This window comes from Scyliorhinus torazame, chromosome 22, assembly GCF_047496885.1.
Source record: "Scyliorhinus torazame isolate Kashiwa2021f chromosome 22, sScyTor2.1, whole genome shotgun sequence".
NCBI lineage: Eukaryota > Metazoa > Chordata > Chondrichthyes > Carcharhiniformes > Scyliorhinidae > Scyliorhinus > Scyliorhinus torazame.
The window spans coordinates 85345064-85596048 of record NC_092728.1 but is presented as its reverse complement, the minus strand read 5'-3'; the positions used below and the strand labels follow the sequence as shown (position 1 = coordinate 85596048).

General features: G+C 44.4%; 1 protein-coding gene and 1 pseudogene across 7 annotated transcripts; both read right to left on the bottom strand.

Annotated features, from left to right (window-relative positions):
- Positions 1 to 7481: 7481 nt before the first annotated feature.
- Positions 7482 to 244126, bottom strand: LOC140399179 (multivesicular body subunit 12B-like). 7 transcript variants are annotated; one of them, XM_072488494.1, is made up of 11 exons: positions 244068 to 244126; positions 218665 to 218704; positions 199337 to 199438; positions 187375 to 187482; positions 174439 to 174535; positions 173740 to 173869; positions 163725 to 163853; positions 107956 to 108053; positions 69125 to 69180; positions 64896 to 64955; positions 7482 to 9998 (listed from the first exon to the last, which is right to left on the bottom strand). In XM_072488494.1, the coding sequence occupies exons 1-11, from the start codon at positions 244109 to 244111 to the stop codon at positions 9912 to 9914; spliced, it is 951 nt and encodes a 316-aa protein (XP_072344595.1). In that variant the 5' UTR covers positions 244112 to 244126; the 3' UTR covers positions 7482 to 9911. The 7 variants fall into 7 exon arrangements, with proteins under 7 accessions (XP_072344595.1, XP_072344598.1, XP_072344601.1 ...); XM_072488497.1 differs by lacking the exon at positions 244068 to 244126 and adding an exon at positions 243828 to 243997; XM_072488500.1 differs by lacking the exon at positions 218665 to 218704 and having other exon boundaries at positions 244068 to 244092.
- LOC140399391 (histone H2AX-like) lies at positions 170543 to 170908 on the bottom strand (annotated as a pseudogene).
- Positions 244127 to 250985: the final 6859 nt, after the last annotated feature.

Genomic DNA, 250985 nt, shown 5'->3' with positions numbered 1-250985 from the left:
ACCGATGCCATCCTGGCTCACATCTGTCGAGATCTTCGTCTCCCTGTCTGGGTCGGAAAATGCCAAGACGGGTGCAGTGGTGAGCTTGGCTTTCAGCTCCAACCACTCTGCCTGATGGGCCGCCTTCCACTCAAAGGCAGTGGGCTTTTTCACCAGGTTTCATAGGGCCGTGGTGTGTGAGGCCGGGTTTGGGATGAACTTGCCCAGAAAATTGACCATGCCCAGGAAGCGCAATATCGCCTTCTTGTCTTCAGGGACCTTCATGGCTGCGATGGCCTTGACCTTGTCTGTGTCGGGGCACACACCCTGCTGGGAGATCTGGTCCCATAGGAACTGGAGTGTCGACATGCCAAAGCAACATTTGGACCTGTTCAGCTTCAGGCCATTGGCATGGACATGGCGGAATACCTGCTGGAGATGGGAAACATGCTCTTCAGGGATCGTGGACCATATGATGATGTCGTCCACATACACACAAACCCCTTCAATGCCCTCCATCATCTGCTCCATGATGCGATGGAAGATCTCCGATGCCATGATAATGCCAAACGGCATGTGATTATAGCAGTATCTGCCAAAGGGCATTGAAGGTGCAGAGCCTTCTGCTAGACTCAGCCAGCTGGATTTGCCAAAATCCATGTGACGCATCTAACTTGGTGAAAAGACATGCGTGTGTCATCTCACTGGTGAGTTCCTCTCGCTTCGGGATGGGGTAGTGTTCACGCCTTATAATCTTATTGAGATCCTTGGGATCAATGCAGATGCGCAGGTCTCCCGAAGGCTTTCTAACACATACCATTGAGCTGACCCAGTCAGTCGGTTCGGTTACCTTGGAAATGCTGCCCTGTTGCTGAAGATCCTTGAGCTGTGCCTTCAGGCGCTTCCTCAGCGGAGCCGGTACCCGGCGTGGGGCGTGGACCACTGGCTTGGCATCAGATCGTAGCAGAATCTTGTATCGGTATGGCAGCGTGCCCATCCCGTTGGAACACACCGGATACTGAGCGAGGATGTCGTCAATGCCGGCGTGAAGATCCACATTGGAGGATGTCGTTCTATAAACCCGCTGCACGAGGTTCAGCTGCTTGCAGGCAGGATCTGAATCCTGTAATCGTTGTTGCACACTCTGAACGTGCCATTGTTGGAATTGGGAGCGCTGGCCCCTGACTGGTGGTGCAGACCTGTACAAGGCTACATAGTGTCCAGGCTTCCCGCAGTTTAAACATCGCCTGCCTCTTGCAGGGCAGTGTTTCTTTAAGTGGCCGTTCCCGCAGTTCGACCACGTCATGACGTCGGCGTCCTGACATTCCACGCGTCTTCGCACATGCGCAGTGCGGGTGTCGGCTGCTTCGTTATCCCGTTTGCATCGCGCATGCGTGAGGCCCTGGGAAAAGCACGCAAAATGGCCACTTTCATCAATGCTGAGGCGCTGCACCCGGGAGATGGCCTGCACACTCTCTGCCTTGTGGGAGGCAAGTTTCTCATTTTCAGCCAATTTGTACTGGGCATAGCGATTTTTGACATGTTTCAATCGCGACTGGCAGGGTCATATGCTTGATTTTCAGTAGCTGCTCTCTCAGAGGATCAGAGTGAACTCCAAAAACGATTTGGTCTCTGATCATGGAGTCAACAATATCACCAAAGTTGCAGGACAGTGCTAGCAGGCGGAGGTTAGTTAAGAAGGAGTTGAAAGATTCATCTTTACCTTGTAGACGGTGTGAATATGTAGCGCTCGAAGATTTCATTGGTGTCCACTTCACAGTGACTGTCAAACTTGTCCAGGATGGTCTGAAACTTTGTCTTTTCATAGAATTTACAGTGCAGAAGGAGGCCATTCGGCCCATCGAGTCTGCACCGGCTCTTGGAAAGAGCACCCTACCCAAGGTCAACACCGCCACCCTATCCCCATAACCCAGTAACCCCACCCAACACTAAGGGCAATTTTGGACACGAAGGGCAATTTATCATGGCCAATCCACCTAACCCGCACATCTTTGGACTGTGGGAGGAAACCGGAGCACCCGGAGGAAACCCACGCACACACGGGGAGGATGTGCAGACTCCACACAGACAGTGACCCAAGCCAGAATCGAACCTGGGACCCTGGAGCTGTGAAGCAATTGTGCTATCCACAAGGCTACCGTCTTGCCCTGGCCTTCGGTGAAGTGAAAAGAGTTGAAGAGTTCGATGGCTTGATCACCCGCTGTTGAGAGGAGAAGCGCGACCTTCCTTGCATCAGACGCACCCACGAGGTCTGAAGCTTTGATGTACAGCAGAAACTTTTGCTTGAATGTCCGCCAGTTGGCACTGAAATTGTCGGAGGTCCTGAGCTGGTGAGGAGCCTGAATCACAGAACGGACTGAGGTAAACTACCTAGATTAAACAGTCTCCTGGTAGCATGTGTTGTTATGTACTTTGGGATAAAACAGGCTGCAACTGGATGCAGCTTTAACCAAAAGATACTCCAGACCTTGAAGTTAGTTCAATCTGATTTATTGAACCAGAAGCACAGTTCTCTGAGTTCGACTCTCTGCTAACCTAAGTATGGTTACTCTGTCTGACTGAACCAGACTAGCTCTTAGCCACATGCTGTAGGTGTGATACTGTAAATACACCCTGACTCACTCTGTAGATGTTCATCAGTGGAAAGAGGCGGAGTGGGAGTGCCTCGTGCCTTTTATAGTGAGATACCACCCCTGAGTGTCCTGCCTGCTCATTGGTCATGTCCTGTTCTCTGTGTTCATTAGCTGCCTATCTGTGTATCATTATCTGCATATCATGAGTGTCTTTAGTTCGAGTTTTATATGAAAAGCCTTCACTAGGAGCCAGATGGCCGTCGATCCAACGAAAGTTAATTCCGACTGGGCAGAAAAAAAAGAGATGAACTCACAATGTAAAACTCGCTTTAAAAGATAAACAGGGTGAAATACTTAAAATGCAAAAAAAAAGGGACACAATGAAGGGGGGGGGGAGCAGCACACAGGGGGGAAACAGCTCCCAGGGAAGTGTTCCAATTCACTGTCAACATCATTGGGAGTGTTGCCACACTGGCCCAGTTAGTATTACAGCACCGTCAACTCCTAACATTGGAACCATCACAGGAGAACCTGTGAACTTAGAATAACTTCAGAAGAAGCCGGTCTCGAGGTAACTACCCTGGGGTTAGGGGCTAACAAAAGACAGCTGGAATTTACAAACCACAAGTCAGATGCAGACCAAGAAGTGATGAAGTGTTTTGCCAGCACCGGGTATCTTTAAATCACTTGTTCAGGGTTCCTTTCCAGAATGCTATTATTAAATAAAAACCACTCTGTAATCACACTTCAGAACCCGGGAACAATCTGATGCAGACTTGTGGTTTAGGTCATGTTTAGGCTTGAGTCTTTCCTTGTCAGAGACCTGTTCCTTCAGAGGGTGCTGTCAGTTTGACTGTTTCCACAAAGCCGAAAATTAAGTCTCGTTATTATATCAAATGTGGCTGCTTAAGATACATTTGACCATACAAAATATTCATTAGCGCATAATATTTTAGAAGCGCTTGCGCTCAATTGGCAACTTATTTGAAAATTAGTGGGACACATGAGCAATGTAATCTATTGTTGACTGAGTGTGGGCTTAGTGGGGCTGTGCAGTGTCCAAGAGGTCCCACAGCAACTACATGATAGAATACATATTCTAACACCATACTGAAGTTGGAAGCAAGATGCCACCAAATGTATTGGGGCCAGGAGGTCATTCACAACTCCAACATCATTAGTTTAAATACAAAAGTATGCGCTTGTGTCAACAAATGAATAATACTTCAGAGAAACCCATTCGGTACTTTGACTGATCATCGGCAAGGGACGTGTGTCAATGCACAAGGTTACTGGCAGCCTGGTGACCATCTGACTGTGCTCTTAACCAAGCCTAGTGTTCGGCCAAGTCCACCGAAAGGTATATTTTGGGCTTTCCCTTCCGGAGCAAGTTGCTGTTGGGTAACAAAATGTTCTCCTTTGTAAAATATTAACACAAGCCACAGAGCATTTCTTTGCTAAAGTTTCAGCCTAGGGTTCTGCTTTCACACTGAATTCAGGGTAAGGGGGAGAGGGAAGAGATTTTGCATTCAGCATTAAAAAGGTCGGAGCGAGATGGGCCGAATGGCTTCCTTCTGTGCTGTAACCATTGGATGATTCCAGGAAGTTAAACTTCAAAGCAACAGCACGGCGGAATTATTAATTACCTAAAACATACCAGAAACTGGGCGGGGCGGGGGGGGGGGGCGGGGTGGTGGTCAGTCAGCTCAATTGGCAAGATGGCTGGCTTGTGAGGCGGAGTGACACCAACAATTCCCATGCCAGCTGCTCTGCCTTCCACAACCTTGCCCCTCACCTGTGGTATGGTGCCCCTCCGGTTAAATCACCACCGGTCAGCTCTTTCTCAAAAAGAGAGAACAGCCCATGGCTCCTGGCACTAGGCGACTTTTATTTTCACTAGTATCTGATACAGACCTTTTAAAAAAAAAAGATCTTTATTGTCACAAGTAGGCTTACATTAACACTGCAATGAAGTTACTGTGAAAATCCCTTAGTCGCCACCTCCGGCACCTGTCCAGGTACACAGAGGGAGAATTCAGGATGTCCAAATGACCTAACAGCATGTCTTTCGGGACTTGTGGGAGGAAACCGGAGCACCCAGAGGAAACCCACACAGACAGTGACCCAAGCCGGGAATCAAACCCGGGACGCTGGCGCTATGAAGTAGCAGTGATAACCACTGTGCTACCGTGCTGCCCTACTTTCAAAAATTAAATGTTTTACCTGCAAACCTTCTCTGGAGAGTTTTTAAATGAACCAGTCAAAATGCATATTCCTCTGCAACCATAGGCCACCAGAATAAGCCTGTGTTTCGTTAAGAGTCATGGAACGTTTCCCCCACAACGGTTCGTCACACACATTGCCATACTTTGAGGCCACAGTGCACATTGCTCTCATTCCCAATGGCCTAGTCAATGGGCTAAATCAATTTTAAAAAAAGATAAAACCTCCAGAATCAAATAGTTTACTCGAATTAGCAATCTGATTTTTACTTTTAAGATGGGAAAGAAGAAGTAAAGCTCGTCCTAAATTTATGGCTTGGTCAGGGCTATTTCTCCTGGGACATGAAAGAATCCTCAAAACCAGTGCAATGTTTTTATGCAATGTATTTATTTTTTTCCCCTTTTTGTGTTAAAATACAACAGACCCTCCACAGCGAGGCAAAAACAAACAGTGAAAGTACAACTTGCAATGTGCCCCCACTGGCACTAACACCCATTGCTCTCAGGGACGTGACTTTCAACATGTATTTTGTTGGAACAATTGAATGTCTGTAAGGTTTCATGGAGGGCTATGCAAATAGAATTATTTATCAATTAAAATGCCCCTTGTGCTTTTGATGTCATAAAAAATGTTGCGCCTGTAGCTGCACAATCAAACTTTGCAAATAAATTAGTGTTCCAGAACTAGGGCTATATATAAAACATGCTTCAAACCACAACATCCAAGGAAAAAAGTACTTTCACTGTGAAATGCTTCACAGACCATAACAAGAACATTGGAAATAGATGGACCTAAAAGGCCATTCGGCCTCTCAAGCCTGACCCTCCATTCAGCTAAACCATGGTGATCTTCTGCCTCAACACAATCTCCCATGCCATCCCCATATCCCTTGATATATTTAATATTTTTAATATTGAAGGAATCTGGAAATTATCTTTAGGGACACCCAACATCATGCAAACAATACTAACCATGATAGCAAAATGAACAAATCCACCAATGCATCCTTTTCTGTGATCGTAATTTTAAGGAAGAGTGAGCTTGCAAGTGTACTTTGTGCCAATAAGGCTGATCACCTCCCCGAGTACCATTCATGAGGTTGGATCATATTTCTTAAATGGCCAATTCCTTAACTTAGACCTTTCCAGAGAGCAGAATCTCAAAAGCACAGATTGCTTCTGGATATACCCCGCCTTTGATGCAAATGTTGGTGATTTTTAGAAAGCAACTGAAGTTCTCCATTCTGACAGCCATCGATTGTTTCCAAAACCCTTCTCACTCTCAACAAATTACAATCAAGGCATCCTGGGCAGCAGTGGGTAGCACTGCTGGTTCACAGTGCCAGGGACCTGGGTTTGATTCTGACCTCAGATGACTGTGCATTTGCACGTTCTCCCTGTGATTCCTCTGGGTGCTCCAGTTTCCTCCCACAGTCCAAAGATGTTCAGGTTAGGTGGATTGGTCATGCTAAAATTGTTCCTTAGTGTCCAAAGATATGCAGGTTAAGTGGGGTTATGGGGATTGGGTGGGCCAGAGGGTCAGTATCAGCTCGATGGGCCCAATTGCCTCCTTCTGCCCTGTAGGGTTTCCATGGATTCTATCATGGTTTAGAATATTGCTTAGCAGGGCATTCAATGCCAATGGCTGTTAGGCAGACCCAACCGTGCCACCTGTAGCTCAAAAACTGTTTTCCCACAAGGTTACTGAATGTGTGAGCGGATAACAACACAGTGAGGGGTGGTGGGGTATTTATAGCCTGAGGGTACAGGGCAACCAGCAGAGTATTACTTGAACCAATGAGATTTGAGGACTGGGAAATAAACAAGTAATGACTGAGAAGAATTGTAAATGAAAGGGGTTGACTTCATGTCAATTCAGGTAGACAGAGAGGCAGAAAGGAACACAGGATTGAGAGAAAAAGTCACAAAAGGAAAAAAAAACATTTTAATTTAAAATGGCATTTTAAACATTTCCCCCAAAATTCATAACTTGAAGAAATGGCTCAACACATGTCATAGTTAATTTAGGAGAAATAATTTTTCTCTATTTTGCAGACATAATTCAAGATGGTTGAGGCTGGTTTGCTCAACAGATCAATTAATATTAGGAGACAGAACGTGAAGGTAATTGCTTGTATAGTACATGAAAATACAAATACGGTCTCTTCCAATGGGGACAGAAATCCCTGCACTTTCTCTGGCTGATTAGGCATCCTTTATGTAAAGAAACACCCTCGATATTGAGAAATGTTATCCCGCTGCTTTAATCACAACATAGTCAGGCTACATCCTCACCTCCAAGTCAAAAAGCCCCTCGTCTGAACTGGAAAACAAAATAGACTGACACTTTAATGCAGTACTCGACAGTATAGCATAGTTGGAGGGGGTCATACTTCAGATGAGACAATTTCTGTCTCTTTAGAAAGAATATTCCTGCTTTCCTGGCCAGCATTCCTCCGTCAGCTAACGCAACCCAATTAGCTGACCATTTCGCTCATATGTGATTTGTGGGAAAGAGTGTTTGGCGTACAAATCAACAATTCAGAAGAAATTCTTGACTGTGAAGTGTTTTGATTTGTTGAGGACGTGAAAGGTGCAACATGAATATAATCATTTTTGTTTCTAATTTGGTACAATTAATTCTAATATGTCATCGCGAGAGAGCGGTCGTATAAGAAGCAGCCGGTTAAAACAGATATTTTATTTAACAAGTCACATTATTAATACAGACTCAACAGATAAAATTGTAAACCCCCTTTTGTAACTACGGGAAACAAGTCTACAATAAATACAGGAGATTTTTTATTTCTAAACATCTTAAAAGTGGTTTAAATCTCCAACACAATTAAAAATAAAAATGAATGATTACAACTGTATGGCTGGGGCCAAGTTAAATTTTTTTGAACTTTTGAAAAAAAGATAACATTTAGGTGGAAATCCTGCAGACTGCACATACAATGTTACCACGCTTTAATTATTCAGAGCAAATTGTAAATGAATGAGGTGGAGATGGTCAAGTTATACCGTCAATATTCTTAGCTCTGTTCTGCATGAAAGGTTAATCACTTAATAGCAGGATGCCTTTGTATCATATTTAAGTTCACAGAGCTCCACCAGACATTTAAATGCCGCCAATATTAGTGCAGAAATGACAAACGCCCAGTAATTTTTGTTTTACAGAAATGACAACAGGGTGTTTTACATTATTTCTACAGAACAGACACAGAAAATATATTTACACTTTCTTGTATGAAAGGGTTAAGCACACAACTCATGCAGGATTGAAAATCAGTTGTTCAAAGTCTTTGAAGCACTGTGTTCATTTCAAACAGCGCCAACGAGTCAGAACACTTGTTTTACACTACAGACTACGCAACACAGACAAATGACAAAGCCTGCAATTCTAAACACTGGCATTATTAATCTGACCACCAAAAGCCCCCACCTGATGTTAGGCAGCATTTGTTCTGATAGGGAAATGAGAAAATAAATTCTAAAAGGGAAATTTATGTACATAATTGCTGTACGCATAGTGTATAAACCTGCTAGCATATGTTGTTTCTGTTGTCCAGCTGCTATTCATTAAAGCACTAAATTCTTGTATCTGCTGCAAATACAGTGTCGAATGCTGACTTCTGAGTATGGGTCAGCAAAGCCTGAAAAGGAGGCTGTAGCAGCTGGGTTTATTGAGGTAAGGCTGGTAAGTTAATGGCAGTGTTTAAAGAAAAGCTGCTACTTAACAAGGGTTTACAGTGTTACGCAATCAAGGTGTTTCATAGCATTCATTTAGAATCACCGGCAGAGTAAAAACATTACAAAAAGAGTTTTGGGAAGCAAAAAAAAAGGGAGTCCACATTTAAAAAAGGAGCCCAAACATTAAAAATGCAGTGCAAAGCAAATCAGTGCAACCGACACTTTCACTCAAAATACAACCACACAACCATAACCTACGCAACTGTAGAAAAACTGCATTAACAAATATTGCATTAGGACAGCACAGATGCCCTTTGTGAGGAAAGGAACCAATAAAGAAGGCCCTGTTTTAACTTTGGCCTGTTTTAACTTTTGTTCGTTCACTGCAACGTAACAAATACTTTCCCCCCCATAAACGACAGCTTTAGAGTATAGCAGGAGACGGAATAGGCTGGGAGGTTTAGCTGTAGGAAATCTGAGAATCCCAGCAGAAATTCTTCACGGTTAGATCTAATATAGCAAAATTGGAAAGAGGGAAAAAAAGAATCGGAAACTACCAAAGAACCGCCTCGCCTTTTGTCAAATTCACATCTCTGATAACCAAAGTTGATATATTCCAAGAGAAGAACTGATATCTGTGATTTTTCTCAGAGAGAAATAGCAGAAAACAACCAACGATTAGAAGGGTGATCCACTTGAAACTAGATGAATGTCTGTGCAGGAATATAAGTCAACAAGTCTCAAAGATTTCCAGAATCCATGATGGTCTCCAGTTCCTTATCCTCTGATCCGAATTTTAAAGAGTTATTTCGCCTTTGCTAAATTTAATCTTAAATATTATTAATTTCTCCTTGGGCCTATATAAGGTCTTGACTTGTGAGAAATAGGAAGTAAAAGTAAAACATCAGTTATAACCACGATATTTCAAAACTTTATTTTCTTAACTTAAAAAATTCATCTAATCTCAAAATGTCTGGAAACAAACGGCTAAATGTCTATTAACCAAATTGGTGCATAATTTGGGAAAATGACTATTGCCAATAGCATTTCTGAAGTGTGCAAAAGTACTTTTACCAAAAAAAGAGAAACCGAAATAAACTATGGCTCAAGAAAGCAACAAAAAAAACATTCAGCCTTTGTTTCATAATTGTTAAAATGATTAACCTTATTCAAGGCTAGAAGACTTGCAATTAAAGGTCACATTAAACATTGTATTTACAAAACGCCATGTACAAAATGATTTTACCCTATGTTAAGTGGCAGGTAGGCTGCCGATTATTAGAAACACTGTCCTTTTCGTTAGAATGAGAATACCATTTCAGCAGAAGATAAAGGAAGCAAAATCTCCAACACTGCTCCTGATGGTGCCTGCTCCAGTAGTTCACAGTCCCTTCGTTTACAGCTGCTCCATTGAGATCCATCTTCAGGACAATGGTGATTGTTGAAATTTAGTGGGACTTGGTGGAAGGCGAGCTGCAGCACTCTGCTCTGTTCTAAAGCTGTAATCATACTGGGAAACAAAACAAAACTAATGGGGGCACAATTTTTCAAAAATTGCACAGAGCGAAATCAATTGACAAGATGAGGAAAATCATGACATATTGATTACAAGTGAAAAAATTTGGTTTAACAGGTCGATTATAATCTAAAACGTAGCACAATATGAGATGAAAGGATGAAAATCGCTTATTGTCACAAGTAGGCTTCAAATGAAGTTACTGTGAAAAGCTCCTAGTCGCCACATACCGGCGCCTGTTCGAGGAGGCTGTTACGGGAATTGAACCGTGCTGCTGGCCTGCCTTGGTCTGCTTTCAAAGCCAGCGACTTAGCCCTGTGCTAAACAGCTCCTACATTAGTGTCGCTACATTAATAAAAGGATAGTAGTGAGGGAAACAATCTGTACTAGGAATGCTCACACTGAACTTAACACGGCTTTGAGGTGATCTCATTGGCTTTTAGCCCTAAATTAACTTGATGAGGCAATGTTCAATATTATCACAAGCTTATGGATTCAAGCTTAAGACAACAAAAATTCTATCTTAATCGTGAATACAATATCTTTTTATTCCAAGGGTGGTGAATATGTATAATAACCACACTGGGAGACAATGCAAGCAGACATAGTAAATTGCAGGATATATATGATGTATACATTTTTGGCAGACAAGACTATTGACAACTAAAATAGGGACGACTGTAAACTGTTACAAAATAGGAGTGTATAAAAGGTGGCAAGTCCCCAAGGACACTGCAACATCTTAGTTTTCGGTGTAGGGAAATAGTCGCAAATACATTTTGGAGATTCCTTGATAACATTAAGGAGTTGGAGAGGAATTTCATGTCTTTAAAGTAGCTGGTCAGGTTCAAATTCCTCCAGAGTTAACATAATCCCCAATAGGGAAAGACGCTGCTCAAACCCAAACGGTGGGTCACAATCTCAGAGGCAGCAATGGTTGCTGTGGCGCTCGGACTGGGTGTCCAACAGCTGTGAGGCCCCTTTAAATTCTCGCGTTGATTTTTCGAATAGTGGGTATGGTCCAACAGAGATTTTTGAGGACTTGGTTGCCACTGCGAAAAAGGTCTGGTTTTTATTTTGGAAGAAGAAAACCTGTGCTTTAAACACTTCCCACCATGCTCAACTGACCCCTCTCCCCCTCAACACCACCCCCACACCCGTGCTCAACAACTCTAGTAGCCCACACTTCCTCCCCCAAATTTTGATCCTGGGGTCAGGAAAGGTTTGGGGCATTGAAGTGGGGTCACACCGAGCAGAGATTTGGGAAGCACTGATCTAACAGATCGGATGGGCACTTCATGATCATTTCTTCTTCTGTTTAGACGCACGAGAAAAGCACCAGTTTAAAACTGCGATTGTTAAAGTGGCAGCTCAACTGGCTGTTTGGGGATATGAAAATGTAACTGATGCAGCGAAGTGCTTTACGGAGGTTGGTTAATACGCGTTTTAAGAAGTGTACAGAACGTGACCAGCTTTCCATTGTGTCTGAGTGAGGAATGCATTTTGCGGAATACTACATTTATGCAGAACAAGTTACATAAATATCTCAAACATCGTGCGAGTTATATGGCACAGTCGATATTCCAATGGAACTGACAGCAATTGGTTCTCTCAAGAAATCATATACAACACCAAGGTTTATAAAGAGTGGGTAAAATAAATGTAGATGAGTTTACACCAATGTGTCTGCTAGACCTTGCTATGCATTTTCTCATTATAGAGGCAACGCAAGTTCGGGTAAGAAGGGGGCCAAAAGGAAGAAACCGATGCCTGGGGTTCAGATAGCTCCCACAAGCCGGACATCACCTGCACCTCAAATCGGAGTTGCTGCCTTGCTTTATAGCTCCGCCCCATCTTCGCCATTATTTTATGCTCACTATTCTGTCTGAAAGTTCAGCTTTGTGCTCTTGTAGTACAAGTTGACTTGGGGAAGGACGTTATTAAGAAAGGACGTTATTAAGATGAAAGGCCATCTGTGGCCAGGAAGCAGAAAAGTAGGTTAGTGGGACGAAGCAAATGAAATATTTAAACAGCAAAATTGAATGGTTTTAATCAATTTACTGTATTTAAATCTATCTGGCTCATGAACGTAAGGAAACACCACAAACAAAACCAATATTGTGTTGAAAGGATCGAGCGATCTTGGTAAATAGGTATGAGCTGCCATCTAGTGGTACAAACATGTAGTGCAAGCGCACTTTGTGCGGTAAAGGCTCATTTTCAAGAACGGGATGAAGAGCAAAAAATTGTCATTTTTTGTCAGCCATGAAATTACACCATCAACATTGTTTGAAAACCATTCTAAAGCTTTATGAGGAACTATTAAATATTCATTGCCATTTTTAAAGTGTAGCATGAAAACCAGTTAAATATTGAAGTGGAATCTTAAAAACTTTATTTTGACGTGTCAAAGCTTTCTATCTTGCACTCATCATGGGCCTTCGTAAGAATACTGATACAAGAGGAAAACAAAAATTTATTTTGCATGAGGGAGAAAATGCTGATAAGTTGGCAAGTAGCCTCTGGTTGGCAGAGGCGCTGGGGAATGCACTAGGTGACTGACCGTAAACAGCCAAGTTAAACCAGGGGATTTGACCCTGATTGGTCAAGACATTGTCCCGAGGAATGTGTCAGCGATTGGTTGTCACTGATGTTATTTAGCTGAAAAAGACACAATGATATTATTTTTGTCTGCAAAGAACAAGACCCTGTGTATTAATAGATGTAGCTTCCAATACACGCAAATCAGCCACACTGCGAGCGGATAGGAATATAGAAACATAGACAATAGGAGGGGACCATTCATTACGAACATGGCTGGTCATCCAACTCAATATCCTGATTCTGCCTCCCCCCCCCCCAATATCCTCCGATCCCCTTCGCCCCATGAGCTATATCTAACTGCTTCTTGAAAACATGCAATGTTTTGGCCTCAACTACTTCCTGTGGTAACAAAATCCACAAGCCGACCACTCTCTGGGTGAAGAAAGTTCTCCTGATCTCTGTGTTCAACAGTACCCCATATCCTCGGACTGTGACTCCTGGTTCTGGCCCCGCCATCAGGAACATCTTTCTTGCCTTTATTGTCTAGTCCTGTCATAATTTTGTAGGTTGCTATGGGATCGCCCTCATTCTTCTTAACTCCAGCAAATACAACAGCAAATACAATCCTATCCAACGCAATCTCTCCTCATACGTCATACCCGCCATCCTAGGTAAACCTTCTCTGCGCTCCCTCGAGAGAAAGAACATCCTTCCTCAGATAAGAACAAAACTGCACACAATATTCCAGATGTGGCCTCACAAAGGCCCTGTATAATTGCAGCAAGATATCCCTCCTCATGCACTCGAATCTTCTCGCTATGGAGGCAAAGATACCATTTACCTTCTTTGCCACCTGCGGCACCTGCACGTTTACCTTCAGCATAATTCTTAGCAGACTGAGGGCTATTCAGCAAATGTTGTCTAATCGTGGAATCACATCTAATGTTGGGCACTGCACTGAGTTTTGCAAGCATGGGCTGCTTGGGTACGGTCCGTACCTTGCTCACTGCGAACAGCAGCTGAGGCATGCTGTTTGATACGATTGGCCATTCTTTGGGATGTACAGCCTACCGACCTCGCATCACACAAGCACCTTCTGCGCAGTGGCTGCGGCAGAAATGACAGATGATTGGCTCCAACATGATCTCGCCCAAGTCTTGAATGAGTATGCACCATGAGACATTTTGAACACGGATGAAACCAGACTGCTTTACCATCTTTTGCCAGACTGTTTTTAATGATTAACGGTTAAACATGTGGGGTGGCACAGTCGTTAGCATTGTTGCCTCACAGCACCAGGGACATGGGTTAAATTCTAGCTGTGGGCGACTGTGTGGAGTTTGTACGTGTGAGGGTTTCCTTCGGGTGCTCCGGGTTCCTCCCACAAAGCCCAAAGATGTGCAGGTTAGGTGGATTGACCATGATAAATTGCCCCATAGTGTGCAGGGATGTGCAAGTGAACTGGGGTTACGGGGATGGGGTGGGGGAGTGGGCCTAGATAGGATATTCATTCGGAGGGTCGGTGTAGACTCGATGGGCCGAATGGGCCTGCTTCTGCACTGTAGGGGTTCTATGTAATGGTGCAAAGCAGGGCAAGGGAAGTGTCACTGCTATGGTCTTCACCAACTTGGATGCACTGCAAAGCTTTGTTTCTTGTGATCGGACAACCAAGAAGCCATGTTGCTTCACGAATGTCAGGACATTACACACACTGTATGAGGATAACAAAACCACTTGGATACCCTCCACCATTTTTGAGGCAAGAATCAGGAAAGTGGAAAAAACGTGTCAATGAAAGAAAAGGAAGATTTCCATAGTTCAGAGAGAAGTCCCGGATATCCCACCATCACTGGGTTCAACAGCATGAAACTGATACCCTGATCCATTGGCTGGAGCTTGGCTGTGGTGTAAGAGCATGATTAGGAGTCTGAAGATCAACTACCGACAGTAACTGGATCTCTCAGGTTATTGATGATAAACAGTACAATCCAATTGTTCTAAAGGCAACGGTCATTATGAAGGTGCGGGAGGTGGTGATGGAAGCTGCAATTTCCAACAGCTTCCACCATGTTCAGTTCAAATAGCTTGTCAGATTGTCAATGCCAATCGTTAATCTATGCCCCTCGTCAACAATTCAGTGAGAACAGTCCTCCACTGTTTAATTTCTCGAAACCTCCATTAGATCGATATTTACATTTCTGACCTAACAAAGAAAAACTCAGTTTTTGGAATCTTTTCATTCCCGATAAACTCCCGCTTCTCCACAGCTCGACCCCTGTAACTGGATGCCCAGAATTTTCAACTATAATGAAAACAATCTTGTACAAACTCACTCACTTTTGCATCAATGTCGCAACATATAAAACACCTTTGCCTTTGGCCTTATTCATATGGTTCTCCTGCTTTAAACCCCGAGCATACATTCCCCTGTTTCACATTCCATAAGGAGCTATTTCTTCAACTGTACTTTCCCCCAAAACATTGTTACATTTCTCTCTGCATTGAACCACTTGCCCAGCCTGTCCACTGTCTTCTGGTGTTCTTCTTCACATTTTCCCATGCCTTCAATTTGATAGCAGCAATATTTGTTCTGTAACCATGTTTATTCTGGAATGGTTTAGTATGCATTTTACATGTTAAAGTCATTTATGTAAAATGAACAAAAGATGTCACTGCAGATCCCTAAGGCACATCACTGCCCATATCCCCAATTCCCACCGTCTGTCCCATGAGCATATCTCTACTCACAAAGTTCCACCTTTCTTATCTGAATATAAATCAACATGATAATTGTACAAAAGTGCACATATTACACAAGAGACGTACAGTGTGGTGCACCAACATGGAAGATTTCACACTCGTGTGAAAAATAAACTTTGCCTCAATTAAATGAATCGAGTCACCGAACGAGCAGAGGAGCTAAAACTGTTACGCACAAGTTTACGGAGCTGCAGGTTATCATTCAACTTACTGAAGTTTCAATGCTACACCATAGTAATCATCATTAAACTATCAACTGCGCTCACTCAACTGTATTCATATTTGCATTTCATGGTTGCCTGTATGAAATGCTTCAGGATTTTTGGAACTGACATTTCCAACATTTCTGACTTTCCTTCCCATTTTCTCCCTGCCCCTTAAGGTAGGTAGTAATCAGAAGCTTGAGAATCTGGAGTTTGGCCTTCGATCTTGCTGGGCTGCATGAGTCAACCGCACACAGGGCCATGGGAATTATTTTCAACCTTTGTGACATGGGCTACAGCTGATTATTTTAGAGGATTGCACCCATTTAATTTTTCAATGTGACATAAAGAAATATCAGAAATATTGATTTGTGACGCTTTTTCGGCACATTTCTCTGCATTCAATGTCAAAATAGTTTATTCTGGAATGGTTTAGTTTGTATTTTACATTTTAACGTTAGCATTTTAAATCACAATTGATTTTTGCACCAAAGGTTTATATCGAGTGAGTATAATATAGCGGGGTCTGCATGTGTAAATGATGCAATGTAGATAATAATGGTGGTACGTACACCATACCTTTTCATCCAGAATGCACTGATGTAATGTACATGACATTATTCTCTCGTGCTCAAGAGCATCCACTTTACAATTTTCCCCACCTTCATTCATGGTAAATTAGACATCTTTCACATTTAACTCCCACCACTCCAGTTGACAACAGGGGCACTCTATTCGATTTAGATCCACTTGACAAAGACACTACAGGCTATCCATTCTCATCTTCACTGTTACCGACACACCTATCCATTTCTCCTCTTGCCGTGAGTTCTTCACGCTCTCTTTCTATGCTATACGCTCTCTTCACTTCTTTTCACATGTTTTCCCCCTACCTATTCTGACCCGAGTCCAGTGACTGGGTCATTGGGTAGACTCTACTCCTGCACTTTATACAGCTTCTGGTGTGAATCGTCCAGACTGCTGCCTTAGAAGGTTTGGAAAGAAATGCTTGTGAGGTGTTTTCTGATTTACAGCAGAACGAGGAGGCCTTCCATAAATTCAAGGTAATTGTAGATGTTCAGTACAAGAACCATCTCTTCAACTTTCTTGATCTGAACATGTGATAAAATATACTCCATGGTCAAAAGTGACCAACTATGACTGAAGCCCACGTTATTGTCAAGATGAAAGATAGATATATATCTGCTATATCTCTTTGTTGCAGGATCCACCAAGAGGCACAATAACCAGGTTCAAATAATCTCTTACGCACAAATACCAGCAAGCACAATCTGCAAGAAGATAGCGGTGATGGCGAGTGCAACCAGTCAACAAGCTGATCCAGTCGCTTTCTTGATCAGAACATCTATGTTTGGCAAGTCAATTTGCTTCAGATACCCAAGTCTGGCTTAAACAAACTGATGGGCCATAAGACATGGGAGAAGAAATAGGCCATTCAGCCCATCGAGACTGCTCTGCCATTCAATGAGATCATGACTGATGTTTAAAAATATATATATTTTTATTGAAAACTTTTCAATTAGACAACATAGTATAGCAATATAATATAAAACGACTGCTTCAGGTTACAATATAAAAATAACACAGTCAACAGTTAAGAACACTTCCAAATCTAAGCCCCCAACAATAAACTAAAAAACAGCTTAACAATTGATTGTGACTAACTCTTTGAAAAAGAAAATTAATGGCTACCATTTCAGATAGAACCCTTCTACCGACCCCCTAATGTTGTATTTGATCTTCTCCAATGTAAAAATTCCATGAGGTCACCCAATCAGGCTGAGGTACTGGATGGAGCAGGAGACCTCCACCCAAGCAGAAGACGCCTCTGGGCTATAAACTAGGCTTAACATGTAGGCCAGACCGTCAGATTTCCTTCCCTGAAGGACATTAGTGAACCAAATGGGATTTTACAACAATCATTCGACTTTCAACTCCAGATTTTTATTGAATTCAAATTTCACCATCTGCCACGGTGGGATTCGAATTAGGGACCCCAGAGAATTACCCAGGGTGTCTGGATTACTGGTCTAGTGATAGTACCAGTACACTATTGACTCCCCTAAATAATGAAAGCTAGATCTGGCAAGGTGCAAATTGGCTCCCTCCATGGGGGATTAACTGGGGAGTTTTCGCTCTTATCCAGATCCAACTTAACTACCCAGGAGGAGCCAAAACTCCTCAGCAGCTTCATTATCTGTAGTGGTGATTGGATCCATAATATAAAGAAGCAGATCATCTGCGTACAAGGACACTCGTTCTCTCCCTTCCCGACTTATTCCCATCTACGTATCAGAAGATCTCAATGCTATGGCCAGTGGATCAATTGCTAAAGCAAATAGAAGCAGCGACAGTGGACATTCGTGCCTCGTACCCCTGTACAACAAAAAAATACCCCGGACTCAGAGCATTAGTGCGGACATTAGCTGTAGGGAGCCTATACAGTAACCAAACCCAAGATATGAACTTATGCCCAAAACCAAACCTCCCAAAGAACTCAAACCGATATCCCCACTCCACCCTATCAAACGCTTTTTCGGTGTCCATGATACAATCACCTCGGGCACAGGACAGGGGGAAAGAACGATATTTAACAGCTATCATAGATTAGACGACAATTGCCGGCTCTTAACAAAGCCTCTCTGGTCTTCCGCGATCACCTCTGGGGGGGGGGGGGGGCAGGGCTCCAACCGCCGTACCAATGCCGTCGCAAGTAATTTAGCTCCGCGTTCAAAAGTGAAATGGGTCAAAATTACCCACATTCCGTAGGGGCCTTGTCCTTCAGGATCAGAAAAATGGGAAGCCTGTGCAAATGTAATGGTCAACGAACCCCGGACAAGGAGTACATGTCCAAAAATTTTTTTAAAAGACATTTATAAAAAATAAATAAATAATAAATTATTTTTTCCAATTAAGGGGCAATTTAGCGTGGTCAATCCACCTAACCTGCACAGCTTTGGGTTGTGGGGGTGAAACCCACGCAGACATAGGGAGAACGTGCAAACTCCACACAGATAGTGACCCGGGGCCGGGATTGAACCCGGGACCTCTGCGCCGTAGGCAGCAGTGCTAACCACTGCACCACCATGCCGTCATACATGTCCAATATTAACAGAATAAACTAACCTGCAAACCTCTTTTGGAACTCGCAGGGGCAGCCTCCGCCATTTTCCCCACCAGAGAGTCTCGAGAAGCCTCCGAATCAGTCAACAAACTTTTATCTACAATTTTCTTTGCCCTGGTCCTTCTTGGCATTTCCCTTGTGTGGGCACCTTATACTATCGATCAGATAGGATTTTATGCAAAATATATCCCAGAAACTGGTTGAAAAGGGCCAAAAATAAAGTACGCTGGCAGGAGCTACCTCGTGTGCAACCTCTCCCAACATGCCACCACCAGAATTCCGAGATCATGATTGATCTGATATAATCCTCAACTCCACTTTCCTGCCTTATCCCCATAACCACTGATTCCCTTACTGATTAAAAAAACTATCTATCTCAGCCTTGAACCTACTTACCGACCCAGCCTCTGCCGATCCCTGCGGTAAACAATTCCACAGATTCACTACCCTCAGAGAAGAAATTCATTCTCATTTCTGCCTTAAATGGGTGACCTCTTTCTCAGAGACTATGCCCTCTGGTCCCAGACTCTCCCACAAGGGAAACCGACCTCTGAGCGTCTAACCCACATGGCGGAGGGGAAGGTAGCTCAAGCAAAGAATCCGATGGAGATTGGTGCCAAAGTAGACAGAGCTGAAGAAATTTTGCAAAAATAAATTGTGTAATATAACATGACTTTTGAAATACATCCAGATTAATGAGACATTTGTTTTATCGCTTGAGAAGGTATATAACATTCAGAATAAGTGCACACTGCCTTTAAATGCTGTTATTAATGATTCTGATTTAGTGCGTCGCCCCAAGCTCTTTCTTCTTTTTGCAAAAAGAAAGCTGGTCAGGCACTGTTTTCCTTTAGCCAATGCAAAAAATACATCGCAGGCCACCTGTGCTTGCACTGAAACACAGCTTGTGCAGAGATGAAATAACCTGTAATGTTTTATTACGCGGTGAATAAACTCTCCCAGGGAACCTGGGCCCTAAAAGGCACAAGTTGCATTAAGCGCAGACGGCTTTGTATCTATTCTCTTAGTTGAATAAATAGCTATCCTGTTCCTCCATGGGAAGCATTTTCGTAACAAATAATATGTGGCTCAAATGCCTCAAAAAACAGGTGAAGTTCCCGGACCTTGCAAGCAAAGAAAGAGCAATATTAACTTCCAGGTTAGTAATGGAAATCCCATCAATGGAAGACTCTTGTAACATTAAAGTGAAAATATAGGAGCTCCTGTACAAAACTTTACTTTTCATTTGTTAGTTTTGCTGTGGAAGTCTTTATTACCTATGGAAGTCAGCAGATAAGTCAGTCTTATCCTCCGAATCGCAAAGCTTTCAGTCAGGTGTTAGTCTTTATTTTACGCATATGGGACAACAGCATATTCTATTTTGTCTTTGCTGTTTCAAAATGAAATCCCATACAACTCTGATGTAGTTTCTGAAAGAAGAAAACAAGTGCTTCAGGAGAGCTGGGGAACAATAGAGTCTGCATCGAGCCTTCACAGGAGGGGTGACTGAAGTGTGACTGACAAGATGTATATCAAGTCATTTTCTAAAGGTGGGAGGAATAATGTTCATTTTCTAAAGTACAGTGGTTAGCACTGTTGCTTTACAGTGATAGGGTCCCGGGTTCGATTCCCGGCTTGGGTCACTGTCTGTGCGGAGTCTGCACGTTGTCCCTATGTTGACCTGGGTTTCCTCCAGGTGCTCCAATTTCCAGAAAGATGTGCATGTTAGGTGAATTGGACATTCAGAATTCTCCCTCAGTGTACCTGAACAGGCGCTGGAGTGTGGCGACTAGGGGATTTTCACAGTAACTTTGTTGCAGTGTTAATGTAAGCCGACTTGTGACACTAATAAAGATTATTATAATGAGGAGCTTTGGGAGGGAGCACCCAAAGGGCTGAGGTGGCTGAAGGCAGTATCCATGAAGGTACAGTTCAAGGAGAAAGGATACATATGGGGTGCCTCGAGTTAGGATAGAGTAGGGGATGGAGGGATGAAGAACATGGTTGGGGAATGATGAGATGGAAGCAAGCCATAAATTAGGACCTTAAATTGTTTGGGAAGGCCACATGGAATAACACGTAGCCTGTCAGGGAAGCTTGGAGGAAAGGAGAAACCAGAGGTAATTTTAACCCACTTAAAATCGAGTCCATTTTTCCATCAACACCTGAATTTATTCATAATGAAATAGTCGTGGATAGCAGGGGCCATGTTTATAAGGTAGTAAATACACCGGACAATAACACAAGGTAGGTCAGTGGTTACTGACCACTCTTCAGAGGTTCATTACAGCATGGGGAAGATGTTAGAGAGGCTGAGCCCCGAAAATGAGCTGGGTGAGATGGTCATCTTCAGCATGGAATGATTTTCTGCACCCAGGACGGGCATGCTGTGGAGGGGACTCCAGCCTGGGGGCATCGGCAGGATAATGGCTGGCTGGCAGGCAGGTAGGATCCGCTGGAGGCTCAATAAAGGGACATGCTAAAGGAAAGGGATAAAGGCAGGAAGAGAGGGAGGAGCTTGGAGAAGAGTGTCAAATTCCGTGGAACTCCCTCCCTAATTGTGGGTGGACCTACACCGCAGGGGCTTCAGCAGTTCAAAAAGGCAGCTCACCACCATCTTCTGGAGGGCAGTTAGGGATGGGCAATAAATGCTGGCCTAGCCATCGAGACCTTTGTCCAATAAATCAACACAACAAAGATATAGGGTGAGGAAGGCAGGGATCCCTAGGTATCCTGGTAGCAAAATCACTACGGGACCGAGAAGGTCAAGAGAGTATTTCTGAAGGTGGAAAAATCATTCAAGTGAAGGACGGAACAGCAGAATGAGAGAACAGGCAGTAGTTGCTTTAACATATACATTTAAATGAGAATATTCCAGTCATAGGGAGCCGTCTCAAAGAGAGGCCATCAGATCACGGAGGTGACAAACAGAAGACTGTTTCAGTAGTGAAGTTGGGGTACTATCGGTGAGATAAGAGAGAGTTAAAAAAAGGGGGGGGGGGAGGGTATTTTATTCTGCATATAATGTCAAATCTGACTGGGATGCTTAATGTTTGCAAAGGGTATCTGAAATGCAAAGAAAACACAATTCATAGAAAACAATTAAGATGGTTAAAATCATATTGTCACGCAGATAATGCATTTGTCAGGAGGAGACAATCAATTAGTGCAATTTTAGACTGGTTTCCTCACTAACATACGGAGCCTCGGTCCACAAGGTGCATCTCACTACATTTGCCATCCATTATATTGTATGGAAAAACGGGATAGATTCAGAACAGTCCAAGCAGCTCAAAACGGGCCATCAGCAGCAGCAGAATTACGTTCCACCCTCCCTGTCAATGTGGAAAATTGCCCAAGTGTGTCCTGTGCACAAAAAACAGGATACATTTGAGCCAGCCAATTATGCTGGGGCTGGTTCAGCACAATGGGCTAAGTAGCTGGCTTGTAATGCAGAACAATGCCAGCAGCGTGGGTTCAATTCCCGTACCGGCCTCCCCGAATAGGCGCCGGAATGTGGCGAGACTAAGGGCTTTTCACGGTAACTTCATTGAAGCATACTCGTGACAATAAACGATTATTATTATACTGCCCCATTAGTTTACTCTCAATCATCAGCAAAGTCATGGAAGGTGTCAAGCAGAGCTATAAAGCTGCACTTACACAGCAATAATCTGCTCACCACTATTCATTTTAGGTTCAGCTAGAGCTAGTCGGCTCAAGGCCTCGTTACAGCCTTGATCCAAACATGGGCACAGGTGAGGCATGAGTGACTGCCCTGACATGAAGGCTGCATTTGACAGTGTGGCCATTACAAAGTGCTAGTAGAATTTAAGTAAATGGGGACTAGGAGAATACTCTCCACTGGCTGGAGTCATATTTAGCTCATAGGAGTATGGTTGTTGGAGAGCAATCGTTGCAGCCCGAGGACATCACTGCAGGAGTTCCTCAGGATGGTACGCCAGGTACAACTATCTTCCATTGCTTCATCAATATCGATGAAGTATGTGGTCCATAATGTGGTCAGAAGTGGCCATACTCGCTGATGGTTCAGCTGTACTCACAATCTCTCAGCTAACAAAGTAAGTCCTGGCCGCATTCATCAACACCATGGGCAGCATTCAGGCTTCAGCTCATAATTGGCAGGTAAAATTTGTGTCACAACTGCAAGGCAATGACCATCTCCAACAACGGAGAACCCTGGACAATCAACATTACATTACCCATCGCTGAAACCCTACCATCAACATCCTGTGCGTGTGTGTGTGTGTGGGGGGGGGGGGGGGGAAATCACTATTGGCCGGAAATTTAACTGGACTGATAGAAACATAGAACACAGGAGGATGAGGCCATTCAGCCCTTCAAGCCCGCTCCTCCATTCGATTATGATCATGGCTGATCATCCAACTCAACAGCCTGATTCTGCCTTCCCCCATATCCTTTGATCCCCTTCGCCCCAAGGGCTCTATCTAACTGCTTCTGAAAACAGTGGGCTGGATTCTCCGTTTCAGCGGCTAAGTGCCGGGTGAAACGGAGAATTCGCAGGCGTTTTGCGATGTCAAAATCGGCACTGAACCCTCACCGCTTCCGTGACCGGTGAGGGGCTAGCAGAAGTGCCGGGTGAAACTCCCGGGACATACGCCAATAATGGCCGGAGAATGGCTGGGTCCGTGGCTGCATATGCACACGGCGACAACCTGCAGTGGAGGCGCCGTACAACATGGCATCGGCCATGCGCAGACGCGATCCGGCAAATATGACCCCACAGACCACCCCGCTGGCTACTCCAACCAGTCTCCCCAGCCGTCGCCGAAGCCCCTCCCAGCCAGCAGCATGGCTCCCGGCCGAGTGTGGCGGCCACGGACACAATCGCGGCCACCACGCCCGGTTCCCGATCGCTCAGACCACACGGCAACTGTGTGGTCGTGAACTCGGCTCCTTCGGGGGCGGAGCATCGGGGAGGCCTTCCAATGATGTGCCAACGCTGTTTCAACGACGGCGCGATGATGCCATTTCAGAGGGGGCGGAGACTCAAAAACCAGCACCACCCCTGATTGGGGATCGGAAGTGATTCTCCACCTGATTGTCGATTACGATATCGGCGTCAGGCAATGGAGAATCCCATCCTGCGTGTTTTGGCTTCAACTTCTTTCTGGGAGACTGAATTCCACAGGCCGACCACCCTCCGAGTGAAGAAATTTCTCCTCATCTCTGTCCTAAATAGTCTACCCCATATCCTCACACTATGGCCCTTGATTCTGGACAGCGTCACCACTGGGAACATCCTTCTTGTCTAGTCCTGTCAGAATGTTATAAGTTTCTAAGAGATTGTCTCGCATGATGATTCTGGATATGAGCGAAAGTAACAGGGTAGTTATTATGGGAGACTTTAACTTTCCAAATATTGACTGGAAAAGATATAGTTTGAGTACAATAGATGGGTCGTTTTTTGTACAGTGTGTGCAGGAGGGTTTCCTGAAACAATATGTTGACAGGCCAACAAGAGGCGAGGCCACGTTGGATTTGGTTTTGGGTAATGAACCAGGCCAGGTGTTGGATTTGGAGGTAGGAGAGCACTTTGGGGACAGTGACCACAATTCGGTGACGTTTACATTAATGATGGAAAGGGATAAGTATACACCGCAGGGCAAGAGTTATAGCTGGGGGAAGGGCAATTATGATGCCATTAGACGTGACTTGGGGGGGATAAGGTGGAGAAGTAGGCTGCAAGTGTTGGGCACACTGGATAAGTGGGGCTTGTTCAAGGATCAGCTACTGCGTGCTCTTGATAAGTATGTACCGGTCAGACAGGGAGGAAGGCGTCGAGCGAGGGAACCGTGGTTTACCAAGGAAGTGGAATCTCTTGTTAAGAGGAAGAAGGAGGCCTATGTGAAGATGAAGTGTGAAGTTTCGGTTGGGGCGATGGATAGTTACAAGGTAGCGAGGAAGGATCTAAAGAGAGAGCTAAGACGAGCAAGGAGGGGACATGAGAAGTATTTGGCAGGAAGGATCAAGGAAAACCCAAAAGCTTTCTATAGGTATGTCAGGAATAAGCGAATGACTAGGGAAAGAGTAGGACCAGTCAAGGACAGGGATGGGAAATTGTGTGTGGAGTCTGAAGAGATAGGCAAGATACTAAATGAATATTTTTCGTCAGTATTCACTCAGGAAAAAGATAATGTTGTGGAGGAGAATGCTGAGCCCCAGGCTAATAGAATAGATGACATTGAGGTACGTAGGGAAGAGGTGTTGGCAATTCTGGACAGGCTGAAAATAGATAAGTCCCCGGGACCTGATGGGATTTAACCTAGGATTCTCTGGGAGGCCAGGGAAGAGATTGCTGGGCCTTTGGCTTTGATTTTTATGTCATCATTGGCTACAGGAATAGTGCCAGAGGACTGGAGGACAGCAAATGTGGTCCCTTTGTTCAAAAAGGGGAGCAGAGACAACCCCGGCAACTATAGACCGGTGAGCCTCACGTCTGTAGTGGGTAAAGTCTTGGAGGGAATTATAAGAGACAAGATTTATAATCATCTAGATAGGAATAATATGATCAGGGATAGTCAGCATGGCTTTGTGAAGGGTAGGTCATGCCTCACAAACCTTATTGAGTTCTTTGAGAAGGTGACTGAACAGGTAGACGAGGGTAGAGCAGTTGATGTGGTGTATATGGATTTCAGCAAAGCGTTTGATAAGGTTCCCCACGGCAGGCTATTGCAAAAAATACGGAGGCTGGGGATTGAGGGTGATTTAGAGATGTGGATCAGAAATTGGCTAGCTGAAAGAAGACAGAGGGTGGTGGTTGATGGGAAATGTTCAGAATGGAGTACAGTCACAAGTGGAGTACCACAAGGATCTGTTCTGGGGCCGTTGCTGTTTGTCATTTTTATCAATGACCTAGAGGAAGGCGCAGAAGGGTGGGTGAGTAAATTTGCAGACGATACTAAAGTCGGTGGTGTTGTCGATAGTGTGGAAGGATGTAGCAGGTTACAGAGGGATATAGATAAGCTGCAGAGCTGGGCAGAGAGGTGGCAAATGGAGTTTAATGTAGAGAAGTGTGAGGTGATTCACTTTGGAAGAAATAACAGGAATGCGGAATATTTGGCTAATGGTAAAGTTCTTGAAAGTGTGGATGAGCAGAGGGATCTAGGTGTCCATGTACATAGATCCCTGAAAGTTGCCACCCAGGTTGATAGGGTTGTGAAGAAGGCCTATGGAGTGTTGGCCTTTATTGGTAGAGGGATTGAGTTCCGGAGTCGGGAGGTCATGTTGCAGCTGTACAGAACTCTGGTACGGCCGCATTTGGAGTATTGCGTACAGTTCTGGTCACCGCATTATAGGAAGGACGTGGAGGCTTTGGAGCGGGTGCAGAGGAGATTTACCAGGATGTTGCCTGGTATGGAGGGAAAATCTTATGAGGAAAGGCTGATGGACTTGAGGTTGTTTTCGTTGGAGAGAAGAAGGTTAAGAGGAGACTTAATAGAGGCATACAAAACGATCAGGGGGTTGGATAGGGTGGACAGTGAGAGCCTTCTCCCGCGGATGGATATGGCTGGCACGAGGGGACATAACTTTAAACTGAGGGGTAATAGATATAGGACAGAGGTCAGAGGTAGGTTCTTTACGCAAAGAGTAGTGAGGCCGTGGAATGCCCTACCTGCTACAGTAGTGAACTCGCCAACATTGAGGGCATTTAAAAGTTTATTGGATAAACATATGGATGATAATGGCATAGTGTAGGTTAGATGGCTTTTGTTTCGGTGCAACATCGTGGGCCGAAGGGCCTGTACTGCGCTGTATTGTTCTATGTTCTATGTTCTTCTGAACTCCAGTGAATACAATCTTAACCGACTCAATCTCTCCTAATTCGTCAGTCCAGTCGTCACAGGAATCAGTCTGGTAATCCTTCTCTGCACCGCCTCCCCATCCCATCCTCCCCCCCCTTCAACATTACATTCCAAACCCACAACCTATACCACCTAAAAGAACAAGGGCTGCAGATGTATGGGAATACCACCACCCGCAAGTGCCCTCCAATTGATATACAACACTAAAGTCCACTAAACGTCAGCAGTATACTGATCGTGTGTTGTTGACAGACGATTTATCTTTGTTTGTGTGGCACATGTATTGTGGCCTGGACAGGAAGTTTCTTAAACACAAAAGAGGGTCAAGCTGACTTGTCACATGGTCATCTCTCTCCAACCTCTATCCAAATATGGTCATGGCTAGTGGATTCCAAGTGCATGGTTTCAACTTGATTAGATATGGCTCGGTTATTCCCCTTCACAACCTGGAGTCTTTTGTCTAGTGGTTATGTCCAATAACTTATTTCTCATGCAGTTGAGTACCCAGGTGATTGACTGCTTTGCGAATGGGTTAAGGGATGGTCCATTTGTACACCGTCACGGTGATTGTTTCTGATGGGAGTTTTCTAGACATGTTGACTCCATTTTAATGGGTTTGGAATTTATGAGGTACAATCATGCAAATGTTCATCCATCTTAGAAACTGCTTTTTCAGTCTTTTTAAAACTTGATCAGCTACTAAATACGGAAAGTCATTTTTGATATAAAGCATAACAATGTACTTGAAAGACCAATGTGTCCGCATAATGAGCTTTAGAGACCCTTGGAAATTCAACATTTTCTTTGAACTCAGTGGCAATGTTATACAGACAAATGTTATGATATCTTGTACTCAAATGTTAGTTGAGATCCTAAGTGTGCATTCTATTGGTCAGGTTCTTCCAACTGGTTAGATAGCATAAGTGGCATTAAATCCTGAGGGACTGATCTGTGCAAGAGCTTGAACTGGGAAAGCATCCCTCCCCTGCCAGTAAATAAGTGAACAACAGTATGACAATTAGTACTCAAGTAGAGACACCGTAGCATCAGAAAATTGTATTAAAGGTGTCCCAGAAAATTGTATCATCTAACCATTTCCTAAATTGTAATATTACACATTGCCCAATAAGTTTTTTTTTTAATTTTAAAAAATATTATAAATTTAGAGTACCCAATTCATTTTTTCCAATTAAGGGGCAATTTAGCATGTTCAATCTACCTACCTTGCACATCTTTGGGTTGTGGGGGTGAAACCCACGCAAACACGGGGAGAATGTGCAAACTCCACACGGACAGTGACCCAGAGCCGGGATCGAACCTGGGACCCCGGCGCCGTGAGACTGCAGTGCTAACCACTGCGCCACCGTGCTGCCCTACACATTGCCCAAGAATGACAATTTCCCCATTATACTTCATTCAAAAATATTTTTACGTGACTCAAGCCCGGTGTCAACATTAGCAGCATACCTCTGGGATTTTGGATCTAAGCCTGACTTGACTCTTATTCAATTAATTTTTGCTGCAGCTCTCTGAAACTGAACAGCACGTGGCTTCAAAGATAAATGAAATTTGTAACCCCAATTTTAAGCCTCCCATTGACAAGGAAATTAGAAAGGTGAATGGGCACCACACACTATGTTCTGGCCTTTTTAACTCCTGTGTTTTTGCTGCATTAACGTGTCTGGGTCCCGTGATATAACTCAGATCCCAATACTTTTTAAAATCATGAAATGTGTGAATAGCACACGTTCCGTGCAAAAGATGGCGGCAAGCAGGATTGGCATCAGAAGAGACCCAGACATGTTCATTATTTTAACCACAGGTCCTCCGCCTGATCCTGCAAGGATCTTGTGTCACCTCTGCCAGGGGCTTTCCTCCCTTCCACAAAAGCGACAACCAGAGTCCCCTTCTCCCTGACCTTTCCAAGGACAGTTTCCTTGGTGGGGGCCTGAAGACAGGTGATTTTCAACACTCCCAGCTGGCTTTGGGTCAGTGTGGAACATTTAATAAGATCCCAGGAGTAAAAAGTGCCTGTGCCTCATGCTTGGACCATTTTGGACAACTTCCTCAGACTCTGGTTCCTGCATGCCATCCCAGATTAAAATCACAGCCTTTGTGTTCATGTACTCTTTTGCTTTCCAGAGTTTGTGATTCTTGCTTTAATACTGTTGTACAGAAAACAGAAGATTTGAGGGGCAAAAAGAGACACCAAATCCAAGAGCTGAAGGCAGTCGAAAGAGCTTGTAACAAGTGTCTTACAGGAATGGTGGGGAGGCTGATGGATTTAGGAAGATATTCCAGATAATGGGAGTGGAAAGCTGAAGGCAGGCTGCCTATGATAGCTTGAAGGGCCATGGAAGTTCTCACAAATGAACTTCTGTGATCGTCAGTTGTTGAGAAAGCCAACTTGCTGAAACTTGTCCAAAGCTTAAAGTAGATATCATAAAACAAATTCTCTGAACATGGTGAAATTGCATGCAATATTTCATCATCCATTTGGCAAAACTTGATTTTCGATTCCTAACAGCATTGCGGATATACCTAGACCACATGTGCAGCTGTTCAAAGTGACTCACAACAACACCTTTCTCAAGGGCAATTAAGGATGTGCCACAATTGCTGGCCTAACCAGTGATGCCCAGATTCTGTGAAATAATTTTTAAAATGGTGAAAGGAAATACACTGAAGTGGACAGAGCAAACAAAACGTCTTGTATAAGGTATGGGAAGATCATATTCAATCCACCTTTAAAGACACAATTTCCCTCAAGTCTTCCGAATTGCATATTTCTGCCGTACACATGCCAAAGTGAAAAATAATCCCCAAATATTTTCCACTGTGCTTATTTTTTATGATGTCAAAAGCAGGTAAAAATAGATTACACAAATAATTGGCAGTGACCAGTAAAGCAGCATCGAGTAAAATCCAGGATGATGGAACATGGGGCAAAATATACATGAATCCAAATAAACTGCAAGCAATTATATTCAAAGCTGGCTCGGAATAGTCAGCTCAAAATTTTAATTTGGCAACAGATACTCTGTAAAAATGCACTCGAATATGAACCCCAGTTTAATTGTGACCGGGTACATTATTCAGTGGATTCATATTGATTAACAATCGCAAAAAAGGGGAGGGTTTGGATACTTTTTGAAATGCCAGATTTAGGTTATGAGCAAAGCATATTAAAATGATTTACTACCCAAAAATCAGCCGTAGAAGATTATTGCTTCACATCTTTAATCTGCCACAAAACACCAGTTCCTGCTCCAGCTACTCAGTGCCAACCATATCATCACTAGGTAGATCACTGCTGAGCTCTCTTGGATCTGTACCATCAATCCAGCCACCCACTGCTTTCAAACAGTACTTATTAAAACAGAACAATCACTGGGAATCACATCTCTTCTCTCCTGGCACAAAATATTCCATAGAATCATTACAACACTGAAGGCAGCTACTTGGGTCTGTCTAGTCCAGGCCGGTTAAAGGTTTACTTCTTTTTCAAAGCATTCTTCAAATTATTTTGACTTTGAACTGTGTGTGTGTGTGCGTGCGTGCGTGTGCGTGTGTCTGTATCTCTCAATCGTTAGATAGATCGCGAGCTTCCTTCTCTGGGCTCGAACCCACGTCTCCCACTGCAATTTTGAGTGGCTGAACCTCACTTAGCCCTCCATTTTGAAATTAGGTTAGAAATTAAACTTGTGGGGTGGCACGGTGGTGCAGTAGTTGGCACTGCTGCCTCACGGTGCCGAAGCTCGGGTTTTCACCTGGCTCCGGGTCACTGCCCATGTGGAGTTCTCCCAGTGTCTGCGTGGGTCTCACCCCCACAATCCAAAGATGTACAGGGTAGGCTGATTGGCCACACTAAATTGGCCCTTATTTGGAAAAAAAATAATTGGGTACTTTAAATTTATTTTAAAAAATAAATTAAACTTGTATCTAGCGTTATAAACAAAATGCAGCATTTGAGTTATTCTTCCAAAAACAGGTATCCCTTGTAAAATCAAGGGCGATTCTTAAAAAGTGATTGCACACAAAAGTGGAATAATCTTCGTTGACCAAATTAAAGATCTTCTTTACACAGGAGGTAACTACAAATGCAAGAACTTTTGCATTTACCTCCATTAAAATGAGCTGGAATACAATGACTACATCATGCTATATGACTGTATACACTACATGAAAGAATGTTGCTTCATGCCAGAATCTTTTAGTAATGCTTTCAATAGAGAAAAAAAGGATTTGGGGCGAATGGCTCACAACAAATTAGCATGAAGTAGTTACCTAACTGATGTTCACATCCATATTCTTTAATTTCAGCTGCAATGGAAACCTGAAACATGGGAGGAGGAGTGCGAGATACGTATGTACAATCTTCAGAGAATAAGGATGACTCGACTCTAAGATCCCTTCAGATATTACAGCAACAATACTAAAGCAGCTCTTAGATAAATAACAAACTGGCTTCAAGTGAATATTTAGGAGGACAGATTGTTCTGCCAAACCGTAGGTTTCTGAAAGATGACGAGAAGTACAAACTACTCAATAAATGTTCAAGTCATATCTTTACAGGTGTTTTTGAAGCAAGTCCATGAGGTGGCCATTTAAAGAAAATTCTATCAAAACAATTATTGTAACGACTAACACTGAAGAATGAATCCACAAACTATCTCATCTATTTCCATATGAAAAAAATGAAAATCGCTTATTGGCACAAGTAGGCTTCAATGAAGTTACTGTGAAAAGCCCCTAGTCGCCACATTCCGGTGCCTGTTCGGGGAGGCCGGTACGGGAATTGAACCATGCTGCTGGACTGCACTTGGTCTGCTTTTTAAAAGCCAGCGATTTAGCCAAGTGTGCTAAACCAGACCCTGGAAGCAAACAGTATGCTACAGTATAAATTCTTACGATAAAAACTACTTGGACCCCCTACAAACATCAATCCAATCTGAACCACAAGAGACAGGAGAGATAATTTAGTGGTGAATGGTAAAATTTCCTCTGTACAATGAAATTGTGAACTTACTCTTTATTAATGGTGTTGCAATAAGGGCAGCATGGTGGAGCAGTGGTTAGCACTGCTGCCTCATGGCACCGAGGATCCGAGTTTGATCCCGGCCCACTGTCCGGAGTTTCACCCTCACAACCTAAAGGTGTGCAGGGTAGGTGGATTGGCCATGTTAAATTGGCCCTTAATTGGAAAAAAAAAGAATTGGGTACCCTAAATTTTTTTTTTAAAAAAATATAATAATGGTTGTACAAATTCATGATACAAATGTACACAAAGGAAGCCTTTCTCCACAACAGCAGACTAGACTCTGTGGAATATTATGAGGCCAGCCTGTGACTTATTTCTTTGCACCATTCAAAGGCCTTATGGTTGGGCAACTCCCTCACCTCCATTTGTTCAACATTGAACAAAATATAAAAATAAATATCAAAACATTAAGTTTTCACTTCAGTTGAGGAGGCAGAAGCAACAAGGCTCCACTGTTTCAGGTAAGGACTGAAATGTCAGCAAGGTAAGTTGCTAACAATCACAAGCTAACGAAAGGTACATGTACAGCAGCTCACACCTAACAACTTTACCTGAATGGACGATGGTAATGAGGTACACATCGTACATGTGCATTATTAGGGAACAAAAACGAAGCATCTCCCAAAATATTTACGGTTAAAGTGCTCTCAGAACAATGTGTGATTTATAATGGCCAAACAACGAAAAACAAAGGCAAGCAACAGTAATGGTAGCTCCAATTGGATAGGTGTGACCGACTGAAAAAGTGTTCCGTTCTGTTGGTTGGTTCATTTGTAAAATAACTTTGATGAAAGCATTGAAAACAGAATAACTAAATTTGCAGATACTAATCAATCAGTGCAGGGATGCATGAAATTAAGCAAGTTCTGTGAAGACCTGGGAACGAGTACAAAAAATATTAAGTAATATCTATGTAATTATACTAAAAATGGGAAAATCCAAAAACAAAGATTAAATTGTTAACTAGAATAAAATAAGATGATGTTTGTGTGTATTGGAAGAACTCAATTTGGGTGATTATTCCAATATGCAACAGCAGTTGTAATGTGAATATCAGGAACTTAAGCAAGGAGTCAGGAGGGCTAGAAGGGGTCACGAAAAGTCATTGGCAAATAGGGTTAAGGAAAATCCCAAGGCTTTTTACACGTACATAAAAAGCAAGAGGGTAGCCAGGGAAAGGGTTGGCCCACTGAAGGATAGGCAAGGGAATCTATGTGTGGAGCCAGAGGAAATGGGCGAGGTACTAAATGAATACTTTGCATCAGTATTCACCAAAGAGAAGAAATTGGTAGATGTTGAGTCTGGAGAAGGGTGTGTAGATAGCCTGGGTCACATTGAGATCCAAAAAGACGAGGTGTTGGGTGTCTTAAAAAATATTAAGGTAGATAAGTCCCCAGGGCCTGATGGAATCTACCCCAGAATACTGAAGGAGGCTGGAGAGGAAATTGCTGAGGCCTTGACAGAAATCTTTGGATCCTCGCTGTCTTCAGGGGATGTCCCGGAGGACTGGAGAATAGCCAATGTTGTTCCTCTGTTTAAGAAGGGTAGCAAGGATAATCCCGGGAACTACAGGCCGGTGAGCCTTACTTCAGTGGTAGGGAAACTACTGGAGAGAATTCTTCGAGACAGGATCTACTCCCATTTGGAAGCAAATGGACGTATTAGTGAGAGGTAGCACGGTTTTGTGAAGGGGAGGTCGTGTCTCACTAACTTGATAGAGTTTTTCGAGGAGGTCACTAAGATGATTGATGCAGGTAGGGCAGTGGATGTTGTCTATATGGACTTCAGTAAGGCCTTTGACAAGGTCCCTCGTGGTAGACTAGTACAAAAGGTGAAGTCACACGGGATCAGGGGTGAGCTGGCAAGGTGGATACAGAACTGGCTAGGCCATAGAAGGCAGAGAGTAGCAATGGAAGGATGCTTTTCTCATTGGAGGGCTGTGACCAGTGGTGTTCCACAGGGATCAGTGCTGGGACCTTTGCTCTTTGTAGTATATATAAATGATTTGGAGGAAAATGTAACTGGTCTGATTAGTAAGTTTGCAGACGACACAAAGGTTGGTGGAATTGCGGATAGCGATGAGGACTGTCGGAGGATACAGCAGGATTTAGATTGTTTGGAGACTTGGGCAGAGAGATGGCAGATGGAGTTTAATCCGGACAAATGTGAGGTAATGCATTTTGGAAGGTCTAATGCAGGCAGGGAATATACAGTGAATGGTAGAACCCTCAAGAGTATTGAAAGTCAAAGAGATCTAGGAGTACAGGTCCACAGGTCACCGAAAGGGGCAACACAGGTGGAGAAGGTAGTCAAGAAGGCATACAGCATGCTTGCCTTCATTGGCCGGGGCACTGAGTATAAGAATTGGCAAGTCATGTTGCAGCTGTATAGAACCTTAGTTAGGCCACACTTGGAGTATAGTGTTCAATTCTGGTCGCCACACTACCAGAAGGATGTGGAGGCTTTAGAGAGGGTGCAGAAGAGATTTACCAGAATGTTGCCTGGTATGGAGGGCATTAGCTATGAGGAGCGGTTGAATAAACTCGGTTTGTTCTCACTGGAACGAAGGAGGTTGAGGGGAGACCTGATAGAGGTCTGCAAAATTATGAGGGGCATAGACAGAGTGGATAGTCAGAGGCTTTTCCCCAGGGTAGAGGGGTCAATTACTAGGGGGTATAGGTTTAAGGTGAGAGGGGCAAGGTTTAGAGTAGATGTACGAGGCAAGTTTTTTACGCAGAGGGTAGTGGGTGCCTGGAACTCGCTACCGGAGGTGGTGGTGGAAGCAGGGATGATAATGACATTTAAGGGGCATCTTGACAAATACATGAATAGGACGGGAATAGAGGGATACGGACCCAGGAAGTGTAGAAGATTGTAGTTTAGTCGGGCAGCATGGTTGGCACGGGCTTGGAGGGCCGAAGGGCCTGTTCCTGTGCTGTACATTTCTTTGTTCTTTGTAGATTCAATTCAGTAGGGGAGATTTTAAGGGTGGACAGGAGGTATGCAGAGGCCCCCGAGGAGGGGCTACTTAGGGAGCGACGGAACCTCCAGACGGAATTCGACCTGTTGACCACGGGGAAAGCAGAGGCACAGTGGAGGAAAGAGCAGGGGGCGACGTACGAGTATGGGGAGAAGGCGAGTCGGATGCTGGCACATCAGCTTTGTAAGAGGGAGGCAGCGAGGGAGATTGGTGGAGTTAAGGATAGAGGGGGGAATAAGGTGTGGAGTGCAGTGAGAATAAATGAGGTATTTAGGGACTTCTATGGGGATCTGTATAGGGCTGAGCCTCCCGCGGGGGAGGAGGGGATGCGACGATTCCTAGATCAGCTGAGGTTCCGGAGGGTGGAGGAGGTGGGGGTGGCTGGTTTGGGGGCACCGATTGGACTGGAGGAGCTGGTTAAAGGATTGGGAAGCATGCAGGCGGGGAAGGCCCCGGGGCCGGATGGGTTCCCGGTTGAATTCTACAGGAAATACGTGGACCTGCTGGGCCCGTTGCTAGTGAGGATTTTTAATAAGGCGAGGGTGGGGACTTGCCCCCGACAATGTCCAGGGAGCTGATTTCTTTGATCTTGAAGCGGGACAAGGATCCATTGCAATGTGGGTCGTACAGACCAATCTCGCTCCTCAATGTTGACGCTAAGTTGCTGGCGAAGGTGCTGGCTACGAGAATTGAGGACTGTGTCCCGGGGGTGATTCATGAGGACCAGACGGGAATTATGAAGGGTAGGCAGCTAAATACAAATGTGCGGAGGCTCCTCAATGTGATTATGATGCCCTCGGTGGAGGGCAGTACGAAGTCTTACAACACCAGGTTAAAGTCCAACAGGTTTGTTTCGATGTCACTAGCTTTCGGAGCGCTGCTCCTTCATTCACCTGAGGAAGGAGCAGCGCTCCGAAAGCTAGTGACATCGAAACAAACCTGTTGGACTTTAACCTGGTGTTGTAAGACTTCGTACTGTGCTCACCCCAGTCCAACGCCGGCATCTCCACATCTCGGTGGAGGGGGAAGCGGAGGTAGTGGCAGCTATGGATGCGGAGAACGCCTTTCATCGGGTGAAGTAGAGTATCTTTGGGAAGTGTTGCAGAGGTTTGGGTTGGGGGAGGGGTTCATCAGTTGGGTCAGGCTGCTATATAGAGCCCCAGTGGCGAGTGTGGCTACGAACCGGCGGAGGTCGGAGTACTTTCGGCTGTACCGGGGGACGAGGCAGGGGTGCCCCTTATTGTTTGCACTGGCAATTGAGCCGCTGGCCATGGCACTGAGGGAGTCCAGGAAATGGAGGGGACTGGTCCGGGGGGGTGGGAAGAGGAACACCGGGTGTCGTTGTATGCCGACGACCTGTTGTTGTATGTGGCGGATCCAGTGGAGGTGATGGCGGAGGTCATGCGGATCCTTAGGGAGTTTGGGGACTTTTCGGGGTATAAACTTAAAGTAGGGACGAGTGAGCTCTTTGTGGTGCATTCAGGGCGCCAGGGAAGGGGGATAGATGAGCTACCGCTGAAGAGGGCGGAAAGGAGCTTTCGGTACCTGGGGATCCAAGTAGCTAGGAGTTGGGGGGCCCTGCACAAGCTCAATTTGACGCGGTTGGTGGAGCAAATGGAGGAGGATTTTAAAAGATGGGATATGCTGCCACTCTCACTAGCAGGTAGGGTGCAGTCGGTCAAAATGACGGTCCTCCTGAGGTTTCTCTTTGTGTTCCAGTGCCTTCCCATTATGATCCCCAAGGCCTTTTTCAAACGGGTAAGCAGGAGCGTCATGGGATTTGTGTGGGCAAATAAAACCCTGAGGGAGAAGAGAGTGTTTCTGGAGTGTAGCAGGAACAGGGGGGGGCTGGCGCTGCCGAATTTGCATGGCTATTATTGGGCAGCCAATGTGGCGATGATCCGTAAGTGGGTAATGGAGGGAGGGGGCTGCGTGGAAGAGGCCGTCCTGTGTGGGCACGAGCCTGAGGGCGAAGGTGACGGCACCGCTGCCGCTCTCGCCGACAAGGTACACCACGAGTCCGGTGGTGGCGGCGACGCTGAAGATCTGGGGGCAGTGGAGGCAACACAGGGGCGATGTGGGAGCCTCAGTTTGGTCCCCGATTCTGGAGAATCACCGGTTCATCCCGGGAAGGCTGGATGGGGGGTTTCAGAGCTGGCATCAGGCAGGGATTAGAAGAATGGGGGACCTGTTCAACGATGGGAGGGTGGCGAGCCGAGGGGCACTGGAGGAGAGGTTTGGGCTACCCCCAGGAAACGCTTTCAGGTACATGCAAGTGAGGGCGTTTGTGAGGCGGCAGGTGAGGGAATTCCCGCTGCTTCCGGCACGTGGGATTCAGGACAGGGTGATTTCGGGTGTATGGGTTGGAGAAGGCAAGGTTTCGGCGATTTACCAGGAGCTGAAGGAAGAGGAGGAGGCCTCGGTGGAGGAGTTAAAGGGCAAGTGGGAGAAGGAGTTTGGGGAGGAGATAGATGAGGGTCTGTGGGCTGATGACCTGAGTAGGGTTAATTCTTCCTCCTCTTGCGCCAGGCTCAGCCTAATACAGTTCAAAGTTACTCACAGAGCGCATATGACAGGGGCGAGGTTGAGTAGGTTCTTTGGGGTGGAGGACAGATGTGGGAGGTGTTCGGGGAGCCTGGCAAACCACGTCCATATGTTCTGGTTGTGCCCGGCGCTGGATGGGTTTTGGAGGGGTTTTGCGAGGACCATGTCCAAGGTGATGAACGCCCGGGTCAAGCCGAGCTGGGGATTGGCATTATTTGGGGTATCGGACGAGCCGGGAGTGCAGGAGGCGAAAGAGGCTGGTATTCTGGCCTTTGCGTCCCTGGTAGCCCGGCGGAGGATTTTGCTACTATGGTAAGATGCAAAGCCCCCTAGTCTGGAAGCTTGGATCAATGACATGGCAGGGTTCATCAAGCTGGAGAGGATAAAGTTTGCCTTGCGAGGGTCTGTGCAAGCGTTCCTCAGGCGGTGGCAACCGTTCCTAGATTATCCCGCGGAGTGTTAGGAGGAGGTCAGCAGCAGCAGCAGCCCAAGGGTGGGAGGGGGAGATTTCTTTCTTTTGGGGCGGCGTTTGGGTGAAGGTGTTTTTTTTCTCCCCTATTTGTGTTTTTAAATGTTATATGGGGGGTTATTGTATATGGGGGAAATCCAATGAATAATTTCTGATTGTTGTTTTCTTGTTTCTTTCTTTTTGTTGGGGGGGGGGGGGGTTATTGCAAATTTGTTGAAAAATTTGAATATATATATTTTTTAAAAAAGATTCAATTCAGTAGATAGATGCCTTGAATATAACTTTGTTGAGGTGTTGCTGACATTTTATAATGTATTAGTGAGGTATACAGGCAACAAGATGTCCGAGTCTAGTCACCACACCAGAGAAATGGTCTATAAGCAACAGAACGAGTTTGAGCAAACAGAAGGTAGCTGACATGAAAGCAAAATATTGAGGATGCCGGAAATCTGAAATAACAGAAAATGCTGGAAAATGCTCAGCAGGTCAGACAGCAACTGTGGAGCAAGAAACAGAGTTAATGTTTCAGACCAATAACCTATCTGAACGGGAAAACTTAGAAATATAATGAAACTCTTCCACCCCATCACAGCCCTTCTCTTTTGTTCTTTTCCCACCACCCCCATTCGATCTGTTTACATTTTATTACATTTCCAACCTTCCCCAGTTCTGATGAACAGTTATTGATCTCAAACATAAACTCTTGTTTTTCTCTCAACAGCATTAAACGTCTTCCAGCCAGTTAGTGACCAGAGGTCAATCTTTACTCAGCTTTAGATTCATTCAGAGTAAGACATTACAAATGTATAGCTCCCAAATCTAGGACCAAACACCAGTGTCAAAATGCGTTTCTTTCTACTTGAGTTCACTGCCCCAAGACAGGACCGACCCACAGCGATTTCCTCCACAATTGGATGAGGAGACAGGTCCCTATTCCACCCCAGTCAGAAAAGGGAATTGTAGTCACTGTTGACACCAATCTGATCCACACTCGTCATCCAGCCAACTAAGGCATTCAGTCTTCCCCCCCCCCCCCCCCCCCCCCCACCCCAATACACCTTTACATGCATGTTGTAGTCCGGAGCTATGAATAGCAATGGCAGAGGCTCCAATTTTATTCCCGTCATATGGGTGACCAGGAACCTGGTCTTACCAGGAACCCTGCTCTTACCATCTGCCAATGGTGTTGGAAGGATTTGCTACCTTTTGGGCACATCATGAACATACCTTCCCTTGGTCATCAAATTCGGGGCATTGGGGTGGGACTTGGGCCCAGGACCTCTGACTCAGAGGCAGGGATGCTACCCACTGCACCGCAAGACCCAGTGTTTCTTTCTAACTTTTACTTTCCACAATAGAAAAAATGAAACAAAAAGAAAATTATATTTTTCTCCGGTTAGCATTTCCATTACCCTTCACTGCAAAAGAGAGATTGGGAGAGATAGCTGTTGCTGGTAATGTGCCAATGTTGATGAATCCTTTTACAGGTCCAGCTTGGTCCTTCTCCAGTATCTGCACTTGGAGTTGCTCCTGATCTTGTTGACGGTTTTCATGCAGACCCACTGCAGAATAAGTCGGTTCTGCTTCATCTTCTTGGCGAGGAATCGCTTGATCCTGAAGGGTTTTGTGGGATGGCATGGCGGAACCTCCACTCCACCACTCCAGCTGCGCACACAAGTATTTATCAAATGTTTACCCCCCCCCCCCCCCCCATCTGTACACACTTAACCTTAATTTATGCAATTAACATTGGTGCAGACTACAGAAGGAAGATTGATCACTTGGTTGCTTGGTGTACCGAAAACAACCTCTCTCTAAATGTCGGCAAGACCAAGGAACTGATCATCGACTTCAGGAAGTGCAGCACAAGCACCCCCCCCCCCCCCCCCCCCCCCCCGAGCATCCTATCCGGCTGCATCACAGCTTGGTATGGCAACTGCTTGGTACAAAATGATCACAAGAAACTGCAGAGCGTGGTGAACTCTGCCCAACGTATCACACAAGCTTGCCACCCTCCCATTGATTCGGTCTCCACCTCCCACTGCCTCAGGAAGGCAGAGACAGACCCTTCCACCAGGCAAAAGAGACAGAAGTCTGAAGACCTGCACATCCAGACAAAGGAACAGCTTCTTCCCCAGAGATATTAAGACTCCTCAACAACTCTCCCTTGGACTGATTTCTTCCCTGTAAGAACACTATTCTCAGCACCCTTTGCTGCTCTTGCTCACGTATTTACTTTGTTTGGACCTTGTTCCGCACTGTAACCAATCACTATTTGCCGTTGTACTATTTGTCAATGTACTCTGTCGATTATTCTTTTTGTCTATGTACGTACTGTGTACGTTCCCTTGACTGCAGAAAAATACTTTTCACTGTACGTTGTTACATGCGACAATAAAAATTAATCAATGCTGCCTAACCCGCTGAGTATTTTCAGCATTTTCTGTTCTTAATGTCAGAGAGCTGACTCCAGACTGTAGATCAATTTTGAAAAGTAACTAAGGATGGGAAATCTCATTGCATTAAAAAAGGTTACAAATTTTAATGAAAAGGGGGTTGCTAAAAGATGTCGTCATATGTTGAGCAAAGGAGACAAGACAATCTGATAAAATCAAAAAGCATTTGGAGTGTTTGCAATCAAGGACTTTCAGAGAGTTACTTCCTAGTTCTAGTTCTGAAAATATGAAGTTTCAGCAACTAGTTTCAGTAATTAAAGTCATTTCTATTCAAAACTTGGGAGACAATAATGATTATTTGTATGCATTACTAACTGAAACGGAAATGTCACCGATGGCCCATAGGTTGAACTGTAATCCTGCTATTGGTAAGGCAAGCTCATCATCATCCTATCCCATATTGCTCAGCCAAGTTATTCAGCGGTTTGTGGGCTAGCAAATACATTTGTGTCCAGTTGTTATAACAATAAGGAATCTTTGTCAAATTTGCAATTATATACAACTGTTCAGAAACCCAGGACATCCCAAATCATTTCATGGCCAATGAAGCATCTTTACTTTAGAACTGTAGTCATGTTCAAATGTAACGCCAACCAATTTGTACAAAAGATCCTTAAAAAAATCAGAAATAAATGGTTGAGGGATAAATGTTGGCCAAGACACTTGGAAAAAAACCTTGCTCACTGCCATATAGTGCCATGGAATCGATTGTGTCTGGCTGAGTGGGCAGATGTGACCCTGGTCTTATGTTCGCTGTGAAAGATGGCACCCACAACACTGCAACTGAAGAGGTTTGAAGCACCTGCCCCACAGATGTTGCAAAATACTGAAGATACGACAGCTATTGTTTACATCATGGACCTAGGTGTGATCATCAAAAAGACTTATGGATTGCAAACTGATTGCTTTTCAGCCATAAGCATACACAGCATGTTAGCTCACCAATATAGTAATACTCCCGAGTGTATTAGTCCCTGCAATCAACTGTGACACCACGTCTTGTGCCGGAAGTGCTCAAGTTTCTTTTTAGATTTTAATTGCATGCCTAATTCCAAAGGTTTGTTCCCAAATGAAGCAACCATTTTATGAGATAGCTTTCTCAATGTATCATGTTTGAGAGAAGCTTCAGACTTTTCAAAGTTGTGCCTCAAGAAAGATGCCATTCAGGAAGATCAGTTGCAGGTAAAGCCAAACTCAAAAGTACCAGACCCACTACAGGCTGAGCAATTTTCAGCTCAACCAATGCTTGAAGACTAAAGAAGAAAACGCTCTGGGATCAAGGAAAATACAGCAGTCTTTATTTGACCAACTCCACAGAAGGATATTGATATAAACAAATCTTGTAAGATTAGAATGCAGAACAAACCGATTCACAGCACCGAATCAAAGCTCTCTTCGGTGACACAGTAGTTAGCACTGTTGCCTATGGCACCGAGGACCCTATGCGCTGAGGGTTCGATCCAGGGTCACTGTCTGTGTGGATTTTGCACATTCTCCCCGTGTCTGCGTGAGTTTCACCCCCCACAACCCAAAGATGTGCAGGTTAGGTGGATTGGCCATGCTAAATTGCCTCTTAGGTGGGGAAAAAAAATAATTGGGTACTCTATATTTATTTTAAAAAATAATCAAAGCTCTCTTGCATATGGAAGCAACAGTACGACATTGCTCCCCAATAAGTTAGATCAGTAACTGATGTGATGCCTCTTCCAACTGGGAGCTGGAAGGACAAGATCATGGAAATAGAGGAAAGCAAACGTTCTTTAAATCTCCCAGTGGATTTACACCAAGTTATGGGAAAGTACAAAATATAAAACAGCAAGGTTCATATTATTGATTTAAAGTTATAGCTTCATCCAACAGACCTCTTGGCAGCAGAATGATTAATATACTGTATCTTATCTGCCAAGGTGTACTATCCCAACAGCAGTTAGGTTTAAAATTGTTCCCTTCATTTGCTTGCCCCTTTTTCTGTTATTGTGCCATTGCTACTATTTTAGATTGGTAGTAAGGAAAGGTGCTGTCATTAAAGGGGCCTTAAAAATTTTTTTTTTTTTTTTAATGTGGCTACTTGGCAGTTAGCATAAAAAGCTGGTCGCTTGTCCACTAACGTCAATGAAAGCCAGTTGGGATTTATAAATGGCTGAATGCCCAGCTTACTGCCCATGTGGTGGAGGTGGGAATGGTCCAAAGTGTTTTTATGCTTCCACTCGACACATTGTGTCTCTGCAGCTTCAATTTGTAATGGAACATGACTACTGTATTTGTAAATGATATTGATTATTATTGGTCAAAAGAAACTGAGAGAGCATTCATCTAAACAGATTCCCCATTTGCACATATGACAGTTAATTATCTTTTGAACTTGTCAAATTGCAATTGCTGTGTGCCTTGCAGAAGTGAACAGCAAAGGATGAATTATGCTTAATTTAATTTTTTTTATTTGCTTTCTAATGTAGAGTTCAGTTTCACACAGAAAATCAGTAGGGTCCATATCAAAACATTTTTAACAAGTTTGTTAAATTGCTTTCTTTCAAAATCAGTAACAAGGTTAAGGGCAGGTATTATGCTAGCATAATTAATTTTCCTATTCTAGATTTGATGATTCACTGTAGAATATTGTGAATTAATGTCTGCACTACACATCGAGTCAGTACAAATTAGTGTGTCTACAATACACAGAATATTGTACCAACGTTGCAGTTGTCATGGGTGGAATCTTGCAGCCTGGCCCCATCATGGCAGGGGGCGGACCGGAGAATGTGGAGAGCCGATCAAAAGTCCATCAACTTCAGTGGGACTGGAAAATCCCACCGTAGGAGGGGCAGTAAAATTCTGCCCCACGTTTTTCTCTCATTGCAAAAACACTGTATGCTCACGGTGCCAGTGAATGAGGTTTTTCAAATTAGTGCAAGACGACAGGTAATATATATTTGTATAACTCACTAAATTTTAAAAAATTGACACATGATTCTCTGAGCAATGCCTAAAAGCATATTTTCAATACTGTAGTATGAGAAGGAAACACTAGGTGCTGCTAAAAGACCATGCTTCTGAATGATAACATAAATAGCACTTTCTGAACCTGTAAATTGTAAAGCCTGAACCACCACTTTCTCAAGAGTAAATTAACAGTAACATTAACACCACATGGCAAACACAGGGCATGCTCATTACTTCAGAAAGCAGATAATTGCTTACAAAAATACAAACAAAAGTATAATTATCATGATGGATTGCACAAAGCAGAGGCCCCATCACAAAGCCCATGCATCAATGTCCACTGGTTAAAAAATAATGAAGAAACATTAGAGTATATGCACAGAATGAAAGCAAAGATGATCAAAAATTCTTAATTTCCCTGCTTTTTTATGGTTGACAAGCATGTCTTCATCAATTTACCACCTACTTCATGATGTCACAGCTAACAGCTTCAGCCTCAAGCTACGCAAGAAATAGGACTCATTTTTCAAAATACAAATACATAGAGATGTCAGCTAAAAATGTTTACTAATTAACACTTAAAAAGACACAAATTAGATATGCGTGACTACGAGCAATTATAATCAAGAAGTGTTTCTGCAGTCATTTGGGAATCAAAAGGACCTAATTGCTAGAACAAGCATTCAAAATTCTTGCCACTTAGCAAATATGTTTATTAATGTGGACCAGTCATATCAAGCATTGATACTGTGCAATCAGTATCTTGTGAATATACAACTATGCATCAGTAATTACAGAAGAGTAAACATACAACATTTACCCTTAAAATGTATTTGGGAAAATTAGCATTTTCCCCATACTCTGTGTATAATGAGCACAAATTTAAACAGCATGGCGAAGTAACACACATTTTGTATTAAAAGAATGGTGTTGATGCATCAGACTAGCTTAATATTGTGAACTAAAAAATTTAACATGATAGTTTAAGAGTTGAGAACGTAGTGAGAGTGTGAACAGATAGTTTCATTTCAACACAGAATGTAAAAAAAGTGAAAAATATCAACTTTTTGGATTTCCATTGTAAACGCAGCAAGCAGAAGATTAAGTTGTTTGGGTTTTGGAGCCTACATGCTTTTTTTTGGAGCTTTTACATCACGTAATGCGTTTGAAACTTTTTGAAATAAACCACTGATAAGTTTTTCAAGTTAAAAACTAAGCCCTGTCCATGATTTAGATTGAACTTGGTTCTTTGTCCAATTACTATTATTTTTGAATTCCACGCAATCTAAGCTACAGTAAAATCTTTATCATCTGGTGTGTGCGTGGAATGGATGGTACCAGTTAATCAGAAATGCTGGTTAACGGAGAGTTCCATTTAACAATGGAATTCAGCGCAATGCTTGTAGCATGGGCCCATATGCAATCACTCAAGAAGTAAAGAATAATATTCTTTCGACTAATCTTCAACAGTACATTAAAACATAAATTTAAGGTTAAAATAGTATACAGGTAAGGGTTCCGGATAACTTCAGAATTGCTTCCGATTGATAAAGTGACAATTCGTATTAGGGGATCATCAGAAACTCCAGTTAGCAAAGAGTTTCAATTGGTAGAGTGCGGAATAACACAGTTTACTGCATTTCCTTCACCGGAATTTCAAAATATTAATGATCAGACATGGTATTCTGTACTGTTCAGGCAATCCTACTGTGCCATCTGCAAATGCACAGAATACTTTTCAATAAACTACTTGGCTGTACAAGAACTGCAATGTTGCTGAGCTGAAACTGATTCCTAAATTTACAAACAATGCTAACTCGAAGATTAATTTGCTTCCATTGCATAAAACATTCAACATTTTTATCAGCACTTGATTTATGGGAAAAACTTCAGCGTAGCATTCTTTTTCTACAAAACATGCACTTGGAAATGGAAACAGTGACAGGGGAGTGGGGAAGGGGGGTGGAATGGAGAGAAACTGCAGAAGAACTGCGATAATTTCCATTGGTATAAGGCATCAAAAATCTGAGATAATCTGAACCACTATACAAAATACAAATAATAAAAACACTTCAGACTGTATTTTGAGGTCTGCTTTCACAAGGCACACAAGAAAACATTTGGTTTTGCCTTCCCTTAAACATCCTTCCATTAAATAATTAGAATATGAAGCAGTGACTGTTTCATCACATTCTGCATTCAGAGTTCATTTATCTTCTCTGCCCGCCAGTTCACTAAATACAGCACATTAATGCGCCTCAGATTTGCTTAATCATTTACAGCACATTTATAATTAATACCCTCCTTGCTTTTATTGTAGCTTTATTCATCTTAGTTCCTGCATTATTTGTAGTGTCTGTGTTATCTTTCACCCCAGGGTCTAACCCACAGCCCACACAAGGGAGTGGTATTTCTCAAGTTTGGTCCTGTGCCAGTTTATCCTGCTATCTGCTAACACAGAAATAGGTCTCAATCTGATTTAGCGGAAAAGCTTGCAAACAATGCCCAATGGGAATGCGGAATACTGAAATGGCTCCTCCATTTCCAACTCCAAAAAGATGTTCGTCTCAGAGGGGCTTTGCCTACAGACATGTGAATGTCCAACTTTTTAGTGGAACCATCCATAAATAAATCATCATGTTTCTGACAACATGCCATGAATGCCCAGACCTAAAATGTTTTGTTTTATTCAAAAACGATTCACTGAATGTCATTAGCAAAATAGAAAAAAAATACTTTAACATGTAGTCAGAGAATTTGGTCCTATAATATTGACTTAGAACAGAGAACAATACAGCGCAGTACAGGCCCTTCGGCCCACGATGTTGCACCGAAACAAAAGCCATCTAACCTACACTATACCATTATCATCCATATGTGTATCCAATAAACTTTTAAATGCCCTCAATGTTGGCGAGTTCACTACTGTAGCAGGTAGGCATTCCACGGCCTCACTACTCTTTGCGTAAAGAACCTACCCCTGACCTCTGTCCTATATCTATCACCCCTCAGTTTAAGGCTATGTCCCCTCGTGCTAGCCATTTCCATCCGTGGGAGAAGGCTCTCACTGTCCACCCTATCTAACCCTCTGATCATTTTGTATGCCTCTATTAAGTCTCCTCTTAACCTTCTTCTCTCTAACGAAAACAACCTCAAGTCCATCAGCCTTTCCTCATAAGATTTTCCCTCCATACCAGGCAACATCCTGGTAAATCTCCTCTGCACCCGTTCCAAAGCCTCCACGTCCTTCCTATAATGCGGTGACCAGAACTGTACGCAATACTCCAAATGCGGCCGTACCAGAGTTCTGTACAGCTGCAACATGACCTCCTGACTCCGGAACTCAATCCCTCTACCAATAAAGGCCAACACTCCATAGGCCTTCTTCACCACCCTATCAACCTGGGTGGCAACTTTCAGGGATCTATGTACATGGACACCTAGATCCCTCTGCTCATCCACACTTTCAAGAACTTTTCCATTAGCCAAATATTCCACATTCCTGTTTTTCCTTCCAAAGTGAATCACCTCACACTTCTCTACATTAAACTCCATTTGCCACCTCTCAGCCCAGCACTGCAGCTTATCTATATCCCTCTGTAACCTGCTACTTCCTTCCACACTATCGACAACACCACCGACTTTAGTATCGTCTGCAAATTTACTCACCCACCCTTCTGCGCCTTCCTCTAGGTCATTGATAAAAATGACAAACAGCAACGGCCCCAGAACAGATCCTTGTGGTACTCCACTTGTGACAGAACTCCATTCTGAACATTTCCCATCAACCACCACCCTCTGTCTTCTTTCAGCTAGCCAATTTCTGATCCACATCTCTAAATCACCCTCAATCCCCAGCCTCCGTATTTTCTGCAATAGCCTACCGTGGGGAACCTTATCAAACGCTTTGCTGAAATCCATATACACCACATCAACTGCTCTACCCTCGTCTACCTGTTCAGTCACCTTCTCAAAGAACTCGATAAGGTTTGTGAGGCATGACCTACCCTTCACAAAGCCATGCTGACTATCCCTGATCATATTATTCCTATCTAGATGATTATAAATCTTGTCTCTTATAATCCCCTCCAAGACATTACCCACTACAGACGTGAGGCTCACCGGTCTATAGTTGCCGGGGTTGTCTCTGCTCCCCTTTTTGAACAAAGGGACCACATTTGCTATCCTCCAGTCCTCTGGCACTATTCCTGTATCCAATGATGCCATAAAAATCAAAGCCAATGGTCCAGCAATCTCTTCCCTGGCCTCCCAGAGAATCCTAGGATAAATCCCATCAGGTCCCGGGGACTTATCTATTTTCAGCCTGTCCAGAATTGCCAACACCTCTTCCCTACGTACCTCAATGCCATCTAATCTATTTACCTGGAGCTCAGCATTCTCCTCCACAACATTATCTTTTTCCTGAGTGAATACTGACGAAAAATATTCATTTAGTATCTCGCCTATCTCTTCAGACTCTACACACAACTTCCCATCCCTGTCCTTGACTGGTCCTACTCTGTCCCTAGTCATTCGCTTATTCCTGACATACCTATAGAAAGCTTTTGGGTTTTCCTTGATCCTTCCTGCCAAATACTTCTCATGTCCCCTCCTTGCTCGTCTTAGCTCTCTCTTTAGATCCTTCCTCGCTACCTTGTAACTATCCATCGCCCCAACTGAAACTTCACACCTCATCTTCACATAGGCCTCCTTCTTCCTCTTAACAAGATTCCACTTCTTTGGTAAACCACGGTTCCCTCGCTCGGCACCTTCCTCCCCGCCTGACCGGTACATACTTATCAAGAACACGCAGTAGCTGATCCTTGAACAAGCTCCACTTATCCAGTGTGTCCAACACTTGCAGCCTACTTCTCCACCTTATCCCCCCCAAGTCACATCTAATGGCATCATAATTTCCCTTCCCCCAGCTATAACTCTTGCCCTGCGGTGTATACTTATCCCTTTCCATCCTTAACGTAAGCGTCACCAAATTGTGGTCACTGTCCCCAAAGTGCTCACCTACCTCCAAATCCAACACCTGGCCTGGTTCATTACCCAAAACCAAATCCAATGTGGCCTCGCCTCTTGTTGGCCTGTCAACAAACTGTGTCAGGAAACCCTCCTGCACACACTGTACAAAAAACGACCCATCTAATGTACTCGAACTATATCTTTTCCAGTCAATATTTGGAAAGTTAAAGTCTCCCATAATAACTACCCTATTACTTTCGCTCTTATCCAGGATCATCCTCGCCATCCTTTCCTCTACATCCCTAGAACTATTTGGAGGCCTATAGAAAACTCCCAACAGGGTGACCTCTCCTTTCCTGTTTCTAACCTCAGCCCATACTACCTCGGAAGATGAGTCCCCATCTAGCATCCTCTCCGCCACCGTAATACTGCTCTTGACTAGCAGCGCCACACCTCCCCCTCTTTTGCCTCCTTCTCTGAGCTTACTAAAACACCTAAACCCCGGAACCTGCAACATCCATTCCTGTCCCTGCTCTATCCATGTCTCCGAAATGGCCACAACATCGAAGTCCCAGGTACCAACCCATGCTGCCAGTTCCCCTACCTTATTTCGTATACTCCTGGCATTGAAGTAGACACACTTCAAACCACCTACCTGAACACTGGCCCCCTCCTGCGACGTCAAATCTGAGCTCCTGACCTCTATACTCTCATTCTCCCTTACCCTAAAACTACAATCCAGGTTCCCATGCCCCTGCTGCATTAGTTTAAACCCCCCCAAAGACTTGAAAAGGTTTGTTATGATTGTTTAACACAAAACAACTAAATGGTTTATCCCATTTGAATTTACGCTCCGCACCACATTTATTGTAACACTGAAGTGCAGAAACCAACTAAATCACAAAAACAATTTTTGGCAAAGAGGCAATGATTTTGAAAAGGTCAAATGGAAGTGTTCAATTGATAGTGACATTCATACTTGAAGTTCTCATTATGAGAACCAATAATTTAGCTATTAAAAATTTGTCACTTACTAGGAGGAAATCAAATATGTAGAGCTGCCAAACGGTTTAGCTGAATACTGATGAAGAAAATTGAGAGATTACAGATGTAACAGTGAAAGCAGTATGGTATCAGAGCACAAGAATAGAAGCAAAATGTGATGGATGCTGGAAATGTGAAATAAAAACAGAAAAGTGCCAGAAAAACCCAGCAACCCTGGCAGCCCCTCTTGTGGAGAAACAGATTTAACATTTCAGTCTAAAATGACTCTTCTTTGGATCTCCAAAGAGTCATTTTGGACCAGCTGGGTTTTCCCCACACTTCAATCATCAGAGCAGTTGGGTGACAGAAACGGTCTATTAAAGTTATGAACAAAGTGTGAAATGCATTGGGCAAACCCCAAGAAGCCCAACAATTTCCGATTCCTACCCGTGTAAAAGGAGACAGCCATTGCAGCAAGAAGTACATTCATGCCATCCCAATAATATCTCCCATAGCCCTGCATTTTGAAAAGCAGTTACGCCAGAGCCAACGAGTTGGCTCATGCAATGTCATACAAAACAACACATGTATGTTTGGCCTTGTGCCAGAGATACTTAATTGCTGACCGACAACATACTATTTACCTCACCTATATCCTCATCAACCTTTTCTGGAGGGCTTCTTCTATCGCTACAGCAGGACAGTTTCACTGGATTACAAAATAAGATCATGGAGAATGGGCATGCTTGGCAAATGATGTGGAGTGTAAAAATAGGTCAGAGTTTTTGCAGGTAAGGACTATTCTAATTATACATACATCTTACAGGAAACAGAACTGAAGCCAGTGATGACAGGCAGGCAGTGGCGTAGTAACAGGGAGGCAGTGGACTGGTAATCGAGGAGACCCAGGGCAAGATCTGTGCGTTCAAATCCCACCACGGCAGATGGTGAAATTTCAATTTAATTTTTAAAAAAATCTGGAATTAAAAGTCTAACAAAACCAAAGTTGATTGCCACAAAAATCCATCTACCATCCTCACCTGGTCTGGCCTACTGTGACTCTAGATCCACAGCAATGTGGTTGACTCTTAAATGCCCTTTTAAATGAAGGGCAATAAATGATGGCTTAGCCCATCCCGTAAATGAATTTAAAAAATAAAAACATCTGGTTAAGTGTCTCACTTTCTAAAAAGCTCATGAACAATGCCACAAAGCTATCTGTAAAGCAAATATGGGTTTAGGTTGTATTCACAAACAAATTGCCTACCATTTTATCCTTGTGCAAGAGCTTGGTTAGGCCTCAGTTAGAATAACATGACCAATTTTGGTCCCCTCACATGGTGCAGCTTTGGGAAGGGTATAAATACGGTAAGCTTTAATCGAAGTTCACAGAATCATAAAACAATGAAGCACAGGTCATCATTTGGGCCATCATCCCTGTTTCAGACCCTTGGTACAGCTATTCAATTAATCTCACTTCCTTGTTCTTTCCCCATAGCCCTGCAAGTTTTTTCTCTTTGGATCTACTTCAACTATTCTTCCAGTCAGCCTAATTCAGCGCGCAACAACTCACTGTGTTTAAAAAAGAAGTTACATTATGTAGCCTCTAGTCCTTTTGGCAATCGCCTTAAATCCAAATCCTATGGGGCTTATCCTTTGGCCAAAGAAAACAGCATCTAGTTAATTAATTTAGAAAACCCATTCAAGATTTTAAACATATACCAAATATCCGATAAACGTTTTCTGGAGTTCAACCGTAGCTTCTCCAGTGTCTCTACATAACTGAAGTCCCACATCCATGTTACCATTCTAATAACGCTCTCCTAAACCCTCTCCAAGGCTTGACATCCTCCCAAAAGTGTGCTGTTCAGAATTAAGCACAATTTTTCACCCGAGGCCCAGAGTATAACTTCCTTGTCTTTATATATTATTAATAAAGCCAAGGATCCATTGTGCTTCATCCCAACTTGTCCTGCCACCTTCAAATGTTTGAGTACATATACAGTCCCAAATCTCTCAGTTCTTGCACCCCTCTCAAATTGTATAATTTAGTTTGTGATGCCTGCCCTCATCTTTCTGTCAAAATGCATCACTTCACATTCTCTGCATTTAAATTCATCTATATTTGTCAATCTTACCAGAATCCACTGTTTACTACATTTCTGAATTTCATGTCACTGCAAATTTTGAAATTATGCTGTGTATATTACTAAAAAGAGCAATGGTCCAAATACTGACACCTAGGGAATACCACTGAAATACTTCCTTCCTTCCTTCCAGTTCGAAACATAACCATTTACCACTGCCATCTGTTTTCTGTCGATAACCAATTTTGTATCCATACTACCACTATTTATTTTATCCCACGGAATTTAAATTTGCTAACAAGTCTATCATGTGGTACTTTGTCAAATGCCGTTTGTAAGTCCATGTACACAGCAACTGGATGGCCTCATCAACTCCCTCCATTGCTTAAAGAACTCAACCAAAAACACCATCTGCCTTTAGTAAATCTGTGCTGCCTTTCATCTATTCCTTTGTTAATGTTGACTTTTATGGTGGAGAAGAAATTTCCTCTAATTAAATATTGAGAAGACAGAAACCATTGTCTTTGACGTACTTCAGTCCCAGTCACCAGCTCTATCCCTCTCCCTGGAAACTAAGGCTAAATGCGTGTGCAACCTTGGTGTCACATTTGACTCCAAGTTGAGCTTTCACCCACATACGAGAACCATCATTTAGAATGCCTATTTCCACCTCCTTAAATCAATTGCCTCCATTCTTGCATCAAATTAACTGTTGGTTAAACTTTCATCCATGTGTTGTTACCGCCAAACCTGATTATTCCATCATATTCCTGGGAGTCCTCACACATTCCACACTCAGTAAACTCCTAATTTGCTCTAAGTTCCATTCACCCATGACCCCTGTGCTCGCTGATCTATATTGCTTCCTGTTTGAGCAACACTAGAATATTAAATCAAGTCCTAGTCAAGTCCCGCCCTGTCTTTAGTAGGTACAACTTATCCAAGTACAACTTATTAAAGATTTCCTGAGTTACTTCACCAAGGTGTCTCCTGTTGCCTAAATGGTTAAAGTCTCAAATGAAAACTGTTAGAATTTATGTTCAAATAATACCTAGAACTTTCAAATTGGTGGCCCCAGACGTTTGAGACTGAACGGGAACACTTGGTTTTGTGACAAAACCTGGTGAATCTGCCAGGCGAACAGTGCAAGCGGGCAGTGGAAGCCCAAAGGTTGCGGGATCATTGTGAACCTGTCATGACTACTAACAGTACTGGCAAGATGTGAGTTGAAACAGTCTCTCTACCGAGAGAGGCCATAAAAGTTATCTAGCAAAGTTGTCCAAATACTGCACAAGAGGTTGTGAAGAGCTGAAAAGGTAATGGACCATTTGGCTTATCAGAAGATAGATGGTTTAGACTGGAGCCAGGTTTGTACTTGAGGATTAGGAGCTGAGCAGTTAGCTTTAATATTGCAACAGCATAGATCTAGTTTGCATGCAAAAACTGCCTTGGTTGTGGTAAGCAACTCAGGCAGAGACTCACAGAACGTAATAGGGCAAACAAGCCATTCCAACAGGAACAATGCTACTAAGGGAAGTGGTTAAGCAACCTCCGAGAAACTGGTCACTCCCCATTAGTGGTGGAAGTTACCTGGGAGGTGCTCATCGGGCGGCACTGTGGCGCAGTGGTTAGCACTGCTGCCTCACGGTGCCAAGGATCAGACTCTATCAGTGACTCAATGTTTTGGTTATTTGAAGGTTGCTGTTACTTCTCTCTGCGCTCACTGGAATGAATAACTTTTAAAACAAAGTTAAGAATGGTAAAGTTGCTTATAACCTTAAAATTAATAAAGAAGTTTAGAAAGTACTAATATAGTGTATGTAGTATTATGCATGGAATACAAGTGAGAATAGTTTTAATATCTGCTTTTACTTGAGGTAAGACAACATGCAACATTCAAGAATGTGGATTCATTGAATGTCTAACTGATCCATCGGACTTCATTAAAACGGACGCTTATCAATAAAACGGACGCTTATCAATATGTTTTTAGTGAGCCAATTGCTTTGCTATAGTATGTTTTTGTTGTATCTGTCAGAGCTCAGTACGTCAATTAAAATTACAGAATAGTTTTGTAAACTTACAAAGTTACAGAAGCTACACAAATGTCACATAAAATGCATATCAATGCTTGAAAGTGATTGGTCTGTGAAATGTAACAGCACATTCAACAGATATTAAAATTAAAAGAACAACAGAGTTACAAAAGCTAATTATCAAACTTAACTCTAAATTTGCAAAATCAAAGTGTGAAATAAAGTGGCTTCCCTTAAACCTCACAAGTTAAACTACACTAATTTAATGCTGAATGTTTCAATGGTTGCTTTTCTATCCACAATTGAATTTAGAGACCAGAGCTGACCATTTTAATTGTGAGGGAGTTGGACAGTTCTGTACCAGCGATTGTTCAACCTTGACATCTTACACCACTGCCTTAAGGGCATATGTTCTTTGCCCCCTTGTCAAGTTTGAGTATGATGCCACGACCAAGTCAAGCTTGCACCCCAGACGTCAGCAGAAAATCATACTGGGTTGGCATACTTTGCTTGTGTGTGAACTAAACTAAAATTTATCATTAAGCATCAATTTTCCTACGGTCACATTTACACACATTTTCAATTTAAAAGTATAAGATCATCTCCCTGATATCTCCTATCCATTCTGAAAAGTTCAGGTTTTGTAATCTTTCCATTGAACTTGGATCAAACACAAGTGAACACAAGTCTCTTGACACCTACCTGCACTTCCCGTTCCATATTCAACGGATGCGCCTTATTGGAGACTCTCCAATGGAAATAAAATACCCTCAACCAAATTTGGGAAAATTAATCTGGAGATAATGATAAAGTAGGATGTCTAAAGAGATGAACAGGTACCTCTTAGTGAACACTAGTCCCCACCACTTGTAAAGATTAATTATTAGAAAAGGTATCTGCACAAGAGTTCATAATTTAGCCTCCATTCCACCAGCAATTATGGTTAAAGAAGATACCAAAACTGGCAGCTAGTGTCACAAGTAGGCTTACATTAACACTGTGATGAAGTTACTGTGAAAATCCCCCAGCCACCACATTCCGTCCGGGTACGCTGAGGGAGACTTCAGAATATCAAATTCACCTAACAGCACGTCTTGCGGGAGGAAACGAGAGTACCCAGAGGACTCCCCCGCAGACACGGGGAGAATGTGCAGAATTTGCACAGAATCTTCAGTCATGAGATATGACAAGTTGAATTCTAAATATAACGTTGGCGGCTAAAGATTAAAAAAATAAACTTTGGACCACGAGTATAAAATGTTTTGCGATCTCAGGGTTTCTATTTTTAAAAGGTTATTTATTGTGTTACCCTGACCCATTCAGTCTCTTAAGTGATGTGCCAATCAACATGTGCCCCACCTTATTTTACTATGTGAATTCACTTCAATCAACATTAAGAATTCCATCAGTATGACAGTCTTTGAAGCCTGCCCAAAAACATAGATCATCAACCTAAACCTTTCAAGAGAAAACCTAACGTGGCAGACACAAGAGGCGCTTCTGAAGCCAATTTGTGTAAATTCGACTTCAATGGGAGTCAACTCGTGGAGGATCTTTGGCAACCTACTCCTCTCTATTATATCGAGAGCACGAGTTTAAAAACAGTGGTCTTAAAATCATAAGTCTAGGATTACCAAACTTTCTGTGGGAACCCTAGATAGAATAGGTAAACCAGCAGCCACTGAAATATCGTGGGTACATCAGTGATAGCACTGAAAAAAAAAAGTCAATTGTTTAAAAGGTGACAGAACAGTAATTGTTTGAGAAACCAATCCATCTATTCCCACATCTATTTCCTTCTGATCTATGTTAACAGATTGAATGACAGGTGGTTTTATGATCAAAGGTAAATCAAAGACATTATAAAAGCCAAGTGCAACAAAGTCTTTTGACAATCCACCACAGGCTTCCAAAACATTCTGAAGAAAATCGTCTTTCCCTGCTCTATCATGGAAATACATATCCTCCCACTGGAAACCAGAACTCTGAGCAGCAGCATCCTGCCTGGGGCAAGACACGTTATTTTTTTATGCCTTCTCCTCACTGAAAATGTACAAAGGGAGATGATTAAACAACCTATAATCAAAGTTAGATTTCCGAGGCCAACATCCCAAACCACGGAGGAATTCGACTTCCAAAGAAGTTTGTTTTCCGTACTGCATGAGACACATACTGAAAGATGGCTGTGAACCATATACAGTTCCTACATTTCAACTAGATTATGGAAGAAAAAGGCCTCATTTTGTACAACAGCCCAAGTTGATTCCACATTTCCTGGTCCAATATACAGATTAAAATACCAATAAACATGTAAACGACACCACAGTCCCAGAGGACCACAGGCTTCTCTCCCCTTTGGTGATTTAACTCAAGGGTTACTACACCTCAGGTGAGAGGCAAGGTTGAGAACCCCGGCCAGTACGGGAATTTAAACCCACGCTGTTGGCATCACTCTGCATCACGAGCCAGCCATTTAACCAACTGAGCTAACTGACTGTTCTCCATCTAACAGCCAGGCAGGCAGTTCCATCTGGGATTCGAGCCATGGAGGCCTGTTCCATCTAACATTTAGACCCACTGAAGATGGCAGCTATTCTCCTCTAAAAGACGCAGTTTCGTACCTTCGCTGAACCAGGAAGAGGCTCTTCCCCAGGTTTGATTACCCAATAGTTACCATTGTGTGGTAACTATTAACTGGATTTCACCTATAGAGTTACTAAAAATTGGATATTGTTTGGGAAAAGGGCTGTCTTCAGTGAGTCCAGGGAATGTGGGGATATTTTGGGAACATGAGGTAACGTCAGGTAACACGATGTGTTCAGTTATTCATATACCTTTTAGTTATAAATTTAGAGTACCAAATTCATGTTTTCCAATTAAGGGGCCATTTAGCGTGGCCAATCCACCTACCCTGCACATCTTTGGGTTGTGGGGGCAAAACCCACGCAAACATGGGGAGAATGTGCAAACTCCATACAGACAGTGACCCAGAACCGGGATCGAACCTGGGACATAGGTGCCGTGAGGCAGCAGTGCTAACTGCGCCACCGTGCTGCCCTTGGTTATTTTATAAATTTAGAGTACTCAATTCATTTTTTCCAATTAATGGGCAATTTAGCATGGCCAATCCACCTAGCCCGCACATCTTTGGGTTGTGGGGGCGAAACCCACGCAAACACGGGGAGAATGTGCAAACTCCACACGGACAGTGACCCAGAGCCGGGATCGAACCTGGGACCTCAGAGCAGTGAGGCAGCAGGGCTAACCCACTGTTATTCATATACTTAAGTGTCATAGTGTATATTAGTATTTTTGTATTTTCTTTTACTTTAATAAATATTCTTTATTAAATGTTTACTCAATGACTGTATTGGCCCCTCACTGGGTTGTACATGCTTCCTCTCATTATTCCAAACAAAAATACACCACTAAGAACCAGGGTTTCAAGTTATCCTTCGGGGTTTTAAGATACTTTCGCAGGCACAATCTGCGGATTTCTTAACACAAGTTCTTCACAACCAATGAAGCACTTTTGTAGTGCCGTGACTATTGCAACGTGGGGAAATGCAACAGCTAACTTACATAAAGTTTCACAAATAGCCATGAGATAAAAGGCCATATAATTTGATTTAGTGGTGCTGGTCGAGGGATAAATGCTATTCACAATAACCAGGGAAGTCATTTGAATTATGCCACAAGATCTTTACTGTTTATCTGTATGACAGATAGCACCTACCAAGAGTGCAGCACTACCTCAGTTCTGCACTGCAGAGTTAGCTTAGATTATATGTTAAAGTCTCCAGAATGCATTTGATGCACGAGTGCTAGCATTGAACTAAGCAATATGTAAATCAGCAAAACCGAACAGCGGGCAGTGTGCTTCAGTTAAAAATACGATTCTGCAGAATTGTTTTAAGGCAAAGGAATGTCAGTTGTGTTTCTGCACATCTTACAATAACGTCCTGTACATTTTCATACACATTGGAAGGCAGATTTTGGTTCATTCAATAAATGTGACTGTGCTGAAAGCTGAATTGTTTACAGAGTTACCCGTCAATCATGAATGACATTCATAATTAAGATGTAATAGCATTGCACATCAGGGGAGTTGGAGCTTCTTTCAGGTATTTGCAACAATAGGCACTCAGTTTTACTTGAAGAAACTGGATTTCCAAACTAAAAATCCTCTACCATCAAGGTCTAATGCCTTCAGCTTTATTTATTTTCTTCTCAGTCTCCCTAGAATCCATTCCAATGCAACTTCCATGAATTTGATTAAAAAATAACTGTTGAATCATTGCTAACTTTCAATTAATTTACCCGTTCTTGTTCAGAATCAACACACACATACCTATTTTGCTGCAGCCCCTCTTCAACTTGGAAGCTAGGTATTGTCTAGACATCCACTCCTTCACAACTGGCAATAACATCACATGAACAGGCAAGTAGAGGAAACACACGTGGTGTTTCCGCTGATGAGTTTTCAATATATTGCTCTTCACTACGCCAATATATTCTAAAATTCGCTACCCCAAAGCTAACTTAAGCACTCGGGTACCACGTTATCCAAATATGCCTAAGGTTTTAAAGGATACAAGGGAAAAACAATCAAATGATAAAGGCATGCCTGCCGAGATGGCTTCATTTAAATTGGCGACCATCTCCCTCATGCCTTCGATCACTGAAACCCTACGCAAAATTCTTGTCACTGAATTTGACAAATCCCGATGAACATAGAACATACAGTGCAGAAGGAAGCCATTCGGCCCATCGAGTATGTACCGACCCACTTAAAACCACACTTCCACCCTATCCCCATAACCCAAAACCCCTCCTAATCTTTTTGGACACCAAGGGCAATTTAGCATGGCCTAACCTGCACGTCTTTGGACTGTGGGAGGAAACTGGAGCACCCGGAGGAAACCCACGCAGACATGGGGAGAACGTGCAGACTCTGCACAGACAGTGACCCAGCAGGGAATCGAACCTGGGACCCTGGCGCTGTGAAGCCACAGTGCTTGCCACGTGTGCTACCGTGCTGCCCTAAAGCTGGCTATGGAACTGAAAAATTCTTTGGAAGAGTCACTGGGTCCAATTCAGTCCTCCCTCGACACCACTCGTCTAGCTGTTGATTCTCCCACCAACACCCCGATCGACATCGAGACAGCCCTCTCGGAGCACTCCAGAATCTGTATGCTGGAGTTCAAGCCGACTGCGGTGATTAAGGTGAACGTGTCGATGACTTTGAAAACAGGTCAAGATGACAAAATCTACGCCTTGTTGGCCTACCAGAGGGAACGGAGGGCTGAGCCCCACCGCAGTTTATGTGGGATTTATTTAAAAAGATGGTGGGCGAGGAAACTTTCCCCAAACCCCTGGAGCTAGACAAAGCCCACTGTACCCTCCAACCGAAACCTCGCCCAGATCATCCCCTGCAAGCCATTGTGGTACGATTCCATCGCTACAAACAAAAGGTGCTCATTCTTAGGTGGGTAAGGGAGCACTGCAATGTCACTTATCAAAGCCACCCAATTAGGATTTACTGAGACACGAGTAGAGATCTGGCAAGGAAGCGGCAGCAATTAACAACATCGAGTCCACACTGTTCAAGAAAGGATTAAGCTTTGGGTTGATTCACCCTGCCCCATCTCCGCATCACACTTAACGGAGAAAATCACTTCTTCGACATGCCAGATGAGATGGGTTCTTTCCTACAGCGGTGCATACTTAATACCTGACTGGGTTGGTTGCCCTGGTAGATTTTATGGAGATATTGACTGGTAACTATGCGCTTTCAATACCTGGTCATTGTTGCCTACACTTGGGGTCACTAAAGATGGACACAAAGGAACTGGCCGATGACTGCACCTGATATGTGCTTGTCCTCTTCTCCTTTGAACCTGATTCAAGTGAGGCTGCCCTTTTGCATTACAGGTAAGCAAATGTAGCATGTCGCGAAAGTTGGCCGGCGTTGGATGCGGTGGTCGACCGACTGGCAAAGTCGATCCCGGGAAAGTTTGGAAAACAAATGCATTAGATTACATCAAACTCGAGTCGGCCAGGTGTTTCATTCCAACAATTATGGGGAATGGCAATTTTGATCGACAAAAGGTTGCAGTTCTCCCCCTTAAATATATTTGCAGATCCAGGAGGGTGTTACACAATAGTCAGTGGCACACTTTCTCAATCCCTGTCGCGTGATTGTCAATGATCTTAAACGGGACAATACAAAATTTATTACATTACTTCTGCCCTCCCTTCCCAATCTAGACACCCACCATCTTATTTTTGGAGGGGATCTAAATTGTGTCACAGATTCAGAGCTGGACTGCTCAAGCCCAAAGACCTTCACCACCTCTGGTGTGGCCAGGCTCTCTCCAAATTTATAACTCAAATGGGTTGTGTTGGCCACGAGGGACTTTTCCTACTTCTGCATGTCCATCAGGCTTACTCACGCATCGACTACTTTTTTTAAAGAATACATTATCAAGCAAGAAAATGAAAACACAAGAATTTGGAAACTGACCGTCAATATTTCATTCGTCCCATTTCTGAGTTATATGTAGACAGATTAAAACTTCAGACTCAATTTGACTTACTTTTCACAAATAAATGCTGAGTATACGGGAAGTTTTATGAATACGGGGACAAGGCTGGCTGGCTGCCTTCTGGCCCACCAACGCAGGCGCCAGTCAGCTTCTCGGCTCATCTCCCAAGTCTACGACCCCTCTGATATTAACTTCTTTTTACTGTAACGGTTATAAATCAGACCCCCCCCTCAGATAGCATCGCAGTGGCTGACTTTTAAAATAATTTGGACATCCCTGCTGACTTGAACAGAGACTTGGAGGATCCTTTGTGGCTGGATGAGATAATAAACCACATTAAATTAATGCAGGGTGGCAAGGCCCCGGGCCTTGGTGGCTTTCCGATTGACTTTTATATAAAGGTCTCGGCTCAACTTGTTGCCTTATTACTAGATATGTTTAATAACTCATTATCTCAGGGCTCTCTGCCCCCAACACTGACTCAAGCTTCCATCTCGCTTATACTCAAAAAAAGTCAGAGACCCTGTGAAATGTGGCTCATACCGGGCTCTCTCTTAAATACGGACGTCAAGTTGTTGGCTAAGGTGTTGGCAAGCCATTTAGAGCCATGTATTCCTGGCATAATATCAGATAACCAAACCGGCTTTGTGAAAGGGCAACAATTATTCTCCAATGTACGTCGCCTTGACATTATTCTTTCCAGAAACGGCCATGACTTACCCTGAAATTATTATCTCTCTGGATGCTGGGCAGAGTGGGATTATTTGTTTACAATTTTGGATAAATTTGGATTTGTCTCAAAATGTATTTCTTGATTTCGTCTTCTCTATACCTCCCCCGCCGCAAGTGTGCGCACTAACTCTCTGTACTCAGGGCACTTCCTTCCATCCAGAGGAACCCGGCAAGGGTGCCCTTGGTCTCCATTCCTTTTGCCCTGGAGATAAAACCCCTGTCCATAGACTTAGTCATCAACACTGTAAGGCATATCCACCGAACTGGCATGGAGCATCGGGTGTCCTTATAGACTGGTGATCTCCTGTTATATATCACTAACCCTCTGTTGACGACATAATGAATATTCTGAGCACCTTTGGCCCATTCACAGACTATAAATGGAATATCAACAAAAGTGAATGTTTCCCACTCAAACAGTCTTGCAGGAGCTTTGCCGTTTCATTTATCTATTGCTGGTTTTCACTTTATTGGGTGTGAACATAACACACTCTCTGGCGACTCATCATAAAACAAACTTTTTTAGCCTGGTCACCAAAATCAAGGCAGATTTACAGCGCTGGGATAGTTTGTCTCTTTCCTTGGCTGGCAGAATTCGATCTATAAAGGTGAACATTCTACCCAGGTTCTTGTTTCTTTTTCAATGTCTCCCCATCTTCTTTCTGAAATCAATTTTTGCTATGATAAATAAGTTGATATCAACATTTATTTTGGCAGGCAGGACTCCGAGAGCCCATGGAGCGTTACTTCAGAGAGGGAGATGGGGTGATGGGCTTGCATTACCCAACCTACTGTATTATTATTGGGTTGCCAATATTCATAAGATTTTAATATAGTGTCATTAATCCAGAGAAGAATTGGTGCCTTATGGAAGTGCATTTCTACTGCTCATCCTCTCTTCCTGCCTTAATTTGTGCCCCGTTGTCCCTACTCACCTTCTTAAATACACATCGATTCCCACTGTAATTTCCACTTTAAAAATATGGAAACAATTTTGTCAACGTTTTAAACTCACCGCTCCTTCACTTGCAGGCGCCATTTATAACAACAACTTATTCTTGCCTCCCAAGCTTTTTGGAGGAAGAGAGGACTTGAGCGTTTTACTGATATCGGTGTTGATGGATCCTTTGCCAACTTAAACGATTTTGCAGCCAAATTCAACCCAACCTAATCTTTACCACTATTTTCAGGCCCACAGTTTTGTTCGCTTTCATTGCTGATCCTTTCTTCAGCTATCTCCAAATACATTATTGGAAGGGACTCCATCTCTGCCTCAAACTCAGAGCTTTTATTCCAAGATTGTATGATCTCATGCCATCCTCTAATCCCTCCCCTCTTTACAAGACTGGGAAGCGGATCTTGGGCTTGACCTTGAAGAGGATTGGACGGAGGAGGCCCTTCTTAGGGTCAACCCGGTTAATTCAATTTAAACTTTTGCACACTTCACCAACACCAGTAACAAACAACAAATGTAACAGGTGTTCACTTGTTCCTGCGGACAATACCCACATCTTCTGGTTGTGCTGGAAGCTGGCTGGTTTCTGGTCATGACGTTCTTTCCAAAGTTTTAGATATTGATTGCAGCCGTGTCCTTTGATAGCCATATTTGGAGTCCCACCTGAACTGGTCAATTTTACTAAGATTAAGGCAGACGTCATTGCATTCGCTTCCTTAATAGCCCGCAAGTGGATTCTATTAACTTGCCGCTGCCCAAACCATACACTGCTTCATCCTGGTGAGAAGACTTAATGTCTTTTCTTCATTTGGAGAAGATTAAATATACCATAAGAGTATCTACTGAGAAATGTTATCATAGATGGCAACCTTTTGTTTCTTTCATTAATTGCTGTCGATTGTTTATTTAAATTGGGTTTTTTCTTTTCATAATCTTTAATATTGTCACAGGTATGCTTACATTAACACTGCAATGAGGTTACTGTGAAAATCCCCTAGTCGCCACACTCCGTCTCCTGTTCGGGTACACAGAGGGAGAATTCAGAATGTCCAACTCACCTAACAAGCACGTCTTTCGGGACTTGTGGGAGGAAACCGGAGCACACAGAGGACATGCAGACTCCGCACAGACAGTAACCCAAGCCGGGAATTGAACCTGGGACCCTGACGCTGTGAAGCAACAGTGCTAACCACTGTGCTACCGTGCCACCTGTATATTTTGCATATGGGGTTGTTTGCTTGCTGGAGGAAGTGGAGTCAATATATTGTATTTTGTTTGTCTGCTCCTTACCTCTTTTTGAAAACCAATAAAAACAGCTTTTTAAAGATCATATCAACAGAATGGAATACACGATGCTTTCCTCCAACACTCATCGCCCCACAAAATATACTGGTTTGCTTCTGCAGAGATAGAAATATTCATGCCGTTCTGGAGATATTCCAGCTCGCGGAACAGTCAAAATTTCAACTCAACCGCGAATTATATAAACACTCGAATGCTAGATGCTGAATCTGCACTTCATTGGTGAAAGTTCAACACTAAAGTTTTGTAAAATGACAGCCAACATTGAATACTTTCTTTTCAAAATATTCTCCCTAATATTAGTTAGAAAAAGAAAAAGAAATAGGCACTGCTTTGTTAGCTTGGTCCCTTCAGGAGCACGGCTATCAATTTAAAAATCTGCTTCCTGAATCTGGTCTATGGAGATATGAGTGTTAATCATTGTCGAGTTTGAAGTTCCAGAAATGTAATTTTCTTTGTTAATAGAGAAAAAAAACTCATTTATTTAGTGCTTATAATAATAATCTTTCATTAGTGTCACAAGTAGGCTTACATTAACACTGCAATGAAGTTACTGTGAAAATCCCCTAGTCGCCACACTACAGCGCCTGTTCGGGTACACCGAGGGAGGATTCAGAATGTCCAATTCACCTAACAAGCATGTCTTTCTGGACTTGTGGGAGGAAACCAGAGCACCCGGAGAAAACCCCGCAGACATGGGGAGAAGGTGCAGACTCCGCACAGACAGCGACTTAAGCCGGGAATTGAACCCGGATCCTTGATGCTGTGAAGCAGTAGTGCTAACCACTGTGCTACCGTGCTGCCTGTTCTTGACTTTAGAGAATCCCAAAGCACTTTGTAGTCAATGAAGTACTCTTTCTTCCATTGTAGTCATGAGGTAATGTAGGGGAACATGGCTGTCAATTACTGCAAGACAAGAAATCTTACAACACCAGGTTAAAGTCCAACAGGTTTGTTTTGAATCACTAGCTTTCAGAGCGCAGCTCCTTCCTCACCCGAGGAAGGAGCTGCGCTACAAAAAAATACAAACCTGTTGGACTTTAACCTGGTGTTGTTAAGACTTCTTACTGTGCCACCTCAGTCCAAGGCCGGCATCTTCACATCATAATTACTGCGAGGTTTGACAAATAATATTGAGGTACATGACCAGATTACCATCTTTTTGATGCTAATTGTGACATAGACGTTGGCCAAAACACGGGGAGAGCTTCCCTGCTCGTCATTAGTTTGTGTCAATGAAATGTTTATGTCCATTTGAGAGGACAGATGCAACTTCGAATAAATGTCTCAGCTGAAAACCAGCTCCTCAACAGTGCAGAAATTCCTCAGTACTGCGATGAAGCATCATCCCAGATTATGTACTCAAATCTCTGGATTGGTGTATGAACATACAACTTTAAGTCTGAGGCCAGAATGCTACCATTGAGCTACTCCACATAATATAAAAGGAAGACAGAAAAGAAGTTCATGCTCCTGGAGATAGATAGGATCCAACTCATTGACTGTCCTTTTGTAAGAAAATTTCAGCAACCGTTTGTTCCGAATGGAGTGTCATTATATTCAGTTTTTAAAATATAATTATATGGGCATTTGATGCTTTAGAATGAATGCCACTGCATTCATTATAGCTTTAAAATGTACCATGGTGTGCTTCATGTCCACCAATCTCCTTTTGGCTCGCAGCTCTGGAGATATGGTACAGGACAACCCGACCTGTGCATCTGTAAAGCATTTGGTGTTGCGGACACCAAAGTATCTGCAAAGAGGTTGGATGAGTTTCAGTGATCTAGTTACCGTCCATCGAGATAGAACATCTTTTTCTGGCCCTGAATTGAAAAATTTATTTGGGGGATATCTACAGCTCAAGCTTAGTTTGTGCTTGTAAAAGATCAAGTTTGCCACGCATCAGTAAAAGTGTCTTCCAGTGAAAAAGTTGTCATGAACAACCCTTTTGCTCAGTTTGCAGCAGATGCCACACATCAGTAAACAACATCAACAATCGTTATTCTTAACAGTCACAGTGAAAGACCCATGATCCAATGGTAAGACTCTGCAAACAGAGGAAATATAGGACTAGCTATTTTTACAACACAGACGCGTTGGCAAAGTTACCAGTCCACCAGACATAGTGCAGTAAAAAGATAAATATAAATAGGGAAATGTGCGACTGGACAACGGTCAAGAGTATGACTGACAACGGAATTGGTTCAAAAGAACATTGGTGGGTGAACGCACATTGGTGAGTGAACACCTTAACAAGTGGTTTACCCCCGACTGGTTGATGTCCCTTTTCATTATGTGTAAATATTAATTTATATTTCCAGGTGATTTAGAAATAAATACTTACTTCTCTTTCTATTTCAGCCAACGATTTGATTGTTATGTCCATTAACTCAACTGGTTGCACCTGAAATCAAATTCAAAGATCAAAACTGAGGTGTTAACAAAATCCAAGGCAACTCCCAAGAACATAAAATTATAGCTAACATTAATTTTGATAAATCACCGCTATCAAACAAAGGTTATTTGACAGACTAAAACCTATGATTACAACCAATCATTTTATGCATGGATGCATATCCTTTGAGGATTAATGACTAAGTTTCTCACAGTTTTCTTTTCAAAAAGTCTTACTTATTTTACTCATCCTTAAACGCTAATCTAAAATTTTACTTTACAAATCAATTAGATGAGATACTTCTCTAGAGTGCTGTGTTCTGCTCAATACCATCTAGATTTGCATTTGCTTAGCATCCTAGATAGAGGAGCATCCCAAAATAATTCACAGAGGGGAAAAAAAGGGCTCAAATGTTTGGGGAGATAGGAGAATCAAACAGAAGCTAGGTAAAAGCGTGGGTTTTCAGAAAATTTAAAACAAGATGCGAGATTGAGAGTTTGTGATTGTACTAGAGAGGCTGCAGAAGGGATTCACCAGGAGATTGCCTGGGCTGGAGCATTTCAGCTATGAAGAGAAGCTGGTTAGGCTGCAGTTGTTTTCCTCAAGAGTAGAGAAGACTGAGGGGGGAAACTTGATTGAGGTGTACAAAATTATGAGGGACATAGATAAGGTAGATAGGAAGAAACCTTTCCCCTTGGTAGAGGGTTCAACAACCAGGAAGCATAGACGTATGGTAAGAGGCAGGAGATTTAGAGGGGATTTGAGGAAAAACGTTTTCACCCAGAGGGTGGTGGGAATCTGGAATTCACGGATGGTAAAGGCAGGAACTCTCACAACATTTAAGAAGCACTTAGCTGAGCACTTGAAACACCATAGCATACAAGATAACAGACCATGAGCTGGGATTAGATAGGTGCTTGATGGCTGTCGCAGGTGCAATGGGCCGCGTGGCCGCTTTCTGTACTGTAAAGCTCTATGACCAGGAACTTTAGGGAGGGAATACAAGAGCATACAGCTAAAAAGGGCTCAATCCAAAACTGTGAGGCTCTTTAACGGATGGAGGAAGGAAGAGTTGAGTAAACGCTCAGAATCAGAGGGTTGGAAGACAGGGCAGAAAATGTGAGGTTGGAGGAAATCGCAAAGATTTGAGGTGACAGTTTGGAGTGATTTGATTTGAGGGTTAAGATTCTAAATTATCTACGTGGGGAGAGAGGAGGTCAGTAAAGGACGAAGGGTGTATAGAACCAAGAGCAAAGGCAAGTTGTGGGCAGAAGAAATTTGGTTGAGTTGAGAGTGCGACATTTGAAAATTCAGAGGCTGGTGAACAAGGTGAAAAATAAACGAGAACCTACAGTTGACAAAAGTTTGGATAAGAGTTTTGGCAGCAGTGGGGTAAGAACAGAAGAAATAGGAGCAGGATTGGACCATATGCCCCTCGAGTCTGCTCTGCAATTCAGTATGATTTTGGCTGACTTTGTCTCAACTCCACTTTCCTGTCTGTGTCCACGAAGTAGGGATACTGGCCAATGTTGCAAAGGTGCAAATAAATGGACTTGCTGGCAAAGATATGTTAAGTTTTTATTTGTTCGTGGGATGTGCAAGGCCAGCACTTATTGCCCATCTCCAATTGTCCTCGAGAAGGTGGTGGCGAGCCCCATCGTGAACCGCTGCTGTCCATGTGGTGTAGGTGCTGCTAGGACGGAGGTTTTGACCAGGATGCTAACATTGGTCAATATCTGGTTCAGCTTGAGTGAGATGGGGGGCTGGAATCAGCAATGAGGGAGGTTGGTGTGGGGGGAATGGAGTCAGCAATGAGGAAGCTGAAAACATTGGCTTGGTCTTTGTGACATTTCATTGGAGGAAATTCAGTTTCACACAGAACTGTGCATCCAACAGGCACTCGAGAACGATCTGTGGCATGAAGGAAAATAGTGAAGAGAGGTTTTGCCAACAAAAATATGGAAGTAGAGCCTGTGCCTAGACATGTTGTCGCTTAGAGTAGCATGTAGATGTGAAAGAAAAGGGGGACAGAATGGACTTTAGGAGAGCAATGCGAGGGCAGTACTTCAATTATGTATTTCATTAGATCCCCAAGCACCATTTGGAAACTTCTCTTTATGGTATTTCAAAGCAATTAAATTAATTGTGCTTAAGCTTGAATTTACAAGTAACTTGGCATCTCCAAAGTAAATACATTGAATTACTAAGATACTTTCGGATCCTATTGACAGTTATACTGCTAAGTGATAGACATTGAAACATGAAAGCATTTCAAATACATACCATCTTCAGCCCCTCAAACAAGTTACAGCATTTACTGTTTAGCTGATAATACATTTTCTCCAAAGAAATTGATTGCAAATACATTTTCTGTCCCATTACAAATTCTCCCAAGATAGGGATAAACTGTTCCCACTCATGTAAGGATTGAGAACAAGAGGGCACAGATTTACAGTATTTTGCAAATGAAGCAAAAGTGATGCAAGGAAAAAGCTTTTTCATGCAGTGAGAAGTTACGGTCTGGAATGCACTTCCTGGGAGTGTGGTGGCGGCAAGTTCAATCAAAGCATTCAAAAGGAAAATAGACTGTTATCTGAAAAGGAAGACTCTGCAGGGCTATGGAGAGAAGGCAGGGAAATGAAACTAAGTAAACTGCTCATTCAGAGAACAGATGCAGAGACAATGGGATGAATGGCCTCCTTCTGTACTTCAGGTGATTCTTATCTATGCATTCAATATAAAAGTGTACAGAGTGATGAAGCCAAACGCCAAGAAATAACGGTTATGAGTTATAATCTTTCACAATGTTAGATTAAAATTGTGCAAAAATAAATCAAGTGGATTTTTAGATATGCCACAATTATATGAAAGAAAAGGTGAAATGTGAAGAAAAGCACCTTGGGGTGCGTGCTAGAAAATGCCTGCATACACTGTGTCCAACTCCCCCACATTGACAGAGGTCACAGCAATCACAAGTCTCTCTCATCTGGCACCAGACCATCTCATTGCTTTTTTTGAAGATGTGACCTTTACACCGTTAGTAAAATAATTTATTGCTCAATGGAAACCGCTTCAAGAGTGGAGACTATTTTATGGTCTAAAATATCTGCACTCTGAAGATTTCAAAACCAGTAAATAGGCTGTTATAAATTCTTAGTTTTCAGTGTTCCCTGTCCAAAGCTTTGCATGTGTCACCCATGATTTTCAATCCATTCATTTTCATAATACATCAGCAGGACAGGCTCATAATTAGGCACCTTGAGACATTAACTTTATAACAGAATAATACTGAGGTTGGATAATATTTAGCAAAAGAATACAATGGCATTTAATGTTTTCAACAAACTATAAGAAGAATTTAGATGAGCACTTGAAACGCCACAGTATAAACCTCAACCCACCAAGTGCTGGAAAATGGAATTACAATAGAAAGGCGTTTGATGGCCTGTATCGTCATGATGGGCTGACGGGCCTCTTTTTGTGCTATAAAACGCAAAGATACAAAAATGTAGTAACATCTTTAAAATGATTCCCATCTCTATAGATCCTAGAATAATTAAAATGAAGCCGTAATTTAAACTGAAATATCACTCAACACATTTGTCTTATGCTACCACCATCTTAATAACTCAATTTGTTGTCTCAATCTTCCCTACTGTTAATATCACTTTTCACTTGGTGTTGATTTTGTTAATTTTTTTTTAAGCAATATTTGTTACTCTGGCACCCAGCAGAGATACAGCTGCTGTTTAATTAAGATTTAGTGCACTCTCAAACACTCCCAACTAGATTTGGTAAACAGTACGGAATAAGCCACTGGACAGCAGCCATTTTACGTACATGGCAAAGCTGATCCACTCAAAAGTCACAAACATATTTGACAAAGGGGCAGCACAAAATTAAAACTTTCTGCTTTACGGCCTTTGCAATTGATTCAGTGTTTAAGTGAAGGTAATGGATGGCAACTTCCTGCTCTAAATGCAGTAGCTCCAATGTGGCTATCCCACTGCATAAAAAGCATGTATCCTTTAATAAAGTCATACTTCAAAATTCTCATATATTACAGCATATGTCTGTAAGTGGTTTTTAGTAAATGGTGAAAATTAAAACTTGAGTTTGTAATTTGTCTCACAGCTTTGAAAGAGGAAGAGTGTTTTTAGTCAATGATAAACACTTACAACTTTAACTGCACTGGAGAATTTCTCCGAAATCGTGAACGGCACACCATCCATTGCTGAAATAGACACAAAAAGGTAGTTAATTCTTAATGATGCGTGATTAAGGTCTTGTATTTGAGACTGGCTGAGCGCAGGTCTGTATTGAAATAAGTTAAGTCACAGAAAAAGCATCTCTAATTTAAATATATTGAGCCATCAGATATTTCATCAAAACACACAACCAATGACTGCTTCCACCACACCTAAAAGGGGGTAATTTATTATATCGCAGGGGGAGATGGTGGCATAATTATATTGTCACTGACCTAGTAATCCAGAGACCAGGGCAATGTTCTGGAGTTCTGGGTTCAAATTCCATCACGGCAGACAGTGAAATTTGAATTCAAGAAAAACCATCTGAAATTAAAAATCTAATGATGGTCACAAAACCATTGTGAATTGTCATTAACACCCACCTGGTTCACTAATGCTCTTTAGGTAAGGAAATCTGTCGTCTTTACCTGGACTGGCCTACACGTGAATCCAGTCACAGCAATTGACTCTTAAATGCCCTCAGAAATGGCTCAGCAAGTGAGTCAGCTCAAGGGCAATTAGGGATGTGCTTTAAATGCTGGCCTAGTCTGCGATGTCCACATCCCATGAATGAAAACCCCAATTTTAAAAATATTAGATTTTTACTAGTTCAAGTCTCTGTTCATAGATTTAAACATTTTTAAAAAAATGACAGAATGGTTAGGTTGACGTTTTTTTTATTTTTTAAAAAGGGTCATTTCTAGTTGTTCAAATCAAATCAGATACAGGCCATTTGCAGACAATAATCAAATGTGGAGTTGCAGCTTATACAGCAGCATGATCCATGTATTATCCAAATGTTAAGCTGTTGGTGCAACTTCTACAATATTGCAACAATGAAACACCAGGGGCCCCGATTCTCCACTCCCACGCCGGTTGGGAGAACCGCCTGGGCCGCCAAAATATCCGGGGACGCCGGTCCGACGCCCTCCCGCAATTCTCCCAAGCGGCGGGAACGGCCCGGTCGAGTTTCGCGGGCCGCAGGCCGGAGACACCGAAAATGGCAATTCTCCGGCACCCCCGCTATTCTGAGGCCCGGATGGGCCGAGCGGCCAGGCCAAAACGGCGGGTTCCCCCCGGCGCCGTCCACACCTGGTCGCTGCAGTCGTGGGCGGTGCGTGAACGCTGGGAGGGGCGGCGGCCTGTGGGGGGGCGAGGGGGGATCCTGCACCGGGCTTCACCTGGAATGTGGGGTGGCCCGCGATCGGTGCCCACCGATCGTCGGGCCGTCCTCTCTGAAGGAGGACCTCCTTCCTTCTGCGGCCCCGCAAGATCCGTCCCCATCTTCTTCCGGGGCGGGCTTAGAGAGGACAGCAACCACGCATGCGCGTGTTGGCGCCGGATAACCCGCGCATGCGCGGATGACGTCCGTTATGCGGCGCCCTCCGCGTCATCTATGCGGCGCCGCTTTTACGCGGGCGACAAGGCCTGGCGCGTGTAGATGACGCGGCCCCGATACTGGCCCATTGTCAGGGCCTGAAGCGGTCGGGACCGGGGCCGTTCCGCGCCGTTGTGAACCTCGACGACGTTCACGACGGTGCGGCCACTTCGGCGTGGGAGTGGAGAATCGCGCCCCATATTTCAAGAGATTTATAATTTGCCAAGTCACTCCAAAGTAGATAGAAACTATGTTTGTAAGGATTATAAATTTTATAGCACTTTTAAAAAAATAATTTAAAAATCACTTTTTCAAATATTGCTTCTTAACCTTTCTGTCCTTTCCCTCTGGAATCCTCATAAACGAAAGCATGATATGCCAAAACATTTATTAATTAATAAGGTCAAATGACAAAGAAAACAATTGAAAGTGCCATGATCTTGATAGGTGGACAAGAGCCATAGATCTCAAGTAATGCAAGTCCTATCAAAAAATTAATGATGCTACTGTAGAACAATGTATTAAGAGACCACCTGCATATGACACTTATCCCTCAAGCACTCATTAGCCAGGAATTTAATAAGAATTATTGGGAAATGGCCAAACTTTTAGATGGCTAGCATGAAAGCTTTCATTAATGATTTATGAGTTTATTGAGTTTCCCCCAAAAAGATTTTTATGGCATGAATGACTAAATGTCCCAGAATTTCATATTGAACAACAGAGCTGGGTGTCTGCAACTATCCAAAACAACTTAGTTCTAATATTAGGCTTCTATTTACAGAAAAAGCACCATGACCCAATGTGCAAGATGGATGGTGAATTTCTCAATCTCTCCAACTTGAAGTGTCGCTCATTGGCTTCCTCCATCCATAATCGTGAATTGGATCAGTTCAATAATTTCAGCTTTTTATATAATTCATGTTAAATATTTTGCTTAGAAGCCTCATTCTACGATCTTTACCACACTGCTACTTATGTTATTTCTACAACCTACCAGTTAACTTTAAGACTAGCAACTGTCCAAAATGGAAGATATTTTGTTCTTTCAGTTAAACATTTGTAAGGAACTGTCCAACTGAAAATTTCCACTTCACTGAAATGCCTGATCTGTTGTCATCACAAAAGTTTACTCACTTAATTCTAACAAGAGCAAAATCACACTGCCAAATGCACACCTGGACAACAGGCTCACTGCGTTTTGAATATTCTGCTTAGTAGAGTATAAGGCAGGTATTGGCCAACCCATGCCAAGGGTAGCACTGCGAACAAGACGATCATCCAGCCTGAGCAGCCAAAGTCACAGACCGGCTTTAAAACAAATTGGAACCAGAGAGTTCCAATTTTTAAAAAGCTGGTCTGTCAGTGTCAATTTCACGGAGTTGGTGCGCTGCTGCTTCTAACCTTTGGGCAGCAGTGTGGCTCCAATTTTGTTTCTGAAAAGCCAGCCAGAAAGCTGGAGCTGCCCAAAGGTCAGCAGCTGCATGACACCAGTCAGGAGAGCACCCTTGGCTGAAAAAATGTAGGTGAAATCGCTGCAATTTTAGAACCAATCAGATGCTGTGTGTGTGTATCCAAATATGAATTGGATATTGGAAAAATCAGCAAGGAATAGCAAGGGACCACACTTAACTGGTAAGATGATAGTAATTATACATTGAAGCCTTATAAATGTTAAAATGTGTTACTAGCACAAGTAACCTCAAATTAGAGTGAATAAATGAAGACTCAACATGCCATTTCGGCAGGTTGCTGACCCCTGCTGTAAGGTATAGCTGAATAAAGTTAAACTTCATTAAAATATATTGCTAGGTAATACAGCATTTGGATTTAACCAATTTTACGGAAGTGGAACTGGGGGCAACAGAGAGCCACACTAAGGATACAACGGAAGAGTTTACATTATGAAAAAGTATTCAAAATAACATTAGTTATCGGAATTTATTTTCTACAGTGCAGTAACTTGATCCATTTTATCCTGCAAAAAACAATGATATTAAATGTTGACTTGAATATGTGAAAAGTCGGTGAACCAGTAAACAGGACAAAATAATATAGTGATAAAGTAAAAGTTTTTAACGATTGGGACTTATCCAGCAGAATTCTGCTTGCACTTGTAATTATTTTAGTAAAGCACTAATACATGGTGCATTACAGTTAGTTCATTCACCTAGCACAAAGGATGAAAATAAGGACATGCCACAGGCTCGCCACTTTAATTAGCATTCTACCAAACAAATGAGCTTCAACACAGCTGTAATTAAACAGGGCTGTAATTAAGTATATGCCCTTTATCATAATGATCATGGTTAAAAATGGCAAGTAGCATGAAACTGTATTATTAATCCTGTAACCTCACACTGAAATGAGTGTACATAGAAATCAGCAAGTCAAGGCTGTCAAATTTTAACAGTCTTTGTTGATGAAAAAAAAACATACATTTAGAGATAGTTCATTGCGCCTTGATCAACAAATTCAGCAACTTGAACTTTTCAAAATTCATGTACAAAATTCAAGTCTGCAGGAAACTCTTTAATGGCTTTTTAAAAAACTTGAATTGGCACTATGGAGGGGAACTATTTATTTTAACCAGTTCAGAAGTGCAGACAAAAATATGAACAGAGTATTTTTATCCGAAGTTACCTTCCATTCAGATGGCTGCCCTTTCTACTGGTTGGCAGCATAACTGATTGTGTAAAACATCATAGAGAGCGGTAGAAGGTTGGTGCATTACCAAGACGCTCCATAGAGCACATTCATCTATCTGCAAGCAGGTGATTAGTATGGAAGAATACATGAACATCACCCACACACGATGCTCTCATACATTTGAGTACTGGAGTCAATTATATGGTTCCATTTAACATGACAGGAAATGTACTGAGGTAACCTTTCCAGTTTCAGAATTCTTAGTGAAGAGGATACAGCACAAATTCACCAGAACGATGCCAGGACTTAAAGGGTTAAATTGGAATGACAGGTTGCATAAATTAGCTTGCATTCCATTCCATTTAGAAGGTTGAAATCAAGGTGTTTACAATGACAAAACACTTTGATTAGTTAAGTACAGTTATACTGGTAGGGAAATTCCAGGGCACTAAAATTCAAGCTTGAATACTTAGTGGGGAATTCTCTCCTCCAAAAAACTCTGGATGAAGGGTCAATTGAAATTTCCAAAACTGAGTGTCAGGTTTTGGTTAATTAAGGAGGTCGAGGGGCATGTAGAGAAAGCAGATAAAAATAGCTGAGGTACAAACACCCATAAATTGACTGAATAGTGAAACAGACTTGAGGGGCTGAATGGTTTACTTGCATCCCAATACTTTTGAAGAAATAAGTGAATCAGTGGGAAATGCCTATAATCCACACTACTCTGACTGCAATAAGGTAAAGATAAAACAGCAAACAGCATTATATGCATAATAGAAAATATCAACATTTCAAGGCAACTGCTCTGGTGATGTGCAAGTATTACTTAAATGCAGCGTGACAACCCCTCCAAAAAGGAACAATAGTTCTTTGGGGTTACTTAAATCATCAATAACTATAGCTTAGAAGGCAGGGATGGAGGAATGGAAGAATATCTGTTTTGGAAGATTAAGCTTGTTAGGACCAACACAATATTAAATCTGGAAACATGAAGTCCAGAACTTTGATTAGCTCCCATCACTAGTTTCCTTTACCATAATATTTTTAACAGCAGCACAACATTTGCATTTGCTTGCTCACACTTGTGGCATTGGACATTAACAGCATAAAGTACATTCACAGTTCAAAAGTTTTATGTGCAGAATGTTTCTATTTTTCTGCCTTGCATTATTCAATTACAGTAAATGCTTCAATGGTGGGGAAGTCCAAAACTATGGGTCCTAAAAGTAATAATAGTGGTTAGATGTTGCTGCCACTGAGTGATTGATGTGAATATCATGGGTCCATTTAATGGGAAACCAGGTAAATACATGACAGAGAAAGAAATTAAAGAATATGCTTATTGGATCAGATGAAGTAGGATGTGAGAAGGCTCAACTGGAGCATAAACACTAGTCCAGAGCAGTTGGGCTAAATGACCCATCATCTGTCTCTTGTGTTGTGCAAAATTTATTTAATCATATATAACATTTAATAATAAATTGTAGCCGGGGGATCGGAGTGAAATAAACATTATAACCAAGTACTAAAAATCATTTCAGCTTCAAATTTAGAAATTATTTCCCCAAATTATGCTAAACAGAAATCCAATATTGCTAATCATATGTTGTTCATCATATAACAAGTTCTTTAAATATATAGTCCTGCCAATATTGTTATCTTTTACCTTTTTAACAATTTGGACAAACTAGTTTGCCCAACCACTCAATATAAATGCAGCTAGAAAAATGCAAACATGCCTCACTGAGCTATTAATTGTTTTCCAAGCCAGCCTTAATTTCAAATGGCGTAAAGCTCTGTTACACTACTTTAAACGTGATTACTGAACATTGTAAACAATGAAAAGCAATGTGTTTTCCATTATTTAATTTAAAATGATGCAGTGTAAAATTATAGTCATGAATGATGGAAGCAAAGAACAGACTCAGCAAAGCTACTTTTGGATCATTGCTTTATTAATGGTAATGTCAGTAAAATGAAAAATGCTAACATTGTCATGTTTAGCTACCAGGTGTAGATGAATTGCTTCTTCAGTACTCAGAGGGTTATAATTCCACACAGCACTGAACACTTCTATTGTTGTACACAGAGAGAAATTCTACACATCGACTGAAGGATTTCAAGTGCAATGCGTCACAAATTCCTGCACTCAGTCTCTCGTGCAATGAAGTGCAAAATACATGGTTGTCATCGAAAAGTTAGAACCTATTAGCTTTTTGAGCTTTGGGCAGAATTCTCATCTACAGTCGTGCGATCATTTACTGTTTTTTTTGGCCTGTAGAGGGTCATAGATCTGTATATTTACAGCATTTCATTAAAATAAATATAAACAGCTTTATTAACATCAGTACTGTTTGTAAAAACAATGTTGTGCTTTGAAGTCTTTAAAATTTGACCTTTTCTTCTTCCTAAATAAAGGCACTGGTATTGCAAAGGACATTGGTCCTAAAATTAATTTTTGAGATATTACAGTATGAATGTTTGATCTGTTAGTTTGAAATTCCCCTCTGCACTATTTTAATAGAGGTATAATCAGTTCAACACAAATGGGTTAATGCCTCTGTTAAAATAGCAGAGACGATTATTTCAGACAAACGCATTAAACACTCATATGCTGGTTTCCTACAGTGTAATTTCAGGGTCAAAGTTTTAAGTAGCCACTTACTGCACAATTTCTGACATAGAATTTGAACCCTGCATTCTCACTAATCTGGCTCATTCTTTACATTACCTTTAATGAACATATACTTGATTGGTTTATCAAGTAAAAGGCTCTTTTCACTAACAGAGTTCAGTGAAATAATGGTTTACCATGCCACTTTAAAAAAAAAAACACAATTGTTAATTTTGAAAGTCAACTATAGAATGATACTGCAAGATGGAATGCCTTCTAAATGAGGCAATACATTATGCAATGTTTTCAGTCAAATTGAAATTCAGCACATAAGCCACCTATTAATATTTTTTAGCCTAACTGTATAATAAAACAGTGAAACCTGCTTTAAATGGAATGAAAGGTGCAAGTGTTTAATACAGCTTGTATCATTCATAGAGTATGATTGAAACATAAAAATTCACCACAGGTCATCCAGTGCAACAAATACCCAGCCTCCAGCAACTGAACTGCAAATCAGGACAAGACAAAACAATGATTGTGCCCACAAATATTTTTTGAATAAAATCTATATTTAAAACTTGTGGGGAAACTTATGGGTGATGAACATTAGTTCGTAAATCACACAAAATTCCTAGTGAGCATGACTTTAGATTAATATCCTTGCATTTTGATTACAGTAAACTGCTTCTGATACCAATCCTACTGCAATCAGCGGCAATCTAATTAAACTGTTTTTTAAAAAAAGGCATTACTTCAGTAATCTAAAAAAAAAACGACTGAGTTTATTGATTGGAGCTTTCTAAACACAAAAGTATAATAACAGGCAGTTTACTTAGCATCAACAACCCTACTTGTTTAATAGCTCCAGGAGTCCCAAATTGAAATTAGTTTATGTACTGCATCCTGCCACTTTGCATATAAAAATTAAGCCCCTTGAAATTACACGGGCTAATTAGTTAAAACCATATCAGAGAACCAGTTTATTATTTTTTTCTTCTCGCTGCTACCCATTGGACCTGCAGCACAATGCTGTGTGTAGAAGTTATCAAGGCCCATGAGGGGAGCTGCTGCTCCCCAACCCAATAGATTGCTGTGACATGACAAATAAGCTCTGGCCTGACAGCAGCTCCAAGACATATTGTAGTTTATTTTGTCGTTTGGGCTTGCCATCTGTGCCATTCCAACTGAGGCCGTCTTTATACACGGCTCCAAGTGCCTTACGGAAGTCCGTGGTCCCTGAATAGCTCCATAGCCAAAGCTAGTCATTAGTCAAATTGTCTAATGAGAGAGAATAAAAATTGCCCCCTATCCTGACAGGAAAAAATTTGGTGTTGCTGAAGTTTGTGACCCGTGGTAGGAGAACTGATGATAGGAAGGTTCTATTTTCAGATTAGTTTAATGACTTCTGCTCCTTATGATAATAATATGGTGCCGTGGACATGTATCTTTTGTACAGGGATGATAATGTACAACTAACCAGCACAATACTATGTAATCAATTCAAGAAATACAAAAGGAGAAAATAATTTATGCTGCACTTCAGCCCTGCACTTGAAAGTGAAAAAATGCAGTCCCCGTGAGCAAAATGAGTATTAAAAAGTTTGACGTAAATTAAATCTTGGCAGGACTGGCTTAAATACTGCCTTTTTGATGATTATTTAAGTGTCTCATAGAAATCCCTACAGTGCAGAAGGTGGCCATTCAACCCATCAAGTCTGCACCAACTCTCCGAAAGAGCACCCTAACCAGGCTCCTGCCTTATCCTTGCAACCCCGTAACACCACTAACTTGCACATCCCTGGACATTAAGGGGCAATTTAGCCTGGCCAATCCACCTAACCTGCACATCTTTGGACTGTGGGAGCAAACCGGAGGAAACCCAGGCATACGCAGGGAGACGGTACAAACTCCACACAGACAGTCACCCAAGGATCGTCTCGAAACGCACATCCTTAACAATTGATCATTTCTAAAATCTACAGTTGCTGGATGGCAAATCAGCTTGTCTTGCCATTTAGTCACACATTTAAATCAACATTTATGTTCAAAATTTCCAGGTGGAAATTAAACAAGATATTACATCTCATCAACAGAAAGATTATATAAACCCATGGTTTTGAAAATACTGGGAGACAGCACTAGTTTGGAGTGTACTGTGCAGGCAATTGTACAGTCATTTGGATTAAAGCAGATTCTATAGCAAAGAAAAAGAATCTATGATCTTTAATACAGAGATTGATCTGCAACAGGGCTTCAGATCCCAACTGTAAAGACCAATTACTTGCCTCCCAAATTCATAGAGTGTGTTCAGAATCATAAAATTTACAGTGCAGAAGGAGGCCATTTGGCCCATCGAGTCCGCACCAACCCTTGGAAAGAGCATCCTACTCAAGCCCACACCTCCACCCTATCCCTTGTAGCCAGTTAAAATGGCTAACTCCCGATTTAGAATGGCTAACTCCCGATTTAAAATGGCGAACGACAAAGGCTGATGGGAAAGACAGGACACAAACGAGCAACATTATTTGGCGACATCCTGACGGGACTCGATCTAGAAGTGGAAAACCACTCCGGGAGAACCCAGAATTTGAATTAGAGATCTAATTGGAAACAGAAAACCACAAGCGTTCAAGCAGTTCTGATCAATACTCATGAATTCGGAAGTGTGTGTATGCATGCGTAACTAACAGGGCGATAAGGTAAAACTGATAGATTTTTGTTGCGTCAAAACCGTCGGAAGTTTGTATTTCGGAAAGTAGCGAAAGCCGTACCTGTATTTACAGCACCGCCTTAGCTGCCCTGTTTCAAATTTAAAAGAAGCATTCGGATAGGAAAGATGGCAATGCAGCACCTAATGAACCCCGAGGAATTTGCGGTCGCAGCGACCAGCAGCAGTAGAGTGGGACAATGTCCCATTTGGGAGGAAGAGATCAGGAAATATCTCAAAGGGAAAGGATGGCCCCTTTGGAATGAATTCTGTGATAACGAGGAATCAGGTCCCGGGAGTATTAGGACATACTTGGGAGAACCCCAGCGAGATCCACAAAAAGAGCTTAGGGAAAGCTCGCAAGCCGATGGCAATCGTGTCCTGCTTGGCACAATTGCGAGGCACAGAGGAGGTCGTTTGGACGCTCCGGAAAGAAGTTGAGGGCATACATCGGATGAGTAAGGTCGATGTAAGCAAGGTAGAAAAGGAGAATTTAGACTTGAGAAGGAAATTGGCAGCAAAAGACGGAGAGGTGGATGACGCCAAAAGGGCTCACCAGTCTTGTCTGGCGCACTTGAGCAGCTTCCAGTCTCAATACGAAAAGGCCTATCAGGACACGCAACGTGCAGTCCTGGTACGAGAAGAAACGGAAAAACAGTTAGAGGCATTACAAAAACAGTGTAGTGACCTCAAGGCAGCATTGAGAGCACTCCATGCTGCCACCACAGAACAAAGACAAAGCACATTAGATCACGCAAAGTGCCGGAAGCAGATTGCAGAGCTGCAATCACTGCTTTCTGTTCAAAAAGGTTTTCAGGAAACCTTTGGAGAAAGATTAGATCAGGAAGACGGCCATGATTGGGAAGAATTGAATGAAAATAGCGCAGAGATATGTTCAGGGAACATGTGCGCAGGGAAAGCCACAAAAGAGAAAAGCGCCCCAACCCCCCACACAGCAGATAGTTCAAGCTCCAATGAACCCAGTAACCACCCACATCGGACGATGCGGAATTTCTATATTCCACCCCCTTAACAGTGACCCAATTACGGGACGCATGCAATAAGATCACACCGTTCCTCCCCACCTCAGACCCCCACCATTTCTTTGCCACAGTTAAACATCAGGCGACCATGTACTGCCTGGATGAGCGAGAGCATATAAAGCTCACCGTTTTAAGTTTAGACACTTCAGTAGCAGCAGCCCTTCCCGACCCACAGAATGTAGGAGGAGGCACCCTTGCAGAAATGCATACCGCGATCCTGGATGCGATCGGGTATAACCGGGGCGACCCCGTAGATGGCCTCAACAAATGTAGGCAAAAGAAATCCGAACACCCCACAGCTTTTGCTGGACGCCTGCGGATTCACTTTGCAGCAGTCTTTGGAGACTTAGACCGTGCCCATTTGTCCCCAGACAACATGGCCAAATGGACCCGCACCCTTATCTCCTATGCCACAGAAACAGGACAGAAAGCTTGCGCGAGTTATGATCCCTCAGAGGAGGCCCATAACGCGAAGTGGGTAGTGAAAAGATTGTCCCGCACTTGGGAACAATCTGTTCAAAGTAAACCCTCAGTTAAGAATACTGAGGAAAAGCAGGCCGGCGCAGATATGCAGGCAGTAAAGACAACACACCACGACCCCGCATGGGTGAATGAGGGAAAGAACAACCCCCCACCCAAGTCACAGAACTGTTACAACTGCAGACAGTTGGGACACTTCGCAAGAGAGTGCAATGCCCCTAAAAAGCCACAGAGAGCCCAGCAGACGGGCACTCTGAGTAAGAAGAAGACAGAGCCCATTCATAGCGTTAGCGCCCGTTCAGATCAGACAGACTTGACCGGAACGGACTGACGGTGTACGGGCTCCCCCAGTTGGGTCTGTGACACCTCAACATAGGAGAGTACGTGAACAAAATTAGCGCCGGAGGCGAATTTTGGTTCAACCCGACCACGCTTAGTACGGACAAGCAGCTTAGGGCAGTTCTGCAAAAGAACAGGGCAGCATTCGCGACCCACAAGCACGACTGTGGACGGATGACTGGCTCTGTACAAGTAACAGGACCTGACCCTAGACCCCCAAAACAGTACGGATTTCCCCAAGAGGCAGAGGGAGAAATCTCCAAGGTAATAGAAAGCTTACTAGAGCAGGGCGTACTTAGATCAGTAGCCTCCACTAATAATGTCCCGATTTGGCCAGTGAGAAAGCCCGATGGATCATGGCGACTGACCATCGATTACCGGGAATTCAACAAAATCACCCCCGCAGCAGCCCCCACAGTAGCAACAAGTCCCGCGACCATGCTCAAGCAGGGACTCAATTCCCGATTCTTTATGGTTTTGGACGTCAGTAATGGATTCTGGTCCATTCCATTGGCAAAGGAATGCCAGTACAAATTTGCCTTCACCTTTAACGCACAGCAGTACACGTGGACATGCCTGCCACAAGGATTCCACAACTCCCCCTCCATTTTCCACCGACAGCTGGCAAATGGTTTAGCCAAATTTTCTCGCCCCGAATGTCTGGTACAGTATTGTAGACAACCTACTACAGCAGACAGAGACCAAGGAAGAGCACATTGAGCTTCTGTCCGAACTCCTGGAAGTATTACACTCAATCGGTGGTAAAGTCAACCCCAAAAAGGCCCAGATTTTGGAAGAAAAGGTGATATATTTGGGAACAGTTATCACGCACGGTAAACACGAGATCGAGCATAAAGGGATTGACTCGATTGCTAAATTGCCCCTTCCCCAGAACGTTTCAGCCCTCCGGTCGTTTTTAGGACTGGTTGGCTACTGCCGAAACCACATTGACTGTTTCGCCAGCAAGGCAGCACCCCTCTCGGACCTCCTAAAGAAAGGAGCCCCCTGGGAATGGCTTCCGCAGCATACGGATGCTGTGGACTCTTTCAAACAGGCACTCATAGCAGCCCCCGCACTACAAGTTTCAGACCCGCTTTCCCCTTACGTCATAGAGGTAGCGACCACAGACCGCACCCTTTCAGCCGTGCTCCTCCAGGAACGGCACGATCAATTAAGGCCCGTAACTTTTGGACACACCCCAAAAGCGCACCAGTGAGTGCAGTTCAGGTCTCACAGACAAAGATCGAGGATCTAGTGGAGGCCCAGAAGCAGGACACCAATCTCAAGGAGATTGTAAAGGGAAAATATCCAGCTCCCTATGAGAGGTTTAGAAATGCACTGGCCACACATGACGGTGTGGTGTTAAAAGACACCCTTTATGTGGTTCCTGAGCAGGACAGGAATCAACTGATTTGTTTGTTCCATGACGGTCATGGACATCAGGGAATCGATCCCACTACAGCCCATCTCAAGCAGCTTTGTTGGTGGCCGAATTTAAAGGAAGATATAAACCATTACATAGAAAATTGTCTTATCTGCACCCAGAATAATCCGGACAGATATGCCAAAAAGGCCCAACTCAGCCACACACGACCTGTTAATGGCCACTGGACTAACCTCCAGATCGATTTTATAGGACCATTGTCCCCTTGCAGGAATGGCTATAAATATGTACTTGTGGTAATTGACACATTTACAAAATGGGTGGAAGCATTCCCAGCCCGCACAAACACTGCAAAAATCACAGCCAAGATTTTGACCCACCACATCTTTACAAGATGGGGACTCCCCCGCAGAACGTCCTCACGATATTTGGCATCACCCAAAAATTCCACATAGCATACCACCCACAGTCGAGTGGTATCGTGGAGCGCATGAATCGGACCCTAAAATCCACCCTCAGAAAAATGGTCCAGCAGAACACCACCACTTGGGACTCAGTTCTCCCTTTTGCGCTGATGTTTATACGTAACACAATTTCTACTTCCACAGGTTACACCCCACACACCCTCATGACCGGACGCCCCATAAAAAGCACAGAATATTTGTTAGGTTTGGACTTGACCAGCCCCGAAGTGATGGCCCTCACACATGAGAAAGCAGTAGAACAATTAGTGGAAAATGTTAAAACAGCTCAGCTAGCAGCCACAGTAAAATTGGGCACCAGAAAGAAACAGAGGAAGGCTTGTTTCGACAAGTCAGTGCATGCGACTGAGTACAGTATAGGACAGCAAGTTATGCTCTCTGTATATAACCCCAGCACATTCCTGTCACCAAAATACTCGGGTCCGTATTCCATTGCGGACAAAGTAAGCCTTTCCGTTTATAAAATAAAGTACCCCAATGGTAAGACTGCGTGGTTTCATATAAACCAGCTGAAGGCATATGGCACAGTCGAACCACGCACACCACGCCATGCTCGACGCAGCACACCACACCCCGCCCACAGCCAACGTAACCCTACCAACCCCCACCACGTCCAGCCCAGCCATGGACTCGACCTCGACTCCGCCCCCAAAATATACACTCCGCCCCAGAATGCCCACAGACTGCAGCAGCAGAGACAGCGACTGTGACTCGGATGATAGCCACAGCACGCCTCCCTACTATCCCCATGCAACAGGACCCACACCCAGCGATTCCGACTACGATCCAAGTGATCCCTTCATGATCACTTTCCTAAATAAACCCCACCACCGACCACCAAACCACACTGACGACCCAGATTTTGTCCCCACACACCTAGACACCAATTACTGGCACCGAGATAACTCGTTCAGACTAATCCGCAACGACGAGAGCAACCCCACCTCACACCATGCAGCCCTATCAGCCCTGATACACTCAAGAGTTTGGCACCCGGGAGAAGAGGACAACCTTGGGTCTGAATCCCAAACCGAGAACCCCTTTGCGACCCTGTTCGCAACCGAGAACTGAGGTGTCCAGGTGATGTTTTAAAAGGAACCGCTTGGGAGAAGTGTTATCCTTTCTGATGGAACCTGCAGAATGTTTTATGTTGTTTGTAAGTTTGTTAAATGTTGTATGTCCGACAGGAGAATTTGTTCTCACTGCCCCACGCCAATTCGGCCGAAACCTCTGAGGACTTGCCTACAGAGACTCACTGTTGCCTGACACTAGTTCAGCAGAAACCTCTGAGGACTTGTCTGTAGAGACTGGTTAAGGAACCCGATGCCAGTTCGTAACTGCCCTTCTGGTTCGAAGGAAAGAACCACCACGATGACTACATTTTTTGCCCGTTCTTGTCGGCTGCTCAGGCAGTGGAGAAACGGATTGGGACCCGCCCTGCCTGGGAGCCCCCCTCTGGTCTACTACGCTCGGGTAGGAAAGACACGGCATTTGTAGCAGTCCTACCCGGGGACTCCATCCAAATCGTACCCGACGCGGCCCATACGCACCTCATTTTGGCACTTTCAGTTCAAAAAGTTTTTTTTTTTTAGGTAACCTTTAGGTTGCCAACAACATGCTATTTACATCCTGAAACATTCAGATGATAAATTGCACAGTCTGCGAAACGGCTTGCACTGGTTCATTATTGGGAAGGGTGTCTTGTCCTAAAATTCGATTTTTTTTTTAAAAAATGAGGGAGTCACACATAGTGACCAATTATAAAGGGAGTAATTGGCACTAAAGGACAGACAGACTATCGTACGAGATGTTAAACCAAGATAGTTACAGACACTATGCTTATTTCCACAGAACTCCAGAAGCTCCAGGACCGAAGAGAAGAAAAGGAAAGAGAAGACCCATGAGGACTTCCTTCATATGGATCAGCACCATGATTATGGACATTTGGTTGCGCGTGAACACGAACCCCATGACTTCAAGCCCCCCAGCCGTTAATGTTTCACTTCCCTGCAGTACCCAGAGCCCAGTCACCAGCGACACCACATCATCATGGTGTGCCAGGTTTATAACCTGGTACTCCCTTGTCCTATGTAATAGAAACTTTACTAGCATTAGCGATACTCTGCTGCATTGTGCAGACTATGCGGAAATGGAGAAGGAGAGCCTACCGCGCTCGCACCCCGGTATATAGGATCAGGTCCCCTATGTTTGGATACGACCAGACCCCCGACCCCCGCGATCTATAATAAAGTGCATTCACTTGCGTTTATTGTAAATAAAGAAATGTAAAGAACTGTTCATGAGCAAATTGTATGATCCTGAGCTTGACTTCCAAGCCAGGAAAGACTGTGTATGAAATGCTATGATTTTGTTGTATGATTGAGGAAGGTAGGATGATGAAATGTTTAAGTGAGTGTAGTGTATTAAGAATAGTTAGAGGTTCCCAGTTTATTGTTTTGTAATGCATGTGCCTGTTTGACATAGCGCCCTTAGAATTGTTAGTTAAAATTTTTTTGCATAGCTATGGTCAGTGCAGAGGCCATGAAGGAAGAATCCCCCCCAGGTCAGGGAATGGAAAGCAACATAGTTATGTGATCCTTCACGCTTCGCGTTAGGATCTCAAGGAGAGTTTGTAGCCAGTTAAAATGGCTAACGCCCGATTTAGAATGGCTAACTCCCGATTTAAAATGTCGAACGGCAAAGGCTGATGGGAAAGTCAGCCAACAGGACACAAACGAGCAGCTGCAGGTTGAGTGTGTATATACCTCTGGAAAGGCCAGACAAAATCGATATCAGCAACCATCAGCATAACAAAACACCAGCCACCTGCATATTAATGAGCAATCCCCAGGAACAATGAGCAACATTTAGACATATAAAGCCAAACCAGACTCCGTGGCGCCAGCAGAAGCCTACACAATGGGAGATGAACGACCACCTCAAGACCGCCCATCGATCAGGGAACCGCTCCAGCATTGGAGAAAATTGAACCAGTGATTGGGACAAAGTCCAATCACTTGGAACCAGGTACAGGGTCCGCCCCGAAAGGCGGGAAGCCCCTGGGGACTATAAGAATCAAGCCCAAGTTCAAATCAGCCCTCTGCTTCTCTTCTGGACCGGGTCACTCAGCAACGCGAACCAACCCTTGACAGTGACCGGTCCAGCCACCGCTGATATCCAGTAAGTCTTACTTCAACGCTCGCTACGAGATAGGCGCTCCTAGCTACCAATCTGTACCAACTTCGAATCCCGCAGGCTCAGAACATGAACGAAAGGCCATCGTTTCCCTGACCTGGTGGGCCAGTTCCAAGTTAAGTATTTGCCTGTTAGTCGTAGAAGTAGCTTAGACGTAGAATTTATACATGAGTAGTGATTACTGTGTATAATAAATGTGCTTTGATTTAAATCTTACTAAGTGGTGTATTGGATTATTGATCATTACTCGGACTTGAACCACGTGGCGGTATCAGAAAGATACCTGGCGACTCAAGAGCAAAGGTGATAAAACAGAGCAATTAAACTAAGGCAAAAGTTAGCAACACCCTGTAATCCAGTAACTCCACTTAACCTTTTTGGACACTAAGGGCAATTTAGCGTGACCAATCCACCTAACCTATGTTTGATGCTTGGATTTTGGTGCACTCCTTCTGCTGTTTGCACTTGGCCTCCAGCTGGACGTGCTGGAGGCGTTCAAAATGGTCGGTACCTTCACAGATGTTTGTTCTTCAGTTTGGGTTGTCTCGAGCAAGAGATTTCCACAAATCAGTGGGAATGCTGCTTTTTTTCAGGCTTTAAGGATGTCCCTGAAATGTTTCCTCTGCCCTCCTGGTAACCGCTTGCCGTGACAAAGCTCAGTGTAGAGATTTTGTTTTGAGAGTTTTGTGTCAGGCATGCGGATGATGTGGCCTACCCAATGTACCTAATTGACCACAACCAATGCCCCGATGCTTGGAATGTTGTGCTGAGAGAGAACATTGATATTGGAGCTCCTATCCTGCTGTTGAATTTGCAGAGGCGTCGCTAGTGATGTTTCGCCAAATTTTAAGGTGTCTGCTGTACGTTGTCCATGTCTCGGACGCATACAGGAGGGCAGGTAGCACTCTAGCCCTGCAGGCTATGATCTTGGTGCCGGGTTTGAGGTCTTGTCATAAAACACAATTTTCTCACATGGTTGAAGGATGTGCTGGCACACTGGAGGCGATGTTGAGTTTCATCGTTGTTGTCCACCTTCGCTGAGAAGAGGTTCTCGGTTATGAGACGTTATCCAATGGTTCGCCGTCGATCCTGAGTGTTGGATGGGGGTGGGGGAAAGCAGTGGTGCGCAGCGGGAGTAAGCTAGTAGAGGACCTTTGTCTTCCAATTGCTTAGCCTAAGGCCTATTCTTTCCACGCTTTAATGAATGAGACACAATAGTTTGGAGCTCAGCCTCCCAAGTGCACACAAACACAAGTGTCTTCAACATACTGCATTTCGATGACAGAAGTTGGGGTAATCTTGATCCTGGAATGAAGGCATCGTAGGTTGAGTAGTTACTCTCTCCTCCTGTGCAATACCTCCACCCCAGTAGGGAGCATCATGAAGATAGGGTGGAGTGTTGCAGCGATGGAAGAACGTTGATGTCATGACACAGACTTGTTTGGCTCCAGTTTTCACTAGTATTGGATCGGTGAGAGATGTATTGGTAAGGATTAAGGCTTGAATGTCATCGTGCAGCAGGCAGAGGATGGTGACGAATTTCTGCAGGAGCCAAATTTGAGAAGAATGTTCCACAGTTCCTCCCGGTTGACAGGTGTTTGCAAGATCAAAGATGGCGATGAATAGTGTATGATGTATGTAATTTTAGTTGTAGTCCAAGTATAGCTAGAATGACACTTCCTTTCCCCCATTAGTTTTATTTTAGATTTTCTATATTTTTAAAAATAAATTTACAGTATCCAATTATTTTTTCCCCCCCAATTAAGGGGTAATTTAGCATGGTCTATTCACCTACCCTGCGCATCTTTGGATTGTGAGGGTGAGACCCACTCAAGCATGGGGAGAATGCGCAAACTCCACATGGACAGTGACCAGGGACGGGATTGAACCCGAGTCCTCAGCACCATGAGGCAGCAGTGCTAACCATTGTACCACGATGCCACCCACAGATTTTCTATATTGAACAATTGGGGGGGGGGGGAACTTTTCAGAAGTTTCGCAAGGATTTCAGTTCAGTACCATAACACACTAATTGTATATAACAGTCTGTTCAATTTCCCATTTAAGATCAAGGAGTGATCCAATCAACATGTTGAGCTATAGATTGAGAAAAAAATGCTTTTTGAAGCTTGTTACTATCACTTCACTGATGCAGCAATCACATGAAAAAACAAGCTGTACAATCCAATTAAGACTTGCATGTAGTACCAAAAAAAATCCAAATGACTAGAAGCTTCATTTCACAAAAGAACTCCAGGCAGACAAACTTTGGCACTGGACCAAATGTCAACAGTTCACCCAAACAGTCAATCACGAGAGATAGACTGAACTCCAAAGGCAAAAAACAAAGCCACATGGTGTCTTAAATACACAAACATTTGGTACAACCACTGAAATATTTCAAACGTTAACCAATTCCATAAATGATGTAGCAACACAATATTGCTGGGAATAAGTCTTCTGAACTCTATTTCAGGTCTTACTGTTAATAATTCGAAAGCATTTGTATGAATTAAATCAGTAAAGTTCAAAAGTCTACTTTAGACAGTTTTCCAGCTTCATACATAATTCCACATAGCATGCTGACTTCACTCTTATTCCAGACTTGTTTCAGAATTTTATCAGTCTGAATTAATAATTACGATCTTTTTGTCAAAATTTCAATTAAACTTCCGTGACTTCTTCAAGGATGTTGCAAAATAGTAATTACCAGCTCCATTTGAAAACTATAATTTTTAAAAAAGAGATTTTTCCTGTCTTTCAACTGAGTAATGACTGCCTGATTCAGATAATTCTTTTCTTCAATACCATTTGAGTGTTCCCTTCCAGATCATTACGATAGGTTAATTGGTTAAAAATTTGGCTTTCCTTTTTCAAAATTATTCTACCACTTTTTTTTTTCTGACTCTGCGACCTTCAAAATTCAGCCACTCACCAACATAGTTTATGAACAAGTTGCACATTATCAACTCCTTTTTACTTCTGGCTTCTCCATCTTCAGATGTTATCCACCTCAAGTTTTGACTGTTTTTTCAAAAACACATATTTCCATTTAATTCTGCTCTTTGAATGTTGTTCATTCCTCTTCCTCGAATCATCTGGGAAGAGAGTAGGCAGCACCAGTCTCATAGGATTTTGTGTCTCAAATGTGGCGAGTTATTACTGTGTTCCGTTCCAATGCATTACTATCCATTTATAATTGAAAAAAATGCCCGCCTGCTATCCACTTATGATTGAAAAAAATGTCCTATGTTTGCTAACTCTCAAAAAACACGCTAGTCTCTATCTCATCAACAGGGGTGCATATGATACCTGAAGTTTGTTTTAACCTGCGGCGCGCACGGTGAACCATCACTCCATTCCCACATTAACTTTTCAAGTCTAAAGCATATCGGAGATAGCTAAACGTTTGTTAAGCAAAGACATCAAGAGATATGGGCCAAAGGCAGGTATATTGAGTTAGGCCGCAGATCAGCCATGATCTCAGTGGATGGTGGAGCAGGCTCGAGCGGCTGAATGGCCTAATTCAGTTCCTATGCTCCTATGGATTTGTTTAGATTCACTATATATTTATTTCCCCACATAGACGTGACAGTAAATAGGTTACTAACGACAGTGTCCGTTTACCCATTCATACAAGAGTTGAAGCTTACCAATCCCCAAAAGATCAAGAAAAAGCAACAAGAAAACCAAAAGGCACAGTGAACATGAAACACACAATACATTACTCAGCTAAAGTGAGCAAGACCATGTCGAGAAAGAAAATTAAATAACCACCAAATTAAAATGTTGTTAATTAAAACTGGAGTAACCAAAGATGTATTACACTCACTGCACGTCAGCAGACATCTGTTGACCTCACAATTAATTGAAGGACTAAACTCGTAAAATAGGTTTATGTTACCATGTTTGGGTAACTTTTACAAAGTAAAATTGAGAAAATCAACCTGGAAATCTATAACAAAATATCGTCAGCTTTTTAACTCCAGAACAGTCAGAATTAACTCATTTAGTTCTATTCCAATATTAGACTTGATTTTCCCCCATCTTTTTCCCAGAGCCTGACAAATGGGGTGGAAGAGTGCTAATTCTTTCCTCCCAGTTTGCTTCTGAAAAACACAACATAAATTTTCTGGATTTTGATACCTGCAGCAACCAGAAATTTCATGCAAATAAATGTCAGAGACCTCCATTCTAAAATTTCCCCCAAAGCATGGGTGCAGTCTCATAAAAAGAAACGTTGCTACTGTTTTTGTGCTGATTCAGCAGACAGGTTGGTATCGCCAAGCAAGATGTGTATTTTCGTGCAAGGGGGTGGATTGTGAAGAAAAGTATTGTTTTGCTGCATCAGTACTTTACACTTAAGTGATGGAGGCTGCATTCAACACTGTACCACTCACAATTCTGTGCTATGACTACGGCTTACTTGTTTGGCAGACAAGGGGAAAACATTCATACGCCACCAGCCTTGGCAGAAGAAATTTGACTGACCTTCTCCAGAACACGCAGTCAAAGAGCAAGAACTTCCCCTGACCAGACAAGTGCTCCATTCTGCTACCTCTTTACTCCTATTCCATCATTCTTTATACCCACACTGGTTTTCCCAGCTTCTCCAGCCTCTGCTTGACACTGTACAGCCATCCTCTTACTACTTTGTTCCAAGTCAGAATGCAGGATGTCCAATCAGTTACCACAATCACGAGCCACGGCCCAGCAGCACAAAATCATTCACAGGGACAGCATCCTTTAAATAAACGTGACGACCACTGACATTCAAATCATAGCTTCCAGCAGGCATAAATAGATTTAAAAGCGTTCCATCAGTCATCAGCTGCTGTCCACATGAAACCCCTGCTCCCAGTACCTGTCAAGTTCTCCATTTATTCAGGTTCTCTCATGAGGCTCCCATGTGCCCTGCCCCTTTAAGGTTGATGCTGCATTTCAGCCACAGGCAACAACAACCGGAATTCCCCTGCAGTACTTCGATAAGGTATGTCAAGTGTGCTCAGCGTACGCATGTTATTTCAAACCAGCCCAACAGAAAGATTGGGAAACAAGACTGTAGTCCAGGTACAGCAAGCTTGTATGGATCCACACCTAAATTGTTCCTGGATAGCACCAGGAGTATAATATTGATCTTAGGCTCATTCTACTAAAGAAAAATAGTCTATGAAAAGCTGTCATGGCACTGGTCCATCACTATAAAGATAACAGATGTGACCTCATACAAAACGTACACCTCGTGATTGATGCAAGTTATGAAACAGCCAGCATTACATTTGTGCCCTGGTCAGATTGAACTGCAATGCTATTTTGCAAATGCATAAGCTAATTTCATATTGAAATAGTCTTGGTTCAATTTAAAATGTGAAACTACAGTCCCGTTTTATCATAGAACTATACATCATAAAGGAATTTTACTGGAAAATAATAGGGTTGCCCCTTTAACTGATAATAACTGGTAGTTTTGTAAAAAGAATATTCACTCTCCTATATATACGCTCAAAGTAACCACGTTAAATGTTCCTGTTGTAATACCGCTGTTTTACTATTCTTTGCATTAAATGCTCGATGAATCCTAGTAAATTCTTCAAGAGATAAAGTGGCTAAAAAATTGATGAAGCAGAAAAAAATGCTAATGTAAGATTTAATTCCAGAAACTGGGAAGCCATATTTGTTCACATTATTGAGTTCTCAGTGTTCAAGACACCAACGAATAAAAACTGGCATCTCACATGGTGACTAATGAGATCTACCAGTGAAATAACATAAGGGCTGACAGCCAGATAGGCCAACTTGGCAGGTCCCAACCTAGGCATTGACGCATTCATCATCCACTAAACCAATCCACCATTTCTGCAATGCCATTTGTCATTAATTATGCTAATCAGCATACCATTACTCTCTGATGACACTGTAGCAGTTATTAGCTAGTTATGGCTTTCAAATGCGCAACTTATTGAGTATGCAAGAGATGTGCATACATTAGCCTACAGGGAAGAAGTGTCCAATTATAAAGAGAAGAAATTCTCTATTATCTTGCTCTAACAAACCAATTTAGCAATTATAGAAGCCTATGAACTCATATGGGTTTAAGAGCAAGAGCTTAGCATATGAAACAAGGGAACTTTGTTCATTATTATACTCATTCTGATGAAAGGAAATGAAGTGACAAAGCCTAACTCTGCGATTTTGTTAATTACAGGCTTATAACAAGAGGCACAATTATCAAGCAGCAGTGTTCCAATTCTCAAGAGCCCAAATTTCTTTCTACAAGTCTCGCCAAACTGTGCTTTCATTTCTTCCATTGTATTTCTTAAATGCACTGATAGAAAAATAATTTTTTTTAAGCGTCCTCGATTTTGCTTTAAAAAAGAGCACTTTGACGGCATTCTCTACAGCAGGGTAAGGAATTTACATTTAAACGTCAAATCACAATGCTCTAAAATTACTCGATCATAAATATTAGTAGGCCACAAGGAACAGCAAATTGATTGAGCAATATAACACGTGCACTGTATAGGATGGCACTGTGGCGTAGTGGTTAGAACCTGTTGCCTATGGCGCGGAGGACCCAGGTTCAATCCCGGCACCGATCCGCTGTCCTTGTGGAGTTTGCACATTCTCCCTGTATTTGCGCAGGTTTCACCCCCACAACCCAAAGATGTGCATGTTACGTTGATTGGCTACGCTAAATTGCCCCTTAATTGGAAAAAAATAATTAGGTACTTTAAAACATTTTAAAAACATGAGCAATGGGCAAGGGGTAAAGGTTTCAAAATATCAAGAACATTCTTGCTTCAGAAAATGCTTTAAAAGTATCACAACCTGGTTTATAAGAATTTAGGCTAATTTTGAAGTGCTGTGGAAAGTAGTTTAACAAATAAAAGAATCCAAGACCAACATATACATCTCATGTTATACAAAGGTATATATTTACACATTACTTATACCATTTACTTTTTGACCATAAAATTAATTGATTCTCCTCTTACGTGACACCACAACAATATGAAAGAAGCTACCCTGAACTGAAATTGGGGATACCTTTAACTTAAATTATATTTCTATATTCAGCTGGTGTGACTGAACTTGTATAAATGCCCTGACTCATTTTACTTTTACATAACATTTATTCACTGACAAACTAAATCAGTTTAGATGATATGCAGTACTTCTGAAGAAAATATATTTCTGGAATTTTTTCCATTTAATAAAGCACATTGCAAATGCCCACAGAAATAGTACTGCCCCACCTCTTGTCCCATACCAAAAATACTTCAAGTCACATGGAGGCCATCAAACAATCAACTGACACCAGCTACATATTCAGCCAGCATTTATAAAGATGATCAGTATCCTCACCTAGATTCCAAGCAGAGCTTCCAGTTTTCTAATGTATAACATTCATGCAATTGATGATTGTACTTTTCACTTTAAACACATTCCAACACAATATATCTTTAACTGAACAAAAATTGGCAATCTAAATATTGCCAGAAAAAGGTACTTTAACATTTACAAATAGCAACTGTACCTGCAAAAAAATAAAACTACATTGAGCTACACTGTGTCCATGTTCAAATCCAAATAAAACAAACTTTCATAGGCAGTATACAAAGATAATGCAAAAGCAGCATTATTACCACAAATGTGCTTTGCCTTCACTGTATGGCTACTGAAAATGATTGCATACATTTTAAATCAAATTCATATTCCAACTATTGTAATTACAAATGCTACAGAGCTTTCCCTCGTTATAAACCACCCTATTGTATACAAAGCCAATTAAAGTTAAAACCTCACCCTTTGTATGTCGGTCTATACGTATGTACAGCACTGTTCAACAAGCTCATTTATTGCACAAATCTTAAACAAAAAGGTTCCCTTCTTCATTTTACTTAATATATACACAGGATGACAACTCGCACATCTTGGAACAATTCTAATACTCCATCATTCTAATGTTTACAAAAATTATTTACAGCACAGTTGTGTAAAAGGGAAGTTAAAGTAGGAAAACAATTAAGCCTGCATTCATTTAATTGAAGTCCATTTCTAAAGTCTGGTACTAAGAGAAGAATGCCCCTAAGCAGGCTTGCACCATTCACACAAGAAAATTATCACACTTTGTGAGTTCAATATGGATTAAGTAATCATTAATACTGCTGGAGTAAATGGGCCTATTAAAAAATCTTCAAAAAAAATTAAATGTCTGCACATAAATCTCTTTAAACTATATTTAATGGGTCTATTTAATCTGCATATTAAACACTAGATCAACAAGCCCCTAATGAGGCCTTTGCAAGGTTTCAGAGAAAAGTACCTTTCAATTCAGTATTTTTGGGTTGAATATTACTGGCTGTGGTTTATCTTCGATAAGATAATAGTTGCATTTATAAATTTGTGAAATTTGTGCAATAACTGCATTTTCGTTACAATATTCAATTCACCATTTTTAGCATTTTTGGTAGAACTCACTAATAAAATGCCTTGATCCATATAGCATTACATTTTTAAATGTGAATCATGGCTACTGCAGTTCATATCAGGAGATCAAAATTTGTGAACCATTAGACCAATACAAATTAAAGTTAAAATTTTAGTTCATTTTGAATCAGACATAATTGCTTCTTACTTTGCTGCAACTGTACAACATAAAGAAGGAGCTGTTGGCATCACAGGTTAATAACGTTAATGAGTAATTAGGACAGGCAATTGTTTTGCAACATAGAATATCTAAATCACAACAATCATCATCAGCGCGGTTTTTAAAAAAATAAACTGGCAATAGATTTGCTTAGCCAACGGTTAAAATTGAAAGAACTATTAAATATAGGAATTTTGGGGGGAAAATGTTGCACCATGGGGTATTTTTGCATGTCGGAAGTAAAATGGGTGCAATATGGGCAATGCACCACAGAGCCCGCCCAAGGCCACTGTTGGAAAGCCCAAACCATTTTCAGGCTCAGCCTTCATTTAAATTTTTACTGACAAGCTACAGGTGTCGAGAAAAAAAACAACAAAACTTCTAATTTCTCAGAATCTAAAACTGCCAAATAAAGAACTGCCCTGCCTTTAAGAGTGGAGGGGGCAGGGCGGTATGACTGGGCAAGGCTTGAGAAGTTCAAACCAACTGGATTTTATTCTGCACCCATTGAAAGCAACTGCAGTTAACCAATAATTGTTCGCTGCTGTATCCTCAAAGACACAATCTATGATAATTACCACACTCACCACTAAACCGAGCAGACATTGGCTGGTGCCGACTATACCAAGAACAAAGAAGAACAAAGAACAATACAGCACCAGAATAGGCCCGTCAGCCATCCAAGCATGTACCTGTCATGATACCCTTCGGCAAAACCCTCAGCACTTCCGAGTGCCCTATCCCTCTTTACCCATCCTATCCATGTATTTGTCAAGATGCCTTCTGAACTCCATTAATGTATATGCTTCCCAACCTCCCCTGGCTGCGCGCTCCAGGCACTCACTACCCTCTGCGTAAAAAAACCTGCCTCACACATCTCCGCTAAACTTTGTCCCATGTACCTTAAAGTTATAAACCTACTGATGAATACTTTCATGTTGTTCTGACTAAATCATAGTAAAACATTCTGGCTGATCATCTTAAAAATATTCTTATAAACAGTTCTAAAAGGATCCTGCAAAATTAACATGTTGCTGGAGGTATCCTTACATGTAGTAACAGTTTACAAATTTGAGGATAGAAAGCAAGATAGCAAACTTCAAACAGGTCATCAATGTCAATGCAAAATTAGGTGATGACGTTGGAACACATTGGCCTACATTTCATCCTGCATGTAAAGAAACAGAGCTTGGCTTGGGTAGGAAGGTGGGAAATGTAGAGTTGATGATTATGTTTTGGTCAACCTATTATTTGGCCGGCATTAGGAGTCATGGCTGAAAGCAAATAACATGCTCCATAACAACTTACAAATTTTAAACTGTGGCGACTGAAAGGCTTTATTTCTCTGCACATTACAGGGTAACCTCACACCTGAAATTATATTATAAACTCTTCAATTGTTGAAATAATAGCCTGGTATGGCAACTGCTCGGCCCAAGACCGCAAGAAACTTCAGAGAAGCACGAACACCGCCCAGTCCATCACACGAACCCGCCTCCCATCCATTGACTCCATCTACACCTCCCGCTGCCTTGGGAAAGTGGGCAGCATAATTAAAGACCCCTCGCACCCAACTTACTCACTTTTCTAGCTTCTTCCATCGGGCAGGAGAAACAAAAGTCTGAGAACACGCATGAACAGACTGAAAAACAGCTTCTTCTCCACTGTTACCAGACTCCTAAACAACCCGCTTATGGACTGACCCGATTAATACTACACTCCTGTATGCTTCACCCGATGCCGGTGTCTATGTATTTACATTGTGTATCTTGTGTTGCCCTATTATGTATTTTCTTTTCATGTACGGAATTATCTGTTTGAGCTGCTTGCAGAAAAATACTTTTCATTGCACCTTGGTACACGTGACAATAAACAAACACATCCAATCCAATAATAATAACAGTAACATTTCTGTATCCAGCACTCGACTGACTAGAATTCTGGGGTGTGGGTCTGTTTTTTAACTGGGTCCTGATCAAGACTCATTCCACTCTCGTTCATTCCGACCAGCTCATTCACATTTTCCAAACCAGAGCCACACAGGTGGATTAGGTAGAAAACATTAAAGGAAAGGAAAACCATTTTCCAACAAACGTGTTGGGAAAGGCAGTGACAGAGCACTGGAATGAGGTTGTGGCCACTGTCGTAACAGGGAAATGGTGTGCTGCTAAAAAAAAAGATTCCCCCCTCTCCCGCAACAGAAAGAATCGGCAGACAGTGGTTAGCACTGCTGCATCACAGCTCCAGGGACCCGGGTTAGATTCCAGCCTTCGGTGAATGTGTGTGTGGAGTTTGCAAGTTCTCCCCATGTCTTTGTGTGGGTTCCATCCTGGTACTCTGGCTTCCTCCCACAATCCAACGATGTGCAAGTTAGGTGGTGTGATCAATGCGCGGGGTTATGGGGATAGGGCGGGGAAGTGGGCCTATGTAGAGTGCTCTTTTGGAGGGTCGGTGCAGACATGATGGGCCGAATGGTCTCCTTCTGCACTGTAGGGACTCTATGAAATGGTGGAGTTCATTCATTTATGGTTTAATATGCCAAACCATTCTTTGGAAATAACCCAAACAACTGTTTGTATTCATCAACATCTCCTAGCTGGTTAAAACAACGGAGGAAGAGCAGCACATTATAGTATACGTTTTGGAATTTTAAAAAATGAATGAGAAAACAGGCTAGACTAGTGCAGAAAACAGGACCTATCTTAAATATTTAATGAACCAGTGAGGGGAGGAATGCGGGTGAAAATTAATTTTGAGGTTACAATAAATGATGTACCTCTGTAGGAGAGATAAAAGATTGTATGTAAAAATTAATTTTATTTGAATTCTATCAAAATAACAAAAACCAAACAAAAAAAAAATCAGCATGTAAAGTAATTTTGCATAATCAGAATGCACCATCTGGAACAATTAGCTGAATTCCTTCAATTCTGTGGAACTATGAAAATCAGTCATATCTTATTATTAAAGATCTGGAATTATACATGTAATAAATCCTCAAAAAAATGAAGCATGCCATTGCCTGTCAAGGCTATTTTTACTTCAACTACTGAAGAAAGCCTGATAAGCCTGAAAAGAACAGATTAATATATGCAAATCACATCCTGCATTTAAGAGCCCACAACTGTCTACACTTTCTGTCCCTTATTGCTGCCTTTATGTTTTATTCATATAACAGCTCACCTGTCACTTCATAAGCTATAATATTATGGGGGTATTATTAAACAGCATAAAAGCAGTGCCTTAATTGGAAAGCTTCATTGCATTTTCCAATTATTTGGAGTAAATTAAAAGCAGATGCACATACTTTAATAAGGACTCTAATATTGGCTCCAGGAAATCAAAATTCATTGTCACCTTGCTGCTCTGATATTTTCCGAACTACCCTCAATTTTACTGGTTTAAAAGGAAAACCTGTCTACACAGTCTGTTAATTGTCAGTCATCTAACGGCTATTAAAATAATTGGATCTCATAGTAGGTTCTATCCACATTAAAAGCCAAGATATGAATGCTTTGCAAGACTTTTTTTTTTTAACGAAACAGTAAAAAATGCTCAAAGTTTTATAAGCTTATGGTTCTCGGTTAAATTGCAATATTCTAAAATCCTTGAGCTATTCAATTATTTTTCACCACATCTAAAATGGCTTGTGACAACACATGGAATAGCACACGTCCATCCCAAAACTCTTCCCTCAATTTGGGAAAACATAAGTCATATGTGAAGCACACTTCGCCACACCCAAACTAGAGTGCTTCGTTGTGCAAAGTTGGTTTTGGAACAAGGGGGAAACAAGACATCACATAAGCATGGTGCAATGTTCCCTCCCCCCCCCCCCCCCACCCCACCCAGAGGTATAAAAACTGTAAATTAATCCTTTGGTTCCAAGAAAAGAACAATTACAGCTAAACATTAATGAAAGCAACTGAGCGAAAACAATTCGATGATTGGTGTTTTGAACTAGTGAACTTACTTCAGATCTCAGGATGACGAGCATGGACGGGCACATGGGACTGGGATATTATAGCTATGACTGAAACATGGCTAAGGGAGGGGCAGGACTGGCAGCTCAATGTTCCGGGGTACAGATGCTATAGAAAGGATAGAACAGGAGGTAAGAGAGGAGGGGGAGTGGCGTTTTTGATTAGGGAGAACATCACGGCAGTACTTAGAGGGGATATATCCGAGGGTTCGCCCACTGAGTCTATATGGGTGGAACTGAAAAATAAGAAGGGAGAGATCACCTTGGTAGGACTGTACTACAGGCCCCCAAATAGTCAGCGGGAAATTGAGGAGCAAATATGTAAGGAGATTACAGATAGCTGCAAGAATAATAGGGTGGTAGTAGTAGGGGACTTTAACTTTCCCAACATTGACTGGGACAGCCATAGCATTAGGGGCTTGGATGGAGGGAAATTTGTTGAGTGTATTCAGGAGGAATTTCTCATTCAGTATGTGGATGGACCGACTAGAGAGGGGGCAAAACTTGACCTCGTCTTGGGAAATAAGGAAGGGCAAGTGACAGACGTGCTAGTGAGGGATCACTTTGGGACAAGTGACCATAATTCCATTAGTTTTAAGATAGCTATGGAGAATGATAGGTCTGGCCCAAGAGTTAAAATTCTTAATTGGGGCAAGGCCAATTTTGATGGTATCAGACAGGAACTTGCAGAGGTAGATTGGGGGAGACTATTGGCAGACAAAGGGACGGCTGGTAAATGGGAGGCTTTTAAAAATGTGTTAACCAGGGTGCAGGGTAAGCACATTCCCTTTAGAGTGAAGGGCAAGGCTGGTAGAAGTAGGGAACCCTGGATGACTCGAGATATTGAGACTCTGGTCAAAAAGAAGAAGGAGGCATATGACGTACATAAGCAACTGGGATCAAGTAGATCCCTTGAAGAGTATAGAGATTGTCGAAATAGAGTTAAGAGGGAAATCAGGAGGGCAAAAAGGGGACATGAAATTGCTTTGGCAAATAATGCAAGGGAGAATCCAAAGAGATTCTACAGATACATAAAGGGGAAAAGAGTAACTCGGGACAGAGTCGGGCCTCTTAAGGATCAACAAGGACATCTATGTGCAGAGCCACAAGAGTTGGGTGAGATCCTGAATGAATATTTCTCATCGGTATTCACGGTGGAGAAAGGCATGGATGTTAGGAAACTAAGGGAAATAAATAGTGATGTCTTGAGAAGTGTGCATATTACAGAGGAGGAGGTGCTGGAAGTCTTAAAGCGCATCAAGGTAGATAAATCCCCGGGACCTGATGAAATGTATCCCAGGATGTTGTGGGAGGCTAGGGAGGAAATTGCGGGTCCCTTAACCGAGATATTTGAATCATCGGCAGCCACAGGTGAGGTGCCTGAAGATTGGAGAGTGGCGAATGTTGTGCCCTTGTTTAAGAAGGGCAGCAGGGAAAAGCCTGGGAACTACAGACCGGTGAGCCTAACGTCTGTAGTAGGTAAGTTGCTAGAAGGTATTCTGAGAGACAGGATCTACAAGCATTTAGAGAGGCAAGGACTGATTCGGGGCAGTCAGCATGGCTTTGTGCGTGGAAAATCATGTCTCACAAATTTGATTGAGTTTTTTGAGGGAGTGACCAAGAAGGTAGATGAGGGCAGTGCAGTAGACGTTGTCTACATGGACTTTAGCAAAGCCTTTGACAAGGTACCGCATGGTAGGTTGTTGCAGAAGGTTAAAGCTCACGGGATCCAGGGTGAGGTTGCCAATTGGATTCAAAATTGGCTGGACGACAGAAGGCAGAGGGTGGTTGTAGAGGGTTGTTTTTCAAACTGGAGGCCTGTGACCAGTGGTGTGCCTCAGGGATCGGTGCTGGGTCCACTGTTATTTGTGATTTATATTAATGATTTGGATGAGAATTTAGGAGGCATGGTTAGTAAGTTTGCAGATGACACCAAGATTGGTGGCACAGTGGATAGTGAAGAAGGTTATCTAGGATTGCAACGGGATCTTGATCAATTAGGCCAGTGGGCCGACGAATGGCAGATGGAGTTTAATTTAGATAAATGTGAGGTGATGCATTTTGGCAGATCGAATCAGGCCAGGACCTACTCAGTTAATGGTATGGCGTTGGGGAGAGTTATAGAACAAAGAGATCTAGGAGTACAGGTTCATAGCTCCTTGAAGGTGGAGTCGCAGGTGGACAGGGTGGTGAAGAAGGCATTCGGCATGCTTGGTTTCATTGGTCAGAACATTTAATATAGGAGTTGGGACGTCTTGTTGAAGTTGTACAAGACATTGGTACGGCCACACTTGGAATACTGTGTGCAGTTCTGGTCACCCTATTATAGAAAGGATATTATTAAACTAGAAAGAGTGCAGAAAAGATTTACTAGGATGTTGCCGGGACTTGATGGTTTGAGTTATAAGGAGAGGCTGGATAGACTGGGACTTTTTTCCCTGGAGCGTAGGAGGCTTAGGGGTGATCTTATAGAGGTCTATAAAATAATGAGGGGCATAGATAAGGTAGATAGTCAACATCTTTTCCCAAAGGTAGGGGAGTCTAAAACTAGAGGGCATAGGTTTAAGGTGAGAGGGGAGAGATTCAGAAGGGCCCAGAGGGGCAATTTCTTCACTCAGAGGGTAGTGAGTGTCTGGAATGGGCTGCCAGAGGTAGTAGTCGAGGCGGGTACAATTGTGTCTTTCAAAAAGCATTTAGATAGTTACATGGGTAAGATGGGTATAGAGGGTTATGGGCCAAGTGCGGGCAACTGGGACTAGCTTAATGGTAAAAACTGGGCGGCATGGACTGGTTGGGCCGAAGGGCCTGTTTCCATGCTGTAAACTTCTATGATTCTATGATTCTAAACAAACTTGTACTTAAAATCTGCACCGTTATTTTTTCTAACGAAGCATTCCATCTGAATGATGCTCTTTTTATCAAGGATAAATTAGCAGTTCTGCAACCTGAGATTCGGCGGAAACGGTTGAAACGATTTTTGAGGGGATGGCCAAAATCTAATGCTGAAATTCCAGCTTCAGTGGTTGGAAAGTTAACATTTTTTGATTTAAAATACCTTAATATTATTAATCTGAAACCAACTGTGTCCCACTTTTAGTGACTCCTATCCCTTAAATAACAAAAATATGTACATGCTTATAAATTTTACAAAAACATAATTTGTAGTACATCACAAGATGTACTTGTCTTTTACTGATCAATCTACCCACACTGCAATTCTGTCCACTGCCCTTGCTAATAGTGGATCCAGCAAATATACTTTTGCATTGCCATGAGAGGGCACAGTTTGAAGTTCTCAGAGTGAAGGTCGCATCTGGGACTCATTAAGAGAGGGTAAGAAATCAGAGAGCATCGAACTTGACTGATTTTGAGTAGCGCAGGTAGCCGGCTCAGAAGGAAGTCAGCCAATTCCAAGGGCAGCAGTTGCTTATGTCACGAGGAAAGACAATCAAAAAAATTAGACAGAGGGGGGAAAAAGGGAGATTGAAATTTTCAAAAGCCAGTGTAAAACAAGAATAATTTACCCTCATCGGCATTATGGCCTGTGGCTTAATATCAATAAGCAGCAATACTTATATATGATATTCCTCTATCTTGCGGGAGCTGGTTGTAGAAGAGAACTTATACAGTGCACAGAAGAAACACAACACCACATGCCTATCAAAGGACCAATTAGCACAAGGCTGGTCGGCAACTAGATAGTTGAGATTCTATGCTCATTGGATTCAATTAATCAAAAACCTAGGAAAATACATTTTTAAGTTTGACACACCTAAAACCTAGATCTAAAAAGTTTTCAAATCTCAATCTGTATAATCCATATGTGTACAACTCTGGCCATGAAGTATCACAATGCAGACTCAATTTTGATCATACACCTTTAAATGCCATCTCTTAAATATGAACATCTGGTTACATGCAATTTTTTCGTCAATCAGAATTTACTGCAGGAGCAAATTTAATCAATGCAAGGGTATTACTGCTTTTGAATGGGAAAAATTATGCAAGACCTTTTAGAGAAAACATTCATAACTGCACAACCCAGTTTATAACCTGAAAGTCACAAAGCTTTTTCTAAAATCATCACCAAGTCAAAAATAACAAACAGACACACCCTGAAAATTAGGCACATCTTGGGAGCTGGCTCTCTCTTTTGTATGTTTCTGCAATTCCGAAATGTTTTAATCCACAGCAAGATTGGAGAATACCAATCTCGCTCCACCAACCTAAAGCTGCCTTTCAGTTTCTCTTGCAGTAAGGGAAGCTATTTTCTATCCCTTCACGATGAAAAGTTACCACTTCCACTTAAATATTACAAAGGACAATTGTATCTCCATTTCTTCCCTAGTCAGATCCTTCACGTGTAGTACTGAACCATAAAGATTAGATATCAATGAACACAAGCAATTACAGCTTTCATTTATTTGCATTTCCACAGAGATATTCCAACATTAAAAATATTTAAATAGAAGTAGATGGTATTCACACAGTAGAATATTCTACATAACAATGACAGGGTATGGAATTTCAGCAGGTCTATTTCAACGATAAAGCATACCCAAGAACTAATTGCGACTCCGTTGACAAAACAGAAGATATAAAAGAGTACATTTCACAACGGTGCGCCAAACGTTACTCTTTGAATTTGTCTCACTGGATTGCATGCCAAAAGGCGGCACTTTGGATAGAAATAAAGCCTAAAAAGACAAAAATATATCACTCTTCTGCGATTTCAAAGGAGTCAGGTTATGTTGGGCTTTTTACAAAGTATATCCATTTGCTAGTAGTAGACTACAACTTGACAAAAGAGTGCTGCATTTAAGTCCATTTAATTTCCAGCAGAAACAAAATCGAGGAATAATTGGAAGAGTGTAATCATTTTCTACTTAACCATTTGACAATTATAGCACTACTTCTGGAACAATAAATATGGTCATGTTATGAGTGCTCATTAATTCAATGAAAATTCTCTAATTAGCACCTACCTGCTGTTCCCATTTCCAGCAGTTTTCCGTCTCCTAATTCCTGAAAAACAGTTCCTTCAGTTTCTCTCAAAAAAAACACCGCCAGATATTTTCTAAATTTTAGGCAGAAGTTAAAGTGGCCAACCTCTCTCACCATTCAACGCACTGACATCCACAACTGCCTGGACTACACTTCCTCCCACCCCAGTTCCTGCAAGGGCTCTATCCCATGCTCCCAGTTTCCTTGTCTCATTCATGCTCCCTTTGGCAATGCAACCTTCCATTAAGACTGCACAAGGGTTTCTTCAATGGTGTACGTACATTCCATTTCTTTCACTTCTGCTCACACTTCCCCCTCCATCCCAGAACCACAAACTCAGGGCATGTAACACCAACCCTTCCCAAGAACCCACTCTTTTCAGGTAAAACAGTGATTGATTTGTACTTCTTCCAATTCAGTACACTATACTCACAATGCATTCTTTTCTACGCAGGGCTATGGGGCCAATCACAGATTAAGTTGGCCAATAGCGTCCTACACTATTCAACTGGAACTCAATGTAAACTCGAGGAACAGCACCTCATCTTTTGATCAGGATTTTACAGACTCAAGACTGAATCCAACAATTTTGGGTCCTAACCTCAGTCTCCATTTTATTTTTGGACAGCAACTGTTGGTGGTACTTCTGCTTTTCCCATTTATACCTCCTCTGGAGCCTGGATCCATCTTTTGTTCACTTTGTTATCCGTTTACCATTCCCTGTAGCCTTGTGGCATTAACCCTTTGCTCATTTATCTCTCTCACCTCGCACAACATCACAGACCTTCCCTCCTTTTGTTGTTTTCTCCATGCCTCTGTAATGGGCTTTAAGCAAATAGACATCTCTAATTTCTTCCAGTTCTAATGAAAGGTCACCAACCTTAAACCTCCAACTGTTTCTCTCTCCACAGATGCTGCCTGGCGGCAAGTACTTCCAGTATTTTATTTCCGGCATTTTCTTTTTATATTTCAAATTTCCACTATCTGCAATATTTTACTAACTTGTCCCACCATTTTGGGATCACTGATTACAAGAAAACCAATGTCCAAAAATAGCTATGCAGTGGAGGCTGAAAGTTTATTTTGACGGAAAAAATATTCCCACAGGAAACCGGAGTTCCACAGTTTAGTAATGAATGCTTCCTGGAGAGATAAGCAAGGATATTTTGTTTCCTCCGAAACGGAGCTAGGAATCCCCCCCCCCAAAAAAAAACAATGGACACCTACTTCCTAGACATTTATGCAATGCGTTCCATGCAGAAATCTGTCCACTTCATCCAGATGAATAATATTCACAGCAAATTGCAACTGTAATTTTCTAGAAATTACATTTCCCAACTTGCTTATGATATTAGTATTAGCTGCCTCATTCAGGCATTCTTCACTCGAGGACAATGGTCAATGGTTCCCAAATCTGCCATGTTGGTGAGATTTATTAGCAGGTGGAGTCATAGCACACAGTAAATGCTGACTTGGGTTTTAAGTTGTCTTTGAGGCAGTTGCCAATTCATTTCAAAGCCCTCACATAATTGAAGTTTTAATGCAACTAGTAGCTCCTTAATTGAAGGGTCAGCATACTGTTACTAATTAAAAACTGCAGATTTTTTGTGACAAATGTTTTGAGTAGTGTATATTTCCACCAGCTTCCACAGCACAAATAATTAGCCACTTTATTGCTCCATAAATTAAATATTTTTCGAAGGAATAAAATGACACAAACATATACTGGTTTCAACGGCTTTTTACAACCAATAACTATAACAGCTGTCTCATACTCCATCAATACTAGACATTAAAGCATTATTGCTCAGGAATTTATTAAGAAATGCGTTCTGTACTGTAAAATCTCCCAAAATGACACCCATAAACTTCTGTATTGCTGAGTTGAGCTCAATATATGCCAATTTGTTAAAGACATAGCTCTAAAAATATATATATATAAATCTATTAGCTAAACAGTAGGATAGCGAGAGGATTTTCTTTGTGAAAACTGCTGAAACTGTGCAGTTCATGCACAGAGATGTCTGATCAACAACCAATTGGTAAGAAGCATGTTAAGAGAATTTAAAGTGTATTACAGACAGCATTGTCAGCTTATCTACTTAATTAACTAAATGTTACCTTTGAAAAGAACGGCCTAAACTTCCAAACTTGTGATAGTGATCTGTACTCCACAATAAACTCACCTTTCACTTAGAATCTTGACTCAACATGAGATCAGAACAACAATGGGCATGGAATCTGTACTCCTGTGGCACTTGTACTAGTGCTTCAAATTATTGTGCCATCAAAATGGTTCATCTTTTAAAATATAGTTTACATTTTATCTGCATTCCCAAAATATAAGCTTTTTCTTATTTAGAAGTAAATTAAGGAGCAGCACACCAATTGGTCATGCAAATATCCTTCGCACTGCAGAACTACAGTTGGAACAAGATAGTAGGGAGCATGGTCTGAATGACTGTGGGAAAAGGTTTACTGAAGTAACAACCTAGGCCCACTGAGAGATGTAACGCAGCATTGAGGAAAGTCTACTTTTACTGCTAATAACAATTTCAGGGAAGAAGGCATGGTCTCTTGGGATATGGCTACATTGGAGAAATTTTCTGCAACTGTTTGAACAACCGTTACTCCACTTCTGATTTGCGGCTGCCGTTCACCTTGTTTGTCTTTGTGTCCTACTTCACGGTTTTCTTTCATGATCAATTTTTATTTCTTCACTTCTCTTCCATTTCCTCCCCATGCTCGCTTTTTAACCTCACTTGTCTCTTTCGCTCCCAAAACGATCTTTTTAGTTGGCATCATGCAGCATTGCAACTGTTACTCAGCAAACAGCATGAACAAGAGGGAGTCGGACAGCAAGGTTTTAGATATCCGCTGGGGGAGCCAGACTTCAATAAATAGCAAGGTTTTCATCCATGGTGAGGAGCTATGGTACAATGTGAGACTTTAATACACAGTCTAGAATGGGCTTTGCAAAAGGAGCATATAGGAACAAAAAAATCTGAACAGTTCATCTCCTAAATGTTAGCTGGGACTGTCAAGACTGATGGTTCCAGCAGAGGAGCCTGTATTCACTTGCTGTACCTCTAATTCAAATTGCAGACAGTATACACATTGCACAACATACCAGGTACCTCAGAACTTTATTCCACTAGCTAAACAGTTCTGACGAGACAGTAATTTATTAATTTATGATGCCTCTACAAAAAGCTGGAGTGTTTTAAGTTTGCTCAAAGAGGGACGGTTTTACCAATCATCTTAATTATAAAAAGTTATCGTACATACCTGGTACTAAAAGAACGGGGACTAAAAATAATGCTAGCAGAAAATAACACAGAAATTTTTAAAAGTCCACACATGTTTGAAAACTATTGGTTGTTTCTGTCATGATTCAAACCAGGTCTTCCAATAACTACAGGATCATAAGCACAGCTGAATCAAGAATGATATCATAGTTCCAGGGTTTCAATATTTTCCACCATGAATGCCAATAAGCAAATAATACACCAACAGAAGTGTCAGAATTCACACATTTTGTTAATACATGACACAAGCTGCAACATCTGCAACAACCCAGAACCAAATGAATTTGACACATTCTATTCGAAATCCTGTTCCTGGTTTTGCTGTTGCGAGTGACTGAAGGCTTAATCAAGGGAGCAGGCAATTCATCAATCCCAACAACCCTGCTTCCGGATGCCTGACAGCACCCACATGTTTTTTTTCAAGTGTAAACCAGCCCACCTGTCAACACCATCACAGCAATAAACATAAAACATATGATTAATGGTAAACGTGTTCATTTACAGTTTGGGCTATTAACAGTCCCCCCCCCCCCTAAAGCTTTGGCTATTAACAATTCCCCCCCCCGCCCCCCCCCATTAAAAATGAAAAGGATCGTGCCACTTAATAGGATTAAAATCACACCACTGTTTATTGGGTCAGCTTTTCCCCAAAATGTTACTCTATTTCCATCATAAATGATTTTTAAGAGTGCAAAAGCTAATGCTTAAAATAGCACCGCATTATTCAGCTCTGCTTCAATTTTTGATAGCATTTGTTAACTTGGAATAAAAGTTGGTTCAAATAATAGTCAGTGGCCAATATATGTAACCAGCTAATGTCCAAAGATCAGATCAAAATATTGGGTTGTATTTTTGTGCACCTCCACTTTTAAACCACTCAACTAATCATACTTCACCCTTAGGGCCGCCCTGAGTAATCAAAAAATAAGCCTTGTAATTCAGAGCTCACTCACTTGTTAGTCTTATTAAAATGAAGCAATTCCTTACAGTTTCTTCTTAAACTTCATTATTGGTTTGTGAACTTGCTACAAAAAACAAACTTTAAAAAAAAAAGAGAAATAGATATGTAAAACAATCAATTGCTTTACAACTAGAAATTTCAAAATAGTGATGCAGACAGCAAGGCATTAATAAGGAATGTTCTGAAAATAAGGGAGAGGACTGTACTCAATAAAATATCATCTTGCCAAGAGTCTCCTTAATTTTATCTAGACAAATGTTCCCTAGAAATGGGAATAGATTGTACAAAATAAAAACTCCCCTGAAGCACTTTGGGAGGTTAAAAGGCTACGCTATTTTGAAAAGAAAGCCGCTGGATATTATTTGCATTGCATTAATGTCTTCAGTTGACTTTATGGCACCTGGCAACTTTGGCCACCTAATTATATTGCAAGATTATTTCTTGTTCAGTGGAATTGGTCAAACTGCATCATTAAAAACAGTACTTTCACAAATAAGAGATACTAATATGGCATATAATAGTGCTTAACCTGAAAGAGAAACACTTCTGCTGCTGGATTCCCACATACTGGAACACTCACCTGATATGGCATATAGGTTGGAGGTCTGATGTTCAAAGTCAGGTCTGGTGCCGTGCATCTTACCTCGGAAACTAGCAGGAAGTGTCAGGGATATGTGCCTAGAGCAAGACAAAATCATATTTCCCATCAAAATAGGAGATTTCAAATTACAGTCTTCCTGGCCATTTTGTTTTGTTGTTAAATTGACATCAACAAAATAATTACGTCTTGGTAACTGCTAAAGGTCCAAAAATAGTACAGATAGAAACTTGATCTTGAAACCTGAAATGTGTAAGAGCAGTGTATCAGATCACTTGCTCTTGAAATTAGTCACCAGACCTATATTTTAGCACAGTACTAAGAGGTTGTGCTACTGTCAGAGCTCCCATTTTTCAGATGAGTCATTAAACCAAATTCCAACATGTTTTCCCAAGTGCAATCCATGATCCTAATCAAAGGTGAGAGAGTTTGTCCTGGACAATCTTTAGCTCACTATCTATCGTCAGCCTTAAACCAGATTATTTGGTTATTTATGTTATTGCTATTTATGGGATGCCGTGTGCAAATTGGCTACCATATGTGAACAACAGTGACTACATTCTAAAAGCACTTAATTGCCTGTGAAAACACCTTGGTGTGCCCAGAGGTCATGAAAGGCACTATTTAAAGCCATTGTTTCCATGATGGTCATTGACCTCATCGCCTCTGGGGATCTTCCCTCCACAGCCTCCAACCTCATAGTCCCCCAACCCCACACAGCCCGCTTCTACCACTTTCCCAAAATCCACAAACAGGGCATGCCTTGGTTGACCCATCAAATCAGACTGTTCCTGCCCCACAGAACTAATTTCTTCCCATCTTGATTCCATCATCTTTCCCCTTGACCAGTCTCTTCCCACCTACATTTGTGATTCCTCTGATACCCTATGCCATATCAACAATTTCCAGTTGCCTGGTCCTGCCTTCTCTTCACATCCATTCCTCACCATGGAGGGTTTGAGGCCTCTCTGCTTCTTTCTTGAGTGGAGGCCCGAAGAATTCCCATCCTCCACCACTCTCCTTCACCTAGCTGAACTTGTTCGGTCACAAAATAAGTTATCCTTCAACTTATCTCACTTTCTTCAAATAAAAGGCATGGCTATGTGTGCCAACATAGACTCCAGTCATGCGTGTCTTTTTGTGGATTGTGTAAAACATTCCATGGTCCAGTCCTATTCGGGCCTGCTCCCACAACTTTTTTTCCATTACATCGATGACTGTACTGGTGGTGCTTCATGCTCTCGCGTGGACTTGGCAAAAATTATCAACTTTACTTCCAATTACCACCCCTCTCTCACCTTCACATGGTCCATCTCCGACACTATTCTTCCCTTCTGTGACTTCAGTCTTCATTTCCAGTGATAGACTGACCAACCATATTGATTACAAACCCATAACTCCCAAGTTACCTCAACTACAGTTCCTCGTACCCTGCTTCCTGTAAGACTCTACTCCATTCACCCAGTTTCTCTGCCTTCGTTGCATCGGCTGTGGTGATCCCAACATCAAAAATGGTGCTTCTGACATGCCTGCATTTTCCTTAACCAAGGTTTCCCCCAAACCGGTGGTTGACAGGGCACTCAACTGGGTTAGACCCATTTCCCACACCTCTGCCCTCAACCCTCCTTCCCAGAATCATGACAGGGTCCCCCTTGTACTCACTTTCCACCACCAAGCTCCACATTCAAAGGATCATCCACCTCAATATCCGCCAACTCCAGCATGATGCTACCACAGAATACATCTTTCTCTCACTCGAGTTAAATTCATGAGTTAAAGACAGTTGTGCAGTGAACTAAGTTTTAAATATATTTAGTTTTGTGTTTTCACTCCATGAGAGCTGGATTGAAATAAAGTGGTCCAAACCAAATTCACAGGTAATGTTCAGTTGAAAGTTAGCTTTACATTCTAAAAGCTAATATGTTTAAAACAAAACACAGCCTGATCTGTCATTATGGCACTTAAAAAGCAGCATTTCTTTTCAGTCTTCAATACGCAATATCTATAGAACATCGATGAAACTCATTACAATTCAAAAACTGAGATTCAAGAATCAATGTAAACCAAGTTTAGAAATCTGCTTAATTTGCGAAAATGAGCAGAAAACGTACATTTTTTACTGTGGGACTATCTACTCAAATTCTTCAAAGGAACCAGATGGGCAATCTTTATTTTCAAACAGAAGCTTTGTATTGTTATGGGCCAGGGTTTATGCTTTCTGATACATCCGTTTTATTTCTATATCTTTCTGTTGTAACGCCGCCAATTTTCCTGAACTAAAAATATTTGCCTCATCCTCCACCTGTTCTTGTTTTTTTTCAGCCATCTGAACAAAAATTGTTTCTGATAATTGCACTTCCACTTCATCTTCACTCTTTGATTGCTCCTCTTGTCTTAACCTGTGACTTTGCGACCTTGTTACTACACAATCCGGAAAAATCCCAGGATATTCATCCTTCAACACTTCAGTTATCTGATTTTCCACTGGCTTATCAACCACCGTAGGCATCACTCCCACCTACGATCCAGCTATACCATTACCCAAGATAAACTGTATTCCTGGACAAGATCGTTTCTCTATTACTCCTACTACCACTTCACCACTCTTCACCGGACTTTCCAACCTTACCTTATATAATGGAACACTACTCCTCACACCCTGAATTCCACATATTAACACCTTGTCTGGCAATGTTCTTCCCAAACTACATAACTCCTCATCTCTTACCATTAAAGATTGACTAGCTCCTGTATCTCTTAAAATTGGGACTTCTTTACCTGCTCCTCCTGATACACATGAGGAGACTTTACCCACACAAGTAAATTATTTAAAGAGATCTGGCACCTTCTTATCAATCACCTCTTGATCAGGCTGTACAATCTTTTGCACCTCCTTCGCTTTACTTGGGCTTTCCTTTACCACTTTAACAAACTCCACTGTCTTATCCTGTTTTACCAATCAGCCTTCCCAGTGCTTTTCTTCAACCACCAACACTGTGACTTTACATGGCCTAGTTATTACAGTGAAAACATTTGAAATTTTTCATTTCTTTTCCATCCTCCTGGATTTCTTTTTTAATCTGAGGTACACTCTCCTTATTATCTCCCATCAGATCACCTTTGCCTCTACCACGAGTATTTCTCATGTCCCCAGTTTCTATCCCTCACAGGCTGAAACTGATGTTGGAAACCAAGCTTTGATTTATGAACTAATTCATAATAATCTGCCATTTCTGCTGCTAATCTCGCAGTTTTAACCCTCTGTTCTTCCACACGAGTTCTCACTACATCAGGAATTGAATTTTTAAACTCCTCCAAAAGCATAATTTCTCTAAGAGCTTCATACGTTTGGTCTATTTTCAAAGCCCTTATCCACCTATCAAAATTACTCTGAGCCTTTCAAACTCCATGTACATTTAACCAAATCCTTTCCTTCAATTTCTACACCTTTGTCTGTAGGCTTCAGGCACCAGTTCATATGCACCCAAGATGGATTTTTTCACCTCCTCATACGCCCCAGATACCTCCTCCGGTATTGATGCAAAAACTTCACTAGCCCTACCTAGCAGCTTTGTTTGAATTAGTAATACCCACATGTCCTGTGGCCATTTCATTTGTTTAGCTACCTTCACAAATGAAATGAAAAAGGCTTCTACCTCCTTCTCGTCAAACCTTGGCAATGCTTGTACATACTTAAATAGATTCCCACCAAGCCTTCGACTTTGATGCTCTTTCTTACTATCCTCATCACTATCATCCAACTGTACGTTTCCCTTCAAGTCTGCCAATTTTAACTGACTGTCGTGTTTCATGGCTATTTTCTGAAGTTCAAACTCTCTTTATCTTTTTCCCTGATCTGTTTCTCCCTTTCTTTTTGTTCTGTTAGGGCTATTCTTTCTTTTCTCCTTTCTTCTCTCTCCTTTTCTTTTTCCTCTCTCTCTTTCTTTTCCCTCGCTATCTCTTTCTTTTTCCTCTCTATCTCTTTCGTATTCAAGCTGCTTTAATCTTTTTCATGTTCCATTTGTTTAAGTTGTTACTGAATTTTTGCCATTTCCAATGAGTCAAGCTGTCTCTCAGGCAACTTTAAATGCTTAGCCTCTGCCATAATTACCTCATCTTTTCGCATTTTGTCAGGTAATGTTAACTGCAATGTTTTTGCCAAATCTAACAGTGTGCTTTTAGTCTCCGTCTGTAAGGTACTGTGTGTAACCGTCTCCACCCCCAAAAACTTCAGAGCCTCTGAAAGAGTCATTGGCCACAACACACTCCCTACTTAAACTGAAATACCACACCTGAAAAGCAACCGCAATATGCTCACCCCTCATTGTCTTTAAGTTCACTAAGCCAATCCAATAGATAAGACTTTTATCCCCCTCGAGCCCCCAATTTGTTATGGGCAAGGGTTTAGAGAACCCCAAAGTGTATCATGGCGGTCACCTGACCCACAACCTTTAATAGATTGTGGTATGGGGAGCACACAGCCCACTCTACAGGTGTGGTAGAGCAGAAATGGAAAAGTATTTTTTAAAGCAAAACAATGTTTATTCTATGAACTCAAGTTAACCTTTTCAAAACATAGTGAACATTTTAGCAACCATTAATTCAAATACAACCCCCAAATAATACAACACCTGCTTTGTCTGGCTTCAGTTCCAACACTGAAAATGAAACTAAAACACACCCTGCAGCAAACAACCTAAAATGAAAGTAAAAAGCTGACAGACAGCCCAGCTCTACCCACTCTCTGACATCACTGCAGTAGTAAACACCCATTTCTTAAAGGTGCTCTCACTACAGATATTTATATACACACCCATTTATAAACACCCATTTCTTAAAGGTACTCTCACATGACAGTATTCTTGTTAAAATATAATTCACAAATAATCCTTAAACAAAACACACCATTTTGAAACATCGCAGCTAATTCTCATGAACAATTTCTTTGTTTTTCCCAATGATGTGCATCACACTATATTGTATGTCTTAGGTTCCTACCATCCAATTAATTTAAACTTCCCTGGTCCAAGACTGTGCACAGGTCGGGTGTGAATTTTAAAAAGCTGGCATCAATCTCACAAGAGCAATTGCTGGTTTTAATGAACATTTCTCTTCCATTAATATCTCTGTGAAAGGCTTGTTCCAGTTTTTAAATAGTAAATTGCTTGGAGACCAAAAGCCGGTGTGGTTGACAAATGTGATGACTTTAAACATGTCTCCTTTCATGGAAACTGCAAGCCAACAACAGCATTTCAAAACAAAATCCACTTGATCGGCCCTTTTGAAAAGAAAGTTCTCTGTATTTTTTTATACATGTGCATAAAATGACATTTTCAGTTTACGCCCATTTGAAATGAGCCGCGACCTTGGTGACATTCTCACCTCTGAAGTCAGGAGGTCCTGAGTTCATGCCCGCTCCAGAGATTTGCCCACATAATCCAGATTGACACTTCCGTGCAGACCCGAGGGAGTGCTGCCCTGTTGGGGGTGCTGCCTTTTGGGTTGAGATGTTAAACCAAGACATTGCCTGGTGACTGGAGGTTTAAAAAAAAAAAAAGTCCCATGGTATTTCCCGTAAAACCGGACTTCTCCCGGTGCCCGCGGCAATATTTTTCCCTCCAGCAACATCAATAAAACACGTTACCTGGTTATTTAGCTCATCATAGTTTGGGTGGTTCCGGCACATGTTTCACACATTACAACCATGATTACACTGTAAAAATATTTAATTAGCTGTAAAGCACTTAGGAACATCCTGCGGTTGTGAAAGACACAATATAAAAGCTCAATATAAATGTCATGTTTTCCATAGAAATTTTATATTATCCCACATTTGCAGGGCAGATTTGTGGAGGAGTCACAAAATGTGCTAATTTGTTTAAAAAAAAGGAACTGTATCACTGATGTGTAAGTTACCTAAAAGGCATTGATCCATAAATAGTGTTGCTAAATTAACAGAAAAATCTCATTGACACCTCCTGTTTGACAATTCTTATATTCCTATATGGGCGGCGCGGTAGCACAGTGGTTAGCACTGTTGCTTCATAGTGCCAGGGACCCAGGTTAAATTCACAGCTTGGGTCACTGTCTGTGCGGAGTCTGCATGTTCTCCCCGTGTCTGCGTGGATTTCTTCCGGGTGCTCCGGGTTCCTCCCACAAGTCCCGAAAGACCTGCTTGTTATGTGAATTGGACATTCTGAATTCTCCCTCAGTGTACCCGAACGGGCGCCGGAGAGTGGCGACCAGGAGGTTTTCACAGTAACTTCACTGCAGTGTCAATGTAAGCCTACTTGTGAGATTAATAAAGATCATTATTATTCTTCACCACAAATTGGTCTGTTACCATTAACAGGCCCATAATGATCAATACTTAACCCTAACATTGCATGGTTTAAGATTTCTCCCATGTTACGATTCACATTTGTAAAAAGAAATCTCTAAACTACTGTGCTCAGCGTTTTTCAAGACTTCAAGTAAACATTGTACCAATGATTTCACACATTCATCAATGCATTCTCTTCAAGCAACTGTATCTGCATGCGTACACTGTACCCCAACCTACACCAGCCAAATCACTACAAGTATAGCAAGGACATTCCAATTGATTTGACTACAAGACACAACTTTGCCCTTGTTACTCCTGGCTAAACGGTTAGAAAAAGCAAGTGTTTTCTTGATTGATGACTTGCATTCACATAGCATCTTATCACATCGGCCTAGCTTGCAAGCAATTCTCTGTCTCTGAAATTCTCTGAAGGAGCGTGGCATATAGGAGAGAAGCAGAATATCTATTTTGTGTGCAGAAAAAGATACCACAAACACCAACAGACAATCAATCACTCCATATGTTGTTGGTGATACTGGTTAATGTAGCAACATTGGAGGGTGGGCCGACACAATGCAATACTTCAAATAGTACAAGACTGTTAACGTTCAATGGGACTGTCAGAATAGGTACACAAGGACTCCATTCTAATGTTTCATCCAAAGACAGTGCCACCAACAATGTATAATTCCCTCAGTGCAGTCGTGGAATGTCAGCTTAGATTATGAAGTCAGGCTACCATTTTTGGGCTTAAACCCAAGCGTCCTGGTCCAGACTCAAGAATGTCATCAACAAAGCCAACTAGGCAGTCATACAAGGGCCGAACTGTTCTGAAATTATTTTGTTGGTTAATTACTAATAAGTATGAGTCCATTATTTAGCAGTGATCAATTTTGGCAGAATATAGTAAGCCCGCAGATGCAATCAGAATTTATTTCTGGTCTCCTTGATAATAGGAATCTTATCAAGATTTTAAATACGGCTATCCCTAACGTGTCCCTAAAAAAAGCACGCCAAACGAACGTCACTCATCCACAAGAAAACATATAACACTGGTGGGCTATATTTCTGATCTGTAATTTTTACATCATAAACCTTTTGACTGCTTTGAATCTAACTGGGTCACAAGTCCTTTGACTAACTTTACTTAGCACCTGCTCACCACTCCCCGCCTCCCAATCCTACTGCGAGCAGCTCCCCCCCCCCCCCCCCCCCCCCACCCCCCCCTTACTCATCACTTCACTCTCCCAGCCCTCCTGCTTGCCTCCCCCACTCACCAGCTCACTCCTTCAACCCTCCCGACCCTCAACTGGGACGAGTTAAATAAAAATCCATACCCTTTAGACCAGGCCTGACTAACCGCCAACGGAGGCCTGTAGTTAGTTGTACTGCATCAGAGCAGTAAGCGCACACAACTTCCTTCTGTGGCTACTTTGTAACATTTAACAAGTTCATGAGCTGAATCTGCTCAATCACATCGAGGGCTATAAATTAACATTGTAAAAATCAAAAGATCCAGTGAGCATTTAAAACTCAGCTCCACACCAAACTGTGCCAGTTATACACCGACTGATGTGAAGTCGGTATATGATGGCCTTCTTGAAGCATTGTCAATTTGTCATTACTGGATTTGGAATTCTGATCTGGACCTAAACTCCTGAGTTATGGAGCCACCTTGCACTGATGTATCTCTAGAACCAGATACAAAATTGCCATTATGACTGCAACCCTACATTTAATCCACATACACACCTGAAGCAATCTGTAATGTAGGCATGTAACAATAATTCAACCGCTGGAGCCTTTTATGTGCCAAGTGAGAATTCCAATTCAGGATGTAGAGGAAAAAAAAGAATTGCCTGCCACCAAAAAAATGAACATTACAATTTAAAAATCCCAGAGTTCTTTGAATACACATCTTCTAAATACCTGCACTTGAGCAACATATGGCAAATCAATTACCAGTCTAAATTCTAAAACAAAAAACATGGCAAGCATTGCACAGAAATAATCAACAGCAACGGTTTGCCTCAGATTAGAGCAGCCACTAGAGTTTTGAATACAATTAATCATCATTCCCAGGCTATAGGAAGCCATATTGACACTTATTCATAATTTGAATATTTAATTACAGTGAACTTCCTCATCAAATTATCACAAACTGGGAGAAAAGCCTGAAAGATTTGAATAATTACAGGGTTTAACCCCTCAACTGCTACTCCAGTGAGGGCTTAATTAGCACATTACATAATAGGCTGAAGGGAAAATAGGGAAGTGATTAGCTCTCTAACTGCGAACAATGTGCAGATAGAGTAATAAGATACTTCTGATTACAGCAGTTTAAAAGTAGAAGAGTACATATTCAGTCAACTCAAGAAAACAATTTAGAAGGGATACTGCAGACCGTCTTCACAAAATCTACAAATAAATCTGAAGCTCAGTAAACCAATAAATCATTATTCCTACTTTTGGAGTATATACACATGAAATGAAATGAAAATCGCTTATTGTCACAAGTAGGCTTCAAATGAAGTTACTGTGAAAAGCCCCTAGTCGCCACATTCCGGCACCTGTTCGGGGAGGCTGGTACGGGAATCGAACCGTGCTGCTGGTCTGCCTTGGTCTGCTTTAAAAGCCAGCGATTTAGCCGAGTGTGCTAAACCAGGCCCTGTTGGATATTTAAATCACAAGCAATTTTACAAAGTATTTTCACGCTCCGAATTAAAAAAAATTTATGGTCACGTGCGTCAACACAATCTGTTTGCACCTTCTACAAATAGGTGAGGTTAGTGTTAGATTAAGTTAGGATTACGGTCAACCTCCAAATTGACACTGTTGTCAGCAGGTTCACTTACTGTGTTTAAAACTAGTTAGATTGGGAGCAAGCCAAGGGGTTGCAACAACTCCACAAACTGCAACACTCAACAGAAAAGCACATGCATTTGTGGATCACGAAGTTATGACAGTTATGGATCGGGATGCTGTGACATAATTCCCCTTAATGGTAGGCTCAGTAAATTAATCCTTTGCACTGCACTTTGGTCTGCAAGTCTGAAGACTGTTAAACTGAACTAGAACCAACCCCATCACTCAAGACTGACTGCAGGGAGAGTCTGAATACAAAATCACTGGTCCGGGCAAACATAAAGCACTTCCTGGATAAACTACACTCAGAAATAAATCCCTGTGTACCATCATTAAAAAATTAAAGATAAAAAATAATTTGAAAATTCATACCATGAAATTATCTCCCAAATTAACCCAAAAGGTTCAAATAAAAATGGTTGCTAAGGTACAATTACAATATAACAGCTTGTTTTAACCAAGCCAATTTTCCATTTTATGCCAATGTCGAGGCTGCAAAATCTACCTGGGTATTGGAAAACATAGACCTGGTTCTTCCAGTCTCCAGATCGTCAAACCCCTTTAAAGTCCCAATGCGGTGACTCCGTAGGAAATGCCCAGGAAGTATGCAATTCCCCTTGCTCCCTGGACACTTCAAAGAAAGTCTCCAACCCCCCAGTTAGAGTGGACTTTGGATGGTTCCAACTTACTTGCCCGAATAAATATTCAGGAAATATTAGACAGAAACATCCTAGTCTAAATCCTGGGTAGCTATGCAACTGACCACTCTCCCCCCCACCCCCCCCCCACCCCACTCACCCCCTGGACCAACCTCCTCACGCTGTCACCTCACTCACCTGCCACCCTACCCCTCACTACACTTACCTCACACTTCCTACCTGCTTACTCATCTTAACCTTGGCTGCATAGATTTTCAAAGCAGCTTTGGAACATTATAACCCTTTATTTACTAGAATATGGCAGCTAGTGCCATATAAAAGGGGATGTAGCTTCTGCACAGAATCCCTCCACTTTTGTCTCCAAGGTTTCCTGCGCTGAATGAATGATGCACGATCAATGACCACTAAAGCGAGGTTGTAGTCCAACTGAAGGCTTTAATAAGCTAAATGTTTCCCCCAGCAGCTCCGTTACAGAAAGAAGGCTGCTAGGGAGGCACGGGCTCTTATACCCCGCCTTGCAGGGCGGAGCTACCATACAGCTTGACCAATAGGAAACATACAAAATCTACCAATGGTGTTCCAGCATTACCAGGTACCGTAATACCTCTACACAGACTACCCCCGTTAAAAAAAAAAGAGTCCAGCTGGGGTGGTGGCTTGATATTACAAAATGGTAAAAATGGTAACATGGTAGAAATTATATTTATGGAGGTACCGTAATACCTCCGTACAGCGTTTTTGTCTTATTGTCGTAACTATTTACAGATTCACAATTAACTATATACACTTTAAAATGAAGCAATCAGTCGATCGGGGGCCCTGGTCGTCCTCTGTGATCGTCGAAGCTCTGGTGGTGACGCGGTGGAGGCTCGGGCGTCTGTGACTCGGGGAGCGTGGTCTCGATCTCTGTGGCAGCTCCGACATCCCGAGACGGCACTGGTGGGGAAAAACGGTTGACCTGGGAAGGGAGCATCTGCGGGGTGTGTCGGTGGGTGGGGGGGGCCTAGACGGGGCCGGCGGAAGGACCGATCCTCCTGGGAAGGGGGCAGCTGTAAAGTGCACCAGTGGGAGGGAGGGTGGGACTGGTGGCTGGGGTGTGCGTGGGGATCCGGTGGGCTGCAGGTCTCGTAGGGAGACCGTATTTTGCCGGCCGTCGGGGTACGCCACGTAGGCGTACTGGGGGTTAGCGTGGAGAAGATGGACCATCTCAACCAACGGTCTGACTTGTGCGCCCGCACGTGTTTTCAGAGCAGGATGGGTCCGGGAGCTGCCAGCCAGGTCGGGAGCGAGGTCCCAGAGGAGGACTTCCTGGGGAAGACAAGGAGACGTTCGTGAGGTGTTTGGTTGGTCGTGATTCAAAGCAGTGACCGGATGGAGTGGAGGGCATCCGGGAGGACTTCCTGCCAGCGGGAGACTGGGAGAATCCTGGAACGTAGGGCCAGTAGGACGGTCTTCCAGACCGTTCCGTTCTCCCCCTCTACCAGTCCGTTACCCCGGGGTTGTAACTGGTCGTCCTGCTCGAGGCGATGCTCTTGCTGAGCAGGAATTGACGCAGTTCATCGCTCATAAAGGAGGACCCCCTATCACTATGTATGTAAGCGAGGAACCCGAACAGCGTAAAGATGCTATGGAGGGCCGTGGTGGCAGTGGTTGCGGTCATGTCGGGGCAGAGGATGGCGAATGGGAACCGGGAGTACTTGTCAATCACGTTCAGGAAGTACGTGTTGCGGTCGGTGGAGGGGACGGGGCCTTTGAAGTCCATACTGAGGTGTTCAAAGGGACGGGAAGCCTTTATCAGGTGGGCTTTCTCTGGCCTGTAGAAGTGCGGTTTGCACTCCGCGCAGATTTGGCAATTCCCGGTGGCTGTCCTGACCTCCTCGATGGAGTAGGGCAGGTTGCGGGTCTTGATACAAGTGGAAGAAGCGAGTGACCCCAGGGGGGGGCAGAGGTCCTCGTGGAGGGCTCGGAGGCGGTCCAATTGTGCGGTGGCACATGCAGCGGGACAGGGTGTCAGGAGGCTCGTTTAGCTTCCCGGGACGATACAAGATCTCGTAGTTGTAGGTGGAGAGTTCGATCCTCCACCGCAAGATCTTATTGTTTTTTATCTTGCCCCGCTGTGCATTATCGAACATGAAAGCAACCGACCGTTGGTCAGTGAGGAGAGTGAATCTCCTGCCGGCCAGGTAATGCCTCCAATGTCGCACAGTTTCTACAATGGCCTAGGCCTCCTTTTCGCCTGAGGAGTAGCGGATTTCGGAAGCATGGAGGGTACGTGAGAAGGCCACGGGTCTGCCCGCTTGGTTGAGGGTGGCCGCCAGAGTTATGTCAGACTCGTCGCTCTCGACCTGGAAAGGGAGGGACTCATCAATGGCGTGCATCGTGGCCTTTGCAATGTCTGCTTTGATGCGGCTGAAGGTCTGGCGGGCCTCTATCGACAGGGGAAAAACTGTGGATTGGATCAGGGGACGGGCCTTGTCCGCATAGTTGGCGACCCACTGGGCGTAGTAAGAAAAAAACCTGAGGCAGCGCTTCAGGGCCTTGGAGCAGTGAGGGAGGGGGAACTCCATAAGGGGGCACATGCGTTCAGGGTCGGGGTCTATAACTCCATTTTGCACTACGTAGCCGAGGATGGCTAGGCGGTCGGTGCTAAACACTCATTTATCCTTGTTATATGTAAGGTTAAGGATCTTTGCGGTCTGGAGGAATTTTCGGAGGTTGGTGTCATGGTCCTGCTGGTCGTGCCGCAGATGGTGACATTATCGAGATACGGGAATGTTGCCCGTAAACCGTACCGGTCAACCATTCGGTCCATCTCACGCTGGAAGACCCAGACCCCGTTAGTGACACCAAAGGGAACCCTTAAGAAGTGGTAGAGCCGCCCATCTGCCTCGAAAGCAGTATACTTGCGGTCACTAGTGCGGATGGGGAGCTGGTGGTAGGCGGACTTAAGATCCACCGTGGAGAAGACCTTGTAATGCGCGATCCTGTTTATGCGCGGGAGAGGGTACGCGTCCAGCTGCATAAACCTGTTGATGGTCTGACTGTAGTCGATGACCATCCTATGCCTCTCCCCGGTCTTTACCACCACTACTTGAGCTCTCCAGGGACTGTTGCTAGCTTCAATGACTCCTTCCCTCAGTAGCCTTTGGAACTCTGACCTAATATAGATCCAATCCTGGGCATTGTACCATCTGCTCCTGGTGGCGACGGGTTTGCAATCCGGGGTGAGGTTCGCAAACAGAAGGCGGATCGACCTTGAGGGTCGCGAGGCTGCAGACAGTGAGAGGGGGTATAGGGCCACCGAATTTGAAAGTTAAACTTTGGAGATTGCACTGGAAGTCTAACCCTAGGAGTGTGGCTGCGCAGAGGTGGGGAAGGACGTAGAGCCGGTAATTTTTAAACTCCTTTCCCTGGACCGTGAGATTTGCTACACAAAAGCCTTTTATCTCTACTGAGTGGGAACCGGAGGCCAGGGAGATTTTTTGATTAACGGGGTGGACGGGGAGAGAACAGCGGCTTACCGTGTCAGGGTGTATGAAGCTCTCCGTGCTCCCAGAGTCGATTAAGCAGTACGTCTCGTGCCCGTTGATTAGTACTGTTGTTGGAGCAGTTGAGAGTGTTCGAGGCCGGGACTGGTGCAGGGTCACCGAGGCTAATCGCGGCAGCAGCTGAGTGTTCTCTTCGGGTGATGTGTGGTCAGCCGAGCTGGGGTCCTTGGAGTCCATCCAAGATGGCACCCATGGCTGAGGGTGCAAAAAATGGCGGCGCCCATCCATCGCACGAGGCGTCCGTGGGACAAGATGGCGGCACCCGGGGGCCGCATGTGGCCCTGGAGGAGGAAGATGACAGCGCCCGCTGACCGCACGGGGACCGTGGAGAGGGTTGTGGTGGCGGTCCGCATTCGCCACCGGAGACCGCAACGACTGCACGGGCCTGGCATACCACCACGAAGTGGCCCTTTTTACCGCATCCCTTGCAGGTGGATGCGCGGGCCGGTCAGCACTGCCGGGGGTGCTTGGCCTGCCCGCAAAAATAGCAGCGGGGCCCCCCGGACTTGCCAGGCCGCCTTGCAGCACAAGCTTGTGGGGGGATGGGAGATGTCTCAGGATCGGCTGCGGAGGGGTTCCACGCTGCCCAGGGGGCTGCCGCGCGGTCGGGGACGTAAGCGTGGGCGTTTCGGGAGGCCACATCCAGGGAGCTGGGCATCCGCACGGTCGGGGACGTACGCGCGGGCGTTTCGGGAGGCCACATCCAGCGAGCCTGCAAGGGCCCGTGCCTCCTTGATGCCTAGGGTGTCTTTCTCCGGCAATCGCTGGCGGATTTGGGAGGATAGCATACCTGCAACGAAAGCGTCCCGGATCAAAGGTTCCGTGTGGTCGGTCTCCGAAACCTATGGGCAGCTGCAGTTTCTCCCCAACACCAGGAGCACACGGTAGAATTCTTCCAGCGATTCCCCAGGTATTAGTCGCCTCGTTGCTAGCAGATGTCGGGTGTAGACCTGGTTTACCGAGCTAATATAATGTCCTTTTAGCAGCTCCATTGCTGCATCGAAGTCGCCAGCGTCCTCGATGAGGGTGTAAATTTCCGGGCTCACCCTCGAGTGCAGGACCTGTAATTTTGGTTTTCCCATGGGTGTGTTCTCGGCCGTTCCGAGATATCCGTCAAAACACGCCAGCCAGTGATTGAAGGTTGCCGCTGAGTGTGCCGCGTGGGGGCTGAGTTGCAGACATTCCGGCTTGATTCGGAGCTCCATCCTTTTAAATCTAGCTTATTAAATTGATGCACGATCAATGACCACTAAAGCGAGGTTGTAGTCCAACTGAAGGCTTTAATAAGCTAGATGTTTCCCCCAGCAGCTCAGGTACAGAAAGGCGGCTGCTGGGGCGGCACGGGCTCTTATACCCCGCCTTGCAGGGTGGAGCTACCATATAGCTTGACCAATAGGAAACATATCTACCAATGGTGTTCCAGCATTACCAGGTACCGTAATACCTCTGCACAGACTACCACAATGAGTTTGGAAGAACTTTCCATTGGAAGATTGCCCAGGAATAAATTGGAAGAAGGTAAATGGGACTTTTTGTCAGAAATAGGGGTCCCGTCCCTGATCGGAAGATTTGGGCTATAGTGAAATCCTGATCTATCGCGCTTATCAACTTTTAAAATCAGTTGCTACTTAGCTGTTCAAGTTTAAACCCTGGACACGAAAGTTATTGTACTGGGAGAAATGCCATTATGGCAGGTGCAACTAAAACTAATTGTTCATATTTTCATTGCTAATGCTGATTTCATGGTCCGCCACGTGTTAGCAATGAACCTTTGCTGTTTAAAACTGTAAGTGGTTCAAAATTATGATTAGACATTAATGCTTGAACAGGTCAATAGCCTCTAGGACTGTGAACTCAACCATACCACAAAACAAAATAGCAGTTCACATTAAAAAATAAAAAGCCTGTTGGCTGCCAAACTTGGTTAAAGTCAAGTATTCATCATGCCAGAAATGAAATCCCACTGGGTTGCAACAGTCAGTGATATCCACTGCTTTACATTTGATGCCACCAACACGAGATGTATTTATATATGTCTCAGAGAACATTATTCCCTTTGCACCATTCAAGATACGCACCCACTTGCCCACATTTAACAGCTTCAAGAACTGAAAACATGACCACTCAGAAATCCCATTTTCTTCCATGCAAAATCGAATGTTGCAGAAATTGTGCATGGAAGGCAATTAAAATATTACAAGTGCACAGACATGGAAATTCTGGTACAAATTAATAGCTTAAAACTTGTTTCTCCTCACTATTTTATTGCGCATCTCCCTTACAGTTAAGGATTTGCGTATTGACTTATTTCTTGTTTATGAAAATGAAATGACAAGCACATTTTTCCAAACACAAGTTTGGTTTAAAATACATTGAACACTCGGAAAAGCTATGTTAAACTTTGGCAAGATTTCTTGCAAGAATTTAAATCAAAACTTAAAACACAAAGTATATAATACACATTTGCTGACACTAAAAAACATTAAATTATTCAACACAAAAGAGGCCATTAGTTCATAGTACCTGTGTTGCCACTTTGAAAGATCCCAATTATTCCCTCTGGCTGTTCTTTCCCTATTGTCCTGCAAATGCACGGAATCAGAAATAACAGCAGAACTGTACAAAATATGTATTCATATTCTAAGTTTAGACTCCTCTAATCAAAATCTATACCTGAAGCATTAGCTCATCTTCCCTCTTTGTAAATGCTAATGAACCTGCTGTGTATCTCCAGCATTTTCTGTTTCCCTTTCACTTTCCATTTATAACTTGGACATTTTTTTTCTTTATATAGGTTACTTAATTTTAGATTTTTTTTTTTAAAACAACAAAGTTATTTTTTTCTTGTTTATCCACAAAATATCACCATAAGTGTTTCTTAATAAGAATCTATACTGTTACAAGATCTCTAGAGCCATAATTAGAGGAAACTAATTGAAGCCATGTTTTGACACTCTTACTAAATTCACGGATGCAATGTGACACATTCTCAACACTGTTACTCCATAACCATGGAGACAGTGAAAGCATTAAACTAATAAATCTCATTTGCATTCCCATCATGCAATTATGACCGAGCTAAATACTATCTCAAGCACTACCATTTCACACAAAGTTTCCAATCTAAAGAAGATATGAACAATGAAATTTATCTGACACTCAGGAAATATCAGAACACTGACACTGGTTTTTCAAAATTGATCAAAAATACAGTGATTATGATTTTCATAATCTTTTCACATAAAATCAATCTTGTATTTCTTTTAAAAAAAAAATATATTTATTAAGATTTTAACACAATTTTTCTCCCCTACAAACAATAACCCCCCCACCACCGCCGTAACAAAAAAAAAGAAACGAGAAATCGCGCAGAGCAAGATATATACACGGCAAAATAGTATATTTACATAGCTTTGTACACTGGCTCCCTCCCGTACGTGCCAGTTTCCCTGACTCTTCATGTTATCTCTTGCTCCTCCACCCCCCCAGGCAGCTCCCCCTCGCTCCCCCCCCATCCCCAGGTTGCTGCTGCTGCTGACCGACCCTCCTCTAACGCTCCGCGAGATAGTCTAGGAACGGTTGCCACCGCCTGTAGAACCCCTGCGCAGACCCTCTCAAGGCGAACTTAATCCTCTCCAACTTTATGAACCCAGCCATAACGTTTATCCAGACCTCCACGCTAGGGGGCTTCGCCTCCTTCCACATTAGCAAGATCCTTCGCCGGGCTACTAGGGACGCAAAGGCCAGAATACCGGCCTCTTTCGCCTCCTCCACTCCCGGTTAGTCCACTACTCCGAATATTGTTAGCCCCCAGCTTGGCTTGACCCGGACTTTCACCACCTGAGATATTGCTCCCGCCATTCCTCTCCAGAACCACTCCAGTGCCGGGCATGACCAAAACATATGGACATGGTTCGCCGGGCTCCCTGAGCACCTTCCACATCTGTCCTCCACCCCAAAGAACCTACTCAACCTCGCCCCTGTCAGGTGAGCTCTGTGAACCACCTTAAATTGTATCAGGCTGAGCCTGGCACACGAGGAGGAGGAATTAACCCTACCTAGGGCATCCGCCCCAGACCTTCCTCGATCTCCTCCCCCAGCTCCTCCTCCCATTTACCCTTCAACTCTTCTACCAGCGCTTCCCCTTCTTCTTTCATCTCCTGGTGTATTTCCGACACCTTGCCCTCCCCGACCTATGCGCCCGAGATCACCCTGTCCTGAATTTCTTGTGCCGGGAGCAACGGGAATTCCCTCACCTGTCGCCTTACAAAAGCCATCACCTGCATATATCTAAAGGCATTTCCCGGGGGTAACTCAAACTTCTCCTCCAGTGCCCCTAGGCTAGCAAACGTTCCGTCAATGAACAGGTCCCCCATGCCAGCTCTGGAACCCCCCCGTCCATCTTCCCCGGGACAAACCGATGGTTACCCCTGATCGGGGACCACACCGATGCTCCCATTGCACCCCTGTGCCGTATCCACTGGCCCCAGATCCTTAGCGTTGCCGCCACCACCGGGCTCGTGGTATACTTTGTCGGCGAGAGCGGCAGCGGTGCCGTCACCAACGCCCCCAGACTTGTTCCCCTACAGGATGCCACCTCCATCCTCTTCCATGCCGCTCCTTCTCCCTCCACAACCCACTTGCGGATCATCGACACATTTGCTGCCCAGTAGTAGCTCCCCAGGTTTGGCAGCGCCAACCCTCCTCGGTCCCTACTGCGTTCCAGGAACCCTCTCCTTACCCTTATTCGCCCACACAAACCCCATAATACTCCTGCCTAGTCTCTTAAAAAAGGCCTTAGTGATCACGATGGGAAGGCACTGAAACACAAACAGAAACCTCGGGAGGACCACCATTTTGACCGATTGCACTCTACCCGCCAGCGAGAGCGGTAGCATGTCCCATCTTTTAAAATCAGATTCAGTTTATGTAGGGCCCCCCAACTACTGGCTATCTGGATCCCCAGTTACCGAAAACTCCCCTCCGCCCTCCTCAGCGGTAGGTCCCCTATCCCTCTTTCTTGGTACCCCGCCTGTAATACAAAGAGCTCACTCTTCCCTACATTGAGCTTATAGCCCGAAAACGCCCCAAACTCCCTTAGAGTCTGCATGACCTCCACCATCCCCTCCATTGGATCCGCCACGTACAGCAACAGGTCATCCGCATATAGCGACACCCGATGCTCTTCTCCCCCTCGGACCACCCCCCTCCATTTATTAGACTCCCTCAATGACATGGCCAATGGTTCGATCGCCAATGCGAACAACAGGGGGGACAGGGGGCACCCCTGCCTCGTCCCCCGGTACAGCCGAAAGTACTCCGACCTCCGCCGGTTCGTCACTACACTCGCCACCGGGGCTCTGTAAAGGAGCTTAACCCAACTGATAAACCCTCCCCCGAACCCAAACCTACGCAGCACCTCCCAGAGGTACTCCCACTCTACTCGGTCAAAGGCCTTCTCCGCGTCCATAGCTGCCACTATCTCCGCTTCTCCCTCCACCGATGGCACCATTATCACATTTAAGAGCCGCCGCACATTGGTGTTTAGCTGCCTACTCTTTACAAATCCTGTCTGGTCCTCGTGAATCACCCCCGGGACACAGTCCTCGATCCTCGTGGCCAGCACTTTTGCATCCACATTAAGGAGCGAGATCGGCCTGTACGATCCACATTGCAGTGGATCCTTGTCCCGCTTTAGGATCAAAGAAATTGTCGCTTCCGACATTGTCGGAGGTAGGGTCCCCTCCTCTCTTGCCTCATTAAAGGTCCTCACTAGTAGCGGGGAGTGGCATACCACCTACGTACTTCCTGTAGAACTCCACCGGGAACCCATCCGGCCCCGGGGCCTTCCCCGCCTGCATGCTCCCCAAACCCTTGCTCAGCTCCTCCAACCCAATTGGTGCCCCCAGACCAGCCACTTCTTGCTCCTCCACCCTCGGGAATCTCGGCTGGTCTAGGAATCGTATCATACTCTCTTCCCCCGTTGGGGGCTGGGATCTGTACAGCTCTTCATAGAAGGCCTTAAAATACCTTGTTTATTATTGTCGCACTCCGAACCGTGGCTCCCCTTCCATCTTTGACTCCCCCTATTACCCTCGCTGCCATCCTTTTACGGAGCTGGTGAGCCAGCATCCGACTAGCCTTTTCCCCATACTCATAGGTCGCCCCCTGCGCTTTCCTCCACTGTGCCTCCGTCTTCCCTGTGGTCAACAGGTCAAACTCCGTCTGGAGCCGTCGTCTTTCCCAAAGTAGTCTTTCCTCCGGGGCCTCTGCGTATCTCCTGTCCACTCTCAAAATCTCCCACACTAACCTCTCCCTTTCCATGCCCTCTGTCTTCTCCCTGTGAGCCCTAATGGAGATTAGCTCTCCTCTGACCACCGCCTTCAACGCCTCCCATACCACCCCTACCCCCGCACCTCCCCGTTGTCGTTGGCCTCCAGGTACCTTTCGATACACCCCCTCACCTTCCCACACACCACCTCGTCCGCCAGCAGTCCCACATCCAGCCGCCACAGCGGGCGTTGGTCCCTCTCCTCTCCCAGCTCCAGTTCCACCCAGTGCGGGGCATGGTCCGAAACGGCTATGGCCGAATACTCCGTCCCCTCCACCCTCGGGATGAGCGCCCTGCCCAGAACAAAAAAATCTATCCGGGAGTAGGCTTTGTGTACATGGGAAAAGAAAGAAAATTCCCTGGCCTGCGGCCTTGCAAACCGCCATGGGTCCACTCCCCCCATCTGATCCATAAACCTCCTAAGTACCTTGGCCGCCGCCGGCCTCTTTCCAGTCCTTGATTTGGAGCGGTCCAGTTGCTGGATCCAACACTGTATTGAAGTCCCCTCCCATTATCAGGCCTCCTATCTCCAGGTCCGGAATGCGCCCCAACATGCGCTTCATGAATCCTGCATCATCCCAGTTCGGGGCGTACACGTTGACCAACACCACCCCCGTCCCCTGCAGCCTACCGCTCACCATTACATATCGCCCTCCATTGTCCACCTCAATAGTCTTGGCCTCAAATGACACCCGCTTTCCCACCAATATTGCCACCCCTCTATTCTTCGCGTCCAGTCCCGAGTGGAATACCTGTCCTACACATCCCTTTCTTAACCTGACCTGGTCCGCCACCTTCAGGTGAGTCTCTTGGAGCATGACCACGTCCGCCTTCAGTCCCTTTAAGTGCGCGAACACTCGAGCCCTCTTCACCGGCCCATTCAGCCCCCTCACGTTCCACGTTATCAGCCGGATTGGAGGGGCTCTAGGGGCTCTCAAACCCCCCCACCCCCCCCCCCCCGCCCCGCCCACCCCCCCCCCCCCCCCCCCTGCCCACCCCCCCCCCCCCCTGCCGACTAGCCATCTCCTTTTCTGGGCCAGTCCCGTGTCCACGCCTCCCTCACCCTCCAGTCCCCCAGACGGGGTACCCCCGTCCCGACCACTTCTTCTATATCCCATTCCCTTTCGGCCAGTGCAGCAGCAACCCTTTCCCCCCCACTCCTGCTAGACCCCCGTCTAGCTTTTTTGCTCCCCCCATGTCACTCCTGTAAGTCAGCTGACACCTGCTGACCCCGGCTACCCCCGCTATCCCATTGACCTCCCCGTGTGGGAGTTCCCCCTCCCACCTTTCTTCCCACACACGGGAAAAACCAAACCCCGCGCTTTCCAAAGCCCGCTCCTCCCCCTCTGGCGCAGCTCCTGTCGCGGCCTTGTCTCTCTCCCCCAGCCCATGTAACATTTCCTGCGCGAGATTGTGATTGACCCCCTATACAACAACCATCAAACCTCAAATATCCCCCCCACCCTCACAAACCCTCAGTTAGAGTCCAGCTTTTCGGCTTGTATAAACGTCCACGCCTCTTCAGGCGTTTCAAAGTAGTAGTGTTGGCCCTTGTATGTGACCCACAGTCGCGCCGGCTGCAGCATTCCGAATTTCACTTCTTTCCGGTGAAACACCGCTTTGGCCCGGTTGAAACCCGCTCTCCGCTTTGCAACCTCCGTGCTCCAGTCCGGGTATATTCGGATCTCTGCATTGTCCCACTTACTGCTCCGCTCCTTCTTGGCCCACTTCAGGACCCACTCTCTGTCTGTGAACCGGTGGAACCTCACCACCATCGCTCTTGGCGGCTCATTTGCCCGGGGCCTCCTCGCCAGCACCCGGTGTGCCCCGTCCAACTCCAGCGGCCTCGAAGGGGCCTCCTTGCCCATCATCGCCCCGAGCATCGTGCTCGCGTATGCCCCGGCATCGGCCCCCTCCGCTCCTTCAGGGAGACCCAGGATCCGCAGATTCTTTCTCCTCGACCTGTTCTCCAGGTCTTCGAGTCTTCCCGCCCACCTCCTGTGTAGCGCCTCGTTCTGCTCCACTCTCGCCACCAGGCCCGAGATCTCGTCCTCGTTCTGACCAACTCTTTTTTGTACCTCCTGGATCTGAGCCTCGTGGGCCTTCTGGGTGATCCCTAGTCCTTCGATTGCCGAAAGCATAGGCGCCAGCATTTCCTTACACATCTCCTCGCGATGCTCCTCGAAGCAGTGCCTAATAAACTCCTGCAGCTCCACTTTGTCTCTGGCCGCCGCCATTCTATCTTTCTTCCCCGGTCCTTCCCGCTGCTCCAGTTCCTGCAGCTCACCTTTGTCTCTGGCCGCCGCCATTTTGTCTTTTTTCCCCGGTTTTTCCCGTTGCTTCAATGCCACTTTTGTGGCCGTTGCGCTTCGAGTCCGTTTCATACAAGGTATGAAATTCTCCACGGGTTAGTTTTAAAAAGAAATTCTGTTGGGGCTCTTCTAGCGAGCCCGAAAGTCCGTGGTAGCGGGAGCTGCCGAATCGTGCGGCTCAGCTCCGCATTGCCGCACCCGGAAGTCCAATCTTGTATTTCAAAGGAGAAAAAGGGGCCATCAACACGAAAAAAAAATTAGAAACTGTACAGTGCTGTGAGGCATTATGAAAAAAAAAGATTCGATCAAGAATCAGTCAATTGGGTAATCGAGTTAAACTTGGTAACCAAGTTAATATTTGATGAGCTATATAAAAGATTTAATCGGTATTTTGCCAGTCCTGCGCACAGCGCAACTCATCCAGCATTAGCTTGACTGTATTCTGATCTACAAAATTTGTATAAAAACTAGATTTGTTTGCATTGACGGCAGACCATGTCAATTTTCAAAGTTCTGGTTCCAACCAAAAAAAAAGGCACGAGAGGAGCCGGATGTTTACAAAAAGAGCGAGAGAGGAGCCAGGCATTTAAAAAGAGCAAGAGAAGCCGGGAGTTTAAAAAGAGTGCGAGAAAAAAGGGGAGTTTAAAAAGAGTGCGAGTGGACCCAGGAGTTTAAAAAGAGCGAGAGGAACCGGGAGGAAAGAGAGATGGATAAATACAAACGCCGGTTCAGTAAGTGTCATGGGATAAAGCAGCTGATTGGTGAGTAAATCCCAGTGAATATTTTCAATCTTTCAAACTAACCCATTGCTTAATTCTAAGGCAGGGACAAAAAAATATATAAAATAGTACTGTGCAATTATAACAGAAGTGCTTGGTAAGAAACAAGGCTAACGTAAATAAGATCCCGAGCTAACCTAATTTTTGTTTCAGAGAGTAATTAGCTTAATCGAGAGGAAAATCATGGCAGGAGACTTCAGACCCATGACGTGCTCCTCCTGCACAAAGTGGGAAATGAGGGAAGCTGGACCACGTGTGCAGAAGGTATGCCCAAATGCAATTTCTAGCTAACTAGATTTCAGAGCCATGCTAAGGAAGTCCACCATGTTTAGCAAGGTGGTCATATCACAGATGAGGATTGCATAGGCAGAAAGGGAATGGTTGGCAATCAAGAACAGTAAAAGACTCTGTGGTCATCCTTCTCGCAAACAGATATACCGCTGTGGATACTGTTGGGGGGGTGGGGGTGAGGGCCTCTCAGGGGAAAGCAGCAGCAGCCAAGTACACGGCACTGTGGTGGCTCTGCTGTTCAGATGGGTGGGAGAAAAGCGTGTGGCAGGGCAATATTGATAGGGAATTCAATAGTTAGGGGCACAGATAAACGCCTCTGCGGCCGCAAACGTGAATCAAGGATGGAATGTTGCCTCCCTGCTGCCACGATCCGGGATGTCACAGAAAGGCTGCAGCGCATTCTGGGGAGGGAAGGTGAACAGCAAGTGGTCATGGTACACATTGGTACCAATGACATAGGTAAACCAAGGGATGAGGACCTGCAAGCAGAGTACAGGAAATTGGAGATAAATTAAAATCCAGGACCTCGAATGTAGTAATTTCAGGATTACGCTCAGAGCCACATGCAAGAGCGAGCAGGAATAAGATCAGATGAATACATGGCTGGAGAGATGATATAGCCAGGAGGGATTCAGATTCTTGAGGCACTGGGTCCAATTCTGGGGAAGGTAGGACCTGTACAAAGCAGACAAGTTGCACCTGGGCAGAGCTGGGACCAATGCTATTGTGGGGGATTTTGCTAGTCCTGCTGGGGAGTATTTAAACTAGTGTAGCAGGGGGATGAGGATCTGAGGAGTGGGATCGGATAGGTCAAATTCAGATCAGGAAAATGGAGGTAGAACATTAGCTAGCGATGTAGAAGGTGTAGTGATGGACTTGGAATTACAGGAGAAGCAAAGTTTAAAAAGTACCTAGCAAGGAAAAATGGTGGGATCAAATTGTTTATACTTCAATGCAAGGAGTATTACAAACAAGGTAGATGAGTTAAGGACATATGGCAGCAGGATGCTATAACAAAAACCTGGCTAAAGGAGGTATAAATTGGTTATAGAGTCTTCAGACATGATAGGGTGGGAGATTAAAAAAAAAAGAGGGAGTAGCACTAATGGTTAAAGAATCAATTCCAGCTGTGAGAAGGGACGGTATACTGAACGAGTCAGCAACAAGGCTTCATCGATTGAACTTAGAAACAAAAAGGGGGAGTCACACGACTGGGAAGATAGTACCGACCCCCAAATAGTGAGAGGGAGATAGAAGATCAAATTCGTAGGCAAATTTCTGCCTGCAAGAACAAGAGGAAAATAATAGTTGGAGATATCATCTGGGTGTTGTGACAGCTGGTGCCATACCGGGGATAATGATCACAGCTCAGATTGAGCACCATCATGGAAAAGGACAGAGATAAAGCAGGAGTAAACATTTTGAACTGGGGGAAGGCAAATTTTGCATAAATGAGGTGGACTGGCCAGTACTGCTAAAGGATAAACAGGGCAGCACGGTAGCACAGTGGTTAGCACAGTTGCTTCACAGCACCAGGGTCCCAGGTTCAATTCCCAGCTTGGGTCACCGTCTGTGCAGATTCTGCATGATCTCCCCGTGTCTGCGTGGGTTTCCTCCGGGTGCTCCGGTTTCCTCCCCCAAGTCCCGAAAGACGTGTTGTTAGGTGAATTGGACATCCTGAATTCTCCCTCTGTGTACCCGAAGGCGCCAGAATGTGATGACATGGGGTTTTTAACATTAACTTAATTGCAGTGTTAATGTAAGCCTACTTATGGCAATAAAAGATTATTATATTATAAAAACCAGTGGGAAACTCTAAAAAGTGAGATCCTAAATGGACAAAGTAGACATGTCCCCTTCAAGAATAAGAGTGGTGCTGCCAAATCTAGACCCCCCCCCTCCCCCGACTGTCTAGAGAAATACAGGGGAAGATCAAACAGAAAAAGAAAGCATACGATAGACAGAAAGATCGAAGCACTGCAGCTAGGCTACACAAGTATAGGAAGTGCAGGGACAGAGTAAAACATAAAATAAGAAATTAAAGAGAGGCCATGAAAAAGATGATCAAATAAAGTTAAAGAAAATCTAAAGATGTTTTACCAATACATTAATGGTAAACGGTTAGTTAAGGAAAAAGTGGGATCAATCAAAGATGAAGAAGTGAACATGTGTGTAAATGCAGAGACTGTGGGAAGAGTTTTATGAATATTTGTCTCAAAGGAAATGGATAATGCAGATATAGAAGTCCAAGAGGAACACGGCGAGATATTGGATGGGATAATCATAAAGAGAGGGGAAGTACTCGAAGGGTTGGAATTCTTGAAAGTTGATATGACGCCAGGGCCAGGGAATTGTTTCTGAGGCTACTGTAGGAGGTCAGGGAGGAGATAGCAGATACTCTGAAGGACGATTTTCCAATCCTCACTAGATACAGAGGAGGTACCGGAGGACTGAAGTAATGCAAACGTGGTTCCATTGTTTAAAAAGACATTGAAGGAAGTGCCAAACAATTATAGGCCAGTTAGTCTTAAGTCAGTGGAGGGCAAATGAGTCCTGAGAAATAGGATTAACTGTCACATAGAAAGGCACGGACTAGTCAGGGATAGTCAGCATGGATTTGTTAAAGGAAGGTCTTGCCTCACAAATTTGATTGAATTCTTTAAGAAAGTGACATGACGGGTTGATTAAGGTATTGCAGTGCATGTTGTGTACATGAATTTTAGCAAGGCGTTTGACAAGGTCCCACATGGCAGATTGGTAAAAAAGTAAAAGCCCATGGGATACAGGGCAATGTGGCAAACTGGATAAAAAGTTGGCTTATTAACAGGAAACAAGGGCAATGGTCGATGGCTGCCCTTGCAAATGGAATGTTGTTTCAAGTGGTGTCCCACTGGGCTCGAGGTTGGGACCCTTACTGTTTGTGTTATATTTATTAACAATTTGGGCATGAACATGGGATGCATGATTGGAAAATTTGCAGATGACACAAAGGTTGGCCAAGTGGTGGACAGTGTAGAGGATAGCTATAATCTCTAAAAATTATATAGATGTGTTGCTGGAGTGGGCGATAAAGTGGCAGATGGAATTTAGTGCAGAAAAGTGTGATGTCATGCATTTAGGAGGTCAAACAGGACTACACAACAAATGGAAATATACGAAGTGGGGTAGATGAAGTGAGAGATCTTGGCGTACAAGTACTCCGGTTCCAAGGCAGCAGTTCAAGTAGACAAGGTTGTAAAGAAAGCAAATGGAGTGCTCTCCTTCACTGGCAGAGAGATAGAATATAAAGTAAGGATATATGTTGGAATTTTATAAAACACTGGTGAGGCCACAATTGTGTGCAGTTATGGTCACCACATTATAGGAAGAACGTAATTGCTCTGGAGAGAGTGCGGAAGAGGTTTACAAGAATGTTGCCAGGGCTAGAAAAGTGTAGATTCGAGAGAGATAGGTTGGGGTTATTTTTCCTAGAACAAAGAAGGTTGAGGAGTGACTTAATTGAGGTGTACAAAATTATGATGGGAAGAGATAAGAGTGGACAGGAGAAAGTGTTTCCCTTGGTAGAGGATTCTAGAACCAGGGGACATAGGTTCAAGAATTGCGGGGAGGGGTTGGATAGTGGTATTGTCGCTGGCCTCGTAACCCAGAGACCCAGGATAATGATTTGGGGACCTGGGTTCGAATCCCACCACGGCAGGTGATGGAATTTAACTCAATACAATATCTGGAATTAAGAGTCTAATGATGACCATGAAACCATTGTCAATTGGCATAAAATCCCATCTTGTTCACTAATGTCCTTTAGGGAAGGAAATCTGCCTCCTTATCTGATCTGGCCTACATGTGACTCCAGGCCCACCGCAATGTGGTTGACTCTTAACTGCGCCCCCTCAAGGGCAATTAGGGATGGGCAATAAATGCAGGCATAGCCTGCGACGCCCACGTCCCATGAACAAATAAAAAATAGATAAGTGGAAGAAGGTGTGGAAGCGACATGAGGAAGAACTTTTTTAACGCAGAAGGTAGTGTAGTCTGGAATTCGCTGCCTGAGTTGGTGGAGGAGGCAGAGACCCCAAACCCTTTTAAAAAGTACCTGGATCTGCACCTTAAGGGCTATAAGCTACAGGGCCATGAACTGGGTGCAGGAAGGTGGGATTAGAAACAGCATCTGTGTGCCCTCGGGCTGGCATGGACAATATGGGCCAAATGGCCTTTCTGTGCTGTAACTTTTCTATGGTTCTCGGCTGAAGAATAAAACAGATTTGGCAGTTCACAAATCAACCCTACAAAAATCCACAGTAAAATCCAGGAATTACTGGATAAGTAATGTAAATAATATACTTAATTTTAAGAAAAATGCACCGAATGATTTAATCAATTTTTTTCAAAAAGAGAATGGGAAAGAAAAGAATGAAGAAAAGATCAAACAGAAAGATTTCCAATTTAAAATGTTTCTGAGGGGCAGCATGGTGATGCAGTGGTTGGCACGCTGCCTCACCGCACCGAGGTACCAGATTCGATCCTGGCCCCGGGTCTGTCCGTGTGGAGTTTGCACATTCTTTCCGTGTCTGCGTGGATCTCACCCCCACAACCCAAAAAGATGTGCAGGTTAGATGAATTGGCCACACTAAAATTGCCCCTTAATTGGGAAGAAAGAATTGGGTACGCTAAATTTGTAAAAAAAAAAAAAAAAAAAATGTTTTAAATGTTTCTGAAACACTTAATTTAGCTATTTTCCTGCAATAATATGGCTCAATGGTTGCAGGTTGTCAGCTTTGGCTCTGTGGTAGAGCTATCACTAAAGTGAAAAGTTTATGGGTTCAAGGTTGGAACATCGAGGCTGGCTTTTCTGCATGATCAGAGATGTCATCTTTCAGAATCGACATTAAGACTGTTAGCCCCGCCTGTCCTCTCAGGTGGAGGTAAAACAAGAGGGACTGTGAAGCGCTCACAGAAACCCGGAGGTCACGATAAGACGCTACGCAAAAGCCAGGGTGGCCATTAACCATGTGTAAATCTGAACAGCAAGCATCTGCGGGTCAGGTGCTCCGTTCATAGTGTTCACAGATGGACATACATAGATACATAGAACATACAGTGCAGAAGGAGGCCAATCAGCCCATCGAGTCTGCACTGATCCACTTAATCCCTCACTTCCACACTATCCCCATAACCCAATAACCCCTCCTAACTTTTTTGGACACTAAGGGCAATTTATCATGGCCAATCCACCTAACCTGCACGTCTTTGGACTGAGAGAGGAAACCGGAGCACCTGGAGGAAACCCACGCAGACACGGGGAGAACGTGCAGACTCCGCACAGTCACCCAGCAGAGAATAGAATCTGCGACCCTGGTGCTGAGAAGCCACAGTGCTAGCCACGTGTGCCTCCATGCTGCCCAAATCATATCAGGCAAGGATTCCGGGACTGAAACCAGAAGCAGGAATTCTGGCCAATTTCACCTTCCTGGAAACCAATAAGAGTGCTCCTGCCACCACCCTAGCTAAATGAGCTAACTCAAAACAGATCAGGGAATCAAACCTGGGAACTTTCAGGACTACGCTGTTCAGGTTCTCAATAGAAAATGTTATATAAATAAAAGGTGGCGAGCAGGTACAAGAACAATCAAAGAGAACATTTGCCTTCATCTCAAGAAAGTTGGAATACAAAGGAGAGAAAGTGGTGCTTCAGTTGTACATAGTCTTGGTCAGACTATATCTGGAGAACTGCATTCTGTTCTGGCAACCCCACAACCGCATAAACATGGTTTCATGGTTATTTTCTTGGTGTTTACCCATAAATTAATTTGATTCATTTTTGCAGCTTCCCATAGAAGGGTTGAAAAACACAAGCTCTTGAGTTGCACATTCAGTAACATAAGAAACGTTCCCATAAAAAAACAATTATTTGCTGCCCTTTTTTGTACACCCCCCTCCCCCAGGGCAATCAGTAGCTAAACTGATTACAAGCACAAAAATAAAATGCAGTCCTTTTTAAACGTGTTGCATGTCAATTCAAATCAATCCAATATCATAAATGGGTGGTTCCTGCAGCACTCCGAAACTATGTCTCAGAAAGATGGCAATTGCTGGTAAAGGAGCCATGCGGCTGAAGCTTTAAATCTTGTACTCATCAGGACAGATGCAAGAATACCAAAATTCTAATTGAGCACCAAGAATTGCTGCAAGAGAGAAGATTGGTTGGAATGTTGGCATTCTGGTACCTGTTCCGATGAGTGCAAGATGAAAAGCTTTGACAGCATGTCTCTTTCTTTCAGCAATACTCAAGTTCTGTACAACCAAGTGGCCATAAAGATGGCAATAGAAACTAGCCATAAAACATGGAGAACTCAGAAATGTCAACGTTTACAAAACATTTTTCTGCCGCAGTTCCACCTTAGTTACTAGCTGGTTTGCAGACAATTTCCAAGCAGACCATTCGCATCATCTTGACCATTTTTATTAAAAGGAAGTACATTTTCCTGGATTGTCAATAGCACTGAACGTGAACAAAAATGTTAACTGCCCACAAACAGTATTTCTGAGTTTTATGCTTTCAACCTGCTGTATAGAGGCAACCTTGCAGCAGGCATGCTGTATACAATCTACTGTTCCTCTCCAGCGATATCATCAAAAAGAACAAGAAGCTGTAGGCAGCATCCATGTCACTGGAGACAACTTCATGTAGTCCCTGACAAACCGACTTTATACTGTAAGTTTGTTCCCAGATTGCCACTTACTTTTTATGCTTTCAAACTGTGGGTAAGGGCAGAACGAAGACAGACAAATAAGTGGCAATCAGAACAATGTGGGAATTCAGTAAATGCATTTTCTCTTCAGCCCTATACTACTGGAAGCTTTCAAAACAGAATTTAAAAGTTCTATTTGATTCAGAATACTTTGAGCTATCTAAAATCACGCTACTTTTCAGAAGACATCAATGCCTTTTCCTGAAAGAGAATCCATCGAAACTAGCTGAAGAGCAACAGCAAACTGCAGAGGCACCAATTTCTGGATGTTTTGAAATTGAAACATTTTCATTATCATGTATAAAAGAGTCAAAAAGTACTTTGGAAATACTTCTCCAGGATTACAGAAATATATGTTGCCGAAGATTTACATTTAACTTTGAATCTTTAAGATTGTGAAACTTAAGCATGAACATCCTTTTACCTTTGGAGTGCTGCATGTTGAATGCATCACCAAGTATTTATATATATATATATATATATATATATATATATATATATAGAGCTGTCTCGAATAGCATTCGGAATAATAATTTGAAAGCAACTACACAGAGTATTTCACCCAGACAGCTTCCACAGAGGTAGTTATTGTCGAGGTCAGTGGGTGCATATAAGCGGAAATGTGGCAAAAACAGACAACTGTGGAACGGCAAACAGGAGGCAATGGACTTCTTTTCACACCTGTGCTTTAGACCATACGTGCAGTTCAGTAAAGACTTGTATTCTTTAATTACTCTTTAAAACGTTCACCAAAACAATTTAGGACAGAGCACAAACGAAGTCATAAAAACATGTTGCATAATTTTTTTAATGACATACGACGTCAAGACTTTTGCTCTAACCAAATGTGCAAGTAAAATTGATGAACTTCAGTCATTTTCATTTCTTCAAGTTTAGCCAAGCAGTGCTTACATCGGATTGACAAACATTGTCGGAAAATACTGATAGATGCTTCAAGGACAGTATTATTTCCACATTTAAAAAATAAGTAATGAGTTCAGATTGCAGTTTCATCATTGATAACAAAACTAGAATTTTTTTCAAGCTGCCTCAGGCTCTCAGATATTTTGGACAACATCCATCAAAGGATAAAGAAAAGGGGGAAAAATTGCATTTGTGTACCAATTTCTCATCAAAATATCCCAGAGCATTCACAGCCAATTAGTTAACTTTTAACCTGTAGCCACTGACTGTAGGCAATGGTGCGAATAGCAGACTGTGCAAATAGGGACAGACCAGTTTATACAGGCAGAGGCACAGAAACTAGAGTAAACTTCACGTCATCCAAAACTCTGTTGCCCGTGCCTTAACTGGCACCAAATCTGCAAACTATTATCCATATGCTCACAGATCTATACCCGGTCAAGCAACATCTTGATTTTAGAATTGGTTTTCAAATCCCTTCCCAGCCTCAACCTTCTCCCTCCAGCAATCTCCTCCAACCCCATCGAGATATCAGTCCTCCTCTAATTCTGGCCCCTGAGCAACCCCAATTATAATCGCTCCACCAATGGTGACTGTCGAAGCTCCAAGCTCTGGAATATTCTTCCTTCACCACTGTACCTTCTTTCCTTCCTTAAATTACTTAAAGCCTATCTTTTCAATCAAGCATTGATCTCCTGTCGTAATAACTTCTTATGTGGTTTGGTGTCATACTTTCTTTTATAACGCTCATGAACCACTTTGAGAAGTCTTACAACACCAGGTTAAAGTCCAACAGGTTTGTTTCAAACACTAGCTTTCGGAGCACTGCTCCTTCCCTCAGGTGAACGAACCACTTTGGTGCTGCATAAATATACATCATTATTTATATTGTCCCAGTTTGGCCAAAGCATTTAAATCTGCTCTCCAATAGAAGCTGGCAAAGCACCCAAAATCAGGTAATCACTTTCCACCTTGGAATATTTCTATTTGCTCTTGAGATCTGGATGACATTAGCAAGGCCCCATTTATTACCCAAATCTAAATGCCCCAAGAAAGGCCTTCCTGAATGCTCCAGTCCTTCTGCCAGTAGTACTTCCACAGGTATGCGAGCAAGGGAATTTTCCGATGTTTGCAAAGCACTGATGATAGACAGAGGTGGTCTATGCCCAAGTCAGGATGCCGTGAAACTTCAAAAGGACCAAAGGGAAGATGCAGATGATCCTAAGATCTTGCTGTTTTTTTGTCCTCCTTGAGGACCAATCTGCAGAGCTGTGTTCTCAAAATAAGCATGTAACTACTTGTGAAAGTGATCTGGGTATTGTGTGGCTAGGAAGTCTATCAACCAGATGTACACTGCCAGGTCTACGACCGAGTTACACAGCTTTAACAAGTCATCCACAGAAACATAATCTAGCATATTAATGCCTTCAGAACTTTCACAAGAGGAAAAGACAAAATTGACAGACACAGAGGGCGAGAAAAAGATTTTTTTTTTTTTTAAAAAGCACTTGAAAGAACCCGAAGGCGACCATCATTGCTTACAAGCTCCAAAACACTAAAAAGGCTATTTTTGTTGTTCCCCTTTTAAAAAAAATATTTTATTCAAGATTTCCATTACAACAAACACTACAGCAAATTCCAACCCGCATTATACAAGTACACCCACCCAATCCCTGCTCATAAAGAAAGCAAAACATTAATAAAAATAAAAAGACCCCCCCCCCCCCCCCCACCCCCCATAACAGCTGATGGTAAACAGTTCCCTGAAAAAAGAGATGAAGGGCTGCCACCTCGAGTTAGAACCCTTCCATGGTATACTTGATTTTCTCAAGGTGCAAAATTCAATCAGGTTCCCCAGCCAAGCTGGTCTTAGACAGCACCGGGCTCCTCCACACAAGCAGAACTCACCTCCAGGCTATTAGCCAGTCGAATAATAGCCCTCGCCCTCGCCTGCAGCACTGACGAGTCCAAAACTCCAAAAATGGCCACCAACAGGCACGGATCCAGCTCAACTCCCCAAATCTCTGTCACTGTATCAAAAGAGGAGACCCAGAAACTAACAAGCTTGAAGCAAGACTAAAAAATGTGCCTGTGATGTGTCGGCCCCCTACAGCACCGCTCACACTTATTTTCTACACCCGAGAAAAACCCACTCATACGCGCACTAGTCAGGTGCCCTAATCACCACCTTGAACTGGATCAGGCGTAACCTTGCACGAGGTGAAGTTGACCCCGTGAAGAGCCTCACTTCACCACCACCCTCACCCAAGACCAAACACAGCTCACCCTCCCACTTCCTCCAACGATGCCTGCTCCATTGTCAACACCTGCCTGTTCCATCGCCAACATCTGCCCACTCCATTGCCAACATCTACCCATAGACATCCAAAATCTTTCCTGTCATGATATGCAGACACACACATAATGATATACAGACAAGCAGCTAATGGACACAGAGAACAGGACATGACCAATAAGCAGGCAGGACACTCAGAGGTGGGATCGGACTATAAAAGACACGAGGCACTCACACTCCGCCTCTTTCCACTGATGAACATCTAGAGAGTCAGTCAAGGATGTTGTTACAATCTCACACCTCCACCACGTGGCTAAGAGCTAGTCTGGTTCAGTCAGACAGAATAACCACACTTAAGTTAGCAGAGAGTCGAACTCTCAGAGAACTGTGCTAACTGTGCTATTAGTTCAATAAACCTGATTGAACTAACTTCAAGGTCTGGAGTATCTTTCTGATCTAAGCTGCATCCAGTTGCAGCCAGTGTTAGACCAGTGTACCTAACACGCCATTACCCTCCTGAAAATGAACTGAAAATAAAAATTGCTTATTGTCACGAGTAGGCTTCAATGAAGTTACTGTGAAAAGCCCCTCGTCGCCACAGTCCGGCGCCTGTTCGGGGAGGCTGGTACGGGAATTGAACCGTGCTGCTGGCCTGCCTTGGTCTGCTTTAAAAGCCAGTGATTTAGCCCAGTGAGCTAAACCTGTAACTCGGCCTCGGACGTGATCCTGTCGATAAGCGAAGGCGACGGTACCAGAGGGAATGAAGGAAGCTCCTTGCGTAAAAGATTGCGCAGCTGAAAGTACCTGAACACATTCCCTCTTGGGAGCTGGAATTCTCCAACAACTCATCTAGGCTGGCAGACTTACCTTGCAGAAACATGTCCCTAAACCTCTCTAACTCCTACCTCTCCCAAGCCCTGAACTATAAACTAAGCAAGACGGCAGAAACCTATGGTTCCTGCAAACTGGAGCCAGCAGTGGCATGGAACCCACTTTAACATGTTGCCTAAACAGATTCCCAAATCCTCAAAGCGGCCATCACACCGGGCTGAAAGAGAATTTAGCAGGGGAGAACGGGAATGTTGCAGTAACCAGGGCCCTGGACACGACTAAATGCATGAAACCTCCTCCATCAGCCCCCATAGAGAGTCCGGATTCATGAACAACCCCAGCACTTTATCAATATTTGCTGCTCAAATAGATTAGGTACCCCTTTGCAAAAACGTCCTACGAACCCAAGGAGTCTCACCGCCCAAGCAAAAGAAGATTCAATTTATTAACCCTACAAAAGCCTTGGAAAGAAAGATTGGGAGACATTGCAACAAAAAATAAAAACCTCTGGATAATATTCATCTTCACCGTTTGTACCCTTCCTGCTAAGGTCAGAGGGATGGCATCTCACCTTTTCAAATCGACCTTAAACTTTTTGATGGAACGAGATCCAGTCTTGGGCCACCTGGATTCCCAGATACTGGAAGCTGGTCATGGCCTGAAGAAATGGCAGCCTCCCCAGATCAGTTCCCCTCTGCAGGGGATTCACCGGAAAATATTCACTCGTGCTCAGATTCAGCTTGTAACCCGAAAAGGAGCCAAACTTCCTGAGTTACTCCATTATCTCCCCACATTGGAGAGTGGGCCCATGATATATAGTAACACATCGTTCGCATTCAAGGACACCCGATTATCCCTCCCCCCACGCTCTATCCCCCTCCATCTGGTAGACGATCTCCTTGCAATGGCTAGCGGCTCGATCGCCAAGGCAAACAAAAGTTGGAAATAATTCGAGCTCACGGCATTAGTACACACACTTACAGTGGGGCCCTGTACAAAAGCCTAATCCATTAAATTAATTTTGACCCGAAGCCAAACCACCGAAGGATCTCAAAGGGGTACCCCCAGTCAACCCAAACAACGCCTTATCCTCATCCACCAAAATAATCACCTCTGGCTCAGTCCCTGAGGAGAGCGGCAACATAATATTTAGCAATCACTTAATGTTGACCGACAACTGCCGGCCCTTAACAAATCCAATCTGCTCCTCTGAAATCACCCCAGGTAGGCAGTGCTCCAAATACATTGCCAACACTTGGAGCACTTAACAACAAAATAGGTCGATACGATTCACATTCCATGGTATCTTTGTCCTTCTTCAGGATCAAGTAAATCTTTGCTTGCGTCAGTGCGGCCGGCAACACTCCCCGGGGACACTAATCATTAAACATATCCAGCAGGAGTGGGAACAACTGACCCACAAGCTATTTGTAAAATTCAATGGGGAACCCATCCGGAACCGGTGCTTTGCCGTCTGCATTAACCAAATACAGCTCATGTTCTCCTCCGGCCCTATCAGCATCTCCAACTCCTGCCATCTCTCCTGCTCCACCGCCGGCAAAGTCAACCCATCCAAAAATTGCTTCATTGATGATACTTCCTCTGGGGCCCCCGATTCGTACCGCCCACAGTAGAAGGCCTCAAAAACTCATTAACCTGCACTGGGACAGAAACCAAACCACCGCCCGAATCCCTAACCGGAACTGTCTCCAGGGAGGCAGTCTGTCATCTCAGCTGGTGAGCCAACAGACGACTGGCCTTCTCCCCATTCTCATCAAGTCCCCCTCGAGCACCGTAGCTGGCTCACCACCTTACCCGTTGACAACAACTCAAAATCCATTCGCAATTTCTTTCTGTCCACCAATAACTCTGGTGTCGGGGTGATCAAGTATTGGTGGTCTACCTCGAGAATGGAGTCCACCAGCCTCTGCCTCTCCATCTTCTCAGGTGTATAAGAGATTATCTCCCCCCTTCAGGGCTTCCCAGAGCGTGGAAGGCAGGTCTGTTTAATTCCTGTTGAACTCAAAGTATTCCCCAATGGCAGAGAATACATGCTCACAAAATCTCTTATCCGCGAGCCATGCTGTGTCCACGGGAAGTTGCTGAGAGGGGCCAGACTGCAACATCAGGTCCACAAAATGCGGAGAATGATCCACGATAACGATCGACGAGTATCCTGCCCCCTCACCCCAGAAATAAGAGACCTACCGACCACAAAGCCACCAATCCGGGAGTAACCCCGATGGACGTGGGGGGGGGGGGAAAGAAAACTCACTTATTGAAACTGAAATCTTCGCGGATCTGCCCCCCTCCATCTGCTCCATGAACACCAATAGTTCCTTTGCTGTCCCTGGTGGACGCAAGAAACTTGGGACTCAACCTAGGATCCAAAACATCCCCCAGTCATGAATTAGCTGATGCGAATCAAGATATGGGACAAACGGCAACACCTGATTAATTAATGCCGTGTCGACCCAATTCGGTGTGTACACAATGACCAACACCACCGACATGTCCGCCAATGACCCCACTGACGATTACATAACTTCCACCTGTGTCTGTCAACATATTAGCCGCAGAAACGTCCACTTTAATGCAGAATAGTGGAAAATCAACACCCGACCCCCCTCCCCCAAAAAACTCCAACAGTACAATATACAAACCCCAACTTCGCCCAGAAAAAGAACAAGCCCAGTCACAGCCCCACATTACAAAAATCAAACAAAAAGTACAAATACAGATGAACTTAACAATGAACAAACAGCAAACACCAAAGCCCTTAAGCACATCAGTTCACCCCCAGTCTATGCTTCTTAACAAACTTATTTGCATCCTCTGACGCATCAAATTAATAGTCTCCGTCCTTGAAAGTCAGCCAAATACGAGCCGGGTGTACCAAACCAAATCTCTCAAATCGGTGGCTGGGGCTGAATTTTAACTAATTAGTGGTCTTGTGACTCTCTTCCTCCATGTTTTATTAACAATAAAGTAAAAGTTACGGATTTGTAAGCCAAGGTTCCTATCTGGGATCTTCCCATTCAGTTATAACCAACTGATTAATTTAGTTTGCAACTATCAAAATTATCCAGGCAACTGGATTTGTACTTTCCTTATATTTGGCTGGCTAGTTAAGTTCTGCATACCTGGGCGGCAAGGTGGCGCAGCGGTTAGCACTGCTGCCTCACAGCACTGAGGACCTGGGCTCGATCCCGCCCCGAGTCACTGTCCGTGTGGAGTTTGCACATTCTCCCCGTGCCTGCTTGGGTCTCACCCACACAACCCAAAGAGGTGCTTGATGGGTGATTTGGCCACGCTAAATTGCCCCTTAATTGGGGCAAAAAAAAAAGAATTGAGTACTCTAAATTTATTCTTAAAAAAGATCTGCATATCTAATTAAAAGAAACCTGCTGCTTGATTACAGTACAGTGGTCACGAAGTTCAAGAGTTGAGTCTCAAAGTTTCTGACTAAAACCAACACTGAACTAAACATTCTGTTGAAAGTAAATGGAATTATTTTCCAAGCCAAATAAGGTTTCACTGAAAATTCTTTCATAATGCAGAAAGAATAACCTTTCTGAATTCTTTAACCTTTGATCAGAAAACAGGAGACAAATTATAAAAGTACGTTCAAAAATCTTAGTCACCGAGTTCTTTGAGGATTATGCATAAAGGTTGGGGGTGTGAGCGAAGGGGAAAAAGGAATTATATGGCATGTTGCAACTGGAATTTCAGATCTTTTGCTTTCATATTAAGAGGGGGGGGGGATCTCTTGCACTTGATATGCAAGGATAATACAAAATACTATTGATGCAAATGGTGAAATAGAACTTGTATTCATAGAATCTCTACAGTAGGCCATTCGGTCCATCGAGTCTTCACCAACCCTCTGAAAGAGCACCATACCTAGGCCCACTCCCCCACCCTATTCTCGTAACCCAGTAACACCACCTAACCTTTTGGACACTATTGGGCATTTTAGCAGGGCCAATCTATCTGGCCTGCACATCTTTGGACTGTGGGAAGAAGCTGGACCATCCGGGGGAACCCACGCAGACATGGGAGAAAGTGCAAACTCCACTCAGTCATCCAAGGCCGGAATCGAATCTAGGTCCCTGGCACCGTGAGTCAGCAGTGCTAACCACTTTGCCACCGTGCTGCCCGTAATGCTGCAGACTATAATTATTTTCAAAACCTTTTACCACAAACCTTCATCAGTCATTGCCTTTTTCAGTCCATGTTTTCTGAAGGATAAAAAGACAAACGTGTTATCATTCACCAAAATTGTGAGATGAACAAGCTTTGACTGCCTTAGTTGTTTGCAATCCCCAGACATCGCCAGTCAGTGGCGATAGATACATAAACCTTTGAAGTCCTGTCTTGCTTCATAGTCGTACATTATTACTGATGTAAACAAAGAATCTTATCACCACATTAACTATCATTTTTGAAATGCAATAGAATTGTCAGAAATGGCAGAATGCAGTACAAAATGCAGTAGACTTCCACAATCAAAATTTGGATTCAAAGCCAAGAAATTCCCATCATCAAAAAAGGACAAAACTGTTCGTAAATACCGTCTTTGTTTAGAAATAGGGGCATAGCCAAGACTTTGTAAACCCATTAGCTGTGCTTTACTATTCTGTGTTCTCCTTCCCCATATGAGATTCGATTTGTGGATGAACTGATGCTGGAAACCAAAATGGCAAAATCTCAAATATCAGGCTCAGTCCAGCATAATCAAAAAAAAAGACACTAATATTGCATTTTAAATCACTGAACGTAAAAATTTTCAAAAAGGTGACTATTTGGAGCCTGAACACATTTTGTGCTCCAATATAGATTGGAGGAAAGCAGACAGGGGTATCAGCAAGTTAATTCAATGGATCAGAACTTAGTTGAATCAAAGGCAAATGCGAGTAAAGCCAATTGATACAAATAATTACCACTGAATGGACTGCTTTAAAAGCAAGACTGGTAAGGGAGGAAAAGATCTCTGTCCCTTCAGCTGTGAACGTTGTTTAGTGGAACAAAGGCTTTCCACCAAATGAAAAAATACTGCTGTTGGTGAAAATGAAACACTATTTCTTTGCAAAGATAGGGTGATTTTGTTTCAATTTTCCCCACATAGGAAAAGCAAACCTCTGAATTTAAAAGCACAGGCAGATGGTGTGGTGATGCAATTGGTTGGTGCCTGATTGCACTGAGGTTTAGAGTAAGAAGATGTGGGTTCATAGCCCACCAAGGCATCAATGTAAAACAGATCATGAACTGCTGTATTAAAGCTCATCCTTGATCGTCCGGGGTGGGGGTGAGGGTAGTGAGGGTATACCATTCCCGGATACTCAGAGATTTCCAAACACCAATTCAAAGGTACTAATCCAAAAGGGCTGAGCAGAAAGTGCATGACTATGGCTTAATGTCTTTATCACGGTGACATTTACATTCTGCATATGGCTAGATATTGCACTGAATGGCCAACCAGGCCCAAAGACAATGCAGTTGTATATAACTGTTGTGCCCTTATTTGTCTCCAATACGTTAACGCCTTTATATTGCTAAACTACTGCTGTTAAACTCACCAAAAGCATAGACCGGAAATCTGAAAGAAAAGCAGAAAACGCAGAGTCCCCAAAAAAGTCAGTCAACACCTGAAAAGAGAACAAATGAGGCAGCGATTCAGGTGTGGATCCTTCCTCAGTTCTGGCAAAGCGCCCCAGACCTCAAATGCGACCTCATCTGTTCTCTCTACAGAAGTGGACTGCCCTGGTGCATTTGTAACATTTCCTATCACACTTCCTGATAACTATTGGCAGTTTTCAATCTATTAATGTCAGCTTGACTGGCCAGAGTCAGACTTGAGGGGAAATAGTCCTAGTGCTTTCAAGTCCACCTGATAGACAACTGAATAGCCAGAACTTCCCTTGCTGCACACTCCTTCCTGCTGGTTCCTAAACTGGCCAGCTTTATTTATACATTGAGTTTACTAATGGTTTCTCCGCCCCCCTCATTGGGGAAGCTCATACTCCCACAGGATTGTGGGATTGTCATTAGTCCCCAGCCAATGGTAAGTAGGCAGGTTATAACATCCCTCCCCCCAAAGTCCAAGGAATCCACCGAAGACCCTGGCGAAGGAGGGCGTCGAACTAGTTTTGCCGCAGGCCGGACACCATTTGCACGCGGCGCTGGATCAGGCGGCGTGAAACGAGACGGAGACCGGCGCTTCCGTGATGAACGGCGCAACGGTTGTACATCCACGGCCCGTGGACCCGAGGATTCCCCCTCTGATGCCTCCTGTGTCTCCATCTCGGAGTCAGAGTCTGCTGCCTCCGTCATGTCAGCGTCTCTATCTCCATTCGGTTCTGTAACGACCTGCGCAGGCTTCGAGTGAGGCACCAGTGGAAGATTGGGAGGACTACCTTCCCTTGTCTCTGGTCTCTGCGGCTGTAGAAATGAGCTCCGGGGGCGGGGTATCTTTTGAGGGGATAGTCTTCTGGACCGAACGTGGTCTACATGTTTGCGCTGGAGACGACCCTAGGCTTGCACCTGGTAAGATGTAGGGCCCGTTTGGCGAAAGATTACACCAGGAACCCACTGGGCACCACCCGCAAAATTCCGAACGAACACTGGGTCACCGGGCGCAAACTGCCGAATCGGCCGATGCCGAGAAAATCCCTGTCCCTGCCGTTCTGGTGTGCGGCGTACTTTTGCGCCAATGTCCGGGAAAACCATACTAAGGCGGGTGCGAAGTCTCCGGCCCATTAGGAGTTCTGCGGGAGCTACCCCAGTCACCGCATGGGGGGGTGGTCCTATACGTAAACAAAAGGCGAGCCAGTCTCGTGTCCATTGATCCGGAAGACTGCTTCTTTAGGCCTCTTTTGAATGTCTGCATTGCGCGCTCTGCCAACCCATTTGAAGCCGGGTGGTAAGGGGGCAGTGCGGATATGGCGTATGCCATTCATCTTCGTGAACCTCGCAAACTCCTCACTCGTGAATGGAGTGCCGTTATCCGTGACCAGCACCTCGGGGAGGCCATGCGTACCAAACGACAAATGCATCTTTTCAATTGTTGCGCAGGACGTTGTCGCCTGCATCTTATGCACCTCTAGCCATTTAGACTGGGCGTCAATTAATAGAAGGAACATGGATCCTTGAAAAGGGCCTGCGAAATCTGCATGCAAGCGTGCCCAAGGCCGCCCTGGCCATTCCCAGTGATGTAGGGGCGCAGCCGGCAGAAGCTTCTGATGCTCCTGGCAAATGGAGCAGTTTTGGGCCACCTTCTCAATGTCGGTGTCGAGGCCTGGCCACCAGACATAACTCCGGGCCAACATTTTCATCTTGGTCACACCTGGATGCCCATTGTGCAAGTCTGTTAGTATCAGCTCCTGGCCTTTTTCCGGGACAATCACACGCGTCCCCCACAAGAGGATGCCGTCTTCCACGCTGAATTCTGACAGCTTGGAGGAAAATGCCCGCAACTCGCCTGGGTGCTGTCTATGCTGCCCACCATACAGGACTATGTGCCGAACCTTTGACAGGACTGGCTCCGTCTGGGTCCACTCACAGATCTGTGATGCCGTGACAGGCAAGGTGTCCATAAAATTTAGGGTTGCAACCACCTCACCGGTTGTGGGGGTCGACATGGGGCCAGTCGATAAAGGCAATCGGCTCAGTGCGTCGGCATTTGCTATCTGCGTACCTGGTTTGTGCTCCAGAGAATACTCGTATGCAGCAAGCAACAAAGCCCAGCGCTGGATCCGTGCGGAAGCAATGGGCGGTATTGGCTTATCCTCTCTGAAAAGTCCCAGCAGAGGCTATGATCAGTCACGATAGTGAAATGGCGGCCATATACGTACTGGTGGAAGCGTTTCACCGCGAAAACCACTGCCAGGCCCTCCTTCTCGATCTGCGCGTACTTTTTCTCCGCTGCAGTCAATGTGCAGGAGGCAAAAGCTATCGGTCGCTCGGCCCCGTTCTCCATCTTGTGGGACAGGACGGCCCCAATACCATACGGGGATGCATCACGTGACGAGCAAAGGCTTTCCAGGATCATAGTGGGTTAGTGACCCAGACGACGACAATTGTTGCTTTACCCGCCAGAAAGTGGTTTCTTGCGGCTGACCCCAAACCCAGGTGTGATTTTTCTTTAACAGAAGGTGCAAAGGGGCCAGCGTAGTTGCCAGATTGGGGAGGAACTTCCCGTAATAGTTTACGAGACCGAGAAAAGAACAAAGATGCGAAGTGTCAGTCGGGGCGGGGGCCTGTTGAATTGCATGCACCTTCTCTTCGACGGGGTGCAAACCTTCACGGTCCACCCGATAACCTAGGTAGACTACTTCCTTTGCCTGAAATACGCATTTTGTGCGACGTAAACGGACTCCAGCCTCCGAAAGGCGTCTAAGGACAGCCTCCAGATTGTCCAAATGTTCCTGCTCCGACGTCCCTGTAATCAAAACGTCATCTAAGTAGACAGCAACACGTGGTAAACCTCTCAAAATGCCCTCCATAACACGTTGAAAAATTGCGCAGGCAGAGGATACTCCAAAGGGCAACCGTGTATATTCATACAGGCCCCGGTGTGTATTAATCGTTACATATGGTCGGGAGGCAGGGTCCAGCTCCAACTGCAGGTAGGCGTGACTCATATCTAATTTTGTGAACGAGAGTCCACCTGCAAGCTTCGCGTAGAGATCCTCTATGCGAGGCATTGGATATCGGTCGAGTCGGGAAGCCATAGTCACTGTAAGTTTATAGTCGCCACACAAGCGAACTGTGGCATCTGGCTTCATTACAGGTACAATTGATGCTGCCCAGTCAGCAAAACGGACGGGCCTGATAATACCCAAACTCTCCAAACGAGTGAGCTCCCCTTCTACCCTCTCGAGCAAGGCGTAAGGCACCGGGCGCGCCCGGAAATAGCGTGGCGTGGCTCCTGGTTCGACTTGGATATGGGCTACGGCCCCTTTTATTTTCCCCAAACAAGGCTGGAATACATCTGGGTATCGTCCTAGCACCTCAGTCAACCTTTCAGAAACTGTTTGGAGGATGTGCTGCCATTGCAACCGCAAATGGCGCAACCAGTCCCGACCCAACAGGCTGGGCCCATGGCCGCGCACCACGATAAGTGGGAAACGCCCCTCCTGGCGTCCATAAACAACAGGGGTCATTGTAGTTCCTGCAATGTCCAGTGGTTCCCCCGTGTAGGTGGCCAACCTGGCCTGTGAGTCGGTTAATGTAAGGGTCTGTATACCCTGCTTGATGTGGTCGAATGTCCTCTGGGCGATCACGGAGACCGCTGCGCCAGTGTCCAACTCCATCTCAAGCGGGTGGCCATTGACCCATACTGTCACCTTAATGGGGGCCACGCGGGGAGTTGCCACACAATGCAACTGCAGGCAGTCGTCCTCTGTCTCCACGTCCTCAGGAGTAGTCGCCGCAAGTTCATCCACATGGCAGTTACGGCCCCTGGGCTGGTCCCAGTTTCGGTCGGAACGACGGCGCCTCTGGCGCACCCAGGACTGCCATCCGCGACGGGGTCGGCGCCTACAAGTCTGACACAGACATGGCTCCTCATCCATTGGTTCTGGAGAAGGCTCCCTTCGGGGAGGAATGTCCGACGGCTACTGGCGTCGGTCTGGACATTGCCTCGCCCAAGGTACCGCAGGAGTGCGGGGGAACGTTTTCGGACGGAAGGGGTTGCGCCCCAAGGCATGCACTTCCATTCCCTGTAGCTCCTGCACTCCTCGTTCTGCGCTCTCTCGGGACAATACTATTTGAATGGCCTGTTGAAAAGTCAATGTTGGCTCAGCTAACAACTTTCTCTGGGTGGTCGCATTGTTAATACCGCAAACCGCAAACGGTCGCGTAACATTTCTGACAAGGTCTCACCTTAGTCACAGTACTCCGCAATCCTGCGTAGCGTGGATACAAAATCGGCAAGGGATTCTCCAGGGGTCCTCTCAGCGGTATTAAACCGGTAACGCTGGACTATCGTGGACGGGGTTGGGTTAAAATATTGCCCCACCATATTCACAAGTTCATCAAACGTTTTGGTATCCGGCGCAGCTGGGTACGTAAGGCTGCTAATCACCCCAAACGTATGCGGGCCGCAGGCGGTGAGCAATATGACCACCTGGCGCTCGTTTTCGGTGATATTGTTTGCCCGGAAATAGTAACGCATCCGTTGTGCATACTGGTTCCAGCTTTCCAGCGCAGCATCAAAAACATCCAAACGTCCGTACAGAGGCATGGTATAATAGAAAACAACTTCCAACCTGTATCCAACAAAAATCCAGGGAGGTGGCTTCAGCAGTGTAGACAGCTATTCACTTTAACCTTCGTCGCCAGTTTTGTGAGGGCCACGAAGAATCCAGCACGAGTTTTAATATATATATATATATATATATATATAAAGCAGCAGCAACTTCCCTTGTTGCACACTCGTTCCTGCTGGTTCCTAAACTGGCCAGCTTTATTTATAAATGGAGTTTACTTATGGTTTCTCCGCCTCCCTCATTGGGGAAGCTCATACTCCCACAGAATTGTGGGATTGTAATTAGTCCCCAGCCAATGGTAAGTAGGCAGGTTATAACAACTATTTTAAATTTAAGATACAGACACCTAAATAATTTGTGGCAGTTATCTGAAACCTCAAGTATAAGTTGAAGCTTTCGGATTACTGCGAAGACCACAAGTGAAATGCTACACCTTTATGAATTTCTTTGCACGGGAATGAAGTGCAAAATTTCAGTAACAAAACAAAATCTGTGATACAGACTTTGTGCGATAAATGAAGAATTCTTTTAAAAATGGCCAACTTAGTCAATTTTGTTTACTCTTTTATTCAGGAAGACTCCAAAAGCGCAAGAGGACTCACATCAATTCAAATCCTACAAAACAATTCTTATACTCAACTCTCACGTTATGGATCTAACAATTGAACACAGTAAAAATGAATTGCTGGTTTCAGTTACCAAAAACTCAAATTCTGTCTTTCATCTAAAGAATACATTTGACTCATTTTCTTCAATTAATTAACAACGCTGTTCTTTTGATTGAAAAATAACTGGTTTTCCCCATTCTGAAGATATGGAAGTTTGACACCGATATGCAAATTGATCATGGATCTTCAGAACTGTATTTCTGGCACCTGTCACCTGTTTCACATTGTTAATTAGACACTTTATAAATGTATGTCTGGGAATTTCTACCCCAAGTAGTTAACAGAAATACTGATTATAGAGTTTGAAAAAGGATGAGATTTCTTTCGAAAGTGGCTACTTAAACAGTTCTAAGAGAAACCAGTCTTGCTCTAGGGTGAACAAGCAGGAGGATGAAAACCATTGAATTCATCATAAAGGACTTGGGGGTAGATCATTCAGCACCTCGAGTCTGTTCCTTCATTCAATTAGATCACAGCCGATCAGCACCTCATCTCCATTAACCCTTAATATCCTTGCCAAAAAAAAAATCTATCTATCCCTTTTGAAATGTTCAACTGACCGAGCCACAGATTTTAAGGGGGTTGTGTGAAATAATGTTTCCTGGCACAATCCCAAGGAGAACTTTCTCTAACTTGAAAGATATGTCCCGCTTGTTCTGGTTGTCTCCACCAGAAGAAAAGGTTTCATCTTAAATATGGCAATCAGATCATCCTCAATCTCCTACAGCCAAGGGAATGCAAGACTAGCCTATGTAAAGTGTTCTTTATTTTAATTTTTCAGGTGTGAGCATCGCCAACAAGATTAGCATTTATTGTCGTTGACAAGGTAGTGTGAGCCAGCTTCTTGAACTGCTGCAACTCTTGGTGGTGAAGGTATAACCATTGTTAGGAAGGGGGCTCCAGGATTATGACCCAGGGGCAGTGAAGAAACAGTCCCAAGTCAGGAAAATGTGAGAAATGAAAGGGTACTTGCAGGTGGTGGTCATCAATTAACCTCTGCAGTCGTACTTTCATTCTAGAGAAGCTGTGCTGTACGCCCCTCTAAAGCCAAACATCCTCGGTCTGAACTCTGATCATTCCTTGTTTCTCAAAATCATTGTGCTACAGGACATGAATCATAAAATGCTTAATGTAACAATTTTGAACTCAAAAGCAAATCAAAGGTTATGAAGTTGCAGCTGACTCATTACAGACTCAATGATATGCATTATGTTTACAGTACTTCTAATATATGCTGCTAATTGAGCTTTAAATTATCATTTAACATTGATTTAGTCTGTGAAATTTCACTTTGCTGTACATTATTTGCCATCTTCAGATCATCCCGTAGAGCAGTACATGATTACACTAAATGTATTTGCAGATGGTAAAGTGGTTAGCACTACTGCCTCACAGCTCCAGGGACCCGGTTTCAATTCCGGCCTCGGGTGACTGCCTGTGTGGAGTTTGCACTTCCTCTCAGTGTCTGCGTGAGTTTCCTCCGGGTGCTCCGGTTTCCTCCCACAGTCCAAAGATGTGCAGGTTAGGTGGATTGACTGCGATAACTTGCTCCTTAATTGGGGAAAAAAATGTATTTGCAGATCGCTGCATTTGGCGTTAAGATTGTCCTTGTGTATAGCAACGGTGCTACTTCCACTTTGTCAGAGCATGGTTATGGGAACATTTGCTTGACTACAGCAAACAAAATTGTTTTAAAATCCGATGGGAGTGAAAATACCCAACTATTAATTCTTCACTGCTTGTCCCAATAACAGAGGTGGAAGACAGCTCATATCTTAACAGAAACTAAGCTTCAAGTCATAAGTATATCTACATTAAGACAATCTTAACATTTTAGTAGCATTCATTTCACTTCAGCTATAATCTTGGCATCTTGTGGCAAAACAAACTTGTTATGATCACAGTTGATGTTATAAATGGACGGGAAGATCCCAGAATAGTACCTTGGCACAAAATACCGTAACTTTTTTCAAACAAAATGTCGAGGGATAGTGTCACAATGCCGCTAATTAGTTTTAACAACAAGAAAAAACACTTACTAAATATGAAAAAATTGGATTATAATTCAATACTTCTTTACTCTCCCTTTAGCTTAACAATTAAACATGTTTAAGATTAACATGGATTATAAACTACATCTTAAAAACTAGTGTGGGTTTCATTAACACACAAAGTCCCTTTTAACTAGACAAGATGCCTGTGGTAAGACACACTCCTCTCTCAATTCAAGTGAATGTCTGTGAATTTCTCCTCAAAATCCCCCAGATGATTCTCATACTGGGAGCCTCCTTTTCTCACTGAACTACAGCTTCCACACGAGGGATTTCAAATTCTGCTTTCAAAGGTTACACTTTCAAACATTCTTTTAAATTATGTTTTTACTCCCCTTTTCCATCAAGGTTTCACTTCATGTTTTATAGATCTCCCTTCAGGTTTCCTTTGACTTTACACAAACTCTGAGGTCCAGCCATCTATTTCCATAATTATTTTAATTAATGCCTCCCAAACTATAGTAATTTCTCACAAACCTTAAGTACTACTGCAGATATCTTTCTGGCCACTCACAATACAATGCCTTTTCATCTGTCTGTGACTTTACTGAACAGTAATCTGTTCCATTAACTACAGGCTTCTTGGAAATTTCTATTAATTTCTCTAGTTTCTTTAAGTAGCTGGACTTTAGATTTTGCAACTTGTGCTTTCTTAACCATTGATCCATAGTATGGCTTTTCTTCCAGAAGGCTGAGACAGGTGCTCCCTCTTTAGCCTTCTAAAACCAACTGCTTCTAGCAGAGCTCGGAGAACTAGCTTCTCCCTCACGATCTATCTCCAACTGCAATCAAATTAGTTAAACTAAAATTTTAAATGCTTCGCGACCTTACAAAGCCCCAGTAGCTAAGCAACCGCTGCTGGTTTATTTACTCTTCGTGCCATTGCCCTCTCTAAGCACAATAGAATCACTTGGAATTGAATCCAATCCCCACACATACAAACACGGTTGTCCAGTATAAATCTAACGATAGGTTTTAACCTTCCAGGCACGGAAACATTAAATGCAACACACTTCAAACTAATTCTAATGTTTACCAACACAAATATAAATCCCTTAAAACTGCCTTTGGTTTCCTCACAAAACTGTTAAGATTTAGCTATGATTCATGTATGTTGGACTGGAATTACTCTTTGAATCAGCAATTAAAAATGTAGCAATTTCAAGCTGAACTGTTACCATAACTTGCTGATTTTGCGAAATCCAGTCAAGAAAAATGTGGCTTTAATAATGTACAATGGTAGTAAATCCTACTGGAGTGAATTGTGCAGCACTCTACCACTATGTGAAATCATCAAAATCTCCAGAGGCATCCAAGAACAGCAAACGGATACCCACATGAACTTATCAAATCTTCTCATGAACTGAGATCACAATGGAAAGCAGGTTGTGAAGTTAATCGATTGGGATCTGTTCGCATCAAACAATTGGTGATACAGATTCAGATGTTAGCCTTCTGCCACTAGAGGTCCTCAATGGGCCACACAGAAGGCAAAGCTTAAATTGAGCAGCAGACAATTGATTATACAACATTACGGTTTACTTCTGCAGGTCCCAAATGGTTGTTAATGCAGAAATTTTCGACAGATTGGTAAATTTTGGAATAATTCAATTTGTTTTACATAAGAACATAAAAATTGACAAACAGGATATAAAACCAGCTGCTTCGCCCCATGCAGTCATCGTGCAACTGTGCATCGCATTCCCAAAAGCTTTCCATCAACCAGCAGCCAGAATATCCTAGTAGGAGCAAAATATAGATTAGCTGTGGCCAACCTGCAGCTCGGAGGCCACATGTGACCCGTCTGGATTCTGAGTGCGGCCCAGGCAACATGTTCTTGACCGCTGCCCATGTGCAGGGTTGCCACATTCCGGCCGCAAAGCTTTCTCTCTTCTGCGAATAGCACGGAAAGCAAGGGCAAGTGAGATGGTGCTGATTTACTGTGAGAGCCGAGCATTCCCTCTGTGTCCAAAGTGTAAACATTCCTTTTGTTTTAGCAATTTGAAGTTGATGGCAGTTCATATTAATATATGACTGATTAAGCATTTTCTACTAATCATTGTGAAATATTCGGCATGTATTAACTGTATTTAATCTTATTCATAGGGTCATGGTTAGTGAACAAGCCCGATTTCAACCTTGCTGCCCACTGAGATGAAGGAGGGCCACTCATGCGGCCCACTCACCAGCCTAGGTTGCCCATCGCTGATATAGATGAACAAAGAAGCATCTCAGGGGAGAAAAGCCTGGGAAATCTTTCTCTGACCCCTTCATTAAAACAAAGGAATTTCGGAGACCACAGTAACCAAAGACACATCACCCAACATCCCACCATATTTTTGTAGAAACCCAGGAACTTGTCCAACTCCTTTCTGAAAGTTGGGAGCAAAGCCACATTCACTGCACGAGCTGGAAAGGTTAATCAGCCTCTACAAACAAAAAAAAAAAGGAAACACCCCTTGATGACTAGCATAGCCACTCATCCTCAGGTTTTCCACTGCCTATCTAATTAAAATAGTCCATCCACATGCACATTGTACAGTCCCTTCATGATTTTAAAGAACTCAATTTCACCAGGGTCTATGGATAGAGTAAAAAGAGCCAGGTCTCCAATTTATCATGGTTAACTAAAGACATTTCAACTGGGAATCAATCTAGTGGTCCTCTGAACATTTTCCAAGGCTTGCATATCATCCACCATGTCAGGGGTCCATTTCCTAGACAATGGCAAACATCTGATACAAGGACAACATTGGGTTTTGTATTTTATACTGGAACACCCTGGTCATAGATTCTAATACTCTATTTGTTTTGTTATAAGCCTTGAGGCACTGGTCGTGAACATGTAAAAGATTTTTGTATTGCAACTAAGTGTCTTTCAGGCTTGACAAGACTTAAGTTTGAAACACTGCATGGCATATATACCTGAAATTTATCATCACACAGTATCAGGCTCCTTTCTGAAAGTTTGCAGCAAATCCACATTCACTGTACATTTTGGAAAGTACAATATGTCGCACAAGTCCTGCAGCATTGAAACAAACTTGCATAGGGCAGCACGCTGGCACAGTGGTTAGCACTGCTGCCTCACAGCTCCAGGGACCCAGGTTCAATTCCTTGGGTGAAGTTTGCACCTCCTCCCCATGTCTGCATGGGTTTCCTCCACATGCTCCGGTTTCCTCCCATGGTCCAAAGATGTGCAAGTTAGGCGGATTGGCCATGCTAAATTGATCCTTAAGTGTCCAAAAGGTTAGGTGGGGTTACTGGGTTACGGGGATAGGGTGGAGGCTTAATATGGTGCTCTTTCCAAGGGCCGGTGCACACTCAATGGGCCAAATGGACTCCTTCGGCACTGTGAATTCTACGATTCTATGACTCCACCTGGAATTATGTAAATACCTGGCAATTTGGAGCCCATTCAGGCACCTCCCACAGCTCAGGCACCTCCCAAACAACGAACACCCAGAAATGTCACAGCGGATGTATAGACTCTTAACCCTCAGGTACAGCTCCACAGAGAATAATGCCTCAGGCATACTTGACTTTGCGCCGTTTCTGTGATAACCCCTGATCCAGCCAAACCTCCAGGTTAGCTACCAAATTATTTTGTGCATTTTACAGTATTTTTACATTGTGCTGACCATCATTTTTTAGCCACGTGTTCCTCTACAAGTACTTCACATCAAACTGTACCAGGACTTCATAAACTGTATGGATGTAATTTATTTTCCAAAGGAAAATTAATTTAAAGATCCTGAAATGAAATAGTGCTGATGTGCTGGACTGTTATGCTGTCAGTATTAGATTTAAGACATCGTTAAACTGATATCTAAACTTCTTTTTACAACCTGGGAGAAAATGGCAACAGAATATTCTCGCATAAAAATGTTGGTAACTGCTATAGGAAATAAACAACCTGAAGGAGGAAATTTGAAAACTCGGTTGTGGGCATTTTCAGCAGTGCTGAAATACAGTCTATGCAGACAAACAAAAGAGCCTTGCATACTTTCAAAGGCAAAGGATCAATATTTTCTCCTTTATCACCTTCAGTTTAATAACCCAGTTTACAATGTCAATCCCCGGTGACTACACACACAGCAAAAAATCATTCACTAATTCCTTTTTTCATTTAGTAGACAGACCACAAACCTCTGGTCCCTGTTGTACATTTACAGACATTTCTGCTCTAGTCAATGATGGGAATTTTGCAAGACTGAAAGCTAAGTAGAATTTCACCAGGAACTTAAAAATCATCAATTCTTTTTCATCCTTTGGGGTGCAACACGCATTTAGTCGGAAACAGCCAGAATGGATCTGTACCTCATTAAATCTTTAATGTGAACCTACTTCAGAACAGATGACATTAACATTTTTTTATTCCATACCATAAAGTTCTTAAAAAAAACCAGAGTAATTTATTATTGCCTGAACCAGGCATTTCCACAACATTACTGAGATTTTGAAAATCTCAGTGCTGAAGCAGCAAAATTAAGACTTCGGCGATACATTTTTGCTTTGCAACAAAAATTTAAACTACACAGTTTTGCAAATCAGTTCACAAATCAAGGGTTGCAAGGACACAACGTACCTGTCCACTCCAAATAAACTTTTGCAAGCCTACACATTTCTTAATTGCAGTTCTAGATTATTTAGCAAAACATGCCAATTTTTTTAAGAAGTCAGACTGAGATCCAATCATTTGTTTGTTATGGAAGAATGCCTCAGATCATACACACTTCTGCCCATGTTCAAACTAGCAATCGTAAATTGTGAAGAAAATGTAAAGGTGAAAAATGTAACGCTTGCACAGAAACGGTAGTAATTTTAATGGTTGAATTGAATTGATAGTCAAGAGTCTGGTTATAGTGGTACCAACATGCAAAATTAAACAGCTTCACCAAAAGGGAAAATGCTAGAAACCTACAATCTTCCTTTTCAATTTGTGGTCTCAAATAGCTCTAAATGGCCCCAAAGGACAAGCCTGCAAATGGGACGCCAAGGAGAATATGTCCAGCCAGGTTATACATGCCAGTTTGCAGCAAGGTCAAACCAACTCACCACTTAAATGGCCTGGGAAGCTGGAATTCAGTAACCTGGACCCAAGACTCTCTGTCACTGCGGCTCTAGAATGGAGCCAATACGTCATCTTACCACTCAACAACCATGCTTTTTTGATTGGTAAAACTGCACCACCAGTTTCAGATTTCGCAAACTGACACAAAAGTTTCTGCATAATATTCACACCACTATAATGGTTAATTCAATATTTTTAAAAAGCTACAGTGACTCAGCACCTGTTAAGCAAGCCAGTATTCCGAGATGATTAATTTCCTTGACATGCACCTCAAAGGTAGTATACCAAAGCTACAGTTTCTGGACCGTAGGGAATACGGGAGCAAGTAAAGAAAAAGGTGAGCAATTTTAAACTGAGGCATTGGCAGGACTAGAAATCAACATACGTCAACAAGGATGGAGTGATAGGTGAGCGAGATAAGGTATGGGCAGCACAGTTTTGAATGAACTGAAATTTATCACGTGGCTAGTTTGGAAAGCATTGGAATAGTTGAATCGCGAAGTGCCAAGGCATGGATGGGAGTTCAGCAGCAAACAGGCTAAATCAGGCTTGGAGAGTGGCTTTGCACGCTCAGCTTGGGGATAAATAGAAGGTCAAGGATGCAAAAGTTCAGTTCAACCGGAAGAGAGCCGAGGAGGGCATGGAGTTTGCTGTGGAGCTAAAACATGGCTTTGATCTTCCCAATATTAAACTGGAGGAAATTGCGGCTCATTCAAGAACAAGCAGTCTAACAACATCGGGAAAATATAGGATGTGTCAGGACAAAAGGCAGAGTTGTAATCCTTGCATGTGGACGTGAAGCTCATGCCTATAATTGATGTCGCCACCGGGTAGGTAGCTTGTCGCTAATAAAGTGGGAGTTGGTAAAGAATAGATCTTTTGGGAGTTTCTGGCTGCGATTGAATAGACGAGTAGAGCCAAGCGAGGGTAGCCCTACGAAATGGACAACAGAGAAGGGGGGCCTGAGAAGAATGGTGTGGTTTGCCAACTGAAATGTTACAGAAGGGTCAAAGAGAATAATGCACCTTGGGCACCAATTACAGAAAATATTATTTGAGACTTGTATTCAGGTCATCTCAATGCTGTGAGAGAGATGGAACCTGATTGGAGGGAGTAAAACAAGAGTTGTGGATTTGGGATACAACTTGTGAGTTAGAGGTTGGAGATGAGGTAATAGTTTAAAAGATATTGAAGTCAAGGGTGGCCTTTTTGAGGAGGGGGTGATGACAGCAGTTTGAAAAGGGAGGCAGACAGTATATTAAGGAAACATTTGCAGCAGCTTTTACGTAGGCCAGGAATTAAATTAATTAATGCATCGGGAATGAAAGGTTAGTCTCATTAATAATGATCATGAAACTACCGATTGTCGTAAAACCCATCTGATCCCTAATGACCTTCAGGGGTGAAAATCTGCCATCCTTACTTGATCTGACCTGCACGTTGAGTCCAGATCCATAGCAATGTGGCTGACTCTTATCTGCTCTCTGAAATGCTGTATTGAGCTACTCAATTGCATCAAATCACTGCAGATCAAAGCACTGTGCATGTACCTACACCATGTGAAATGCAACAATTCAAGTAGGGAGCTCGCCACTAACTTCCCAAGGGCATTAGGGGGGTGGGAAATAGATGCTGACCTCGCCAGTAATGCCCACATCGCAAGAACAAAATAAAGGGAGGGAATTTAGATGATCAACAGTTAAGTGGGAATTGGGTCAGGAGAGCAGGAGATGGTCTAATACCATTTGTGAGCTTATCTCTTGTACAAAGTGAGAGAGTAAAATAATTAGAAAAAGACAAGTTCAGGGCAAGAATGGAGGAAGCCTGCAGAGCCCCTTGAAAAGGTGGTTTCCATCTTAATGGTAAAAATCTCAATGAGCTACTTGCACTTATTAATTGGAAGTGGGCGTTGCGGGTGGGGGAGAAAGAGTTAGAGAGCAAAGGTCTAATATGAATGCTGTTAATGAAAAAAAGATGGTATTATCCTTGCTCTGCAGGATGCTTGTGGAGCGCTGGACACTAGTGGCGGGGGGAAGGGAAGCTCAATAGCGCTTGGTGCAGAAGAAAAGCAACCAAATTACCCTTAAAGCACCCCAATGCTATCAATCCCAAACTGACTGGCAAAAACTATTCAATCAAATTATGCAAATACATTTGTCAACTTGCTTTGAGCCACCATCCTGAAGGATTTTAAGATGGGTGAAAACATTCACATGCAAGTAATATTTTAAATCAACTTGCAATTTTCGAGCACGTCAATGTAGAAAGGCCTGCCAATGCATTTAAAAATAAATAAATTAAAGAATCTGTAAGCCTGGGTGTGTCTGATCGGATGGTGCCTTAAAAAAATATTGGGATTTGTTGTGTTTTTGCTCTGTTAATATCTTAGCTCCTCCTGATCACCGATGATCAATGTCAAAGACAGAAGGCTTCAGAAGTCAAATTAAGACTGCCTCCCTTCCAAACGTCATATAGTCCAACACAATTTGAAGATGCTATCAGAATTTTATGCGCGCATGACCCCCTTCTCCTCTTGTCTAGCATTAGAAAATGACTAGAAAATTAGTAAAGGTAACTGGGTTAGTTTCATACAAAATCATAACAATATTTGGGGCAGCATGGTAGCACAATGGTTAACACTGCTGCCTCACAACACCAGGGACCCGGGTTCAATTCCAACTTTGGGTGACTGTGGAGTTTGCACGGTCTCCCCGTGTCTGCGTGGGCTTCCTCCGGGCACTCCGGTTTCCTCCCACAGTCCAAAGATGTGCAGGTTAGGTGGATTGGCCATGTTAAATTGCCCCTTAGTGTGCAGGGATGTGCAGGTTAGATAGGGTTATGTGGATAGAGCGAGGGAGTGGGCCTGGCAGAATGCTCTTTCGGAGGGTCGGTACAGATTTGATGGGCTGAATGGCCTCCTTGTGCACTGTGATTATCCATGAATTTTTGAGCTGTGAGTGAATTAGTTGATAATCTAACAGCATGACTAATTAAAGTTTTTAAAAGCTTTTTAAAAACCTCAGCTGAGTAGCACATATTATGTGATCCCACCATATTGGATATTAATGCATGGCTCTTGCACATGACCTGACTTTAAAAAAAATCAACAGGTTCTTTAGAAATTTGAAATATTTACATCTTGGTCTCGAAGAAGCCTAATATCACTCATGTCCTTTCAATGTTTAAATTCAGCACTCATACACTCCATGGCCACCAGCAATCCCCACTGTGGAACAATGTCACCATGAGCAACGTTGCAAGAGATCTTCTCGGAAAGTTACTTAGCAAACAATATCTTTCACTATGACAGTGAACAGGAACACAAGTGTGACAGTTCAGGTCACAAATGACAAGTGACCCGAGATTCAACCTCAGGTTGAATGTTGAATGGGCGTGCTGAGTGGCCGTCCTCAAAATATTTTCAATGGAAATGTCACTTCCCTCGGCAGCTAAAGGGCAGGGAAAGGTCAAGAATAGAGAAAAAAAACAGGGCAGATGAGAGTCTGAGCTGTCTCGTGTCTTCACCTCTGCCACAACATCACAGAAATGTGTGTGCAAAGTCCATAATTGTGCACACGGACAGTTTCCAGTTTGGGGGGAGGGGGGGAACCCCCACCACAAAACCCATTTACTTGGTTTAACCACTAGAAATACTCTGTCTGCTCCCATAACAAGTGTTAGAAAACTCATAAGGCAACCATATTAGGACGAAAATCTGGAAATTCTTCCCGCAAATGACTGATCAATACTCTCCCGTCATTTTTTAGACAGCAGTACCTGGGGAGATTAGGAGCAGGACTAGGTGACGATGAGGATGTTAGGGCTGTAGTTGTCGCTGTCATTGACAACTCCTGTGTCCGAGGAACCCTTCCCATTCTGTACCAGACTCCCATGTTGTTCAACTCCCTAAAAAGTACACAAAAAAAACTTTAAATATTTTTAGAAATAACTTGTTTGCTAAAAATATATTCAGTATCATTATCTTTACTGAAACCATAAATGTTTCACAGTCCAAAGAATGCAAGTTTGAAGAGTCATAATGGGCTAAACCTCAAAATTCTCACTCATAAATGATTGGAATTTTTAGATTCTCAACCAGGCTTCTAAACAGAGTACCGGTAAAGGGTCACACCTGAAGCATTAACATTTCTCTTTCGGGTGCTGATTAACTTGTACATTTCCAACATTTTTATGAACTTAGCATGAAAGCAGAAAAGACTCGCATCTATTAAACTTTTCATGCTCTCAGGGCAGCGCAAAAGCACCTTACAATCAATCAAGCAATTTTGTGTTAGCTATGTGGAGAGGTTGAATAGACTCGGACTGTTTTCATTAGAAAGACAGAGGTTGAGTGGTGACCCGATAGAGGTTTACAAGATTATGAGGGATTGAGTGGATGGGCAGGCATTCGTCTCAGGGCGGAGGGGTCAGTCACCAGGGGGCACAGGTTTAAGGTCCGTGGGGCAAAGTTTAGAGGAGATGTGTGAGGCAAGTTTTTTTATGCAGAGGGTGGTGAGTGCATGGAACACGTTGCCAGGGGAGTTTGTGGAAGCAGATACATTAACGGTGTTCAAAAGGCATCTTGACAAACACATGGATAGGATGGGTATAGAGGGATACAGCACAAGGAAGTGCTACGGGTTTTTGGCAAAGGTTAGTATCATGACCATTACAGGCGTGGAGGGCCGAAAGGCCTGTTTTTGTGCTGTATTGTTCTTTGTTCTTTGAATGCAGTGGGTAGAACACACGACAGCCAATTTGCACACAGCAAACTCCCACAAATACCAATATGTCAGCAACCTTATAATCTTTTTTAATGATGTGATGTGAATTGAGGGGTAAATGTTAGCCTCGACACTGGGGCGATACCCCCGTGCGTTTCATCGTAATAGCAGCATGGGATCTTCCATGTCCACCTAAGTGGGCAGACAATTTCAGGTCATATCTGGAAGCCGATGTCTCCCAACAGTGCAGTACTGGAGCATCAGCACAGCATTGTGGGACTTGAACTCATAACCTTCTGACTCGAGGCGACAGCGTTGCCAACTGAGCCACAGCAGACACAATGTCACCGTGCTGCAGGAAAATCTGTTCTTGACCCAACTTCACAACCCCACCAAAACTCGGATTTGTGCACAATCCCACCCCATCAGTCCAGGAAACTAGAATTCTTAGAGCACTGATGCTGAAATTCGAGGAACATAAAAATACATCACTGATAGTCAACACATATTGTTGTTCAAAGTGTGTTCTAAATTCAGTTAAGTATTAATACCAATAACCTCCAGAAGGCTTCTATTAATCTTGCAAGCTTTTAACGGCAATTTGGAATAAAGAAATCAAAGATTTTTTTTATTTCAGTGGTTTTAATTATAATAGGCATTCATCTTCTTTAGCAATATAGTCTTGCAAAATATAGTGCAAAGAGAAACAATTACAACTAATCCTTTGTTTCAATTCCATGAGCACCATAAGTTTATTGATTCAGTGCTAACATTCTTTCTTCAAAAAACAGAAAAAATTATAATTTTGCAAAAAACAAAAACAAGTAATTACTGACTTTTACAATTTCCTATCACTAAAGAAACTGTTTTGGATCTTGTAATACATTGGTATTTTAATTTTTAATTATCTTACTCCACTCTTCAATTTTCTTGTGCTCACCTGGCTTGCAGCTTCTCCAACATCTCTTCCCCTATCCTAGTCTCATCACTATCTGTTGAGACTAATTGATTAACTTGAATAAAGTAGGCACAGGGAAAGCTGACAGTATTTAGCCAGTGGGCGGCCGATTTAACTTGTGTCACAGTATAAATGGGGAGGGGGGGGGGGGGGGGGGGGGGGGAACAACAAAGAACAAAGAAAATTATAGCACAGGAACAGGCCCTTCGGCCCTCCCAGCCTGCGCCGATCCAGATCCTTTATCTAAAGCTCTCTTCGGTTTTCCAAGGATCTACTTCCTCTCTGTTCCCCGCCCGTTCATATATCTGTCCAGATACATCTTAAATGACGCTATCGTGCCTGCCTCTACCACCTCCGCTGGCAAAGCGTTCCAGGCACCCACCACCCTCTGCGTAAAAAGCTTTCCACGCACATCTCCCTTAAACTTTCCCCCTCTCACCTTGAAATCGTGACCCCTTGTAATCGACACCCCCACTCTTGGAAAAAGCTTGTTGCTATCCACCCTGTCCAAACCTCGCATAAATTTGTAGACCTCAATCAGGTCCCCCCTCAACCTCCGTCTTTCCAACGAAAACAATCCTAATCTACTCAACCTTTCGTCATAGCTAGCACCCTCCATACCAGGCAACATCCTGGTGAACCTCCTCTGCACCCTCTCTAAAGCATCCACATCCTTCTGGTAATGTGGCAACCAGAACTGCACGCAGTATTCCAAATGTGGCCTAACCAAAGTCTTATACAACTGTAACATGACCTGCCGACTCTTGTACTCAATACCCCGTCCGATGAAGGCAAGCATGCTGTATGCCTTCTTGACCACTCTATCGACCTGCGTTGCCACCTTCAGGGTACAATGGACCTGAACTCCCAGATCTCTCTGTACATCAATTTTCCCTAGGACTCTTCCATTGACCGTATAGACTCTTGAATTAGATATGACTCTTGAATTAGATCTTCCAAACTGCATCACCTCGCATTTGCCTGGATTGAACTCCATCTGCCATTTCTCTGCCCAACTCTCCAATCTATCTACATGCTGCTGTATTCTCTGACAGTCCTCCTCGCTATCTGCAACTCCACCAATCTTAGTATCATCTGCAAACTTGCTAATCAGACCACCTATACCTTCGTCCGGATCATTTATGTATATCACAAACAACAGTCTCCGAGCACGGATCCCTGTGGAACACCACTTGTCACCTTTCTCCATTTTGAGACACTCCCTTCCACCACTACTCTCTGTCTCCTGTTGCCCAGCCAGTTCTTTATCCATCTAGCTAGTACACCCTGAACCCCATACGACTTCACTTTTTCCATCAACCTGCCATGGGAAACTTTATCAAACGCCTTACTGAAGTCCATGTAGATGACATCTACAGCCCTTCCCTCATCAATTAACTTTGTCACTTCCTCAAAGAATTCTATTAGGTCGACCTTCCCTGCACAAAACCATGCTGCCCATCACTGATAAGTCTATTTTCTTCCAAATGTGAATAGATCCTATCCCTCAGTATCTTCTCCAACAGTTTGCCGACCACTGATGTCAAGCTCACAGGTCTATAATTCCCTGGATTATCCCTGCTACCCTTCTTAAACAAAGGGACAACATTAGCAATTCTTCAGTCCTCCGGGACTTCACCCGTGCTCAAGGATGCTGCAAAGATATCTGTTAAGGCCCCAGCTATTTCGTCCGCTTCCCTCAGTAACCTGGGATAGATCCCATCCGGACCTGGGGGCTTGTCCACCTTAATGCCTTTTAGAATACCCAAAACCTCCCCCTTCCTTATGCCGACTTGACCTAGAGTATTTAAACATCCATCCCTAGCCTCAACATCCGTCATGTCCCTCGCCTTGGTGAATACCGATGCAAAGTACTCATTAAGAATCTCACCCATTTCCTCTTGACTCCACGCATAAATTCCCTCTTTTGTCTTTGAGTGGGCCAATCCTTTCTCTAGTTACCCTCTTGCTCCTTATATACGAATAAAAGGCTTTGGGATTTTCCTTATCCCTGTTAGCCAAAGATATTTCATGACCCCTTTTAGCCCTCTTTATTGCGCGTTTGAGATTTGTCCTACTTTCCCGATATTCCTACAAAGCTTCATCAGTTTTAAGTCGCCTAGATCTTATGTATGCTTCCTTTTTCATCTTAGCTAGTCTCACAATTCCATCCGTCATCCATGGTTCCCAAATCTTGCCATTTCTATCCCTCATTTTCACAGGGACATGTCTGTCCTGCACTGTAATCAACCTTTCCTTAAAAAATTCCCACATTTCAAATGTGGATTTACCCTTAAACAGCTGCGCCCAATCCACATTCCCTAGCTCCTGCCGAATTTGTTATACTTGGCCTTTCCCCAATTTAACACTCTTCCTTTAGGACCACTCTCGTCTTTGTCCATGAGTATTCTAAAACTTACGGAATTGTGATCGCTATTCCCAAAGTAATCACCGACTGAAACTTCAACCACCTGGCCGGGATCATTCCCCAATACCAGATCCAGTATGGCCCCTTCCCGAGTTGGACTATTTACATACTGCTCTAAAAAACTCTCCTGGTGCTCCTTACAAATTCTGCTCCATCTACGCCTCCAACACTACATGAGTCCCATTCAATGTTGGGGAAGTTAAAATCTCCCATCACGACCACCCTATTGCTCCTACATTTTTCTATAATCTGTCCACATATTTGTACCTCTACTTCACGCTCGCTTTTGCGAGGCCTGTAGTAAAGTCCCAACAATGTTACTGCACCCTTCGTATTTCTTAGCTCTACCCATAGTGCCTCAGTGCTCGAATCCTCCATCGTGCCCTCCTTAATCATAGCTGTGATATCATCTCTGACCAGTAATCCAACTCCTCCACCCCTTTTACCTCCCTCTCTATCCCTCCTGAAGCATCTATACCCTGGGCTATTAGTTGCCCTTCCCTCAACCAAGTCTCAGTAATACCAATAACATCATGTTCCCAGGTACTAATCCAAACCCTAAATTCATCTGCCTTACCTGTTACACTTCTCGCATTGAAACAAATGCACCTCAGACCACCTGTCCCTTTGCATTCATCATCTCTTCCCTGTCTACTCTTCCCCTTAGTCACATTGAGTTTATTACCTAGTACCTTACTGGCTTTAGTTGCTGCCTCTTTCCTGACCTCTAACTTCCTAATCTGGTTCCCATCCACCTGCCACATTAGTTTAAAACCTCCCCAACAGTGTTAGCAAAAGCACCCCCTAGGACATTGGTTCCAGTCCTGCCCAAGTGTAGACCATCAGATTTGTAATGGACCCACCACCCCCAGAACCGGTTCCAATGTCCCAAAAATCTGAACCCCTCCCTCCTGCACCATCTCTCAAGCCACGTATTCATTCTGACTATTCTTGAATTTCTACTCTTACTGTCTTGTGGCACTGGTAGCAATCCTGAGATTACTACCTTTGAGGTCCTACTTTTTAAACTTATCTCCTAACTTCCTAAATTCAAGAGAAAGTATTCTGCAAAAAAAAGAGAACATTAATGGCAAGACTAATTTTTTTTATTTTTTTTTAAATTTAGACTGCCCAATTAATTTTTTCCAATTAAGGGGCAATTTAGCGTGGCCAATCCACCTACCTTGCACATCTTTGGGCTGTGGGGACAAAACCCACGCAAACACAGGGAGAACGTGCAAACTCCACACGGACAGTGACCCAGAGCCGGGATCAAACCTGGGACCTCGGCGCCATGAGACTGCAGTGCTACCACTGCATCACCGTGCTGCCCTATGGCGAGAATAATTTGTGACAGAATTGAATTGCATGTTTAAGGATCTCACTCGGGATTCTTTTCGCGAAAATCCAGTGAATTCTAGCAGAGGTTGAAAGGAAGAGACAGCCCTTCGGGATGGTTATAGTTCGAGCCTATTCAAAACATTGCCCCCCAGCCAGTGAGAGTGGAAAGCCAGATCGACTGGGCACCATGTCTTCAGACTGTGCTACAAGCAAGCTAACTATCATCCTCCAGGGCCAGACAAATAACTAAGACAAACACTCCCATTAGATCTTGCCAAAATGCAAATCAGCCCAGATGGTCAAATGGGCCAAAAGGTGCCTTCAACAGAAGTAAGATTTTGCAAGACAGGATAATTTATTTTGGGTTTTTTTGTTCCATGAAAGCAATTGGATTGTGTCTCAAACACCTTCAATGGGCACCAGAAGGCGAGCAAAATTTGCAGTCTGAAAACATTGCTCCATTTCACACAGGACTGAGTAGGGCAGCCAGTATATTTTGATTATAATTTCTAAATGAAGTTGGGAAACAAATATCAGCCGAGAGAGAAAAGTGCTAAATTTGTCTATAACTGAATAAAGAAGAAAAAGATTCTGTCCCTTTTTGACTATTAAAAGCAGCAAGATTTCAGTGTATGGTATCATTAAAAATTCCATGTGAATATTTTTGTGGCATCGGCTGCAGTTCCTCCTTCCTCCTCCTTTTCAAGTCAGGGTGTTGGAAAGCCTTTCACCATTAAACAAAGCCTAACTTTTTATTGTTATATTACAGACATTTGGAAAGGCACCTGAAGAAAGGAGATGAAAGGATGCCTAATTTATTGGGATTTTTTGTAAGAACTTGCTATTTTTTTTCAAATCGGTTCTATGTCGAGTTTAATTAATAAAACATTGGCCTGAATTAAATTGGAATGCAGGTTAATTAACCTATCATATTGTGAAAACCAGACATTTATTTACAGTCACACAGAGAAACTGGCTGCTTTAGATCGTATGAGGTTTTTGAGATGTACACAGGACACTATCACATAAATAATTGATATTTTTAGATTTCTGATCAATGCCAAGGAGTCGGTGATTAAGGTGATTATGATCATTTAATCATCTCAGTGGTACTAGAATGTGTGAATCCCCCCCCCCCCCCCCCTCAGGCATAAACCCTGCTGGGGTGCCCAGCCTTCTCGGGTAGCAGCACGGCCTGGATATTAGGCTGGACGCCGCCCTGGGCGATGGTCACCCCGCCCAGCAGCTTGTTAAGCTCCTCATCGTTGCGGATGGCGAGCTGTAGCTGGCGGTGGATGAAGCGGGTCTTCTTGTTGTCCAGGGCCGCGCTGCCGGCCAGCTCAAGGATCTCGACGGTCAGGTACTCCAGCACAGCGGCCAGGTAGACCGGCGACCGGCGCCCACTTGCTCGGCGTAGTGGCCCTTGCGCAGCAACCAGTGGATACAGCCGGCCTGGGAGGAGCGGGCCTTGGCGTGCACCTTCGCCTCCGGTTTTATCCCGACCTGACATCGTTCAGGGTTCAAATCAAAAGGGGGAATGCTACTGCTTTCAATCAGTGAGACAATGATCTGGAGATGTAGATTGATTGTACAACAGATTTGCTTCAGAGTGTTTAAAGTTAAAGGGCCAAAATATCTGCTGTTTTTAAACTGATTTTCTAATTCATAGGGATGGACAATTTTGTAAAATGGCTGTGCCTACACAGCTCACATTTCAAAAATTAAAAGTAAAGGAACTGAAATTTATTTTCTAAATTTAATTGCATCATGAAATGTTATACACCCTTTAATAGGCACAATGATAGGAGGGCAGGGGAAGGGATGAAATTGTTTTCTTGATTTGTGATTGGGAAAGTTTTTTTTTTTTTTTTTTAATTTACATTAATTGGTACAATTGCATTGGACAACATTTCACTCCACCTTGTTGCAAACCTGCAGAGGAGCTCCACTTTCCACTCAGACTAGTCCTAATTCCAGCTCGCATGCACAATCAAATGAGAATGCAAATGGGTGTGGGATTATAAACTGAGGCTCAAAGGCCACTCAGACAGTATGGATATCCGACTCCTCAACACATTTATTGAACAAATGGAGATTTCTGTGCACTACCCATATCAAATACAACAGGACAGTGAGGCTTAGCACTGCTGCCTCAGCACCAGGGACCCGGATTCAATTCTGGCCTTGGGTAACTGTCTGTGGGGTGTTTGCACGTTCTCCCCATTTACGTGTGGGTTTCCTTCGAGTGCCCCAGGCCAAAGATGCGGTTAGGTGGATTGGCCATACTAAATTGCCCCTTAAGTGTCCAGGGATGTGCAGGTTAGGTTACAGGGACAAGGTGGGGTAGTGGACCTGGGTAGAGTGCTTACTTCTGCACTGTAGGAGTTCTATAATATAGAATGGTTGACTAGTCACGATGAAAAATATTCCCATACATTCTTGGGTTAGGATTGCTTCATATGTTATGGTGTTTTGATAATCATTATAACGTTGTTTGAAGCTATCCTTAGGCTTGGTCACTATGCCCACAATTCAGATTTGGCTGCCCCCCCCTGTATAGGGATAAGATAAATGATTCAGCGACTGCTCAGAGATAACTCCTTCCATCTCATGGGCTTTCGAGAGATTAGACTTTGCAAGAGTTAAATTATCCTAATCTTTTCTCTGTAAAGGACTTAATTAAAAAAACACTTCTTTCTGCAAGATTACTGGACTCCAGTTAACAGGACTGGACTCCAGTTAATAGGAATGTCACTTTATTACTTTGTGTGTAAGCAAATCCGTGCTCAAACCGTACATACACTACATGCTCCTTTTTTTGCAGTAACCATTCCCTAATCTTTATAAAGCTATAATGTAATCAACAAAACCTTTGGCAATACATTTGTCAGGTTCTTAAACTGATCATGCACTAGCTCTTGCCAAAATACAAAAGCAACAAATAAAAGAATCAAAATTAAACAAAGCATTGAACTATTTAAAATGCAGATTACATAAATCAGAGAGAGAACACAAACAGAGAACAAATGATGCATGGAAATTAAATTTTAATAAAATAACTTGCAAGGCACACAAAGAAGAGGAAAATCTGTTTTCTGGCACAATCTGGGAATGGGAGATGTCGGTTCATCAAAGCCGGTTAACTGAGATACAAGGTAACTTCTGCATGTTCATCCAATGAGTGCGCCCCAGGATGATCACGTTGAGTGTTGAAGTCTTGTGAGGGTGAGCGAGTGCACGAATAGTGTGAGTGGCGCGTTCGAGGGGACGGTTCTGCGGAGCAGTGAAGGGCCCAGACGCGAGCAAGGACAGGCTGCCAATAACTATTACTGGCGAGTTTCACATCTCAAATCAAAAAACGGACCCAACCCCAGAATTCCGGTTAATAGAGAATTCAACTAGTAGAGTGCCAGATAATAGAAATTCTACTGTCATTAATAATGGATCTGAAAATGAATTAGAAAAAGATGCTGGGAATGTTCAGCAGGCCTATATAAAAAGAGGGAAACAGATTTAACATTTCAGGTCTGTGACCTTCCATCAGAGCCCTCCCTGTTGAAACATTTTGTTAAAGGTCACAGGCCTAACACGTTAACGGTTTCTCTCTCCACAGATGTTGCCAGAACTGCTGAGTGTTTCCAGCATTCTCGGTTTCTACTTCAGATTTCCAACATCTGCGGTATTTCGCTTTCATTCATTTTCAGCTCCAATACATCTATCATGCATCCATCATGCATCCACACACAGTACAATCTTGATAAATGCAATCTGTCACATTTTACAGTACTGAAATGGAGAAAATTAAAATTGCCGTAAAGCAGCACAATGATTTTAACGAGACCACACTTACATATTTTTGAATGTATGATTATCAAATTAAGATCACTTCCCGGCGGAGGATTCTTCTTCAGTGGAAGGATGCGAGGCCCCCAAGCGTGGAATCCTGGATCAACGATATGGCGGGGTTTATTAAGTTGGAGAGGGTGAAATTCGCCTCGAGGGGGTAGGTACAAGGGTTCTTCAGGCGTTGGCAACCATTCTTAGACTTCCTGGCAGAACGGTAGATATTGGTCAATGGGGGGGGGGGGGGGGGGTAATACTTTATTTATGTTTATTTACTCTGGGGGATCTGAGGGGGTGTATATATTTGCTATGTTGGCTCTGTGTTAAGTTGGGGTATTAATTTATTATTTTCGTACAGGGGGAGGGGGATATGGAGGGTTGTTTTTTGACTGTTTTGTATTTAACCCTGTTGGGTTGCTTTTTCATTTTGTTATTGATAGTCTGTGAAAACCTTAATAAAAATTATTTTTAAAAATTAAAAAAATTAAGATGACTTACCCAATGAAGGTATACTGAGGAGGAGCTTGCTTAGATTTGCCAAGAATTTTTACATCACAAATGGCAGCTTCAGTTGAGTCACGAGGAATGAATTTGATACACATCCGTCTCTTCCTGAAAGCTGGCTCTTCTATTTAAAAGATAACGTACAACTAGGTGCCTATTATCAAAATTGCTTTTAAGCGTGATTCATACCATGGCTTGAAAAATAGAAACGGCAGTTGTTTCACGCTTACCCCGATATATGTACATAATTGTATACCCCAAAAATAAATAACACAAGCACTCAAATTTGTTACACAATGCATTATAGGTTATGAAATAGGGCAACGATTGCACCAATTAAGGAAGAGTGTAACTATTTCTCACCTGAGGTTTTTATACTTCTGTTATTCTTGTCAAAGTGACTCCAACCATATAGCAGGCAGGACTGACTTTCTTTTTTACTACATGTATATTTTTGTGAAGAACTTAATTTGCAACTTAATCTGCTCTGAGCAAGACACTGTACCAGAGTCGGAGAGGAGTGGTTTAATTCCGGGTGTGAGAAAACATAATTTACAACTACTGTTGTGCTTTAACAACCGTGAAATAAGGGATGAACTTTTCCTAATTCAAAACTTGAAAGCTACATGCCTTTATCTGATAAAATCCAATACTGCTTAACCATGTCTGCAGCACGTAAAACCCATAACTTACGTGTATCCACGGTTTCCTGAATAGGAATAAAGCCCACCGGTAAAGTATCCTTTAAATCGATCAGCTTCATATCCACAAGCACATTCCCTAAATGGCTCTTTAAAAGCCACAAGAGAGGGAGAAAAAAAAATAAGGTGCATGCTACAATGTTCTGGATAGCCTGTGTCATAACATTCCATTATTTCTCTGACACAGAAACAAATAAACCTCCATCTACCAAGCAAACACTAGAAAATCAATTGGACGTTCCATAAAAGTTTCCCGAACAAAACCAATGAGAAAACAGTGTGGTTCCTGTCATAAACAAATGTGCAGTAATAAGCCTGTCACCTGGGTTAGTAGCGATTCACACTTCTCGCAACTGGGTAAGAACATGAACATTTACACAAATATGGTTCAATGGAAATGTCTTTCCATTCCCTCTATAATTTTCCTTTTTAGATTCATACTATTGTTGCTTTCTTTTAAACTTCTTACCTTTATATAACATCAACATCCACCAGGCGCACGATGGTTCAAATATTTCTGCAGGTGCAACCAATTCTACAAGTTCTACCAGGTAAATTAGCCAAAGAGATGGGATTGAGAAGCTTTTTAAAAAAAACATTGGAGAAGTGGAGAATGTTCTTAAAAGCAAGGCTGATGTCATAGAAGGCTTTAGTTGGTGGTGCAAAGAGCGGGAAAGGCCCAATCAGCTGGAGGAGCCTTCACAGATATGGTGGGAGAAGGCCAACTCAGGACTTATATAAAATATGGTAACTCAAGGGCAATCAAATGATGTGATGGACATCACCAGTATTGTTGTCCAAGTGGCATAGGCAACCATGATCTTCCAGACTTTGCAACCATTGCAACAGTGGGTGAGCATTGTTGAAATTCTGGTTTAACAAGCGTTTAATGCTCCCATTAATCTAACGCTTCTTCATGGAAAGCATGTCCAAAGAAACTCCATTTATCTGCATTTGATGTTACTCAAGAACTCTCGTTCTTCCAGCCGCATTCAGTACATCTTTGTTAGATTTTTTTCTTCAACTAGCTTACCATTAAGGGTCCTCCATAAGCACAACATTTCTTTTCTTCCTTGCTTATGTCAGAAGCGTACATGTGAGCAAATCTTATGTCAGAGGTTGACCAAAGGTTTAGTTGCAAAGTACATATTAGGGAGAGTGGTGGGGCCGGAGAGGGCAGGAGGGATTGGAGCTAATGCAGATCAGCAAGTACAGGGGTGATGTGGGAGCAGGGTTGGGATACAGACAGCCAAATTTTACGTCAGCTGAAGGTGGAACGGATGGATAAAAATTCGAGTCCCAAGGTACCTGGCGTCGATCAAGGTTTCAGCAGCAATTAGACGACGGTCACGGAAGAGAAGCTCGAGCCATGTAGTACAGGATAAATTAACACCAGTTGTGTGAAAATTCTTGGGGATGGAGGTCAGGGATGGAATGGAATTTCAAACCGACTGCTCAATGGAACCCAGGCAAGTGGACAGTTAAAATGCCCCAGATTACATAACTGCTATAAAGACACCACTTCAGACTTTAACAGATGCTTAGAGACAGGCAGCTAGGCACCCACACAAGTGAGCAGTCTGCTAATTCACATAAGCTAATCAGATTTCCATAACACAAATCGGGCCCAGACAGTGATTTTAATTTTCAGCCTGAGCAGCGAGCCGTGAAGAGGATCTGGAAGTTAATACTGCAAGTTTTTTTTTAAAACTTTCCATTCTACGGCCACTCCTTGCTCAGATCCCACAGGAATGCTGAGGTTTTCCCTGTCCCACATTTCCAGTACAACCCCCACCAGATCCTGTTACCCACATCTACACAAGTCCAAGAGCCACCTAACTTTCCACAGGATGACAGCCAATTTTCCACAGGATGACAGCCAATGGGCGAGTGAGTAGCTAACTGAAACCAGTTGAGCCCTGTCGGCAATCCAGTGGCTTTAAAACTCTGCCCTTAAGAATTGCTAACTTGAGCATTTGGAAAAGTAACGGTTAAATCAAGGACTGCTGCAACCTGGTTGCCAAAATGCTAATCCACATCTTTATCAGTTTTTCCACTCTTCAATGCTTTCCATCCTCCATGCAGAACGCCATGGCCTACATCCTCACTCTCATTACTCGCTGCCCCTGCCAGGTTCCATCAGCTTTGTGTGCTTTGGCACATTGTCCTTGCTTTCAAACACCCTCCAAGGTCATGTGTCATGATATGTCAGTGAACTCTTGAAGCTGCACACAACTGCTATTTCTAGTGTCTGCTCTAATATTGACAGTCATTCTTTCAGTCAAGATTTTTGTAAATCCCTCCACACCTTGCCATCGCCTTGCCTGCTTTAAAAAAGGCCATCTTATGAAGTTTCTTCATTCACATTTTTGCTCCAGCAACTTAAGATTTTTTCCTCTCCTGGCCAAGACCCAACTTCTTTATTCCACCCTGAACCATTTTTTTGTATCCAACAGATATGTAACCTACTATTATTACACAAATGATAAAGAATGATCTGATTTTGCATTCCTGTACTATTATTCTTTGCTACTGCAGGCTTTGCACTGTGGTGCAATTTGGATATTGGCTTATCAAGCCTGAACAAAGTATTAATTGCACTTTAATCAGAAAACCAGCAAAACGTAAGCATTTGTGTGGTTCTGACTAAAGTAAGAAGTTAATCAAAAATATGTGAGCCAATGTAAATACAAAAACAATATTAAAACACTTTTAAATGGTGTTGGAGAGGTATGCTGTTGAGGAGGTTCCACTGATAATAGAAATACTTGAACGTTCAGAAATGACTACCTGTAAAAAGGACAAAGCCATCAAAAAGGTCCAGTAATGGTCATACCACTAACAACTGTTGAACAGTCAACGCACCCCAGTCCGGTACCAGGTCTGGCATTTTTGCTGCTCAGTTTGTTCAAGGTTTCATTTAAACAGATGTGTGGCCTCATTATACCTTCAGGGAAATTTAGGTAAAACCTCACTGAATCAAAAAAGAATTCTCACTCCAAGTCAGTTACGCTGGTGACTACGGTAGGAATGCTACCCTAAATTAAATAAAAGCATTCCCGCATGTCAACCTTCAAACACTAATTTCTAACACAAACTTACTAGAATTACTATCTGGTTGAGCAGATTACAAGTTCATAAAAAGCACAACTATTGAGGAGTTTGATGAACATGAAATTGATGTCCTTCTTCGACAACATTTGAAGTTAAATAGCCTTTTTAAAAACAAGTCCAAGCTGCTTCGCAGACATTATGGTAAGCGAACAAAACTTTGGAAGAAGTGGTGGATTTTAAAAAGGTTTTACAGGAAGGGAAGGAGGGGAGGAGACGGGGGCGGTTGGGGGAATTTGAGAGTGTAGAGCTTAGTTAGCTGAAGGTAGTGCGGGAGAAGGATGGAACTGAATGGTTTTTGGGTTTGGGAGGTGGGAAGAGGTTTGCATGGCTGAAGGAGTCTGCAGAGATAGGGATAGGTGAGTCAAAGAATAGATTTACGCCGGGGAGGAGAATTTTAAATTGGGAGGTGGTTTTGGGAAATCCAGGAGCCACTGTGGGCGGTGGGTGAGCAGAACTAGGCAAAGAACAGGATATAGAGAGCAGAGTATTCAATGGCCTGATGTTTAGAGAAGATGAAGAATAAGATGCCAACTAAGAGAATACTGATGTGGAGATGCCGGCGTTGGACTGAGGTGAGCACAGTAAGAAGTCTTACAACACCAGGTTAAAGTCCAACAGGTTTGTTTCAAACACTAGCTTTCGGAGCACTGCTCCTTCCTCAGGTGAATCCTGAGAATACTGGAATAGTCAGGCCTGAGGATACGGAGAAATGTTCCAGCAGCAAATGAGCACAAGTAATGGCAGAGACAGGCAATATTCGACGAGTGAAAGCAGCCAGTTTGTGGATGATTAAGGGTCAGAAACTCAGCTGAAAATTTGAAGCACCTACATCTTCATAATCACTTACACAGTAAATGTTTAACAGGCAATGGTAATGAGCATACAACTGATGGAAATTTGCAATAAGGACTTCCGGTTGCGGCTATGCCTTGGTAGGTCGCACGGTCGGCAGCTCCCGCCGATAATGGACTTTTGGGCCCTTTTAAGGAGCTCCAGCGGCATTTGGACGACGATTCCCGGTGTGGGAAGGAAATAGTGAGGGTCCCCCAGCACTGTATGGAGTGGACCAGGAGGGGGGCGGTCAAAAAGTGTTCTTTAGAGAAGAGAGGAGAACTGGCGCGAAAAAACAAGATGGCGGCGGCGTGGGCCCAGTGGTCTCGGGAGCAGCAGGAGTTTTTGAAAAGCTGCTTTGCCCCTATGAAGGCGTCGATCGAAAGGTTGGTGGAGACCCAGAAGATGCAGGGGATGGCGATTAAGGAGGTGCAGCAGAAGGCCTCTGAGAACGAGGACGAGATTCTGGGCCTGGCAGTCAGAGTGGAAGTGCACGAGGCGCTGCACAAAAAATGGCAGGAGAAGCTGGAGGACCTGGAGAAAGGTCGAGGCAGAACCTGCGGATTCTGGGTCTCCCTGAAGGCGTGGAGGGGTCGGATGCTTGGGCGTATGTTGCCACGAAGCTGAGTACACTGATGGGCGCCGGGGCCTTCCCGAGGCCCCTGGAGCTGGATGGGGCGCACAGTTGCTTGGTCGGGGGAGGGTGGGGTTGGGGGGGGGGGGGGGGGGGGGGGGGGAGAACGGGACTGGGTTGCTGCTGTGCTGATTGAGGGGGAAATCGATGGTACAAGGGAGAGTCGGGGCGTGGAGACTCCGTCTGGGGGACTGGAGGGTGGGGGTGGCGCTGGCACGTGGCTGGCCTAAAAAAGATGGCTAGTTGGCCGGGTGGGGGCCCGATCCGGCTGATCACATGGAACGTGAGATGCCTGAATGGGCCGGTCAAGAGGGCCCGGGTGTTCTCGCACTAAAGGGGCTGAAGGCAGACAGACGTAGCCATGCTACAGGAAACACACCTGAAGATTGCGGATCAAACCAGGCTGAGGAAGGGATGGGTGGGGCAGGTTTTTCACTCGGGGCTGGATGCGAAGAACAGGGGATTACAATCTTGGTGAATAGGCGGGTGGCATTTGAGGCGGTGGGTATTGTGGCGGACAAGGGGGGGGCGTTATGTTATGGTAAGTGGCAGGCTGCAGGGGGCCCGGGTGGTGCTTGTGAATGTGTATGCACCGAACTGGGACGATGCGGGGTTCATGAAGCGGATGCTGAGTCGGATTCCGGATCTGGAGTCAGGTAGTTTGGTAATGGGGGGGGGACTTTAATACGGTCCTGGACCCAACTCTGGACCGGTCTAGGTCGAGGTCGGGTAAGCGGCCGGCAGCGGCCAAGATCCTGAGGGGGTTCATGGATCAGATGGGGGGAGTGGATCTGTGGAGATTTGCCAGACCAAGGGCGAGGGAGTTTTCCTTCTTCTCCCATGTACACAAGGCTTACTCGCGGATAGATTTTTTCGTGCTAAGCAGGGCGCTGATCTCGAGGGTGGAGGGGACGGAGTATTCGGCCATTGCGATCTCGGACCATGCCCCGCACTGGATGGGGGAGGAGAGAGGCCCACGCCCGCTGTGGCGAATGGACGTGGGACTGCTGGCGGACGAGGTGGTCTCTGGGCGAGTCCGGAGGTGCATCCAAAGATATGTGGGAGATAATGGGGAGGTGTCGATGAGTGTGGTCTGTGAGTGTGCGCTGAAGGCAATGTTCAGGGGGGAGTTAATCGCAATCAGGGCCCACAGGGAAAAGAGGGAGAGGACGGAGAGGGAGAGATTGGTGGGGGAGATACTGAGGGTAGATAGGAGGTATGCGGAATCACCCGAGGAGGGGCTGCTGAAGGAGCGCCAGAGCCTCCAAACGGAGTTTGACTTGCTAACCACGGGGAGGGCTGAGGCCCAGTTGAGGAAGGTACAGGGAGCAGTGCATGAGTATGGGTAGAAGGCAAGTCGGATGCTGGCGCATCAGCTGCGGAAGAGGGAGGCGGCTAGGGAGATTGGGGGAATTAGAGATGGGGGGGGGAACACGGTGCGGAGTCCAGCTAAAATAAACAAGGTCTTTAAGGACTTCTATGGTAAACTGTATGAAGTCAGAACCCCCAGAGGGTGGGGAGGGGATGAGGCAGTTCCTGGACCAACTGATGTTCCCAAAGGTGGAGGAAGGGCGGATAGAGGGACTGGGTGCCCCGATTGGGATGGAGGAGCTAGTTAAGGGGTTGGGGAGTATGCAGGCGCGCAAGGCCCCGGGGCCGGATTGGTTCCCCGTAGTGTTCTATAGGAAATTCTCGGAGGTGTTGGGCCCGCTGTTGTTGAGAACTTTTAACGAGGCTAAGGAAAAGGGTATCATCCTTCCCCCGACGATGTCGGAGGCTCTGATCTCGCTTATCCTCAAGCGTGATAAGGACCCGCTGCAATGAGGCTCCAATAGGCCGATTTCACTCCTTAATGTGGATGCCAAGCTGTTGGCCAAGATCTTGGCCACTAGGATTGAGGATTGTGTCCCGGGAGTGATTCATGAGGATCAGATGGGATTTGTGAAGGGCAGGCAGCTGAATACGAATGTGCGGACACTCCTGAATGTGACCATGATGCCCTCGGAGGGTGGGGACGCAGAAGTGGTAGTAGCAATGGACGCGGAGAAGGCCTTCGATCGGGTGGAATGGGAGTACCTCTGGGAGGTGTTAGGCAGATTTGGATTTGGGGAGGAATTCATAGGGTGGGTCAAATTGTTGTACCAGGCCCCAGTAGCGAGTGTGTCGACGAACCGGCTGCGGTCAGGGTACTTTAGGTTATATCGTGGAATGAGGCAGGGGTGCCCTTTGTCCCCCCTGCTGTTTGCCTTGGCGATTGAGCCGCTGGCCATAGCGTTGAGGGAGTCCAGAAACTGGAGGGGGTTGTTTCGGGGGGGGGGGGGAGAGCACCGTGTTTCGCTGTATGCGGATGATCTGCTTCTGTATAGTGCGGATCCGGTGGAGGGGATGGGGGAGGTCATGCAGGTTCTTAGGGATTTTGGAGACTTTTCGGGATACAAGCTAAACGTGGGAAAAAGCGAGCTTTTTGTGGTGCATGCGAGGGGCCAGGAAAAGAGGTTGGGGAGCTACCGCTCAAGATGGTGGAGAGGAGCTTTTGGTACTTGGGACTGTTTTTGAAGCGCAGTCGAGGGGGGGGGGGGGGGGGGGGGGCGTTGGCGCTGCCGAACCTGTGTAGCTATTACTGGGCAGCGAATGTGTCGATGATTCGGAAATGGGGAATGGAGGGAGAGGGTGCGGCGTGGAAACAGTTGGAGGCGGCGTCCTGTATAGATACTAGTTTGGGGGTACTGGTGACGGCACCGTTGCCGCTTCCGCTGATGCGGTATACCACGAGCCCGGTGGTGGCGACGACACTGAGGATTTGGGGGCAGTGGAGACGGCATAGGGGGAAGGTAGGGGCCTCAGTTTGGACCCCGATACGGAACAACCACAGGTTTGTTCCAGGTAGGATAAACGATGGGGTTCCTAGGCTGGCACAGGGCGGGAATCAGAAGGATGGGGGATTTGTTTATCGATGGGACTTTTGCCAATCTGAGGGCGCTGGAGGAGAAATTTGGGCTACCCCCGGGAATACCTTTAGGTACATGCAGGTTTGGGCATTTGTGAAAAAACAGGTGGGGGAATTTCCGCTGCTGCCTGCCCGGACAATACAGGACAGGGTGGTCTCGGGGGTATGGGTGGGGGATGGCAATGTATCAGACATATACCAGGAGCTGCGGGAAGCGGAGGAGGCCTTGGTGGAAGAACTGAAGGGCAAGTGGGAGGAGGAGCTGGATGAGGGCTTGTGGGCTGACGCCCTGGGCAGGGTCAATTCCTCCTCATCTCGCGCCAGGCTTAGCCTGATTCAGTTTAAAGTGGTGCACCGGACGCATATGACAAGGGCGAGAATGAGTAGGTTTTTTGGGGTAGAGGACAGGTGCGTGAGGTGTTCAGGGAGCCCATCAAACCATGTCCATATGTTCTGGACATGCCCGGCACTTATGGAATTTTTGGAAATGAAAATGAAATGAAAATCACTTATTGTCACAAGTAGACTTCAAACAAAGTTCCTGTGAAAAGCCTCTAGTCGCCACATTCCAGCGCCTGTTCGGGGAGGCTGGTACGGGAAGAGCTTTGCAAGGCTATGTCCAAGGTCTTGGACAGTCGGGTGAAACCGAGCTGGGGGATAGCGATATTTGGGGTATCGGACAATCCGGGAGTGCAGGAGTCGAAAGAGGCCAGAGTCCTGGCCTTTGCCTCCTTGGTAGCCCGGAGAAGGCTCTTGTTAATGTGGAAGGACGGGAAACCCCCAAGCGTGGAGGCTTGGGTCAATGACATGACGGGGTTTCTCAGGTTGGAGAAGATAAAGTTTGCCTTGCGAGGGTCTGAGCAGGGGTTCTCCAGGCGGTGGCAACCGTTCCTTGACTTTCTCGCGGAGCATTAGGTGGAGGTCAGCAGCAGCAGCCACCCAGGAGTAGGGGGGGCGGGGGGGGGGGGGGGTCTAATTTTATTTGTAAGGGGCGGATGCCCTACTTTGCTTTGTTTTTGTTTATTAAATGCTTAGTTGATGAGGGGGTTAAGTTGTTTTGTTGGCACAGTGTTTTGCCTTCTTTGCATTATATTTTCTATTGTAGTGTTTTGTAAAACATTATGGAAAAATCTTGAATAAAAACATTTTTAAAAAATAAGAAATTTGCAGTAAGAACTTAACTCTCTAACTGCAAATGAATACTGAACCTGCAAGTGAATGCCTCGAAATACATTTGAACTAGCAGAGAGAAAACAATTTAGTATCTTTACTGCAACAATATTTATTTAAAAACCCACCGATGCTGTTCCATCCTTCCCATGCCATACCCATCCAACCCCTTTCATCTCTCATATCATCCCCATCCCACCCTTCTTCCTATCTCACCCCCATCCAATGCCATCCTTCTCATGATATAACCACCCCACTCCTTTCATTTCATCCTCATCTCACCACTTCTTCCCATGATCATCACAATCCTCCATTCCATCCCACCCACTTAACCCAAGGGGAGGTGGCAACATCATGTTATTGTCACTGGACTAATAATTCAGCATTTGGAAAACAGATAGTTTTACGGGATTTATATTTGTATTGGTAAACATTCGAAATAAGTACAGTTTTAAGTGGGTTTAAATTAAGATTCCCGTGTAAGAAAATGTAAAACCTATTGTTACATTCATGATGGAGAAAGGCGTTTGTATGTGTGGGGGTTTGCTCAATTCAAACTGCTTCTGTTGTGCTTAGAAGGGGTTACGGCCGGAAAAGTAAATAATCTAACAGAAGCATGTGACTGTGCTTAGCAACTGGGAGGCCTTTGGAGGTGAAAAGGCTTTCTAAATTTAGTTTCAGCTGAATTTGTTTGCAGTTGGAGATAGGACACAGGGGAGTGAACATCTCTCAACTCGAACTGGAGAAGACAAGCTGAAAGGTCAAGGGGGCGACAAAGAGGCAAATACAGTCCAGATAGCCAGGGAATTGGGACAGAAAGAATGTCTTAAGACTGAAGATAAGAGAACTGAGACCAAGGTATTGTTCAGGGGAATTCAAGAAAAAGCAGACAAAGTGTTGTGAGTGAAAGAGACAGCTGCAGTAACCAGAGTTAATGGGAAAGCAGACTTCAGCAGTAAATCAAAGGTTTGATGCCCATTTAATGGAGTTGGTACAACAGTCAAGACAAAGAAATCCTGAAGGGGAAGTTGTAAACCTCAGATGCTGGATTCTTTGTTAAAAGTGGAACTGAAGCTTTGTTTGAAAGAGTCATTTGGTTTCAGAATGCAAACCGATGATGGAAAACACTATTGTGAAAGAAGATTTTAACATGTGTTTTTGGGAAGAATGGAGTTTGGAAACTCCCAATCACCTAGGGGGATTTTGAGGAAAAATCCACAGACATTCTCTTGGGTTCAGAGTGGAGAGTGTTTATGACCACAGACAACTTGTGTGTTTGAAGAGACATTGTGTGTTAATGAGACCATTGTATCTTAATATGTACTCTGTAATCCATGTTAATCTTAAAATCTGAGTGTATTCGTTCAGATAAAAGAGGGGAATAAAAGAGTATTGTATCATAATCCAACTTTATATGTTGAATAAATGTTTTTTTTCTTATTGTTGAAACTAATTTGTGGTCCTGTGAAATTGTTCCTCCACATTTGCTAAAAAAAAAAAGTAAATGATCGTCTTTTGATCCAGGGTTCCATTCTGGGACCTTCCCGTCTATAAATCACACCAACTGAGATTGTAACACTAGGGACCCAGGGAAATGTCCTGGGAACCTGGATTCGAATCCCACCATGGCTGATGTTGGAATTTGAACTCAATTAAAAACCTGGAATTAAAAAAAGTCTAATGATGACCATGAAACTATTGTAGATTGTCACAAAAACTCACCTGTTTCACGAGGGAAGCATCTGCCTACATGTAACTCCAAACCTACCACTCCGTTCAAGGCATCTAGGGATGGGCTACAAGTGGTGGGCTTGTCAGCAACTAAAAATTACGAAATAATACAATAATTCCCAGCCTCATCTGTCATTCAATATCTCCCATGCATTCCCCTTTCCATAGCACCCCTCTTCCTCCCATGCCTCCATCCCATGACATTTCCTCTTCCCTTCCCCTCCGCTCCATCCCCATGTCATCTCCCCCTTGCAGATTGTTTTATGTCTGGTGAGGTGGTTTTGAAAATCTCTTGTTCTGTACTGTTGGAGAACAGTTGGCTAATTAGTAAAACTTTACTGTAACATTCAGTTACTGAATATACCCAGGTACTGCCCCCCGGATAAACTCAACAGGCACTTCTCTTAAACTGACCATTCCATTCCACCGGCCAACAGTCAGACAGACAAAAACTCCAAATTATTATTCTAGATTAATTTTCATTTTAGATATTTAAAACTTGATTGAAATCGTTTAATAACTATTTATGTATTGAACTGAAAATACAGCGAGACATGTGGAAGGGATTACAGGACTACATACCACAATTTACACATGAACATGAGACTTGGAACAACGGGTTTGTTTTTCAGCTTCATACAGGTGTGCATGATCTAGAAGCACCAATAAAAATTAATGATAATTACTCTTTCACATAAAGGAGAATGTTCCGCATGACAGGGCAGCACGGCAGCACAGTGGTTAGCACAGTTGCTTCACAGGTCCAGGGTCCCAGGTTCGATTCCCGGCTGGATCACTGTCTGTGCAGCCTCTGCGCGTTCTCCCTGTCTCTGCGTGGGTTTCCTCCGGGTGCTCCGGTTTCCTCCCACAGTCCAAAGATGTGTGGGTTAGGTGGATTGGCCATGCCAAATTGCCCTTAGTGTCCAAAAAATGTGAAGTAGGGGTCACTGGGTAAGGGGGATAGGGTAGATACGTGGGCTTCAGTAGGATGCTCTTTTTAAGAGCCGGTGCAGACTCGATGGGCCGAATTGCCTCCTTCTGCACTGTAAATTCTATGAATTCTATGATCTACGATTAGATTTTCGTTGGAGTTGTAGCTCTTCAGCCAAGAACTTGCCTTGCTCTCATCCCTGCTCTTCTCAGAAGATATTATTGAAAACAACAGATGCAGTTGAACATTGAGACAAAAAGACAGATTTTGACATTCACTCCAGTTCTATTAGCTTTTAATTGCGCAGAGAGTTGGGTTATTGTACTGCGTTTGAAGTTAAGCCAGTCATTGGAGAAACACACTGCACCAGCTCCAACATGCTTTTGCCTCTAGGGCACACAATGCAGGGTTACTCCCACATTTCTCAATGCTGCAAGATCCCAATCTGAATCATGATGGGAGGCCAGACAGTTCCCCAGGGAAAAGAACAATGTTACAAAGAGAGAGAAAAGAAATCGGAGGACTAGCCAAGATCATCCTTTTTTTCCAGTGAAGCATTAGCTATGACCTGACAGCAAACTCACTGTCCAGCCTTTCAGATGAGTAGCAAATAAAGAGAGGGAACTTTTTGACTTAGATTAACTGTTTTTTACAATCTTTAACATTACCACAGTGGTACATATGTCTTGTTAAATCAAGCTTTACTACCCCTCTTAAATTTTTAAGAACTTTGGGCAGCACGGTAGCACAAGTGGACAGCACTGTGGCTTCACAGCTCCAGGGTCCCAGGTTCGATTCCCTGCTGGGTCACTGTCTGTGCAGAGTCTGCACGTTCTCCCCGTGTCTGTGTGGGTTTCCTCCGGGTGCTCTGGTTTCTTCCCACAATCCAAAGATGTGCAGCTTTGGTGGATTGGCCATGATAAATTGCCCTTAGTGACCAAAAGGGTTGGGTGGGGGGTTTATTGGATTACGGGGATAGGGTGGAAGTGGGGGCTTAAGTGGATCGGTGTAGACTCGATGGGCCGAATGGCCTCCTTCTGCACTGTATGTTCTATGTTCTATTTGAGTCACTCCCCAACAAATAGGCATTTTTTGAGGCCTCGATATTTAACCTAGTACGTTCACAAAAGACATTCAAAATCCTCATATCCATCTCACAGAACCCATGCTGTGACTTTTATGGTAGAATTGCTGTACCAAGCCAAGAGCACAAAGCCTCTTTTAACACCACATTTCAATGTACAAAAGATAATATAAAAAGAATTCTGCAGCATATTTTACCGACTGAAATTTGAAGCTACACCAATAAATGTATGTGAACTACAACTTGCAAAGCAAATTCAGTTGAGCAGTGATTTCATATTTTGACCCTCATTCTGATAAATTGAATTTAACAAAGTATTACAAGAAATCCTACCATCTTGTTGAAACCACTATATTCGCGATAAGTGCTCCTAAATTGGTTGCTGAAATGTACTCTAATACATTATACAGGGTCTTCCATTTTTCAAAACCAAAACTGATTACTATAAAAAAAAACACAAGCACGAGGTCATTGATTTGAACTTACATTCTCCTTCGAAAATGATCTCGTAAAACAGAGATATCTAGTGACCTTGGATTTAAATAAGCCGTCCTTCCAGAGGTCAGCATCCAAACCATCTGCCGTTTGCGAAATCTGCGAAAACAGGACAGCATGTGCAAATGTGAGGTGGAATAGAGCTAATTCATGTACAGTGAGTTTTGCTCCTTTCCCTAATTAACACCGACTGTACTAGTGCAACATCTCATTAGATTATTCCATCAGGTACCGCACAAAAGTATTTACAAAAATACTTCGAAAATACAGTCTCCAAGGATACAACTATCTAAAGATACATTGCAAATGATCTTGATAAGAAATCTGCAAGTTTTAAACCATTGTGCGCAAGCAGGATGGAGGGTGCTGGGTAATAGTGGAAGAAACAATTATCATATACTTAAGATTCAAGCCATGCCAGGGAATGCTTATGTTGCGTTATGTTGACAACTTATGAAAACAACACAGAAGAAAATAACAAGGCGTGTGAAAAAATGGTTTTGCCTCTGACTATTGTTAAGTGGCCAGCCTCCAAAGCACATTTTACACAATTGACAATGGTAGTTTCAATTCACACGCTCGGTTTGCTCATTTTGAAATAGAGCAGCTGTAAAACGGGAAATCTGAATTTTCAGTTATATTGCAATTAACACTGCCCACTACTAAAATGAAGCTACAACATGCAACCTCTTTATTCTGGGGAGGGTAGAGGGGGTGCTAAATTTGGTATAAAATTAGAATTAGGCAATAGTCATTAGTTAATATACACAGCAGAATTATTCGTATTTACAAAAACAAAAAAAACATAGATCATTTGTGGGACAATTTATTTTGCCCATTGTGTCAGTATCGGCTGAAACAGAACTATCCGGTCAAATCCCATTTTCTAGCTCCTGGTCCATAGTCTTGTAGATTACAGCATTTCAAGTGAATATCAAAGTATATTTTTTTAAAATGAGGAGTGTTTCTACCTTTAGCCTGACTTCCAGAACGCGACTACATTCTGAATGAAAACATTTCAAAACTCCCATCTAATCTTTCTACCAATTACTTTAAAGCTATGCCCCTGGTTATTGACCTCTCTACTAACAGCAATAAGTCCTCCCCATCTGCTCTATCCAGGCCCCCAATTTGTATATACCTCAATTAAATCTCCCCTCAGCCTTCTCTGTCCAAAGGGAATAACAACTTCAGCTTATCAAATTTTTCCTCATAATAATTAAAATGAATGGCGTGCTATGGAGCTCAACTATCTAACAAACTGGTTTCAAGGTAGTCTCTAACTGCCTCAATTTCAGGCTTACTTCACTGATAGTTAATGTTAAGCCCACATTAAGTGGAGTTCTTGGGGCAAAGGGGGGACAAAAGAAACACAGACACAGGTAAATCTCACAAAATGTATTCCTCAACATTGTGAATCTGTCACACAAACTGGAGAGAGCAATTTATTATCAAGTAGAAAAGCCATTTATTATCTCCTGCAAAAGCATTTTAACTGTGTTTATGTGCTACTCTACTCTTCAAAACAGCTTACTTTCACACACCCTCAGGGGTCTCAATCTCTGGTGCATGTACCCCCAAGGGTACACACGACATCTCTAGGGGGTACATAGGAGAAATTGTCGAATGGTGAATTTAAAGTCTAATGGGAACATTTGACCATTTTTTTTTCTTCATTTAAAAAAAATAATTGGTGTATGTTTGTGCGTGCGTATATGCGAATGCATGCGTGAGAAGAAGCAAAATGTTTGGATGCTTCCTGGTAAATGTTTGCTCTGTCTGCTGTGAATTTATTTTTTCCCAAAGCAAGCCTGTTTCATGTAGACAAGGGTAGGCTGTTGGCTTTGTCCTGGGAGACAGGTCTCTGTGCCATGTGGTTGCCAGTGACCCTTCAGCCTGCTCTTTTGACCCTCCTGTTACAGGTCAGAGATCTCCATGGAGGACTCATTCTCTTCCAAAATACTTGGAGCCAAGAGGATCACCTGGAGCTCAATTACTAGGGGGCATAGGTTTAAGGTGAGAGGGGCAAGGTTTAGAGTAGATGTACGAGGCAAGTTTTTTACGCAGAGGGTAGTGGGTGCCTGGAACTCGCTACCGGAGGAGGTAGTGGAAGCAGGGACGATAGGGACATTTAAGGGGCATCATGACAAATATATGAATAGGATGGGAATAGAAGGATACGGACCCAGGAAGTGTAGAAGATTGTAGTTTAGTCGGGCAGCATGGTCGGCACGGGCTTGGAGGGCCGAAGGGCCTGTTCCTGTGCTGTACATTTCTTTGTTCTTTGTTCTTTGGAGCAACTGACAGTCTGGAAGGACAAAAACCATCACATGCACTTAACTGGCCTTCTGTCTGGAGAAACAAAACAGTCCATTGACAGCCGGCCTCCTAGCTGGAGATGGACTAACGGGGCCTGGAGGAGCAGGGGGACTAACGGAGCCTGGAGGAGCAGGGGGACTAACGGGACCTGGAGGAGCAGGGGGACAATTGCTCCAGTTCACTGACCTCAACAATCAATCAGGAGCTCCAGGAAACCCATGTGACTCTGGGCTGGCTTCTCTGGGGGAGAAGAACGCCATTCACTCACATGGGGAGTTTGTGGGATCCAAAAGGAGCCTTGTACTTGCGGGATCCTGTCAGTGCTGAGCAGTGTAAAGAGTTAGGTAGAGCCGGCGAGGCAAGTCAGCTCCTGGTACGATGTGGTGTGGAACAGGAATGGCTGAAAACTTCACCCAAAAAAGGGAGGAAATTCAGAGTTTACAAACATTTTATAAATGTGCCAACTGATATCACAGAATCAGAACAGCTACACATTATTTCACACTCCATGTTTTCCGAGTAGGCAGATTGATACGGTGGATTTGGAATCATTGCTTTTCGTATTTTATATATATATATACACACACACATGACCTGAGTTTGAAATGTCCTCCTGTATTGTAAGATTTTGTAAGGAAGCAGATTTTAAAGCTGCTACTTTAATCTTTTATCGTCCCCACAATATAGTGTATAGTGATAGTAGATAGTAAGAGAGTTATCCCAAAATTGGGCCACTGCCAACAATTTGAAAGACTAATATTTTTAATGAAGTGAAGTGGAGCAATAGTCTGGGGTGGAGGGAGTAGGCATGTGCAGAAAGTGAACAGAAGTTGTGTTCACTCAAATATGAAGATGCCATTATGCATCCATGACCAAGTTACTGAGCAACTTCCACCTCAAACTATCACCAATCACTCCAAACATGGTGTATCGAATTAAGAATATGGGAAAATTAAGATTTAAAAAATGAAATTGGGATAAACGAAAATAAAACAGGGAGATGTCGGAGGAGATGTTGCAATGTGAATTAGCATATCAGTTAGAAAAGCAAGTCTTTACCTCGGTAACTAGAGGAAAACAATGGCGATAAAGAACAGGTAACTTCAAAAAGGTGAAGAGGTAAAACTGACAGATATATGCAAAAAGCACTTCACAGCTGGATAACATTAAAGGGAAAAATGGTATATTCATCGCACAATGATTGGGGCAAAGGGGGGGACTGAAGAAACACAGACACAGCTACCATCAGCCACATCCAACGGCAGAAACAGTCTCCCGAAAACAAGTCATTATCAAACAGGTAGCTGGTTAAGATCAAAACTCGAACAGAACAGATTTCGCCTTCTCTGAAACTGAAGGCGGTTTTCCCAAACGATGCGTGATAATTCTTTGCTAGATTTAGCTCATAGACATACAATGTAGGAAATTGTTTGGGAACAAAAGGGTGTCTCAGAGCTCAGGGAACATGGGTAGTTTAAACCAAGGGGTAATTTCCTGTAATACCGTGTGTGTGTATATAGCCAACTGTGGACTAAGCAGTTGTAGTGTATTTGAGTCCTTCTTGTAGTGTGTTTTATCTTTAAGTTAGTAAATATTCGTTATTAATTGTTACCCAATGACTGGACTATTCCTTCCTGGTTCACATATTTTTCCTCACAGTATACCAAATTGAAAATATACACCACTAAGAACCGATGTTCCAAGTTGCCTTTCTGCATTTTGGGACACGGTCTCATTTAACATCAGTGGGGTTCTTAACAACCTCATCCATTACACGCATGGCAAGCAGTATAATCAAGACATTGTTTCAAATGTATTATTATTTGTGTGTGGGCAGTAAAGAGGTTAACATATTAAAACGTGTGCTGATAGGGGCATTTGGAAGGTTGGTCGGTCTGGGAGGGAGGACACAACAAGTTTGGGAACCTCTACTCTGCCAGTTGAGACTGATGATACCTAAAGCGTGCATACATATTAGTCTTTTTCACAAATCACCCAACATGGCATACAGATTTCAGGCCAAAACTGTCAAAGCAACGGTTCGACAATCACACTAATGAAATTCACTACCTGTTGGTACACAGTAACATGAAGCAAGCACCGAATACACAATGCAAACCTAACAGTGCTTTTGAAACCAGGTCACGGATATCATTTTCATGCACTGACACACAAAATTGCAGCAATGGCAATTTTCAAATGTTATCTAGAATTCTGGACTCTTCATTATTCCTTTCATCTTGAAAGTGGTTTACCTTTGCTGTGAGCCTCCAAAGAGACAATTTGTATTGATTTGCAATACAGTTGCATATTCTGCACTTCTGCCATTAAGTGTAAAAAAATTAAATATCAAGATGCTTCTTTAGGGAGAACAGGGCACTTTTTAACGCTGTGCAATATTTCTAATCACTTGAAAAAGTTCCATTTCCATCATCATCATCAATGACCATCGTTTAATTCATCTGGGCATTATGGGGTTTAAAACGGTTCTCTAGTCTAGCACAACCCAAGTTTAGAGGGACAAAATCTGTAATCGGTTCTTGTTCTTCACAGCTCAATGTGACAGACTCCAGATAATGTCAATTTTGTATTAAAAAGAATACCCTATAATTTGGAATGTACCATAAGCAATACAGCAAGATTAGCATTTTTTTTAAACTGAATTCCAACGTGACGTGACGCAAGCACGGAAGCAGAAGCAGCTGCATTTTCACAAGCTCCGGCTCTGCTCATCTTTCAATCTTAACATTTATCCTTGTGCACATCCTTTTTTGTCTTTTCTTGGTCTACATGGTTAGTGCAATGCACTAAGAGTTGTTGGTCAGTGTTTTTCAACTCCACTGAGTCGAGTTGAAAGGTTTTAATCCTCGTCGATTCGTGGTAGCTGGAAAAAGTTAAGGTGGGGCCCTGTCTTTGCTGGCACCAATACTTTTGGGAGGACTGGCACCCTGACTGTATGTTGTGCACCGGCGGATGATAGCCGCTAGCGAAGAAGTTAGTCTGTATGAATGGCTTGGTTCTGCACTGCGGAATGTCAAAATCCAATTTCAGGGGTTGCTTTATGAAGGCAGTGGCAGTGCACGAGGAGGTTCTTGTGACCAAGGGAGCACTCTGCTTGATGGAAGCCTCCCTCTGCACAGTTGAGGTCCTGTTGTCCATCCTGAGGGGTACGGGTGTGGATGAGGTGAACCTGGTTAAGGAACCATGCTGATCCTGGTGTCTCGGACGAGATGCTGGAGATGTTCCTGGCTGATTTTGAGAACCCCACAACCCCATTCCCAAGCCCCAGGGCAAAACATATTTAGACTTCCATGATTTCTGCAGCACAAAAACTGCCAACTTCCATCTTAGCTGCACTAAATGCCTCCCCACCCACTACCTCCTTTCCACCAATGCTAAACATCTTTCATGCCTTTACAACTCCAGAGCTTTTAAAAACCTCTCAAAACCCATTTATTTGACAAAGTCCTCAGTTGCTCCTTAAAGTTCAACCTTCAGATTAATTTCTTATGCCTATCGTGAACTGCCTTAGCATGTTCATTGCACGAAAAGATACTGAATAAAAGGGTATGTTTATTGTCATTCAATAACATTCCACATTTTATTTGTTTGTGCAAGAAAGCAGAAATTCCCAATTACAGCGCTTTACTTGGTGTGCAGAGTACAGCGAGGGTTGGAAGAGTTGAGCAGTCAGAGCGTATTCTTTTGGCAGGAGCAATGGGCATAACTACAGCCAGTAGTTTAACCTTAATATCGCGCTTCTATTACAGGGAGTGATTGATTTTACTTCCAGTGCACCCTAACTATAATTTTAATATATTATAAACATACATATAAACTAAGCACTGCCTTCGTAAAGCAAGTCTGAAATGCAGTTATGGGAATAATGTCAACTGATTTCAAAAGCTTCTGATGAAGGACATCTCAACATGGAACCAGTTACAAGAATTGCTAGCTCTTTTATATTGAAGTGAAAAACATGTGGAAGTGTCGGTGCCTTCTAGGTTGGGATGGAAGTATGTTAAACAGGTTGATGCTGAGACAGTGTGTGTTCTGAATTTATAGGTAAAACGGACACCTTCCTTTGTACCGACATTACCTTCACAGTGCCAGAATAGCACTTAGAATCGTAGAATGGTTACAGGGCAGAAGAGGCCATGCTGCCTGTCGTCCCTGTGCTAGATTGCCACACTTGGGAGACAGTAACGGCATGTCTTCCAGCACATTAATGGAGAAAATTGTTATAAATTCTTTGTGCCAACTCACAAACCAAAAAATTCACTACAACTCACTTAGAAAATTGCAACATCTGCCTACAAGTGTAATAGTTCTTCATTAATAAGAGGATTTTCTCAGCAGAGTTGCTTACAGAGAAAGGCAGCAGCAGCTTATGTGACACAATTGGAAATATTAAAGTGCTGGCTAAGCTTGCAGTAATCCCCATCATAGCCATTCATCTGAAACAAAATGAGATCTATCCCATAATACAAACGGAACACACAACAGCAAACAGCACAGCCCAAGCAGGAGGAAGATCTTGTTAATGCAATGTTTTTTGGATTTGTTTATTATCACGTGTACCGAGGTACAGTGAAAAGTATTGTTCTGCGTACAGTCCAGACAGATCAGTCCATAAATGAAAACAAACATAGGGCAAAGATAAATACACAATGTAAATACATAGGCAGAGGCATCGGGTGAAGCATACAGGAGTGTAGTACTGCTCAGTAGAGAAGATTTGTGAAGAGATCAGATCAGTCCATAAGAGGGTCGTTTAGGAGTCTGGTAACAGCGGGAAGAAGCTGTTTTTGAATCCGTTAGTGCGTGTTCTCAGGCTTTTGCATCTCCTGCCCGATGGAAGAATTTGGAAGAGTGAATAAGCCGGGTGGGAGGGGTCCTTGATTATACTGCCCGCTTTCCCAAGGCAACATGAGGTGTAGACAGAGTCAATGGATGGGAGGCGGGTTCGCGTGATGGACTGGGCGGTGTTCGCGACTCTGTCGTTTCTTACAGTCTTGGGCCGAGCAGTTGCCATACCAGGCTGTGATGCAGCCAGATAGGATGCTTTCTATGGTGCATCCGTAAAAGTTGGTAAGAGTCAATGTGGACATGCCAAATTTCCTTCGTTTTCTGAGGAAGTATGCTGTTGTGCTTTCTTGGTCATACAGTCATTGTGGGTGGACCATGACAGATTTTTGGTAATGTGCACACCTAGGAATTTGAAGCTGTCAACCATCCCCACCTCTGCACCATTGATGCAGACCGGGGTGTGTATGATACATTGCTTCCTGAAGTCAATGGCCAGCTCTTTAGTTTTGCAGGTATTGAGGGAGAAATTGTTGTTACACCACTCCACTAGGTTCTCTATCTCCCTCCTGTATTCTGACTCATCGTTAAATCATAACTTTGGTGCTTACTTTTGAATGATCTAAAATCTCAGAACTTTGTTTTATGCACTTCAGATATAAAAATACATATATATATATATTTTTAAAGTATTCATTCATGGATTGGGAGAGTCACTGTCTCGACCAGCATTTATTGCCCATCCCCAATTACCCTTGAGAAGGTTGAGGTGAGCCTCCTTCGCGAACTGCTGCAGGCCACGTATTCTACGAATGTCCAGTATTGTTAGGAAATGAATTCCGGGACTGTGGCCCACGACAATGAAGAAACAGCACTGTAGTTCCAAGTCAGGATTCAGGATGGTGTGTGGCTTGGAGGGGAACTTGCAGGTGCTGGTGTTCCCATGATCTGTTGTCCTTGTCCTTTTAGGCGGTAGAGGTTGCGGGTTTGGAAGATTCTGTCGAAGGAGCCTTGGTGATGGTGCACATTGCTGATATTGTGCATCGGTGGTGGAGGGGGAGAATGTTTAAGTTGGTGGATGGGGCTGCCAGTTAAATGGACCGATTTGTTCTGGCTGACATCAAGCTTCTGGAGTGCTGTTGGAACATAGGAACTGGGACTGGAGTAGGCAATTCGGCCTGTTGAGCCTGCTCCATCATTCAAACAGATCATGGCTGAACGTCTCCCGCTCACCCCATTTTTCCCACTATCCGCATATCCCTGGTTAGTACCCAAAAATATATTAATTTGTTTCTTTAACATGCTCAATGACCGTAGCTGCCACAGCCCTCTGGAGTACAAAATTTCAAAGAATTGGAATAAATTGTTGGCGCTGCACTCATCCAGGTAAGTCCATCAAATTCCTAACTAGTCTTGGGAGATGGTGGACGGGCTTTGGGAAGTTACTCGCCAGAGAATTCTCACCTCTGACTTGCTCTTGTAGCCACAGTATTTATATGGCTAGTCCAGTTCAGTTTCTGGTCAATGGGAACTCCCAGGATGTTGATAGTGAGCAATTCAGCTGTGGTAATGCTATTGAATGTCAAGGGACAAAGGTTAGATTTACTCTTTTGGAGATGGCACTTGCGTGGCGCAAATGTTACTTGCCATTTATCAGCCCAAGCCTGAATTTTATCCAGGTCTTGCTGCATATGGTCACGGCCTGCTTCAGTAACTATTGATAAATTGGAGGAAACTGCAGCGCATCCAATGTCAGGCAAGCAGTCTGGAGGTAGTGGAGGGGTCTAGGAAAATAGCAGCGAGGTCAAGTTTGTGTCGTCAGTGTGCACGTGGACCCTGACATCTTGTAGTTGAATTATGTCACCAAGGCCACCATGTAGATGAGGAAGACAAGAACAGAGCATAGAAGCAGCGTGCAGAGGCAGGAATCCAAGTCATTGATGAAAGACTCTGGTTACCACTGGATTGTTACAAGTGGAAGCAAGCAACTCCACCGAACATTGGAAAAAGTTACAGGTAGAGGATAATATAGCTGACAGCATCAAAAGCTGAATTGGGATTGATAAGCACAAGGAGCGGGTAATACACCATAGTCAGTCACAGAGGGTAATTTCACTAGCGCCATTTCAATGCTGTAGTCTGGATGGAAACAGGTTGGAAATTCAAACAGGGGATTGCACGAAAAACGGAATCAGATTTTAGAGGCAACAACATATTGAAAGAAAGATCAGGTTGAAGATTGGGGTGATAGCTCACAAGGAAGGGTGACGACTATGGCTTTGAATGGGAGGAAAACAAAATCCAAGAAAGTCACTTAAAACGTCAGTCCACACTGAGGCAGAAAGGGAAGATGGATGGTCACAGTTTACTGGAACCAGGTGTAAAAGAGCAACGGTGTGCCTCATGGACAAGATGAGGAAGCAATGGCAGCTGCGACAACTAATTTCAATTGTAATAACTAAGCAGTCCATGAACCTCTGCACAGTTGGAGGAGAGGGTGGAGGGGATAAGGAACAGGGTTTTAAGCAGATGGGTGGTTTGCAAAAAATAAAAGTCAAGGGTTATCTTTGCTCTCCGGGATCATCCTGGAGTTGTGAGCAGTTCTGGCAGATGACAGCATCCTCAATCTACGCCCCTCATATCTGGGGGAGCGACAAGAATGGGAGAAAATGAAGGTTTTGCTGGGGACAAGGACATCAAATATGGACATTAAATATGGACATCAATTGAGAAGATCAGCTGAGGTATCAAACTGAATGGTGGACCAAAGGTTAGGCAACCGTTTCAAACTATAATTCTAAATTACGAGTATTTTCAGAAGCATATGAAGAATGAAGTGGGGACAGAAGAGTGGAGTAGGATGTGCCTGGAAAGGAATAGAAGGAAATTATTCAGAGATGGCTCTGTTTGTAATTGAGACCATTGAAGTGCAAAGGGAGGACGAGGTGGAAATGTTGAGGAGGTGGCCATGCGCATATGTCAGATATGTGGAAGGCATGATTAAAACGATGAGAGAGGGCAAGGTGATTGGAGATTGAAACTGTGAAAGAGGAGCTCTTCGCTGCAGAGAATGTGGAACGATCGGTCAAAGAGGAACTGATGGGTGGATTGGGGAGGGAGCACTTGTAATTGAAATTACATCAGTGCATATTCCAAAAGATTTGTAATGATATTAAGTGTTTTCACATACCATGAATAATATTCAAAAATTAAATAGTTCAAATCTATGACAGCTCCAGGCAGAATGTTGACAAAAGGTGGACACAGTTAGATAATCTATGATATTTTCAATGTCCTCATCATAATCCACAGAAGAATACACACATTAAGAAGCAGATCTTGAGACTGTAATTTAAAAGAAGGGTTTGCACATCAGCTGGGAAGTGAATCCAAAGCACCTTATAAACATCACCTGGAACACTCAAACAAATTATAGCCTTGTAACTCACTCCACAGATACCTATACTGGTACATGCAAACAAATGCATGTACTGGCTTTTGAAGTCATAAACTACTGTTCAAAGAAGGTAATTCATTTACCTCATGAAGATGCTACTGGAGATCCAAACAGAAAATACTTTTGTTGTAGATTACAAAGAAACTTAGTCCAAGTTAGAAATATTAAGAGAAATGCTCATTTTGTCATTTGTTTGGGATAAGTGAAAGCTTAAAAAGAAATAAGAAGTTGAAAAATAATTGAAATGGCAGGAAATGGTGAAAAACTAAAAACAGTCACCTATCGAATTAGCTTTCAATAAACAGTGAATTCTGATACACTGGGAAGAAAGAAATGCAACTTTAAAAGCAAAAAAAAATGTTTTAAACATTTCCAGATATAATTTTAATTACAATAACCATATCATATATGGATTAGAAAGATGCAAATAATTCCGAGGTGAAATAACAGGTGCTGGGGGGTGGCCATACAAATCATCTGTATTTCTATAAAATGCACCCTTCATTTTTTAAAATAAATTTAGAGTAGCCAATTATTTTTCTTTTTTCCAATTAAGGGGCACTTTAGCGTGGCCAATCCACCTAACCAGCACATCTTTGGGTTGTGGGGGTGAAATCCACACACAAATGAGGAGAATGTGCAAACTCCACACGGACAGTGACTCAGGGCCGGGATTCGAACCAGAGCCCTCAGCTCCGCAGTCCCAATGCGCCACATGGAATCATAGAATTTACAGTGCAGAAGGAGGCCATTTGGCCCATTAGGTCTGCACCGGCCCTTGGAAAGAGCACCCTAACCAATCCCTCCCCCCCCCCCCCCCCCCCCCCCCCCCCCCCCATCCCCGTAACCCAGTAACCCCACCTAGCCTAAGGGCAATTTATCACAGCCAATCCACCTAATCTGCACATCTTTGGACTGTGGGAGGAAACCGGAGCACCCGGAGGAAGCCCACGCAGACACGGGGAGAACGTGCAGACTCCACACAGACAGTGACCCAAGCCGGGAATCGAACCTGGGACCCTGGAGCTGTGAAGCAACTGTGCTGACCTCTATGCTATCATTTATGAATGAGTATCTTAAAAAGTTTTTTTTTTTAAAACAGTCTTGCTGCAAGGCTGCAGGAAATGAGCAGATGATTCAAGTAAAATGTATTGTTCTTAAAAATATTAGACCCAAAAAATAAAAGTGGTAGATATACAGAGCATTCTCCCCGTGTCTGCGTGGGTCTCACCCCCACAATCCAAAGATGTGCAGGGCAGGTGGATTGATCGTGCTAAATGGCCCCTTAATTGGAAACAAAGTACTGGGTACTCGGAATTTTTTTAAAAATAAAAATAAAATAGAAATTACAGAGACTAATACAGTACTCACTACTTCATAACTGGAAGGTGCCCGATATCGGGATGAGACCACTCCTACACCAGTGATTGGATCCATAGAGAAATCCCACAATTCAGGCATCATTGAGCGACACTGAAAAGCGAAAGAAAAACATACAAGTTTTCTTGAATTTGAACTACCAAAATGCATACAAGCAACAATACAGGATAAAGTTCTTATACTTGAACTACCAACCATAGAATGTTACAGACACCCAATCTCTTATCTGCAGGGAAAACCAACGACACGTAACGGATGGATCCAACCACAGAAACAGGTCATCAGCAGCAGAACAGGACTTCTTCAGTGGAACATGTTGTAAACCTCTGTTATAATTTTAAATCCGTCTTTTGGACACTTCAGTAATACAATAATGATAATAATGATAATAGCTTTGATAAAGTAGCTTTGATCCAGAAGATATTTAGAAAAGAGACTCCCATGAGTAACTCAGTTGTGTAAACAAGTACTGATCCCGGAAGTCTCGAAGGGCAAGCTCAATAATTGAAGCAGTTGCCTGATATACAATGTATTGCAAGATGAAAATAAAATACTGCATTGCAAATTGTCGCAAGCCACCCCGAGATTTAGCTAAGCATCTGCCCATTTCATTACTTCCATATTTGCATCAGTTTCTTACAGGCTCTTTACCATCAAACATAAGTCAATCAGAAAATGTGCTTCAGAAGAATTCAGAAACAAAAACACAATCAAAAATGAACGGGGTGGACGTCCGATGGGGACTATGAGGGAGTAAATCGCATATTTGGTGGCTCCCGTTTCAGTCGGACTTTTGGACTTTTTCCCCCAACTTTTTTGCGCTTTTGAGCGCGGAACTGGAAAGCAATAATACTCAGGCACTGAACCCATACAGAGTTGTATGGACTTAAGAAGCCGGAGGGACCGTAAACAGCAGAAGAAGTGGTCAAACAAGGGCATGATGGAGGCTGTGAGAGAGACCAATATGGCCTCTAACCAGAGCAAGGCGGCGTCAGCCCAGCCTACAATGGAGCAGCTGCTACAGGCCATGCAGGAGGGCTTTTTAGCTCAGAAGCGCGATAATTTGGAGCCGCTCCAGAAGTCGATGGACCGATTGGAAAAAAGGCTGGATGATCAGGCTGAGAAGCTCCAGAAGCTGGAGAAGACAGTGGAGGAGCAGGCAGACTTTCAAACGGTGGCGGACGTGGACACTCGGAGGCCGAGGGATCAGCAGAAAATTCTCCTGGAAAGGCTGGAGGACCTGGACAACAGATCTCGCCGGCAGAATGGAAGAATTGTTGGCCTCCCGGAGGGGGCTGAGGGGCTGGGTGTCGCCGCGTATGTGGAGGGTATGTTTCAGAAGCTGCTGGGGAACGAGGTGTTCCCTCGCCCGCCGGTGGTGGACAGGGCACACAGAGTGCAGGTGAGGCAGCCGCGACGAGGAGGTCCCGCACGAGCGATGGTGGTCCGGTTCCACAGGTACCTGGACAAGGAGCGGGTTCTGCAATGGGCCAAGAGTACACAAAGCTGTACATGGGACAATAGCACCCTGCGTGTTTACCAAGACCTGAGTACTGAGGTGGCCAGGAGGAGGGGAGGCTACAGGCAGGTGAAGGAGATTTTGTACAAGAACAAGGTGAAATTCAGGCTGCTTTTTCCGGCGCGACTGTGGGTTACGTACGAGAGCCAGCACCACTATTTTGAGGAACCCAAGGAGGCGATGGACTTTGTTAAGAAGCAAGGGCTGACTCCAAGCTGAGGACTCTTGGACTCATGGTAGAACTTTTAAGTCTATTTTGTTTCTCTCTCGCTTTGAGAGATGCCTGCCTGCTTGGATCCGTTCTTTTCGTTTTTTCGGCCTTTTTACGTTGATGTATTTTGGTTGCGATGTGATTTTCTTGTTCTTTTTCATGGTTTCCCTCAATATTTCCTTTTTGTGGTCACTTGTTGGATTGGAGGTTTGGTAGGGGGAAAATAAAAAATAAAATAGCTAAAAAGGTGTTTCGGGGATTTTTTTGCAATCTTTTTCTGTGTGTGGAGGGGAACGGCTGAGAGTGCCGAGTACTTCTTATCTCTATCTGTTTGATCTAAATTGCACTATTGTAGGGGGTGTCTTTGACTTGTATAGAGTATGTGTTTAAGCAGGGCTGGTTTGGGGAAATGGTATGGATGGGACGGGGAGGGGAGCCAGGGAACAATGGGAGAGAGACGTGCTGGCGCCGAAGCGGGGAGCACCAGGCTAGCTGGGTAGGCTCGTCAACGGAAGCCAGATGGGGGGGGATTCATAGAGTTAGACTAGAGCAGGGGTTGGGTGGTAGGATGATGTTACAGGGGGGAAGAGTTGACCTGTTGACGAAGATGGAAACTGGACATGGCAACAGTGAGGACGTCATGGGTGGAGCCGGCCAGGAGGCGGGCCAGAGGAAGCGCGATACATGGCTGGGGGCTGGCCAAGGAAAGGGGATGGCTGATCGGCAAAGGGGAGGGGGCGAAGTGCCCCCCAACCAGGCTGATCACCTGGAATGTTAGAGGGCTAAATGGGCCAGTGAAGAGGGCGCGTGTGTTCGCGCATTTGCAGGTTCTGAAGGCGAATGTAGTCATGCTGCAGGAGACGCACCTGACAGTGGCAGACCAGGTTAGGTTGAGGAAGGGCTGGGTTAGCCATGTCTTTCATTCGGGGCTCAACACTAAGACTAGGGGGGTCGCGATCCTGATTAATAAAAGGGTTCAATTTGAGGCGGAGGGTACAGTTGCGGACGGGGGCGGCAGATTCGTTATGGTTCGGGGTGAGCTCGACGGGGTGAGAGTAGTCTTGGTCAGTGTGTATACCCCTAATTGGGATGATGTAGATTTTATCAGGAGGTTGCTAGGGAAGATCCCGACTTGGACTCATGCAAACTGATCATGGGTGGGGACTTTAACACAGTCCTGGACCCGAGCCTGGATCGGTCGTGTTCAAAAACGGGCAGGTTGCCAGTGATGGCAAAGGAACTGAGAGGGTTCATGGAGCTGATCCGTGGAGATTTAGCCGGCCGTCAGCGAGGGTGTTTTCGTACTACTCTCACATCCACAAGGTGTATTCCCGAATTGATTTCTTTGTCATGAGTAGGGACTTGCTGTCCGAGATGGTGGGGGCAGAATATTCGACAATTACCATATCAGACCATGCTCCGCACTGGGTCGACCTACGGATTTGTAAGGATAGCTTCCAGCGCCCACAATGGAGGCTGGAAGTTGGATTGCTAGCGGACGAGGCGGTGTGTGAGAGACTCAGGAGATGCATGCAGAATTACCTGCAGATAAATGATACCAGAGAAGTCTCAGCAGCGGTGCTCTGGGAGGCGCTGAAGGCAGTGGTGAGACGGGAGCTGATCTCAATCCGGGCCCATAGGGACAGGACAGACAGGGCAGAAACGGACCTACTGATTCAGGAAATTTTACGGACGGACAGGAACTATGCGGAGTCCCCAAGACCAGAGTTACTCAGGAAACGACAGAGGCTGCAGGCCGAGTTCGGGGTGCTAACTACAGGCAAGGTTGTAGAGCAGCTTAGAAAGGCAAAAGGCACGATATATGAGCATGGAGAGAAGGCCAGCAGAATGCTCGCGCAACAACTAAGGAAGAGAGAAGCGGCTAGGGAGATAGGAAGGATAGTGGATGGGGAGGGGAATCTGGTGGGGGACCTGGCAGGGCTGAACAAGGTGTTTAGAGACTTTTATAGTGAGCTATACACTTCGGAACCTCCCCAGGGGACCCGAGGGGTTGAGGCAATTCCTGGACGGACTGACCGTCCCAAGAGTGGGTAGGGAGTTGGTAGACGGACTGGGGGCCCTGGTTGGGATCGAAGAGGTACTGGGGGGCCTGAACGTCATGCAGTCGGGTAAAGCCCCGGGGCCAGATGGGTATCTGGTGGAGTTTTACAAAATGTTTGCCGAGATAGTGGGGCCGGTGCTGGTCAGGGTTTTTAACGAGGCCAGAGACAGAGGGGTCCTACCCCCGACGATATCGCAGGCCACTATTTCGCTTATTCTGAAACGGGATAAAGACCCGGAGGCCTGTGGGTCTTATAGGCCAATCTCTTTGATCAACGCAGACGCGAAGTTACTGGCCAAGATCTTGGCGACTAGAATGGAGGACTGTGTACCGGACGTAATTGCGGAGGACCAAACTGGGTTCGTAAAGGGTAGGCAACTGGCGACCAATCTAAGAAGGCTGCTTAATGTGATCATGATGCCCCCCCCCCCCCCCCCCCCCGGAGAGCAGGGAGGCAGAGATAGTGGTAGCTATGGATGTGGAAAAGGCTTTCGACCGGATCGAGTGGGACTATCTGTGGGAAGTGCTTTTGGGTTCGGGGAGGGGTTCATTGACTGGGTTAGGCTGTTATACCAGGCCCCATAAGGACAACATCAGATTACTTCAGACTACACCGCGGGGCAAGACAGAGTAGCCCTCCCTCCCCACTGCTGTTCGCGCTGGCCATAGAGCCGCTGGCAATTGCTCTGAGAGCTTCAAAGGACTGGAAAGGGCTGGTCCGCGGGGGGGGGGGGGGAAGAGAGAACCACGACACAAAGTCTTGTTATTCGCGGATGACCTGTTGTTATACGTAGCGGACCCAATGGCGGGGATGGACGGCATTATGGAAATCCTGAGGAAATTTTGCCGGTTTTCACAATATAAATTGAACATGGCTAAGAGCAAGTTGTTCGTAATTCAGGCGAGGGGGCAGGAGAGTAGGCTGAAGGGTTTGCCGTTCAGGCTGGTAGGGGAAAGCTTTAGATACTTGGGGATACAGGTGGCACAGGACTGGGGCAGGTTGCATAAGCTCAACCTGTCCCGATTGGTGGAACGAGTGAGGGAGCAGGTTCGGAGTTGGGATGCGCTCCCGCTGTCACTAGCGGGGAGGGTGCAGACTGTCAAGACGACGATTCTCCCGAGATTCTTGTTCATATTTCAGTCTCTCCCTATTTTCATCCCGAGGTCCTTATTCAAGAGGCTGAATAAAATTATCCTGAGATTTGTCTGGGCGGGGAAGTCCCCGCGGGTGAGGAAGGTGATGCTCGAAAGGAACAAGGGGAGGGAGGGCGCTGGCGTTGCCGAACTTTAGCAACTATTACTGGGCAGCCAACATAGCGATGATAAGGAAATGGATGGTGGGCACGGGGTCGGTCTGGGAGCGGATGGAGGCTGCTTCGTGCGAGGGCACCAGTTTGGCAGCCCTGGTTACGGCACCTCTGCCGCTCCCGCCGGCGCGGTACTCCACCAGCCCTATACTGGTGGCGGCTTTGCGGATCTGGGGCCAGTGGAGGAGGCATATAGCGGAAGTGAGAGCATCGGTGTGGACCCCAATCTGCGGCAATCACCGACGGTGGGTATCGACTGTGACGGAGGGCGGGGATTGTGAGGGTGGGTGATCAGTTCCTGAAAGGGAGCTTTCAGAGAATGAGGGCGTTGGAGGAGAAGTTCGGGCTGACGGGAGGGAATGACTTTAGATACTTACAGGTGCGGGATTTTGTGCACAGGCTGGTGTCATTCTTCCCATGCCTCCCGCCAAAGGGGAGGCAGGACAGGGTAGTTTCTAGGGGAGAGGTAGGTGAGGGTAGAGTCTCAGATATTTACAAAGAACTAATGGGAGCAGAGGATACACAGACTGATGACCTGAAGCTTAAGTGGGAGGAGGAGCTCGAGGGAGAGATGGAGGACAGTATTTGGGCAGATGCTCTGGGCAGAGTAAACACGACCGCAACGTAAGCCAGGCTCAGTCTGGTCCAGTTTAAGGTCGTGCATCGAGCCCACATGACGGTGGCCCGGATGAGTAAATGTTTCGGGCTGGAGGACAAGTGTGCCAGATGCGCCTGTGGGCCGGCTAATCACGTGCACATGTTCTGGTCGTGTCCTAGACTCAGGGGGTACTGGCAGGGATTCGCGGACATCATGTCCCAGGTTTTGAAAACTGGGGTGGTAATGAGTCCTGAGGTGGCAATCATTGGGGAGTCGGAGGACCCGGGAGTCCAAGAGGAGAAGGAGGCCGATGTCTGGGCCTTTGCTTCCCTGGTAGCCCGGCGACAAATACTGTTGGCATGGAGGGACTCAAAGCCCCCGAAGAACGAAGCGAGCTTTCTTGGTCTAGAGAAGGTCAAGTTCGCCTTGAGAGGTTCACTATCAGGCTTTGCCCGGAGGTGGCAGCCATTCATTGACTTCTTCGCGGAGAATTCATCATCAGCAAGGGGGGGGGGGCGTGCTAGGGTAGTGTAGAGTAGGGGGTGGTTTAGGCAGGTCCTTGCACGAATGGAGTCGTGGTTTGCACTATGTGTTACTTGCTTTTCCTTTTATACGGTACTATACAATGTCATTGTTTTATATGCCAAAAATACCTCAATAAAATTGTATATATTTTTTTAATGAATGGGGGGGGAACGGGGGAAGAAGAGTGCTTGACTATCAAAGTTGGACTCGATGAATATTTACTTTATGCTACAGGCTGGTCACATACGGCCTGTAGCTGACTGAAAAAGGCATTTACATTCTCCCGAGGTGCATCATAAAAACAATATCACTTAGCAAAAAGGGGACTACATTACAACATGACATTCAGCCATGACATATTATTGGCATTTCAGTTTTAATAAAAAGGAATCAATATGGTCATAACAGATTTGTCAGACAATTCAATAAGAATGAAACTTAAGGCAAAGATTGGGATTCTTGCACTAACAGCGAGGTGGTGCTTCACAGCAGAGAAGCACAATGCATCAATTGCACATAGGAATGTAAACTGTAGAGTCTAAAATAATTCCTTTCAACATGTGAAATTTCTAAAATATTGTCAGGTTTCAAACACCAAAGTTGACTTAATTGCAGAGGATTGTCAGCGTGGCTGTAAAATTGACCTAAAATCAACCCGATTTCATTCAAGTGCTCAATACATTAATTATTGAACAGCAGTAAAGTAACTTATAGATTTTCCATTTTTGTCCCGAAGAATAAAGTTTTTAACGTTAGTAATGAAGTATATTGCTTCAGGTCAAGTTTTTAAAAATTGTTCTGCTTTTCGTGTCAGGTGAGTGAAAAAACTACCCCAGAAATTACTTTTGCTCCAGTCTGCCAAAACAATTAAAGAATAATTCTTACTTCCTGATCTTGTACAGTGCAGAATAGCATTAAATGCACGTTATTTTTCAAACATTCCATTGCAATCGCAGTTAAACTGGGCCTCATTTCTGGATTCCCACAACCCCTCCCTTTTTCCACCAAAGCTGCAGCAGTAAGTTACTTTTTAAAAGCAAAGTGCATTTCCCCACTTCTCAATAAAAAAAGGCCCCTAAACAGAAGGTGGCTTAGACTGTAATATAACTGAAGTAGCTTGCTCCAGAATCAAAATAGATGTGATTTGCTCGTGTGTTGAGCACTTGGAAAGAGTTTTCATTGTTGTGTTGGAAAGACCTTTGTTCTCGGTCAGTCTCTGACAAGGATGGAGTTTTTCATATAGTTAGAGGCTTTCAAAGATCACAACACAAGACACCAGAAAGGCACTCGAAGTATCGAGGAAATTGTAGAGAGATTGGTTTTATAACTAGACTCCATTTAAATTCAGTAAGATAACCCATCAAGTGAGCAGGGTATCACATGTTCATTCTATTATAAGTACAAATTGAAGTACCATACTGATCAAACGATACAATTTTGATTCTACCCACTGCACTCACTGTGTCATGTGCGTCGTTCTCCGCCCCCGCCCGCCCCCCGCCCCTCCCCCAGGTGCTCTCCAGGTACACTGGAGAGTGGAGCAGAGAACAGAAATGCCAGCGCTTGCATATATACCCCTCAAACTTAGCACTAACATCCATTACACAAATTTCCCATTTTCAGTAAAATTTGTTGACTTTAATGGCTCCTTTCCTACCTTCCAGAGTCAATCCAGTTCTGTTCACTATGATTAGAAGTATGCTGGCAAGTTTGGTGGCTTTTATCCAGTTAGGGAATTCAATTGACAGAGCAACGCAGTTCTAGAAAGTCTGACTTCACTGTGTAGCTAAGTTAAACCACAACACTGAAAGCAAAAAGAAACCCACAGAAAGTGACACAAAAATCTAATCACCTTTGGACAAATTCCAAAACAAAACACTTCCAACAAAAGGAGCATTTTGATCACAGATTAAATGTTTGAAATGTTAGAAACCACGTTATTTCAACCTTGAGTCTGGAGATCTATGAGGCTTACTCAGATTATCGTTACATCAATTATGACTGATACCATTACAAGGCAGTTTTCAATACCTCAACATAAACCTTTACTTCTCACATGTTGAGACGAGAACAGCTCCAAGTCATTCTTACAGCAGAGGGTCACCTTTCTGCAATACTTTCCTGAAACCTCCTACACAATTTTAAGACATAATAATGAAACTCCACAAGTCTAAAATTATTCTGTCCTTATTAAATAGCAATACACGTCACTGCCTCATTATCAGAATGCATTCTATTCCAGCAGATAGCTTTCTATATGGACATTATAATAATAATCGCTTATTGTCACAAGTAGGCTTCAATGAAGTTACTGTGAAAAGCCCCTAGTCGCCACATTCCAGCGCCTGTTCGGGGAGGCTGGTGCAGGAATTGAACCCGCGCTACTGCCTTGTTCTGCATTACAAGCCAGCTATTTAGCCCAGTGTGCTAAACCAACCCCAACATTATTATTCATCTTCTAGAATTAATCTATTATACAAAAGTCTACCTGTAATAAAACAGCTCTTCAGATGTGTGGTATAGAATGAAGCAACTTATATTTATGCAGCGCTATGGGTAGCACAGTGGTTAGCACTGTTGCTTTGCAGCGGCAGGGACCCGGGTTCGATTTCCGGCTTGGGTCACTGTCCCTACGGAGTCTGCACGTTCTCCCCATGCCTGCGTGTGATTCCTCCGGTTTCCTCCCACAAGTCCCGAAAGGCATGCTTGTTAGGCGAATTGGACATTTGAATTCTTCCTGAACAGGTGCCGGAGTGTGGCGACTAGGGGATTTTCACAGTAACTTAATTGCAGTGTTAATGCAAGTCTACTTTTCAAATAATTTTTATTGTCACAAGTAGGCTTACATTAAAACTGCAATGAAGTTACTGCGCAAAAACCCTAGCCGCCACGGCGCCGGTTCGGATACACGGAGAGATAATTCAGTATGTTCAAATCACCTAACAGCATGTCTTTCGGGTCTTGTGGGAGGAAACCTGAAGAAACCCATGCAGGCATTGGGAGAACCTGCAGACTCCGCACAAACAGTGATCCAAACCGGAAATCGAACCTGGGACCCTGGCACTGTGAATCCATAGTGCTAAACACTGTGCTACCGTGTTGCCCTTGTGACACTAATAAAGATTATTATTATAATAAAATGTCCCAAGGTGCTCCACAGGAGCATTGTAAAACAAAATATGGCACTGAGCCACATAAGGAGGAAGTAGGTCAGACGGCCACAAGCTTGCTCAAAGAGAGGTTAAAGGAGACAGAAGTAGACCGGGAGGTGTAGCAAGGGTATTCCAGAGCTTTGGGCCGAGGTAACTTAGGGCCAAGGCAGCTAATGGTAATATCACGCCACCAGTGATGCACAAGTAGCCAGAATTCTAGGACTGCAGATTTCTCAAAGCGTTGTAAAGTTGTTGCTTCACTGGGAACCAATGCATATCAACAAGTACAGAGGTGATGGGTGAATGGACTTGGTGCAAGTTAAAACACAGGCAGCAGAGTTTTGGATGACCTAAAGTTCACAGGGAGTAGAATTTGAGAGACCAGCCAAAAGTGCTTTGTCAAGACTACAGGTACGGACCTCCAGAATGAAAGCTTCGGCTGCTGATGAGCTGAGGCTGCTCATGTCATGGTGGGGGTAACAGGCGGTCCTTGAGATGAAACAATTGTGTGATTGGAAGCCACACAAATATGCGTCAAATGTGACAAAGTAGTTACGAACAGATTGGCTTAATCACAGACTGGTGCCAGGGAGAGAGGAATGGAGTCAGCAACAAGGGAATGGAGTTTGGAGCGGGGACTGAAAACAATAGCTTCAGTCTTCCTAATATTTAATTTTAATGCTGCACAATTCTTCAATTCTTTCATAAACCAGTGAATCCTGCCAGTTAACATTAGGCCACTGTATGGCCTTGCCAATGGCATACGATTAAACCCACTGTACAAAAGGGATATTCAAAATCAAGACACTGCCCTGTCATTTTCCGACCATGTCCTTCAGACACATAACATCATCAGTACTAAAGGTACAAACCTGGGAAATCATACATGTTTTTCAAACCTCAAATACAAGCCTGAGCTTTCCAGCATTAATGCTTACACATTGTAAGCAATTAAAAACAACTTGATATACATCTCCAAATTCTTATCTTACAATGTAGTTTAATTTCAAAACTATAATACCATCTTTTTAGGTAATATCACTGTCTGCATACTTAACAACAAAGAACAGAATGCAAAAACAAAACAACTAACTGCAGTGTATTTTCTAAATCTTCTCCATAACATTCATCGATCATATAAAATGAAATGCTAAGTTTGTCATTTATGGCTGTACAAGCAGCTTTCATACAACTTTACATATCCTGCCAATTTACTCTGTAAATTTACTCTGAAAGCTGCCAGACTTTACAAGTATCCCTTGTTTATTGGGGCAGAAAAAACTAGGCACAAAGCCATTTATTTTACGCATTACATTTTACAAGACACATAAGGAACAGAAACCAATTACAGAAATCATTCCTTCATGATTTTTAATTCCTTTCCAATTTTATACATTTTCACTTAATTCTCTTCTCACCTTTTAACTATCTTTCCACACCATCTTCGCTTAGATCTTTTCCAGTGGTATTCTAACAAGCTTTACTTTGAGCTATTAATTTTTCTCCCCCTTTTTTGGCTGCACACAAGCCTGGAGGAAAAAAAGTGACTCAGAGACTTAAGTTACAAAAATTCAAAAGAAAGTGCAAGGCCGATCAGCGGCTTGCTGGAAAACAACAGGAACTGAACACGGTGTAACGGGTAGGCTGGAGTGTGGGGGTGGATGTGTATGTGGGGGTGTGTGTGGTTCACCAAGGCCTTATGGCTTCCAGTTAGGATAGGTGAGAAATGTTGAAATATGGAGGGGAAAAAGAATCTGACAGCGAATGGCAACTGCGCTGTGGCCTGTCTTGAGGCATGATGAAAACATGTACAAAGCAGAGTTCCAAGGCAGATGATGCACCATTAAGATTACCATCAAACACAAGTCACATCCTTTTGATGATAAACCACTGGGGTGGCCCAATAGCATTTGCTGGGTATCTCAAAAGACTGTTTGTTTTTGCCTAAAGCAGAAGCTTTAGATCTACGTTACAGATTCCGTGTTAAAAGTGAAGAGAAAGCACTCTCTTCCTTAGAAGTAATTTCTCAGTATGTGATCCTGAAGACAAATTTTAACTGCATTACGCTCACCTAAAAACATGCCTTTGTGTTTGCAGTGCCATTTTACTGACAATGCACTTTATTGGTTGGCTTTCGGCATTTCAAAAGTAATTTACTGATCTTAGGCCACAAAATATAAGCCCAAGTGATTCGTATGTTTTCTGAACAGCTTTAATTTGCTCTGCCACCTTTAAGGTTGGGTGTACATAGACATCAAGGTTTTTCCGTTGTGAAACCATGAATATCAAAAAAATGATGTTTGAATTTATTGGTTGGAAACCCCTAATTGATTTTTAGCCATTTTCGATGGCTTGGGATCAGAAGCAAAGATGGCTGCACATTTGCACCATTCTAACTTCTACATTCCACTGGCCATTCCACCTCTCCTCACCTGATCGTACCACAGTTCACCTATACTTTTCAATTCCACAAATCCACTGAAATCAAGGTAAAGCTGCACCAGGAAGGATGATCAGGAGGAATATGAATGGAGGCTATTTCCTATCCCAGTAACAGACAATCGACTGGGTATAGACAAACCATTTGGCATAATCAGGTAAACAATGGGATCCTGGCTAAGAGAGGAACTCTCATCTATGATCTAATCAAATTACAACTGGAATATATTGGCCATGACCAAATTTGGGTTCCTGGGCATTTGGGGGAGCAGGGGGGGGGGTCATGTGACAGACCAAACCAATGTGTGTTTAAGCAATAGTTTTTTTTTCTGCACAATAGTGCAGATGCTGAAAGTAGAAGAACCCGAGTGGCTTCCAACTTCTCTCGTCTGCAGATTTTGACTATCCAAATGCCGCAGACAGAGATTTTTTAAAATAACTCAATCCAGCGCTGCTGTCTCCAGAATAGATAAATCATCATTCCACATCCTTAAACCACCTTGATACTGAAAGCTGCAGGACCACTGAGTTCAGCCTGAAGAGCCAGTAAAGTCAGCCGTCTTCAAAAATCATATAACCCATCAAAATAACCCTTCAATTTTACTGGAATCTAAACTGCTTAATCCATCCTCCCACTCTGTAACCTATTTGTATGTGTGAACTTTGAACGAGCATCTGAAAGTCAGAGCATTATTTTATTATTTTACTTAGGCTGGGTTAAAAACAATAAAACCACTTCCGGGTGCGGCGATGACCAGCTAAGTCGCACGTTTCGGCACCTCCCATTGAAACGGACTTTTGGGCTCTTATTAGGAGCCCCAACGGCAATTTTTAACGGCCAAAATCATTGTGCGGTGAAATAGGAGGGAATCCCCCCGGATAAATATGGATAAAGGAGAAGATAGCGGCCGGATTGCAGTGGATCCACTGGAGCAGCGGCAAGGAAGGGAAGCTCGAAGCAAGATGGCGTTGGAAGGTGGCTGTTTGGTATGGGGCCCGGAGCAACAAGAGTTCCTGCGGCGCTGTGTGGAAGAGCTGAAGAAGGAGGTGTTGGCCCCGATGCTACAGGCGATTGAAGGGCTAAAGGAGGCGCAGAGGACCCAGGAGTTGGAGCTTCGGGTCGTGAAGGCAAAGGCTGCGGAGAATGAGGATGGAATACAGGGCCTGGTGGTAAGGACAGAGACGCACGAGGCACAGCACAAAAGGTGTGTGGAGAGGTTGGAAGCCCTGGAGAATAACTCGAGGAGGAAGAATTTAAGAGTCTTGGGTCTTCCCGAAGGCACAGAGAGGGCGGACGTCGGGGCATATGTGAGCACGATGCTTCACTCGTTAATGGGATCGGAGGCCCCGACGGGCCCTTTGGAGGTGGAGGGAGCTTATCGAGTTCTGGCGCGAAGACCAAAGGCAGGAGAAATACCTCGAGCCATAGTGGTGCGGTTTCACCGCTACAATGGCAGAGAGATGGTTCTAAGATGGGCGAAGAAAACTCAGAGCAGCAGGTGGGAGAACGCGGTGATCCGCGTGTACCAGGATTGGAGTGCGGAGGTGGCAAGAAGGAGGGCAAGTTTCAACCGGGCCAAGGCGGTGCTCCACAAAAAGAAGGTTAAATTTGGGATGTTGCAGCCGGCGAGACTGTGGGTCACACACCAAGGGAAGCACATCTACTTTGAGACAGCAGAAGAGGCGTGGACATTCATTGTGGACGAGAAGCTGGAATAGTCTGGCGAGAGAAAAAGCTTCTGTAATAAAGTGGTGGGGTGATTATGTGGGACGAGGAAGGGGAAGGGGGGGGGAATTATTATTATTATTTTTTTTCAATTTTTCAATTTTGTAACTTTTCTCTTTTCCCCTTGTGGGGGGGGGGGGGGGGTATGGGGAACTGTGGGCGCCGATGGGAAGGAAAGAGGAAGGAGAAGGGAACTGCGCCATCAGGGGTGGGGCCGAGTGGGAAACGCGGGCTTTGCTCCCGCGCTATGGTAATTGTGGCGGGAACGGGGACGCAGGAAGGAGGGGGCCTCGCACAATGAGGGGCCGAGGACAAACGGGGGAAGCTGAGGTCAGCCAGAGTTTGCTGACTTCTGGGAGCAACATGGGGGGTGCAACTACGCTAGAAAGAAAAGATCTAGCGGGGGGGGGGAAAGAGTTAACTGGGTTGCTGCTGCTAAGGGGACGGGGGGGCTGTTATGGGGCGGGGTGGTCGGGACGGGTGAGCACCTTCGGTGGGATATACGGGTACGTGGGAACCGGGTGAGGAGCTGGGTTAGAAAAGGGGATGGCTAGTCGACATGGGGGGGGGGGTAAAGAGCCCCCCAACCCGTGGAACGTGAGAGGGCTGAATGGGCCGATTAAAAGGGCACGGGTACTCGCACACCTAAAGAACTTAAAGGCAGATGTGGTCATGTTGCAGGAGATGCACCTGAAACTGGCAGATCAGGTCAGACTACGTAAAGGATGGGTGGGGCAGGTGTTCCATTCAGGCTTAGATGCGAAGAATAGGGGGGTGGCTATTTTAGTGGGGAAACGGGTACTGTTTGAGGCAAAGACCATAGTGGCGGACAGTGGGGGTAGATACGTGATGGTGAGTGGCAGATTGCAAGGGGAGTCGGTGGTTCTGGTGAACGTATACGCCCCGAACTGGGATGATGTAAACTTCATGAAGCGTATGCTGGGGCGTATCCCGGACCTGGAGGCGGGAAAGCTGGTAATGGGGGGGAGACTTCAATACGGTGCTTGATCCAGGGCTGGACCGGTCGAGGTCCAGGACCGGGAGGAGGCCGGCAGCGGCCAAGGTGCTTAAGGACTTCATGGAGCAGATGGGAGGAGTGGACCCCTGGAGATTGATTAGGCCTAGGAGTAAGGAGTTTTCATTTTTCTCCCATGTTCACAAGGTGTATTCACGGATAGACTTTTTTGTCCTGGGAAGGGCACTGATTCCGAAGGTGACAGGGACGGAGTACATGGCCATAGCCATTTCGGACCATGTTCCACATTGGGTAGATCTGGAGGTAGGAGAGGAAAAGGAGCAGCACCCACTCTGGAGATTGGATATGGGGTTGTTGGCGGATGAGGGGGTATGTCTAAGGGTGAGGGGGTGTATCAAAAGGTACCTGGAGCTTAATGATAACGGAGAGGTCCAGGTGGGAGTGGTCTGGGAGGCGCTGAAGGCGGTGGTCAGAGGGGAACTGATGTCCATAAGGGCCCATAAAGGGAAGCAAGAGAGTAAAGAAAGGGAGCGACTGTTGAGAGAACTTCTGAGGGTAGACAGGCAATATGCAGAGGCTCCGGAGGAGGGACTGTACAGGGAAAGACAAAGGCTACATATGGAATTTGACCTGCTGACCACGGGCAAGGCAGAAGTACAGTGGAGGAGGGCACAGGGAGTACAGTATGAGTATGGAGAGAAGGCGAGCCGGTTACTGGCCCAACAACTGAGGAAGAGGGGAGCGGCGAGGGAGATAGGTGGGGTGAGGGATGAGGAACGTGAGATGGAACGGGGAGCGGAGAGGGTGAACGGGGTGTTTAAGGCATTCTACGAGAGGCTGTATAAGGCTCAGCCCCCGGAACGGAAGGAGGGAATGATGCATTTCCTAGATCGGCTGGAATTCCCGATGGTGGAGGAGCAGGAGGGGGCGGGACTGGGAGCACGGATTGAGGTGGAGGAGGTGGTAAAGGGGATTGGGAGCATGCAGGCGGGGAAGGCCCCGAGACCGGATGGGTTCCCGGTGGAATTTTATAGGAAATACATGGACCTACTGGCCCCGCTTTTGACGAGAACCTTTAATGAGGCCAGGGAAAGGAGGAAGTTGCCCCCGACTATGTCGGAGGCGACGATATCGTTACTCTTAAAGAAGGAAAAAGACCCGCTGCAGTGCGGGTCTTACAGGCCTATTTCCCTCCTGAACGTGGATGCTAAGCTCCTGGCCAAGGTGATGGCGACAAGGATAGAGGATTGTGTCCCAGGGGTGGTCCACGAGGATCAAACTGGGTTCGTTAAGGGGAGACAGCTGAACACGAATATACGGAGGCTGCTAGGGGTGATGATGATGCCCCTGCCGGAGGGGAAGGCGGAGATAGTGGTGGCGATGGACGCTGAGAAAGCATTTGACAGAGTGGAGTGGGACTACCTATGGGAAGTGTGGAAGTGTTGAAGAGATTTGGTTTTGGAGAGGGGTTTATTGGATGGGTACAGCTGCTATATAGGGCTCCGGTGGCAAGTGTGATCACGAACAGGCAGAGGTCCGACTACTTCCGTCTTTATAGAGGGACAAGACAGGGGTGTCCCCTGTCTCCGTTACTGTTTGCATTGGCAATTGAGCCGCTGGCCATAGCACTGAGGGGCTCTAGGAAGTGGAGGGGAGTAATCAGGGGAGGAGAAGAACACTGGGTTTCATTGTATGCAGATGATCTATTGCTGTATGTTGCGGACCCAGTGGAGGGGATGCCTGAGATAATGTGGACACTCAGGGAGTTTGGGGAATTTTCGGGGTACAGATTGAATATGGGGAAGAGTGAGTTGTTTGTGGTGCATCCGGGGGAGCAGAGCAGGGGAATAGATGATTTACCGCTGAGGAGGGTAACAAGAGATTTCTGGTACTTAGGGATCCAGATAGCCAGGAACTGGGGAACCTTACATAGGCTTAATTTAACACGATTGGTGGAGCAGGCGGAGAAGGATTTTAAGAGATGGGACATGGTGCAGGCGGTCAAAATGGTAGTCCTCCCGAGATTTCTTTTTGTGTTCCAGTGCCTCCCGGTGATGGTTACGAGGGCTTTTTTCAAAAAAATTGAGAAGAGTGTTATGAGCTTTGTGTGGGCTGGGAAGACCCCGAGAGTGAGGAGGGGGGTTTTGCAGTGTAGCAGGGATAGGGGGGGGACTGGCACTGCCGAGCTTAAGTGATTATTATTGGGCCGCCAATATCTCAATGGTGTGTAAGTGGATGGGAGAAGGGGAGGGAGCGGCGTGGAAGAGACTGGAAATGGCGTCCTGTAAAGGAACCAGCCTACAAGCATTGGCGACGGCGCCGTTGCCGTTCTCCCCGAAGAAATACACCACAAGTCCAGTGGTGGTGGCAACGCTGAAAATTTGGGGGCAGTGGAGACGGCATAAGGGAATGACGGGTGCCTCGGTGCGGTCCCCGATAAGGAATAATCATAGGTTTGTCCCGGGGAGAATAGATGGGGGATTTAGAACATGGCAGAGAGCAGGGATTGTGCAACTGAGGGATCTGTTCCTAGACGGGACGTTTGCAAGTCTGGGAGCTCTGATGGAAAAATACGGGTTGCCCCAGGGGAATGCATTTCGGTATATGCAATTGAGGGCTTTTGTGAGGCAACTGGTGAGGGAATTTCCGCAGCTCCCGACGCAGGAGATTCAGGATAGAGTGATTTTGGGGACATGGGTGGGGGATGGTAGGGTGTCAGATATATACAGGGAAATGAGAGACGAGGGGGAGATCATGGTGGATGAGCTGAAGGGAAAATGGGAAGAAGAGCTGGGGGAAGAGATCGAAGAGGGGCTGTGGGCAGATGCAGGGTAAACTCTTCATCCTCGTGTGCCAGGCTTAGCCTGATACAATTCAAGGTCCTGCACAGGGCGCACATGACCGGAGCAAGGCTCAGTAAATTTTTCGGGGTAGAGGATAGGTGTGGGAGATGCTCGAGAAGCCCAGCAAACCACACCCACATGTTTTGGTCATGCTCGGCACTGCATGGGTTCTGGGTGGGGGTGGCAAATGTGCTTTCGAAGGTGGTGGGAGTCCGGGTCGAGCCAAGCTGGGGGTTGGCTATATTCGGGGTTGCAGAAGAGCCGGGAGTGCAGGAGGCGAGAGAGGCTGATGTTTTGGCCTTTGCGTCCCTAGTAGCCCGGCGAAGGATATTGTTAATGTGGCAGGAAGCTAAACCCCCGGGCATGGAGGCCTGGATAAATGACATGGCAGGGTTTATAAAACTGGAACGGATAAAGTTCGCACCAAGAGGTTCGGCTCAAGGGTTCACCAGGCGGTGGCAACCGTTCATTGACTATCTCGCAGAACGATAAAGGAACTGGGAAAGTAGCAGCAGCAACCTGGGGGGGGGGGGGGGGGGGGGGTCCTCAGGGGTGTTTTTGTATGGATATTTTTACTTGGATATGTATATTGGCTTGTTTGACTTTATTATTTGGGAGAGTTAATATTTTGTTATGGCAGTTGCCGTTTATATATTATTTATTTGTTAAAAACGGTCACTATTATTTATATTGTTTTATTGTTGTAAAAGGGAAAACATTTTTGTACTCTTTTGTTTGGCCGAAAAAATTTGAATAAAATATATATTTTTTTAAAACAATAAAACCTATCCTCTTATTTTTTAAGACTCAAGAAAGCCTGTGTTTTTTATAGTCGCTGTACACAGTTAAACACTCACTGAATTGGCAACATAATCTTTTAAAAAAAATATTGCAGTCAAACAAGGTGTGGGAGGGGGCCATTCCACCTCTCCTCACCTAATCATAACACAGTTCACCTATACTTTTCAATTCCGTATAATTTAAACACTAGTCTTTTCATACAAGTTTCCCAATGGTACATCACTCCTCACTTCTCCACACTGAGCTCAATCTGCCACGCTCCTACCCATTTCACCATCCTGTGATGATGCTGTGTTTCAACTACAAACTTAATAATGATGACTAAATAATGATACTCCCTACACTAAAGTCGAGGTTGTTTATAAAAATTGCAAAGAGCAATGGACTCAAAACCAATGCCTTGGAAACACCACTGCAAACCACCTCCCAGTCTGAAAACCATTCATCTACCACCAGCCTTTGCTTCCTGCAACTGAGCCAATTCTGCCTTCCATCTTTAGTACGGTACACAACTAACTACAGAAAAACATCCAACCTAAGTAAACTATCTGGTTGATATCACTGTCGAACATCTGTAGCAATACTAATAAACAGTAGGTCCTCTAGCCACTGAAACAGCGACACAACATTGGAAATCTTAGAGAAGGAAGCACGGTTCTCATTAAATTTACCAGCTCCACAGAAAGACCATCGAAAATAAGCTAACCCAGCCATTTCTAACCACTTACCACAAAAGACTTGCAAACACAAGAGCTTTGAGGTTTTCTCAAAATAAATTGAATTTCAAATTAAGGCTGCACTGCCAAAACCCAACCACGATCACCAAATGCTATTGTAAAACTTTCCAAATCTGACAGTTCACAATGCAGAGAAACACGAGGTGCAATAAAGCTATTTCTCAACTTGAAATGACAAATGCCCATCCTCTGTAAGAATTTGCATTGATACTTTAACTGAAGATTTTAAAATGGGATTGTGTGTTTTATTTTATAAAATACTGGTGATAGTAGCCAGAGTTCCGCCTCGCTGTCTCGTGATCTGTTAGGAAACACATGCGTGTGGGTTTCGGTCGAGAGCAGGATCTGAGTCAACCCCTGGGAGTTAAGAGGAGTACAAGCAACTGGGCCCACAGTTTTGATCCCAAGCATGTTTTGGCTCACCTCAACGGGGGATGGCAAAAATGGCTTCACTGCTCCTGGGCTATGGAAGGAAAAAAACAAAAAAAAGGTCAGTTTTGAACTGCTGATTCCTGTCCAGAATCCCGTGCTGGAAATACATTTTTTTTAAATTCGTTCATGGGACTTGGGCATCGCAGGAGCATTTATTGCCCATCCTGAATTGCCCTTGAGGGGACAGTTAAGAGTCAACCACATTGCTGTGGATCTGGAGTCACATGTAGGCCAGAGCAGGTAAAGATGACAGATTTCCTTCCCAAAAGGACATTAGATGGGTTTTTACAAAAATCGACAATGGTTTCATCGTCACCATTAGACTTTTAACTAGCAGATTTTTATTGAATTCAAATTTCACCATCTGCAGTGGCGGGATTCGAACCTGGGTCCCCAGAGGATTACTCTGGGTTTACTAGTCCAGTGACAATACCACTACGCCATCACCTTCCCAGGTCTGGATACTGTGGGAGGTGAGATTTTCCACTTGGCTATAACTACAACATATTCAAAAAGCCCACTGAAGCTCACTTTTCACATTAGGGAAGTGCAGTCAGACTTAAATTAATACCTAGCCAAAGGAGGAGGTATTAGGAAGGATAATTAAGTGCTTGGTCCAAGAGATAGGTTTTGAAGCAGGATTTCAAAGGGTGGAGGTGGGACAGTAAATCCAGAGCTGCGGTCCAAAACAGTTGAGAGCACAGTCTTCAATGGCAAGACTGCTGAAAGCACGGCCTTCACTGATGGGGCTAAGGGAGTGAGAGGTACGTGGCAGGCCAAATTTGGAGGAATGCAGAGTTCTCAGAGGGTTGGAGGAGGCTACAAAGATAAGAAGGGGTTTGAACACAAGGGTGAGGATTTTAAATTTGAGGAGTTAATGGACCAGGAGCGCACAGATTTAAGCACATGGGTGTCTGTGCGACTTACCATACTGTACATTGAAACTGATGCACTAAATATGCTTCACGGCCATGCTAATTAAACAACGGATACACCAATTAACTTTAAGCAAGCTCTGAGATGCCAGGAAGTTAAAACAGGCACTCTTCCAACCAACTGTGGTTCGATTTAAGCTCTTGAACTACGACTGAAAAGAAACTGCTCAGCTCAAAGCTATTTTCTAAGGAACTTGAACCAATTTGAGCTTCCGAATATCAACCCGATTATAACAGAAGAGGCGAATCCAGCAGCTGCGGTATTAGAAGGAGCTCTTAACAAAGTTGTTCAGTTCCATGACAGGAGCAAATCATTTTGGGTTTCATTTTAACAAGAGGCTAATTTAGCCTTACTTACACCATACAGTGATTAAGAAGCCAAGGGAAATCAATACGAGAGATGCAAATAAAATAAATAAGCAAACCTAAGATAGGATTAAAGTACAATAGAAGTTAAAATACAAAGGAAGAGCAGGGAGAAATGGAAGGACAGGCAGAGTTCCTTTTAAGAAAAAGTTATTTTATTTAAAATCAAAATAGAATGTTGGCATACAGTTAAAGTAATAAATTACCCTGGGCATTTAAACAATATTTATTTATTTGTGATTGCTTCATTACCATGGTGCAAGAGTTAGTTTTTTTTAACATTGATCATTCAGGGGAACCCAAACACTATGAAGCTGCTGGGCAGCATTAAGATGTTGAAACTATTGTTCATTCGACTGAAAATGTCAAAAAGAATGGAATTTAACCCTTGGCCTCTGGCAACAAATTAACATAGTTCATTTTCATTCGACTGAAAACAACACATCCTCATCAGACGGTTACATGTGTATGACAATCATCGTCCCTAAATATCTCTGTTGAATCCATTGCCTGAATGTATGGATTATGCATCAGCCAATTACTTCATTTTTTCCACAATTGCTTACAACCACCCAAAACTGCCTCACATCTAGATTTCATCTTTCTTTGCCGGAAAAAAAAGTAACAATTAAACTGCCACATATAAGTATTGCAACTCAAGAACATAAAATTTAATATGTGAAATCAATTCAGATATAAAACTAAAGCTAACATCTATCTGCATGCAAGGATTCAACCCTAGTCGCCCTGTAGCAAATCACCTTGTGGTGTGAAACTACTCCAACTTTGCGTACAAAACCTGAAGAATGTATTTTAATAAATAAACACAGAGATCCCATTCAAGTAAAGTGAGATTTCATACAGCTGGCCAGAACAGATTCAAGTGACAGTCTTCAAATTAGGTTTTGTGGGTAGAATTTAGGAATGAAAAAAGGGGGCAGTCACATTGCTGGGAGCGTATTATAGGTCCCCAGTCAGCAGGAGATAGAAGAGCAGATATGTAGACAACTCACTGAGGCGTGTAAAAATAATAATAGGCTAATTATATTAGGGGATTCAACTTCCCAACATCAATTGGGATATTCATTGTGTAAAGGGTTTAGAGGGGGCGGATTTCTTGAAATATATTCAGGAACGCTTATTATGTCAATCTGTAGAAGGTCCAACAAGGGGGGGGGTGCAGTGCTGGACCCGACGAAGCCGGATAGGTGTTCGAGGGGGCTGGAGGGGAGTATTTTAGTAACCGCGACTACAGCACGGTACAACTTAAGGTTGCTATGGAAAAGGGAAAAGATGGTCCACAAAATGCAATTTTGGATTGGGATAAGGGAGACTTTATTAGAATAAGGCAGGATCTGGCCAAAGTAGTCTGTGAACGGCTTCTTGTGCGAAAGTCTACAGCAGAGCAGTGGGGAGGCATTCAAAAAGGAAGTGGCGAGAGTAGAGGCCCAACATGTTCCCTTTAGGTGAAATTTAGGAGCAATAAGCCCAGAGAGCCCTGGGTGCCTAGAAATATTCAGAATATAAGAAAGAGGTTTTTAGTAGATACAAAGGGAGCAAGTCAGCAGAGGCCTTAGTGGAGTACAGAAAATGTGAGGTAGGTTTTGGGGGGGGGGGGGGGGGAGAACTTAAGATAGCTATTAGGAGAGCAAAGAGGGGGCATTAAAAAGCACTGGTCGGTGGGATTTAATCCCAAAATATTTTATAAGTATATTAAGGAGAAGAGAATAACCAAAGGAAGAGTAGGGCCCATGAAAGAGAAAAAGCTGGAAAATCTCAGCAGGTCTGGCAGCATCTGTAGGGAGAGAAAAGAGCTTATGTTTCGAGTCGGATGATTTTTTTGTCAAAGCTAACAAAGTGGGAACGTGCCAGACCTGCTGAGATTTTCCAGGGCCCATATTGGTCAGGTGTTAAACTGGTACTTCACATAGGTCTTCACTTAGAAGAAGGAGAATGTAGGTACAGAATTCGGGGAGAGGTACTGTCACATAGGTCTTCACTCAGGAAAGAGGATGTAGGTCCAGAATTCTGGGAGAGGGCACTGTGAGATATTTGAACAGTTTGACATAGGGAGTGAGGTGGTTTTGGGAGACTTAAAAGTGGACAAATTCCCAGGTCTGGAGTAGTCACCTGGGCTGCTGTGGGAGACGAGGGAGGAAATTACAGGGGCTCTGACCCAAATGTTTAATTCCTATCTGGCCTGAGGGGAGGTGCCGGAGGACTGGAGAACAGCTAATGTGGTTCCACTTATCAAGAAAGGTGGCAGAGATAAACCAAGGAATTACAGACCAGCAAGTCTCAGATCAGTGGTAAGGAAACTATTGGAGAAAATTCTGAAGGAGAAAATTAATCTTCACTAGGACAGGCAAGATTTGATCAGGGATAGTCAGCATGGCTTTGTCAGAAGGAGGCCATGCCTAATGAATTTGATTGAATTTTGAGTTGATCAGCTGTGTAGATGAGAGTATTGCAGTTGATTTAGTCAATATGCATTTTAGATCCCACATGGGGACTTATAAAGAAGGTAAAAGCACATGGGATCCAGAGTATCTTGGCAAGTTGGATCCGGCACCGGCTTAGTGTTAGACAACAGGGTGGCTAATTGTGAGGAAGGTTAGGTAGCAGGAAGATATAGACAGGTTGGTCAGATGGGCAGATCAGTGGCAGATGAAATTTAACCCGGAAAAGTACTAGGTGATGCATTTTGGAAGGAGTAACAAGACAAGGGACTACTCCATGAATGGCAGGACACTAGGAAGCTCAGAGCAACAGAAGGATTTTGGGGTGCTTGGCCATAGATCCCTGAAGGTGGTAGGACTGGTTAATAGGTAATTAAGAAGGCATACAGGACACTTGCCTTCAGCAGTCGTGGCATACGAGCAGGGAGGTTACGTTGGAGCTGCATAAAGCTATGGTTACACCATAGCTGGAGTACTATGTGCATTCTGGTTGCCTCAGTATAGGAAATGGGTTATGTGGGAGAAGGTGCAGAGGAGATACACCAGGATGTTCCCTGGGATGGTGCATTTGAGCTATGAAGAGAAGCTGGAAAGACTCTGGTTGTTTTCTTTAGAGCAGAGAAGGCTGAGGGGGCGGGGGGGGGGGGGGGGGGGGGGGGGGGGATGTTGCTAATTGAGGTGCATAAGATTAAGAAGGGAGGGCAGCATGTGGCGCAGTGGCTAGCACTGGGACTGCGGCGCTGAGGGCCCGGGTTCGAATCCCGGTCCTGGGTCACTGTCCGTGTGGAGTTTGCACATTCTCCCCATGTCTGTGTGGGTTCCACCCCTACAACCCAAAGATGTGCAGGTTAGGTGGATTGACCACGCTAAATTACCCTTCAATTGGAAAAAAAATAATTGGGTACACTAAATTTATATTTTTTTAAAAGTGTGTGAACAGGGTGGATAGGAAGCTGCTGCTCTCCTTAGTTAAAAGGTCAATAATGAAGAGGCATAATTTGAAACTGAGCGGCAGGAGATTGAGGGGATTTAAGAATAACTTTTCACCCAGAGGGTGGTCAGAGTCTGGAATGCACTGCCAGGGAGGATAGTGGAGACGGGAAACCTAATAACCGTTAAAAAGTACTTGGACAAGCACCTGAAATGTCAGAACATTCAAGGCAACGAGCCAAGTGCTGGAAAGTGGGATTAGTGGAGACTTAGTATAGTTTTGTCAGTACAGACTCGATGGGCGGAAGTGCCTTTTCTGTACTCTGGATCCATGACTTCACAGACAGCAACGGAAAACCACAGAAACAAATCATGAGTAACTCTTAAATTATGTTGCACATGCCACATAATGTTGACACTGATGTTGCAAAATGACTTTACAAAATGGGTGAGCATCCCACAACATCATCACAATAGAAGTCCAACAATACAAGAGTATGAATAAATGTGTTTCCATTCTAAGATCAATGTATCCCATAATAAACATATTACATTTCTGGGGGAAAAAACTTTACATTCAGACTTTTAAAAAGGTCTGACGAGTCAATACAAGTCTTGGTATCAGGGTTAGGGGAAAAGGAACAGGGTAAGTAGACTAACATAATTCACCATCTATGACTAATACCCACCCCTAACAAATTACGCACTCTTTTTTAAAAAATATGTTTATTATAATAACAATAACAATGACATAAACATGGTATAATAAGCATTACCACCCCCAACCCAATCTTCATACACCCCAACCATAAAACAACAATCCGGCCCTCTTTCCCCACCCATCCCTTGGAATACTGCTTCTGCTGACATTTTAATTTCCCCAAAGAAAGTCGATGAACGGCTGCCACCTGCGGGTGAACCCGACGATTGACCCTCTTAAGGCGAACTTTATTTTCTCAAGACTGAGAAACCCAGTCATGTCACTAACCCAGGTCTCTACACTCGGGGGTTTCGAGTCCCTCCACATTAATAAGATTCGTCTCCAGGCTACCAGGGAGGCAAAGGCCAAGACGCCAGCCTCTTTTGCCCCCTGAACTCCCGGCTCTTCTGACACTCCAAAGATCGCTACCTCCGGATTCGGCACCACCCGTGTTTTTAGCACCGTGGACATTGCCTTCGCAAAACCCTGCCAAAACCATCTAAGCTTCGGGCATGCCCAAAACATGTGGACATGATTTGCTGGGCTTCCCGCGCACCTCGCACACCTATCCTCTACCCCGAGAAACTTGCTCATCCTAGCCATTGTCATGTGTGCCCGGTGGACTACCTAAAATTGTATCAGGCTAAGCCTGGCACATGATGAGAGATATTAACCCTGCTCAGGGCATCTGCCCATAGACCTGCCTCTATCTCGCCTCCTAGCTCTTCCTCCCACTTGCCCTTAAAGTTCCTCCACCGGAGTTTCCTCCGCCTCCGAAAACTCCTGGTAAATTTCTTAAACCTTCCCCTCTTCCACCCAGGTACTGGAGACTACTCTATCCTGTATCCCCCATGGCAGCAGCAGCAGAAAGGCCGGAACCTGCTTTCTCAGGAAGTCTCACACCTGCAAATACCTAAACCCGTTCCCTGCTGGCAATTCAAATTTATCCTCCAAGGCTTTCAAGCTTGGAAAGCTCCAATGTGTGTATAGATTCCCCCGTCCTTCTAATTCCTGCCCTTTGCCATCTCCCTAACCCACCATCCCGCCTACCTGGTATAAACCGATGATTATTATAAATCAGGGTCCAAATCGATGCTCCCTCCACTCTCTTATACCTCCTCCATTGACCCCAGATTCTCAGAGCCACCACTACCACCGGACTTGGAGTATCGGGCCGGCGAGGACGGCAGAGGTGCCATTATCAGTGCTCCCAAACTTGTGTCTTTGCATGACGCCGCCTCCATCCGCTCCCACACCGACCCCTCCCCCACTACCCGCTTCCTAATCATGGCTATATTAGCCGCCTAGTAGTAATTGCAGATGTTCGGCAGCGATTGTTCAGCCAATCCACCCTCCCCCTGGCTGTGCTTGAAAAAGGTCTTTGGGATGAAGATGGGGAGGCACTGAAAGACAAACAGAAATCTGGGGAGGACCGTCATTTTCACAGTCTGCATCCGCCCCGCCAGTGATAGCGGGAGCATGTCCCCTCTCTTAAAGTCCCCTTCCATTTGCTCTACCAGCCGGGATAGGTTTAACTTGTGCAGCGCCTCCCATTCCCGAGCCACCTGGATTCCCAGATACCGAAAGCGCTTTGCTACCATTCTAAGCGGCAGCTCTCCCAGTCTCTTCTCCTGCCCTCTTGCCTGGATCGCAAACATATCGCTATGCCCCATGTTCAATTCCCCATGTTCAATTTATACCCTGAAAAATTGCCAAATTCCTCCAGGATTCGCATTACTTCCTCCATCCCTCCAACGGGTTTGAAATATACAAGAGCAGATTATCTGCGTAGAGCGAGACCCGGTGCCCCCCCCCTCCTCCCTCCCCCAAACCGGCCCTTTCCAGCTCCTAGAGGCTCTTAACGCCATGGCCAATGGCTCTATGGCCAGAGCAAACAGTAACGGGGAGAGGGGGCACCCTTGCCTCGTCCCTCGGTGTACTTTATAATACCCCGACCTCAGCCGGTTCGTGTACACACTCGCTACTGGTGCCTGATAGAGCAACCCGTACCCAGTCAATAAAGCCCTCATCAAACCCAAACCCGTCCCAGCGCCTCCCACAGGTAATTCCACTCCACACGATCAAAAGCCTTCTCCGCATCCATCGCTACCACCACCTCCGCCTCCTCTCCTTCTGAGGGCATCATAATAACATTCAAAAGCCTTCGAACATTGGCCTTTGAGTTGCCTGCCCTTTACAAATCCCGTCTGGTCTCCCCTATCACCCCCGGGACACAGTCCTCTATCCTTGTGGCCAGTATCTTAGCCAGCAGTTTGGCGCACACATTCAGTAGGGAAATTGGCCTGTATGACCCGCATTGCTCAATATCCTTCTCCCGTTTCAGGATCAATGAAATCGAGGCCTGCGACATTGTTGGGGGGAGGACTCCCTTCTCTCTTGCTTCATTAAATGTCCTCAGTAGGAGTGGGCTCAATATCTCTGAAAACTTCTTCTAGAATTCCATCGGATAGCCATCAGGCCCCGGGGCCTTGCCCGACTGCATGCCCTCCAGCCCCTCAATTATTTCCTCAATCTCAATTGGGGCTCCCAGCCCTTCCACCAGATCCTCATCTACCCTCGGAAACCTCAATTGATCGAAAAACTGCCTCATCCCCTCCACCCGGGAGTTCTGACTCATATAGTTTACTATAGAAGTCCTTAAACACCTCATTCGCCCCCACTGGGTCCAGGACAGTATTCCAGGCTCTACTATTTACCTATCTCCCTTTTCCTGAGCTGGTGCGCTAACATTCTGCTTGCCTTTTCCCCGTACTCATAAATCATCCCCCTTGCCTTCCTCAACTGTTCCACCGCTTTGCCCGTGGTCAACAGCCCAAACTCCGCCTATAACCTCCGCTGCTCCCTCAGTAGCCCTGTGTCCAGGGCCTCCGAGTACCTCCTGTCCACCTGGAGTATCTCCTCAACTAACCTATCCCTCTCAGCCCGTTCCATCTTTTCTCTGTGGGCCCGTATCGAGATTAATTCCCCTCTGACCACTGCCTTCAAAGCTTCCCAAACCGTCGCTGCAGAAACGTCCCCCGTATCATTAGTTTCCAGGTCGTTCTGGATGGACTTGTTAACCCGCCCACAAATCGCTTTGTCCGCTAGCAACCCCACATTCACTCTCCACAGTGGGTGCTGCCCTCTCTCCACACTAACCCGTAGATCCACACAATGTGGGACATGATCCGACACTGCGATTGCCGAGTATGCAGTATGCACCACCCCTGGTATTAACGCCCTGCACAGAACAAAAAAGTTGATGCGAGAGTATACCTTGTGGACATGTGAGGAAAAAGAAAACGTCTTCACTCTTGGCCGTGCAAACCTCCATGGGTCTACTCCCCCCTTTCATAAACCCCTTCAATTCCTTTGCCGCGGCCGGCCTCCTCCCTGTCCTGGATTTTGACCGGTCCAATTCCGGATCAATGACTGCGTTAAAAATCGCCTCCCATAATCAGGTTATGTGACTCTAAGTCTGGGATCTTACCCAACACCCGCCTCATAAATTCCACATTGTCCAATTCGGAACACATGTTCACGAGTACCACCCGCTCCCACACACCATTATGTACCTACCACCCTTTTCTGACACGATTCTTCCTGCCTCGAATGCCACTCGTTTGGTGATCAAGATCGCTACCCCCCCTGGTCTTTGAGTCCAGCCCGGAATGGAATACTTGGCTAACCCACCCCTTTCTCAATCTCGTCTGGTCTATAACCTTTAGGTGTGTCTCTTGTAGCATTGTGACGTCCACCTTCAGCCCCCTCGAATGCGCATACACGCGAGCCCTCTTGATCGGCCCATTCAACCCTCGAACGTTCCATGTAATCAGCCTGGTCGGGGGGCCTCCCGCCGCCCCCACTGACTAGCCATCAACTTTTTTAGGTCAGCCTCTGGCTCGCGCCCTCCGCCTCCTTGAGCTCCCCCTCGGGCATTCGCCATTCCCGACCTCTCATTTGTCCCCTAGTAACAGTTCCTCCCCTTCGGCTAAGCAGCTCCCCCCCCCCCCCCCCCCCCCCCCCCCCCCCCCCCAGCACCAACACTAGAAACCCAACCCCCCCAAGTCAAGCTCCAGCTTAACACCTGCTCGCCCCCCACTGTGCTTCTGTGAGTCAGCTGACCCATGCTGACTTGATAGCGCCTGCCCATGGCACCAAGCAGTCTCTCCCCTCTCTCCCCCCCAACTTGAACAAACATATTAAAAGCATCACATTCCCCAGTAAACAAACATCAGAAAAAAGTGAGTAAACAGCCACTTTAGAAAAAAAAACACCCAAAAACAGAACCGGCCCCAAAGACCACCCCCCCTCTCACCAGCTCCCTGCAAGCCAAAGTTACCTTTAGCCATACAAACAGCCCCTTCTTACACATAACATTACTTATACCCAGCACAACAAATCGCCACCACAGTACTCTCCAAGGCTAGTGTCTTTTAGATCGCCTCCAGCCTCTTTTCTTTAATAAAAGTCCATACTTCATCTGGTGTTTCGAAGTAGAAGTCCTGTTCCTCATGTGTGACCTACAGATGGGCTGGGTACAACATCCCGAACTTCACGCCCTTCTTAAAGAGGGCCATTTTTGCCCGATTAAACCCAGCTCGCCTCTTGGCCAAATCCACGCCCAGGTCCTGATAAATGCACAGCTCACAATTCTCCCATTTGCTGCTCCGTTCCTTCTTGACCCACCGCAGAATGTGTTCCTTGTCCAGGAATCGGAGAAAGCGTACCACCACCACCCTCGGCGGCTCATTCGCTCGGGGCTTCTTCGCGAGGGCTCTGTGCACTCTATCCGCTTCCAGGAGCCGAGGGAACATCTCAGCCCCCATCAACTTCTCCAGCATGTCCATCACATAAGCCCTTGCATCCGATCCCTCACTGCCTTCAGGGAGGCCGACAATTCTAGGATTCTGCCTCCTGGACCTGTTCTCCAGGTCCTCCAGCATTCTTCTCTGGCAGTCGTTCATCATCTCCACTTTGGTCTCCAGCACGGTTATGTATTCCTCATGCTCGGGCACCTTTTTCTCCACCCCCTGGATCGCTCTTCCGTGGGTCTCTTCATTCTGCACAACTTGATCAATCGAAGCCTTAATCGGGTCCAGCGTCTCCTTTTTCAGTTTGGCGAAGCAATCCTCGAAAAACTTGACCAGCTGCTCCGTCGACCACTGTGCCATCTCCCCACGGCCCTTACTCTCCGCCATGCTTTCCCGCGATACCGGCTCTGCTCGCGTCTTCCTTATCAGACTTTGTCTTCGCACACGGCCACTTCTGGTCCAATTCTCCATACACCAGAGGGGGATTTCTCCTCACTGTCTCACACTTCACCGATTTATCCCATAAAATCCAGGAAAAAAAGGTCCAAAAGTCCGTCACCGGCGGGAGCTATCAAATGTGCGACCTACTCCTCCATGGCCGCCACCAGAAGTGCAAATTAAGCACTCTTACTAATATAGAACATAGAACATAGAAAAATACAGCACAGAACAGGCCCTTCGGCCCACGATGTTGTGCCGAACCTTTGTTCTAGATTAATCATAGATTATCATAGAATTTACAGTGCTGTCAGATTGGCAATGCAGCAAATGTAATAAATGTTAATGACCATTCTAACTTTCAATGCTCTATGTACAGAAATAAAGGAAGTTTCCAAAAATTCTGAAATTACAAAATCACAAGGCTGAGATGAAGGTAGCATGAGCTCGCAACTTCCTCACTGACAATCGCTGCCAGATTGCCACTTTGGATGGACCTACCCTTGTTGAAATTCCAAAGGGGCGGTTGTGTGCACGCAGGGTGTCCCGTGCGTACCTCGATCCATGTGCTTAAATAGTTTTTCTTTAAAACATTTGGAGTGCTTAATTATTGTTTTCCAATTAAGGGGCAATTTAGCGTGGCCAATCCACCTACCCTGCACATCTTTAGGTTGTGGGAGTGAAACCCACGCAGACACGGGCACAATGTGCAAATTCCACACAGACAGTGATCCAGGGCCAGGATCGAATCCGGGTCTTCAGCACCGCAGACAGCAGTGCAAACCACTGCGCTGCACCAGAGTGCTTAAATAGTTACCCTGGAGTTAGATGGGTTTTTCCCTCTCTAACTCTTTCAGAGTAACTATTAGGGCAAAACTGGAAGAACCGCCCAAAGTTAGCGATTTAAATCGCTTCCGTCGGATGGTTCCCCGCCGAGCATAATTTTCCTCTGGAAGTCAGCACTCCGGGACAATTGCGGGGTAAACGCTTACAGGGAACTTCCTAAAGGGATTCCCCAGTGCATCCCAAATGCAAGGTTGGGAAACCAGGAAATTATGGGCATGAGTTAATTTCCATATGGAGTTACCTTGCATGACCTGCGCACAATAAATAAATAATCAGCCAAAAACCTGATCAAAAACCTGATCAAATGTCAAACATTTGTACAAGACAATATTATTTTCATTATTTGGCAAGTGTTTTGTGGCAACCCACTTTAACCTAAAAAGCAATATTCAAGCCACAACATTTATCATCTTTCAAAACTCTTCACATTTTCTCTCGACATTTGCTGCCATGAAAGCATCACATGAAATGAAAAGAAAATCGCTCATTGTCACAAGTAGGCTTCAAATGAAGTTACTGTGAAAAGCCCCTCGTCGCCACATTCAGCGCCTGTTCGGGGAGGCTGGTACGGGAATTGAACCGAGCTGCTGGCCTGCCTTGGTTTGCTTTCAAAGCCAGCGATTTAGCATGATAAAGGAGACAATAGTGTTCTCGTACGTATTGGAGAGTAATCTGGACAAGTAGCAGAGCATTGCTCACCTTATTCTGGTCAGTCGCAAACTCTAAACAGCAATGATCAAGGATCAGCAGTAAGAATGGTATGGATACAAAACTCTCAAGAGTGGGTTTCAGAGTACACCGATTCTGCTACTGGACTCAAAATCAAGATACCAGCAGTAGGAATCTCACCATGGTAAATTGTGGAAATTAATTCAATAAATCTGATAATCTGTGGGACAGCATGGAAACAAAATGACCAGGAAAGCATTTTGTTAAAAAAACAAGGTTTAAATTACTCCCAATGCACTTTGACCTAGCAAATCACTCAATTGTAAAAACAATCATGCTACCACTTTTTCAGGGCTAATATGGGTAGGTAATAAATGTGGAATCACCCACATCCTTGGAATATTGTATTTTAAAAAACAAGGTCCGATACAATTTTCCACCCCCAAGAATGCGAAAGGCAACTACTATGACCACAGTTCAGATTGGGAAATGCAGTAAAGATTAGAGATAAATCCAAGGATACTCCTAGTTTGTGTATCTTAGTATTAGTGCACATGTATATTTATGCACTGAATTCTGGGGAGGTGGGGCAAAACAAAATTTTTAATATTCCTTTTCAAATTAACCTATTTTTCCTATTTTATTTGTTCACTGGTGCCTCCAATACCAACTAGCGTTCATTGCAAAAATTGTGCAGAAAGTGAACTATTCATGGTTAACTAAGGAGTTGAAGGGTCATATTAAATTGAAAGAAAATGCTTTCAATGTTGAGGTGATTAATGATAGGCCAGAAGACTGAGAACGTTTGAGAGATAAGCAAAGGATAACTAATAGAAATAGAGATTGAAAACAGATGAGTGTCAGCTAGCTAGCAAGAAGTACAAAAACAAACAGTAAGGACCTCTACAAGTTCATAAAAAGGAAGGGAATAGCTAAAGTAAACATTGGTCTCTTAGAAATTAATGCTGGAGACTTAATAATGGGAAATAAAGAAATGGCAGAGAGCTTGAACAAATCTTTTGTATCTGCATTCACAGCAGAAGACAATAAAAATATCCCAATCGTAGTAGAAAATCAGGGGCAAATAGACAGATGAACAATGATAATTTGAGAAAATGACTGCGCAAACTTATGGGACTAAAGGCTGACAGGTCCATCGGACATGAAGGCCTGCATCCTCGGTTGTTAAAAGAAATGGCTGCAGCGATGAATGATGCATTGGTCGTAATCTTCCAAAACTTCCTAGATTCTGGACAGATCCCACTGGATTCAAAAACCACAAATGTAACATTCCCACTCAAGAAAGGAGAGAAGCAGAAAGCAGAAAACTATAGGATAGTTCATGAGAAAATGCCGGAATCCATTATTAAGGCATTAGTAGCAACACATTTAGAGAATCATAATACAATCAAGCACTGCTATAAGGGAAATTGTATTTGACAAATTTAGAGTTGTGGACGTAACAAATAAGGTGGATAAAGAGGAACCAGAAGATGCATTTTGATTTCCAAATGACATTCGATAAGGTGCCACATAAAAGGTTACTGCAGAAGGGCTCATGGTGTGGGGCGGTATACTAGAATGGTTAGAACATTGCCAAATTAAAAAGAAAACAGAGGGCAAGGTTAAATGGGTCATTTTCGGGTTGGCAAACTGTCATTAGTGGAATGCCACATGTTTATCATCTATATTAATGACTTGACTGAAGTGTTCAATTATAGGGCGGCATGAACTTCCGGGTGCGGCGATGACCAGCTGAGTCGCACGTTTCGGCAGCTCCCGGTGGAACGGACTTTTGGGCTCTTGATAGGAGCCCCAACGGCAATTTTAACGGCTAAAAACACCGTGCGGTAGACCAGAAGGGTGTTCCCCCTGGACACGGATGGAAAAAGGAGAGGAAAGTGGCCGGATTGCAGCGGATCCTTTGGAACAACGGCAAGGAAGGCAAGCAGAAACCAAGATGGCGTCGGAAGGTGGCAGTTTCATATGGGGCCCTGAACAACAAGAGTTCTTGAAACGCTGCGTGGAGGAGATAAAAAAGGAAATGAAGAAAGAGTTGTTGGCCCCGATATTACAGGCGATTGAAGGGCTGAAAGAGGAACAAAAGACCCAGGAGCAGGAGCTTCGGGTCGTGAAGGCGAAAGCAGCAGAGAATGAGAACGATATACAGGGCCTGGTGGTGAAGTCGGAGATACAGGAGGCACACCAGAAACGATCTGTGGAGAGGTTGGAGGCACTGGAAAACAACGCAAGGAGGAACAACTTGAGGATTCTTGGCCTTCCTGAAGGTGTGGAGGGGGCGGACGTCGGGGCATATGTGAGCACGATGCTGCACTCGTTAATGGGAGCGGAGGCCCCGACGGGTCCGTTGGAGGTGGAGGGAGCATACCGAGTTATGGTGCGAGGATCGAGAGCAGGAGAAACTCCCAGAGCCATAGTGGTGAGATTCCTCCGTTTTAAGGATAGAGAAATGGTCCTTAGATGGGCAAAGAAAACTCGGTGTGGTAAATGGGAGAACGCGGTGATCCGCGTTTATCAAGATTGGAGTGCGGAGGTGGCGAGAAGGAGGGCGAGCTTTAATCGGGCCAAAGCGGTACTTCACAAAAAGATAAAATTTGGAATGCTGCAACCGGCAAGACTGTGGGTCACATATCAAGGGAGGCACCACTACTTTGAAACGGCGGATGAAGCGTGGACTTTTATTGTAGAAGAAAAATTGGAATGATTGGATTATGAAAATGAACGTTTGGACAAAGTGGTGGGGCGAATGGGGGGGGGCGAAGAGGGGTTTTATGTTTTAATCCTGCGGTATGGTAACTTTTCTTTCTCCCACAGGTGGTGATGGGGGGAGGTGGGGAGCGAGAGGAGATGGGGCGTTGGCCATGGGAGGCGGGGCCGAGGGAGAGGCGCGGGCTTGGTTCCCGCGCTATGATAATTATGGCGGGAATAGAGAAGCAGGAAGGAGGGGGCGTCGCACGGTGCGAGCCGTGATCACGGGGGGAAGCAGAGGTCAGCCAGAGTTTGCTGACTTCTGGGAGCAACATGGGGGGAGTAATTACGCTAGCGGGGGGTCTAGCGGGGGGGGGGGGGGAAGGGGGGAATTACTGGGTTGCTGCTGCTGGGGAAAGGGGGAAGTGGGTACGGGAAAGGATGGGCGGGGGGGCACCGTCTGGGAGAGATACAGCTGCGTGGGAACTGGGTGAGAAGCTGGAAAAAGATGATGGCTAACCGGCAAGGGGGGGGGGGGGGGGGGGGGGGGGGGAAGCCCCCCAACTCGGCTGATCACGTGGAACGTGAGGGGGCTTAACGGGCCGATAAAGAGGGCACGAGTACTCGCACACCTTAAGAAACTTAAAGCAGATGTGGTTATGCTACAGGAAACGCACCTGAAATTGATAGACCAGGTTAGGTTGCGCAAAGGATGGGTGGGGCAGGTGTTCCATTCGGGGCTGGATGCGAAAAACAGGGGGGTGGCTATATTAGTGGGGAAGCGGGTAATGTTCGAGGCGAAGATTATAGTGGCGGATAACGGGGGCAGATACGTGATGGTGAGTGGCAAATTACAGGGAGAGATGGTGGTTTTGGTAAACGTGTATGCCCCGAACTGGGACGATGCCAACTTTATGAGGCGAATGCTAGGACGCATCCCAGACCTAGAGACCGGAAAGCTGATAATGGGGGGAGACTTTAACACGGTGTTGGAACCAAGGCTGGATAGGTCGAAGTCCAGGACTGGTAGGAGGCCGGCAGCAGCCAAGGTGCTTAAGGATTTTATGGAGCAGATGGGAGGGGTGGACCCGTGGAGATTCAGTAGACCTAGGAGTAAGGAGTTCTCGTTTTTCTCCTATGTCCATAAAGTCTATTCACGCATAGACTTTTTTGTGTTGGGTAGGGCATTGATCCCGAGGGTGAGGGGAACGGAATATACGGCTATAGCCATTTCGGATCATGCCCCACACTGGGTAGACTTGGAAATAGGGGAGGAAACAAGAGGGCGCCCACCCTGGAGAATGGACATGGGACTAATGGCGGATGAGGGGGTGTGCCTAAGGGTGAGGGGATGCATTGAAAAGTACTTGGAACTCAATGACAATGGGGAGGTTCAGGTGGGAGTGGTCTGGGAGGCGTTGAAGGCGGTGGTTAGGGGGGAGCTGATATCAATAAGGACACATAAAGGGAAGCAGGAGAGTAAGGAACGGGAGCGGTTGCTGCAAGAACTTTTGAGGGTGGATAGACAATATGCGGAAGCACCGGAGGAGGGACTGTACAGGGAAAGGCAAAGGCTGCATGTGGAATTTGACTTGCTGACTACAGGCACTGCAGAGGCACAATGGAGGAAGGCGCAGGGTGTACAGTATGAATATGGAGAGAAGGCGAGCAGATTGCTGGCACACCAATTGAGGAAAAGGGGAGCAGCGAGGGAAATAGGGGGGGTGAGGGACGAGGAAGGAGAGACGGAGCGGGGAGCGGAGAGAGTGAACGAAGTGTTCAAGACATTTTATAAAAAATTGTATGAAGCTCAACCCCCGGATGGGAGGGAGAGAATGATGGATTTTTTGGATCGGCTGGAAATTCCCAAGGTGGAAGAGCAGGAAAGGGTGGGACTGGGAGCACAGATCACGGTAGAAGAAGTGGTGAAAGGAATTAGGAACATGCAGACGGGAAAGGCCCCGGGACCGGACGGATTCCCAGTTGAATTTTACAGAAAATATTTGGACTTGCTCGCCCCGCTACTGACGAGGACCTTTAACGAGGCAAAGGAAAGGGGACAACTGCCCCCGACTATGTCAGAAGCAACGATATCGCTTCTCTTAAAGAAGGAAAAGGATCCGCTACAATGCGGGTCCTACAGACCAATTTCCCTCCTCAATGTGGATGCCAAGGTCCTGGCCAAGGTAATGGCAATGAGAATAGAGGAATGTGTCCCGGGGGTGGTACATGAGGACCAAACTGGGTTTGTGAAGGGGAGACAGCTGAACACGAATATACGGAGGCTGTTAGGGGTAATGATGATGGCCCCACCAGAGGGTGAAACGGAGATAGTAGTGGCGATGGATGCCGAGAAAGCATTTGATAGAGTGGAATGGGATTATCTGTGGGAGGTGTTGAGGAGATTTGGGTTTGGAGAGGGGTATGTTAGATGGGTGCAGCTGTTGTATAGGGCCCCAGTGGCGAGTGTGGTCACGAATGGACGGGGATCGGCATATTTTCGGCTCCATAGAGGGACAAGGCAGGGATGTCCTCTGTCCCCATTACTGTTTGCACTGGCGATTGAGCCCCTGGCGATAGCGCTGAGAGTTTCCAAGAGATGGAGGGGAATACTTAGGGGAGGAGAAGAACACCGGGTATCTTTATATGCGGATGATCTGCTACTATATGTGGCGGATCCAGCGGAGGGGATGCCAGAAATAATGCGGATACTTGGGGAGTTTGGGGATTTTTCAGGGTATAAATTGAACATGGGGAAGAGTGAGCTGTTTGTGGTGCATCCAGGGGAGCAGAGTAGAGAAATAGAAGACCTACCGTTGAGGAAGGTAACAAGAGACTTTCGTTACCTGGGGATCCAGATAGCTAAGAATTGGGGCACATTGCACAGGCTAAATTTGACGCGGTTGGTGGAACAGATGGAGGAAGATTTCAAGAGATGGAATATGGTAGCATTGTCAATGGCAGGGAGGGTGCAGGCGGTTAAGATGGTGGTCCTCCCGAGATTCCTCTTTGTGTTTCAGTGCCTCCCGGTGGTGATCACGAAGGCTTTTTTCAAAAGGATAGAAAAGAGTATCATGGGTTTTGTTTGGGCCGGGAAGACTCCGAGAGTGAGGAAGGGATTCTTACAGCGTAGTAGGGATAGGGGGGGGCTGGCACTACCGAGCCTAAGTGAGTATTATTGGGCCGCTAATATTTCAATGGTGAGTAAGTGGATGGGAGAGGAGGAAGGAGCGGCGTGGAAGAGATTAGAGAGGGCGTCCTGTAGGGGGACCAGCCTGCAGGCTATGGTGACAGCCCCATTGCCGTTCTCACCAAGGAACTATACCACGAGTCCGGTGGTGGTAGCTACACTGAAGATTTGGGGACAGTGGAGACGACATAGGGGAAAGACCGGAGCATTGGGGGGGTCCCCGATAAGAAACAACCATAGGTTTGCCCCGGGGGGAATGGATGGGGGATATGGAATGTGGCAAAGAGCAGGTATAACGCAATTGAAAGATCTATTTGTGGATGGGAAGTTCGCGAGTCTGGGAGCGCTGACTGAGAAATATGGGTTGCCCCAAGGGAATGCATTCAGGTACATGCAATTGAGGGCTTTTGCGAGGCAACAGGTGAGGGAATTCCCGCAGCTCCCGACACAAGAGGTGCAGGACAGAGTAATCTCGAAGAAATGGGTGGGGGACGGTAAGGTGTCGGATATATATAGGGAAATGAGGGATGAAGGGGAGACTATGGTGGACGAACTAAAAGGGAAATGGGAAGAGGAGCTAGGGGACGAGATCGAGGAGGGGCTGTGGGCAGATGCCCTAAACAGGGTAAACTCGTCGTCCTCGTGCGCCAGGCTAAGCCTGATTCAGTTTAAGGTATTACACAGGGCACATATGACTGGAACACGGCTCAGTAAATTTTTTGGGGTGGAGGATAGGTGTGCGAGGTGCTCGAGAAGCCCAGCGAATCATACCCATATGTTTTGGTCATGCCCGGCACTACAGGGGTTTTGGATGGGGGTGACAAAGGTGCTTTCGAAAGTAGTAGGAGTCCGGGTCGAACCAAGCTGGGGGTTGGCTATATTTGGGGTTGCACAAGAGCCGGGAGTGCAGGAGGCGAGAGAGGCCGATGTTTTGGCCTTTGCGTCCCTAGTAGCCCGGCGCAGGATATTGCTAATGTGGAAAGAAGCCAAGCCCCCGGGGGTGGAGACCTGGATAAATGATATGGCGGGGTTCATAAAGTTAGAGCGGATTAAGTTCGTCCTAAGGGGGTCGGCTCAAGGGTTTACCAGGCGGTGGCAACCGTTCGTCGAATATCTTGCGGAAAGATAGATGGGGGAAAAAAGAAGGCAGCAGCAGCAGCCCAGGACTTGGGGGGGTGTGGGGGGGGGTGGGGGGGGGGTGTGGGGGGGGGGGGTGGCCTGAGACAAGGCAGTTGCCAATTAGGGCTAGTTTTTATTTTTGTTATTTAATATTTATTTATTTGTTGTTGTTTTCTTTTGTTCTTGTTTAAATAAAAAAGGTCATTATTATCTGTATTGTTATAATGTTGTGTAAAGGATGCACAATGTACTGTGTTGGTTGACCAAAAATTTTCAATAAAATATTATTTAAAAAAAAAAAAAAAATTATAGGGCGGCATGGTAGCAGAATGATTCGTACTGTTGCTTCACAACGTCAGGGACCCAAGTTCGATTCACAACTTGGGTCACTGTCTGTGCGGAGTTTGCACGTTCTCCCCGTGTCTGCATGGGTTTCCTCCGGATGCTCCAGTTTCCTCCCATAAGTCCCGAAAGACGTGCTTGTTAGGTGAATTGGACATTCTAAATTCTCCCTCAGTGTACCTGAACAGGTGCCGGAGTGTGGCGATAGGGGATTTTCATAGTAGCATAATTGCAGTGTTAATGTAGCCTACTTGTGACAGTAATAAAGATTATTATTATGCTGTGGCCAAATCTGCTGATGATACAAAGCTAGGTGGCAAAGCTAAGTTGTGAGGACACAAAAAGTCTGTAAAGGTTAAGTGACCGGGCAAAGATATGGCAGATGGAGTACAATGTGGGAAGATGTGTCGTTACCCACTTTGATGGGTAGAATTGACAAGAAAAACATTATTTAAATGGAGAGAGATTGTAGAATTATTTGGTACAGAGGGACTTGGATTTCCTCATATATGAAACAAACGGTTAGCATGCAGACCAACAAAAGTAATTAGGATGGCAAATGGAATGATGTCTTTATTGCAAAGGGGATGGAATATAAAAAAGGAGCGAAGCCTTGCTGCAACTGTACAGGGCATTGATGAGACATAATACTTAGAATCCTGCATGCAGTTTCGGTTTTCTTATTTAAAAGAAGGGATTATAGAATCACATAATCCCTACAATGCAGAGGAGGCCATTCAGCCGAGAGTCTGCACTGACCCTTGGGAAAGAGCACCCTATCTGGTCCCATGTCCCCACCCTATCCCCATAACCCAGTAACTTCACCTCTTTTGAACAATGGGGCAATTTAGCATGGCCAATCCACCTAACCGGCACATTTTTGGACTGTGGGAGGAAATTGGAGCACCCGGAGGAAACCCACACAGACACAGGGAAAAGGTGCAAACTCCACATAGTCACCCAAGGCCTGAAACATTAACTGTTTGTCTCTCCATAGATGCTGCCATAACTCATTGAGGAATTCCAGCATTTTCTGTTTATTGGCAAACTATAAAGGCATGGAAAATTACTTTATTTAGCAGCCAGTACAGAATTAGACGATTAGAGCTGTTGGGGAGGGTTTAAACTAATGTGGCAGGGGGATGGGAACCGATGCAGGAAGTTGGCAGGGGTTGGGAACCGATGCAGGAAGTTGGAAGGTAGTAAAACAGGGACAGAAACAAAAGGCAGTAAGGAGGAAAGTGTAAGGCAGAGAAGCCATAGTCAAAAATCAAAAAGGGTGACAGTACAGGGTACAGTATCCGGGCAATAGTAAGGGATAACATTGGTGCTATGGAGGATAAGGTTGAATCCATTTGGGTGGCCATCAGGAATAGTAAGGCGATAGTAGTCTATAGATCACCAAATAGTAACATTATGGTGGGGAACGCAATAAACAAAGAAATAACGGATGCATGTAGAAATGGTACAGCAGTTATCACGGGGGATTTTAATCTATATATCGATTGGTTTAACCAGGTAGGTCAAGGCAGCCTTGAGGAGGAGTTTATAGAATGTATCCGCGATAGTTTCCCAGAACAGTATGTAGTGCAACCTACGAGGGAACAAGCGGTCCTTGATCTGGTCCTGTGTAATGAGTCAGGATGAATTCATGATCTCATAGTTAAGGATCCTCTCGGAAGGAGCAATCACAATATAGTGGAATTTAAAATACAGATGGAGGGTGAGAAGGTAAAATCAAACACTAGTGTTTTGTGCTTAAACAAAGGAGATTACAATGGGATGAGAGAAGAACTAGCTAAGGTAGACTGGGAGCAAAGACTTTATGGTGAAACAGTAAAGTTGAGGAACAGTGGAGAACCTTCCAAGCGATTTTTCACAGTGCTCAGCAAAGGTTTGTACCAACAAAGGAAGGACGGTAGAAAGAGGGAAAATCGACCGTGGATATCTAAGGAAATAAGGGAGAGTATCAAATTGAAAGAAAAAGCATACAAAGTGGCAAAGATTATTGGGAGACTAGAGGACTGGGAAATCTTTAGGGGGCAACAGAAAGCTACTAAAATAGCTATAAAGAAGAGTAAGACAGATTATGAGAGTAAACTTGCTCAGAATATAAAAACAGATAGTAAACGTTTCTACAAATATATAAAACAAAAAGAGTGGCTAAGGTAAATATTGGACCTTTAGAGGATGAGAAGGGAGATTTAATAATGGGAGATGAGGAAATGGCTGAGGAACTGAACAGGTTTTTTGGGTCAGTCTTCACAGTGGAAGACACAAATAACATGCCAGTGATTGATAGAAATGAGGCTATGACAGGTGAGGACCTTGAGATGATTGTTATCACTAAGGGGGCAAGCTAATGGGGCTAAAGGTAGACAAGTCTCCTGGCCCCGATGGAATGCATCCCAGAGTGCTAAAAGAGATGGCTAGGGAAATTGCAAATGCACTAGTGATAATTTACCAAAATTCACTAGACTCTGGGGTGTTCCCAGCGGATTGAAAATTAGCAAACGTGACACCACTGTTTAAAAAAGGAGGTAGGCATAAAGCGAGTAATTATAGGCCAGTGAGCTTAACTTCAGTAGTAGGGAAGATGCTGGAATCTATCATCAAGGAAGAAATAGCGAGGCATCTGGATGGAAATTGTCCTATTGGGCAGACGCAGCATGGGTTCATAAAGGGCAGGTCGTGCCTAACTAATTTAGCGGAATTTTTTGAGGACATTACCAGTGCGATAGATAACGGGGAGCCATTGGATGTGGTATATCTGGATTTCCAGAAAGCCTTTGACAAGGTGCCACACAAAAGGTTGCTGCATAAGATAAAGATGCATGGCATTAAGGGGAAAGTAGTGGCATGGATAGAGGATTGGTTAATTAATAGAAAGCAAAGAGTGGGGATTAATGGGTGTTTCTCTGGTTGGCAATCAGTAGCTAGTGGTGTCCCTCAGGGATCAGTGTTCGGCCCACAATTGTTCACAATTTACATAGATGATTTGGAGTTGGGGACCAAGGGCAATGTGTCCAAGTTTGCAGTCGACACGAAGATGAGTGGTAAAGCAAAAGTGCAGAGGATACTGGAAGTCTGCAGAGGGATTTGGATAGGCTATGGCAATGGGCTAGGATCTGGCAGATGGAATACAATGTTGACAAATGTGAGTTTATCCATTTTGGTAGGAATAACAGCAAAAGGGATTATTTAAATAAAATATTAAAACATGCTGCTGTGCAGAGAGACCTGGGTGTGCTACTGCATGAGTCGCAAAAAGTTGGTTTACAGATGCAGCAGGTGATTAAGAAGGAGAATGGAATTTTGTCCTTCATTGCTAGAGGGATGGAGTTTAAGACTAGGGAGGTTATGCTGCAATTGTATAAGGTGTTAGTGAGGCCACACCTGGAGTATTGTGTTCAGTTTTGGTCTCCTTACTTGAGAAAGGACGTACTTGCACTGGAGGGTGTGCAGAGGAGATTCACTAGGTTAATCCCAGAGCTGAAGGGGTTGGATTACGAGGAGAGGTTGAGTAGACTGGGACTGTACTCGTTGGAATTTAGAAGGATGAGGGGGGATCTTATAGAAACATATAAAATTATGAAGGGAATGATAGGATAGATGCGGGCAGGTTGTTTCCACTGGCGGGTGAAAGCAGAACTAGGGGGCATAGCCTCAAAATAAGGGGAAGTAGATTTAGGACTGAGTTTAGGAGGAACTTCTTCACCCAAAGGGTTGTGAATCTATAGGATTCCTTGCCCAGTGAAGCAGTTGAGGCTCCTTCATTAAATGTTTTTAAGATAAAGATAGATAGTTTTTTGAAGAATAAAGGGATTAAGGGTTATGGTCTTCGGGCCGGAAAGTGGAGCTGAGTCCACAAAAGATCAGCCATGATCTCATTGAATGGCGGAGCAGGCTCGAGGGGCCAGATGGCCTACTCCTGCTCCTAGTTCTTATGTTCTTATGACAAGTGGGACATTATACTTGTCCCTTGTTTCTCAGGCTTGTGATGTGAAAAACCTGTTAAATACCAAAACCTATGCCGACAAGTTCACATACAACATCAAAAGGATGTTACTGGGTCCTTTACAGTTAAATAGCCCCACAATATTCACGATCTACACTCACTCAAGAAAAGTAAGCATCTGTGAATAAATGGCCTCCAACAAGAGTCAAGTGTCTTCAAAAAGGAGGAAAAACTACTCTCTCAGATCTTTTCAACACATATGAAAATGGATATTGACCTAAATACTTAATGAAATATAATCTTGATCTGAAAGAGTTTTGTAAGGAATATATACTTCACAGACTGAAATGCTTCCAGACTAAAGAAACTGAAGGTCTTAAAAACTAGCAAAGTAGCAAACACATTACCATGCAAAACATTTCTCATAGTAGTGTGATTTAAGTTGTCTATCTCCCACTACTGACACTACTCAACAATATACACAGTAAAACTATATTCATCCAAGACTCTATCACGACCAAGCTAGGGTAGTGCAGAAGCTGATCAGGAGCAGCAAGTTAGACTGATGACAGAAATGTTGTATGGACATCAATGAAGTGCATAGAGCTATCCCTGTATTTGCCAGATGTAGATCATGGTAATATTAAGCGGACCATAAGAAACTTTCCCCAAAATAATCCTTACATTTTACAGTAACAAGCATTATTGTTGGGGGGGGGGGGGGGGGGAAAGAGATCCTCAATGCACCACAGCAGCGGGTTGCAACTTAATTCCTAGACTTAAGCAAGCTAAATTCCTAGACTTCAACAAGCTAATAAAATGAGACCATTGTGCAATTGCGGAATATCAATTCAGGAATTGTTCCAATAAAGCTGCGCCTTCAGAAACAATGAAATAAATCCCATGTATTCCTATATTTAACTGCAGTAAAACTGCATGTCAGAGCTTGGGGCTGGCTGGATAGGATGCAACAGTAAGGAGACATGATGGCAAATATTGGAACACTCCATTGAAATGCTTCCCAGTGTCAATAATTTTTTTTAAAAAAACACGATGGTAGGGGGAGAAGAAACATGAAATGTAGAGGAGGGGGTGAAATTCAGAGTGAACGTTAAAAGCCTGAAGGCCTCTCTCACTCTTTACCCTACATTAGTCCAGCAACAACCACATTACAGATATATGGATATTTAAATGTCAGAAATCTCTTGAAAATGCTTCAACTTTCACAGGAGAAACGCCAGCCCTCTGCAGCCCCAGCGGAAACTTTTGTCCTTTTCTTGCGAATTCAACAAAAAAAAAACCCCACACAAAACAAAACAATAAACAAACTTAACTGTTAACTGCGGCACCTCGTCTCTCCGTCTGACACAAAAGCAGCTTTTCATGGCCACCCCACCCACCCCCTCCCCAATAAATAATTAATTTAAACACAAAGACGCCAGTCGGTCGGAGGGGCAGCTAGCTCTCCTCTCCACCCCCCCTCCAAGGCCTCAAGCCTCGGGCTTGCGTGAAGCCGTGCGCCGGGCAAGCAGCGCTGTAAGCGGGCCTGGGAGGGGGAAGGAGAGGCGAGCCGGCGGAAAGCAGCAAGGAGAAATAGGGGGGGGGGGGGGGGTGGAGAAAAACTAAAGCACCGACAACAGCAAAAATAAATAAAGCAAACGAAGAGGATAAATCCTTACCAAATTAAAAAAAAAACGACACTCGCGACAAAGCCTAGCGCTGGCTAAGGGATGTACAGGGGGGAGGAGGTGGTAGTGGTGTTTGGGGGGGGACACGGGTTATCTCTTTCTCTCTGCAGTAGTACCAGCAGCGGCGGCTTGACTTCTAATCATCCGAATTAAAGGAGCCGGATCCCCCTTCAGCCTCCACTGTGCCCCCTGTACCCCTCCCCTCTCCCAGAGCAGCTGTCAATCACTCACCCACAGGAGGCTCGGGCTGACTCACACCCAACCCACACACACATAAACCACCAAACCCATCTCTTCCTGTTGAGATGTCTCAGTTGGAACTGGAGCCCTCACCTCTCCAGTTCCGGAAGGTCTGTGAGCTCCCCTGACCACAGGCTTGCGACGGGCACAGACCTCCAAGCCGGTCCCGCTCTGGGGGTAAGGGCAGGGTTAGGTCGGGTCGCGGATGCCATCTTTCGGATCAGGTGTTAAACACCGCCGCCCCCACGAGTGGGATTCCACGACACCGTTCCAAGGGAACGCTGAACCCCGGACGTATTTGGAGGCAGGCGGGAATGTGGGGATGAGGTTACAATCCGATTCCCCCTTGCTGCCTCATAGCGCTGGGGAACCCGGTTCAATTCTGGCCTTGGGTAATGTGTGGGGTTTGCATTTTCTCCCCGTGTCTGCGTGAATTTCCTCCAGTTGCTCCGGTTTCCTCCCACAAACATATGCAGGTTAGGTGGGGTTATGGGGATAGGGCGGGGGAGTGGGCCTAGGTAGGGTACACTTTCAAAAGGTCGGTGCAGACTGGATGGGCCAAATAGCCACCTTCTGCACTATAGGAATTCCATAATCTTATTAAATGGCAGAGCTGGCTTGAGAGGCAGAGTGGCCTACTCCTGCTCCTAATATGTGTGTTTGTATTTATCCCTTTGTCAAGAAGATTATTGCTATTTGTGGGAGCTAACTTTCTGCAAATTGGCTGCCGAATTTCCTACGTCACACCTACTACACTCCAAAGGCTACTTCATTGGCCGTAAAGTGTATTAGGACATCTTGTGACCACGAAGTCCTCTACATAAGTACAAGTCTTTCTTTTTTCCCTTTCCCTTTGTGTAGGATGCTGCCTCTGCCAGCCGCCAGAACACCAATCACTAGACTCACCATTTTCTTGCACAATAAAGTATCTAAGACACTGAATTTTACTTTTTATATTGCTGATACAACCAGATAAAGCTATGTTTATGTCAAGTTGAAATACATTTTCAAAGTGAATGGAGACTCAGCAGGTGCATGTGTGCATTTATTTGGGTTTAACAGTTGAATTTAAGTATCATTCTTAAAAAGAAAAGAAGCTCCAAATATTTATGGGCTTGCAGTGGATCTGAATCTTTTGATCACATATATAGATTTCAGTGGTAATCATTTCCTTATGTTGACAGGTCTGTCTTCTTTCCTCATCAAACAACAGATCAAAGGAATCTATAAAAAACTATACAAACCAAAAAGAATCCCAAATCAATCATTTTTTTTCCAGACTGTAGTTTTGTTAAGAAATGTGAATAAAGCTGGGGATTGTTAGATGAGGGAATTTGTTTGTACGAGCGTGGGGGAGGGGAGAGTGGGAACAATAGGTGGGAGACTTTTTGGCGCTGGGGGTGGGGGCCACCAAGCTAGCTGGGTGAGCTAGCTCACGGAAGCACCGAAGTCCCTCCCTCTGCTGACGAGGGAGGGACTTCGGTGGAGGGACAGTGAGGAGGTCAGTGGCGGGGGCCGCCGAGGGGCGGGCTGAAGGAGGTGCGGCGCAGGGGCTGGAGGCGGGCCCAAGAAATGGGATGGATGATCGACGGAGTGGGGGGGGGGGTACTTTGCCCCCCAACTAGGCTTATCACCTGGAATGTTCGAGAGTTAAATGGGCCGGTAAAGAGGGCACATGTGTTTGCGCACCTGAGGGGACGGGACTGTGGGCAGACGTGGTAATGTTGCAGGAGATGCACCTTAGAGTAGTGGACCAGGTTAGATTGAGGAAAGGCTGGATCAGTCAGGTTTTCCACTCAGAGCTGGATACAAAGACCAGAGGGGTTGCGCCCTTGATTAATAAGCAGGTGGCATTTGAGGTGGGCAGAATAGTTTCGGATGTGGGAGGTCGATATTTCATGGTTCGCGGTAAGCTGCAGGGGATGAATGTAGAGCTGGTTAATGTATATGCGCCAAATTGGGATGACGTGGAATTTATAATGAGGATGCTAGGCAAGATACGGGACCTGGACTCGCACAAGCTGATCATGGGAGGGAACTTTAATACAGTTATTGACCCCGGCCTGGATCGGTCATGCTTGAGAACGGGCATGGTGACAGCAATGGCAAAGGAACTGAAAGGGTTATTGGAGCAGATGGGGGGGGGATCCATGGAGATTTAGGCAGCCGAGGGTGAAGGAATTTTCTTTTTACTCCCACGTACATAAGGTGTTCTCTCGGATTGACTTCTTTGTCTTGGGTAGGGCTTTACTGGCTGTGGTGGTGGACGGGGTATTCGGTGATTACGACCTCGGACCATGCTCCACACTGGGTTGACCTGCAGGTTAGCATGGATAGCAAGCAGTGCCCGCAATGGAGGTTGGATGTAGGGCTATTGGCGGACAAAGCGGTATGTGAGAGGCTGAGGAATTGCATGCTGAATTACCTGCGGGTAAATGATACGGGGGAGGTCTCAGCAGCGGGGGTCTGGGAAGTGCTGAAGGCAGTGGTGAGAGGAGAGTTGATTTTGATCCGGGCTCACAGGGACAGAACGGACAGGGCAGAGACGGACCGACTGGTAAAAGAGATTCTACAAGTCGACAGGAGGTACGCGGAGACTCCAGAGGCTGGGCTTTTAAGGGAACATCGGAGGCTACAGGCGGAATTCGGCTTGTTAACCACAGGGAGGGCAGTGGAACAGCTCAGAAAGGCGAGGGGGCGATATATGAGCACGGTGAGAAAGAGGGAGGCAGCTAGAGAAATAGGGAAAGTTATTGACAGAGATGGGAACTTAGTTGGGGACTCGGCAGGGGTGAGTAAGGCCTTCCAGGACTTTTACAGCAGGTTGTACAGGTCGGAACCCCCTGCAGGGCCAGAGGGGTGAGGCACTTCCTGGAGGGCTGACTTTCCCGAAGGTGGGCGGGGAGCTGGTAGAAGGGCTGGGGGCCCCGATCGGGTTGGAAGAGATAGTAGAGGGCATGAAGTCGGGTAAAGCCCCGGGACCAGTTGAGTTCTATAAAAAGTTGTCCGGGATATTGGGACCGGTGCTGTTGAAGGTGTTTAACGAGGCAGGGGAAAGAGGGGTTCTGCCCCAGACGATGTCACAGGCCACGATTTTGCTTATCCTGAAATGGACCAAGGACCCGGAGCTATGTGGGTCTTACAGGCCGATTTCCCTGTTGAATGTAGACGCCAAGCTGTTGGCCAAATTTTGTCCTCTAGGATTGAGGACTGTGTACCGGACGTTATTGTGGAGGATCAGACGGGGTTCGTTAAGGGCAGGCAGCTGGTGGCCAATGTAAGAAGGCTGATAAACGTGATCATAATGCCCCCGGAGAGTAGGGAGGTGGAGCGATGGATGCGGAGAAAGCTTTTGACCGGGTTGCCTGGGATTATTTATGGGAGGTTCTGGAGCGGTTCAGATTTGGGAGGGGCTTTATTGACTGGGTCAGGTTGCTGTACCAGGGCCCTGTGGCAAGTGTACGGACGAACAGGATGACTTCGGACTATTTTAGACTGCACCGGGGGATGAGACAGGGATGCCCCCTCTCCCTACTGCTGTTTGCGCTGGCTATAGAGCCGCTGGCAATTGCTCTGAGGGCCTCGAGGGACTGGTAGGGGCTGGCCCGTGGGGGGGGGGGGGGGGGGCGGGGGGTAGCACGGGGTCTCGCTGTATGCGGACAGCCTGCTTTTGTATGTGTCAGATCCAATGGAGGGGATGGAAGAAATTATGGGAATTTTAGGGGAATTCGGCCGGTTTGCGGGGTATCAGCTTAATATGGGGAAGAACGAGATGCTTGTGGTCCAGGCGAGGGGTCAGGAGAGGCGACTGTGGGAACTGCTGTTCAGAGTGGTAGGGGACAGTTTCAGGTACCTGGGTATTCAAGTGGCGAGGGATTGGGACTTGGCCCAATAAATTGAACTTGGCCCGGTTGGTGGATCAGACGAAGGAGGATTTCCGGAGATGGGATGCACTCCCGTTGTCTCTGGCGGGCAGAGTACAAACGGTGAAAATGAAGGTCCTCCCGAGATTCCGATTCGTTTTCCAATGTCTCCCCATTTTCATCCCACGGTCCTTTTTTAAGCGGGTCAATTAAGTTATTCCGGGCTTTGTGTGCGGGGGCAAGTCCCCGCGAGTGAAGAGGACAATGCTCGAGCGGAGCCGGGGGGAGGGCGGGCTGGCGCTGCCGGATTTCAACAATTATTACTGGGCAGCTAATATAGCCATAGTTAGGAGGTGACTGGTTGGGGGGCGGGGGGTGGGGGGGGGGGGGGGGGGGCATGGGAGTGTACGGAGGCGGCTTCTTGTAAGGGCACAAGTCTGGGGGCGTTGGTAACGGCGCCTCTGCCTTTCCCGCCGGCACGGTACTCCACCAGTCCAGTGGTGGTGGCGGCCCTGAGAGTCTGGGGGCAATGGAGGAGACATATGGGGGCAGAGGGGGCATCGGTCTGGTCCCAATCTGCGATAATCACCGATTTGCCCCGGGGAGGATGGACGGGGTGTTCCGAATTTGGCGGAGAGCGGGGATTGAGAGGATGGGGGCCTTGTTTATAGAAGGAAGCGCGCGAGGAGAAGTTTTCACTGGCGGGGGGAATCGAATTTCGATATCTGCAGGTGTGGGATTTTCTGCAGAGGTAAGTACTAACCTGCCCACTCCTGCCGCTAAGGGAGATTCAGGATAGGGTGTTTTCTAGAGGGTGGGTAGGAGAGGGGAGCGTTTCGGACATATATAAAGGAGCTTATGGGATCGGAGGAGATGCAGACCAAGGAGCTGAAGCAAAAGTGTGAGGAGGAGCTGGGGGGAGAGATAGAGGACGGCCTCTGGGTGGATGCATTGAGTAGAGTCAACGTGACCGCAACATGTGCCAGGCTCAGCCTGATACAATTTACGGTTGTATGTAAGGATGAGAAAACAAGGTTCAGTTGGGTCGCTTGAGGGTTACAAGGTAGCAAGGAATGAGCTGAAAAAAGAGCTTAGGAGAGCTAGGAGGGGGCATGAGAAGTCCTTGGCGGGTCGGATCAAGGAAAATCCCAAGGTTTTTTTAAGCCTTTTATGTGAGAAATAAAAGAATGACCAGGGTGAGGGTAGGGACAGTGAAGGACAGTAGTGGGAACTTGTGCATGGAGTCAGAAGAAATAGGAGAGGCATTGAATGAATACTTTTCTTCAGTGTTCACAAAGGAGAGCGGCCATGTTTTTGAGGATGAGTGTGTGATTCAAGCGGTAGGCTGGAGGAAGTAGAGGTTCTGAGGAAGGATGTATTAGCAATTTTGAAAAAGCTGAGGGTCGACAAGTCCCTTGGGCCAGATGGGATATATCCAAGGATTCTTTGGGAGGCAAGGGATGAGATTGCAGAGCCTTTGGCTCTGATCTTTGGGTCCTCGCTGTCCACGGGGATAGTGCCAGAGGACTGGAGAGTGGCGAATGTTGTTCCTCTGTTCAAGAAAGGGAATAGGAATGACCCTGGTAATTATAGGCCAGTTAGTCTTACTTCGGTGGTCGGGAAGATAATGGAAAAGGTCCTGAAGGATAAGATTTATGACCATTTGGAAAGATGCAGCTTAATCCGGGATAGTCAACACGGATTCATGAAGGGTAGGTCTTGCCTCACAAATTTGATTGAATTCTTTGAGGAGGTAACTAAGTGTGTCGATGAAGGTAGAGCAGTTGATGTCGTATACATGGATTTTAGTAAGGCATTTGATAAGGTTCCACATGGTCGGCTCATGAAGAAAGTAAGGAGATGTGGGATAGAGGGAAATTTGGCCAATTGGATAAGCAACTGGCTATCACATAGAAGTCAGAGGGTGGTGGTGGATGGAAAATTTTCAGACTGGATATCAGTTACCAGCGGTATACCACAGGGATCAGTGCTAGGTCCTCTTTTATTTGTGACTTTTATCAATGACTTGGAGGAGGGGCTGAAGGGTGGGTCAGTAAATTTGCTGATGACACCAAGATTGGTGGAGTAGTGGATGAGGTGGAGGGCTGTTGTAGGCTGCAAAGCGACATTGATAGGATGCAGAGCTGAGCCGAAAAATGGCAGATGGAGTTTAACCCTGATAAGTGCGAGGTGATTAATTTTGGTAGAAAAAATTTGAATGCGGATTACACGGTCAATGGCAGGGTCCTGAGGAATGTGGAGGAACAGAGAGATCTTGGGGTTCATGTCCAAAAATCTCTGAAGGTTGCCACTCAAGTGGACAGAACCGCGAAGAAGGCTTATAGTGTGTTAGCATATATTAACAGGGGGCTTGAGTTTAAGAACTGTGGGGTTATGCTGCAACTATACATGATCCTGGTGAGACCACATTTGGAGTATTGTGTGCAGTTCTGGTCACCTCATTATAGGAAGGATGTGGAAGCATTGGAAAGGGTGCAAAGGAGATTTACCAGGATGCTGCCTGGTTTGCAGGATAGGTCTTATGAGGAAAGGTTGAGGGAGCTAGGGCTTTTCTCTTTGGAGCGGAGGAGGATGAGAGGCGACTTAATAGAGGTTTATAAGATAATGAGGGGGATAGATAGAGTGGACGTTCAGAGACTATTTACTCGGGTGGATATAGCTGTTACAAGGGGACATAACTATAAGATTCAGGGTGGGAGATATAGGAGGGATGTCCGAGGTAGGTTCTTTACTCAGAGAGTGGTTAGGGTGTTGGATGGACTGCCTGCTAGGAACTTTCAAGCAGTTATTGGGTAGGCACATGGAGCACACCAGAATAACAGGGAGTGGGATAGCTTGATCTTGGTTTCGGACAATGCTCGGCATAACATCGAGTGCCGAAGGGCCTGTTCTGTGCTGTACTGTTCTATGTTCTATGTTCTATATGCACCGAGCTCACATGACAGTGGCCCGAATGAGCAGATTCTTTGGGGTGGAGGACAGGTGTGCAAAATGTGCAGGAGAGCCAGCGAACCATGTCCACATG

Bases quoted from the DNA above. Each gene is read 5' to 3' on its own strand.
- LOC140399179 (XM_072488494.1), bottom strand. From the start codon at position 244,111: ATGTGTGTGTGGGTTGGGTGTGAGTCAGCCCGAGCCTCCTGTGG. The intron at 174,536-187,374 runs GTAAGTTCAAAT...TGGCTTTTAAAG, and splicing joins GATCATTTTCGAAGGAGAAT to AGCCATTTAGGGAATGTGCT. The intron at 64,956-69,124 runs GTAAGTGTTTAT...ATTTGATTTCAG, and splicing joins TCTCCAGTGCAGTTAAAGTT to GTGCAACCAGTTGAGTTAAT.